This window comes from Prunus mume, linkage group LG1 (genome assembly GCF_029339155.1).
Source record: "Prunus mume cultivar Tortuosa linkage group LG1, ASM2933915v1, whole genome shotgun sequence".
Lineage (NCBI taxonomy): Eukaryota > Viridiplantae > Streptophyta > Magnoliopsida > Rosales > Rosaceae > Prunus > Prunus mume.
This window is the reverse complement of record NC_142698.1, coordinates 21,659,316-21,945,098: the sequence shown is the minus strand read 5'-3', so window position 1 is coordinate 21,945,098 and position 285,783 is coordinate 21,659,316. Positions and strand designations below refer to the sequence as shown.

At 37.7% G+C, this 285,783-nt stretch overlaps 24 protein-coding genes, 3 long non-coding RNA genes, 1 other non-coding gene and 11 pseudogenes across 53 annotated transcripts; 25 read left to right on the top strand and 14 right to left on the bottom strand.

Moving 5' to 3' along the window:
• The first annotated feature begins 15,184 nt into the window (after positions 1-15,184).
• On the top strand, positions 15,185-15,896 carry LOC148921306 (uncharacterized). Its single transcript, XM_089048577.1, has 2 exons — positions 15,185-15,506; positions 15,779-15,896. The coding sequence occupies exons 1-2, from the start codon at positions 15,232-15,234 to the stop codon at positions 15,894-15,896; spliced, it is 393 nt and encodes a 130-aa protein (XP_088904703.1). The 5' UTR covers positions 15,185-15,231.
• An 11,819-nt stretch (positions 15,897-27,715) lies between these two features.
• LOC103319605 (serine/threonine-protein kinase UCNL) lies at positions 27,716-29,200 on the top strand. Its single transcript, XM_008221166.3, has one exon. The coding sequence runs from the start codon at positions 27,785-27,787 to the stop codon at positions 28,994-28,996; it is 1,212 nt and encodes a 403-aa protein (XP_008219388.2). The 5' UTR covers positions 27,716-27,784; the 3' UTR covers positions 28,997-29,200.
• A 4,292-nt stretch (positions 29,201-33,492) lies between these two features.
• Positions 33,493-39,554, top strand: LOC103319596 (MIF4G domain-containing protein / MA3 domain-containing protein). Its single transcript, XM_008221154.2, has 8 exons — positions 33,493-33,665; positions 34,243-35,477; positions 35,597-35,786; positions 36,495-36,598; positions 36,696-36,798; positions 36,900-37,210; positions 37,814-38,119; positions 38,750-39,554. The coding sequence occupies exons 2-8, from the start codon at positions 34,293-34,295 to the stop codon at positions 39,131-39,133; spliced, it is 2,583 nt and encodes an 860-aa protein (XP_008219376.2). The 5' UTR covers positions 33,493-33,665; positions 34,243-34,292; the 3' UTR covers positions 39,134-39,554.
• A 3,043-nt stretch (positions 39,555-42,597) lies between these two features.
• Positions 42,598-49,933, top strand: LOC103319586 (uncharacterized). 3 transcript variants are annotated; one of them, XM_008221142.3, is made up of 12 exons: positions 42,598-43,896; positions 44,406-44,608; positions 44,700-44,897; positions 45,427-45,498; positions 46,350-46,445; positions 46,766-46,845; positions 47,014-47,089; positions 47,515-47,725; positions 47,948-48,144; positions 48,587-48,692; positions 48,813-48,902; positions 49,030-49,933. In XM_008221142.3, exons 1-12 carry the CDS (start codon positions 43,371-43,373, stop codon positions 49,767-49,769), a joined length of 2,595 nt encoding a protein of 864 aa, XP_008219364.1. In that variant the 5' UTR covers positions 42,598-43,370; the 3' UTR covers positions 49,770-49,933. The 3 variants fall into 3 exon arrangements, with proteins under 3 accessions (XP_008219364.1, XP_088900683.1, XP_088900684.1); XM_089044557.1 differs by having other exon boundaries at positions 42,948-43,872; XM_089044558.1 differs by lacking the exon at positions 45,427-45,498 and having other exon boundaries at positions 42,950-43,896.
• Positions 49,934-50,080: 147 nt separating this feature from the next.
• LOC148921305 (uncharacterized) lies at positions 50,081-50,596 on the bottom strand. Its single transcript, XR_016123573.1, has 2 exons — positions 50,459-50,596; positions 50,081-50,290 (listed from the first exon to the last, which is right to left on the bottom strand). It is a non-coding gene; the product is annotated as an uncharacterized LOC148921305 (long non-coding RNA).
• An 11,343-nt stretch (positions 50,597-61,939) lies between these two features.
• On the top strand, positions 61,940-63,640 carry LOC103319575 (large ribosomal subunit protein eL31-like). The gene is made up of 2 exons (XM_008221131.2): positions 61,940-62,100; positions 63,189-63,640. The coding sequence occupies exons 1-2, from the start codon at positions 62,015-62,017 to the stop codon at positions 63,466-63,468; spliced, it is 366 nt and encodes a 121-aa protein (XP_008219353.2). The 5' UTR covers positions 61,940-62,014; the 3' UTR covers positions 63,469-63,640.
• A 901-nt stretch (positions 63,641-64,541) lies between these two features.
• LOC103319566 (uncharacterized) lies at positions 64,542-66,107 on the bottom strand. The gene has a single exon (XM_008221120.2). It carries the CDS (start codon positions 65,812-65,814, stop codon positions 64,705-64,707), a length of 1,110 nt encoding a protein of 369 aa, XP_008219342.2. The 5' UTR covers positions 65,815-66,107; the 3' UTR covers positions 64,542-64,704.
• A 9,544-nt stretch (positions 66,108-75,651) lies between these two features.
• LOC103319555 (transcription factor bHLH130-like) lies at positions 75,652-79,008 on the top strand. Of its 2 annotated transcripts, none has more exons than XM_008221109.3 (7): positions 75,652-75,954; positions 76,325-77,051; positions 77,436-77,782; positions 77,857-78,030; positions 78,162-78,227; positions 78,309-78,377; positions 78,495-79,008. In XM_008221109.3, exons 2-7 carry the CDS (start codon positions 76,499-76,501, stop codon positions 78,543-78,545), a joined length of 1,260 nt encoding a protein of 419 aa, XP_008219331.1. In that variant the 5' UTR covers positions 75,652-75,954; positions 76,325-76,498; the 3' UTR covers positions 78,546-79,008. The 2 variants fall into 2 exon arrangements, with proteins under 2 accessions (XP_008219331.1, XP_088909914.1); XM_089053788.1 differs by having other exon boundaries at positions 75,769-75,954; positions 77,442-77,782.
• A 3,126-nt stretch (positions 79,009-82,134) lies between these two features.
• LOC103319544 (inactive rhomboid protein) lies at positions 82,135-85,710 on the top strand. The gene is made up of 7 exons (XM_008221099.3): positions 82,135-82,641; positions 83,165-83,374; positions 83,493-83,636; positions 84,070-84,189; positions 84,278-84,364; positions 84,458-85,058; positions 85,273-85,710. Exons 1-6 carry the CDS (start codon positions 82,285-82,287, stop codon positions 85,052-85,054), a joined length of 1,515 nt encoding a protein of 504 aa, XP_008219321.2. The 5' UTR covers positions 82,135-82,284; the 3' UTR covers positions 85,055-85,058; positions 85,273-85,710.
• Positions 85,711-85,738: 28 nt separating this feature from the next.
• On the bottom strand, positions 85,739-88,024 carry LOC103319529 (orotidine 5'-phosphate decarboxylase). Its single transcript, XM_008221082.3, has 7 exons — positions 87,725-88,024; positions 87,366-87,612; positions 87,140-87,259; positions 86,889-87,047; positions 86,414-86,586; positions 86,012-86,117; positions 85,739-85,936 (listed from the first exon to the last, which is right to left on the bottom strand). The coding sequence occupies exons 2-7, from the start codon at positions 87,579-87,581 to the stop codon at positions 85,907-85,909; spliced, it is 804 nt and encodes a 267-aa protein (XP_008219304.2). The 5' UTR covers positions 87,582-87,612; positions 87,725-88,024; the 3' UTR covers positions 85,739-85,906.
• Positions 88,025-105,894: 17,870 nt separating this feature from the next.
• LOC103319518 (uncharacterized) lies at positions 105,895-108,923 on the top strand. Its single transcript, XM_008221073.3, has 4 exons — positions 105,895-106,475; positions 107,333-107,616; positions 107,762-107,989; positions 108,124-108,923. The coding sequence occupies exons 1-4, from the start codon at positions 106,052-106,054 to the stop codon at positions 108,649-108,651; spliced, it is 1,464 nt and encodes a 487-aa protein (XP_008219295.1). The 5' UTR covers positions 105,895-106,051; the 3' UTR covers positions 108,652-108,923.
• A 262-nt stretch (positions 108,924-109,185) lies between these two features.
• On the top strand, positions 109,186-110,317 carry LOC103319507 (histone H3.2). The gene has a single exon (XM_008221062.3). The coding sequence runs from the start codon at positions 109,758-109,760 to the stop codon at positions 110,166-110,168; it is 411 nt and encodes a 136-aa protein (XP_008219284.1). The 5' UTR covers positions 109,186-109,757; the 3' UTR covers positions 110,169-110,317.
• A 308-nt stretch (positions 110,318-110,625) lies between these two features.
• Positions 110,626-113,098, bottom strand: LOC103319780 (G-type lectin S-receptor-like serine/threonine-protein kinase LECRK3; annotated as a pseudogene).
• A 7,068-nt stretch (positions 113,099-120,166) lies between these two features.
• Positions 120,167-121,536, bottom strand: LOC103319770 (G-type lectin S-receptor-like serine/threonine-protein kinase LECRK3; annotated as a pseudogene).
• Positions 121,537-129,584: 8,048 nt separating this feature from the next.
• Positions 129,585-131,978, bottom strand: LOC103319760 (G-type lectin S-receptor-like serine/threonine-protein kinase LECRK3). The gene has a single exon (XM_008221351.1). It carries the CDS (start codon positions 131,976-131,978, stop codon positions 129,585-129,587), a length of 2,394 nt encoding a protein of 797 aa, XP_008219573.1.
• An 833-nt stretch (positions 131,979-132,811) lies between these two features.
• LOC148921304 (G-type lectin S-receptor-like serine/threonine-protein kinase LECRK3) lies at positions 132,812-133,890 on the bottom strand (annotated as a pseudogene).
• A 919-nt stretch (positions 133,891-134,809) lies between these two features.
• LOC103319499 (Transducin/WD40 repeat-like superfamily protein) lies at positions 134,810-142,775 on the top strand. 2 transcript variants are annotated; one of them, XM_089042627.1, is made up of 18 exons: positions 134,810-134,944; positions 135,027-135,117; positions 135,221-135,274; positions 135,380-135,432; positions 135,573-135,606; positions 135,736-135,826; positions 136,242-136,333; positions 136,716-136,790; positions 137,582-137,670; positions 138,171-138,300; positions 139,115-139,204; positions 139,407-139,472; positions 139,743-139,834; positions 140,464-140,529; positions 140,633-140,699; positions 141,111-141,199; positions 141,548-141,674; positions 142,268-142,775. In XM_089042627.1, the coding sequence occupies exons 1-18, from the start codon at positions 134,883-134,885 to the stop codon at positions 142,310-142,312; spliced, it is 1,413 nt and encodes a 470-aa protein (XP_088898753.1). In that variant the 5' UTR covers positions 134,810-134,882; the 3' UTR covers positions 142,313-142,775. The 2 variants fall into 2 exon arrangements, with proteins under 2 accessions (XP_088898753.1, XP_088898751.1); XM_089042625.1 differs by lacking the exon at positions 142,268-142,775 and having other exon boundaries at positions 141,548-142,090.
• Positions 142,776-143,156: 381 nt separating this feature from the next.
• On the bottom strand, positions 143,157-146,027 carry LOC103319481 (G2/mitotic-specific cyclin S13-7-like). The gene is made up of 9 exons (XM_008221028.2): positions 145,856-146,027; positions 145,246-145,375; positions 145,107-145,161; positions 144,769-145,011; positions 144,537-144,665; positions 144,206-144,454; positions 143,952-144,113; positions 143,657-143,838; positions 143,157-143,530 (listed from the first exon to the last, which is right to left on the bottom strand). Exons 1-9 carry the CDS (start codon positions 145,896-145,898, stop codon positions 143,386-143,388), a joined length of 1,338 nt encoding a protein of 445 aa, XP_008219250.2. The 5' UTR covers positions 145,899-146,027; the 3' UTR covers positions 143,157-143,385.
• Positions 146,028-147,948: 1,921 nt separating this feature from the next.
• LOC103319490 (G2/mitotic-specific cyclin S13-7-like) lies at positions 147,949-150,919 on the bottom strand. 2 transcript variants are annotated; one of them, XM_089050119.1, is made up of 9 exons: positions 150,744-150,919; positions 150,129-150,258; positions 149,961-150,018; positions 149,625-149,852; positions 149,414-149,542; positions 149,081-149,329; positions 148,825-148,986; positions 148,535-148,716; positions 147,949-148,419 (listed from the first exon to the last, which is right to left on the bottom strand). In XM_089050119.1, exons 1-9 carry the CDS (start codon positions 150,784-150,786, stop codon positions 148,272-148,274), a joined length of 1,329 nt encoding a protein of 442 aa, XP_088906245.1. In that variant the 5' UTR covers positions 150,787-150,919; the 3' UTR covers positions 147,949-148,271. The 2 variants fall into 2 exon arrangements, with proteins under 2 accessions (XP_088906245.1, XP_008219261.2); XM_008221039.3 differs by having other exon boundaries at positions 149,961-150,021; positions 150,744-150,918.
• A 1,853-nt stretch (positions 150,920-152,772) lies between these two features.
• LOC103319471 (histone H3.2) lies at positions 152,773-153,487 on the bottom strand. Its single transcript, XM_008221017.2, has one exon. The coding sequence runs from the start codon at positions 153,383-153,385 to the stop codon at positions 152,975-152,977; it is 411 nt and encodes a 136-aa protein (XP_008219239.1). The 5' UTR covers positions 153,386-153,487; the 3' UTR covers positions 152,773-152,974.
• Positions 153,488-165,539: 12,052 nt separating this feature from the next.
• LOC103341902 (G-type lectin S-receptor-like serine/threonine-protein kinase LECRK3) lies at positions 165,540-170,202 on the bottom strand (annotated as a pseudogene).
• A 4,243-nt stretch (positions 170,203-174,445) lies between these two features.
• Positions 174,446-175,822, top strand: LOC148921303 (uncharacterized; annotated as a pseudogene).
• A 654-nt stretch (positions 175,823-176,476) lies between these two features.
• LOC148921302 (uncharacterized) lies at positions 176,477-177,452 on the top strand (annotated as a pseudogene).
• Positions 177,453-178,248: 796 nt separating this feature from the next.
• On the top strand, positions 178,249-178,880 carry LOC148921301 (uncharacterized). The gene is made up of 2 exons (XM_089044150.1): positions 178,249-178,762; positions 178,873-178,880. The coding sequence occupies exons 1-2, from the start codon at positions 178,252-178,254 to the stop codon at positions 178,878-178,880; spliced, it is 519 nt and encodes a 172-aa protein (XP_088900276.1). The 5' UTR covers positions 178,249-178,251.
• A 4-nt stretch (positions 178,881-178,884) lies between these two features.
• Positions 178,885-182,323, top strand: LOC148921300 (replication protein A 70 kDa DNA-binding subunit D-like; annotated as a pseudogene).
• Positions 182,278-183,711, top strand: LOC148921299 (uncharacterized). The gene is made up of 5 exons (XM_089055946.1): positions 182,278-182,476; positions 182,636-182,793; positions 182,893-183,132; positions 183,230-183,382; positions 183,531-183,711. Exons 1-5 carry the CDS (start codon positions 182,372-182,374, stop codon positions 183,565-183,567), a joined length of 693 nt encoding a protein of 230 aa, XP_088912072.1. The 5' UTR covers positions 182,278-182,371; the 3' UTR covers positions 183,568-183,711.
• A 15,596-nt stretch (positions 183,712-199,307) lies between these two features.
• Positions 199,308-208,158, bottom strand: LOC103341896 (uncharacterized; annotated as a pseudogene).
• Positions 208,159-215,904: 7,746 nt separating this feature from the next.
• On the top strand, positions 215,905-218,678 carry LOC103341904 (G-type lectin S-receptor-like serine/threonine-protein kinase LECRK3). The gene has a single exon (XM_008245456.2). It carries the CDS (start codon positions 215,905-215,907, stop codon positions 218,332-218,334), a length of 2,430 nt encoding a protein of 809 aa, XP_008243678.2. The 3' UTR covers positions 218,335-218,678.
• A 191-nt stretch (positions 218,679-218,869) lies between these two features.
• LOC148921298 (small nucleolar RNA Z279/snoR105/snoR108) lies at positions 218,870-218,978 on the bottom strand. The gene has a single exon (XR_016123441.1). It is a non-coding gene; the product is annotated as a small nucleolar RNA Z279/snoR105/snoR108 (small nucleolar RNA).
• A 626-nt stretch (positions 218,979-219,604) lies between these two features.
• On the top strand, positions 219,605-226,993 carry LOC103341905 (G-type lectin S-receptor-like serine/threonine-protein kinase LECRK3; annotated as a pseudogene).
• Positions 226,994-228,409: 1,416 nt separating this feature from the next.
• Positions 228,410-235,044, top strand: LOC103341906 (G-type lectin S-receptor-like serine/threonine-protein kinase LECRK2; annotated as a pseudogene).
• Positions 235,045-236,790: 1,746 nt separating this feature from the next.
• Positions 236,791-242,558, top strand: LOC148921297 (uncharacterized). Of its 18 annotated transcripts, none has more exons than XR_016127802.1 (4): positions 236,791-239,662; positions 241,162-241,185; positions 241,557-241,608; positions 242,348-242,558. It is a non-coding gene; the product is annotated as an uncharacterized LOC148921297 (long non-coding RNA). The 18 variants fall into 18 exon arrangements; XR_016127801.1 differs by having other exon boundaries at positions 242,338-242,558; XR_016127798.1 differs by having other exon boundaries at positions 241,720-242,558.
• A 1,180-nt stretch (positions 242,559-243,738) lies between these two features.
• On the top strand, positions 243,739-246,361 carry LOC107880138 (G-type lectin S-receptor-like serine/threonine-protein kinase LECRK2). Its single transcript, XM_016796601.2, is given in 3 exon segments — positions 243,739-245,277; positions 245,280-246,134; positions 246,137-246,361. Coding segments are annotated over 3 exon segments (2,388 nt in total). The 5' UTR covers positions 243,739-243,770; the 3' UTR covers positions 246,163-246,361.
• A 2,855-nt stretch (positions 246,362-249,216) lies between these two features.
• On the top strand, positions 249,217-256,877 carry LOC148921296 (G-type lectin S-receptor-like serine/threonine-protein kinase LECRK2). The gene is made up of 2 exons (XM_089044263.1): positions 249,217-251,645; positions 256,606-256,877. The coding sequence occupies exons 1-2, from the start codon at positions 249,298-249,300 to the stop codon at positions 256,685-256,687; spliced, it is 2,430 nt and encodes an 809-aa protein (XP_088900389.1). The 5' UTR covers positions 249,217-249,297; the 3' UTR covers positions 256,688-256,877.
• Positions 256,878-257,836: 959 nt separating this feature from the next.
• LOC103341911 (G-type lectin S-receptor-like serine/threonine-protein kinase LECRK3) lies at positions 257,837-260,779 on the top strand. Its single transcript, XM_089044037.1, has one exon. It carries the CDS (start codon positions 258,298-258,300, stop codon positions 260,692-260,694), a length of 2,397 nt encoding a protein of 798 aa, XP_088900163.1. The 5' UTR covers positions 257,837-258,297; the 3' UTR covers positions 260,695-260,779.
• A 70-nt stretch (positions 260,780-260,849) lies between these two features.
• Positions 260,850-261,256, bottom strand: LOC148921295 (uncharacterized). The gene is made up of 2 exons (XR_016123258.1): positions 261,130-261,256; positions 260,850-260,990 (listed from the first exon to the last, which is right to left on the bottom strand). It is a non-coding gene; the product is annotated as an uncharacterized LOC148921295 (long non-coding RNA).
• On the top strand, positions 260,935-263,575 carry LOC103341806 (pentatricopeptide repeat-containing protein At5g59600). Of its 3 annotated transcripts, none has more exons than XR_016123257.1 (2): positions 260,935-263,056; positions 263,185-263,575. XR_016123257.1 is itself a non-coding variant. In XM_089044038.1 (2 exons), the coding sequence occupies exon 1, from the start codon at positions 261,383-261,385 to the stop codon at positions 263,000-263,002; it is 1,620 nt and encodes a 539-aa protein (XP_088900164.1). In that variant the 5' UTR covers positions 260,935-261,382; the 3' UTR covers positions 263,003-263,031; positions 263,185-263,575. The 3 variants fall into 3 exon arrangements, 2 of the variants coding, with proteins under 2 accessions (XP_088900164.1, XP_088900165.1); XM_089044038.1 differs by having other exon boundaries at positions 260,935-263,031; XM_089044039.1 differs by having other exon boundaries at positions 260,935-263,031; positions 263,159-263,575.
• Positions 263,576-266,212: 2,637 nt separating this feature from the next.
• Positions 266,213-268,398, top strand: LOC103341807 (uncharacterized). Its single transcript, XM_008245360.3, has 2 exons — positions 266,213-266,353; positions 267,710-268,398. The coding sequence occupies exon 2, from the start codon at positions 267,755-267,757 to the stop codon at positions 268,166-268,168; it is 414 nt and encodes a 137-aa protein (XP_008243582.2). The 5' UTR covers positions 266,213-266,353; positions 267,710-267,754; the 3' UTR covers positions 268,169-268,398.
• Positions 268,399-279,014: 10,616 nt separating this feature from the next.
• On the top strand, positions 279,015-282,948 carry LOC103341808 (beta-glucosidase 12-like; annotated as a pseudogene). Its single transcript, XR_016126049.1, has 13 exons — positions 279,015-279,231; positions 279,374-279,443; positions 279,896-279,954; positions 280,086-280,161; positions 280,298-280,375; positions 280,477-280,563; positions 280,661-280,917; positions 281,113-281,228; positions 281,352-281,575; positions 281,660-281,694; positions 281,823-281,925; positions 282,096-282,204; positions 282,314-282,948. The product of XR_016126049.1 is annotated as a beta-glucosidase 12-like (transcript).
• The last annotated feature ends 2,835 nt before the right edge of the window (positions 282,949-285,783 follow it).

Sequence of the window (285,783 nt, the reverse complement as noted above, 5' to 3'; positions counted from 1 at the left end):
CCTACAACTCGAGTGTAAATTGTTCCACATGAAAGACTCCATTTGAGGTTGTGTGTGGGTCGAATTTTGGAGAAGATCAATGACAAAGCTTACAAAATCGAGTTGCCTTCGAGTATCCGTACCTAGGGGTGGCATTTTAGACTTAAAAACCGCGAAAACCAACCGACAATTTACCACAATCGTAGGAAACCGAACCGCATTTATGCGGTTGCGATTACGGTATTTGATTTTCAAAACTTGCGGTTACCGCAAATCGAGACTATATATATATATATATATATTTTTTTTTTTTTAAATTGCATTTTGTAGATAGCATTGGTGCTCAAACAACACAACAGGGTCCTTCAAATCCACTCACCACCACCAACACTTGAGTTTGTAACATTGGTGCATTACATTTTCCTTTTAGTTTGTAACTTTAATTAACTTTGAATTGGATTTTTCCTTTGGGTTGTAACTTTAATTCATTTCGCATTGCATTTTCCTTTTGGTTTGTAACTTTAAAGGATTTGGAATTGGAATGCTTGAGAAGTTGAGCTTGTGAATGCTTGAGAAGTTTAACTTTAATTGGAATGCTTGAAATTGTAACTTTAATTTTCTTTAGGTTGTGAATGCTTAAGAAGTTGAGGAAGTTGTGAATTTATATATGCTTGAGAAGTTGAGGTTGTGAATTTATTTATTTAGGTTGTGAATTTATATTTTTGTGTTAAAGTATGCTTGAACTTAAAAGGCTTCAAAAGAAGCATCAAAATTAGGCCTAAAATGTGGAAGATTGGATTTTTATAACACAAAAAGAACTTGCAGATTTAAACCGCTAATTCACTGTAACCGACCGCTTTTTGCGGTTTCAAAAATCACCATACCGCAAATAGTCGGTCGGTTTGCGGTTTGAGCAAAAATTCGCGATTACCGAACCGCAACCACCCATATCCGTACCCATCCTAATGTGCAAGACTTGTCTGAATATCTTGGCGAATTCAATTCAAACTCGAGGGCGAGTTTCTTCTCACAGGGGGAGTATGATGCAGTGCACTAAGGGAGTTGTTTAATGACTGATCTATTATTGGTGTAATTGGGAAGTCAAAAAGTCTTGGGTGGTGCAGGAGAATAAATTTAAATGCATGATACATGTATCTTGGTTAATTGGGAAGTCAAGAAGTCTTGGGTGGTGCAGGAGAATAAATTTAGATGCATGATAGATGTATCTTAGTTAATATTTGAGTCCTTTCATTTGCTTCTGTTTTAGCTTAAATAAGAGCCTGTAGGCTATTGTGAAGGGGATCAATTATTAAGAATTTCAATTGGAATGTCAAACAGAGCTATGCTCTTTCTATTATCAAAGACTCCTTCTCTTTGAGCATCTCATGTAATTTCGAGCTATTTCGCATCATCACTTTGTGTTTCATCAATCACAACACTGCGTGGCTAAAAAACACACATAAAAACTGTTTTACAAACCTACATTATTATAGGGTTTAAATGACAGTGGCATGTCCGTCAATAATTTGAGTTTTATAACTAGAAAAATCAGAGAACACAGAGTCTCATAGATGTACCCAAATGACTGGAACATAAGGGCGTCACAAACCACCAGGCGTTCTGATCAGTTCAAGTCTCAGCTGGGAGCAGATCTTCAAATCCCTCAATGACCTACAGAGGAAATAATGAATTTTCTTTTTACGTTCTCTCTGGAATAGCTCATCATAGATCAAACCCCAATATAGCAAGAAGTGGCCACTCAGTCATTTCATAAACCATAGCCAATTCCCATATGAAACTTGGGTTATTCGTTGTATCATTTGCAGGACTCCGATTTCTTGAACTTTCATTAATTCCAAATCGTACGAAATTAACTGCCACTGCAGAAAAAAAACAAAACAAAACAAAATTAATATGCATGTAAAGGGCATCTATTAAGAAAATCACTTCAAGCTAAACTGGCCTAGGAAATAATCCGAAGGATTTGAAAATAATATATGGCATTTTCCTTTCATTTCTTCAAGAATCTGTTTACTACTAGCAGCCACAATTATATGTGAAATTAAATTCAGCCACTTTGCAGACTGAAGGAAACAATTCATCAAAAGTTGCATACCCTTGCAACCAACCATTGCTCTCACAAAACTCTAGAGGATATTCCTATAATCATTTTCAACACATTTGATGTAACAGTTAGAATGGATAATGAATATGTTTACTTGTTTCTCTATAAGTGTAAAGGTTGCTATTAATGAATGTAGATACAGATTCAATCACTTCAATTGTTAACGTGGATATCATCATCCATGGGAGCATGCTTCACTTCTTAATCTGAGGACAACATAGAACTAATCACCAGTCAAAGCCCGAGGTCTGAGCTCAATGGTAAACAAGGACATCCCAGTTTGTGAAATTGCTCTCACAAATGCCATATTTGCCATTACAGTTGGAGCACACCAGTAATCACCAGTACCAAAAACAACCTTATTCTTCAAAGCCAGTTTTCTAGTGGTTGGAAGGTTCATCATGCGTTCAGAAGGACTATTAGGAACAACCCTATACCAGTCCTAAAGGTTATTAGTGCAGGATAATACAAAAATATATATATATATATATATATATATTAAACCACGATTAACCATAGATATATAAGGGAGCAAAAATCATCAAACAAAATGTCAATGAAACTCGAATTTTTTCGGACAGGCTTAACCCTGTTTGGACTTAATGCAGATTGCAGACTAGGGTTGGTTGGTTCTCACAAATGTCTACTGTTCTTGTTTCCCTGTTTCTACAATTTTTTCGTTTCCTACATATATAGAAGAAGAAGAAAAAACCCTATAGATATGCTTAGTGTCCTACACTGAGGGCAACAGAATCTACATACTTTACCAACCTTGGAAGCAAATATCCCCTCTTGTTGAAACCTTTCCTTCCAATCCATACTCTGCATTACGAAAAATCGGCCTAGGCGGCATGGGCAGGTCTGGGAGGCGCTAGGCGGGTCTGGGCGGCGCTAGGCGGGTCTGGGCGGCGCTAGGCGGGTCTGGTTCTTTTCTTTTGTTCTTTAAGCCTACTGCCTAGCGATTTTTCAAACTTATGTACTGCAAGGCTGGTCTAGGCGGTGTTGGGAGGGTCTGGGAGGCTGTAGGCAGGTCTAGGCGGTGCTGGGAGGGTCTAGGCCGCTCTAAGCGGGTCTAGGCGGCTGTAGGCGGGTCTAGGCGGCGATAGGCGGGTCTGGGCAGGGCTAGGCGGGTCTGGGCAGGGCTAAGCTGGTCTGGGCAGGGCTAGGCGGGTCTGGGCAGGGCTAGGCGGGGCTAGGCGGCGCTAGGCGGGTCTAGGCGGGTCTAGGCGAGGCTAGGCTGGTCTGGGCGGCGCTAGGCGGGTCTAGGCGGGTCTAGGCGGCGCTGGGCGGATCTGGGTGCCAGGGTCGGTCTGGTTCTTTAGGGTTTAGGGTCTGGGTGCCAAGGTGGGTCTGATTCATATGGGGAAGAAAACCTATCCCTATGCAACGGTTAGGTGAAGAAAATCTTTACCCACCAACCCCCGCTTTTGTACAGACTACAGCTACAGATTATTTGTTGACTTGTAAAGAGGAGAGTCTAAAGACAATTGCTTTGCTCGCTCACTCCAGCCAACCTCGTCGTCTCCCTCGTCTGGTTCTTCTTTGTTGATTGTTCGCTGTCTGTCTGTCTGTCTTGTCTTCGGAATATTAATTCAGGAAAGACAAGCTTTGCGCAACAAATGCAAATGTCATTGCCTTGCGTAAAACAACCCGATGTCATCACCTGCGAAGGTATGTACGTTATTTCTACAATGCATGCTTGCTGCAATCTTCACAGTCACAGTATGAATATGGAATTTGCTTCTAATTATAGTTATTAATCATGTATTATTTTGTTTTTTAAAAAGAAATTGTAAAAGCTGCGGTGGCATGGGGAGCTGGAAAGCCTTTGGTGATAGAGGAAGTGAATGTGAATCCACCACAGGCAATGGAGATAAGGATCAAAGTCGTCTGTACCTCTCTCTTTCACAGCGACGTTACTGCCTGGGAGTCTCAGGTACGCTCCTCTTCTTATTTTGTCCTCTTTTCCCCCTTCCTTTTCTTCTTCTTTTCAACACAAATAGAGATAAAACAATATTACTTTTCCTTCAATTCCTTTTTTCTTGTTTCCTACTTATTGAACATCTAGGAAAATAATCATTATCTGGCTGGGAAAATTCGTTTTAACTATTACTCATGGTTTCTGTCTGACCAAGAAAAATTAAAATTTTTGTTTGTGCCACTGCCAGATATGCTTTCTTCTTTCCGGATGGATTAATTTTCTGGTAAAACAACCGTTCAAGATTAGTCATTAAAGTAGCTGAGAAGAAGTAAACCTTGGTTAAAAGTAATGAACTTATCCATGAATTAATATCCTGTTTAAATTTTTCAAAATTCAGATATATCAAGAGCTAAGTATCAACTGACTATTCATCTTACTGAAAAAAGTTATCTATGCATGTTGATACTTGATACCAAACATAGGATTATTTATGGATACCCCTTGATGGTTACTGAACATGGATTCTCCTTAAAGAGCATCTTCTACCTTCTCCCTCACATCATCACATGAAGCAGGAGAATACTCCTATTTCATCCACACCGCGTGCTGTTCTTTCAATGCAGTTATATTTCCCTGATAAGAACTTAGGAAAAAGGGTGCTGAATTTATTCATGAGAATACTGGTATTTTATCCTACTCCATTTCCCCCTGTTATTTTGCAGGCTATTCATGAGAATACTTTTTCCTTCCTACTGAGGTGTCACACTCACCATTTTCTCCTATTATCTTTGCAACATTAAATGATTATAGTTAACAACAATTTAATATGGTACTCCCCACCATTTTCAACAATTCATGCTTTTAAATTGGTGATTACCTTCATCCACACTGGTGAAGAGCCAAGCATTGTTCTAGGTAGGAGTGATACAATCAGAGTGTGTTGAAGATAACCATGCTATACTGAACTGTTGCTTTTGTGATACACTACAGCACCAAAACTTATTTCCTTAGGTTTGAAGTAAAGGACAGTTTCACTTATGTAAGAAATACAAAAAGGCGTAGAGAAAATATCAATAAGCTTTGAATGGTTTGTAGAGTGAGGATGATCAACTACTCCACAGCGCTGTGATATTACATTATTATTGCTAATTTGCTATACTTCTTCAGGTGATATAAGTTCCCAATAGCTATTTCAGGATTGTCGAGAGTGTTGGGCAGGGAATTACTGAGTTTACTGAAGGGGACCATGTGCTAACAGTCTTCATTGGCGTGTGTGGGAAATGCAGGCAATGCACATCAGGTAAAAGCAACATATGTGTAGTACTGGGGCTGGAAAGGAGAGGTGTAATGCACTGTGATCAGAGGACGCGCTTCTCCATAAATGGGGAGCCCATTTATCATTATTGTGCAGTTTCAAGTTTCAGTGAATATACTGTGGTGCACTCGGGATGTGCTGTCAAAATCAGCTCAGTTGTGCCTCTGGAGAAAGTATGCCTTCTCAGTTGTGGAGTAGCTGCAGGTAGAGTTTCAAATCATGATATTGCCATCAAATCACATGACACCATGACCATTTATTCTTTCACTGTATTTATGTAAATACATGCATATGATAAATGCATACATACACATATAGCTCAGATAAATGCATAACTGATGCGGGATTTGGTGGTAAATTGAATGAGGTGATTGGAATTTCTATCTCACTGGTGATATAGTGAATCTTATAATGCAACAGTGATATGTGTAAGGAACCATGATGAATGAACTTGAAGTCATTTAGTTTGAAATTTACGTATAAGCTAACTTTCTTTCAGGTTATTAAGAATCTGACAGGTGGAGGGGCTGATTAGTCATCTGAATGTATAGGTGAGATATGAGAAATTTATAACTTTCTTTCTTGTATGCCTGCATGTTGCGATATAAATTTCTCATATCTCAGTGTTTTCCTTTTTCCCCTAAGCCTATCTCATATTTATTTTTGTGCATGTGATGAGTTCTTATTTATTGAACTTCACTCATTTGGATCTGGCGTTTCTTTGAAGGGATGGGGGTTGACAGTTACACTTGGTGTGCCAAAAGTGAAGCCGGAGGTAACAGCTCATTATGGAATATTTCTTACTGGAAGAACATTGAAGGGATCTCTATTTGGAGGATGGAAACCTAAATCTGATCTCCCTTCATTAGTAGATATGCACACAGAAAAGGTAATACTAACTAAAACTTCATTGAAGCTTCAATAAGTCCAATCTCCCTTCCAATATTAAGTGTCCTTTTCCCTCCCATTGTTGTAAAATTTAGTGTGTCCTCATGTAGCTGGAAAATCTACTGATTACAAGAATGCGATAGGGCATGCCCAAACAATTTATCATGTCTTAGTTTGATAAATGTCTAATGTACAAACGTATCAAATCATCTTGTTTGAAGTAGTAGGTTATAATCTGAATTTCGCTTAGTATCAAATTCTTAGGTTGAATTTATAAACCATCTAGAACAAGTTCCTCCTAATCCTTCTCACTGTTATTTCTTCTGTGTTAAACTATTTCTTTCTTCAGCTTTAAAGGTGTGTATGCTAAGAAAGCATGCCAATTTGCAGCCAGTATGATGCTAAATTCTTTTCTTTTATTTCATGTTAACAGTTTATCGCTGTTTTAAACAGCTAACATGTTCCCATTGACCGATCATGATTATTCTTCTAGTTTAAGAAAAAAATATTTACTTGTTACATTTTTTTAATCCACAAAATAAAATGCACAGCCTGTTTGAATTCCAAAAAATCTACCTGCATGAAATCCAAGTCGAGGAGTACATAACACATAACCTGCCATTTGAAGATGTCAACAACAAAGCTTTCAATCTCATGAGAGAAGGGAAGTGTTTGTGTTGTGTCATCCACATGGCAAAGTAATTTCTCTTCTTCTGTCATATTGAAGTTTCCTTGCCTGGATACACGTGAGAGAGTTTATTGTACAATATTGTTCTGATAAAATAAAGTAAGTTTCATCTGAATTCTGAAAGTGGGTATTTATGGAGTAGGATTAGCTGTGGGCAATCTACTGGAAGCTCAAGCCTATCTCACATAACCCGCCGTATTACTTGTTTGTTACTATGTTAAAACTATTCTTAAAGTACTTATGGGCATGTACACTAGCATTCTATGGGATTTGAGAAGATAGTTTAATTCAATCTTCTTGGTCATACGTGCAACGTGTTTGATGGGTGAACAAAACCCATATGGTTTGAAGCATCAAATTAACATGAGAGAGAGAGATTCCTTTCTTCTGTTTTTGTTAAGTATAAGTGATAGTCTAAATTAGAGGGGAAGGAGATTTCTCATAGAGACCCACACACAACTGATGTCATGGGGGTTCGAACCTGCGACTTATGATCTGCAAGTCAAGACCATTTTCTACTGAGCTAGACCACATTGGTGTTTATGGTATAAAATGACTACCACGGAAATGGTGACATGTGCCAAACCCATGATTTCTTTTTATGGAAAAACTAAGTAAGAGATGAAGGCAAATAACTTTTTTTTTTCCTTCAAATGTTATGTTTTAATGTTTTAAAGTTAATTCAATTTTTTATTAATTTTAAAAAGCTTTACAGGTTTTTAAATAAACATTATACACCTTTTTTTGTCATTTAAAAACCTATAAAGCTTTTTAAAATTAATAAAAAATTGAATTAACTTAAAAAGGTGTATAATGTTTATTTAATGGTAAACTTAACGGATTAGACCATATAGGCTAACAGTGCTAAATATGGGATTAAATTGGCTAAATTGAAAACACATAGACTAAATTGGCCAACATGGTAAAACATAAGGACCATTTTGACATTTAAGCCTTATAATTAAATCGAAATTAAAGTTCAGATGGGGAACGCTATTTTTTTTGAGAAAAAAATAAAAAAAATAAAGACATATGGGTTCAAATTCAATATCTCTCTTATTCAATTTTTAAGTGTTTGCTTTTGCTAGCTAACTGCTGGAATTTCGTAGGAGGACGTTAAGTTGCAAGTGTCTCAAAACTAGAGCTTTTATAACAGACAAGGAAAGGTGGTAGTTCAAGTATGTGTCAAGTGTATGCTTCTTTCTTATTATAACTTAGCTGAACTACCATGCCATATCACATGTGATAATGATATACGGTACTTGGCGTTGTATTTGTTGTTGTGAGTAGGTGAGGATGGTGATCAGTTCAAACCTTTTTGGTTTTTCTCCCAAAAAGGTCCTAACCTAATCCTAGGAAGGAAGCAGAACACACACGCAAATGCTATTAGGAAGGAAATGTTAATTCAAACTTCAAAATCTCTATTTATATCCATGAGTTACTAAGAATGCTTTCTCAGTTACTCTATCTATCTAGACTACTATCAATATCACCGATGATCGCAGTTAGTTGTGAGTGAAAGCTAATTAAAATAACAGAGAGAGATGGGTGATCATCAGAGAGTTCATCCTGCTGAGGATGTGGAAGCGCCACCCACCACCGTGCCTGTGCCTCTGGCAGTGCCACAGCCACAGGGACACCAACACGGTTCATCAATAACAACAACAACAGAGAAAGAAAAGTTTGATAAATATCAGAAATAGAAGATTGATCAGCAGGAGCATCACCCTTTACGAGCCATCCGGTTAATATCCATGCGAACATGAGCTTGTTGGAGCAGGTGCATGTATTGCACAAGAGGCATCCCTTGTCTTTGTATTCATCATAATAGGAGCCACTGCTGGCATTCTCTACCTTATCTTCCAGCCAAAACTTCCAAATTACTCGGTTGATACCTTGAAAATAAGCAATCTAAGGCTCAATTTGGACATGACTCTATATGCTAAATTTGACGTGAAAACAGCCAATAACCCAAAAAAAATAATACAAATTTATAAATAAACCCAATCCTAGACATGTATTTATAAAAAAACCCAAGCACTATTTAAACATAGAAACACACCCAAAATTAACTCCAAAGTCAACTTTTTGGGTGTGTTTATAAATGGGTTTTGAGTGTGTGTAATGATGGGTTTTGGGTGTGTTTATAAAGTGTTTTGGGTGTTGGGTTTTTTTATAATTTCAACCTCCATTTTGGGTGTTAGTGAAACTCCCAAAAAATAATAATAATAATTTGGAATTCACTATGAGCAAAGTGGCCGGTTGAGCGTGTGGTATACAAACATGAAGCTTTGCCAAGGGCCACTGCCAAAGTTTTACCAAGGTCACCAGAACATAACACTACTCAACGTGGCCTTGACCGGCCAAACGCAGTATGGAAACACTTTGATGAATGCACTGCAACAGCAACAACAAAGACTCCTTCTCTTTGAGCTTCTCATGTAATTTCTAGCTATTTCACATTGGCACTTTGTGTTTCATCATTTGGTACCAGAGCTTTGCTCTCATGTAATTTCTAGCTATTTCGCATCAGCACTTTGTGTTTCATCATTCGGTACCAGAGCTTTGCTACGCTCTTGGGCTGCTTCCATTCTAATGGCAGCTAGAAGAGGTAGAGGAAAGCGTGGAAACCATATGGGGGACCAGGATTTTAGGGATGAGCGAGATGAAGAAATTCAGGCACTTCGAAGACAAGTTGAGCAGCTGACGTTACGTCTCAAATGCCAAGAAGCCCGCAGCGAGAGTGGTGGTTCGAGTCGTGGGTCCTCCAGTGATGAAGGTGAGGTGAATCATTTCGGGCACTATAGAAGGAATTATCATGATTCCTTCAAGGTTGAACTAACAGAATTTCATGGTCGTCTTCATTCTGTGAGTGGCTTAGTTCCATATTGAGAAGTATTTTGACTATAAAGAGACACCAGCAGAACAAAGAGTCAAGATTGTGGCGCTAAGACTTCGTGCTTATGCGTCAGCGTGGTGGGACAAGGCAGAGGATATGAGGCTTCGTAAGGGCAAATCTAAAATTTCTTCTTGGGACAAGATGAAGTCCAGACTCAAAGAGAAGTTTCTGCCCGTGGATTTTGTTCAAACCAATTTTTCTCAACTTAATAATCTCCACCAAGAATCAAAGAGTGTGCAGGCATATACTGAAGAGTTTTATTAACTCTTGGCCCGTATTGATATTCAAGAAACTGAAGAACAATTGGTTGCTCGATATGTTGGAGGACTAAGAATCCCAATTCGGGATGAAATGGAGGTGCACCAACTATGGAAAGTCACTGATGCGTACCAACTAGCATTGAAGATTGAAGCCCAACTCACTCGTCGTGCGACAAAGAAATTTGTTGATGTACGCAGCTTTTATCCATCTTCCAAGGGTGAATGTCCACCTACCACAAGTAACACCTATAAAAATGAGAAAACTGTAAAGTTTGCTCCAAAGTCAGCCACTAATCATAACTGTAACCCGGGTGCTTGCTTCAAGTGTGGTAAACCTGGTCATCGCTTCACTAATTATCCTAGGAGGCAAGTAGATGCACGAGTGAATTATGTAACAGAAGAAGGTGAAGAGGCTGCTTATGATGAGACGGCTCCTCCTATTTATGACGAAGAGGGTGGATTGAACGTGAGGAGATTGAGGCTGAACAAGGTGAATGCTTAGTAATCCAACGAGCTCTTACGACTCCAAAAGTAGTTCATGAAGAGGATTGGCTCCGTTCAGGAATTTTCAAAAGCCACTGTAAATGTCTAGACAAGGTGTGCACTATTTTCATAGATGGTGGAAGCTGTGAAAACATTGTCTCTGAAGACATGGTGAACAAATTAAAACTCGATACTCAGCCACATCCAAAGTCTTATCAGATCTCTTGGTTCAAAAAAGGGAATGAGGTAAAAATCTCTAAACGGTGTCTCATCTCATTTTCTATGGGCAAAAATTATAAAGACCAAATCTAATGTGATGTAGTGCCAATGGATGTGTGTCACATACTTTTGGGACGGCCATGGCAATACGGTAAGGAGGTTATCCATGACGGGCGTGAAAATACTTACACTTCACTAAATATGGTTCAGTACCCGAATTCCCTCCAGTGCAATTGTTCTTCTGCCAAGCTAAGCATCATGTAAGTGTATGCATTTTGTGTTTTTCTTTTGGCTTCCTTTGACAATATTATAATAGGACAATCATTGTAATTTCCCAAACTCTAGTTTAGATTAAGAATTACTTCTATAAGTGTTCTTATCTCGCTACAATCTGATGGATAATCAATGTGTTTGATGAAGGTAATTTTTGCATTGCACCATATTGCATTCACTAAATTTCTTAAGATTATGACTAATCATCTTTCTTTCGTATGACTAATCATCCTTTGCATCAGTAAGATTTCCAGCTAGATCCTAACCAACTTTTTTGTCCTATTCTGCGAATTTTCTCAAATGCCATGTGTATTATTCTGACCTATGAATTTTTAGGTAAGAGCCAAAGAATTCCTTATTTGGCAACCATCTCTTTTGATAGGAAGTTTTGGAAAAGTTTCTTGCTAACTTTCTCTTCTCATTCCTCAAGAGAAAACCATCACATTTTTTATCTATGAGTTTTCCAAATTGATTTTTTTTTTAAACTGCTTTTGAAATATGAAATCTACATCTAGCTAGATCAAACACTCTCTCATATACATCTAGGTCAGATTCAAGATTGATTTCTTCAAGAGTATGGTTTCTTCAAGAAATTGGTCATTCTTCCTTGAATCCAAATTTTGGTTTCTATCTTAGTTTGAGCTGGCTAGCTGGTGCCATGGGATGAAAGAGCTGAAGAAGGAGTTTTCATTGCCATGAAGGACTAGGCTACTGGTTTTGCTAAGTTGGAGAAGAAGATTGCACAAAGGAGATATAGCTTATCATCTTAAATAGATCTAGGATTTCTTGAGCTTGCTTATGTTTCTTTGTAAGAATCTTTTTCGCTTAGTGGATTGCCTGGTCGGTTGATGACCCCCAGTTTTTCCCATTGGTGGGTTTCTGAGTGAACAATTTATGGTTTGTAGCTCTATAATTTTCTGGGTTTGTGTTCTTGATAGTTGACTAGTCATCGCATGATGTTCATGTATTTCTGAGTTTGTGTTCTTGCGGTTGACTAATCATCATTATTTGATGTTTGGTGTTTACTTGATTATAATGCATTCACACACTTTCACCATAGTTGTTGTTAGCACAGAGGATGACTAGATTGACGGGAAATTTTGAGTGCTTAGGTTGTCACTAGTAATCTTTAAGCTTGTAGGTACATATTGGTATACTCTGTTTGTGTGTTCTTGGTAATGGTTTTTCATGACTAGTAGTTGACTAGTCATAAGTATGTTTGGTCAAGTTTAAAGTGTGTGAAGATTGCTGTGTTTGTTTGAGTAACATGTAATTTTACCCCTCGTCACATAAGTACCAATTTCACATCATCCTGGTGCGAAGGCCCCAGTTGCATGACCATTGTTACTGTAGGTATATGGCTCATTCAACGTGATTAAGTTTTTTACTCGACACCAAATTCCTTAAAATAAAGATATGCGCAGTCCTGAAAATGGTTGTTGTATTTACCCATTACAAGATGCGTATGTTATGGTAATATGTATTTAATTAGATGACCAATAATATTCAGGGCATAAATTGTGTTTACTTACACAAGGGCTTAAGAAACCACCATATTTGTCTTCTAAAGCTTGAGAAAGATCCCAATGAAAGAGTGTGACAAATGACTTTATACCTATACATGTACCATGATGAGTAAAGCAAATTAAAATTTTGAATCAATGATATTTTATGACTGCATGTAACTCTTGATAATTCAATCATGATCAAGGTGGGATGATTTACCATTACGTAAGAGTTCATTGATAATATTGTTGTAATATCTAATTCCTCTCATGTTCACGCCTCCACTTGACTTTCCATCTAACAATTAAAACAAAACAAGAAAACAAGGAAGTGACTCAATATTTAAATAGAAATTGATTAAAACAATTTTAACTATACATTCCTGCCATTCCAAATTTAATTTGATTCAATTATTTTAATTAACTATTTCAATTGAGAAAAAAACAATTGTTAAACTATACTACTTCGGATCCAGATTCTTTGTCTGGATTGTATCTGTTAGGATATGCTTGACTTTGAATGTAAGATTGCCATATCATTAAAATACAATCCAAGGGTTAAAAGCTAAACACGTCACTTACGCTAGTAGGAAAAAATTGACAAACAAAAGCTAAAGGCTCTTCAAAAATGTGTACCCTCAAAACCCAAATTCTGAAGCTCGAAGAACTCTCATTGTATTTTGATTCCCACGATCATAAAGACAGTTGGTTACGCTTTGCTTTCTTCTCTCACTCTGATATTCAAATAAACTATGTTATTTCATTTCCAATCTCATCTTCGGGATTTCTCCTAATTTCTCTCAATCAGGAATCCGTTTTTGTATTGTGAGTAATGATACCTACCTATGGTTGAAGGTTCTATTGTTTTTCGGAGAAGGAAGTATACTGATTTAATCTGAAAACAAATTAGCCAAACGGAAAAAGATAAACATTCTAAATTTGTAGTGGGGAAGGAAAAAGAAAGGGACATGGATTGTTATGAAATAGAAAATAAGGAGTTAGGCTACTCCCCCCCATAGCCAATTGGTTTTGGAGTGAAACCTCAACTTCCTTCAATGTTCATATTTTTTGACGAAAGAAAGCAAGACTTTAGCTTCCATATGTGAAATAAATAAATAAATCTATTTTTCCAGCAGTAATAAAAGTGGTGATTTGCCAGTATTTTAACAGTTCGATCTTTCTTTTAGTGATGTGTCAAACTTATATTAAAAGTTAAGCATATCATGGTTTGCTTCTCTTTTACATGGCACCTCCTGATTGGTCATCGAATTTATTTGCTCCTATAGGTATAGCCAAATGCTCCGAGATGAACCTCGAAAGATACTCAAAACAGGGTTGAGTAACAGAGAATAAGGGGGGAGGAGGGCGATGGCGGAGCTAGTCCTAGGCTTGGAGTGGCCCTGGTCTCCCCATTTTTGATCTCTCCTCTATTATATTATATAACATATAGAATTTGTAATAAACAACTTATAATTTAAGTTAAAATTCCCTCTAAAACAAATTAGACATGACTAAATTAAAAATATTTAGCTCTAAACATGTAACTATTGAATACTTCAGTGTTTTATATACTTGTATTTTTCTAAGGTTTTAGACATAAAAATTTCACTTTGAAAGCTAAGCTTTTCAAAGACAAATTTAAATCAAAGACATGTGTATTGATTCCTTAGAAATCTAAAATAAATAAGGGCATTTTGTCCATTTTGCTTCTTTTAAAATTTTCTTTTCTTTTCCAAAATGTCCCTTTCTACTTGCCCCAACTTTACGATTTTAACTCTGGAGGAGGGTTGTGTCCTCCCACATTTTGGAAAAGCAAAATGAGAGAGAAAATTTTAAAAGAAGTACAAAATGGAAAATGCCTTATTTATTTTAAATTTCCAATAAAGAATCCAATACATTTGTACTGATTTGAAATGAGTGCTTTTTCCAAAATTGAAATTTTTATGTCTAAAACCTAAAAAACCTCTATTTGTTTTAAACTCTAGATTACTACGTACTTCGATGTGGAACTAATGACACTATGGCTTGTATCAAGACAACTACACCAAATCTTTCAATATGTATGCAATCATATTTAGGTACAATATTTAGCTACTTGTTTCAAAAATCACTAAGCAGGCTTGATAGTTGATATCTGACGGGAAAAAAAAATGCTAGAAAGTAGAGATTTATATGAATCATATAGATAGACTCGAAAGCAATAAAAACAACATACTTATTTAAAAACTTTATACCAAAATAATCGAATTACCAAAATAATAGAATTAGAAACAAACTTAGTTAAAAACTTTATACCAAAATAATAGAATTAAAAACAAATTTATTTAAAAACTGTCATTAGTTTTTCTTGTTGACTGAGAGGTTATTAGTTATACCAAAAATAGCACACAGTTTTTGTATGGTTTGCAGGTTTAACCTAGATAGAACCACAACTCTTAGTTAAAATGAAAACCTACCCTTCTTAACTATATATGTAGATGTATACACCGCGTAAACAGTTGGAAGACTTCAACCTGAGAACTTATTATACAGTTGGAGGACTAACTATCATTATATAAATCTCCCCATTCAACCCATTTCCAACACCCAAATTACTACCCAATCCAATCTTTTCTCTACACTAAAAGACCAAAACCCTTATTCTCTTTCTGTAAAACCCCCAAGCTGACACCAAAAATGCCTGGGAAACGCCCGCGCTTTGTTCGGTCCTCAACTAGCTTTTACGACTTGAGTTCTCTCCACGAGCCCCTGCCGCTGCCACCGCCGGAGCAGCGGCTGCAGATGAAGCCACAGCGCTATCCCAAGAAAGTTCCCATGGAAGAGGATGATGCGTCTCCACCGGCATGGTCGCCCAATATGGAGAACGGCCAAGGGCAGAGTGGCAATTTCCTTGATAGATGTAACTACTGCAGAAAGATCCTTGGCGAGAAAGATAACATTTATATGTACAGGTACGCCTAGTTGTATATAGCTCCGCCATTTACATATTGAATTAAGGCACCCCTTTCTTGACAAATGTTGATACATGTGGTTCTTTTCTGAAAGTGATGTAAATGGGAGGTTGAATAGTTGTTTGTGTTTGGTTGCTGAGAAAATCATGGAAAAAATAATATGTAATCACTAGAGCATAGATTCTGCGTATAAAAGTCTTTCCACGTTGGCTAATTTTCTAACAAATTATGGAGAATAATGATAATATTAACTGTTGATGTGAATATTGCAGTTCGTTGCGGGCATTTTGTAGCTCTCGGTGCCGTCACAGACAAATTGTTGAGGACACGGTCAGGGAAAGAGTGTGTACCAGTCGACCACAGAAACCGTGGCTTGGCAGAGGAAGATGAACAATGTGATCAATCAATGAGGAGTCTTCAACAATGAACATAGAAAAGAGCCATAGCTATAGCGAATACCTCTACATTTGCATTCATGGCTGTCCATTTTTCATGATAACCATGCGTTTTTTTGTGTTTTTTTTGGGGATAAATTGTTCATCAAAATTTAATTAAAACGAGCACAATTTGCTTATTAATTCACGATTCATGTGGTTAGTAAACATAGTTCATAGCTGGTGAAAAAAGGGATTAATCGGAGAAGTCGTTTTGAATTGGCTATCTTAATTGGGCTTTGTCCAGTTGTTTGAAACTCTAACCCAAGTAAGTGCAGTGCGTGATCTTGCAGTACATAAGCCCATATAACAAAAGTGGAGATTTTCTTTTTCTTTGTTTTCTTTTGTTTTGTGTGTTGAAAATACTAAAACATATCTTAATCAAGTCCAATTAGCGTTGCAACAACCAGTCACATGACCAGCAAACATAGACTAGTGTAAAACAAAAACACATTGGTCATGAATCATTCGTGCTTTCGTAGGAATGTCTACGAGTGTCTTCCATGCTTAATTCAATATGCACCGAAAAGACACCTTAAAAAACTCCCTAGAAAAGCATGATTGATCTGTGGCTAGTAGTGTACGGTTTTTCTTGTGTGAAGCTTTCACAAGAAAATGGTTTTGCGGACTACGTCAAAACTTTGGTTGCATCAAGAATTCCTAATCATCTTCAAGTCTTGGTGGACTTTTTAGACCCTCTTGTTGCGGATTGCATAAGCAAGAGAATGACTGAGTTGATATACTTATCTATCACGAATTTGATTGACTAAAATTTTTAATTCATAGGACTAAGCAAAGGGACTTGAGAACATGTGCTAATTCGAAAATAGTCCGTATCTTGCTTAATTACAATATTAATTTCTAAGCAAGAATTTATCAAAATTAAAGAATTCAGCCCAACTAATGGAATTTCAACGACTTTGGTTAACTTGCACTTCAAAACAAAATCTTACCAACAAACCAAATACTATACTATATACCAATAAATATAATTGAACAGATCAAGTTGATGAAAAGGTGCATTTTAGGTTCAAATGACAATGCAACTTATTATTTCTTTACTAGAAAGGAAATTCCAATCACTTTTTAAACACGTTGCTAATTATTACACTAAAAATAATAACAGCAATAATCATATATAATGCCATTGCAATTCTTTAATAATTATTATTATTATTATTATTTTTGAAATGGAAAAAGATTAGGATATTAATACCATTACAAAAAACATAGCACGTAGAGTCATTATTTGTGTCTACTCTATTGGCAATCGTTTGTAATGATATTCTACTTGAATTCATTCATGCTATCAACCTCCACAATAATAACCACAATAATTAAATACCCAAAAACAAAAAAATAAAGTAAGAAAGAAAAGGGTAGCTGTCTAGCAAAAAGCAAAGCTCGATCGAGCCCTTTTCCAGTAGTCAGTGTGGTGCCAAAGTATAAGCACAAAACCTACAACAAAAGTAACAAAAACTATATATCTTCTCTCTCTCTCTCTCTCTCTCTCTCTCTCCCCATCATGAAAATGCCCAAGCATATATGCATACAAGTTGGATGCAACCAACAGCTGCACAAAACAGGTCTATTTCAGAGAATTTTCATGGCCGTGGCCCATGGGATATGGAAAGCATGCAAAAATAACAGTACCAATATCAGTAGTACTTTCTGACGATTGAATAGATCATCAAGCACAGGTCCACTATATATATATATATATATATATATATATATAATGTTCAAAATCACTATTATCTCATCAATGGCGCGCGATTGAAAATAATTGCAAAACTGCTAAAAATATTAAGTAATCCTACGATTTGTAGGTTTTTTTTTTGTCTGTCAGCCCTATGATTTTTCAGCATGAATATACGCATTTTTAAGGACATTCTTATTTCATTGGTGGGTACCTCTGTAAGTAGATGGTGCACCCATTTCTCAGCCTGATTTACAGATTATTTATGTTGCATGCACAAAAGTATATGCGGATCCAAATAATGGTACTTATTATGTTATAAATTGAAATCAACTCATAAATTATTATTATTTTGAATAATTAAAATCTCGCACTAAAAAAAAAACTTCAGTATATATATATAAAGAACCTACAAGGTTTTTAAAATAAAGGAATGGTTTCTTTTGATGGTGGAATCATGGCCGACAAGGGCATCATCAAGTATAAAAAGCTATTTTCTTTAAAGCTACATATGTTCCCAAACTTTGACATGGGTGGAGGAATATAATTAGTAGTTTTTCCTTTCCTTTCACTTTGAGCTTAGGTGGAAGCTTACATTTTCTCCCACCAAATTATGGCAGACAGGAACACATCTTATGAAACTTCAAGGGTGAAATTTATAAGGAGATTTTAAACATTTCTTGGTGGGGTTATCATGTTCCCAATATAAGCTCAAAAGATAGCCCAAAAAAGAAAACAGTGAAACAAGATTTTGTGTAACCTAAAGTTGGAATATATGGGGTAGGATTTAGATATATTAGAGGATCCTTTTCCAAAGTATTCCTTGTTTATTGTTGGCAATGTGCTAACATCGAAATCACATCATCATCTTTCCCTCTCTCTCTCTCTCTCTCTCTCTCTCTCTCTCTCTCTCTCTCTCTCTCTCTCTCTCTCTCTCTCTAGCAACATAAGAAAACACCTCATCCCCACACATTCAAACCCTTCAACAGAAAACAAATTGGTTAACCTTAAAAATGTTAAGTATATATATATAACATGTCAACAGAGTCTAGTTAAGTGTAAAATGATTTTGATTTGTAGATCAATAGTCTCAGGTTTTGCACCCCAATAGAACTTAATTAGTAGTATGTATGAGAAACTCACTCCCCCTTTTAATTTAAACTAAGAGTATATATATAATATATTGATCTCTTCAATCATTGGTAACTAGTTTTGAATTAGATGCTCTAATTTTATCAGAACAGTACGCATATGCATGCCAACATGACTAGCTCAGACCATCAAAGTAAATTAGGTTCAAGTAGCATATCAAGCCACCAACAAACAAATTAAAGCTTAGTGGAGAAGAGTCCGGGAATCTGGTAATTATGCTTTCAAGTTAATGAAAAAAAAGCAATTAGTTTGGTTGATTGATGATTAGCTCATACCAGAAAAGAAAACGATGATTAGAAATTTACAAGGCCTTTTAGGCTTAGAAAACTAAAGAGTAATTGATTACGTATGCAGGTATCATCATATTCAACCCAACAGCTGATTTCTATATAAATTAAGGGTTCATATTAATTCGACAAATTTTATTCAAATTAATGAGTAAATCCCGATTTTGGCACAAACAATAAGATATATATCTAGCTTATAAAATAAGATATGGAAAGGAACATTAATGTACTGTCTTCTATGCTTCCGAATGGAACAATCAGTGTAATAAATGACAATGTGATGGCTCAATCCAAGTTGAACTTGTATGTCCTTTTCACATATATCTGCATTTTTATCTCCTTTGTCCTATATATTTCAACATTGAAGGGAAATTTCTGATATCTGAACTAATAATGACAAAACGTTCAATACATGCAACCTAATTTCTAGGATGCTTATTATAAAAATAAAAATAAACACATTCTATAATTCAAAATTTTGCGGTGGGGTTTTTTTTTTTTTTTTTCTGGTCAAAGGAATGAAGGGGAGGGGTTTACTCACACACACACGAGTGCATAGGAGTTTCAAACCTAAAACTAAGGATCATCATTTGGCCCTTAGCGAAGTGGGTAGCCCAAGGCCCAATGGACCAATGCTCAGCCCACTCTTGATTTGGATAGGACTTGGGCTTAAGATTTTAAACTCTCGACCTGCCCAAGGCCCAGCCAACCTAGGCCCATTTAGGCTTCGCCAGTCTCGACCCTTTTTTTACAATCTCTAACATTATTTTAGACTTAATCAAAATAATGTAATATGTAGGATAAATTAATTAATAAACTTCTTATTTTGTTCTACAAATTTGTTACAAAAACTTATAAAAGATATTTGTCACATCCCGGAATCGGCTCCGCCGTAGCACGATATTGTCCGCTTTAGGCTCCCCTCTCTGCTCTCACGATTTTGTTTCTGTGAACTCACGAGCAACTTCCCAGTTGAGATTGTTTTGGCCCCAACTCGCTTAACTTCAGAGTTCCTATGACTTTAAAGTCAGTGAGCTCCCAAAAGGCCTCGTGCTAGATGGAGGCGGGCATGTACATATAAGACACATCACCTCCTCTCCGTTGGTCGATGTGGGATGTTACAATCCACCCCATTTAGGGACCCGACGTCCTAGTCGGCACACTCCCTTAAAGTTAATCTTCTTTTATACTCCCTTCAAGTTATGACTTAGTTGTATTATTCTAATTTTTATGTTATGCTCTTTTAGCCTCAAAGTAACGAGCAAATAGATTCGGCACGCATGATTAATCGATTACCTAAAGAAAAAAAGAAGCACTTACAATCCCAAGCACTTGGCCCTATCCACCGTGAATGGCCGGACAAAATTTGACAGGATGCGCACAGCACCACAACTAGCAGATGATGTTTTGTCATTTGTCTTGATAGTCCTATCGTTTTTCCTCCTAGCTAGAATGCCTGTGGAATTGGATAATTTTCTAAGTTATATATGTAGGAACCGTAGACTCCAGTATGCCAAAAACTAGTCAAGGTCTTTTAGCCATTATTTTGTCATGATTATATTAAATTACTATAGTTTAAGGTTTTTCATTAAGCATGGGGATTATTGACGTTTTTGAATACTTTTTTGAATGATTTTCACTTATTTTGTAAGTTTTTTCTCTTATTTATAACAGTGGACAACTCGAGAGGGCAAAAGCCCACCACCCATTGTTTAAGATTGCAAGCGACAGGATGTCCTATAGATTGCGAGTTGGAGATGCATTAATGCCTAACAGTCCCCAAATGATTTCTCATGGGCACCAAACGCGTTTAGAAGCATTTGTGGTTGGGGAATGTCCTGATGAGCAAAACTGGTGGATTATGATTCAAATTGAACATAGAAGATATATCAATTACTTTGATATCCTGCATTATGGGGATACTAATGTAACATAATATGAAATACCTCTTAACTACGAATGTACCACGTTATCTTTCTTTCGATTCAACCAGAACATGGCGACACATCTGGTATAAATACCTACATATTTTAATCTTTTTTTAAACTCCCTTAAAATTATGACTTATTTGTATTATTCTAATTTTTATGTTATGCCCTTTTAGCCTCAAAGTAACGAGCGAATGGATTTAGCACACATGATTAATCGATCACGTAAAGAAAAAAAGAAGCACTTACAATCCCAAGCATTTGGCCCTGTCCACCGTAAAGTGTCATCCCGTGCGCAATGTGCTAAACCCCTACCCAACATATGGCACATCGGAACAACCCATTGTACCTTATTTGGTAATATTGTTCATTGTTAAGAGTAAGCTATCACATTTATGTAATGAGAATCCAGAAAATAAAATTACAACTATATTTCTACTTAATATGCTTATTGTGTTTTTACAATGGTACATTTAGTCTCATTTTTGTTCATTGCAATGGGGATATTTCGTATAGAAATATCTATATCGTGAATGGCCGGACAAAGTTCGCCAGGATGCGCACAGCACCATAACTAGCAGATGATGTTTTGACATTTGTCTTAATGGTCCTATCGTTTTTCCTCACAGCTAAAGTGCATGTGGAATTGGATAATTTTCTAAGCTATATATGTAGGAACCGTAGACTCCGGTAAGCAAAATACTAGTCAAAGTCTTTTTAGCCATTATTTTGTCCTGATTATATTAAATTGCTATACTTCAAGGTATTTTATTAAGCAAGGGTATTATTGACGTTTTATTATTATTTTTGAATGATTTTCACTTGTCCTGGAATTTTTTTCCTCTTATTTATAATAGTGGACGACTCGAGAGGGCAAAAGCCCACTACCCATTGCTTAAGATTGCAAGTGATAGGATGTCCTATAGATTGCAAATTGGAGATCTATTAATGCCTAACAGTCCCCAAATGATTTCTTGTGGGCACCAAACCCGTTTAGAAGCATTTGTGGTTGGGGAATGTCCTAATGAGCAAAACCAGTGGAATAGGATTCAAATTGAACATAGAAGATATATCAGTTACTTTGATATCCTGCATTATGGGGATGATAATGCAACCTAGTATGAAATACCTCTTAACTACGAACATACCGCGTTATCTTTAGCTCGATTCAACCGGAACATGGCGACACATCTAGTATAAATACCTACATATGTTAATCTTCTTTCAAACTCCCTTAAAGTTATGACTTAGTTGTATTATTCTAATTTTTATGTTATGCCCTTTTAGCCTCAAAGTAACGAGCGAATGGATTTAGCGCACATGATTAATCGATTACCTAAAGAAAGAAAGAAGTGCTTACAATCCCAAACACTTGGACCTGTCCACCGTGAAGTGTCATCCCGGGGGCAATGTGCTAAACCCCTACCCAATATGTGGCACATCGGAACAACCCATTGTACCTTATTTGGTAATATTGTTCATTGTTAAGAAAATAATACTATCATTATATTTCCCATTAATATAACGGGAATTATTCTTCTCGCATGCACACTAATATTTATGCTAAAAACATTTACATCTTAAATGGTCGGGAAAAATTTGTCATCATGTGTCTATCACCGGCAAATGATATTATTGCGTTTGTTACAATAATGCAACATTTTTTCCCTCCAAATGTAATGCATGGGGAATTGAACATGTTTCTGAATTATATGCAAAGTATCGGCCAAAACTGGTAGGCAAACACTTATTTATTTGTTATTTTCCTTTATAAATATATTAATTAATTTATTGTGTAATCTTTTTTCTCTCATATGGACATAACATCACACAACTTGATAAGTCGATAGACCATCTAATTTTTAGGATAATCATTTGGTCTTACGCTAATGTGACGAAGTGGGTGTCCCAGGCACGATGTGCTAAACCTCTACACAACATGTGACACATGGGAACAAGTTTCCTTCCACCAAACAATACCTTCACTATTCTTCGAGAGAATTGAAGCCAACCCAGTCTTTTTCAACTCTACAATTTTCAAAATTTCTAGAATCCCCGATAAATATAACTCAATCAATATTATTAATTTTTTTTTTTAAAAGAGAAATGGGATTGGTGATGAAGGAAGTGGTTGAAGACAAAGAGGCATGTAAGGAGGTGGGTGGATGATGTTGAAGGATGAGTGATTGAAGAGAAAGGAATGGAAAAGAGAACTGAGCGAGAAAAGAGAAGAACAATAGTGCATAAATTATTTTAAATATTTTAATTTGGAAGTAAAATTAGGTTTCCAGCTATCAGTGTTTCATTGGGTTCCACTTGTGACAGGGAAGTTTTTCTCCACCATGTGGCACATCGAAACAACCTATTATACCTTATTGTGTAATATTGTTCATTATCAAGAAAATAATATTACTACTATTTTCTCATTAATATTCTTTTTTTTTCACAATGATATAAAGAGAATCATTCTTTTCGGCAAACACACTAATATTTCTACTAAAAACATCTACATCGCAAATGGTCGTGAGAAATTTGTCATGATGTCTCTATCTCCAGCAAATGATGTTATTGCATTTGCACACTCGATGGGCCAAAACCTGGTTCGACTCTTTCTTTTACACACTCTGTCCGACTCGCTCTTAATTTGGGTAAAACTTTGGCTTAGGATTGAAATCCTCAGTCTGCTTAGTTCCAAATTCAAAAAATTCGCTAGTCCCGACCCAATGGCGAACCCTAGTGGGGTGCCAACTGGGCCCAATAAGTTTACAAGCAGCATACATGAACCTATGGATTTCCAATATGCAGCAGATTACCATCTGATTTCCCCTAATTAAGATAATCTCACTCGTAACTAGTGACATGTTGCACATTGCAACAACTTATTATAACTTGTGTAATTGTTTCTTCTCTTATATAAATAACAACACACAACTCGAGAAGTCAATCGACCACCTAGTGCTAGGTATCATCATTTGGCCCTAAGCACACGTGTCGAAGTGGGTTTCCTGAGGCCTAATTGACCAAAACCCGGTCCAACCATTCTTCTTGCTCGCTCTTGATTTGGATAAGGCTTAGGCTTAGAATTTGAAACCTTCAGCCCACAACGGCTAGGCTTGTCTAGGCCCACCCAAGCTAGAAATTTCATAAAAGCACATGAGGACTACCAGAACCCAAAAATCTAGGTTCTGCCCAATGACGAACCCTAGCTGGGATGCCAGTTGAGCCCACAAGTTTACATACATCATACATAAACCTATGGGTTTCCAATATGCAGCAAATTAACATCTACTTTCCCCTAAAGAAGATAACGTGACTTTTAACTGGTTACATGTGGCACATGAGAACAACCCATTGTACCTTAGGGTATTTGGTCACAACATAGTACAAATTGGTGAAAATATGTGTATGCTAATATTTATAGAGTCGGAAAGTATGAGCCGTCAAATGTGAGTTTCTTAATTAGAACCAACTTGTGGATTGTGCTTATCTTTCACTAACTAATGAGTTTAGGGCTACTTAAAGTAAAACAAAACAAGAAATATCATTTATTGCCAAGAAAATAATATAACCGTATATTTCTTATTAATATTCTATTTTTGTTTTCACAATGATATAACATGAATTATTTTGTCCGGCGGACACAATAAGATTTCTTTTAAAAACATCTACATCATAGATGGTTGGACAAAATTTGCCAAGATGTGCCCGCCACTAGAAAATGATGTCATTGCATTTGTTATAATGGTGGACTCATTTTTCCCTTAAAATGCAAAGTATGGGAATTGAATGTATTTCTCAATTATATGCTTACGATCCGCTAAAACCTGTAGGCAAAAGCTTATTATTATTATTTTTTGGTATTTCTTTTTCTTTCTCTTTTTCTTTTTCCTTTATAATTATAATCGTTCACTTATTGTATAATTGTTTTTCTCTTATGTACATAACATCACACAACTTGATAAGTCAATAGACCACCTAATGCTTGGGATCATCCTTTGACCATAAGCCCATAGACTGAAGTGGGTAGTCCGAGGCCTGATGGGCCAAAACCTGGTGTGACCCGTGATTTGGGTAAGGCTTAGGGTTAGGATTTGAAACCTTAGCCTGGCCCATGTCTCAAAATTCAAAAAAGCCCGTGAGGCCCGGCCTAATTACGAACCCTAATTGGGGTGCCAGTTGAGCCAACAAGTTTACAAGCAGTATATATGAACCAATTAGGTTTTACAATATGCATAAGATTACCATCTCATTTCCCCTAATGAAGATAATCTTACTCGTAACTAGTTATATGTGGCATATGGCAAAGACTCATTTGAGAATAATCAACTTGCTTTCGAGGACATATATCTTTCAAGATAATGGAAGTAGGTCATCGACTTTTTCTTCGTTTATTTTGGAATGTGATGTGGATAGTTGAAGATGGCTTTCTTTTTTTTTTGGTCGAAATCACTGCATTAAAAACCCATAAGAATACACAATTGGGATAGATAAATATATCACTTACACTTGGTGTCCAAATTTGGTGAATATTATGTTTTAATTTGAAGCAAGATATAGATAAATATCACTTGCACTTGGTGTCCAAATCATCTCAACGCTAAGTAATAGGAAGATATTTCATAGAAACTAAATAATGAATTAAATTCAAGCAGCTAACATTTCTTTAATTTTAATAGTTTTTGGGAGATCTTGTTATCAAGGGTTTGATCCACCAACAACACATATAAGCAACCTAAACCACCATTTTCAATGATTAATAATGGTTAGATAATACAAAAACTGCATAACATGTTATGAACATGTGAAGAGTTGGTCCACGTTGAGTAATTTGGCTATTTTTTCATTGTCAATTGATTTCAAGGTTAGCCAAATTACTCAACGTGAAACAATTCTTGTTATGTCATAATAGAGACACATTTGTCCGCTTGTGAAGCTCAACGACCAAACATTTATTTTTCTTACACATATAAGACTTTTTTTTTTAATATCAAATACACATATAAGACTTCAATCTTGGTTTTTCATTAAAAAGAATGTAGCTGTAAAACAATAATAGTTATAAAAGAATAAAAATAAGACACATAAACACATACACATTGCCTCTGTTACCATGTCATATTCATTGTCTCTGTATTCCCATACCATGGCACATTAGTAGAGAACATCAAGACCCCCCAGAGACAAATATCAACAAAATAAAGGACAAGTGGCAGCTTGACTTGTGACTAATATAGCCAACTTCTTGAAGGGCTGTCCTTAATCCTAGGGGCCAACCTTAACTCCACATACGACATTTCCATAATTTTGATCAACTTGCCTTAAGCAAATTATTAATTTTTGGCTAATTAAAAGGTCGTCTTGTTAATTATCTAATATTGTTAGTGCACCACACCGCATGTTCACTTTAATTAACAATAATGGAAATAATTTAATTTAATTCAAGCGAGAATTAATAAAGTATAAATATTGAAATTAATAAAAATGAACAGGAGGCAGACGACATTCCAACAACAATAAACCACATAGAGTGCACGTTGAGAGTTTGCCTTAGATCATGGGAACTCCCATGTGAGAAACCGTACGTACAAACTATTTTGTTTTGTCATTTTGTTTGGCTCTATGCATCTTTTGTTTATGTCTTACACGTGTGCCCTCCTCCTTTCCCTTTGCTTTCTTGAAGAAAAGAAAGCTTCCATCCACTTTAACCAACTCATTACACTTACGACCCCCATATTTCGTGTATCATTATATTATTGTAATGGTGCAAGCAACAACACCAATTCTTTGTATTCATTCATATATATCCGAAATTGGATTATATTTGGTACTCAACATAACACAAAAAGTACTTTTTTGAAAGAAAGAAAAAAATGAATTAAAGTTAGTACAAGTACAATTTGGGTGATTACAACATACATAACACGATGAGAAAGCGTTATGTCAGGCAAAATACGAGCATGTAATTCGTGATGGGTCACGAAATGAGTCATGTTGAATATGCACACACAAGCATGATATTATACATGATGACTAATAAGGTACATATGATATCTACTACATTACAAGCTACTACATTATAAGTCATAAAGAGTTGGTGTGAAATAATTGTAACTTGTTCTTTTAATAAGAAACTTGTAGTTTTATAAAGTTATGGATGAACAAAGAAAATTGAGTGCATTATATGAATGCTTTTCAGAAAAGAAAAAGGTTTGATTCTATACAGTTTTAGAGTTGGATCCTTTACTTATTTCGTTCTTACTTAACTTTTAATATAGGCATCTTCCTATACAACTCTAAGGACTATCTTTTTTATTTGTTTCGAATTTTATCTTTAAACTCTAAGCTATGAATTGTAATTTTTTTATAATACAGTGATCAATTTGAGCTAATGATTCTATTTTTAAGGTTAAATTTGTGACACACACGGGTCACAAAAACAAAAACATAGAATAATTTACTAAGTAATGTACGTGGAAATTCCTTCTACGCGTAAACCTACTAATCACACTACTTTAATCTTTGGATTAGACAAAACTACAACCATAAAAGAAAAAAAAAATTAAACAAACACACAGCCACATCAATCAATCACTACCCAAAAATACGCGCAAAAAACAAAAAGAAAAAAAATTTAAAACAAATGAAGCAGCACAACAGAGCACACAACATCCTCTATATAAGCCAAAAACCAACGCTCAAAACCATCTCTCTCTCTCCTCTCTCCCCCCCCCTCCCCTTCCCCTTCTCTCTCTCTCTCTCTCTCTCTCTAGATCCAGCCATGGACGAGGCACCATCACCATCCAACACCTCGCCGGAGCTCAACCTCGAAAACCTCAAAGCCCTCAAGGTCTTAGGGAAGGGAGCCATGGGCACCGTCTTCTTGGTCCACGACCCGTCGTCCGACCCGTCTGCCCGCTGCCCGTTCGCTCTCAAAGTTGTCGACAAGTCCTCTCTCCGCTCAAAGCTCGACGCCGAGCGCCGCGCCCGCTGGGAAATCCAGGTCCTGACCCGACTGTCCGACCCGAACCCACACCCATTTCTGCCTTCCCTCTTGGGGTCGTTCGAATCCGACGAGTTCATGGGCTGGGCCGTCCCTTACTGCCCCGGCGGCGACCTCAACGTCCTCCGCTACCGCCAAAACGATCGCGTTTTCTCCCCCGCCGTGATCCGGTTTTATTTGGCCGAGATAGTCTGCGCGCTCGAGCACCTCCATTCCATGGGGATCGCTTATCGGGATTTGAAGCCAGAGAACGTGCTCATCCAACAGTCCGGTCACGTGACCCTCACGGACTTCGACCTTTCCCGAAGCCTCAAGCACAGAACGGTAAAACCCGACGTCGTTTTGGAGGACGACGCCCCCGACATTCGTCGTAAACACCGGAGGCACTTGACACGTTGGCTCACGATTATGAACGACAATCACAGCAAGGGGCTGAAGAAGACCAAGTCCGCCCGAGTCAGCCCGGTGAGTCGCCGGAAGCCGAGCTTCTCGGACGGCGAGCGAGCGAACTCATTTGTCGGGACGGAGGAGTACGTGTCCCCAGAGGTGGTGCGAGGGGAGGGTCACGAGTTTGCTGTGGACTGGTGGGCCCTCGGGATTCTCACTTACGAGGCGCTCTACGGAACGACGCCATTCAAGGCCAAGAGCCGGAAGGAGACGTTTCGAAACGTCTTGACGAAAACGCCCGAGTTTATCGGGAAACGGACGGCGCTAACGGACTTGATCGAACGGCTGTTGCACAAGGACCCCACCAAGCGGTTGGGGTACGCCAGAGGCGCGAGCGAGATCAAGGAGCACGAGTTCTTTCGCGGGGTGAGGTGGGACATACTAACGGAGGTTACACGGCCGCCGTTTATTCCGTCTCGGGAGGATGGGGACTTAACGGAGAAAGCCACGGCTGGGGGAGTGAGCGTGAGGGATTATTTTCAAAAGTTGCGGTCTCCGCCGTCGATGCCGCCGTCACCAGATTGTCAATTGACGGAGTTCTGACACACGTGTGAAAGCTTACACGTGTAAGAAATTAGTATAAAAAAAATTTGTGTAGCCTCTGTATATAGAATAACGGTAGACGGCCTGTAACTTTGAGACGCAATAGACTATATAGTTAGCTAGACTTGTACCATATACGGATTCAAAGGGTGTACAACTTTTTATTTATTTATTATAGTGGAAGGAATTGAACTTTTGACCTAACTTAATCTCGAGTTAATCTTTCTTTAACTGAAGGCACAATTAATTCAATTGTTCACGGGCAAAGTTTGTTCGAGTAGAAAAGAAAGCAGTGTCGATTAGATAGGTGAAGTTCAATTGTAGTTTGATTACCAGTAAAAGAAAAGAAAATGGAAAGGTGATTGGTTTGAAATTAAAAAACCCTTTGTGCAAGGTTCGTTTAACTTGAGCCTAATGCTTTGATTCATTACATTTATAATGGCAAAAGCAACTTTGTTGAGTGAAAGGGTTTATTGGTAGGGTCAAATGAATTGAAATCGACATCATTTTATTTACCAAAAGATAATTATAGTAACAACTGTTTTTGTTCCACGAAGAATGAAACTATATATATTTGGACTATAAATTATGGATGGCCATTTCCTATTACACGTGCTCAAGTTCATTGCCTTTGATTGCTTAAATTCATCGATTTAAAATATTGTAATTTCATCGATTACGAACTTGGATACAAAAAAGGTAAGAGGTTATGTTATGTTATGATTAGGGGACAAAATGTTCTTAAATTACGCAGTTTATTAGTAGATTATGGTCTTTAGTTCCAACTTTACTGAACAATTCATATGGCTTTATCTATGGCGCCTAATAGAATTGTATCTACAATGATTACAACTTTCCCACTACAAAAAAGCCATTGCAAATTTTCAACTTGAAAAAGGAAAAATTGGTAGGCCAAGAAATATTTATATGTATCGCCCTAAAAGCCCTAAAACCTGCGTTTTGAGCATAATATTCAGAGCCAAGTGAGGCACAAAGCTTGATCTGCCCATGGACCAGTTGGTGGTAAAGGCCTCGTAAGAGGGTACAATTGAATAGAATTTAGGTAAGGAGGGGAGAATATAGAAAATCCAAGAGCACGTGATTGATTATTTTTATTTTGAACATATTCGAGGGACCACTCGTGCGCAAAGAACAATAAAGTTTACAAGCTTTGGACACTGTATAAATCAGCTTTTACTGGCAAGTGGATGAAGTCTTAGCTTTTAAAATGGCGGTCTGCAAATTCTCCAAGGAAAGTATGCATGTATAGTGGTAATGGTGATTGGCTTCAAGGATTTTCCATTAACATAGTGGTAGTGGGTGAAATAATGCTTTGAAGTTTGGAACAGTCAGTATTGTCAGTGAGTTTTTTACTAAAATATCTTCATCGAGCATACCGTGGATTAGGCCAATTGATTAAGTGAGTTTGTCTCTTTACACTCAAGTTCGAATCTCCATTCTCGTAAATCAGATTAATTTAGAGTTGCCTTATGTTTAAAGTCATATTAAAGCAAATCCATAGAAAATATCAGAGTTTATTGTGAGACATTAAGCTTACGATTCGATTAATTAATTAGAGGAAAAAAAGAATAATCATGTCCTTATCTTTCCTCTATTATATATGAGCAGACACATTAGGGCTATAGGGTAGAGGAAGATCGCATCAAAGAGCAAGTTATTGAATAAGATTTCCCAAGAATACAAGACAAAGCCACAGCAGTAGGGGGGCAATACAAAAATGGAAATTAATACCAAAGATAAAAATAGAATCGCAATTCATATTGTCAGCAGTAGTTGTATGTAGCATCAGGTGCTCAAACCAAACAAACCAATGCTGGAATCTGATGCCAATTAGTATGCAATAAACATGAACATATTATTCCAATTGTCGGCCAATATAATTTAGGGCTACATGTCAGTATTCTCTCCTCCTCGGTGACTAGAGAGAGAGCTAGACTTTGAGGCCCCGCAGACGCTGAAAACCAAATGCAATCTTTGTCATCTACCTCTAGCTAGGGTTTAATTTGGCCTCATCTGCGTTTTATCAGGAATGGTCCTTTGCACTAGAAAACAACTTGGCCCTCCGGCTATATGCATGAATATATGGTAAGGAGTAAGGCTTTTAGGCGGGGCCCTACCTAGATAGGCTAAACTTGCAATCCCCTTTCAACAAAGAACAAAAAAGTACTATCAAATTCCAAATCGTTTTCATCTTTCCCATCGCAACCCCCATTTAAGAATTTTTCCAATTGAGAGTAATAGAATAGAAAAGTGACCCCATCTGGCTGGTAAACTTTTCTCATGTAAATTAATGCTTCAAGACAAGGGAGGAAATGAAGTTGGGCAGATCGATCTGTGAGCCAACTATTGTTTTATACTTGGGTTTGGTTTAGATTTTATAGAATTTGTTTAAAAGTAAGTTTGATCATTATTGGTACCCATGCTTTTGAATTTTGAGCATCATTCAACTATTTTGTTAATTAAAAGCAACTCTAGTTCGAATCGAAGCTTAATTTGCCCTATCCTCAAAAGCTTTTATGGTCATTGAAATCTCAAGCAAATTACGCACAAGAAATTAACAAGACAAAAAGATTTGTTCGATTTTCTTGACTATGTACGGTAGGCATTGGAAACTTGTCTCAGCAATCATGTCTTGTGTTTCATTTTTGATGTTGAACATGGCATCTTTCTATGTTGTTTAGGCACAAATTGTACTGAGAAGGAAGCTTTATAGCTTTTAGAATATATATAGTCAAAGGCAATCTTTTAAAATTTGATGGTCACCACTAATTCCTCCCTCCCCCTCTCTTATATTCTTCCTTGATAATTCTGATACATATGTTATATATATGTTGATTTCTGGCCACCAAGCACCATGATTGTTTTGAGTGAGAGAGAAAATTAGGTTTTCTTTTGATGCATGGTCGGTTGAAGTATGAAAAGGTTGAATCTATTATATAGGGTTATGAGGTCTTTAGCTTAAGTTGAATGCACTTTCAACCCTCTAAAGGACTCTCTTTTCAAACTCAACAAAGCCAGACAGGACCCACTTCTGTGGTGTAATTTCTCCACAACTATATCAACATATATATATATATATATATATATATATATATATATATATAAGCAGGATAAGAATTGCTAATAGCAGACAGCTTTCCATCCAAGAAAAGAGAAATGTAAAAAGGTTCATGGTGAATGAAAATTTTCTCATATACAATCACACTTGACAAAGGAAGCTTCCTAATTTTCTTTTGATTTTTCAGTTTTTTTATTATTTATAAATAACTAACGATGCAATGTATTGATTGATATTTTTCATATATTCTTTTAATATGTAGAAAACATCCTAATATACCAAGATGAGTCATTTCATCTTTACAAAAGATTATGCATTGTTTCCATCGCTTTCGTTTAATAAGCGAATTAAATATGATCTAAGTTTTTAACTAATTGATTTCAGATTGAGCTCAAAACTTTAAAAATATCGTAATATTGTCGGTCACATCTCTAGGTTGCTTCCGTGTATTTCAAAGTGAATAGTACTAGCGCCTGAAATAGGAGCTTTTTCTGGCTGCCATTTCTGATTGCAACGACTTCTGAAGGATTCGGGCTTTTGATAAATCTAAAGCCACACCATTGAGCTTGGGCTTCTTCAAAGCAAGCAAAAGCTTTGGGCTTCTTCACCGAGTTTGGGTCCCTGCTGCCAAAGTTTTACCCAGTGGACGTGGCTCTTATTTTGATACATATTGAAGGTTTATTTGGCCATAGAGCTCCTAATCTAATCTAAATTACTGCCTACTTTTGACTTGGATTAACTATTAATCCTCTCCTAATCTACTCATATTACTCTTGTTAGTTACACATAATAACAAGGAAGCTGGATATGCTTTATGCCATCCCTACATGCATGAGCAAACAACATTAATATACAATGTAACACTCGCTACTTGCTCTTATACTTGGTTAATAATAAGTTACATTAAAATATTGGGATGTGAATTTCAACTAACCCAATAAAATATAAAAATCAATCTAGTCCGTGACCCCTTTCAACATTTCGGGCTCTATGAAGCATTGGTTTTATGACTTACTTCAAAGTGTTATAATTTGTGTCGTATTGATTCAGAGTCTTAGGGTCAGTCGCCCATGTAATTTTTTGCCATAAACGCATATAAATCCCATTATAAACCTTACATGCATCAATCAACAACTAGCAAATCAGTCATTAGCCGGCCAACATTTGACTGATCCTATAAATTTCCTTTTAATTAAAGCATTATTAGACAAATAAATTCCTAATTTCAAGCGGACAAAAAAAGAAGAAATTGAAATTCCAAACTGAACTACTATTGGGCTTTGTTTGTTTGTTTTTAGTTTTGGGCTTTAAGTTAGTTGTTGCTTGTCTGGGCCCATGGGCTAATTCTTAGTTGTTTTTCTTTTCTGACCTGGACTTTCTGGTATCAATATTTATTTATTTACCCGAAAGGAAACACCAACAAAACCAACAGATCCAAAATACCTCATTCAAACGTTTAAAAAAAAAAAAAAATTTATCACGTTCTCTGCTGCTCGCGAGTTGCTTGCCAGGGGCAAAACTGCAACGCCTCCATTGTTGTTCGTGCGTACAACTTCCAGTAGTTAGCAGAACCACTCTACCAGGCACCAGGTACTCTTTTCCTCTTGGACTTCTTACTTATTAATCTTTTATTTGACTAAATAAGGGTGGCTGTGATGAAACTAGGGCTGTTATTTTGGGGGTTTAGGGGCTGTCATGGTTTGGGATTCGTTGAAATTGGGGGTGGGTTGTGGTTGTTGTGATTATGTAAGTGCTAATTTGTTTACATTAATGCCTTTTGTTTTTATTTTCGATGGGCTGCTGAAATTTTTTTCAAATTTCATCTTTATTTGATGCCCAATGTATCTGTGCGCTGTGGACGTGGTGAGAGCTTCTCTTTTTTCTTTTGTTTTTTTATTATATATTTTGTAATTGATTGATGGAAATTTTACTTATGGAGCTTTGTTTTGCTGACAAATTACTCTTTTTAATGGAGTTAATAATACTGAATTTGAATGTGATGATTCTAATAAACTGGGTTTATGTTTTTATGGGGTTATTTATAAGTGACTTTGCCCCCCCTGACTGGGTGTATCTTTTTGTGTTTATTAATGAAAACTCAGTCGGGCTGTGGAGTTTTTTTATTTTTAGAATCATGTTATTTAGTTAATTTGTATCTTTTTAACAGGTATTGTACATTTGGGAAGCTCTAAAGAAAAGAACAAGACAGTGGTGGCTATGGCTAGAAAGTACAGTAGTGAATCTAGTGAAGATGATGTGAGGGGTGAGAGAGATAAATATAGAAGTAGAATCGATTCTAGGTCAAACAATCTTCATGAACCTGGTGATGAAATTGATTCATCAGGTTCTGATGGAGGAAATAGAACAAAACGACAGGAGAGACGGGATGGACAACGTAGTGATGATATGGACAACGAAAGGTCCAGCAAGAGGGATCTCGAAGACAAAGGTGGAAGGTGGCTGGATGATCGTCAAGATAGGAAGGGATCTGGAGAAAGTTCTGATGAAGATGGAGAGCTGAAAGAGAAAGACTGGGATACTCAACCGAAGGAAAGAAAGCATGATAATGGCCATAGAAGACGTGAAAATGGGAAGGGTGATAGCGTGAGAGAATCTTTTAGAAGTTCTGAAGAAGATGACGAGCAAGTGAGGAGGCACCGACGTGAAAGGGAAAGGGAGAAACCTCGCCGGCATGAGAGTGGGCATAGAAGGCCGGAGACCAAGGATGGTCATAGATATAGGAGCCGACATTCACGTCACTATTCAGACCACAAGGATGAAAGGGAAGAGCACAGAACATTAGAACAGAAAAAGGATAAAAGAGATGATGATCAGAGGAGGAGGTACAGAAACCAGGATGATGATGGAGATCTAAAGTATCGTAGAAATAACGAGGTAAAAGAAAGACGAGAAGACAGTCGAAGTCTGAGGCAAAATGATGAGCGAGATAGCAGGATGCTTGAAAATTCAAAACCTCAAGGACAGTCAAAGTTGCAAGAAGGCAACATGAGTACTGATGTTTCAAATTTGGGAAAAAGTGGTGGAGTTTACATCCCCCCATTTAAGTTGGCCCGGATGATGAAAGACGTTGAAGATAAAAGTAGTGTTCAGTATCAGAGATTGACATGGGATGCCCTCCGAAAGAGTATCAATGGCCTTGTGAACAAGGTCAATGCTGCGAATATAAAAAATATAATTCCTGAAATTTTTGCAGAGAATCTGATTCGTGGAAGGGGTCTCTTTTGCCGTTCATGCATGAAATCGCAGATGGCATCTCCAGGTTTCACTGATGTGTTTGCAGCATTGGTTGCTGTTGTCAACACAAAGTTTCCTGAGGTTGGTGAACTTCTGTTGAGAAGAATTGTCTTACAGCTTAAGAGGGCATTTAAACGGAATGACAAGGTGAGTTTTTGCCCATGCTTTGTTATTTTACTTTACCACTTTAGTGTTTGCTGACAGAATATGTCTTTTATTTAGATTGATTCGAATTCTCTTCTTTAACTGGCTTTACTTTTGAACAGCCACAACTACTAGCTGCCGTTAAATTTATAGCACATCTGGTCAACCAGCAAGTGGCTCATGAGATTATTGCCTTAGAATTGCTGACCGTTTTGCTGGAGAACCCCACCGATGACAGTGTTGAAGTAGCTGTTGGCTTTGTCACTGAGTGTGGATCAATACTGCAGGACCTTTCACCTAAAGGGCTCCATGGTGGGTTTGCTGTTTGATTTGTTAGCATTTGTGCGCTTTTGGGTTTTATTCATTAATGAGATTTATGTGTTTATGAACAATATATTCTTTCTATCTGCTTATTGTGCGTTGTATCTTCCTAATATTATATTTAGGACTTACACACTGCTACATTATACCATTTTCCCTTTTCAGTTTTTTGTTTAGTTTATTTTTCAACTTATCAGTAGACAAATTAAATCGATGTGAATTTGGACCAGTTAAAGGTTAGAACATTGTTTTTTATGATATGTAAGACAGATGTGCACCCATTTTAAATTGACTGCATTAGATGCTGTTTCAAGTGGATCTTCGTTCTGGTCATCTGGGTTCTTCTCTTGGTTACTGTACTGTCTCATTTATCTTGAACATTAAATTTTAGGGAGTTTCACTAAAACACCCAAAATGGGGGCTGAAATTATAAAAAAACCCAACACCCAAAACACTTTATAAACACACCCAAAACCCATATTACACACACTCAAAACCCATTTATAAACACACCCAAAAAATATACAATTGTTGATTTTGGGTGTGTTTCTATGTTTAAATAGTGTTTGGGTTTTTTTATAAATACATGTCTAGGATTGGGTTTATTTATAAATTTGTATATATTTTATAGCGTTCATAGTACATTTTCCTTTTCAGGGAGTTGTTTGACATTGCTCTTATTGTTTGTAATTTTTGCAGGCATCTTTGAGCGCTTTCGTGGAATTCTTCATGAGGGAGAAATAGACAAAAGAGTGCAATATTTGATTGAAAACTTGTTTGCAACACGAAAAGCAAAGTTTCAGGTTGAGTGACTTGAGTCTATTTGTCTTTGTGATGGTAATTTATATAGAAACAAAACACTGAGAGCTTACAATTTGTTGTTTTCATGTCCATTTGCAGGGGCACCCAGCTGTTCGTCCAGAACTGGACCTTGTAGAGCAGGAAGACCAGTTGACACATGAACTTTCTCTTGAAGAGGAGATAGATCCAGAAATTACCCTTGGTATGTCTTATCTTATGATGTAAATTTATTTATAGCTTTTTTTTAATGTACCAGGGCTCTATTCATTGTGGATGTGAATGTTTTGATTTGTGCTCATTTAGATATTTTCAAGCCCGATCCTGATTTCCTTGAGAATGAGAAGCGCTATGAAGAATTGAAGAAAACCATACTTGGTGAGGAGTCTGAAGATGAAGAAGGTTCTGATGCAGTTTCAGATGGCGAGGATGACGACGAGGACGATGATGATGAAGAATCTGAGGAAGAGGATGAGCAGCAGATGCAAATAAGAGATGAGACAGAGACAAATCTTGTAAATCTTCGAAGAACAATCTATCTTACAATCATGTCCAGTGTAGATTTTGAGGAGGCGGGTCATAAGCTCCTGAAGATTAAACTTGAGCCTGGTCAAGAGGTGAGTGTTACAAGTCATGCATGGTGTTGCTATCTTGTTATACATGATAAGTAGTAAGCTGGATGGGTCTATGTGTCATCTTAGAATGAACTAGAAATAGTATCAATGTAGAACTGCTTGTTCTTGGTTAATAATCAGTTAACCACAATCCTAATGATTTGAGTTTACGTTATCCTAATATGAAGATTAATTATTATATGAACCAAATTAAATTGCAAGTATATGAATCATGTGTAGACTGAAGAGTGTATTACAGGATTATTCTGACGAGGATTGACTTGGGACAACCTATTTGTATTATTAGTCAGTTAGCCAATTTAACATAAATTTTGACTAATCTAAGATGAATATTAGAGAGTGAAAGAAAGAATTTTACATGAATCCGAAGGGAAGGTGGTCGACCACGCTTGGTTTACAAGAGGCCGACCACTTTTACCAGTGGCATTCTCTATCTTGTTTGTCAGGTTGAGAACCCTAAGTTTTAGAATATTGTTTCAAGCAATTTCACAGTAAAGTTTTTGAAACTCTATGAGTGCACAGTGTTTGTTATCTTGACTTTCACAGTAGTTGACGAATGACAATTGTCTTGATTTGACCTTACAGATGGAACTATGTGTCATGCTTTTGGAATGTTGCAGTCAGGAGAGAACCTACCTCCGTTATTATGGTCTGTTGGGGCAGAGGTTCTGTATGATCAACAAAGTCCACCAGGAAAATTTTGAGAAATGCTTTGTCCAGCAGTATTCCATGATCCACCGGCTTGAAACAAATAAGCTACGTAATGTTGCGAAGTTTTTCGCCCATTTACTCGGCACAGATGCCCTTCCCTGGCACGTGTTAGCCTATATACGATTGACGGAAGAGGACACTACTTCATCTTCTCGTATTTTTATCAAGATCCTTTTCCAGGTAACAAAGGGGAAATTTTGTTGTTGTACAATTTCTGTTCGGTTTTTTAGGACTTTAATTGCTTGTTACAATGTTGGCAGCTCTGTATCCGCTTATGAGATGGTTCAACTTAAATTTGATCATATAGTTTAACCTAAGATGTGATATGTTGTGGGTATGCTGACAATTTTTAGTTACTGCTGCCTGTGAATAAATCCTTCACTTTTAAACATTTTGTAACTCATTGGGAGCATTGACAGATCTGATTGGGAAGAAGAAGAGTAAAAGATTAGCAGATAAATGTGGGTTAGTTGAGAATAGTTCTGAATCACAATTACATCTGATAGGTTGGGGTGGGTGGGGGTATACCTGGCATTCATTAGTGACCTCTGCCTCTGAATAAATGCTTGTTTATGTAACGGCCTTTTGTTTTTTGTATACCATGATAGGTGGAACGTAGGCTCATGTTTTTGCCTTTAATATCTCGAAACTCTATGCATTAAAATATCATTACCAACCAAATTTAAGCCTTTTTTCTTTGGCTAATTTCTGGTGTTAAGATTTACTTCACAGGTCTGAAGATGATTTCTTAGAGAATGTTGATGTACAGTTCGTACAAATTTGTAATTTGTTATTGTTTCTGGTGTGCAGGAATTGTCAGAACATCTTGGCATCCGTTTGTTAAATGAGCGGCTCACCGATCCTTCAATGCAGGATTCTTATGATTCTATTTTCCCAAAGGATAATCCCAAGAACACTCGTTTTGCCATTAATTTTTTCACATCCATTGGGCTTGGTGGCATCACTGAGAACCTGCGTGAGTACTTGAAGCATATGCCACGACTCATCATGCAACAACAAAAAGCAGTGTCAGACTCAGAATCTGAGAGTTCAGGTTCATCCGATTCGGACTCTGAGTCTGAATCAGAACCATCAAGCTCTGATGAAAGTGACAGTGATAGTGACGGACGGCACAAGAAGCGTAGGAGTGAAAGTGATAGGAAGGAAAGACACAAGAGGCGTAGGAGAGATTAAGTTCTTTTACTGCCTTGGAAATACATATCATGATGTTCTCAATGAAACACAAGAATTTTTCGTTGATTTTCCAAGTTATGGGAGAAAATGAGTGGGACAAATATGTTGTAACTCTACGAGTCTGTTCACTGTATAACACCAGTTGAAATTTTTGCAGTTCCAAGTCATTGTAGTCATTAAGCATGTTCACAATATTTTGGGTTCTGCTAGGGTACATTGTTTGAGCGGTGGTTTCCAATTTTGGTGTTCTTTGGGGAATGCTTTTAGGTTCTCTTTTGTTCATCGTGCTGCTTCTTCTTCTGCTTCTTCCTTATTTGTATTAAGAAGTCCGTTTGGGTTTTGGGCCTTTGCCCATTGTGTATTATAACTTTGAATCTTGGAGATGCAGTAGAGAAGGATAGATCTTCAACTTATTATTAAAGTATGAAGTTTGAGTAACAAAATAGTATCATGAAGCATGACGTAGATTAGAAGAATGTTAAATCAAATCAAAAAATTTGACACAAAAACAAATTAACACATGAAAATTAGAATTTACATCGCACCATTGAAGGAAAAACTGCATTTACGTTTACCGGAGATATAAATGAGACCTCTCTCTCCTGGATATGCTCACAGGCCAAGTTTGCATCTTGAAATCCCTGTGGGGACAGCCTTGTTGGTAAGTTGTGACTTGAAAGTGAGCCAGAACACACAACAATCATCACAATGTGCTGCTGCCTGCCTTTCAAGTTACTTCACAGTTTCAGCTTTGGCTCAAAATTGACCACAGCTTTAGACTTCCGGCACTTCTGCGTCACTTCATATCGATGGAATTACGAAGAAGCTCACTTCTGCAATAATATCTTCTTGAATCTTTATGTCGTGCATAATTTTAAGCCTTGTATTGTATATCCAATTTCGAATAATTGGTCCTCTATTGTAGATTGTGGCTATTTCCATCTAATCACAAAATGACCAAGTTCTAGAGGTCCTTGTGTTTATTAGTGAAAGCTACTGGATGTAGAAAACTTGAGAGAGACCTGTGAGAGCTACAGCTACTGCCCTATATTCTTTAACTTCGTCTTAAAAAGCAGAGATTTTTGCTCATAAACCATCTTGCCCTTTGAGTATTGAATGATCCCAACTTGCCTATTTGTCAGCAGTTCAAATTTATTTGTATGAAAACAATGGGAACCAACCACTTAACCATTTTTAAAGTTATTTTTCATGACCCACACAGCCTTGTAACTTGTAAGCAATGTCAAAGCCAAAATGCAAGTAACAATATATCTGCCTGCAGTTAATTATAAGCAAAATTAGTGAATGTAAGTATAACCTGCATGACGAGCTGTCACACCTGACAGGCAGGCTTTGTCTTGTGCCGTGCCTCATGATCTCTTGATTTTTCGTGTTTTCTGTATTTGTGAATCTAAAATCAAGAAAGTCTGCAGCATTGGCAACAAACAACCAATAAGACCTCTTGCTCCAATTAGAAAGACAATATTATAATTTAATACTAAACTTCACTTATTTTCACCTAAACCAAACCAGAAGGACTTTTTTTCTGTTGCTTTTTTATTTGAAGGAGGCATACTGTTTTGCAAATTGTTAGCAGATGAGGGGAATCTTTGTGCAACTTGTGCCATTCCTTTTAGCAGGAAAATGTCAAAAGACATGTATAGTTTGGCAGTGCATGCTGCATATATGTGAAAACAACAAAATTTGGTGAGCACATATGTCCCACCACATGCAAGAAGAGCCAGTCGAAATGAATTTGGTGTGACTTTGAGCTCATTGTGATTCTTTCTACGCAATCACAGATCAATAAAAACCAGATTAAAATTTCATAAATGGCTGTGATGACATCAAATTGTCTTGCTTTGCCCTTTTGGGAAGACAGTGAAAGATTTGTTTTATTGTTCAGATTGCATTCATCCATTTAACTCATCCCAAAAAAAAAAAAAAAAAGGTCACAGGATGCTCTCACGGTTGGGGTTGTTCCAGTGGGAAAACCCAGTACATAGTTTTTTCCAAGAATCAAATTGTTTGTAGCCTGTTTCTTCAACTAGAGGACAAACACAAAAAATTGCTAACCAAAGAGGACAAATACAAAAAATGGAAAGGAAACTTGTATCACAGGTTCACAATGCTTTGCACTGAAATGAATGATTGAAGATGAATCCCTGTCAAAGTGACTCACCAGATATTCATGTAACTTCGATGCTTCGCTTTCGGACTAGGGCAAGGGTAGAATCAGAAATTTTTCAATGAGTGGGCTAACAAAAGTTATTAGCTTAAAAGTATACATTTTCTATTTTTGCACTTACATTTTCTATTTTTTTTTTCTAGAAATAAAAGTATACATTAAATTATATAAATCATGCTAATTATAAACACAAGGAAAAAAAAATAAATTAGAGCCATATTATTCACGAAAGGGTGAATTTCATTTTATAAAGATGTTTCTCTTTTGGAGACAAATTAATAGATTTTTTAAATTGATGTTGGGACAAACTTTGACACCAAATACAAATGTGGAAGACCTTAGACTATGCCTATTGGTGTTGAAATTGTATATATTTTTATTTATTTATAGTTAAAATATTAGGCTATGTGTATATCTAATTTGTTTTTTTCCCAAATCTTCACTGGGCTACAGCCAGGGCAGCCCTTGCTTTTGTTCTGTTCTTGGACTAGGGATGCTTAAACAAATGTAACTATAACACCGTCCCCCTGTGATGTTATTAATTCAAAAAGAAAAAGAAAAAGTGTCCAGCCAAGTTTGGCAAAAGGGTGGGCTCTTTCTCTTGATCGTGTGATGTGATGTAAAAGAGGAAGCAACATTGTTTGGAATTAGTCATAAATTCTTGGAGGTTGTTAATACAGCTGTAAAGATGAAAGAGAATGGCAATACAATTTGTTCAAACGTAGCTACCAATTTGAAATATCTTAATCCACATGGAGACATGTGGTGTGGCTCAATGTTTAGATATTACTTAGTTTGGAACTATGTGCAGGATTAATAATTATAATTAAGACAATGTTGCTTTACCTGAAAGATGATAAAAAATTTGGAATTCAAAAGGAATTTGAGTTTGCTTTTCCATTCAAAACAATCAAAACTTTTGGTATATTCTGAATAACAATCGCTTGACTAACCATCAATTACAATTAAATTTATACAAATTTATAAATAAATTCAATTCTATACATGTATTTATAAAAAAACCCAAGCACTATTTAAACATAAAAACACACCCAAAATCAACCCAAAGTCAATTTTTTGGGTGTGTTTATAAATGGGTTTTGAGTGTGTATAAATTTTTATAATTTCAACTTTTGGGTTTTTAGTGAAACCCCCTTAAATTTAAAGAAAATAAAAACAGAAAGAAAAAGTTCAAATGTTAGAAATTTCAGTTAAAATGGAGCGAAAAGAAGGCCATTTGTTGGAGGGATAAAAGGAGATAATCAAACACAAATAATGGCATCGGGGTCGTCTTGGTTTGGTGCTGTATGCCTTTCTCCTTGGATTCAGATGGCCTCAACCTCAACCCCCAAAACCTCGCTTGGTCAAACCCCTCCTCAAAACACGACACCATATCCGTGATCCTCACCTCTCTCTCTCTCTCTCTCTCTCTCTCTCTAGTCATAGCTTGTAGATAGATATGGTAAATCAGATTATGTGGAATTATTGCTCTGTAGATATTATAAATAAACTTCACGCAAAAACCATTCTTTGCTTTCAAGAGATGGTTTCGGATATCCCTTGCTATCTTGGACTCTAGCTTCTCTGCTCGTGTGTATAAATATAGGCCCCTCACTCTCAGTCTCAGTCTCTCACTCCCACATGTGCTTCTGCCTTTAACTTTTTCTTGGTCTCTCTTCCTTTATACACTTGTTAATTCAATTTATACTCAGAATATGTGTTTTCGATCACGTTCCTCCCAAGGTCACTGAAATTGGAATTCCCTGTCTTCAGGGTTTTGCCAAAAATAGATGCTTTGATTTTATTTACTTGAAATTTGAGGTCAAACTGATTGTTTTCTGTGCTCTGTTCTCTGTTCTTATGGAGCTTTGTCACTTTGATGAGATTTTCTTTGTTGGGTTTTGTTAAAAATTGAACCTTTTGATTTTTGGCAGTTGAATGTGAAGTTGCGAACTGCATTTGACTGCTTAGTGGTTTGTTGGTATTTACTTGCTTTCAATCACATTTGGGTAACTTTTAATCTGGATTTTTTTTTTTTTTTTTTTCATAATGAAAATGAAGGTCTTTCTGTCTATTGATTTATTAGCGGTGTTTATAATCATTTTTCTATGTGGTTTTTCTCTGGGTAAGGAGTGTACCAACATTCCTACTCAGCTCTCATCACATAGTTTTCGACATGAGCTTTTATCTTCCCACAATAAAACATGGAAGGAAGAGATGTTCTCATACTACCACTTGATACCAACCGATGATTCTGCGTGGATGAATTTGCTTCCAAGAAAGATACTGAGGGAAGAAGATGAAAATGAATGGGCAATGATGTACAGGAAAATGAAAATTCCAAATGGTTTTGAGGCCTCTGGAGGCTTTCTTAAGGAAGTGTCATTGCATGATGTGAGGTTGGATCCAACTTCACAACATGGACGGGCACAGCAAACAAATTTGGAGTACCTATTGATGTTAGACTCAGATAGTTTACTTTGGAGCTTTCGGAAGACAGCAGGTTTACCAACAATTGGGACACCATATAAGGGGTGGGAGGAGCCGACTGGTGAGCTTCGAGGTCATTTTGTAGGTCAGTGTTATTTGTTAACTCGTTCTTTTTGTTTTCTTTATTGAAATTGTTAATCTTGATGATCACAGTGTTTGTGTAATTTCTCTGTTGTCGCATAGTACTACATTTCTACATTCGTATTGTCTTCTCGTGCTTTATAAAATGGGATTACGATTTTATTAAAGCTAATTTCATTTCTGTTAATCTTTGTGAGACTGCCATAAATGGAAGGCACTTATGGAAGTGCCCCTTCCATCTTAGTTTGGAGAACACTTGCACATTGTTGGGATTATTGTGAAGAATGAATAATATATATGATACAAATGCATACATTTCCTCCGCATTCTCCTTTCTTTCCAGACAATGGTGTGGAAAGGTCTAGTATCTGTCACTAGTTCTCAAATTTCATGGCGCCATGGTACTCCCCTTTACAGCAAAGGGCTTACCTTCAATTGCAATTTTAATTTATAATATTCAGCTTGTATTTGTATGGTGATGTATAACAAACAGCTTGCTTTTGTATTTTGAAGGGCATTACTTGAGTGCATCAGCACTAATGTGGGCTAGCACTCACAACAATACCCTCAAAGATAAAATGTCTGCAATAGTGGACAATCTATATCTTTGTCAGAAGAAAATTGGCAGTGGATATCTTTCTGCTTTTCCGTCTGAGCAATTTGATCGATTTGAAGCTATTAAGCCTGTCTGGGCTCCTTATTACACCATTCACAAGGTAGAATATTCTTAATTTGTTTCACTAGAGCAATTACTTCATTTTGACTCAAAGGGTCATGATTAGCTTTTCCACTTTTCTACTTTGACAGATCTTGGCAGGCCTATTGGATCAATATACATATGGTGAAAATACTCAAGCTTTAAAAATGGTGACATGGATGGTCGATTACTTTTACAACCGTGTTCAGAATGTAATTTCAAAGTACAGCGTAGAAAGACATTATCTGTCACTTAATGAAGAAACCGGTGGCATGAATGATGTTCTTTATAAGTTATATGTTATCACAGTAAGTAAGATTACCTACAAAATACCTTTTGCTCTTCCTCCAGATCATTCACTTTACTTGCGCACAGTTAGTTTGCCTGTTCAGCATTAGTAGGAAGTACCATTCATAGTTGTCATGACCTTTCTTTAAAAGTATGCATTTGGGGAAATGGAACTACCCATGTGTGTCATATGGCTCATTTAAAAAGTATTAAAATGAGGACATGAGAAGTTCACCTTGTATGGTGTAAATGGCCGTAACCTAATCATTATAGGTTTTAATTGATTTTTCTATTTTTCTCTGTGGTTCAGTAAGTCCCTGGCACCATCTTAGGACTCTAGTGTGTGTGTGTGTGTGTGTGTGTGTGTGTGAAGTACTTACAATATTGTGGACATCAGGGTTGTGGTATTAACAACTCTTTTTTACTATGCTTAGAGAGATACGAAGCATTTGTTGTGTGTGTGTGTGTGTGTGTGTGTGTGTGTGAAGTACTTACAATATTGTGGACGTCAGGGTTGTGGTATTAACAATTCTTTTTTACTATGCTTAGAAAGATACGAAGCATTTGTTGTTGGCTCATCTTTTTGACAAACCATGCTTTCTAGGATTGCTGGCAGTGCAGGTAACCATCATTTTCTGTTCAATACTTATAGTTAGGTTTCTTACAAATTTTATCTTCCTTTCTCTTCCGTGAGTAGACATATAACAAACGCCAATTGGAAATCAGTATACTCTTTGCGAACAAATATTGCTCCAAACATCGTTGCTTGTATATGCTGGAAGAAATAAAACGAGTCTCCAGTCCTGAAATTTGGACTTTTTTGCTTTAGATAATGTCATATGCTATAAGTCAAGACAATTCCATGTTTGTTAAAATCTGGTTCAAACTACCTCATGGTCTAATGAGTGCACCAACTGTCTGAGGTTGCAGGAATAAGCCCTGCATTGGTCCTTTGTATTAGATGATGAGTATAAATGTAATCACCCAGATAGCACTGTTATATACTTCTGATTAGCTAAGAAATGGGGCAGTAACTTTGAGAAGTGAACAGAAAGAAAGCTAAAGTCGTTGACACATTTGTTTTGAGGTCAAAGTTTAATGTTTCATGTGTTGTCCTGATACATAGATGTAAGTTTTTTTCTGAGAGATGAATGCTGTAGTATGCAGGGTACTGAAAACAGGTAGACATAATATGCAATATCCAAAAAGTACTTAATGGATATATAAAGACAGAAAGAAAAATTTGTACTTCTAACTTAACAAAGACAAGCTCCAAATTTGGTAAGCTGTTTTATACTTCGTAGGCAATGTACATTTGGGACTTTAGCATACGACCATAATCTAAATGGTAGGGAACTGATTCACTGGTTCTGGCTTTTTCAGTCTCTTTCTATAGTTAGGACAGTTCAATTTCTAGGTTCTATGAACCTTATCTCTTGGAACCCCTCTCATCAAGTAGTTCTTTTTGGTAGGCTGACGACATATCTGGTTTTCACGCTAACACGCATATCCCAATTGTTATTGGTTCTCAAATGCGATATGAAGTCACTGGTGATCCACTTTATAAGGTAAATGATTTGTCTATATTATATAGCATCTGAACTACAATTCTCAACAAAGCCTGATATCCTCTCTACTGTTTATGTATGAGCTTAACAAATAGGCTTTTTCCCCTTGCACTCCATGTGTGCTTGTAAGGATGTTACTTCTCTTTTTAAAATGGTTTGCACTTGCATTTTTAATTCCTATTTTTAATCTTTAGATTACCATCTTGTCTATTTCCTTATTCAGTGACTACATCACTGGTACTTTTTAATTTCACTGAAGGCTTATGCTATTAGAGAAGCGTTTTTTATTCTAACATTTTTAACAAATCTGGAATTGTCAGGAAATGGGGATTTTCTTTATGAACATTGTTAACTCTTCCCACAGCTATGCAACAGGAGGGACATCAGTCAGTGAGTTCTGGTACTAAAATTAAGCTTACTAAAGTTTTGGTTTCAGTTCATTCGTAATAAGCTCTTCTTTTTGCTTGAAAAGTCTAGATGCATCCCTTTATCTGGTTATGGCTAGTTTCTTTTGGACTTGTTTCTTAACCAGAAGTGTTATGATCTGCTTTCCTCAACTTGTGAGCAGGTCAGACCCTAAAAGATTGGCAAGCACTCTACAAACAGAGAATGAGGAGTCGTGCACGACTTATAACATGTTGAAGGTATGCCTGTTGTTATTGTTCTCAAGGCTGCTGTTGGATTTTTTCAAAGTTGTGTAGGAAGTTGATTGATTGCTTTTAATATCTATTAATTTCATAAAGCAAGACCCCGGTGTCACCCTTCCTCCTACTGATACTTATCTTATATAATACATGATATCTGTTGGTTTTTAGTTTACTGTTGAAAGAGGTACAACTATGGGAAGTCTACACACACACGCGCACACACACAAAGGCAGTGCAAAACTTCATCATTCACTTTATAGTTTTCATGTTATTTACCATAAAGGCCCAGGTGATTCGGCACACACACGCGCACACACACAAAGGCAGTGCAAAACTTCATCATTCACTTTATAGTTTTCATGTTATTTACCATAAAGGCCCAGGTGATTCGGCAACTTTAGCACATCTCAATCATCTTGTAGGTCTCTCGCCACCTGTTTAAATGGACCAAAGAAACAGCATATGCGGATTATTATGAACGAGCTCTGACAAATGGTGTGCTAAGCATCCAAAGAGGGACAGAGCCTGGAGTCATGATTTACATGCTCCCACTTGGTCGTGGAGATTCCAAGGCCAGAAGCTACCATGGTTGGGGAAAACCATTTGAGTCGTTCTGGTGCTGCTATGGCACTGGTACGAGATTGCTTGGGACTGCTTGTCCTTTTTAACTTTCTTTTCAGGGAATTTCAGCCTTTTTTTTAAACTTTCATGATCTATATATCGTAATGATGTGCTTTCTCACTTTCAATTTGATATGATTCAAGCAAAATCATTTAGACTGTGATTCCTCTTGTTTCTGTTATAGGTACTGCGTAATAACCATCAGTTATGTGTCTCTTCTTAATGCTTTTGTAGGAATTGAATCATTCTCAAAGTTAGCAGATTCCATATATTTTGAAGAGGGAGGAGAAGTTCCTGGTCTTTACATTATCCAGTATATATCAAGCTTGCTTGATTGGAAATCTGGACAAATTGTGCTTAATCAGACAGTTGATCAAGTCAATTCATGGGATCCTTACCTTAGAGTCACATTGACATTTTCTTCAAAGGAGGTATACATACATTGACATTGGCATTAACATTATCATATGACTCACTTATTTCAGTGTTGACAATTCTTCTTTTCTGCATCTGCTTCCTTAGTCTTTCAGTTTCAACTGTGTTTCTACCTTGTTTTCTGTAATATGTAGGACACTTCTTATAATAATGTTGTGTGAAACACTTGCAAGGACGCCACCGTACACACATCCTCCTTTGTTTGACACTCATTTAGAAACCTGTAAAAGAGTTCACCCTTGTCTACTTATTAGTTGTGTATTATTTTTGGCCTGCATGTGACCTGTGCATTTTGGTATAGACATACACGTGCATGTTTTCAGTATATAGATTCACCAAAACAAACGCATATAGTGTCTTTTGTCTCTAGACATGAGAGTTGTCTTGTGTCCTTTCTGTGCCTAACATAGATCTTTATAATGGATTTAAATGATGCAGGGGACAGGCAAATCATCTACCTTGAACTTGCGAATGCCTATTTGGACTGCTTCAAATGGTGCAAAAGCAGCATTGAATGGTCAAAGTCTGAGTGTACCAGCTCCAGGTGTGAGATAACTCGCAGTTTCCTCTCTATTTCTGCAGTTGCATTTCTGATCCTCTTTGCTGTGTTTTTTAGGCGCAAACTATAGGCTTAACTGATATTATTTTCCTATTTCTGATGCAGGTAGTTTCCTATCTGTCACAAGCAAATGGAGTTCTGGTGACACTTTGACCCTTCAGCTACCCATTAGTCTAAGAACAGAGGCTATTCAAGGTACTTTTGTTAAAAATCCATTTCAACAAGTATATACATCTGCCACTCCCTAGGATACATGGCTTTATCAATAAGCAAAAGATTTGTTTTGTGAATGATATATAACTGACATTTGAACAAAATTCAGATGATCGGCCTGAGTATGCTTCAATTCAAGCAATTCTTTATGGTCCATATCTGCTTGCGGCTCATACCAGCGGTAACTGGGACATTAAAACTGGCTCAGCTAAAACCGTTGCCGACTGGATAACTCCAATCCCTTCTTCATACAATAATTTTTTGGTTTCCTTCTCCCAAGAATATGGAAACTCAAAATTTGTCATAGCTGTCGTAAACCAATCAATTTCATTGGACGTCTTTCCTGAAACTGGCACTGACGCTTCTGCTCATGCCACTTTCAGACTCATTTTAAACGACTTGTCCACAAAGCTCTCTACAGTGAATGATGCTATTGGCAAATCAGTCATTCTAGAACTGTTTAATCTTCCAGGAAAGGTTTTAGTGCAGCAAGGGAAAGACAAGAATCTTGGGATAGCAGATATGTCCAGTAGTAAGGACTCTTCAGTTTTCCATTTGGTTCCAGGTTTGGATGGAAAGAACACAGTATCCTTAGAGTCAGAAAGCTTCAAAGGTTGCTTTGTGTACAGTGAAAAAATTGAGGCACTGGCAGGCTTGAAGCTCGTCTGCAGTCCAGAGTCATCGGATGCTGGATTCAACCAGGCAGCCAGCTTCGTAAAGAGTAATGGAATAAGCCAGCATCATCCTATCAGCTTTGTGGCTAAAGGTGCAACAAGGAGCTTTCTTCTAGCACCATTGTCAAGCTTCAGTGATGAATCTTACACAGCTTATCTCAACATTACAGCCTGATAAGTAGGGACAGGATTGTGGAAACCGGAACGAATCTATTTGATATCAAACTATTTATGATAGTTTTTATTTTTCTCAGAGTGGCAGCCGTTACTTCAAATCCCTTAATTGCTTTTGCAGATAGGGATCTTATTTAGAAATCCCAGAGTAGTGTTCATCTTGTATATTCATCTTCTACATGATTTCTGAGGTTCCTGTTGTTATTAGTATCCATGCTAATATGCTACAAAGAAAGAATTGCTGTAGCTACATCGAAGAACTTAAAAATCAATATAGTCAGAAATAAGAAAAGTCTGCAGAAACACAGGAAGAAGAACAACCCAGATAGTTCTAGCAGCAAAATAGCAACAGAGACCGAATCAAAATATTTGACTGACACCAAAATATAAATAAAACATAATACAAAATTCTCAGTTCCATAAGCAAAAGTAGAAGATCCTCCATTTTAGTCAGTATCAACATCTGAGGCCTTCTTCGGAATGACTGCACCTTCTGCACTTTCACGTACTTAAGACTTTTACCTGTTCCAATGTTTAAAAATGAAGCAAAAAACAAAAATAGATCAAATCCCCTGTAACTGCATCATCATACATACACACAATGCATATACAGTAAAAATTCATAAACATGCAACTATCTGGTGAAGTTTTCAAACATGACTGAATAAGTAATCAGTTAACGAAACTTACAGAAAAAGGCACCCTCCAGGTCTACTTTATTGGTCCTAGATTCAGATGACTGGTCATTTATAATCATGGAAGCAGGATGCAAGATTTTGAAGGCTAGGGTGTGTGTGCCCTCGACAATTTCAAATTCGAAAATCATGACATAAGTATGCATCCTCTCCATCTCCTCATCCTCAAACTCATCCCCTCTGTCTACGGATATAATAAGGCAGATTTCTCGACCTTGTAGATGAACCACTTTATACTCTACACCACGCACAGGTAAAGGTTTAAATCAAGTTCAAAAGGTGTCAGTAATGTGTAGTCCTTGGACATCAAATGGGCAGTTATAAAAGTACTCTTCCATTCATAATGACGATAATGAGGAGGATCATTGTACCTGTCAACAACCTCTAAATGTGGCCTACAACTCAAAATCACCCAATCTCCATCCCCATCCCCATCCTCATCCCCATATTCTATGGTTAAAGTTTGGCCCATACATTCCCAGGGCAATTCAGAGCAGTTGGTAAAATTGTGCTCTCTCCATTTTGGGCTGGGGTCAGCCATGTTAAAGCATAATACAGGCCCAAGTGAAGGCCTAACAAAAATATATGAGCCCACAACTACACGAAAGAGAAAACAAGTACTTTTATGCCAGAAGCGGACGAGACTTCCCTTGTTGGAGGGAATTGTTGTTGAAGACTTGGCAGGTGTAGGGATGTTTAGTGTCAAAAGCGTAAATGTCTTTACGTGGATATGTTGTGAAATCACCGCCACGACAGTCGAATCTGCTTTTAACGCCGCGAGAAAAACAATGTTTGATCCGAAAAGATTGCAACCCATACGAAGGGGAAGCCCTTCACCATGTATATATGCTAGTTCTTTGGCCTTTAAGGTCTAGACCGGAGGGAAAGAATGCAAGCGTAGCGCTTGAATAGAGTACCAAACCTGATTACCAGCCATATATTCGCCAAAACATAAATACAGAATTTTTGGAGTGCTCATCCCATGTGGCGATGGAGGAGCATGCAATTGGTTTAGGGTTTAGGGTTTAGGGTTTCGCCAAAACATAAATACAGAATTTTTGGAGTGCTCATCCCATGTGGCGATGGAGGAGCATGCAATTGGTCTCTAATCACCAACTGCCCCAACGAAACTGAGTCGGATCCGCCATAAAAAAGCATTAAGCTCCTGCTCCTCTGCCTCCCGATCATCCGCATCCATCAGCTCCTCCTCCTCCTCCTCCAACGACCAATTGGATTCGACATATAATCCCTCATACTCATGCTTAGTATCCACATATTGCGGGATAGGAGAACCCAACACCCAATTGGATCCGCAATAATAAGCTTCTTTAAGCTTCTGCTCCAGAGTCTACGTGTGTCCGAGGTCAAAATCGTCAGACATCCAATTGGATTCAGGGGAAGAACTATCGTCCTTATGCTCAATATACACTTCTTTACCCTTAGTAGGCGGGATAGGGTGATCCAACGACCCGTCATGAAAAGCTTCTTTACTCTTCTGCTCCTCCTTATCATCGCCTAGCATAGGCTCCTCCATACAGGGTAGTTTAATCGTCAGCCTCGGCCCCTTATGCTCCTCTATATGCCTCTTCCGTTTCTCCGTATGGGGATGTCAGGGGACCCATGCATCGAGCGGTAGGTAAAACCTCTTGTCCTCCATATGCATAATAAACGAGCGACGGCGATCCTTCATCTTCTTCCGTTCCTCCTCATCCAGCTGCCACTGTGGCCCAAGGTTTCCGATGTCTAACGCTTCTTCATTACGCTTCTCCATCCGCCTTCTAATTTTCTTTTAGGGGAAAACAGAGAACGATCGGGAGGGAGAGAGAGCCAAGGATAGAGAACTGGAGAGAGAAGGAGTGAGAACCAGAGAACTTGGGAGGGCGATAGAGAAACGGAGAGAAAATGAGAGATGTGATTTGGGTGGGTTTTGAATACACAGGAAAAAAGAAGGTGGCGGGGCGTAAGAAGAAAGAAGACAGAAACGAAGATAAGAAAATATGGTTTACTTATTAGTTTGTTTTGTTTGGGGTTTTTCCCCCTTTCTCACCAAAAAAGATAAGAGAATAAACAGCGGTGGTTTGATTTTGGCCAACCCTTCAATAAGGGTCAAATTATATTTCCTTATTACATAAGACATTTCAACAAAAAAAATTTGAATAAGACAAAGTTTCTTTCTTAAAAAAAAGGGACAAAGATTAAATATTAAAAAAAAAAAAAAACCTGGAACTCCAACAAAGAAAAGAAGAAAAGCTAGAACCGAGCAACTTGAACAACAGGTTTCATTTTTTTAAAAAAAAAATCTGGGTGTATCGGTACACCAGGTGCACCATAGAAGGTGCCTTTTTCACTAATATGTGTGTATTTTTTGTTTATATCAAAATGAGCAGCCAATAAACACTTGACACGTGGACCAAGCTGGAGCTATGGGAGCCTTCGGCATCTAGCTTCGGCATCTTACCTACCGATCGCTCTATTAGGGCAACCTTGGCGTCCGGAACACGTGGCAGCCTCACAATCAATGTCCACAGTCCCACATCGAAACTCTAAGCAAAATGCACACCTCCCAAGGCCTATAAAAGAGGGCAACCATCTCAGCTGGAGGTAATCAATCAGAACTAACGGCATACTGCCTATTGATCTGTAGTTCAAACTTACTAAATATGTACTTACTTAAGCATCGAGAGCTTTTGGCCGGTATCACACCGGTACCTAGGATTTACCGAGCGTTTGCGATCTTGCAGGTATAACTACTACAGAAGTCATAGCATACCGAAGGTAACAAAATCACTAAGTTACGCGGGAAAAGTACAGAACCATTTTTCTGCGTCAACGGTTTGGCGCCGTCTGGGGGAACGATAATAATCAACCTACAAATTCCTAAAAACGTAATGGGAACCACTTCAGACCACGCCTATCGGAGGATGGATTACCGTACGGTATGCCAAGTGGATCAAGCCTCGCGCTGCACCCTAGCACCCCTTCGGTAATCCCGATGCTTCGCACCACGGTCGGCGGAGCTTTGACTCGATGACCTCCCGGAAGGAAATGGCTAAGCTCTAAGAACATAATAATCTCCTCTCGTCCAAAGTAAACAACACACGATCGCTAACCAGAAACACAGAGCGCAGGCCGCGAATCTTCCTGAGTCCGCGGACCCGGCCGGCGTAAGAAGGGAAAGAGGGCGCAAAGGCAACGCCGCGCCTTCCAAACAGCTTGGTGGTCGGCTCCACAGGATCAGCCTCACGTGCCGAAGAAGGTGTACACCGATTGTCGTCATCGGATCAACGACAAGAAGGATGCCGAACGACATAGGTCCCTATCCACTTAATGCCCGCTGCGGGACTCGCGGATGAAGGTCCTAGGAGACAAGTCGCCCCTCAGTAAAGGTCCACGGTTTGGATTCGGAATGGAATCCGACGATGAGTACGTCCCCACCAAGGGCATCGAATCAGGCTACCGTTCGGAAACTCCTCGAGTATTCAAGGCAAAACCACCAAGTCCGAGGAAAACTTCCGAAGAGGTCCCAAGCCGAGACCCGCTATCCGTCTCGCTCTTCCAGAGGATCCGGAAGATGGAGGACGACCAAACCCGGTCCCAAGTCCTCGACTTGGGAAAGCTTCGCCAGACCCTTCACCGAGCGCATCAAGAAGTCCAGCAGTGGAGGTGCAGCCGTTGCGTATACCATTTTATACCGGTGTGGAGGACCCTTTGACGCACCTTCACTCTTTCCAATCGGCTTGGGTGCAAGGGCCTCACGATTTAGGGGCAATGCTTGCTTTCCATCATCCCTTACCGGCCGCCTGAATCGGTTCTACCGTCCTCGAGCGTGGGATGAGACTCCTTTGACGAATCAAGAAGATTTTCCTCAACCACTTTATGATCCAAACGGACCGCTGTACTATACCGATGATCTGCATAACGATTCGGCAAAGGGAAGACGAACCCCTATGGGAGTACGCGCACGCTTTGACCACGAGTACTCGAGGTGTCCCGAACAGATGATAGGGCAGCCTACGGTGCCTTCAAGAGTGGCCTTCGGTCCTCTCATTTCCGATACGCCGTGCAGTAGTAACTAGCGACGTATGACGAGTTGATGAAGCAGCGCAGCTTCATGCGAAGGCCGAATATTTCAACTCCAAACCCGCCTTCGGCTCGGAAGGAGGAGTCAACGACCAAGAGTTACCCGGGTGAACCGATGGTTCTTCGGCGAGGAACAAGCGAAGGACGACCATGACGGTCGCCACGAAAACTCAAGAAGGGCGGGAAATACGGTCGTAACGACCACCGCACCACTACCGAATCGCGATCGTGCCTGGAAGTCTTCACCTGCTGAACACAACATACGAGGCGGTCCGATGAATGAGCATGACCAAATCCCGAAATCGACGACCGAAGCCCAATCGGCGGGACAATCGGGACATCGAAAATTCTGCCGATACCACCGGCGAACATCCACAACACCAAGATCGTGATCGCTTGAGGAAAATCGTGAGCGCCGATTCGAAGGAAAGCTAAATCATTACATCGCCAAGCCGCCACAGCCCGATCGAACGCGAATCGGCAGATCAACATGATCAGCACAATTAGCGGAGGCCTCACTCGGCGGGCTCATCCAACCGCTCGGTGAAATAAGATGTACGTGCCGCTCACTACCCCGTGTCTTGGTATAGAGGACGATCGGTCGTAAGGTCCCGAAGGTGGGGTGGGAGCCCATCACATTCAGCGAAGAAGAGGAGGAGGGGATCATTTATCCCCACGATGACCCAATGATCATTCGGGCAGAAATCGCGGCTATGATGTAGGTCGGTGCTAATCGACACCGGGAGTTCGGTGAACGTAATTTTGCCGATGCATTCAAAGGCACGGGAATTGCCGACATGGTTAATCGGCAAATTACGCCTCCTCGCTTTTCGGGATCCGTCCAACCGGTCGGTAGTATCGGTCGCCCATCGCCCGGTTTCGCTCCGAGGAAAACAATGACCTACGACCAGTTCCTCATTGTCGACTCCCCAACGGCATATAACGACATCATAGGGCGACGGCACTCACCAGATCAAAGCCCACTTATCCCCACATGTTGCCGATGAAATTCCCTACGCGCATCGGGTCATCCGGATGACTACTCAACAGACGGACGTGCTATGCCACGGCCTTTAAATCGGTAGCTTGTAAACCGCCAATGGAAGCCATGACCGTGCAGGAACTATCGAACGGTAGCGGGCCCATTGATGACCCTAGGAGGAAACACCAAAGACCGTAGCACACCGCCAAGAGCTCAAACCGTGGTCCTAGACGAGGATTTTCCGATCGATGGGTAAAACTCGCACCAGCCTAGATCCCGAACTCCGGCCGGTTCATCAACTTACGGCAGCGGAAGTCTTCGCCGGTCTTACGACGATATGCCCGCATATCACCCGATGTCATCGACCATAAGCTCAAGATCTCCACCGCCCACAAACCGGCCGCATGTAGGCCAAAGGAGGATGGCGGATGTGTCGGATTATACCGACTGAACAAGGCTTGTCCGAAGGACAATTTCGCTAAGAATCGACCAGCTCGCCGACGCTACCTGGACACGAGCTGCGAGCTTCATGGACGCCTACTCGGGATACAACCAGATCTTTATGGACCCGCCGATCGAGAGCATACGGCATTCATCACCGACCGCGGTTTGTATCTTACAACGTCCATGCCTTTCGACTTGAAAACGCGGAGCAACTTACCAACGGCTCGTCAATTGATTTTTGCCAAGCACATCGGCGGCATCATGGAGGTATATGCGATGACATGTTGGTAAAAGCCGAACGGCAAGGGGCACTGAAAACTTGGCCCTCATGTTCGGTATCAAGGACTACCGAATGAGGCTGAACCCAACAAAGTGCGCTTCGTGTATCTTCCGCAAATTTCTGGATTCATGATCAGCCAAAGGGGAATCGAGGCTAATCCTGAGAAAATCAAAGTCATAATAGACATGGAAACGCCGAAGACACAGAAGGACATTCAAAGCCTTACCGGACGTGTCGCCGCTCTAACCCGCTTCATCTCGAAAGCCACCGACAAGTGCGTGCCGTTCTTCAAAGCTTTGAAAGGGGGTAAACATCACATCGCGTGGACTCCCGAATGCGACCAAGCATTTCAAAACTTGAAGAACTACATGAGCCATGCACCGCTGTTATCAAAACCGCTCCCAGGAGAAGTGCTACTCCTATACCTTTCGGTATCAAACACCGCCGTTAGCTCGATAATACGAAGCCGGAGAGGGCGGAGCTACTGATTTTCTATGTCGCAAGGCGCCCAGTGCGGAGCCGTACCCACCCTTAGAGCAGTTCACCGTCCGAGTGGTTAATACCAAGCGGCACCGCAGCCTTGCTGGTTTGCAGATTCCATATATTTTGAAAAGGGAGGAGAAGTTCCTGGTCTTTACATTATCCAGTATATATCAAGCTTGCTTGATTGGAAATCTAGACAAATTGTGCTTAATTAGACAGTTGATCAAGTCAATTCATGGGATCCTTACCTTAGAGTCACATTGACATTTTCTTCAAAGGAGGTATACATACATTGACATTGGCATTAACATTATCATATGACTCACTTATTTCAGTGTTGACAATTCTTCTTTTCTGCATCTGCTTCCTTAGTCTTTCAGTTTCAACTGTGTTTCTACCTTGTTTTCTGTAATATGTAGGACACTTCTTATAATAATGTTGTGTGAAACACTTGCAAGGACGCCACCGTACACACATCCTCCTTTGTTTGACACTCATTTAGAAACCTGTAAAAGAGTTCACCCTTGTCTACTTATTAGTTGTGTATTATTTTTGGCCTGCATGTGACCTGTGCATTTTGGTATAGACATACACGTGCATGTTTTCAGTATATAGATTCACCAGAACAAACGCATATAGTGTCTTTTGTCTCTAGACATGAGAGTTGTCTTGTGTCCTTTCTGTGCCTAACATAGATCTTTATAATGGATTTAAATGATGCAGGGGACAGGCAAATCATCTACCTTGAACTTGCGAATGCCTATTTGGACTGCTTCAAATGGTGCAAAAGCAGCATTGAATGGTCAAAGTCTGAGTGTACCAGCTCCAGGTGTGAGATGACTCGCAGTTTCCTCTCTATTTCTGCAGTTGCATTTCTGATCCTCTTTGCCGTGTTTTTTAGGCGCAAACTATAGGCTTAACTGATATTATTTTCCTATTTCTGATGCAGGTAGTTTCCTATCTGTCACAAGCAAATGGAGTTCTGGTGACATTTTGACCCTTCAGCTACCCATTAGTCTAAGAACAGAGGCTATTCAAGGTACTTTTGTTAAAAATCCATTTCTACAAGTATATACATCTGCCACTCCCTAGGATACGTGGCTTTATCAATAAGCAAAAGATTTGTTTTGTGAATGATATATAACTGACATTTGAACAAAATTCAGATGATCGGCCTGAGTATGCTTCAATTCAAGCAATCCTTTATGGTCCATATCTGCTTGCGGCTCATACCAGTGTTTTCAAAGGCATGCCTTCGCGCGATTCAAGCGCGGAGCGAGGCGGGAGGAAAACGCCGAGGCGGTCGGCTGTTTCGCGAGTTGCACGCTTAGCGCTGGAAGGCGTGAGAAGGCGTTGCAAGGCGTGGCCAGCCGGAGCGGCGCTGTAAGGCGCACCTAGAAACTTCTGAACCGTAAGAAATTTTCACCGCAACTCGCTCGAGGAAGACGGCGTCGCGAGGAAGACGACTCCTTTTTTTTTTAGGTTTATTGTAATGAAACGACGTCGTTTTGATTGTAGTGTTAAAAAAAAATCTTAAAGTGAAAACGACGTCGTTTCACTGGTGTTGCAAAAAAACACTGTTTCAGTTTTTTTTTTTTTTAAACACTGTTTCAGTTTTTTAAACTTACCTTTATTGTAATAAACTTATTGCAAGAATTAATAATTTTTTTTTTCTACTTACCTTTTTTTTTTCTCTTCTTCCTTTCTCTAAATTAATATATTAACACATGGACTATATATATATATATATATATATTGCATAGTACATGTAGAACCCTAATTTCTACCCTTAGCAGATAACTCCATCAATTTCAAGAATTCTCTTCATCTTTTGACTGCAAGTAAGTCATTTGTTTTTGTATGTACATGCATCATACTTGTATAATTTGACTGTAATAAACTGTAATTTGAAGTTCCGTACAATTTTTTTCAATTTTATTTATTTATAAATATACTAGTTATCTTATTCGTTTATGTGATATAATAGAAATATGACGTACATGCATCATACTTATATCTTAGAAATATTAATGGTATTGTTTTATAGCTATGATATTAGTGTTGAGGAGTGGGATGAGTGAATTATGTTTTTGTTTTGATGTTGAATAAATATTTTATGTTTTGGAATTGATTATTATGCTTTGAATGACAATTAGTACTTATGTTTGATTATATTTAAAAGACTGTTATGGTTGAATAAGAATTAATTGTACAATTTAATCGTATTGTATTATTCATAAATTTTTCTTATTAAAATAAATTAATGTTCAAAAGGCTTACGCCTCAACGCTTCAAGGCTTATGCCTCGCATAGCACTACTAAAAACGCCTCGCCTATACGCCTCGCCTTTGAAAACATTGGCTCATACCAGCGGTAACTGGGACATTAAAACTGGCTCAGCTAAAACCGTTGCCGACTGGATAACTCCAATCCCTTCTTCATACAATAATTTTTTGGTTTCCTTCTCCCAAGAATATGGAAACTCAAAATTTGCCATAGCTGTCGTAAGCCAATCGATTGCATTGGACGTCTTTCCTGAAACTGGCACTGACGCTTCTGCTCATGCCACTTTCAGACTCATTTTAAACGACTTGTCCACAAAGCTCTCTACAGTGAGTGATGCATTTGGCAAATCAGTCATTCTAGAACTGTTTTATCTTCCAGGAAAGGTTTTAGTGCAGCAAGGGAAAGACAAGAATCTTGGGATAGCAGATATGTCCAGTAGTAAGGACTCTTCAGTTTTCCAATTGGTTCCAGGTTTGGATGGAAAGAACACCACAGTATCCTTCGAGTCAGAAAGCTTCAAAGGTTGCTTTGTGCATGGTGAAAACATTGTGGCCAGTGCAGGCATGAAGCTCGTCTGCAGTCCAGAGTTGTCGGATGCTGGATTCAACCAGGCAGCCAGCTTTGTAAAAGGTAATGGAATAAGCCAGCATCATCCTATCAGCTTTGTGGCTAAAGGAGCAACAAGGAGCTTTCTTTTAGCACCATTGTCAAGATTCAATGATGAATCTTACACTGCTTATCTCAACATTACAGCCTGATAAGTAGGAACAGGATTGTGGAAACCGGAACGAATCTATTCGATATAAAACTATTTATGAAAGTTTTTTATTTTTCTCAGAGTGGCAGCCGTTCTTCAAATTCCTTAATTGCTTTTGCAGATAGGAATCTTATTTAGAAATCCCAGAGTAGTGTTCATCTTGTCTATTCATCTTCTACTTGATTTCTGAGGTTCCTGTTGTTATTAGTATCCATGCTAATATGCTACAAAGAAAGAATTGCTGTAGCTACATCGAAGATGATTTAACTGCAGTTTGCTTCTGCATGAGGATATTCAGAATTTGAAATATGAAAAGATTATAGCATTGCTGGGAAGTTTGTAGTGCCTTTTGGGTTTATGGGATATATATAGACTTGTTCAATGTCTTCAACCATGGGGATTATAGTTTGGTTGTGCAATTTGCTTCAAGCTCTATTTGCTCATAAACTCTTGGCATTTAAGTTGCTTGTACAACTCTACCAAAAGTATTTCGTAGCTGAAATTGGCTGTGGTTTAGAAGAGCGGGACCTAGCTAACAAATATTAATATTATTGAGGATTATATAAATAAACATTGAAAATGGTCTTGAGTTGCACATTAGTGGTTCGAATTCTCCCTCCTCTTTATAATTTAGATTATCACTTGTATTCAAAAGAAAAAAGAAAACATTGCCAAATAATTCACAAATGTTGACTCTAATATTCAGGGACGGATCTAGAATTTATAATTTGGGGGGTGAACTTCATGCTCTAATGGAAAAAATATATTTTAATGTTCAAGGCACATAACAAGGCATAGATTTTAAAACACCAAGAATTGTAAACGGAGCAAAAGATAGTTTAATAACCACAAAAAAAACAAGAAAAGAGGACAAAATTCAAGAGTTCCATGCATATATTGGAAGGGGACATTCTAATATACATATGGGGAAAAAAAATTTGGGGAGGGGGGGCAGGGCCATGTTAGGCCCAGACATGGCTCCATCCCTGCTAATGTTTAGTTTTCACTTTCTTAAAGGATGTTTGAGTTCCAATCTCATGAAAAAGAGAGTTGTGTTGGATTAAAACAAAAAATGACTCTAATAATCTAAATTATGTAGCGAAACATATTTATCAGTTATAAATCGCCGCTTATTTTATAACACGTAAATTAGTAACACCAACTGGATTAGAGTAGGGGTGGTTGCGGTTCAAATTTTTACTCAAACCGCAAACCGACCGACTATTTGCGGTTTGGTGATTTTTGAAACCGCTAACCGACCGGGTTTTGGGGTTTAAAATCGCAAGTTCTCAACCATTCACAAAAATATAAATTCACAACCTAAATAAATAAATACACAACCTCAATTTCTCAAGCATATATAAATTCACAATCTCCTCAACTTCTCAAGCATTCACAACCTAAGAAAATTAAAGTTACAATTTCAAGCATTCCAATTAAAGTTAAACTTCTCAAGCATTCCAATTCCAAATCCTTTAAAGTTATAAACCAAAAGGAAAATGCAAAGCAAAATGAATTAAAGTTACAACCAAAAAGAAAAATTCAATTCAAAATTAATTAAAGTTACAAACTAAAAGGAAAATGCAATGCACCAATGTTACAAACTAAAGTTACAAACTCAAGTGTTGGTGGTGAGTGGATTTGAAGAACCCCGTTGTGTTGTTTGAGCATCAATGTTATCTACAAATAAAACAACATAGTTTAGTACATTTTATTATAAGAAGAAGCATAAATAACATTAACATAAATAAACTAATTACTTACAAGTTGTCATATGTTCCATTTCCTTGTAGAATTCAACTTCATCATCCGTATTATACTTTGCGGTTTGCAATAACCAAATTTTGAAAATCGCAAATGTGGTTCGGTTCTTAATACCGCAAATGCGGTTCGGTTTACATTGCGGTTTCATTACGGTAAATTGTCGGTTGATTTTTGCAGTTTTTCGGTTTTTCGGTTTAAAATGTCACCCCTAGATTAGAGTACTTGATGATGATTGACACATAAATAAAAAAAATAAATAAAAAAGTAACTAGGGATGTGGCCCAATACAGTAAACAGAACAAAAGGCCCAACAGACCCCTATAGCTATAGAGAGTCCAATAAGATTAGTGCCTTTTACTTTTAAACCGCGACCCAACTAGTATATATGGTGTTTCACCTAGGGTTTCAAATTTTTCGTCATCGTTTAGGGTATTAGGTTTCTGTATATCGGCGCAGAGCTTCAGAGCCATCAGCAATGGCGGACAAGTCGGGCCGAGGTAGAAAAGAAGAGGTCGTCACCAGAGAGTACACCATCAACCTGCACAAGCGCCTCCATGGATGGTATATATTTGTCTGTTTCTTCATTATTTCTAGCCCTGATGTTAATCTGTATGTGAGTCATTTCTCCGTAGAAATCTGTGAGTATTGTATGTCTGGTTGAAGATTGCACCTCATTTTAGCTACTATTGTTTTGTTACATAGGCTTAGTTAAATCTTGATTGGAATTAAGGTTGAACTTAAATTTGAATTAGATGCTTGGATTTGATTGAATTTGAATTTGATTTAAAAATGGGTGCTTTAAAAGGTGTAGGTCGAGTTAGAGTTAAAGAGGAAAAGAAAGTTTGTTTCAAAGCAAGCTCAGAGCCCAATTGTTCCCTTATAACATGTATCTTTTAGCTTAACCTTTTAGCAACTTTGCTTGTATCCACTAGTTCAATGGAGGTTCCATTGTTTATCTAGGAAAATAGGAAATGTAGTTGCATAAAGAAATTAATGGTTGAATTGTTTTTATTCAAGACAATTACATGCCTTGTGAATATTTGAAATAAATTATTATGTGAATTTGCATTTGAAATCAGATTTCAATGTATTGTCCTATGACCTATCCTAAGCTATTATTACCTTGTAGTCAACAACACCATTGACAGTATTCGAGGTTTAACCTAATCATCTCCTAGGCCTCTGGTGTTAAGCCTTCGATTTGATGCTATCCCTGCTTCACAATCAAATGCTATGCACAGCGATTAAATTCGAGAGCTAGTTTGTTTAGTTGTACAAGATAATCAGATTTCATACGGGTACAAGTGAAAAAAGTTGCCTTAAAAATAGCCGTCACGAAAATCTTCTTGTCGGTTCTCTCTGTTTTTCCTCTGTATTGGTGCCATCATGAATTAATTACCCATGTTAATGGTATATCGCAGCTTTTATGCGCTTTGGTTATCCTTAAAAGAACATGGCTGTTCGGATCGAATAAATAGTGGTCTAAGTTAAACAGCTTTGTATATTTCTTCCATCCTTTCTTGCCCTTCTCTCTGGCATACTGCCATGTTTTTTTTTTTTTTAAGTGTATTTGCATACTGCAACTTCTGCGCAGGCCTTGTCCTTTTGATAGAAAAATCATAATGCTGTGGTTATTTGTTCTTTTGTAGCACATTCAAGAAGAAGGCACCAAATGCCATAAAGGAGATTCGGAAGTTTGCCCAGAAGGCTATGGGAACAACAGACGTCAGGGTTGATGTGAAGCTGAACAAGTTGATTTGGAGCCATGGTATCCGAAGTGTGCCAAGGAGGGTTCGTGTACGCATTGCTCGTAGAAGAAATGATGAGGAAGATGCCAAGGAGGAGCTCTATTCTCTAGTAACGGTCACCGAGATTCCACCAGAGGGTCTCAGGGGATTAGGCACCAAGGTCGTTGATGCAGATGATTGAACCATTGGTAACTCGGCAATTGGTTTTGTTCCATATCTATTTTTAGTGCAAAATGTGGTAACTTTTGTTTAATGTTGAGAGAATCAAACACTTGAGAGCAGTAAAACAGTTGATGTAACTTGGATTGCGATCCAGTCTATCTTTAGTTCATAACTTTCTTGTGTCTTAAGAATTTTTGTTTCATTTTTATTGTGAGAAATTTTTTGGTGTGAGGTGGCCATTACTATTTTCTGTAAGGCAGCACGAGAGCAATATCTTGGCATGTGGCTAGCTTTTTACTGCAGACGTGCACAATTACTGTTTCACCGTTTGGGGCCCTTCTTCTTCAATGCTATTTGTACTGATGGGACTCCGACTCGGAGAGTCATTATCTCACTAAAGCTTCACGTGTGATGTCTTTTAATTGGCCATTCTTGATCTGAAATCAATTTATTTTGTGAAACGGTCTTATTTTACGTCAATAGCTGTCGAAATGGCCAAATAGGTTGTGATTTGGTACTGGAATTGGCGTGCCAGCTGAATCTTGTGGATATATGAGTTGTAGACACCTTAAGCTAAATCGAATTTCAAAACCTATTTAGACCAAAGCTAATCCTTAAACGAAAATGTTGAAAGAAAAAAGAATTTTAATTAGTTTGGCAACCCAATTACGATAGCTTCATCCATGTTGCATGTACTTTCCTTAAAAAAGAAAAGAGTATTGAAATTCGAACACATGACTTTAAAATTCAGTTGAGCTACAAATTGTGTGTACTTTCCTTAGATGTTAGGATAACTGTTTTTAACCACTTGAGCTACAAATTTCTTGTTATTAACTCCTATTTTTATCGATGGCAAATTGGAAGAAAACTTAAAGTTAAGGTATTTTAGATCTTGTATCCTAAGATGGAGGAGAATGAAAAAGTGGTCTACAATTATTGAATGGTCACATCAGTAAGGACATATTTTGCATGTAATGAGTCGACAGAGTTTACCCCTTTTGCTCTTTAATCCTATAATCACAGGTCAAAGATCATATGTGGGATGGGCCCCACCCAAATTTTCCATTGGATTCATGCAAAAATACGTGCATGAAAACAAAAACAAGAAACTCTTCGATTGTCATCATAATAATAACAACGTTTAAGATTGATTCAATATAATGAACGTAATTAAGCGGTAAACACACAATTAATTAACTCTCTCTCTCTCTCAATAATACAAACACCTTCACAATCTAATCTTAAGCATTTTTCTTTAGCAGACTTTTAGTGGCTTCCCGCAAAGACAATCGTTGTAAGTAAACGACGACGCTTCGAGGTGATCGAACGGAGACCCGGCCGGAATTCTCCCACACAAGTGGTTATGGCTCAAATCCAAGTGCCCGATATACGAAGCCGAAATTATAGATTTCGGGATATTGCCCCTCAAATTGTTGAACGATAAATCGATCGCGGTGAAGTAAGATCTCGGCCCAAACACATCCGGTATAATACCATCGAGAAAGTTCTTGCTCAAATTCAAGTTGCTAATGCCCGAGACAAGCAAACTCGGCGGTATGCGACCCGATATTTTGTTGGAATCAAGATTTAGGGTCGCGAGAACCGCCATTTTGCCGATTGTAGGGGGGATCGGACCTGAAATCTGATTCAAGGAAAGATCCAGATCCGCGAGGCGGTAAATTTGAGAAATCGAACTCGGGATTGTACCGCCTATGAGGTTTCGGCTCAGCAAGGCCCGGCTCAACATGCCGAGTCGGCCGAAATCTCGGGGCAGCTCCCCCGAAATTTTGTTGTTTCGGAGGTCGAGGTGCATGAGGCTGGAGAGGTTGGTGAGTGAGGTCGGGATTGGGCCAGAGATGAGGTTGTCGGCGAAGTTGAGGACTGTGAGCCGGTGGAGCCGGCCGATACCAGCCGGAATCTGGCCAGAGATTTTGTTTCCGATGAGGTCGAAGATTCGGAGGAACGGCAGCATCGTGATACATTTCGGAATCTCGCCGGAGATTCCCTTCCAATCGGCGATGGTGAGGCTGGAGAGCCGGGTCAGGCGGCAGATGGCGGGAGAGATGGTCCCGGTCATGTACCCGGTTCGGTGATTCTTCTCGTAAATCGGGTCTTCGGCCTCGCCCCGGAGGTTTATGTCTGCGACCCGACCGGTCTCCGGGTCGCAGCTGATGCCGTGCCAGTTGTGGCAGCAGTCGGTGCCGGTCCAGGAGTTGAAAATCCCGAAATGAGGCTCGTGGAGCGCCGCTTTGATTGCGAGAAGGGAGGCCAGGTCTGACGGCGGACAGGCCCTGACAGAGGCAAAAGTAACGGCGAAGAGTATGACGGCGACGCCTGTTAAGTGAAGGCGTACGGCTGTTTCCATTTTCTGAAAAGTTGGAAACTTTTCTTTTTCTATCTCTAGAAAATGTTTGTCAGGTGTTTGTGTTTTTGTCTCTGAGAGTTAATAAGTAGAAAGTGATGAAGGAAGAAGGGAAGCGGTGTGGCGGTGTGGTTTGGGGGGTTGTGTGATGTCAGGCTTAGCAACTTGAAGTTGGGCAATGGGCATGGAAGACTCAGTGAGTCGCAGTGGCTTTTTATATATAGAAAGTCAGATTATTTTTTATGACGGTTTTGCCCCTAACGTGGGTTTTTATTTTTAGGGCTTTTAGCTAGATTGACTTGAGTGCACTGATTGGGGACTTGGAGTGCAGAGGACAAGTCTAATTTCATCTAATGCTTCCTGGAATTTTCACTGTATTATTGCCACGTCACAAGATTGATCACACCGCATATAATGAATGATAGTGTATAATTAAGAAAATAAGTGTGGATTGTGTGTGTGTGTAAAATAATTGATCAAAGATTCGGAGCTCGTGATTAAGGACTAAAACAGTTGATATATGGAGGTTGAGAGAGAGAGAGAGAGGGGGATAGTTCATAAATTATTACCCATGTGAAGAAATAGTGTCCACTACATATTTTAGCTAAGGAGAAAAATCTTTCGGACTCAGTTCATGAAGATTCAGGTAAATTTTGAATACATGCAACTATTCATAAATCATAGCGTATTAAGTAAGTTTGTGATTTGCATATAATATTAACTGGATAGTATATATTACTAGCTGTGCATGTGTGATTAACATTTATCCTTAATTATGAGTAGAGAAAGGGATGGAAGGATGGAATTTGATGGTTTGAGGTGGGGCTTAATATTTATTATTGAATGAAAGAGCACATGAACACGGGGGCATGGGAGTGGGTGGGGAGAAAGGATAAGCTTTGGCCCTTTGGCTAATTTGGCCGGGAGTACGATGAGAGTTGCTGCACATGGCAGCTTGAGGTCCATAGGTTAATTCTATAAGCTTGTTTGATTTGAGAGAGAGAGAGAGAGAGAGAGAGAGAGAGAGAGAGAGGACGTTTATGGGGTCATTCATAAATTTCTGTCATGAGGATATAAAGGCCATATATGTATCTGCAGAAAATAAGGTCTGACTTTGAGTTAATTCCATTAAATTGGACGTATGCAACAAAAATTGACCCAAGGAGAAAGAAAACACCAAATATAAAGTTAATGAAGATGTTTAACTTTAAGCATATTCAATTCTTACTAATTAGATTCCAAGAGCAATGCTGCAGTGCAGACACTGTAAATGGGACGACGACGGGACAACCCACTGAGATGACAAGTTTCACCAAGCAGCAGCATTTCCTTACAGCAAAAACAAGAACAGGGGAAAAGAAAAATAATATATGCAACGAATATATCTAAGCAGCTCATCTTCTTGCACTTGATGACTTCTCCTTTTTTGTTTATCAGTTTTCTTGTCATTTTCTTTGTAATTATGTTTTGATCATGACATTAAACTATTGATGGTGCAATGGTTTTTTTGTGGTCTGTTATTTGAAATGAAGCAAAAGTAGCAAAGGGTTAATGTGTGTTTGATCAAATTCAATGATGAACTTATTAGGAGATTCGAATACATGATCTCGAGTGCAAATATAACTGCTATAAATCGTTTATACTACAAGTACTTTACGAATTTATTTGGGTTAATAGGCTCGGTTACGAGACAGGTTAATTATGTCCAACTTTTGGGTCTTGAAAATGTGCTTGATAGCTCATTTGTGAATGTCCCTAGCAGTACCTGAATCTTTGTCTCCCCTATTAGTATCACCAATTTGGTCTCTTTCAGGGAGCGGTCAATTATAATCAATGAGCTACATAGATGCAACTTGGCCGTATTGCTTCAATTAGGGTTGTGCATCATTGGATTGGATGGTCCAAGTGCTCTGTCATCTAACTGTAGAAACAGGCCCATGCTAGGATTTGAGATCATGCTGGTGGACCATGGATGGTGATCTTGCATGTGGACGAGGATGATCATGTCCATGCACATGTGAATACAAGCCACCGTCGCTCCATTTTAAGATCATTTCAAACAAACGAAAAGTAATGTCGACTGGGATTTGGAAAAGACTCGAAAAGCATGCGCATCTCCAGTTAGAAAGAATTTCATGATTTTAATTTATTAATTCTAGTGTTAGGATTATCTCTACAATTTATATAGTCTAATCGTCTTAAAATCACATTCTTCATAAATACCAATAGCAATATGATTATCAAAAAATTTATAACTCGAGTGGTAGAGCACTTATTCGTTTCAAAAACTTATCTAAATGCTAATTAACAACTGTTTTTGCCTTCTCTATGTAATGGTAACACAGAGTGGCACGTGGACCGCGTGTTACAAGTTCACAAAAATTATAGCTCATAACATTTATCTTTGTCGGTGCCATTATATATATTCCTTGCTGCAACTATTAAAATCCCTTTCAAAGAATGTCGTTTAACCTGAAAAAGGCATGAGCTATATTCCAGTGCGTTGTATATTTTTCCCAATGTGGATCATACAGATTAGAGGTGAAGCTGAAAAAAAAAGAGAAAGAGATAAGGTTATGGACCCGACTGCAGTGCAGCAAATCATAAAGGAAAAAACAGTATGAAACTCAGTAAAAGGAACTTGGGTCCATTACTTTAAAGATAACGAAGAAGAAAAAACACAATATTGACTGTTTCTTCCTTTGAAATGACTAAAGAAATATGGAAACATATGGATTTGTTTCTCCTAAAATTTTGCATTATAATCTGACTGACAAGGCCGACATGCATGTTAAATATTAGAAATTAGAATAGTTGAAATTGTTTAGTCGCCCTCTTCTCGAAAAAAGTTGCATCGATGTTGATCCAATACTTTATAAAACAATGATTGACCAAAAGTAAGGGTTTTAATGGATTCTCTGTCTTTAGGATAGCAGTAACAGCTCATACAAAATTAAGGAAATCTTGTAATTTTTTATTTTTAATACAAAGCGATTGGGAGTGGAATTTACACAAATATTCATTGGGTGTTTAGAGGTTTTGAACATTTATTCACATGAGTGAAGGAGAAAGAGCTCAACGAACTGAGCTATACCCAACCGGCTTTTCTATTTTCTTTTGAATATATAGCCTCTCTAAAGGATTTGAACCTTTGAACTTCGATTGACCAAACTACAATCATGCCTTTTCTCTTGTGTGATCTGATTAATTGTAATTTGTATGATTAGCAAGCTAATGCATGTGGTGTTCATGTGGGAGAGAGATCTCCCACCAGAAGCTTCTTAGGAAGATCATGTATATTCTTATCATCACAATTTTATATGGTCCAATAGCCTCACTATTATGCGTGTGCAATTTATTTTGATCAACAACCAAACATTCATTTATATATTAAAAATAATGACACATGTAACAATATCATTGGGGAATAAGGATGAGAAGGCCATTGATTAATTTCAAACAAAGATGTAATCCTACTTTCATCCTATAATATTACATAATACAAGATGCCTACTTGGTTCGAAAATTTATCCAAATGCTCAGATGGGTTACACAGGTAGCCAACCATGGTATACATGTATAGCAGGAATTCCTATATATATGTCGATCTTACAATGTCCAACTAGAAAGATCAGCAATGAAGATTATGAGTTGTTTTTTTTAGGACATTTTCTATTGAGAAGAGCGATATATAGTATACTAAATTCACACATACTATACGGATGCTAAGACTTGAACCCATGACCTTACCTGAGGGAGTAAATACTCTAAATCACTACCCTAGTATCCTTTGCTTGATTATGAGTTTCTATATGTTTATAAATTGGATCATATATCTTGAATTATTGATTTTCAAAATGATATTCTAACTGCTCTAAATTACCTTACTATTCCATGAAAATAAAATTTTGAACTCGGTAGAAAAGTAGATAGCACACTAGTCTAGTGCACCAACCTAACTCATAACTCCCGAAATCCATACTCCATTTTAAAACCATTCAATTTAATTTACAAGTAGTACTTTTACTACTATTTTAGAGTGCCCTTTTTGTATAAAATATTGACCAAAAACATTCAATTTACAAGTACTTCTTCTGCAATTGTTCGACATCAAATTAAAATAAAACTAACAAACCTTCTCCTAGTAGCATCATCATTATTCTCGCATTTACCATTATGATAAACATGCCTTGACAATGGCATCACCACAAACACTACCAACCCACATTTACCATTATCATCATTTTGCACGGTTTGTTTTATTGCCACCACAACCACACGTGACAATTCCTCGTGATGTTCAGCAAAAACCACAGAGGGATTTTATAGACAAATAGTAATTAATAATTAATAATGTTTTTTCCTCCTCCAGCTGTTTGGGTGGTATCTAGGGGAGTCAACAACAGGAGTAGCAGCTGTGTATCTGGATTGACCAGAAAAAAACAGTAAGTCCCATGTAATTAGGAGTTGAACCCAATACTTTGGAAATTTGCATGTGAAATATGCGTAAGACATGCCCCTAATTGGGACCCTTAATTACCTGCTTCATTAGATTAATTAAGTATTGTTTATCCTTTTAAAAACTGGTTGAAGACCGTTAGGGTTTTCCTGAAACTTTGTTCAAGTATTTCTTGGTCGGCAGTTAGGCCCTTAGCCCTTGGAATAAAAATTTAGGGGAGGTGCCGTCCATTATGTCAAAGCTTTAAGCTTAACTGACCCTAAAAAATTTCACTTGTAAAGTATTTCTTTTCGGCCCCTTTTATTAATTGTGATAATAAAAGAAAATCGGAATTCGACCGCCCAAGAAGTTCACCGGATCTTGATTCCACATGAAAAGATCGTGGTCGAGGAAAGAACACCTCTCTGCCGTTGGTTCTTTTAATTACCTTGGCAACAAGGCTTTTTCTTTTACAAGTTAATTAGTGTTGCCGAGTTCGGCAACTAAAAATACTCAAACAAAGAAACTTAAAAGACTTCGAGTTTTTGCTGAGATATGGATCAAATGGTGCTCAAGAAAAACTTTGTATCGTAACAAAGAAAATCATGTTGATATGCTGGATGAACGGTTACAATGGATGATGCTCAAGAGCGACTTTGAAAGTGCATTTGAGCTTGTGTTTTGATTGTGTGGGATTCTTCTCCATTTGAGCTCGGCAAGCAAGATGCTCGGTCAGTAATAATATATGTCAGATCATTAGCCTCCATTTGATGTGGCCCAAGATAACTTATTGGGTCGAATAATCCTCTGAAATTAGTTTCTAAAAGACTATTTCTGAACTAGGCCCAAACCTAACTTTAACACTTAGAGGAAAAATGAGCCGTTAAAAACATTTCCTTCCCTATGAAATCGTTAAGTCACAATCATATAATAACAGGAAGCGTAGTTTTGCAATGAAAAAAAATTAGCATGGGCCGCTTAGAGAGGCCCTTCTATGTTGTCATTGTGAAGTTTGATTAAATTCTATAATGAGGGCGTCATATATGGATCTTCATTCGGACCTTCATATTAGCCATAGGATCATTTCATTAAATCTAAGTGAAGTTACTATTCGGATGAATCACGTGATTAATATAAAGGTCCCACATCTATATGCTCTGTATATTGTACCCTCACTATAAAACGACTCTAAAATGTTGAACATCAAAGGCCAAGAGTAGGGCTATGAATGGAAGAAGCCCAATAGCTCAGAGGATGCCCATGAATTAATGTAGATAGATAGGGCAGGGCCTTTTGATTCCCTATATCTATATATCCATACCCATATTCAAAACAAAGAAAAAGCCATAGCCCCTTCCTCCTTTTGCTCCAAAAGGGAGGATTATAAATTACTAAGAAGAAATAAAAAAGTTATAATGCTATATTTGTGTGTATCTTGAAATAAATTGGAACAACCAATTCAAGAGAAGAAAGTATATGTGGTTTGTTGGTTCGCTCATGTTTTGGGAGAGAATCTATTCCTTGCATTTAGATTCCAAATTCCAATACTCTTATGATGATAAGAATTCATGAATGGCTCCACTAGATGATATTTGATGACTGTGTTCGATTCTGCTCTCCACATCACCCACACCATTCATTGTGATCAGCTCAAAAATCTTAACCTTTCAATCATCCAAATCCAATTCCATCCGTACCAGTACAATTTATTCTCTTTTTCTCATCCTCACCCTCTAAGCATACGTATAAGTAGCCTCTCGAGGTTACGTAGGTATGTACTAAGGTTTTCGTATTTACGTATGTTACGACTAAAAATCATCCATGCATAATGCATTCGTTGATGACTAACAGAAACAACACTCTAAAACAATACAACTTCACGTTGAACAAAGTTTTCCCTCTGCAAATTATAAATCTTTCTGCTTTTAGTATTAACAAACTGAATGCCCTCATCCGTTAGGTGACAAAAGTTGATTCAGTTTCGCTACCAAATAGGTTTTTTTTTTCTTTGCCCACCTCATTTCCAGCTACCTCTTCCCCAGAATCATGGAGCTCGTGATGTATACTACTCAACAAGATTCTGCTGACCAAATGGTGCCAGCATATCATTAGCCATCTAAACTTTATAGACTTTTTAATCCCTACATAAGTCAAAATCATTAAGTTAATGAAAAATCATTTCAATGTTTTTCCTTCCTCTTTCTCTCAACTATTTCCCATAACTAAACCCTAATTTTCTATTGAAATCGAGCCTTTCGACTTTTATCAATGAAAAAAACAAAACCTAATTTACTGTACACATTAATTTCAATCGAAATCAAAAGAGGGACAGTTTGAAATGGATCAACTATCTATCAAAGTCTTTATAAGTGTCTTCTTTTACAAACGTGTGGACACAGTTAACTTTCCTTCCAATTTATAAATGCCACCTTTGACAAATGTGTGGACGCCATCGCATTTCCATTTTTATAAATGAGCCGTTGAAAACAAGTGCGTGGGGACTATGACTTAAGGAATTTCTCTCAAGCCTAAATAAGTTTTCTTTTTGCCTCTTCTTGGGTCTACTTCAAGTAACAGTATGAGATGAAAAAAATTAAATTTGATCGCTCAATTTTCATATTTATTTAGGTTTCAAAAATTATACTGGCTAGGGTATTTTGGTAGTCTTCATTTTATTAAAATTTTACGTGAAAACACCATTTTACGAGGAATTTGTAGTTATATGAACACGTAGTATAAATCGTTTATGTGTTATAATATGAGTAAATGATGATACATTGATATTTCTATATGTAATTTTAATATATATATCCACTTATATTATATTAAATAAATAAATTATACCACATTATAATTACTTTAAATTTTCTAAATAATTGATAGCTAGTAAGTAAGTAGGTGACCGAATCCAAATAAGAAAAGGTAAGAAAATGAAATTATTAGAACACATTTTGAGAGTGCAAACTCTCATTCTTAATTTCTTATGGTGGGTCCTACATCAATCACATGCCATTCTCTGGCATGACACGTTGTAGAAATGTTTACATCATTTAGACAATTTTCTATTGAATTATACAACATTATCTAATAATCTAATGCACCACTCCTTACTATCCACTCAACCCTCTTTGTCACTTTGTGATTTATTTAATCAAATTAAGATCTAAAGCAAAGTTAATTAGGGCTCCGGAGATTCTAATAGGTTTCAAAGTACACTAAAATTAAGCACCGATAAGCTGGCATCACCTTTTTTACGGTCAAATCAAGCCGTAATCTAATACAATTACACGTGCATAAGCACTGTAAGTGAAAGTGCTCAATTATCTTTTGAAAAAAAAATAAACCAAACATTAATATAAGGACTAAATCACCTCGGTTGAATCCATGCCGGTGATCTTTAGAGCTTAATCAATTTTAATTACCCACATACTTTTCCTTTAAGCAATAAGCTCTAGACAAGTTTTAACTAGCTAATCATGTGACTTTTCAACCACTACAATAAATTTCGTGAAAACCACTTTTGAATTCATATACATTAGTGATTCTAGATACGGTGCTTCTCTAAATAATCATTTTAAGTGATTCAAAAGAAGCACTCCCACTTGCTTCTCCATAAAATCACTTAAAATAATTATACGAAGAAATGATTCTCTATAGAAGTGTTTTTTGGTATATCCAAAATAAATCCCAAACGAGCCATAAGGGCTTGTTTTGGAATAATTTTTGGAGAGCTATAATCACTTATGGAGAGAAGCACCTCCCACGTACAGCGTGCTTCTTTATATAATCACTTTAAGTGATTTTAAGTGATTCTGGGAATAAGCAAATGCGAAGTGTTTTTTCATAAAATCACTTAAAGTAATTATACGGAGAAGTGATTCTCCATAAAATTACTTTTTGAACTATCTAGAATCATTCTCAAACTAAATAATTATATGGTGAAGTAATTCTCCATAAAAATGATTATTGGCTAATCCAAAATCACTTGCAAGATCCCTAATTAATGATCTAGAGTGAACCCAAAAGTAGTTTGCATTAGAAAATTGGATGAGACAAATTATTTATGAAACCCAATTACAACAACAACCCCACAAAAATTAGATGAAAGGAAGAAAGAAAAGCAATGGCCAGGCGGATCTCTGCTAAACCTTAATAATTGGCTTAAATAAGACAAATTCAAACTTAATAATACATATTAATCTTGAATTAAACATGATATTTTTGTCTTTTAGTAGAAGGGTTTGGGTTGGGGCCACTATCTTTCTATATGTATGTATAAGAGAGACTCTTTCTTTAAGCACAAAATTAAAGAAAGTAATCCTTTGTTTTGATAACCTAAAATATAAATTCCCTCAGGCACGGCATCTGCAGGCTGCAGCGGCACGTCATGAATTATTTATTTGTTCAGTTTCTCCTCAAGAGATGGAGGATTGATTATTAAATTTTCTGTGAATGTGGAGGACGTAATTAAATATTATTCATATCTTGCTTTCGATTAAATTCCAGAATTGCTTTCACGACTTTGTACAGATGAGAGAGAATGTACGAATTGTAGGAATTTACTCTTATCATTCAGACAATCAAATGGGGAGTTTCACTTTACGTGTGATTTATAGATGATTGTAGTCGTTCAAATTTATCTTAAGACTTACCTGCAAGTCTCAAACTTGCAATAAAGTTTGTCGCGCAACGATAAAAACGGCAAATTTGTATTAAAAATCAAAAGCTAAAAGGAAATAAAATATCTTAAATAAAAATAAAATACATCAAACTCCTAAAGAGTTTATGAAAATTATTACACTAAAATAAATTAAAAAGCAAGATCATGGCTCCACATCCTTTTGGGCAATCAGAAGTGAGCCATAGTGCGACACCAACTAAACCCTAAACCAAAATCACATTTTTATTCACACTAAAAGTGTCATTTATATTACCATTAGAGTAAGAGTTAGTCGTATATGTTCACAGTAATTTTGCTTTACCATAGGATGTCGGCATGAAGCATGACCCACGACACTAAGTTTCATTAAAACGGAAAGAAAGAAAGAAAAAAACCAAGTTTCCTTTGCCCAAAACTAAGCTGTCTCTGTCTAAAACAGCACCCACAGTAATAGTGGTCCAAAGCCATGACCTTGTGGTGGTCACCCCTGCGCACCAAAATAGCTTTACCGCTAAAAGTGGGATTAGATTATGTTCTTTTTTGTCACATAAACCCCAGCCCCAGTTCTGTTGGCTAACGTGTACACAATCCGGCCATTTCTCTTGCTTTAATAATATTGGGACATGGTTCTGCTGCAATCGATGCGTATGCAATGCAGCCATTTCTCTCCTTCAGTATTGGGGTTCTTCTGTAAAAGTGACTAGTCTTCAGGGGCATTAATGGTTATAGAAAAATATAAACATGCCAAAGTCACAGAGAGAGAGAGAGAGAGAGTGACTTCTGGCCTCTGTTACTTCTGATTGGCTGAACTAATAGAAGAGGAAAATAAAATGGTTTTTATTATTTTGGTTTGGAAAATGGTTTTTATTATTGTTTTCACTTTATTATCTCTCTTCACTGACTGGCATCAACGAGAACATCACCACTCCCACTACCCCATACTACCCAGCAACAGCAGCACCTGTAGAGAACAGAAGCAAATCTCTAGAGAGAGAAAGATATAGATTTGCTAGAAAGTATTAGAACAGAGAGAGAGAGTATAAAGGTTTGTTTTTGTTATGGTTCTGTTCTTGCCGTTTTCTTTATCATCTTTTATTGTTTTCGATTTCAGTGGGCTGTTTTGATTTCTATGTTATCTTCTTCACTTGGGTGATTGATATTGTATAATAGAAAATTAGGTAGTTAGTAGATTGGAAAGTTGTGGGGATTTGTGAGGAAAATTTGGAGTGAATAGTACTTTATAGTTTCTGTTTTCCTCAGTTTCCTCTGTTTCAGCAGCTGCGTTTATAGCAGAATAAATTTTCATCCAAGTAAAGTTTACATGGATTCGGCTTTGGAGCTAAAATACTTGGGTTGAATCTTTGATTGCTTAGTCACTAAAGTTGGGTTCTTTTTTGTTCTGGGAATTCTGGCAGGGGAAAAGACAGAGTCTCAAGCTTTTGTTCCAATCCTCCTTTTGTAGAGGTTTTGATTTGATCTGGTCAGAGTAGAGTGAAAAGAAGAACCCAAAAGGTAAATAGAAAAGAGGGTTCTTTATTACTTTCTTCAAAGTTCCGGTCTTTGGATGAGAATTGAAGAATAAGGAAGCAATGGAATCAGATCTTCAACAGCATCATCATAAACCCCAGCAGCATATGAACTCTAGCTTGATGCGGTACCGATCAGCTCCTAGCTCATATTTCGCAAGTATTTTGGACTCAGATTTTTGTGAACCATTGTTCAATCGGCCTTCTAGCCCTGAAACTGAACGAATTTTCGCCCGGTTTTTGACTGGTGAAGGTGGTGGTAATGTTGGTGGGGGAGGAGGAGGAACAGAAGAAACTGCATCACATCACAAAGTGACAACACAGACCAATAACCAGCAAACACAGTTTATGGTGCCCAAGGTGGATAATGAAGCAGGAGTGATTCAACAGCAGCAGAGCCATTTGAACAACTATTCTTCTGTTTCTCAGGGCTTTTACCAAAGTCCATCTTCAAAACCACCTTTGCCAAATCAGAGTTTGAATTCAGCTAATGAAGGAGCTTATTCAATGGGGACAAGTCAGTTGCCTTCTGTGAAAACTGGTGGTGTCACTAATTCGAATCTTATTCGGCATAGTAGCTCGCCTGCTGGACTTTTCTCCCATATGAATATTGATGGTATGTTCTATTTTAGTCTTCTATTGCAGATTTCCTTGTTGTGTATTTGGTCCTTTGTAGTATAGATGAATCTCAGATGGAAAAAGTACTAATTCAGGTGACTTAAATTATATTGAGGCAGATTTCTTTCCTTTCCGTTTTAGCATGCTTAATGTTTTCACCATATGCAGAATAAAATTGGCTTTCTGTAATTTAAATTAATTAATTTTGTATAGCAAAGTAATGAACTTTGTATAAGCTTAAAAACTTTAATCTATGCAAAATTTTTGGAAAGAATCAATAAACATATTGGTTCTTGGCTTTGTTTGTTTTTAGTCCTAGTTTATTAAAAGAAGAAAAGATGGTATCAATTTGAGAATGATGCTGATGCTTAGCATTTGGCAGTGGCAGGCTATGCTGCATTGAGAGGCATGGGAAACTACGGAGCCAGTAATAGCACTAATGAAGAAGCATCTTTTTCTTCTACAAGCAGGTTGAAAAATTTCTCTTCAGGGCCACCATCTACATCAGGGCTAATGAGTCCAATTGCTGAAATTGGGAACAAAAGAATGCGATCAGATAATCAAGATTCTAGAGGTTTTGGTGATGGCTCGGGTAACAATTATGTCACTGGTTTCCCAATTGATTCGTGGGATGACTCTGCAATGATGTCTGATGATATTACTCGCTCAACAAGCTTTAGGGAAGATGATATCAAAGCATTTACTGGTTTAAGCTCATCAGAAACTCAGGTACCATATTAACTTTCAAATGTGCTTGGTTGTGTATAATTTGATGTCTGATATAATTTGTTGTTGTCATGCAGGATGTGGAGGCTGGAAATCGCCCGCCTACACTTCTGGCTCATCATTTGAGCTTGCCAAAAACATCAGCAGAGATGGCGGCCATTGAAAAGTTTATGCAGTTCCAAGATTCTGTGCCTTGTAAGATTCGAGCAAAGCGGGGTTGTGCCACACACCCAAGAAGCATTGCTGAGAGGGTAATATTTTAGCACCCTCAATATCACTCATTGTACACTCTTCTTATTGCTTTAAGAGTGTTTAATGAAAAGCTTGATAGGCACATGTATGATAATTAAAATGCTTAAGATGACTATTTTTGTCCTGTCAGGTAAGAAGAACTCGAATCAGTGAACGGATGAGGAAACTACAAGAGCTTGTACCTAACATGGACAAGGTAAATATTTTACTTGCTTTTCTATTTATGAATGGTTGGTGAGGACATCAGACTCAAGTATCTCATGTCTTTACTGTGCAGCAAACAAACACTGCAGACATGTTAGATTTGGCTGTTGAGTACATCAAAGACCTTCAAACCCAAGTCCAGGTATTTTGAGAAAAATAAAATCATGAATGAAAATTCACAAAGATTATTTAAATGTGTACTTGCATTTGTAATTTATTCTTTCATTAATCTATCCTTTTTTCTGTTAATTTTTTCCAGACGCTCTCAGACAATCGTGCTAAGTGTACCTGTTCAAGCAAGCAGCAGTAATAACACAAAAGTGTAGGAGAGACTTTGCTTATTATGTACAGGACCATTAGAAGTTGGAAAAGAAGATAGAAAGCTGTGCTGGGTCTCTTTTGAGCAGAAAAATTGATTGTAGGCTATTTATTTTGTGGGTGGAGAAAAAAAAAGGGTGCTAAAAAGTTGCTGTAAGATCCAAACCCATTGATGACATTAGTAGAATGCAAGCTGTATAGTGTATTTTGTACTGAATGTGACATTACATGTATTTCTACTGTGGAGCTCAAGCAATTTAAGAGACACAGAGAGAGAGAGAGAGAGAGAGAGAGAGGTTTAGCTCTACCCCACACTTTAACGAAGTAAATGGAAATGCAGTCCCCACTGGGGAAACATGCCTTTTTTTGTGGCATAATCGGGGAAGAATGAGTGAAGCAAATTAAAGTTGACCTGATTAATAAATGAGCCTTCTCTTTGCCAGGTTCTCTGTTAAGCACTGGTTCGCAAGTTCTTACGGATCTTGTCATCTTCGACTCTGGGTGAACTGGGGTTTAATTACATATGGAGTTTGCTTATTGTTCCTGCACTGGTTGTTTTAATTGTTTTTATTTCTACTTTCTTGTCTGCAAGAACCCTCCTCCGAGGGCAGTGTTCTTCTTGTGTAATCTTGTATCTGCCTTCATATCAATTAATCTACTCTGTTCGCAAAAAAATAAAAAAATAAAAGAGCCTTTTCTTCGCTTTAATATTGTTAGGTATCAAAGTCCATTCAGTCAAGGATTCTATTTGTTCTTTTTACCCCATTTGGATTTAATATTGTAGGCTCTATTTGCCCCATTTCTGTCTTACCAACTTTTTCTCATTTGTAATCATTTTGCAAGTCTTTCATTTTGTTTGTTGATAAGAACTCGAATGGTTCATACACCTCTAGGAACAATGCCTGTGGAGGCCCAGATGAACCTCAAAAGAATTGCAGATTTATATAGCAGTAACATGACCGGAAGGGCTTCAATGAGGGGGCGTGTGTGGGGACTTAAGTGAGAGGTTCAATCCAACCCTTAAATTTCAACATTTTCAACTTATACATGATTGGATTGGACCCCTCACTTAAGCCCTCACCCATACCCCTTGTTGTAGCAGCTCCCGCAACATGACAATGGCATCCCAATTATTGACCTTGTCTTGTTCTATGCAGCAAGGGGACCATTCCTAGTTTCTTTATATAAAAGTTTTTATGGTTTTGTGGGGTTGGTTTGCTAATGAAAAATAGGGTATTGCCTTTTTGGTTTTGGCCTTCTTGAAATCTCCATGTAAAGCTGTATTGGCTTTGGAGTTTACACCAGAAATGTTCTGAAATGTGTCAAAAGAAGACTCAAACATTAGTTGGTTTTCAAGCTTTTCTTTTCCCCTTTTTTTTTTCCAACTTTGCTTTCATAAGGCATGAAGTGGGAACTTTTAAGTTTGAAGCAAAGAGATAAGAAAAAACAGTTGATAAAATGAGATGCCTTGGTGAAGAAGGATTGCTGAAGGGTGGATAGGTGGCTATAGCTAGATTAATGGATGAGTCACTATCTGAATTTGGCCCAAATCCATGTAAGTGATTGCCATGTCATAACTGATGTCATGCCCCTCCCAGAATGCCTTTCCTTACACATGAAAGAAAGATTGCTTTCTAGTTGTTTTATTCCTTGTGGAAGGCAGGATACCCCTATTTTCTCTCCTATTTTTTTGGCATTTGGTAGTCAGAGGCACCATGAGAGAGGGAGAGAGAGAGGGAGAGAGAGAGAGAGAGAGAGAATCATGAAGGTACCTAACTTTTTTGAAGTGGGGACCTTTTTCTTTCTAGCTGCATGATGAATCTACAGCCTCTCTAAGCAAGCAGTCAAAATACTGAAAATGGCATTCTAAATTGGTTTGATAAAACAGCAAAACAATTAATTTCCTTCTACGAGGTAGAATGCTAATTACCTTTGAAAAACCAGAGTTTAAGTCCATATCAAAACACAAGTATTCAGAAATCAGAGCATAGAATTTACTTTCATATTTTCACATCACAGGTTGAGTTCTTATCTTAAAAGAATCTCACTTTCTGGTTTTGGAAAAGAGAATAGGGCAAAGTTACATACATAGGTTATGGTTTGGTTTAATAGAAGGAAGAACTACCTATCCAGAACTTGAATGAAACACCACCCTCTCTCTTCAGCTTAGTTGACTTGAGCCTTTGCCAATGTATAGTAAATCGTTTGGGCTTGGCCAATTTGGAGCATTTGGGGCTCTACCAGTCAATTGAATCAAAGAAAAGGTTACATGATTAAAGCCCAATGGTTTGGCTATTTGAAGTTTTGCACCCATTGAATAGAAAAAAAAAGCTAATTAAATTTCTTTTTAATCACAATTAGATATTTTTGTTTTCCACTAAAGTGAGTTAGGTCAATTGATTATGGTCTACCCTTTTAGACCAAAGTTCGGATATGTTTCAAATAAATTAGTTCATAAAGAGAGTAGTTAGCTGATTAGATTAGTTTGTAATTAGTTACTTTTGTAAGAAATTAGTTAATGTGGTTATAACAACTTGTACAGGTAGTCCCACACACATGCCCATTATTTATTGTATATATTAGCTTTATCTTCAATAATAATGAATCATAATTTCCTTAAGTTTAGACTATCACCTATATCAAAATAATTTTTTTTCCCATTAAAAATTTCCGTTTCAACCTTATTTGTAATCTTGTTTCAAAGCATTCAATTTTCTTACCACAAATACAAAACAAAACCAAACAAATTCATTTTTTTACAATGAAAGTTACCCCCTTATTTGTAATCTTGTTTCATAGCATTCAATTTTCTTTTTCATGAACGATAAATACAAAATGAAAATAGAAATGTTACAAGCGAAGTGAGAAAATCCACACATAAGTTCCATTCCAAATATGAGGGATTCATATCATGAAATCTTTAATATTCTCCATTTGTATGAGATTTTTCCTCTCTTTTACAAAAATTGATTTAAGTGTCACTGAATTTGCAACTTTTTCTCATTTGGTTCGTATCACTTGGGATATGTTCTTATACTTACACCACAGTCAAGTGTTTGCAACCTTTTCTCATCTCTTCCACACCACTTGAGGCATGTTTTTATATGTACACCACGGTCAAAACCATTACGAACTTACCAAGTTAAAGCATGAATTGACAGAGTCTAGCCAGGGTTTATTTAGAAAACAATTTCATTTTAACAATCTATTTGCATTATCCCCCACCCAAATACAATGCATTTTCACTATAAATTTTGCTTTTTTTTAGTTTTTAAAGTGTACATTAGTATCAATATTCAACTATCAGGTAAATAATTAAAGAATATGATATAACTGTTAGAACATCAATTTGTGTGTATATATATATATATATCGAATTCATTTTTGTGTAAACGTTAGAGAAATTTTTGTTTAAAAAAGAAAAAGAAAAATGACAATAAAACAATAAAAAACAATTTTTTTTGTTGTTGGAAACAAGAAAAACAAATTGAAATCAGAAAAGTCGCAACTCAAAAAAAGGAAAAGAGAAAAATTCCAAGGTCTTAAGGGACGTTGGCCAAACGGTTATTGCGGTTTCCCTCTCGATTTTAAAAACATTTGAATTAAAAACTTCGCAACCCAACAAAAAAAAGATCACCGAAAAAAAAACCAAAAACCAGACTTTGGCATTCAAATCCTGGTCGCTTCAATCACTCTCTCTCTCTCTCTCTCTCCTCTCCGCCACTCATGCCATGGAAGTAGCCCATCAAGACTTCGGCTTCGGCTTCGGCTCGGCTCGAGTCTTCTTAACCCCAATACTGGCACCCTCTTCTACGCGCCGCCTCTCCAGCAGCTTCAATGAGACTAGTCGACCCGTGCCGGCTCGTCGGAAGCTGGCATGGGTCTCCCTCGATGGTCGGCTCGTCAATGCCGACGAGGCCAGCTCGGCTCGAGCCATTAAAGGTGGCTTGAACCCCGAGCAAGCCGTGGCTTGGGAGTTGTTTAGCCCCATCCAGAGGTTCCTTTTTGTTGCCGTGATAAGTGTCGCCGCTGCAGAGTCAAAGAAAAACCGCCACATTACACAGCTAACGAAATCTGTGGAACTTAGGGTTTGTGATAATTGAGCTTTAATTAATTAGGTTTATTGAATTTTCTTTTTAATTTTTGAATTGGGTTTGTTTCAAAAATGAATCTTTAGATTTTCTCTGTAATAAATGTTGGTACTTTGATGATTTCTTGCGTAATTCTTTATACTTATCTTAACGGTTCTTGTTATGTAGTTATCATTGTGTGAAGAATTATTAGGGGTTCTATTCATAATTGGATGTTTTTTTTTTTCAATATCAATTCCCTTTGGATCTTGTAAAAGCTTGTTTTTTTAACATGTTTAATTTTAAATTTCTAAATTTAATAGAGGCCTACAGTCTACTTCTAAATTGACATATGATTATTTTTACTGATTCTGCTTTTGGTTTTTGTTGTATTGTTTCAGATTTGATATTCCTTGAGTAAAACATCAATCTTTCTAGTCAATTGAATCTCCTTAGTATATTATGTTAAATGCTGAGCAACTTCAATTGATGAAACGTTGTTTCCTGAATCTATGAGTGATTATTTGTATTCTGTTACCAGGATCAGCTATTATCAAGCATGCAGCAGAAGCTTGACAGCCTGTGCGAGCAGATGAATAACATTAAGGACCACTCAGCAACCGTGGAGCCTTCCACCCTCGAAAACGCAGAATTGCAAAGCAATGAATCATTTGGTTCTCATAAAATCAAATTTGTTGATTGTGGTTGTTGGCTTTGTGATCAACATCGTGACCTTCAAAATGGGTTGGGGGTAAGAATTTGTTCTATGTCAGATAAATAGGTTCTTCTGTAATGTAAACTAGGAAATCACAGTTTGTGATGGTAATGCTGAAATCTTGAATCTTGCTCATCTCTTAATTTGGTATCAGGGTAACAATGTTATGAAAGCCTCCAATGGGGATGAGACACTGCAATATAAAATGTCTCTCCCAATTGTACAAGAGCAAGAGGAGCGCCGTATGTCTGATTTATCAGACCTGGCATCAAGTGTCACTTCTGCTGCAGACATCCAGGTAACGGAAGGTTCCCATGTACATTATCATTTCAAATTCATTGGACCTTTGTCAAGGAACTGATAGAAAGATATAACCATGCTGATACAAGTTTATAATATTCTTATAATTAAACAAAGCATAGTTTTGCAACAAAGGTAACCAAATATGCCATAAGTTTCTCGTTTAATCACTTGTTTCTCATAAAAATTTCTGAGTGGAAAAAGAGTTTCGAAACACTTAACTGATTTTCTTCCCAAGCAAAAGTTGAACTGCTAGATCTATGTTTCAATGGCAGTTTTTACTCACTCTCCTTTTGTTGCTATTCTTTCAATGCTATTTGAAAATTGTAACTACCCAATGGAATTATATGTTGCCTAAATTATCAAACAATTTCTATTTTCTAAGGTATCACTTTTCATGTGCTTGATGTAATTTGTTGTAATTTCCACAGCTAAACACCTTAGCCATTGAACAAGACATATACAATCTCAAGAAGGATTGTGAAGAGAAAGATGGGACCATACAGGACCTAACCTCTTTACTCCAGTCATCTGAAAATGCTGGTTCAAGGGTAACCTCCCTGTTTTGTTCTTGTTTCCTTCTTTCCTTGCCAAATTTTTTCTTTGATTGATCTGGGTTATCCTTATCACTCATGACAGAGGATTGCAGAGTTGGAAGACATAATACGTAGGAAGAACTCGACAATTACAAGACTAAAGAGGGACATGGTGGTTCTAGAACAAAAGGTAAGGAGCTGCTGGGTGAGACATGGGGTTTCAGAATTTAGGGAAAAGGTGTTTTGCCTTTTGAATTAATTATGTCTAAATATCTAAATACAGGTAGTACACCTTACAAGGCTTCAGAGACCCTCTTTCTCTTCCTCAAACTCACATGATATACAAACTCCGCACATGACAGACAACCTCCTTTATGATATGGATAGTACTACTAGCCCTTCATCCTCTGATTCAGACTGCTCTCCTGTGAATCGAACAAAAGCTCCTCCTAGTTGTAAATATCCAGAGGTTCCTCAGGTTCATGACTCTGTTTCAACAAGCCAAAAACTAGTGCCGGAAAAAACCTCAATTTCTATGGTGAAACCAACTGCCAGTCACATAAAATATCAATCATTGAATCCTCTAAAAGAGATAACTATGAATTCAAGGCCAGTACACTCAGTAAGCAAAAAACCACAGCCAATGAGTCCAAGGCCAGTACACTCAGTAAGCAAAAACTCTCAGCCAATGAGTCCAAAATCTCAACCAGCAAGTCCAAAATCTCTGCCAATGAGTCCTGGAAAAAAATCCAGTACAATTCATTCTTCAAGGCCAAGGCAATTATCAGCTGGTGCAGATTCGAGAAAGATAATTAAAAGGCGTTCTCTCCCTGGACGAAAGGATGCTACTCCAGCAACTCCACAGAAGAGATGGGCTTAGTAAGGTAGAGCATGATGTTGTGATCAATATTAAAATGAATTTTGTAGGTCAATTGGGTAATATGTTTCTTTTCAAAAATTGTCTTTTGTGTTGGAACAAGTGGAAAAGGGACCCAACTATGTCTTCAATGAAGCTAAACTCTCAAAGCAAATGTATTCAAGGAGAGGGTCCAAGGTTTTCAACTTTTCTCATCTCTTTTTGTTGTCTACCTTTTGTAGGTTGATGTGGAAAATGATGCATGCAATTTGGAGTTCATCCATCCCTGTGGATGATACTTTTGAGTAGATATAAGAATCAGGCTAGTATATATGTTACAGGTGCTGAGAGAGGTTTGAATTGTCATGTTAATGATGCTGCTGCCGTTAGATTTAGAATTGCAGAGCTGCAGAACTTGGGAACATGGCTCTTTCAGTGGAAAATGATCACATTATTTTACAGTAAATTATGTTTTATACAGCATGAATGTGGAAACTTGTGGTGCAAGTCAATCAACCCATAGATATTGCAGTCAATATCCACATAGAGGAGAGAGAAGGGGGTAGAAATGATGATGTAGATGACTTGCTTTGTAAGTTGCTCACCAATCTTCCCTAGATGTTTGCATTGATTATTTAAGAAAAATATCAATTGAATAGCAGCTAAACTAATTTTTCTAACCCTTGGAAGAGCATGTGATAAATAACCTGAACAAAAACAGTGACATTCTTCACATTTATAAACAATTTCCAATATCAGGTTAAAGTATTTTCCCCCCTTTCCTTTCTAAATAGAAGAATGTTTAGGCTACATTGATTTACATACTGAAAATTTCATAGTAAGGCCAGCATGACATCTGTTTTTGAAATTGAAGCACTATACTCTAGGCCACTGTGGACTCACAACCTGCACATGCAAATAATTCATTAACACATAACCTTCTCATTTAGTTACTTGGAAAATGTACTCTAGTTATCTAACCTCAAGTGTGCTAAAAACTAATCGCATTCGACTTGCAACAACTGAAGGTTCCTCAGCATGTCCAACCACTGCCATTTGCTCTAGTTGAAGCGTCTTTACCGGAAGCCTTCAACAAAAAATTTACACATTCAGAAACTACTTATATTGCGAGAAAACAGTAGTTAAAAATGCCTTATAGTTTTATTGAAATGCCTGATAGTTTTATTGAAAAGGCCAAATGGAAGTTGATAAGTTGCTGTCTTAGCATGAAGTGCTTGAGGAACATATGCATTGGTGAACTTGCTTGCATAAGAAATTACATGAATTTCAAGCAAGGGTTTGGATACATCAATACATCCATGTTTAATAAGAATAACAACATATAACTCAAAGTAGGAATTGAATATGCTGAAAGCATCTTACCATGCCATTCCTCTCACGTAATACGCATTTGCTATGAGTGCACAAAAACCTTTCCACTTAAGCCTTTCTTCATCTGACACTGGAGGTGTGGATGACCACCTAACTATTGTTGGCTGTGGTGTACACAGGATGGTGATGAATATAATGCTCAACCACAGAATGCACTCCTCAACCTGCATTGTGAAAACAAAAAGGAAGAATGGAATTCCATTTAGTTAACTAGTCACCTCACACACAGTAGAATGTATGACCAACAGAAGCCTTAACTGGCATAGCCAGCTTCTCAAATTTCCAGCACTAGACGATGACTAGTAAATAGATCTCAAATATAAACAGATGAACCTCTTTGTTTCTAAAGAGAATGGCTACAAAATTAACTTTACAATCTTAAGACAATCAGATAACTTGTGAATATAGCTAAACAAGGTTCTGTTTTAACAAGTGATTCAAGTTCAAGGAGGAAGGAGTGACTTACCTCCTCTGATGCAATCTTGGATTTCAAACTGGTGGTTCCACCATAGCTTTGCATTCCTTCAATTTCAACACCAGATTCTTTCATATCAACAAGTTCTTTCCTTAACCCCTCATCTGTGCAGCCCAGCGCATATGCATTCACCCCAGCACTGATGAACTCCTGATCAACCAAAAACAAACACGGTAATCGGAAAAGAAAGTATACAAAGCAAACCTCACAAATATGCAGTTCATGAAAAACACTGAATGTACTTTTAGGTTGGCACCTCCTCCACGGTCAACCACATTCCTGTACCGCCTAAACAAACTGATTGCTATGTTGCGTGAGGATCGATACTCATCATCTGATGAACTCGAATCATGCATCCTGCACTGTAATGGGTCATAGTAAAACACATCAAACACTCTTATAAATCCCAAAAAGAACCAAAAAAAAAAAAATCTTTGAGAAAAGAGAGAAACTAGCACAAACACTTACAAGCCATTTCTTGGGGCTGTTTAGCTGAACACGGTTTCTCCAAGAAAAGCAGGAGGCAGAGAGTATAGAATTACAAGGAGCTCCAGTTGAGCTAAGACAAATTGAAATTTTGTTCAAGAAATTCACATGGGTAGTCTTGCAGGGCAATGCCTCATGCAGTTGAATATTAGAGTCTAAGCATGTAATAGCTCCTACAGCATACACCATCAGCATCATTGCAGTACTTGGACCATGACAAAGCAATAACCTTTAAGAAAACCCAAAAACCAAAATCAAAATTAAGCAACACCCAATAGTTTTCTAATCACAAACAAGCACATATAAAATGAAAATTGATTGATTGAAGTGAAATATGAAACCTGGGAAAGAAAGCTTTCTGCTTTATCTGTTCTGCTCCTCAATTTTCCCGGCAACCAAACAGGGTCTTGACAGAAAGAAATGATATCCAAGTAAGGATTTTTGGGGATGTTATTGAATATTTGAGGGACTCTGAGGCCACCAATTATTATATGGAGATGGAGAGATTCCATTTGATTCTAAATTTCGAGAATATTTCTGGCTGCTAATTGTTAACTGGCGTATGAGAATCCTCCTCTGCTTTGGCGGATTTTTCCCAGCTTGATATTATTTGCAAGCCAACCCTGACAACGACGTCGCTTCACTCGTCATTGATTTACTAGTTTTTGTCTTGTGTTGTGACCGACAATAGAGCAGGCAACTTTCAAATATATTTCACAAGCGACGCCGTTTCGCTCAGCAAGTGACAATTACACATCGCATGATTCATCAGATCCATTCATCATACATCTAGTTTCAGAGATCTAAAATTATAAATTAATATAGATTCGACTTATGTGATTTTTAAATGAGTGCGTTTAAACGAAACCTTAGATTAATTGAGTTATCAAATTATTTATTGAATTACTAATTTATCCTAATATAAAATGACCAAAAAGAATTATAAAACAAACGTAGTATTTTAATAATTATAAGCACACCTTACTCATCATATTCAACCTACAACTATTGTTGTCTTTATTATTCCTAGTTTCTCCAAAGGAATTAATCACATCGGCCCCATTTCCAATAGCACTGATTGTACCAACATTCATTAACATGTAATCCAAGGATTCAGCAAAGGAGAAAAACTTGTAAATATGGTACTGTTTTGGTGCCATCCTCCTTGCTCTTGCTTATATCTTGTGGGTTATTTTGAGAGTCCTCCACAGCTGAGTAGCTGTTTGATGATGTCGCGCCTTGCTCCTTGATTACATCTCCATCTGCAGTATTTTCCTCAGCTATGTTTTTCACAACAATAGTAAAGCTGCTCGATTTTGGTTTTTTGCTTTGCTAGATTCTTAAGGGATTTTCAAGTAAAAGTAAGTTTAACGATCATTATTGGGACAGTAAATTGACAGGAAAGAAATATAAATCATACAGAAGCTCCTATCATACCAACTCCCCAATCTAATGCAACTTCCTGATAACAGAAGAGGTATTTGGCAAAAAACAAAGGAAGAAGAAGACTGAAATCCAGAGAGAATATATTGAGATTTTTCTGTTTGGTTATTTACTGAATGAATATTACAAAGCACAGTTTAGCTTATATACAATTATAAAGACTGAAGGCTTAAGTAACTAACATCTTAACAAACTAACACGTGAATAGCACGTGGGTATTCTAACTTGAGCTGATGTGTTCATCTATCATTCCCCCTCAAATCCAGCTGGGTTCCCAAGCCATAAATTACCACAATGCTTTGTGAAGATTGGACTGTGTAACCCTTTTGTAAATATGTCTGCAACCTGTTCATCTGTTGGAATATACTGCATGGAGAGATCTCTTCTTTGTACTCTTTCTCTAACAAAGTGAAAGTCTATATCAAGATGTTTGATTCGTGAGTGATACACAGGATTAGAACTCAATGCTAGAGCAGAAAGGTTGTCACAATGTATAGTAGGAGGCTGAGGTAGAAACACTTTCAAATCAAGCAAAACTTGTCTGATCCAGGCCAAATATGCTGCTGTATGAGCCAATGCTCTGTATTCTGCTTCGGTTGAACTCCTGGAGACTGAGTTCTGTTTCTTAGATTGCCAAGAGATAGGATTATGGCCTAAGAAAACCACAAAACCAGTGGTAGATCATCTAGTACTTATATCTGCTGCCCAGTCTGCATCACTGTAAGCATTAAGTTCCCAAGCACCACTAGTCAAGGTAAGTCCATGATCCAAGGTACCTTGAAGATAGCGCAAAATCTTCTTAACTAACTGAAAATGTAACTCTGAAGGAGTAGTCATGAACTGACATACTGTGTTAACAGATAAGAGATTCAGTATGGTAAATGTTAAATACTGTAATGCACCAACAATGCTTCTGTAGATTGTAGGATCAGTCAAAGCATCACCTTCAGTCTTTAACAATTGACCATGTGGTTTATAAGGGGTAGGACAAGGTCGGCATGAACTCAAACCAGCCTTAGCAAGCAAATCTTTGGCATATTTAGCCTGGTTAACAAAAATATCTCAAGCTGTATTATATGAAATCTGTAATCCTAAGAAATATTTCAACTTCCCCATATCTTTCATATCAAAAACTGAGCTTAATTCATCAACAACTTCTTGCACCAAAGCCACCTTTGAACCAGTCAATATTATATCATCCACGTATAAGAGAAGGATCACAATATCTGAACCTAGATGCTTCACAAATAAGCTAGGGTCAGAGTGAGATGATTCAAAACCAATGGCTGGAAGATAACCTGTGAATTTGGCATTCCAAGCCCTTGGAGCTTGCTTAAGACCATAAAGAGACTTCCATAACTTGCAAACATAACTGAGATGTTTTGGATCCTCAAAACCTTGTGGCTGATGCATATAGACTTCTTCCTCAAGATCACCGTGTAAAAATGCGTTCTTAACATCAAGTTGACGAAGTGACCATCGGTTCATCGCTGCGATACTTAATATCAACCTTACTGTGGTGTGTCTGACCACAAGGCTAAAAGTTTCACTGAAATCCAGTCCAGGAGCTTGGCTGAAGCCTTGGGCAACTAATATGGCCTTATATCTAGCCAAAGTGATATGAGTTTTTCTTAATTCGATATACCCATCGACAACCAACAATATTTTTATGAACTTGGCTTAGGAACTAACTCCCAAGTACCCTGAGCATGTAATGCCTCAATTTCGTCCTTCATAGCTTGAATCCAATGAACAGATTGAGAAGCAACCTTATAAGTGGCTGGTTCAGTAGCATCATGTATAACAGGAAGAGTAGTATAATAACACTGATAATCTTCAAACTGTTTAGACTTAAAGATACCTGACTTTGATCTAGTCTGCATAGCACGAGTGTTAACAGGAGGAGACATAGAACTAGAGACAGAAGGGGAGGCAGGCAAGAGAACTTGTAGTTGCTGATCATTAATTGCAGATAAGATTGAATCACTGGAAGACAAGGCAGGATTCTCAGTAGATTCTAAAGATGAAATAGAATCATTCTGTGAACTATGGTTTTATGAAGAAACATGTTGAGGAGATATAGAACCAGATATATCACTAGGATTTAAAGCATGGATACATGGAGGAAGTGAAACACAAATTGGTAAAGGCTGAGTCTGAGAAGAGCATGAACTTGGAACTGAATCTGCTGAGATGGAATGAGACTTAAAAGGAAAAACAGTTTCATCATGAATGACATGTCTGGAAACAACAAACCTTGAGGTGGATCTATTGTAACAAATGACCCCTTTATAACCTGGAGAATATCCCATAAAAACACATTGAGCTGTTCTTGGCTGAAGCTTATGTTCATTATAAGGTCTGATATATGGGTAAACTGCAGTACCAAAAATCCTAAGAGATTTAATATCAGGAACCTTGCCATACAAGCTTTGAAAATGGAGATTCTGATATCTTAAAACTGAACTAGGCATAAGATTGATGAGATAAGTAGCATGAGCAACTGAATGAAACCAGAACTTATCAGGAAGAGCAGAAGCAACTAGTAAAGTAAGAGCAGTTTCGATAATATGGCGATTCTTCCTCTCTGCCAAACCATTTTGCTGAGGGGTGTATGGACAAGAGACCTGATGAATAATCCCTTTTGAATCCAAAAAAGAAGAAAATTGCCTACTAATGAACTCACCACCCCCATCACTTTGAAAATACTGAATAGTAGCCTTAAACTGATTAGTGACAAGAGCATAGAACTTGAGAAATTCTTCAAACACTCCAGATTTATTAAACAGTGGATAAAGCCATAAGTAACCAGTACACTCATCAATGAAACTAACATAGTATCGAAAACCATCTATGGATTTATGTCGGGAAGGACCCCATACATCACTGTGTATCCTCGGAAAGGGAACATTAGACTTAATATGATCCTTAGGAAAAGAAAGCTTGTGCATTTTACCATGTAAACAAGCAGTACATAGTGCTTGAGAAGTATCAACAGAAACAGATAAAGCAGAATCTTGAAGCATTCTTTGCACAACGGTATTTGTTGGATGCCCTAACCTTTGATGCCAGATAGAGACGTTGACATGTTGTCCAAGATATGCAACTGGAGTGGAAGAAATAGAAGAAACACCTCGAGATCTTTGAGAAGCAGAAAGAGGAATGGGATATAAACCTTGATTACTCTTGCCTTGAAGAAGAATTGCCTTGGTTATCTTGTCCTGTATATAAAAGCCAGAGATGTCAAATGTGATAAAACAATTATTGTCTTTACACAATTGAATGGACGGATAATAGATTTGCTTTGAGCTTAGGAACATGCAAAACAGATGAAGATGCAGTGAATTAGATTGGGCACAAGAGATAGTAGCAGTGCCAAGATTCTGAATAGTCAAACCTGCCCCATTGCCAACAGTAACATTCTCATCAACATTACAAGGAGTCACATGATCCAATTGAGAGGAATTGCCAACCATATGATGAGAAGCACCACTATCTGCAATCTAGACGTGCTTAAGAGAGAAAGAAGTCTGAGCAGTCATAACATTCAGAGATGAAGGAGGTGCTTGGCCCTGAAATGAGTAGTTTGACCTGTGGAAACAATCAAGTGCGCCATGCCCACGTTTGCCATAGATTTGGCATTCAACAATGCTGGAAGTAGAAGAGGAGGAATTGGCATGACGATAATAGCAATTAGCAGCTGTATGTCCACGCTTGCTGTAAATTTGACACTCAGGCACCACATGAGATCGATAGGAATTAGAACCTCCAGGAAAACCAGAAGTACCACTACCCCGAAACTGAGAAGAGATATGGCGACCACCATTAAACCTCCCACGACCAGAGGTTTGTGCAGAAAAACCTCGAGAACCAGAGGCACGAGAAAAAGAACTCTGCTGACCACCAAAAGACTAAACATGTGGTAAAGGTTGAGAAGGTGTACGTAAAATACCCTATCCTGAAGACACAGAGGAACCTTGAGCACAAGATGAATTAGTCGCATATAACGCAGTATGATGAACAATACGAGCCTCAGCAGTTTGTTCATTGCGAGAAGTGTGCTCTGAAATCCTTGAGAGACAATGGAGTATCTCGTGCAATCAAGACAGTCTTGATTATGTCATATTCGGGAGGTAAGCCATTCAAAGCATTAATATTGAAATCATCATCAGAAATCTTGATACAAGCAGCATTCAGTTGATCTCGAAAATGTTTGAGACGAAGCAAGAAACGCTCGATGGAATCTCCACCTTTACTGCGGTTTGCAACCCGCTTTGAGATGGTTAATCCGAGCGCGAGAAACGAAGCATAATGATCAGAGAGGTTGATCCAAGCATCGCGAGCTGTTTTGCATCCAATGACGTATTCAAGCGCCTCGTCAGACAGAGAAGCAATGAGTAAACTCAAAAGTGCTTTATCAGTACGAATCCACTCCTTATAAGCAGTGGTAAGCTCAGAAGTGTTGCCTTCCTCATCAACAATGGCGAATTGAGGAGGTGGAACCGAAGAACCATCGAAATGCCCAAAAAGCTCGTAGCCTTGAAGCATAGATTCGATCTGATAACTCCACTTCAAGAAGTTATCATCAGCAAGACGAATCGTAAGGAGGCCAAGAAGACTCTCAATTTTGAGAAAAGAAGAAGCCGTGAAGAAATTAGGTTTTTAGAAAAAGAAAATTTGGATTCGAAGAAATCTGAGAAATCTGAGAAAGGTGAGAAATTAGGAATTGCAGAGAGAACAAGAGAGGTGAAGGAAGCAAAGAGAAAGAGAAGCGGAATAACAGATCTAGATCATCACCATGGGTGCTGATACCATGATAACAGAAGAGGTATTTGGCAAAAAACAAAGGAAGAAGAAAGACTGAAATCCAGAGAGAATATATTGAGATTTTTCTGTTTGGTTATTTACTGAATGAATATTACAAAGCACAGTTTAGCTTATATACAATTGTAAAGACTGAAGGCTTAAGTAACTAACAGCTTAACAAACTAACACGTGAATAGCACGTGGGTATTCTAACTTGAGCTGATGTGTTCATCTATCACCTCCACCATGGAAGGTAAGAAATTTCGAAGTTCAGCATTTTAATGGAGACTTTCATGCAAGAGGCTTCAAAGTTTCAAACATCTCTATGTCATATAGAAAAATCGAAGAGTGGGTCTCATTTTCTTATTAAAGTTCAAACCGTGTGTGTCCATAGAATGGAACAAAAGGCGTCCCTACTCTCCCGACAAATATTTCAGTTCAAAAGCTACGTACAAGACCAACCTTACAAAACTTCCAAGTTCACCGTTCATCTGTAGGCCAACAGCTGTCTATGACTTGCTAGCTTCTTTTTCTTCCATTAGAGTTGTTGAGCAAAAAGTACGACCTAATTTGCATGCTTTGATAATAATCTTTTTCTTCCATTAGTTTCTTTTTCGCCTTCATTTCTCTCTCATGAATCATGATAGTCTTTCACTCGTTGAACTAAAACCCTTCGTCACTTGGAAAGGACCCGACTGAAAAATTTTCTTGTCTACTTTATAATGCTAAAGAGTGTACAATCCATCCAGATTTAAAGACATGTGAAAAAAAAAATCATTCTACACACTGTGATAAAAAGCATTATTAACGAAAAAAAAAAAACTTCATATTCGGTATGAATAAAGTGGCTCATGCTCTTCCCCTTTTTGCTTTATCTAAACAAGGTGCAAATTATTGATTAGAAGAAGGTCGATGAATTGTATTATTGATGATTTTATATATTGTAACCAATGTTTTCAGTTAATAAAATTTACTTCTTTTCGATAAAATATTATAGGGAAATAATAATATTATTACCGTCATTCATTCATCATATGGGACAACAACATGCATGTACCTCAAGCTCTCAAAAGTCTCATACCATATTTAACATGCCTCTTGTCTTCGTTGATAAGGCCTGGTTATAAGAGGCTGCAAGAGAAGATATGGTTTGGATCGTTTTAGTCATGGGTTTTTAAGTCAGCCATAAGATAACCCCTTAATATATTTCAAATTTTCAAGGTGGTGTATAATATACAAGGGTCCCACTAGCACTATATATGATATAATTTCATGACCAATTAATATTTTTGTGGTTTATATCAACTTGATATATTAAACTTAACTTGCACCTGTTGTAGGATGGTTTTCATAAATGTAATTAGCAATTAAACAAGTTTTTTCTAGTTGGAATATAATTGGTTGTCATTTCCGAATTGAAAACACCTCAAGCAATCGGAGGGAACCCTACAAATTTAGACTAGTCAAACTTTGATAGCTGCTTGGTACCAACCATTTGAACCCGGTCAATTATATATTTTAATTGAGGACACTGACTCTGATTGTTTATAGGAAAATTGCATATGCATAATCCGCCGTAGAGTCTTTTTTCCTTCTTTCTGCGGTTCTTTGTCCCCTCAGTGATGAGTGATGGTTCAGCGTGATGGTTGTGATGGAGTTGGAAAAAAAGTGGAAAGTTGAAAATAAATATTAATTAACCTAAAATAATTATGAAAAAAATTATAAATACAATTTAAATACATCTCGCCATTTTAGTGTTCTAAGTGTCTGTTTGGCATTGCTTATTAGGGTTGATAAGTGATTTTTTAAAAAAAATTTAGGAAGCCCAATTTGTTTGGTAAACTATGAGAAAATCACTTATTGTTAAAAATTGCTATGAAAGAAAGCTATAAGGGAAAGCAACTAATGATATGCTTTCATTTTTTGATTATGCAGGAATTAGTTTCGAAGAGATGCTAGGCTTAATGATTATGTGGCAATCATTTTCTGATTATGCAGGAATCAGTATCAACAACACTTGTAACAAAAAGTTTGCCAAATGCCAAACTGCTTTATCTTACAACTGATTTCTCTCACAACAAATTTAACATTGATTATTTTCACAGCACAGTATTGCCAAATAAATAGCATTACTACTTCACCAAAACTAACTATTCCGCATAGTCAGATTTCACAACATTTGTGATAGTTTTTGTCTTACGTACCATTTTGTTTTAATAAAAAAATGACCTAATATGAATAGACTTGTGGACCACCAAAATTGACTTTATATGTACACCAAAGTAGGGGTGGTTGCGGTTCGGTAATCGCGAATTTTTACTCAAACCGCAAACCGAACCGACTATTTGAGGTTTGATGATTTTGAAATCGCAAACCGACCGCGTTTTGCGGTTTACAGCATTGCGGTAAACCGCAAAATGTGGTCGGTTACCGCGAATTAGCGGTTTAAAACCGCAAGTTCTCAAGCATTCACAAAAATATAAATTTACAACCTAAATAAATAAATACACAACCTCAATTTCTCAAACATATATAAATTCACAATCTCCTCAACTTCTCAAGCATTCACAACCTAAGAAAATTAAAGTTACAATTCCAAGCATTCCAATTAAAGTTAAACTTCTCAAGTATTCCAATTCCAAATCCTTTAAAGTTACAAACCAAAAGGAAAATGCAAAGTAAAATGAATTAAAGTTACAACTAAAAAGAAAAATCTAATTCAAAGTTAATTAAAGTTACAAACTAAAAGGAAAATGCAATGCACCAATGTTACAAACTAAAGCTACAAACTCAAGTGTTGGTGGTGAGTGGATTTGAAGAACCCCGTTGTGTTGTTTGAGCACCAATGTTATCTACAAATAAAACAACATAGTTTAGTACATTTTATTATAAGAAGAAGCATAAATAAACTAATTATTTACAAGTTGTTATATGTTCCATTTCCTTGTATAATTCAACTTCATCATCCGTGCGGCTATACTTTGCGGTTTGCGGTAACCGCAAGTTTTGAAAATCAAATACCGCAACCGCAACCACAAATGCAGTTCGGTTTTTAATACCGCAAATGCAGTTCGGTTTACCGCGATTGTGGTTTCATTGCGGTAAATTGTCGGTTGATTTTTGCGATTTTTCAGTTTTTCGGTTTAAAATGCCACCCCTACACCAAAGGCACCCTCATAAATATGAAATTCATACTTAGATGGAAGGGGTAAAAATAAAAATATATAATTTTAAAAATCTATTTTAGCGTGTTAAAATTTTATAAGAACCAATTAAAAAATGACAAGTGGCAATTCTAGTTTTTTTTTTCTCCTTCCAAATAGGCCATATATGGGCTTTTGTATAATATGTCAATACTAAAATGGGCATATCTGTGAAAAAACTTGAAAATAATCTCAAACCAAGTTAAAAAAAGATTGGATAGGCAAAGTAATCTTCGCAAAAGTATGACTAGTCAATAACTAGTCACAAATGTAAGAACACAAACAAAAATACACATTCATTCATCAATCAATTGTCAAACCCATGCAAATATAGAAGATGACTAAGTGACAACCTAAGCACTCAAAAGGATATGTCAATCTAGCCATCCCATGTGCTAGCAACAACTAGAGTGATAAGTGTGTGAATGCATTTCAAAGATAATAAATACAATATGACTAGTCATAAAATCACAAACATCACACCAAACATGTTCACCTAGAAACCCACAATTAGGAAAAACTGGGGGTCATCACTCCGACTAGGTAATCCACTAAGCCAAGAAGATTCTTACATAAAAAATAATCACAAGTTCAAACAATCCTAAAGTTTATTTAAGAAATGAGCACTACCTCCAAGTGCAATCTTCTTCTCCGAACTTAGTTGAGTTATAAGGTTGTCCTTCCCGAAAGTGACAACTAGTCCATCAGCTTCTTCACCTCATGACACCGCAACTCAGCTCTGGATAGTAATAGATAAATGAACTATAGATTCAATAAGCAAAAGATCAATTTCTTTAATAAACTATTCTTGAAGAAATTAATCCTAGAATCTTTCATAGATATAAATGATGTAATGTATGTATTCTAGATGCATATTTCAAAACACCAAAGAGATTTCAAGAAAAGCAAAGATGAAGAAGCTCCCAATTTCTCTCTATACGAAATGACGGCTACTAGAGCCAAGGCTAATTTTTCACCCCAAAAAACTAGGTCAGAAATCAATGCACCTAGCGGCTAATGATTGGGGCACTAATGGACAAAAGTAGTTTGTATAGAAAATCTACAGTTGGCAAAGTGTGAGTCTCACGTGAGAATTTAAATGAGCTGGTCACCAATGCAATCAGTAAATGTGGTCCAAATAACAACAACCACCACCCATAAAGGGGTTACAACCAATACAGAGGGATCATTCGACAACATCAAACTCATACAGTATACCTCCAATTAAAGTTACACAAGGCCAAAGACAGTTTGGCATAAACACATGTTTGGAAAAGCCAAGCAAATCACCCACAACGTAAACCACAAACGCAAACTCTCCTCTAGAAAGAGCACAACACCAAACAATTCACACCCAAACAAAGCCAACTCAAGCCCACAACTAAGCTAGGCTTTGGATTGTTTTAGCCATTGTGGGTTTGTCATCCCTTTGAAAGCTTCCACATACATTATATTGTTTAAATTTTCAAGGTGGTATCTAATTTACAAGGTGGTGTTCCACTAGCCCTATATATACATGGTGTAATCTCTTGACCAATATTTTCGTGCTTCATCCCAATATGCCTAAATGACATATGTATCTTATTAATTAAATATTAGTTTATGTAGTTCCCTTTCATAGGTTCTTGGATTATTTAAGCCAACTTGATATATTAAAGTTAACTTGCATATGGACACAATGATATAGCACTTGTATGTTTAGGATGATTTTGAGAGGATTAATTAGTAATTAAAGAAGGTCGAATCTCCACTCCCTAGCACCTCAGTGGTCTTTTATTTATTTATTTATTTAAGTGATAGTATTTTATTGATAAGAGTAATATAAACAAGTACAAGGCCATTATAGTGCAATATATGGATAAATCTACAACAAGTTGAATTGATATGGAGAGAATCACACATAACCCATAAAGTGATTAAAATCCCTAATTCAGCAACCAAAAGCATGCCTACTCAAACCTACAATACAAAATAAAACACATCAAACTCCTAAAGAGTTCTTGAAACTTATTAGACAAAAAAACTAAAAAGTAGGACCACCACTACACATCCTTCCGGGCAACCCGAAGAGACTCATAGCGCCATACTGGCTAAACCTGCAGTGTCGTACATGCTAAACCCGAACCAGACGACATTTCTTCCCCGCATTGCAGCTCCAAACCCATGTTGAAGGCTAACAACTGGGGTTAAATCCTCATGTGCGTGGGCCAAAAGACAGCGACTATCACGACAACAACAAACCGTGTGTCTCCTTTTCTTATTAAAGTTCAAACCGTGTGTGTCCATAGAATGGAAGAAAAGGCGTCCCTACTCTCTCGACAAATATTTAAGTTCAAAAACTACGTACAAGACCAACCCTTACAAAACTTCCAAGTTCACCGTCCAACACATAATCTTCATCTATAGGCCAACAGCTGTATATGACTTGCTAGCTTCTTTTTCTTCCATTAGAATTGGTGAGCAAAAAGTACGACCTTATTTGCATGCTTTGATAATAATCTTTTTCTTCCATTAGCTTCTTTTTTGCCTTCATTTCTCTCTCATGATAGTTTTTCACTCGTTGAACTAAAACCCTTCGTCACTTGGAAAGGACCCGACTGAAAGAATTTTCTTGTCTACTTTATACTGCTAAAGAGTGTATAGTCCATCCAGATTTAAAGACATGTGAAAAAAAAAATCATTCTACACACTGTGATAAAAAGCATTATTAATTTTTTTTTTTATAAAAAAAACCTTCATATTCGGTATGAATAAAGTGGCTCATGCTCTTTCCCTTTTTGCTTTATCTAAACAAGGTGCAAATTATTGATTAGAAGAAGGTCGATGAATTGTATTATTGATGATTTTATATATTGTAACCAATATTTTCAGTTAATAAAATTTACTTCTTTTCGATAAAATATTATAGTGAAATAATAATCTTATTATCGTCATTCATTCATCATATGGGACAACGACCATGTCCCTCAATCTCTCAAAAGTCTCACGCCATATTTAACATGCCTCTTGTCTTTGTTGATAAGGCCTGATTATAAGAGGCTGCATGAGAATATATGGTTTGGATCGTTTTAGTCATGAGTTTTAAGTCAGCATAAGATAACCCCTTTATATATTTCAAATTTTCAAGTTGGAAAAAAGTGCAAAGTTGAAAATAAATATTAATTAACCTTAAATAATTATGAATAATTGTGATAGTTTGTCTTACTTACCATTTTGTTTTAATAAAAAATGACCTAATATGAATAGACTTGTGGACCACCAAAATTGACTTTATATGTACACCAAAGGCACCCTCATAAATATGAAATTCATACTTAGATGGAATGGGTAAAAATATAAAGATATTATTTCAAAATTGGAGAGGAAAATTCAAAAATGCCACCCCATCTCCTCCCCAAAAAAAAAAAAAGGCCATATAGGGCTTTTGTACGTATAATATGTCATGCTAAAATGAGCTTATTTGTGGAAAAAAACCCAAAAATAATCTCAAACCAAATTAAATAAAGATTGGACATGCAAAGTAATCTTAGCAAAAGTATGACTAGTCAACAACTAGTCACATATGTAAGAACACAAAGAAAAATATGTATTCATTCATCAATCAATTGTCAAACCTATGCAAATCTAGAAGATGACAAAGTGACAACCTAGGCGCTTAGAAGGATACGTCAATCTAGGTATCTCATGTGCTGGCAACAACTAGAGTGATAAGTGTGTGAACGCATTTCAAAGATAATAAATACAATATGACTAGTCATAAAATCACAAACATCACACCAAACATGTTCACCCAGAAACCCACCACTAGGAAAAATTGGGTCATCACTCCAACCAGGTAATCCACTAAGCCAAGAAGATTCTTATAGAAAAAATAATTACAAGCTCAAACAATACTAAGGTCTATTTAGGAAATGAGCACTACCTCCATATGCAATCTTCAAACTTAGTTGAGCTAAAAGCTTGTTTTTCCCGAAAGTGACAACTAGTCCATCAGCTTATTCACCTCATAGCACCGCAACTCAGCTTTGGATAGTAATAGATGAATGAACTATAGATTCGATAAGCAAAAGATCGATTTCTTTAATAAACTATTCTTGAAGAAATTAATCTTGGAATCTTTCATAGATATAAATGATGTAATGTATGAATATTCTAGACACATATTTCAAAACACCAAAGCAGATTTCAAGAACCTGTTGAAAATATGTAGACGTCACATAGTGAAAGAAAAGCAAAGATGAAGAAGAAGCTCTCAGTTTCTCTCTATACAAAGTGACGGCCACTAGAGCCAAGGCTAATTTTTTTACCTCGAAAAACTAGGTCAGAAATCAATGCACCTGGCAGCTAATGATTGGGGCACTAGATGATATCTCTTCCCCGCATTGCAGCTCCAAACCCATGTTGAAGGCTGACAACTGGGGTTAAATCCTCATGTATGTGGGCTGAAAGACGACGACTATCACGATGACGACAACGTTTCACGATGGTTGCTTCCATACGACAAAACAAAATAATAAAAAAGATTAAGGAGAAAGGGGAGGGAAGGAGAAAAAAGAGGATAGCAGAGCAGAAGGGGAAGGAGGAAAGCCGCGCTAGAGTTTATTTCCTTAGGGTTTCTTTAGAGAGGTTTTGTCGTTTTAGTAATCTTGTGAATGTTAGGTGTTTTGAAGCATTTGTTTTTTGGCGAAAGTCATTTTTGGTCCCTGTAGTTTACTACTTTTACCACTAAGGTCCTTGTGGTTTCAATTTCGTCACTTTTGTCCTGTGGTTTCAATTTGATGCAATTTAAGGACAATTCCCAATTTGTGATACTTATTTTGGGGCATTTTAGTCCAAACTTGCAGCCCCTCCCCAGCCACCTCGACAACCACTAGCCCTTCCAAAAACTCCTCCCTGTTGTAAACATTGACAATCCTCCTGTCTAAACTAGCAACAAACAATGCTCCTTAGAGATGTACAAAGAGATGTTCCATTTATACTACCTTCATCAACAATTTTTTTAGAGATTATATTGAATTACATAATAAAAAACTATCAAAGCTTGTGACACTGGCACAAGGTGCAGTAAGAGCTACAATTGATGACACTATTGTAATCCTACGCTACTTTGATGAAGCTGACAAAAGATTGAAGTAGACTTGCTTTGGCTACCTTGTTTTTCTTTTTTGGCTGGAGATTACCTTTATCCTATAAGAAGAAATGAGATGGATTATGATAATAATTGTGAGTTTTTCTTTGGGTTCAAAAAAAAATAATAAAGAAATGTATCTCCCTTGTGTAATTCTAAGACCCGCTTGATTATGATTTTGTTAGTTGATGTTTATGTATAGATGGCCATAATTCTTATCAACAAAAATTCAAATGGAGCATTGTTTGTTGCTGGTTTACAACAGAGATGAGTTTTTGGAGGGGTTGCTGGGTGGTTGGGGATGGGCTGCAAGTTTGGACCGAAATGCCCCTCAATAAGTATCAGAAATTGGGAATTGTCCTTAAATTACTTTAAATTGAAACCACATGGACAAAAGTGACAAAATTGAAACTAGAGGGACCTTAGTGGTAAAAGTGGTAAACCACAAAGACCTAAAATGACTTTTTTTCTTGTTTTTTTAGCAGCATTCAAATACAGTGGTTATTTTAGTGTCTCTAAATAGCATTAACGCTTCATAAAAATAAAATAAAAACTGTTTGGCATTGTTAGATTTCATATCAAAATGAAAATATGTTCAACAACATAATTGAAAGTGTACCTATTTTAATGTGTATTTTATTGTTGCCATGAAACTAAATTCATAAAGAAATGAATTTTTTTGGACTTTAATAGGTTCATACATATTGGGCTATATTTGAAAGAAAACAAATATATAGGTTTAATATTTTTTTACCCTAAAAATCTCACTGGGCAACAACCCATTGTAGCCCTTATAGTAGTTCCGCCCGTGCTTATTTTGATGAATTTTATCTAAGGCAATGTGTAATTTAATACATGAGTAATTTTGAGATGAATAATTTCAGGAGAAAAAGAAAAGGACAGTGCAAGGGTGCACATCCTCGTGCTGCTATTATGATGGCTCACTTTACAGTATTTGTCATTTATATAAATTTCTATTGCCTTTTTCTCAAAATCACAATGTCAAGCTCATTTATGAGAATAAATTAATCAAATTAGAGATATATATCATCTAAATAGATGGTTCATCATGAAGACCTTAATTGTTACCAAAATTGTCGGGTTAGTTGATACATATGAATTACTAAATTATCTCCAATTTGATTGATTTTTTTTTCTTTCTGAATAAATTCTTTATATTGTGATCTAAGAAATTAACGCTTTCAATTACAACATGCTTAACATGGTGTGCACCCCTTGGAGATTATTAAGCATTGTTCAAAAGAAAAATCTTATAACTAATAATTTTAAAAGTGTACATAGCCAAAATCCTAGAATGGGCGTACTATTGTTGAGCCCATCTGAACTTGTTAAAAATAATGCTCAAACTTATCGTGAGCAGAATTTTGCTGCTAATGCTTTGTCTGATAGGAGCATTGGTTTTGGTCCTGGGATTCATCTCTATAAGACGGTTCCTGATTTTCTGCGGAAATGCTATAATGAGGGCTTAAAGTGAGGAGCTTATTTGAGGAGATCAAATCTCACCATCAACAAATGTAAAGAAATCATGGGACTTAAATATTTTAAATGTTTTGATCGGATCGGTCTCCTCAAATAACCTCCTCACTTTAACTCCTCATTGGGGACTTCAATATTTTGTATGCTGATTAGGTGTGTTTCCTATGGCAGGCTGGGCTCATGCCAGAGCCCAGCCAAATTTTTATTAAAAATTTTTATTAAAAAATTCTTACCTACACTACATATCTATACAAACCTCTCTCTCTCTCTCTCTCTCTCTCATCCTTTTCCTTCTCCCTTCTCTCCCTCTTTTTTTTTTTGGTTCTTTTCCTTCTATCTTCTTTCCTCTCTCTTTCTTTTTTCTTCCTTTTCCTTCTCTCTTTTTGTTAAAAAATATTACCTACACTACTTATGGTTATTTTTTTTTTTTGGTCTCACACAAACTCCAAGCCCGCCTGTAAATTTTTTTTTTGTCTCGTATAAAGACAGATGTCTCAGAAATTTCAGAAATTAGTTTTTGTATTTGTAGATATAAACGCATTTGAGCGTAAGGCTTATTACGTCCCCCTCACCATATGTATCTTCTTATGTTTATTAATGAAATTCACTCATACAGTCGAGTTTAGTATACAAGTTTTGCTCACACTTTCGAATCCTGAACTGCCATTGTCGTTTTGTCACTACTTAGGTGTTGCTGTGCTGGGCTTTTAGCCCCCCTTGTTACCAAACTAGAGATTAAAAGGCTTTAAATTGAGTTTGTCCAATATTAAGACACTTTAAACTATGAATTGTTATAACATTTTAGTAGTGTGTGTGAGAAACTCTCTCATTCTTATAATTTAGACTATCGCTTACTTTCAAAAAATAATTATCGTCATTTATTCATCATTTGACAACGTCATGCATGTCCCTCAAGCTCTCAAAAGTGTCATACCATTTGTTGATATGGAGAATATGGTTGGATGGTTAGTCCTTTGGAAGCTTCCACAGGCATTATATTTCAAAATTTCAAGGTGGTGTGTAATGTGCAAGGGGTCCCACTAGCACTATATATAGTGTAATTTCTTGACCAATATTTTTGTGCTTTATCCCAATAATAATGACGGTGAGCCAGAGATTTAGATTATTTAAGCCAACTTGATATGTTAAACTTTAACTTGCATCTGGCTGGGCAGAGTCTTATAGCACTTCTGTGTGCCTACGTTTTGAGAGAATTAACTAGTAATTAAGGAAGTGTTTCTAGTCGGTATAAAATTATCACGGTGAAATTATAGAATACTACGATAAATTTTCTTGTTAAAATCAAACCAAGAAACAGTTCATCAGAAAATAGTGAAAAGATTATGAGAAAATTGAACAAGTAAAAGGGTAGAACAAAGACATAGGCTACCCGCAACCATTAAATGGAGGGACCATAAGCAGAGCTATATGAAACTTTTCCTAGGAAATCTTCGAACTACAAATATTTATTAAGCTTGAAGGGTCAAGGTCCCAGAACGATGGCTTTGCCCTCTGCCCTCTTCTCTCTGCCCGCTGTCCCCTGCCCCGTAGGTGCATGGTACCTACCTTTTCTTCTTCTTAGTCTTCTTCTTCTCGTTATTTACTTTATTATATATTTTATGACGAGGAATATTGACTTATGAAGAGAAACCAAGAATTTTTCATTTTCATTTTTACAACTAGTGCATGAAAAGTGCACGGGCCGATGCAAACCTAACCCCATCAATAATTTGATTCTAAATTATATATTACAAACTTAAAGTTCTCTTCCACCAAAAAACTTACAGGTTCTCTCGCTTATGATAGAATCAATTGTATATTTTTTTTAAATATAAAAAAACCTCAGAATAAAGGATGAGTATATGACTTGTAGAATTATAATAAAGGAAGTGTTTTCTTTTGTCATAAAAAACAGAAGGGCTTGCGAGTGGAATATAGTACTTGGTTGAACTCTTCCACCATCACTTGTGTGGGCAGAAGTTTGAAATTTTTAGATACTCAATGAATATTCGTGTAAACATCAATCCCCCAATCGCTTCCATTCCAAAGAAGAAGAAAAAAAAAAAAAAAAGGTATCAAGGTAAATCCCAGTACCATGTTCTTATCCAAATTCCATATATAATAATACCCAGTTGTGAAAAAACTAGCAAATTAAAAAGAAAAATAATATTATGACAGAGAGAGCTGAGAGCAAGTGCACCTGAAGAAATATCATATCATAAACCTTAAAGTTTCAACATAGCATCATTAGCTAGGAAAAATAATAAGTTAGGATCATATATTATATTCATAGCATCTGACATGATAGTGATATTTATTTTATGCATACAAAATATTGGAGAAAATTCAGAGAAATTGAGTTTGAGTGAAAAACAAAACCACAAACCTCCAAAACAGCCCCTCCCCCCTTCAAATTCATTGACTTTTACTCATTTGCCCATCACTTCCCAATTTTTTAAAATCATCTCCTCTAGCCATTTTCCTTCATCCCTCCCTCTCTCTCTCTCTCTCTCTCTCTCTCTCTGGGGTACGCATACATACAGTAACATTTACATATAAAAGCGTCAAACGCACCGTATCAAGCAGAGATCATGACCATGGACCGACCGCAACCGAGCTCAGACTCCCCGACCCGAGAGCCCAAATCCCCTGTGATGCTGTCTATCGAATGCCTCAAAGGCAGCTCCAAAGCCGACGAGTGGACTGGAGACATGCTCCAGACCGGAGACATCGTCGAGGAGCTCCGTATCGGCAGCTCCGTCACCGTCAAGTCGCCGTTTAAGAACGGAAAGAGCGGCGTCCAGAAGATCCTCCACGCCTCCTTTAAAGCCAAGGACACTTCTATCCTCGTCAAAGTCCGACGCGGCCGAGACGAGTTCGCGGAGTTGCAGGCGTGCATCGTTCCGAACGACTCTTCCGGTCGGAGCAAGCAGTACATGCTCAGGTCCATTGCCGACCCCAATTATACCGTCGGCTTCTGCGATCGCACGGAGGCCGACTGCTTCGAGCTCCAAGGTACCATTACCCATCATCACATTGACTTTTGCGTTGACTAACTATTACTTTGCTTTTTTCCTTTTAGTAATTCATGTGAAAAACAATTATACTAGGCAAAAGGTAATTTTTGATCAAGATAGTGTGTCGGTTTTACCACTCCAGTCCCGTAGTTTTAATTTTGTAAATTTGGATTTAAAATCCCTCATAATTCAATGATATGTTGAAGAGTACGGGATTTTGTACAGAATTATGAGGGATTTTGTACAGAATTTGATCAAGATACGGGATTTTGTGGTAATTTTTGATCAAGATAGTGTGTCAAATTCTGTACAAAATTTCCTTCCAAAACAACCTTCTATATCAAGCTTATTACATAAGAGAGATGAATAGAAATTTAAATGTGTCCTTAAATTGCGGGGAATAGCAAAGAGGAATAGTGACATTTTGCCTTTATATTTTGTTATTGCCGTGGTGGTAATATCTATGTATTAATTGGGCCACTTGGTGATATTTTTTTGGGCATGCGTTTCGTTGTATGAAAGCAAAACCACCTTTAGGCAGCACACAACAACTTCTACACGTGGAGACTCGTGACTTTTCTCTCGGCCAACTTCCATACACATCATTACAATAGTTTGGATATTGGACTAATGTTGTACATGTGCATTACATTCCCACTTGGAAGAGATGAATGATGTGATGATGGTGATATGAGTAAATTATGTCCCATCAATTAATAGTTCAATTCAACTTTTATTGTTTAATTAAATAATAGTAGCACTGTTCCATGATCACTTTTAAAAAACAAAAAGTGTGAAATAGATGATGATGAGTTGAATGCATGCATGGTGCATGTATGTTTCATAAATGTGCAGCTTCAAGGAACTCGAGGATGGTGAGTGCGCTGACAAGAGGTAGGCTTCAAGATGGGTATGTCTCATATCCATGGGAAAGGAGAATGCAGGAGATGCTAGCAGTTCCCCATTCCAGTGGCTTTATATCTGTCCTCTTCCTTCCAAAGGCTTCAGATCGATCTGCTTCTCGCTACAACGACTTGGAGGACACCCTTGCTAGGGCTAATGTCTGGCTCATCGCCTCCCAGGCCTCCGGCGTCCCCGTCGTCTTCATGAACATCCAGACTGAGTCCCTCCTTACAAAGGTATTTTAATGAAGATCTTTGATTATGTGGCACAAGTAGGGCTATTTTAACTTCTATAGGTGTTTCAAAATTAAAGTTCCAGTTTGAGTTGAAGAGTGTAATAGATGTGTGTGTTTTTGGTTTTGTTGCATTGCATTTATGGCAGATTTCTGGAGAGACAGCTTCTTCCACTGTAAATGCAGGGTCATTATCTGACTTAGCTGATCTTGCAAGCGCAAGCTTATATGGTTTTGAAGATTACCATGGGGTTGACATTGGTGTAGTCCGAGCCGTTCGACTTTGGTATGCTCCTCTTGGGGGTGAAATCCCTATTGAGATCAAATTACAAGAAGGTGATTTTAAGCTTGGCTTCGCCATTAGCCGCACAGAAGAGGTAAACATATTATGTAACAGTTGATGTATCTGTTTAGTTTAATTACAACAATTGCGTGTAACAAGTGAATCCAATCTGTCAAATAATATAATCTGAAGGATTACTTGATAAATCGTACCTATTGTCATTGGCAGGGGTTTATATACATTTCATCAGTCGTAGATGGTGATGAAAACACGCCTTCAAGCCGATCGGGGCTGAGCAATTTGTACGAGGAAGCAATGGAGGCATCAAGGCTGCTGGTGGTCTCAAGGGTCTCAAACCAGAAGGTGCTCCCTTGGATGGTTTCTTCAACCGGAGCAGTTCGATGCTTCGACACCATTTCTCTCAGCCAGAAGCTCTCCCTCCACCGGCACGCCAAGGTTCCTATTTCCATGCATGTCTTCATGTGGGATCGAGCCGTCGTTTCTCCAAGTGCAGGCCAAACCAGGTTCAGGAGCAGCGCCTCTCCCCCGCCAATCATCCCATTGCCGCCTGAGGTTCAGTTGGCTAGACAACCAAATGAGAACCAAATACAACCTCTTCCACAAGAAGTGTTTGAAGATGAAAGTAGCAGTGAAGGTGTCTCTCAGAGATTATCAGAGGTCAGGCTTGAGAGAGATACAGCTGGAGAATCCTCTTTTAGGTTCCATGATTTTGCACTTTCTAGCAATTGGGTATGAATTTTTTTTTTTGGCTCTTCATTTTGTGATGTGATGTGCTTTTTCCTTGTTTTGCTCTCCTCCTCTTTGATTGTTGTTAACTTGTTATGCATAGAGGTCTTGCAAATAGGCACCCTTTAGCTCAATTTAGAGAATAGAAATATACATATTATAGAACAATATCACACAGTAGGATTTCTAAATCATGTATAGCTAGACAAATGTAAGTCATAATTCTTATCTGGGTGTGTGTACATTTATGAATTATGGGAAAGCAAGTGGAAATCCTTTTTTCAATGTGATCGTAACATCATTTGCATAATATGTTGTTAATACGTTATCATATTATAATGCGTGTTTTATTATTTCTTTAAATCGAGGGACAAAACCGTATTTTTAGGTGAGTATATTTAACGGAATAATACACAGACTTTGACGGAAGGATGATTTTGGTACATTATAAAAAGTTTAAGGACGTTTGAATTGAAAATTTTAGTTGGTGGACCAAAATGATAATTTTATAGTTGGAGGACCCATTAACCCTATGTTGTTAATACGTTAATGTTATAACGCGTGTTTTAAATATATTTTCTTTTGATTTACAGCCCATTGTGAACCCTAATAAAAATCAATTGCAACGAATCTTCATTGTCTAGGGTTTGATAATAATCGGGATTTTAGATGCATAATTTATTATTATTTTGTCTTTTTCATTTTTCTGGGCCAATTTAGTGGAAGAAATTTGAAGGGTCTGTTTTAAGAGTAGAATGGCCTGCTGTTGATATTGGAGGCACTAAGCCCAAAAACAAACAGCCCATTCTTGAACCATCTTTACAAAAGGTAAAGCACGCTCCCATTGGCTGGTTCGTAGTGCTACGGATCGAGGAACCACGGCCCTCGATTTTAAGACTTATCAACGGCTCAGATTCCAGCCTCTCCTCCTCCAAAACATTTCACCGGAAACACAAAATTTCGAAGTTCCCGCGATTCCACTCCCCAAATCAGCAATTAAATACCCCCAAAGCTTCCACCATTTCCATCGCATCTAAATCAAGTTTCTCCAATTTTCTCGAGAAACAAACACAGTCAATCGAAATCCTTCAGACCTTCGATTTCGTTTTTTCTCAATGGCTCGTACCAAGCAGACTGCTCGTAAGTCCACCGGAGGGAAGGCCCCTCGCAAGCAGCTGGCAACAAAGGCTGCTCGGAAGTCGGCTCCTGCTACTGGTGGAGTGAAGAAGCCTCATCGTTTCAGGCCAGGGACTGTGGCGCTGAGAGAGATCAGGAAGTACCAGAAGAGCACTGAGCTCTTGATCCGCAAGCTTCCGTTCCAGAGGCTTGTGAGAGAGATTGCTCAGGACTTCAAGACCGATCTCCGGTTCCAGAGCAGCGCAGTGGCGGCGCTGCAGGAGGCGGCGGAGGCCTACTTGGTAGGTCTCTTTGAGGACACCAACCTCTGCGCCATTCATGCTAAGAGGGTCACCATTATGCCCAAGGACATCCAGCTTGCTCGTAGGATTAGGGGGGAGAGGGCTTAGAAACCCGAAATCTAGGGTTTTGGAATTAACAGTATGTAGTAGATTCTTCATGCTTTTTGGTGGGATTTGGAAGTGGATATGTAAAGTTTGAATCTTGAAGGTTGAATGGTAAATCTTTGCTTGCTAATTGAATTCCATGCTTAAATTGACTAGTTTATATTTGAAGACTGAATTGGTTTTGTTGAAATATTCAACCATCTAGACATGAATTATTTTAATATTTCAAAATAAATGTCCAACACGTGCTTAGACTTTTGACACTGCAAGATGAAATCTTTTGCTTGATCTTAGCTTCAGACTTGTTTAAATGGCTTCCTTGATTGACCCATTTTGTTATTCAATCCATTCAAGTTTTTTATGTTGATTTGAATCAAGTGAAAATGCAGAAATTTACTGCAATTTCAGTAAATGTATGTATTTACCTGAAAATTAATGACAATGAATGAACACAAAGGAATGTACCCGAAAACACTGGGACTGCCTGCCTCACCAAGTTGATGGTTTTGAGTCTTTTGATGCTCTAACATGCATACAATACAAGCACTTACTGTATTGAACTTGTAAATGAGGAAGGGTCTGGGGGAATTGATACTTCCACGGTTCCTTCGAGCATCATCGTCAGTTTCTTTGCCGTGGGTCGCAGTGATGGATCCTCCTGAATGCACCATATTGCGATCATCACATACTTCTCCAACTTTTGATGTCTTCCATTGCCTCATCATCATTCTGTAATAGCAGATGCACTTTCTTTTGCTCATAGCAATCGTATGCCCAATCAGCTAGAACCATTTGATCTTCATCCTCTGCCTCTTCTTGAAAATTCCTCCTGCAGCAAATAATCTCCAGCAACATAATGCCATAGCTGTAAACATCTACCTTCCCTGTGATTGGCATGTTTTTAAACCATTCAGGGGCCAGATAGCCTCTAGTTCCCCTCATTCCGGTGGTAGTGTGAGTCTGGTCCATTTTCAAAAGCTTGGCCAATCCAAAGTCTGAAATTCTTGCAGTGAAAGAGTCGTCTAGAAGAATGTTTTGAGGCTTAATGTCACAATGTATGATTTGGCTGTTGCACTCCTCATGCAAATACAAGAGACCTCTTGCAATTCCTAAGGCGATTTCCCTTCTTTGATACCAGTTTGGCCTGACTCTCCAAAGAGGAAGCCAGCTAGAGAGCCCTTGCTCATAAACTCATATACAAGCATTCGGTGCTCCCCTTCGTTGCAGTATCCTAGTAGCTGGACTAAATTTCTGTGGTTCGTTCTGCTAATTGCGCTCACTTCAGCTTTGAATTCCCACTCACTTTCTTTAACCATACTATCTAATCTTTTGACAGCAACAAATTTCCCCATATCAGCCCCTAAAACTCCTTTGAAAACTGTTGCAAAACCACCATGGCCTAGTTCTTCCTTGAATCCATTGGTAGCTTCTTCTAGCTCTTCATAAGTGAAATATTTCAAATTTATGACGAGATAAGGTTGACTCACCTTTGCTTCTCTGTAATAGATGCGTGAAACAACCAAATAGATTGTTAGCAGTAAAAGGAAGTTTAGAAACCCTGAGCTACTCAGGAGCACCGATCCAACTACGATCAGAGTTGAATTGTCTTTCTTTTTTGAATATCCACCACCAGGTCCCATGGTTGAATTTTCCTTCCTTATTTTGACTAGACCTGTTACACCATTAATGGGGTCGACCCTCCCGTTCAAAAGGGGGCTTCCCTTCAGCCAACACTGGCCATTTCTGAAATTGGCAACGGCACAGAAACAATCAGCTAGGCAAGCCTGCCTGCACCAATCCTCAGTTACAACTTCAAACTTCTCATATTCAGACTTAGGCCAATCTGTGTTTTGCATCTCTTGGAAATAAAAATGATCTGTCTCTGGTGAGGCAGCATCACAACTTTGTGAAATGAAGTTCTTTTTGCATCCCTTCAACACATCATCTGGATTAATGAAGCTATAACCAGGTGGGCACTGGCAAATTGTTCCCTGGTCATGTCTACATATACTGTTGTAACCACATGCACCGCCGCCTTTCTCTTGCAAAATTGTCATGCAGATATTTGGAGGTATGAAGGACAAACTGGTCCAAGCCTTGTGCCACCCAGCAGCACTTGAGCCAGTGCTTTTAGGATAGACGTAGTGCCTCAAAACTCCATCATAGTCAAGAGTTGCTCTCTGGTAAAAATCTTGGGTTGAAACTGTGCTGTTTGATATCATATGAAGTATGCTTCTGTTCCTGGCAGTAAGGTAAATAGAGCCAGACTGGTTGAAGATGACCTGATAACCACCACCCGCAGTGTCGGTTGACCAATAGATAGTATTAGCAGAATCCAATGGGAAGTGTGTTGTATAAAGCAAGAGGTCTCCATCCGGTTGTAGTGCAAAACGGAATCTTCCTTTTGAGTAATTTGTTGCTGTGTAGCGGGCAAAGAGTGTGCTTGTTTGATTTAGAGTCTGCAAAGGTAGGATTGTATCAGTTGGTTGATCAAAACTCTCCCACAAATTGATTGAACTTCGGTTAGCCAGCACAAAATTTCCAGTGTCAAGCATGGCTGCATAGGAAACTCCGGTACCAGCAGAATCAGCAACCCATATTTGTTTGCCTGTTGTAGCATCATTGAGCCTAAACTGTCCATCTGCAGTGAGCTCAACTTTGGATCCTTTGGCCACTAGATTATTACCATTGGCTGACCACACAATAGTTCTTTCTGGTATTCTGTTAAACCAGATGGCAAGTAAGAAGCCGTTTCTACCAATTTCTTGGAAACCGAAAGCAAACTCCCCAGATGGTGAGGCCCAAAAAGAGCTATTGTCTGCAGTGAGGGATGAACCCAAAGGTATGTTCTTGTTAGTTTGAGCAGTGGTGGGAAATGGCAGGTGTAGAAGGAGAAGCAGAAAGCAGAAAGCATATGCTAGTTCAAAAGCCATTATAGTCAGAGGGATATTTCACTAGGGACAATTCATTTGCACTACATATGAGTCACAATCCATTGGAAGCTTTTATTCACAACCGCAGCTTCTTATTTCTGCTATTATTCAATTCAAGCAGATGTTGACCAAGAATTTTCCATGTCTTATATCTGCTAAAATGAAAGGAAGTCAATGCTTTCCTGCATTAAATATAAAAAATTCTCTAGCTTGGCATCTGGACATTATGTTCAGGAGCAACCCTTCAGGCATTTCTATCTCATTCAAATCAGTTTTCTCTTGGCTTTCCCAAGAAACAAACACAGTAGACACCCTTCAAACACGCAACACGTGTCCTTTTTGGTGCTTAATATATACACACATCTTTATTGGATGCACCAAAAAATTGGTTTGTTCGATGTGTTGACAATCTCGTTGATAGAAACATGATTGCAAACACTCTGTAAACGGAGGTCAAGGAATTAAATATGGAAGTAGATGGTGTTTTAGTTGAACTGTCTTAGAAGATAAACAGTTGGTGTAGACGTGGTCATTTGACATTTTTGGATCATTTCACAGGTCTTTTTCAGTGGTTTGAAAGCATAATCCTTATCTCCATACAATGTAATTTGCCACTATTTTCTTCTCTGAGGCCTATAATCATGTTCTGAGTTGTATTTTAAAATATTTTTAAGATGTCCAACAAAAAATCTTGTCTTTAGTTTAAGAGGCCACTAAATAGTGACCGGCATATACAGTGAGAAAAATGCTCGACTCCAAGAACCAAATCCTGTGCAAGTAATTGTTTTTTATTACTAAATATACACCCATACCGAAACAGAAGAAACCGCCTCTGGCTTAGAGAATTCTTCTGGACATCCACCATGAAGTTGGACCTTAACATCAAGTCTCAAAAATAGAAGTCTTCCAAATTGTAATTTGTGTTTGTTCCTTGATGCTAGAAAGAAAAGAAGATAGCTTTTTGTTTGGGTTATTATTATTATTATTATTTTTTCAAGCAATTTGTTTTCTTGGGCATCATCATGGTGGTGATTGTAAAGGTGTGGAAGTGTGAATTATTATGCTTGGATATTGTAAATGCTTTTCAATATAGCAAATAATTTTACAATTGAAAAAGTTTTGATGTCATGTACATAAATATATTACAATGTCAATTAGTAACAGAATTCCATAGCTGTAAGCATCCACCTTCACTGTGGGACAGTTTTTGAACTATTCAGGGGTCACAAAGCCTTTAGCTCCCCTGGTTCTAGTAGTCGTTTGCAAACTATTCAAAAGGCAGTTTGCCTCTTAGGTACTAGTTTGGTCTTGACTCTTCAAAGAGAAAACCTGCTAAAGCGGCATCGCTCTTAACTAATACAGAATGATGCCCCTCATTGCAGAAATTTAATAATTGAAGTCTAGTACATTCTTTTCAATAAAATTTGATTTAGCAGTTGTTGGATTTGCAGTTTTTAGTTTACCTACGTTAGTTGAGCTTAGATTCTGTTGGGAAACAAAAATCCAGTGACTGCAGTGTTGAATTCTCTAGAGATACAGGAATAGTCGCTTATCTTATTCTTCTCCCAAAAGGAGGATTAAATAGTGAACAGCCAATTACAAGTATGGAAAGAAAATAAAGGCTAAAAGTCAACTCCTATGAAGAAGCCTCTAAATATGCTAATCTGCTATTATGTACAATTAAGTATATACAAGTCAACACTCCCCCTCAAGCTGGAGAATAGATATCTTGAATTCCCAGCTTGGCTAAAGAAGACTCAAACACCTTGCTAGAAACTCCCTTAGTAAGAATATCAGCAAGTTGATCATTGGTTTTCACGTAAGGCGTGCAAATCAATCCTTGTGATAATTTCTCCTTGATGAAGTGTCTGTCAATCTCAATATGTTTGGTTCTATCATGTTGTACAGGGTTGTGAGCAATACTAATGGCTGCTTTATTGTCACAAAATAATCTCATAGGACCCTGAATAGTAATCCTCAAATCTCGAAATAAAATTTTCAACCATAATAATTCGCACACACCATGGGCCATAGCCCTGAACTCAGCCTCAGCACTAGATCTAGCAACAACTGATTGCTTTTACTACGCTAAGTGACTAGATTGCCACCCACAAACGTGCAATATCCTGTGGTTGATCTCCGGTCTGAAACTGAACCAGCCCAATCTGCATCTGTATAAGCCTCTATAGCAAAGTTATTATACTTTGAAAATAAAAGGCCTTTACCAGGTGCTGATTTCAAGTATCTAAGTATCCTTTCAACTGCCTGCATGTGGACCTCACGTGGCTCGTGCATGAATTGACTGACGACATTTACTGCATAAGCTATATCTGGTCTTGTATGAGCCAAATATATCAACTTCCCTACCAATCTTTGATATCTCCCCCTATCAACAGGTGTATCATCAGTTTGCTCTCCCAATCTATGATTTTGTTCAATTGGAGTGTCCACAGGCTTGCATGCTAACATTCCAGTTTCAGTCAGAAGATCAAGTACATATTTTCTTTGTGAGATAAAGATTCCTTCTTTTGAATGTGCCACTTCAATGACTAAAAAATATCGTAGTGTCCCCAATTCTTTGATATCAAATTCCTTGGCCAATTGTATTTTCAGCTTACTGATCTCCTCTATATCATCCCCTGTCATAATGATATCATCTACATAAACAATAACAATAGTAATCCTACCATCCCGAGAATGTCGTAGGAACAATGTATGATCTGCTTGACTAGGATGATATCCATACTTTTGCATAGCTTGAGAGAATCTACCAAACCATGCCCTAGGAGACTGTTTCAGGCCATACAATGATTTTCTCAATCTGCATACTTTTCCTTGAGAGGTCTCATCTATACCTGGAGGCATGTCCATGTATACTTCCTCCTCTAAGTCTCCATGGAGGAAAGCATTCTTCACATCAAATTGTTGAAGAGTCCACCCCAAGTTAGCTGCTAAAGATAAAAGGACCCGAATTGTGTTCATCTTTGCAACTGGAGCAAATGTATCTCGGTAATCTATCCCATAGGTCTGAGTATACCCTTTTGCCACCAACCTTGCCTTGTATCTATCAACAGAGCCAGCCTTATGTTTTATTGTGAACACCCATTTGCAACCAACAACCTTCTTCCCTCTTGGCAACTCCACCAACTCCCAAGTAGAGTTCTTTCGTAGAGCTCTCAATTCCTCATCCATCGCCTCCTTCCACCTTGGATTGTCCAGTGCATCCTGCAATGTTTGAGGAACAGATACAGAAGACAACTGATAGGCAAATGATTTAAGACATGGGGAGAGACGATGAGAAGACATGAAATTGGAGATAGGATATTTGTACTTTGATGGGCAAGAACGAAGTGGTCTCCTTAAGGCAATAGGTAATTCATTATCAATTGAAGGAACAGAGTTTATAGGGTTATTTTCAAGTAAAGAACAAGAAGGTTCAACAAACTCTACCTCTGAATTACCTGTCACCGGGGCAGCAGATTGATCATTTCTCTGAAAGGGCACCTTATCTCTTTTTGTATACACCAAATCATATGGTGACATACGATGACCAACAGGTGGGAGAGTCAAGGAATTGCCTTCTCTTCCAGTATCATTTTTTTCACTTTCATTTTGTTCAATTTTTTCCAACTCAAACATTGGCACACCATAAGACTTATCTTCACTACTTATATTCTCCCCCTGAAGAGAAGTCTCAGAACTAAGATGAGAGAAATAAGCATGTTCCTCATGAAAAGTAACATCTCTAGTAACAAAGAATTTTTTGGACGGAGGATGATAACATTTGTACCCTTTTTGAGTGGCAGAGTAGCCAAGAAAAATACATTTGAGGGAATGAGGGTCAAGCTTACCACTATGATGAAGATGCATAAAACTAATGCAACCAAACACTCGAGGAGGAAGATGATTAACAGTAGAAGGAGAACATGCAGCAGTGAACACCTGAAGGGGAGTTTGAAATTTGAGAACTTGAGAAGGCATCCTATTGATCAAATAAGCAGCTGTAAGAACAGCTTCCCCCCAATAAGACTTTGGTACAGACATGGAAAGAAGAAGGGAACGAGCAACTTCTAGAAGATGGCGATTTTTCCGTTCAGCTACTCCATTCTGCTGAGGGGTATAGCTGCAAGATCTTTGATGAATAATGCCATGATCCAAAAAATAGGTTTTGAGACCAGAATTGATGTACTCACCCCCATTATCTGAGCGGAAGACTTTAATCTTAGAATTGTATTGTGTATGGATCATTTGGTGAAAGGACTGAAAAATAGAGAAAACCTCACTTTTGTCAGTCATCAAATAAACCCAAGTAAGTCGGGAATAATCGTCAATGAATGTGACAAACCATTTGGAATTGGATAAATTTGACACACGAGAAGGACCCCAAACATCACTATGGACAAGAGCAAAAGGTGCAGAACTTTTATTAATACTTAATGGATAAGAAGCACGGTGGTGCTTAGCAAGTTCGCATATTTCACACTTAAATTGAGAAAGATCAACCGAAGACAATAAAGAAGGAAACAATTTTTGTAAATAGATAAATGATGGGTGTCCCAATCGTTTGTGCCATAACCAAATGTCCCTGGATGAGTCAGTAGCGGACTGAAGAGCATGAACTGTGGGAGAACTAGTATAACCAGCTGGGTCATCCAAGAGATAAAGGCCCCCTTTCTCACTACCACGACCAATCGTTGCCCCGGTCCGTTGATCCTGAATTACACAATGAGTGTCATAAAAGGTGACAAAGCAATTTAGAGATTTAGTAAGCTGACTTATTGACAATAAATGGTTAGACAGTCCAGGAACATGGAGAACATTTGAGAGGGACAGAGAATTCGAAAGAAAAACAGAGCCTTCACCAACCACAGGAGTGGGTGAACCATCGGCAGTGGTAACACAAGTCTTACTAGGGGATGAATAACGAGAGAAGAAATCAAGTTTAGAGGTCATGTGATCAGTTGCCCCTGTATCTATAATCCAAGAGTCTGAGAAAGACTTACCAGATGCACTAAGACAACAACCAAAGTTACCTGAGGAGGTGGCTAAGGAACCGGAAGCCCCTTTAGATTCTTTATCAGAGAGCAAGCGAGCACACTCTTGAACGATTTGTTCCATTTGAGCAGAAGAGAGTTGAGAGGTAGGTTGGTCATTCTGATCACTAGAAGATGTGTGATAGGCTCTGGAGCTGGAACGGCCCCCTTTTCCACCTCCTCCCTTGCTGCCTTCAGCTCTTTCACCCTTCTTGCCAGGCCACCAAGGTGGATAACCATTGAGCTTGAAACATTGCTCTCTCACATGCTTACTCTGATGACAATAATCACATTTCAAAGCATCCTTATCATCAAATTTCGAACTCTTAGCAACATTACCAGATGAGACAGCAGCTGAAGAACTAGATTGATGTACCGGTGGCGCCCAAACCGAATGGTTTGCTGTAGAAATCAAGGCAGACCCTTCTAAAGAGGGTGGTATAACCATAGCAGATCGGCGGAGAGCTTGGGCACGCACATATGCATAGGCTTCACACAAAGAGGGAAAAGGATCCTTTCCAAGCACCTGTGTTCTCACTTGATCCAAATCCGGATTAAGACCAGCCAAGAACTCAAAAGTACGTTCCTTCTCGATCCGTTTTTTCAACGCAGCAGTATCGTTAGAGCACTTCATGTCGCACGGCTGATAATAATCAAGTTCCTGCCATAAAGCCTGGAGTGAATTAAAATATGTCTCCAACGTCTTACCTTGCTGAGTAGTGGCTTGGATTCGACGTTTTAATTCATAAATCTGGGCATCACAACCTCCCTCAGAATAAGTTTGAGAAACCGCATCCCATATAGCATGAGCGGAGTCGAGACGCATATAGCCAAGACTAATATCCGGGGTCATAGCCTGGAGAAGCCATGATCTAAGCATAGCATCTTCTTCAACCCATGTTATGAACTTTGGGTCAGTATTATCTGGTTGCTTCTTCTCTCCAATCAAATATCCAATCCGACCTTTACCGGTAATATATAATCTCACAAAATGAGACCAAGCCAGATAATTGGTGCCATCAAGTTTAGTTGGCAACAACTGGACATTCATCAAATCATGATGATGATTGGAATTGGCTGGAAGAGATACAAGAGGCCGAGAATCAGAAGAATCTGTTATATCTCCCATTAGACCAGGAAATCCAGAGAATAGAAGTTGGTAGTGTCTGTAGCAGTGGGCAGGTTTTGGGTATTTAGGGATTTAGGTTTGGGTATTAGGGATTTCTTGCTAATTTGGAGTAACCTGTAAGAAGGTTTTAAAATTCCTCTCTAGAGAGCTCTGATACCATGTTGAATTCTCTAGAGATACAGGAATAGTCGCTTATCTTATTCTTCTCCCAAAAGGAGGATTAAATAGTGAACAGCCAATTACAAGTATGGAAAGAAAATAAAGGCTAAAAGTCAACTCCTATGAAGAAGCCTCTAAATATGCTAATCTGCTATTATGTACAATTAAGTATATACAAGTCAACACAGTATACTTGTTCTATGTTATCAGAAGGCTAGCATATAATAACACAACTAAAAAAAACAATTCTGTGCTCATTTGTGGTAGGATTTCCAAGTGGTTTGCATGAGAGGCCCTTGCTCTGAATCCCTAGTCTTCTCTTTGTTTCTTCAGTCCAGGCAAGTTTTTCCATGGTGGTTCAGTTTAAAAGACAGTACTTCTGCAACATAAAATTAACCATTGAAGGCACATATCAGATAGAGATTTACATGACAAGTATGGAGCTGGTGTAATTTATGCATATAGATTGAAGTTATAATGAGCAAGGAGCAGTTCGTTCAAGCAACTCTTTGACATTCTTCATGGTGGAACTTAGCCATACAAAATTTTTCTTAGCAAAGGGTGTTTATATGGAGGATATGAACTCCTCCAGTAAATAGTACTGTCACAAACCAATCAGAAATAGTAAACTCAATACATAACATTATCTTAAACATCTTAAGACAAGGCTTGTCAAGTTCGGTTCATTTTGATGCATACGAAATACATGTACTGAAACATTCCAAATTCTCTAGATAATTGGTATTGCTAATTCCAAAAGTTCATAAACATCATGCTACTCAGGAGCACTCCAATGAGGATCAAAGTTAAGGTATCTTTCTTTATTTTAAAGTAGAATTGTCTTTCCTCATTTTGATCAGAGCTTTTGTACCAAGACTGAGGTCAATCAACCCGTTCGAAAGCGGAACTCTCTTCTTCCAACACTCACTGGTTTTGAAAATGGCAACGGCGCAAAAGCAATCACCAAGGCATTCCTGCCTGCACCAATCCTCAGATACCTCCTGAAAATGGTCATAGTCAGAATTAGGCCAATCCGTGTTTTGCATAGCTTCAAAATGAAAATGATCCGTTTCCTGTGACGTTTTATCACAACTTCGTGAAACAAAATCCTGTTTGCATCCTTTCAGAACATCATTTGGATCAATAAAGCTGTAACCATTGGGGCAGTGACAACTTGGTCCTTGATCATCCTGTCTACATAAGCTGTTGAACCCACATGCACCGCCTCCTGTCTCTTCCGAAATTGAGGCGCAGATATTTGAAGGTATATATGAAGAAGTAGACCAGGCCCTGGGCGACCTCATATTTGAGCTAGTTCTTTTAGGGTAGACATAGTAGTACCTAAGAACTCCATTATACTCAAGAGTTGCTCTCTGGTAGAAGTCTTGCATTGAAAATGTATTGGATAATATTGTCCTAAGTATTACCCCATCCTCGGATTCAATGTAAACAGAGGCATCATGGTTGAAGATGACCTGATAGCCACCAAAAAAGGTATTGGTTGACCAATAAGCAGAATTAGAAGAATCCAATGGAAAGTTTGGTTTTGTAAAGCACTATATTTCCATCATCTTGTAGTGTGAGCTGGAATCTCCCTCTTGAGTAATTTGTTTCTGTATATCGAGAAAAGAGTATGTTTCCTTGATTTAAAGTCTGTGTAGGTAAGATTGTATCAGTTGGTTGATCAAAACTCTCCCACAAACTGATTGAGTTTCGGTTAACCATCGCAAAATTTCCGGTGTCAAGCAGGGCTGCATAGACAACACCAGTAAAATCAGCATACCATATTTGCTTGCCTGTTCCAAACTCAATGAGCCTAAACTGTCCATCTTCAGTGAGCTCGACTCTGGATCCTTTTGGCACTAGATTATTGCCATTGGCTGACCAGACAATAGTTCTTTCAGGTATTTTGTTAAACCAGATGGCAAGTAAGAAGCTATGTTTACCAATTTCCTGGAAACCAAAAGCAAATTCCTCAGTTGGTGAGGTCCAGTAAGAGTCTTTGTTCAGTGCATTAAGTGACGAGCCAAGGGAGATATTTTTGTGGGCTGTGGTGGAAAATGGCAACTGTAAAGAAGAAGCAGAAAGAATAAAGGGTAGGATAATTCAAAAGCCATGGTAGGAAGAAGCATACTTCTCAAAGAGACTAGAGGAGGAGTTAATGGTGAAAACACAACAGCAAGCAACCATCATTTTGCCCTATATATCTCTTTGTTAATAGGAGGAGGAGTATTTTGGCAATCCATCTTATTAATTCTACTGTGTTATCCAATTACAACAGACATTGACCCAGTTCTTTCCTGCATTGTCTCTTAGCTGAAGGGTAAAAGCCTGTTTATGAAATATAAAGCTTGCTCTAGCTTGGCTTCAAGAGAATATATATATATTTATATAAAACAGATTTTCTCTTTATACGGACGTCCGGGCGTTATTACCTTTCAAAACCCTACACATATTATATTTTTCGAACACACTGGAGCCCTCTTACAATTCCAAAGGCAATTAGCGGTGCTTAAATACCAAACCAATTAATGCTCTCCTCAGGCTAGTATATATACACATATCCTATATATTATATATGAATGCATGTATGTGTGTATGGAGCAATCAGTGTTTACTAAATAATGATTGCATACAATATGTAAACAATGATGTGTCGAGCAATTACATATGAAAATGGGATGGCGTTTTAGTTTATCTGGGCTTTTTGGCTCACTCCACCAGTAAATAAATCTAAATTACAATATGACTAAACAAATAAGTAAGTAATCAAAATCCTAACATAGTAAAGATGGGTTCGCCAACACTCCCTCTCAAGTTGGAGCAAAGATGTTCGCATGCCCAACTTGAAATAGTATGTATGACTCATTTTATTTAATTAAGTTTCCAATGTGGGACCTATATAATGCAAATATTATGTGAAGTAGTAAAATAAGTCCTACATACCTTGTCGAGTTTCCAATATGGGACTTATATTCTTCAACTTATATAATACAAATGTTTTAAAAAGTTGTTAGGGGAAGGAGCCATTGATTTAAGCCTATTACACCCTCAACAGTGAGCGAATGAGTTTGGGGGAAATCTGGTCTGGGCTTTTTTTTATACTCAATTCTGCTCAGCTAAGGACCTAAGGTTGATGGGTTTGAGTTGTTATGATCAAATACACATAATTTTTGGCATTCTTCATGGTGGAATATCTTAGCCATACAGAACTTGTGATTTGGAAGCTTTTGTTCCAAAGGCTGGTAATGGAGTTTTATGCTTTGTCATGGCCCATGGTGATGTAGGAGCATAGGGTGGATCAAGATAGATATTTATCATTTAATTAGTTTTTTTTTATAATCAAATAGAAACTTCATTAGATAAACTTCAACGGTACAATCAAAGACATCTAAAATACCAATCCCAAGAGGACAACAAACTAACTTGCTAAAAGCAAAACTAACGCGGATAAAAGCCGTACTAAAACTACTAGCCTTCATCACCACAATTAGTCATAAGCTCAAACAAAGCCCACAAACCCAACATAACAAAAACCTTAAATCAACCCATGAGCCTAAACAAACCTTATCACCACCACCTGAAGAAGTGCCGTCGCGACCACACCCACCACCGCATCCATAACGAATATGAGGAAAATATGATTTCCGACGATCTATCTGTGCATAAGAGCGAACAAATAAATGAAAACAATAACTTTGCCAAAGAACAGTTGGGTGATTTGCATCAACCTCCGTCAACGATGTAACAACCCGGTCCTTAATTAATATTTAATTATTAATTTATTTTGATAAAAGACCACTATACCCCTAGAATATTTTAATAGTATAAAAGTTGACTTTTTGACCAGGAAGGAATTTGGGGATTTCAGTTGTACCTTTGCATAGAGCGCGATGAAACGAGTCCGTATACACGTAGTGGACTCGAATTGGAGTTGTAACGAAAGAGTTACGATCCAAAGAAGTTTAGTGGCATAACCGTAAATATCTCGAACTCCAGTTTTTATAAACCCAGATTTTTCTGCAGTTAGAGAACTCGACTAGCCGAATTTAGGAGAGGATTTCTCTCAGCTCCGAGCATCAATTCGAGCAAGACTGGTGCCAAACGAACCACCTTACTCCCTTCTTTTAGTCTCAGCCCATCCCAGCCTCGATCCGCCGTCGTAGTCACCGGAAACAGCCGCGAAACAGCGGTGCTTTTGATGTAACTTCCAAGCTTTCGTTTTCCGTCGTCCGGCCACCAAATCGGACGAGTGAGGTATGGATTTCTAGCTATTTTTCATGCTCTAGCTGCTGGTTGGATAATATTTCAGAAATTTCCAGCGTAGATAGCTCGATTTACGAGCTAGGTTTCAGCAGGTTTTCGGGTCACTGTTCCGGCCACTTTCGGCCAGTTTTTGGAGCAGGTCCAAGAACAAAAATGGCTCCAAATGGGGTGTTATACCTAGGATATGAGTCTTGAGCCTAGATGTTGAGTTTTTCCGGCGAGGCGTTATCCCTTTAGGCACCATGCGTTGCTAGCGCGTGTGGCGGCGCGTGGGCAGTAGGGTTGGGACCACTGTCAGTCTTAGAATGATCTCCTAGTCCTTACGAGTGCGTAGGATTTCGCGGATCTTAATTCAGATATCGTTTGAACCCCGAACGGATCTCGCCTACTGTGTGATTTCTGGGTTCAATACGTTTGAACCGTTGGATCATAGTTAATTCCAACTATGTTAATCTAGACTTTCCCAGGATCGTATAGTATTTAACGGATCGTAAAACGGAGTCCCGGATACTCCAGAATGGTCAGCCCTAGAGCGAGTTTAATGATAAATAAACCATTCATGATAAACAAACCATTCTGATCAGAACAAAGGAAAGAACTACGTGTGGCTTGATCCTCGTAAAGGGTACGTAGGCGCTTACGATTATCAGTGCAGCCACGAATCGAGTCCTCGTTGTGCTTTTGTTTTCGGGCATTTTGGTCATTTACGACCCACGCTTTACTGTGTGTCTTTTAAACAAGTTTCGACCCGGTTTCCAAAGTGAAAATTGGGTCAGGTCGTTTCAATTGGTATCAGAGCATTAGGTTAACTTCCTGTAGACATTGCATCACTTGTGCATCCTTATTTAAAAATTGCTGGACTTGTCTTATGTTATTTTACTTTATTGGTATGGTTGAGTAAACAGACATCCAGAATGGTTTGAAAAATTTGTTGAGGTTTTTATATGAAAAACATATTATTACATTTTTATATTTGTTCATTTGGTTAATGGTGTTGTAAGATTATAAATATGATTTTGGATTGATATGTTAATCAGGGACCGATATGGCTAACCAGCTAGCTAAGTATTTGATACATATATTCAGTGGTTGAGAAGAAAGAATTATAACTTTTGATTTTTATTAGATTTTGGTATATATATATATATATGGATATATTTTAAGTTCAGTTGAGAATCAGTTTATTGAAAGTTTATGTAAATAACAGAGTATAGTTTTCAAACCCACCACAGAGTACCCCCCAGTTGCCGTGAGACAGTTGGTTATTTTGCCCCACGAGTTCGGGGACGCTGAATCGTGTGGTGCAAGAATTGCGGCTCAGCCGTGACTAAGGGTCCCCGAGACTGCGAGGAATGCGGCTCGGATGGACTTGGTGTCTCCGAGACTGCGAGGATTGCGGCTCAGATTGAAGTGTTATCTCGAGACCTGCGGGACGCGGCTCGTTAACTTTGTGTTTCTGAGGCTTGCGAAGATGGAATTGACGGATATCAGGAATTGACGAAATATAAGGAATTGACGGATATAAGGAATTGACGGATCAGATATGGGGGTACGCTTAGGTGGAGAGGATTTAAGTTCTGAGATGTTTTTAAAACTAAATTGAGGATTTTATACAGTACTATTATTTTCTTAATCTATATACTTATGTCACGAGAGAAAGTTGGATATATATTTATATATATATGTTTTAGGTAAGTTTCGATGCAAGAGTTTAAGGGTTTTCGGAACTTATAGATCTTTAACTTATTTTACTTCATCCCATTTTACTTTGGTATGTTTATTCATCTTTATCTTTCATTGTTTTATATAGTATTAAATATCTTAAGTTTTCTAGCATATTTTCCCCACGAGTCTCAGAGTTATCCAGACCGTGGGAGCGAGGATTACGGACCAGGTTGACGGATGTCTCCTGAGTCCAGCGATGATTTCAGGTTAGGACGTGTCACCTTTGGTGTCACGAGGAATTGATGGTTATGGTTTTGAAAGCATGATTACTTGATATAAATGCTTTTATTTCTTCGTTTAAATTATATGCTGCCAAGTGGGATATCCTTTGTGGATACAGAAAAAGGAAATTCTAGCTAAATATTAGATTAATGGCAGCATAGTTTGTTTTCATAAATGAATTTATGAAATTCAGTTGCAGTATTTGATCTTGAATAAGTTTTATTCACATATTAGTGATTGATAAATTGATAAGTGCTTTTAAATATTTGATCTATATGCTGCCGAGTATGATATCCTGTTTGGATATAGGAAAAATGAGATTGATTAGTAGATTGATTTATTTGATTTGTTACGACCTGAGACCTGAATATTACGATGTTTAATTACTTGAATATGATTTAATGCATGCTGGCAGATGAGTTATATAAACATACATACTTGTTTTACAGGTAGAATGTTTTTGGGAAATGTTTAGTTTACAGGGGAGACTCTGCCGAATTTTCGGTAGAAGTCACACTTGAATTTCATTTAATTTCAGTTAAAAAGGGCAAATTAGTCTTTTGTGCCCAGCATTAGCCAAGTGTCAGACACTCAGAGGGAAACAGGGATTTTAGCTAAATATTAGATTCATGGCAGCAGAGTTTTAAATTTATCAGAAATTCAGTTAATTATCAGAACTTTCAGAGTTTTATATTTTCTTAAGCCAGCTCAGGTTTTCAAATATAAATGTGTGGCCTTCAGATTTTGTTGATTGCCCTATAGATACAGTTATTGAGATGCAAGTGGTGAGTGCAGTACTAAAAGAGCAGACTTGAGAACCCAAATAGCAGTCGTATGCCCAGTACCCTCACCCCTCCAGTGAAGGGTAAGTAAAATTTCGAGGACGAAATTTTTGTAAGGAGGGTAGATTGTAATAACCCGGTCCTTAATTAATATTTAATTATTAATTTATTCTAATAAAAGACCACTATACCCCTAGAATATTTTACTAGTATAAAAGTTGACTTTTTGATCGGAAAGGAATTTGGGGATTTCAGTTGTACCTTTGCGTAGAGCGCGACGAAACGAGTCCGTAGACACATAGTGGACTCGAATCGGAGTTGTAACGAAGGAGTTACGATCAAAAGAAGTTTAGTGGCATAACCGTAAATATCTCGAACTCCAGTTTTTATAAACCCAGATTTTTCTGCAGTTAGAGAACTCGACCAGCCGACTTTAGGAGAGGATTTCTCTCAACTCCGAGCACCAATTCAAGCAAGACCGGTGCCAAACGAACCACCTTACTCCCCTCTTTCAGTCTCAGCCTATCCCACCTCGATCCGCCGTCATAGTCGCTGAAACAAAAATAGGCGGTCTGATGCTTTTGACCGAAATTCCAAGCTTTCGTTCTCCGTCGTCCGGCCACCAAATCGGACGAGTGAGGTATGGATTTCTTAGCTATTTTTCATGCTCTAGCTACTGGTGGGATAGTATTTCAGAAATTTCCAGCGTAGATAGCTCGATTTACGAGCTAGGTTTCAACAGATTTTTGGGTCACTGTTTCGGCCACTTCCGGCCAGTTTTTGGGGCAGGTCCAAGAACAAAAATGGCTCCAAATGGGGTGTTATACCTAGGATAGGAGTCTTGAGCCTAGATGTTGAGTTTTTCCAGCGAGGCGTTATCGCTTTAGGCACCACGAGTTGCCAGCGCGTGTGGTGGCGCATGGGCTGTAGGGTTGGGACCACAGTTAGTCCTAGAATGATCTCCTAGTCCTCACGAGCGCGTAGGATTTTGCAGCTCTTAATTCGGATATCGTTTGAACCCCGAACGGATCTCGCCTACTGTGCGATTTCCGGGTTTCAATACGTTTGAACCGTTGGATCATAGTTGATTCCAAGTATGTTAATCTAGACTTTCCCAGAATCGTATAGTATTTGATGGATCGTAAAACGGAGTCCCTGATACTCCAGAATGGTCAGCCCTAGAGCGAGTTTAATTGATAAATAAATCGATTCTGAGATAAACAAACCGATTCTGCATCGAATAAAAGAAAGAACTACGTGTGGCTTGATCCTCGTAAAGGGTACGAGGCAGCCTACAGCTTATCAGTGCAGCCACGAATCGAGTCCTCGCTTATGCTTTTGTTTTCAGGGCATTTTGGTCATTTACGACCCACGTTTACTAGGTGTCAGTTTTAAACAGGTTTCGACTAGGTTTCCAAAGTGGAAATTGGGTCAGGTCGTTTCAAAAGATGATGTAAAATCAAATTTAAAGAACATGAGCAGCGTTAGGGAGCGGTTTTTGGGAGTAGGATTTGATTGAGAACATAGCCTAAAAGGAGTGATGGGGAACTTCAATCTAACCATGGCTTAGAAGAAACCACAACAAGATGCTTTTTATTCAAATCGCCCTAGTGGACTTATTCATTAACCTAACAGGAAAAGACAAGAAGAGAAGAGGAGGAACAGGGGCAGTGACGCTTCTTCCTCCTCCCCCCTCTATGGAATTTTCCTTTTGGACTCACAGATCAGAGGGAGAGAGCGGCTAGGGTTTGGGAAATAGAACTAAGTCTTGTTCACCATTTAATTAGTTATTTCATGATATATTGTTATTTTCTTATTTAGGTAGTTTTAGGATATCTTTTATTATTTATATGTAATTTTATTATTAATTAGTTTACTTTTGGACCAAGTAGCCTTAGCGCCCAAGTCTTGCAAAGCCTATAAATAAGGCTAATGTAATAGTTATAGGGGAGTTGATGTTGATGGTTAATGAAATAGTTTATTTGTGACATGGATTTGCTACGATATATGCGAGTTTGCACTAGCCCTAGATTTCGGTACTCTTATATGTGGTTAGTGACCTGCATCCTGACCTCGATCCCCATCACATGGGTTTTGGAATTGGAAAAATGTAAAGCAGAAATCTTGAAGGTTCTATGGCTAACTTAGTTGGTTTGATATTTGTAGTCTATGTTAGATTTTCTGTATATTTGTTCATGATCTTTCACACAACTTGAAATACATAAAAGACATACTTGTCATCATCTTCCTTGAGACACAATCTCATAATTCATCCAATCGTAGCAGCAGCAGCACGAGCAAAAGACACGAATGACTTAAGACTTATGCTATCTCTCAGAAACTGTTTCAGCTCTCTCTTTATGATGATATTAGGGTTAGAGAACATATCTGACAAGAGCAGGATCTTAAGCTTATATAGGGCTATGTCAAGTCGTCTCTACTCATCACCGAATGCCAACTTGACTAAGACTATAAGCCCATCAAGCAACGGTTCACGGAAAAGGAAATAAATAGGACCTCTTTAATTGGCTTCAAAACTTTCCTTATTTCACAAAATCTTGGGCCCTAAGGTATAACCTAATTTAAACTCCTATCAACCCTGATATAACTTAATATCTAGTACACCGATCTAAATAGGAATATAACAGTGTATGCTTATTTTAGTCAATTGCATCAGATGTTTCATCCTTGAAGATAGCCTTTGCTTGTGAATTATTACACAATTTTGTTAATACCTGAGAGGTTAAGTAGACAGTGTCTTGGCTTGATTGACTAAAATTGATATTGAATATGTTTTTGTAATTTTGAACCTTATAGTTCTAGATAGGAGCCAATTAATATGCCCAAATGTTCAAAACATGTTTAGACTTTTGCTTTTATGTTGCTGCACGTCAATTGATCATTTCAACTTATATTCTTCAACACTTGTGACCCTTTTTGTTATTCAATCCATGCAAGTTGTTGACGGTGGTTCAATTGAAAATGCATAATTTACTGCAGTGTCAATAAATGTGTTTATTTTGACAGAAAATTGATACCATTGAATACATATTCAGTGTCCATTGAATACATATGGTTTAAGATGTCACAATGAGTAGAAGAAGATGCAATGCTACCTGAGATTCACTAAGTTTATGGCTTGGGGCCTGGTGATCCAAAATACAGACTACTTACATTATTGAACTTGTAAATGAGGACGGATTTGGTGGAATTGAGACTTCAACAGTTCCTTCAAGCATTAGTGTGAGTTTCTTCGTTGTCGGTCTCAGTGATGGATCCTCCTGAATGCACCATATTGCGATCATCACATACTTCTCCATCGTCTTCATGTCTTCCATTGCCTCGTTATCATTCTTGAATAGTAGATGCAGTTTCTTTTGCTCGTAGCAATCATATGCCCAATCAGCTAGTATCATTTGATCTTCATCCTCTGCCTGTTGTTCAAAGTTCCTCCTGCAGCAAAGAATCTCCAGTAGCAAAATGCCATAGCTGTAAACATCCACCTTCAGCGTGATGGGCAAGTTTTTAAACCATTCAGGGGCCACATACCCTTTAGTTCCCCTGATTCTAGTAGTGGTGTGAGTCTGGTCCATTTTCAAAAGCTTGGCCAATCCAAAGTCAGATATTCTTGCACCGATAGAGTCATCTAGAAGAATGTTTTGAGGCTTAATGTCACAATGTACGATTTGGCTGCTGCAGTCTTCATGTAAATACAAGAGCCCTCTTGCAATTCCCAAGGCAATTTGCCTTCTTTTGTACCAATTTGGCATTGACTCTCCAAAAAGGAAGCCCGCTAAAGATCCGTTGCTCATAAACTCATATACAAGAATTCGGTGCTGCCCCTCGTTGCAAAATCCTAGTAGTTGGACCAAATTTTTGTGATTTGTTTTGCCAATTGAGCTAATTTCAGCTTTGAATTCCAACTCATTGTCTTTAACCATATTGTCCAATCTTTTGACAGCAACATATTTCCCATTATCAGACGACTTTAAAACTCCTTTAAAAACTGTTGCAAAAGCACCACGGCCTAGTTCTTCCTTGAATCCATTGGTAGCTTCTTCTAGCTCTTCATAAGTGAAATATTTCAAGTTCATGGCCAGGTAAGGTTGAATAACCTTTGCTTTTCCACAATACATGCGAGAAACAAGCAGATAGGTTATTAGCAGTAAGAGGACGTTAAGAAACCCCGAGCTACTCAAGAGAAGTGATCCAACAAGGATCAATGTTGAATTGTCTTTCTTTTTCGAATCTCTGTCACCAGATATCAAGGTTGAACTTTCATTCCTTACCTTGATCAGAGCTTTTATTCCGCTACCGGGTTCAATCCTCCCATTGAAAAGTGGGCTTCCTTTCAGCCAACACTGCCCGTCTCTGTAATTGGCAACGGCACAGAAACAGTCAGCTAGGCAAGCCTGCCTGCACCAATCCTCAGTTGCCGGCTGAAAATAGTTGTATTCAGTCACAGGCCAATTCGTATTTTGCATCTCTGCAAAATAAAAAAGATGTGCTTCTGATGATGAGGCCTCACCACAGCTTTGTGGAACAAAGTTCGGTTTGCATCCTTTCCACACATCAGCTGGATCCATATCGGTATAACCATATGGACATTGGCAAATTGGTCCTTGGTCCTGTGTACATATGCTGTTGAACCCGCATGCGCCAACGCCTTTATCTTGAAAAATACTCATGCATAAATCTTTAGGTTTGGAGGACAAGGTGGACCAAGCCATGTTCCATGACCCGACACTTGAGCCAGTGCTTTTAGGGTGCACATAGTGCCTGAAAACTCCGTCATAGTCAAGAGTTGCTCTCTGGTAGAAATCTTGCATTGAAACTATTTTGTCTGATACCATTGTAAGTATGCTTCCGTTACTGGCTGTAAGGTAAATGGAGCCAGACTGGTTGAACATCAGCTCAACGCCACTGTCCTTAATGTTGGTTGACCAGTAAGGAGAGTTAATTGAATCCAATGGGAATAGTGTTGTGTAAAACCTGAGATTCCCATCAGATTCTAAGGTAAGCTGGAATCTTCCTCTTGAGTAATTTGATGCCGTGTAGCGAGCGAAAAGTCTGCTGTTTTGACTAAGAGTCTGTGTGGGTAGGATTGTATCAGTTGGCTGATCAAAACTCGCCCACAAATGGATTGAGTTTCGGTTGGCCAGCACGAAGTTTCCTGTGTCAAGCATGGCTGCATAGACAACTCCAGTACCATAAGAAGAAGCCACCCAGATTTGTTTGCCTGTTGCAATATCATTGAGCCTAAACTGCCCAGCACTTGTGAGTTCAACTGTGGATCCTTTTTGCACTAGATTATCGCCATTGGCAGACCAGACAATAGTTCTTTCAGGTACTTTGTTAAACCAGATGGCAAGTAAGAAGCCATATTTACCAATTTCTTGGAAACCAAAAGCAAATTCCCCAGATGGTGAGGCCCAGAAAGACTTATTGTCCAGTGCAGTAAGGGATGAGCCCAATGATATATTCTTGCCATCTGTTTGAGCAATGGTTGAAAATGGCAGCTGCATAAGCAGAAAGCAGAAAGCATATGCTAGTTCAAAAGCCATGGTACCAAGAAGCATATCTACATTTCTATATATATTGCCATTGTTATTCAGTGAAGGAGTATCGTCAATCCATTTTAGTTAGAAGCCTATTTTGTTCAGTAGTACTAGGACTGCAGCTTCTCATGAATTTCTTTTGTTATTCAATTAGTTTTCAGTACCGTTGACATTGACTAAGCAGTACAAGTCTCTATTTTCTTGCACTGTCTCTTAATTGAAGGCCGGCCAAAAAAAAATTTAATCATCTGCAGTAGGATTGCAATTTGCAATTGGCTTCTAGAGAACATTATCTATTGCCCTTATTAAAAGCATTTAGCCTTTTTCATCCAATCAGCCTTGTTTCTATTGCTTTGTCTGAGGTGTCAAAGCTTGTTTTATATATGTTTTTTTTAGTACTTTCGATTAGTTTGCCTACGAAAAAACCAAGACACAATCTTTGAATTGAACTGATCTTAGGGGTAAGTAGAAGCATACGGAAACGTAAACTTTACTGTCAGTAAACAGAGACAGGAATATATAATGAGAACAAATACTTGACCCACAGAAGGAAATGGTCTAGTTTAGTTTGAAGCTTTTCAAACTTTGGATTATTTTTGCAAACATTCTGTGAGCAATTTTTGTTTTATTACATATGTACCCATTCTTGCTTAGAAATTAAATTCATCTTGACATCCTCCATGAAGCTGTCCTAAAACAATAAGACATAGTAAGAATACTCCACAACATTACATATCTTAAACACCTTTATTAGCTAAGGCTCATTCAATTCTGTTTCCTTCAATATATACTAATTACATGTATTGAAATGTACTAAATTCTCTAGATAATTTTATACATTACTTATTATGACAGTTCGTAAACACCAAGCTACTCAAGAGCGCTCCAATGAGGATCAAAGTTGAAGTATTTTTCTTTTCTGAATCTGTGCCCCCAGGTGTTAAAGTAGAATTGTCTTTCCTCATTTTGATCAGAGCTTTTCCACCAACACTGGGATCAATCACCCCGTTTGAAAGTGGAAATATCTTCTTCCAGCACTCATTTGTCCTGAAAATGGCAATGGCGCAGAAACAATCACTCAGGCAACTCTGCCTGCACCAATCCTCATCATACACAGAATAAGGTCAATCTGTGTTCTGCATCTCTTGAAAATAAAAAGAATCTGTTTCTAGTGAGGCTTCATCACAACTTTGTGAGACAAAGTCCTGTTTGCATCCTTTCAACACATCATTTGGATCAGAATAGCTGTAACCATATGGACACTGGCAACTTGTTCCTTCATCATCATGTCTACATAAGCTGTTGAATCCACATGCATCGCCGCCTGTATATTCCACGAGTGAGGTGCAGATATTTGAAGGCACATAGGACAAAGTAGACCAAGCCATGGACCACCTTCCCACAGTTGAGCGGGTACTTTTAGGGTACACATAGTATCTAAAAACTCCATCATACTCAAGAGTTGCTCTCTTGTAGAAGTCCTGCATTGAAATTGTATTGGACATCACCATCATAATTATTGTCCCATTCCCGGCCCTAAGGTAAATAGAGCCAGATTGGTTGAAGATGACCTGAGAGCTACCATCAAATGTTTCAGTTGACCAACAAGCAGAATTAGGAGCATCCAATGGGAAATTTGTCGTGTGAAGCACGAAATTCCCATCATGTTGCAAGGTAAGATGGAATCTCCCTCTTGAGTAATTTGTTTCCTTATATCGAAGAGTATGGCTTCTTGATTTAGAGTCTGCGTAGGCAAGATTGTGTCAGTTGGCTGTGTCAAGCATGGCTGCATAGGCAACTCTAGTACCTGCAGAATCAGCAACTCATATTTGTTTGCCTGTTGCAGCCTCATTGAGCCTAAACTGTCCATCTGCAGTGAGCTTAATTTTGAATCCTTTTTGCTCTGGATTATTACCATTGGCTGACCACACAATAGTTTTTGGTGGAAAATGGCAGCTGTAGAAGGAGAATCAGAAAGCATAAAGCATATGATAGTTCAAAAGTCATGGTACAAACAAAGGAGGAGCATATGGTAGTTAGCAAATTCAACAATGATGTGTAATGAGACCAAAATATACACACAGAGTTTCAATTTCCTTTATTAAACAGTCATTTCATACAAATGTTTATTGGTTTTAGCTCAAATGTTTTTAGAATATGTACTGTTGGTGTAACCAGGCATGGAGATTTGGCCTTTTGGATTATGCCAAGTTTTTTACCAAAGTTTTAGAAGCATTTTTCTATTAACAGTCTTTATTTTTTAAATGATAATTGCATAAAATAGGTAAACATTTCAGGCCAAACAAATGAGCAACTACATACTCAGTACATTAAATGGATGGTGTTTGTTTCAATTATCTCATAAAATAAACCGTTAGTGGAATGGTTAGACATTATTGACATTTAGCAATATATAATATCAAAAGAAAATCTGAATGTGCTAAGTTACTTTTAGTCTGATAGTATTTCTCGTTACAAAGTCGAAAGATGTCTCAAGTTTGAATCTCCTCATTCATTAGAATAAAAAGAATAAAAAAAAGAGGATATCAATATATTAACCCTGAGTTCGTATGATATCAAGAAAAATAAAATGCCAACAAAACTAAAAGAAAAAATAACTTTTACCCTTAATCATCATGATTTGTTTTTTTTTGGAATAATTAATCATCAGGAATTCTTAATAACAATAAACTTGATACCAATTGTCTTTGATATTAAAAAAATGCCCACCCGGGTATGAATTTGGTTGATCCGATCCCGCAACCCGACCTATTAGAGAGCGCGCGCAATTAGCATACACTGTGACACACAAGACGAAATGGCGGGAACAGCAAACCCACACCAAAAAAAAAAAAAAAAGGACCTTTAAGCTCCAAAACTCAAACCTTAATTCTCACTCTGAACACTCTGATGGACAAGTACCTAGTTCCTCAGAAGCCCTCGTCTCAAAACCCCAGCAAACCCCCTCCAAGGTAAATGCAAATCGATAACCCTTCTCAATTTCTATGCTTTATTGTCAATTTGAAATTGAGGGCTTTGTTGTTTTGGGCACAGATGGAGTCGAAGCCTGATCGAATTGAACGGAAGGTTCCATCCCAATTACCGCCATTCCATCTCTGGGTTGCTCATGGAATCCTATTCTGAGGTGCCCCATTAATTCGTTTTGCCATTACTGAGTTTACCAATTAGTTAGCTACACATTACAAGTACCTTGCTTGATTGATTTATATATTTTCTGTTTGATATAGCTGAGGGCATTTCCGCATTTGTACCACATCAATGGTGGACCGTGTCAAACCCATGTATGCAATTTTACAAACCCTGTTTGTTATCATCTTTACTTCTTCTTTATATTTTTTTTTTCCCAGAAATTTTGATTTTTTGTTTGTGGGATTTTAATTTTGTAGTTGAATTGGATCGACAATGGCGCATTTTTGTACGACCAACCGTCAATTGGAAAGTCAGTAATTATCCTCATACATATATATATATATATATATATATATGCACGTGTGTGTGTGTGTGTGTCTCTGTGTCTGTGTTTTTGTTTGTGTGTTTCATATGTAGTAGAAAAGATTGCTCAATCAGATTTTTTTTCAGGCAAGGGATATCTGCACTTGATTTTGACAGAAAGGTAAATACATTCCGAGTTGCAATTGCTAGTTTGGTTTTATTTTGTATGTTGTGTGCGTGTGTGTGTGTTGCTTTTTCTTTTCACTTCCTTTTCTTGTATTTACATTTCCTCTTTTCCCCTATATATTAGGGAATATACCTGGTATCTGTGACAAAATCGGGGTGTCTAACAGTGCATGATTTTGAAACTCTTTATTGCCAGAGTAATGAACCTTTGCTACGTAAGTTCCTTCACTACAGCTTGTTATTCCTTGTTTTGGCATATATTTTATCAGTTCATAATTTCCAAGTTTATTGCAAGAGTGATGCATATATCGTCTGCTAAACTTGTATAACATTGCACAAAACTAATGGATACAATTTTAATGTGCAAACCTTTACATTCGTACATGTTTGAGGTTTTCCTGGGCATAACTTTGGCTACTGATGTTATAGCTGTTCACCTCTTCTATTTACACAGGCCAAACCTTGAGCTTATACTGAATGTTTAATGAAGGAAGAAAAACAAGACCATTTTAATTTGTAAAGTTATAGTGCTCATGGAATTTATATAAGCATGCTTGTAAAGTAAGGCTTGGCTCTTTTGCTCATTAAAACAATTTTTATTTGGCTTTTTAACCCGTCTTTTCCTGCTAGGCTTGCAGGAAGATGAAACAAAACATGTGGTGCACCTTTCTTTACCTCAACAACTAGACTTTGTCCGGTGGAATCTTGCTAACCAAGATGAGGTCTGAGTTCAATACAATTTATACGATTGTTATAGATATTGTAAAGGCAATATGGCTGCTTCATTTTTTCAGTTGTGACTCCAAAGAACTATATAGATATAGAACCTGGCTGATTATTCTTTTTTCCTTCCGATATGCTTAAGCATGCATAATTTCAGGCTATTAATTCTATTTTATATGAATGACCAATGGGGTTGGTAGTACCACTGTGTACATGCTCGTATTCTGTGTAATTGAAAACAAATGTATTTTATATTTTGTAGTATGTTGTTCTGTTAGTTTAGAAACCCTTAATCAAGGTTGATTTGTTTTAAATTGGCTTAATTATCTCTCCTGGATTGATTTGCTCTTACATTAAGATTTGCCTAATTTGTTCATATAGGTTGTTTGCACATCTATGAAAAGGAATGAAGTACTTATATTTGATATTGGTATTATCTCTTCTAAACCATCCGAGGTAAGTTTCTCTTTCTCTTTCATCATACGCATGCTTTTAGTGCTGCACTCTCTTTGGAAATTTATGTGCTAATTTGCTCCAATGAGAACTCATTATATACCATCATGTCAACTTTCCATCGTGTTATTATATATATTTTTTGTTTTGTTTCTGGGTATTCATTTTACTTTAGCGTGAAAATCACCTTAATAAATACTTTAGAGTGTTAGAAGCGCACAAACACCTGCTTAAGATGTACTTAACACATGCATGATTTAAATGAGGACAATGTAGTTAGGGGACCCAATTTCCAGATTTCCAGTTCTAGTCAGGTTATAACCTTCATATCTGATGAGCTCCTCTAAAGCATATGTTTCTGTTGAGACCTGTCATCTTGTTTGAGTATAGAGCAATTCCTGGCCCACATCCTAACAGCTCAATTTTTTGAGAATCGTAGTTAACCGACAACTTCATCATGGTGTCAGTCACAGCGATCCTGAGTTCGAATCCCTTCACAATGGCAAAACCCCTCAGTTAAGTTAAATTCTGTACGCTGGGCTCTAATGGTGGAGAGAACCCACATGTCAGGAGGAGTGTTAATAGTGAAAAACAATTGTTCCGAACAGGTTAAGGATTGTAGCAAACCGACAACTTAATCACATTTTTATCTTAGGTTTTTCTGTCAAATCTGTCTAGTGTGTTGGGTATGTATTAGTACGACATTCTATGTATAATATGCTGGTTATATATTGGTACGGCTTTCTCTTTGTTATTAACTTATTATGATAATTATTCCTCACCTTTTGGTCCAGGTGTTAAGAACAAGACCTAGTGTTTCTGTTCTTGGGTCTAATATTCATAAAGGTCTTACTGATATTGCTACTTCACTTGACGATTCCAGGTTGGTGAAATAAAGATTTACCCTTTATTCATTTATATGTATTTATTTCTAAAATCACAGGTAGAGATGATTATGAATAACTCATTTTTAGATTTATGTGATTTACTCTTTAATCTAAAATTGAGATTGAATATTTGAACAGACTGCTTCAGAAAACCATGCTGAATAAGTTCATTTGTGCATGTACAAATTTTGAAGTATCATACCTTCCTCCACTTCTCATGCACTATAGGAATGCCTGTCTTTTCCATTTTAATAATGTGTACTACTTTGCAAAAGGTGTTGTTTTAGTTCACTAGGGGTAGTAGTGAGTTGTGTTGAGGTCTCTTCTTTAATCTACATAGTGAAAATTTGTATGCTTTCACTATTCAGAGCTGGTTTAAAGTAACCCGCCCCCCTCTTGTTTGACCATTTTGTGACTTCTGGAATATATTTCTTGCTTCTATCAGTTATATATTCTTTCTAAGGCAGGCTTCCTTTTTATTTTATGGTCATTTTAGGATACTGGCTTCTGATACATATGGTGTAATCAATGTATGGGACAGAAGAATGAGTAAATTTCCATGTCTTGAACTTACAACGGATTCCCGTGGCACCCTTAATAGTATACAATTAAATGCGGAGGATCAGGTCTGCAATAATTCACTTTTTTTTGGGTTCAATCTGCTATCTTTACGTATTTATCAGAAGTTGAGATATGCGCACATCATTAGGAAAGACATGTATCCATGCTTTGTTTCTTTGTGTCAAGAACCTAGTATTTAATAGCAATGTAAGTATGGGTCAATAAGTAGAACTGATCATAATTATGAATGAGGATTAATCGTTCAAATTTATATCCTAGTTATTAAGTTATCTATGGGTTAAAGATCTTTTAGGAAAAACATGGTGTTAAAGGGCAAGATGTTTGCTTAAACCCAAGAAGTCAGTCATCAATTTGGAGGGTATGGTAATTTCTTTATATTGTGCTGATCCAGAATGGTAGATCATCAGAGTAGTTGCATATAGTGGAAATTGGAAGGTTCTAAATGATCAGAACTAGTGTTGATGTACTCTTTAATGCCTTATATGAAGCCGTTTTCTCATAGTTTTTCTGCAAATATAACATGAAACAGATTCATGGAAAGACCAAAGCTAACTAGTTGTACATAAGAAAATAATATTGGGAAATCTCATTTAAAGCTCTTGAATTTGGAAAGATGCGCTCTGTAATATCTAGTTACTTGTTCTGCACATCTTGTTTAATTTACTCATTAACATAAACTTTGTATGGTGTGTCTCATGTCCTAGTTTCTAAAAACATGGATGATGTCCTCCCAGAATTTCAGTTAGTAGAAACATTTTGGTGTATTTTCATGCTTTTGTTCCCATAATCTACTAGGTGTATTCCTTGCCATGAGTAAATTTTTTTATCTTCTAAAGAAATTTTAACGACATTTTTCAGATCATTTTTGGAGCTGGAAAGCGTGGATTTGTTTATATATGGGATCTTCGTGGTGGAAGAACGTCTTCTGCTCTTCTGAGTAATAAAGAAGTAAGGGGTTCTTATTTTGTTTACATGTATTTATTTTCTAGCTTCATAGAAATAACAAGAACTAAACATCAGCACCCTAAACAGTTTTCCTATCAGTCACGGCTAATATGCCCAGACAATCTTGACAAAATATTGAACTTGATTCGTATATTTATGTTCTTGAAAAATGATAGTAATAATTATTTTGTTTTTGTTTATATAGATACGTCATCCGCCTCTAACTTCATTGAAGTTATCGTCATTGTTAGAGAAAATTGGGCCTCTGAAGGTATCAAATATGTTTACTATTTACACAACGTTTTTGGAAAAAAATGTATTAATTCATACAAAGTATTGTCTTTATGCATGTTACCTTGTTGTAAGTTGTAAACACTATATTTGTGCCTATTCTCATATTGCTTCACTGGAGACAAAAGCCATTAACACATTAATATTAGTAATGCAGACAGTGTGGTCTGTTGTACTATATCTATGTTACGTAAATATCATGGTTTGCATATTTCAATTTACACTACCAAATATTCTCATTATTTTTCAGGCACAATCAGACATTGTTTCTAAGGAAATACACTCCATTAATATTGATCCATCTTGCCCGCACCAATTGGCATTCCATCTTGATGATGGTTGGTACGTATTGTTATCACTGTGCAGTAGGTCATGATTCCTTTGTTTTATTTTTTTGGTAAACAATGGTTCATTAATCTTATTCCTCGTTTTTTTTGTGGTCATTTCTTAAGTTTCTATGTTACGTTAATAGTAAAAAACTCGATACGGGGTAGGTTAATAACCATATAGGTCAAGCTGATTGGGTTGGGGATACTGTTCAGAATATACCGCTGCATTTGTCTGACACTTGCTAACTTTTCTTTCAAGAAAGTATATTATTTAGAAGAGATATTGGTCTACAATCGAAAGGAGATGTACCTACAAAACAATAGGAATACATGCTTGATGTATACCAATTCTTTTGAGGGTAAAGTGACTTGTGAACAGCAGTAACTGATCTGGAATATGAAAATGGATTTTGATTAAACTGGAACAGAGAATTAGGAGTCACTTTATAGCATGCTGCCAAATCACCAAGGCATCATTATGTTTATTGTATCTTTTTATTGGAATCAAAAGAAGTCTCACAAATAATTGTGAAGATCATGCCTAATTGTCTATGGAAGATGCTAATCTAATAAACTGAATGCTTTATCATTGAATTTTATTGCGACAACACTGATGATGAATTAATACCTTGTTTAATGTAGGTCAGGTGTATTGGATGTTTACAATTTTGAAGTTACACATATTCATTGTCCTCCACCTGCTTGGTTGTAAGTAATGTTCTGTGCATTCAATTTGCTGCGTTAACATTGGAAACATTAGCACCTTGTGTTTAATTTATCTATTTCTATCCTGTTCATTTTGAGGAAGTAGAAATGATCCTGGCGTGTCAGCTGATCTGTTATATTTGAGAAAACCTTCATGGCTGCCAATAAATTCGGTAAGGGAGAATGTTTTGTTTTATATTTCAAACTGCGTTGCATCAGGTTTCCTGTTTAGTCATTTTGCATTAGTTTACGGTCATTGACCTCACTTTTGTGGACAAATTCATATTCTAGTGTCAGTTGGATGAAAATGGATGTCTAATGAGGAGTTTTTCTATCCCTGGGTCCTGCTCAGTGGTCAATGCATGGGGTAGTATTGCGAAGTCACATTTCATTTTCACATATTGATTGAAAAGTTTGCATTATTGCTGCTTGCATGCTTTGAGTCATTTCTCATTTGGTTGATTAAACTTGTTGGTATGGTACCTGTAACAATCCTATGATATTTTCATTTTCTTGGTCTTCAATTTAATTCTGCAATGTCTAGCCACTTGTATGAGATCGTACTCCAATGTTTTCTAATGCAGATCTACGTGGTTGGATCATCAACCGACAATGGAATTCATATTTTGGATTTCTATCCAGATTCAAGCTCTCCTAGCCATGTGGACTACAAGTAAGAAACTCCTTAGAACTTTTGCAGTATGTTGATTAGCCATGAAGTCTAATACATAATCTGAATCAACAGATCATAACTTTCTTAGTATTTTAAAAGCTCTCCTGCAAGTCTGGATCCCCTCCCCCCTTTAGTAGATTATTTATTATGCTGATGCCCAACTTATAATTCACTATTTCCCTCTGGATGCGGTGGTATTTACTTTGATGGCCTTTCCCCCTTCACCTATAATTCTTTGATTTCAGTTTGGCCTGTTATCTGTGCACACCTGTGTGTGAACATGCAGTTGTTTACTTTCCTATGCATTTATGTTTACATACATGTTCCTTTTGTTGCTTAATGTTGTAGAGAGGATATACAGAGTCTTTCTGGGGTAAAGAAACAAGATAAGAAAAACAGGTTTGTTCCATTGTCTGAAGGAGTTACTGCATGTGCAGTTCATCCCCTCAACAGTACCATCATAGCTGGAACAAGGGTTTGTATTCTTGAAAACCTACTTTTCTATCCATGTTTTTCAACCTTGAGGTTCTATTAAAATCCTATGACCTGGCTTCTACTTCAATTATACAAATGCACATGCATATTGGACTTGCTAGATCTGTGCATTTGGTTTCATGAGATACCTAAGTGCAAGCAAAATCCCAACCAGTGCCTGGTTGAAAAAGGTTTAAATGTGAATAGAGTAGTACTTTGAAAAGGTTTGTGGTGTGGCAAATTCCAGTGGCCTTGTTGACTCTCCATTTGGGTTGGTCTTAAAGATTAAGAAGTGTTCACTATTTTGACCGAATAGTGGAGCTTGACACTTACCAGGAATGTACAAATAGAGGTGCTGTTGTTATGGTGAAACTGTTGGGATATAAAAAATGAAATTAAGTGAAGCTGTGTTTATGCAAAGTAAGGGTCTTTTGTGTTTAGGTAGCTGGTTGTGAAGGAAAATGGTTCACTTGAATGTTGGAAGCTGTCTGAACTACCGACCCTTCATTCATTACTTTGCAGTGGTTCAATGAGTTTCAATTCACACATCCTCATACAATAAAAAGGCCTAATACTTTGGATTATTGCTTTCAGCATTCATCTTTGCTCATGATTTCTCAAAGTCACAAGTCATGTTAAGGTGACCAACTGAAGCCCAGGACCAGTGTGAGCAGAAATGTTGAGTGGTCAAGAAACAACTGCTATGCGCTTAACCTTGGGCCTCCTACAGTTTTTGCAGTTCAGAATATATAAGTAAATGTGAGCAAAGCAACTTTCTCTTCCACTCATGAGCTTTGAAGTAATGTATTTAGTGACAATTTGTCAGCTCATGGTTTATATGTATCCAGAGGAAGACTAGAGGTGCTTTCGGTGGTCTAACCAGACATTGTATATATGGTTTACAGTTCTGTGTTGTACTCCAGTAATTTAGGGTATTTTGAGATTGCAGGATTCTTGTAGACAGTAGTAACTGGATGTTGTGTATGGGTTAGGGTTGTGCGCTTCAGTTATTTTACGGTATCCTGAGATTAAAGGAACCTTACAGACAATAGTGACAGTATCTATTTTCACATAATGACATAAAAAGCATTCATTTATGATACGAAAACAATCTCACACTTTCTGGTACATTTGAAGTAGAGATATGGATCACCGATTTGTATGTGTGCGTAGGAGAGAGAAAGAATGAGCAACAACCTTTGGTGGCATTATATTATGCAATTTTAAACAGTAAACACTCTTTATGATAATGAGAGACTATTCAAAAGTTTTGAAGCAGGCAATATAACTTTCCTGGTAATGATTGGCATTGTACTTTGAACTGGCCTAGTGCTTCTCCCAGCCATCACACCTTATTTATTTATGACTAAATCGAAATTGAATGATCTTAATTGAAACTGCATGATCTAAATTGAAATTGCAGCAAGAAAAAGATTGCACCCATTTTGGTGCTCACAGGCTAAACTTTGAACTGACATCATAGTAACACTACAATTGGCTTATATTGTTGGATGTTGAAAAAATGACAGAGACAAATCCGAGAGCTAAGGATATACATGACCCAAGAATCAAGATAAACAACACGGTCAATCTTCTCATACCCAATCTAAACTGCTTGAAGATTACATATGGATGATTACCCAAGAATCTAAACCAGGCATAATGATGCTTTGTCTACAAAAAGTAAACAAGAACACAAAACTCTCATCAGTTCAAGAAGACGAGGACAGAAAACTTTTGGCAGGAGGGATCCGAGCAACAGCAACATGTTCAGGCTTTGAGAACTTCCGATAAACTGCTTGAAGATTACTCTCTGCGGCATTCAAATGAAAGCCAACCAAGAGCTTGGCGCAATCCCTGTTGTATGACAAAGAACACAATCGAACTAGTAAATATAAACCACATCTGTTTCCCCACTCACAGCTACACATACCCGAATATAATTGATAACTGAGGAAGGTTATATACAGAAGAAGACATCACCTTAACTGTTCTTCAGAGTAGCCAGTGTGGTGCTTCAGGGTTTCAGTCCACAAAGGAGCTTTGTTGAGGGTGCAACGTGCAGCATAGACAGCTGCAGCAGCTATCAGAGATGGGGAGTACCGAACAGTAGTTGGATAATGCATAATTCCAAGCTCGGCTAGAAAGAAAACCATATTCTTCACCTGCATTACAAAAAGGTAAGAGAATCACATTAGTATTTGTTACTTCACTAAAAATAAAGCTTAAAGTATGATTCAATATCGATATTTATCACAAATCATGGTGAATTAAATACCTCTTCACCAGGTGAAACAGAGGCTTTGATGTATCTAGACAGGAAGACATATGGGGTGGGAACTGTCAGGTACCATTCCAACTTCCCCAGAATTGCTTTCTCCATCAGAAGTATCTGATCACCAGTGTATGCATAGTCTGATAAGCAAACAAAGTCAATGACCTGCATATCAAGAACCCATTTTCAGATTAAAAAAGATACTAGTTAGAAATCAAGTATGAATAATTCATAAAATAACTGAATAAGAACATTACCTGTGGAGCCCAGATTTCCTCATATTTGGATGCTATAACCATAGAACTAATACCAACTAGCTGAAGTTCCCTCCTAGAAACGATCTTCATTGACAAGTATCGATCAATTATGTTCACAGTCAGGTAGAAGGTTTCAGGCATCAGTTCAAATTTCCTGTGAACTTCGACCAACCAGTCTATGAGGATTGATCTCATCTTTGGGTTTATGTCTGGCTGTGACTCCATGTAATCATGAACTCTGCTGTCATCCTGCACAAGGAAGTTTTCTTTAGTAAGATGAGATAAGAAAAGGGGAAATTTGAAGTGAGGGGAGGAGAGAATAAGAACCTACTTCAGTGAGCTTGTAGAATTGGTACAAGTCATCAATGTATTCCACTACTGCCAATTCATCACTAACATCAGCTGAATCAAAATCAACAATCTTTTCCTTTGGCTTGATGTCAACTTCACAAGCCATAGCCTGCAGAAAACATAAATTTAATACCCCAACAAATAAAAGGTAGCATTTCTCTCACAATGTGTTAAAAAGTCATCACAAATACGAAAAGAACGTCTAAACTCACCTTGCTTCGAGCTGTGAGGATTGAAGTTAGAGTCTTGACTTCCTTCCTTGAAGGCCCTTCTACGGGCTTGCATCGGTTCACTTGTTTATCTTTTTCTTCTTCATCATCAGAACTTATAACCACCAGAGTCTCAGATATTGGCTTTTCAATTGCCTTCTTGGGAGCAACTGCGGCCTTCTTGGCAGGACCACGTTTTCTATTAAGAGCAGCTGCCCTATCTTCAAGAACCGGCAGTACTGGGTTCTACAAATTCAAAGAGCCAAAAACATAAATAGGTATAAAAACTCCTAGTTTCAAAACTAGAATTTCATGACAAAAAGTGGTAAAAAGGTTATTACCCCGTTCTTTTCTGCTTTAGCTTGTGCCTTGGCTAACAATTGTGCATGAAAGCTTCTGCAAGTCAAGAAATTGTTAGGAATTGCACGTGTAAATTAGAGAGAGAGAGAGAGAGAGAGAGAGAGAGAGAGAGAGAGAAACCTAGTCATAGGGCGAGAAATATGAACAAGGGGCTTCCCTTCAACAAGATGAGCAGCCTCAAGATTATTACCAATGTCTCCAAGAACACGCCGGTTCCTTCTTTGTGCTTCATTCTTTACTTTGTCATTCCCTTTGAGAAAAACAAACGTGAACATGTAAATTAACAAAACTTGATTTTCTGAATGAAAGAAATACATGAAAAGGACGAAATAAAAAAATTAAAATACAAAGAACCGCCCCAAAAAAATCTGAAATCGCTACAACCACAAGAGATAACTGCAATCGATCAAATAAGAGAAACCCAGTTGGCACTGACTGAACCCAAACCATAAAGAATCATAGCAGGAAAAATGAAAAGGACAAACAGTAAACCCAACAACCAGAAACCCAATAAATTCTACGTTCCAAATTTAAGAAAAAGAAAACAAATAATTGAAATGATGGAATAATAACCCCAACCCACCAATGATCAGGGCAAGAGAAACCCACATAACATTATCCCAGAAACATAAACCCAGTATGCTAAAGGAAGAAAAGTACTAAAAACCAAAATGAAATTTAAAAGAATCGTTGTTCTATTCAAAAATCAGAAGCTGGGATCGGTAAATACCTCTTGGTTGTTGCGGAAGAACCATTGCTCTAACGTCCTCCATGGTTGGCAGAGATCTCTAGCCTTCTCGGGTTTCTGGATTCAATGACTTCCTCAAAGAAAGTCTCCTTCTTTTCTCCCTCCCTCTTTCTCTGTTTGCTCTGCGCTTGTGTTTCTTGTTTCGGGAGTCTAAAAGTAAAGCAAAGGGCAGTATTTGAAGCTCGAGAACCCACGTTGGCTCCAACGGTCAAATTTTTTTTTTATTTGAAATTTCGATCGTTGATTTCGCATATGGCTACGATTGAATTTCAAGACGGTTGTAATTGGCTAGTTACTCCTATTTGGCATTTGCCATACTAGGCTATAAGCATGTGTTGACGCACGGGTTAAGTGGTCTTTTTCATTTTCGTAGGTATATTTAATATAATTTGATATAAAAAAATGGTATATATAATATAATTCTATAAACAGAAATAGGAAAAAACGAAAATAAAGAAATTTTGGGGTGGTGGAAACTAACGTGGGGATATGTTTTTACATTAAATAAAACATTTTTTCAAAATTTAAGGGAAAGTGGGTCTTTTCTTTTTCCTTTTATTTTATTTTTTTACTTTAAACTTTTTCAATTTTCATTATATATTATTTGCGTTTAGTAAAAAAAAAATTCCCCAAGTTCTTAAGATTTTGATTTTGATTTTGATTTTTGCCAAAACTAGGAAGGGTAGGGAACACTCACACACGCGAGTACCATGGGGGCTTGAACTTAGGACCACTTGGGAGCACATCAAGGGGCCATTTACTTACCAGGAATGGAGGAAGTAAGGAATTGGGGAATTTAGGAATCATTAAAGTAATGAATCAGTATAGGAAGAATCATTCTCATTAAGTTGTTTACTAACCATGTGGAATCATCACAGGAATAGAGTTGATTTCCATTGTTATTGTTTACCTCTCATGAATCATAACCTAAACTAATTTGATTACTAAGATGCCATGCACATATAAATATATATATTTTTCACTTGAATAACTTTTAAAAAAGCAAATTGAATAATATAAGATAATGTATAACAAGTGATGAAAAAACAAGTATATAAAAATATAAGGAATATAATAGAAGAAAAAAAAATGACACAGTGGTAAGAAGCATAACAAGACAAGTAGAGGCTAGCAACCAAGGTGAAAAGGGAAAATTTTACTTTTTCCAATGGTGATTAATAAACAACCATTGATTTTTTTCAAAAACAAAACAAAACGGCTTCAAAGTTTGGTTTCTTCATTTTATGGGATGGAAGAACATAACAAGTGTCAATATTGTTTTATGTCCATGTTCCTCCATATTGTGGTGCTAAACTAACCAATCTCAAATAATATTTTAACAAAATCAAATAATAATAACCTAAGCATAATCTTGATAATATTAAAGTGACGTGAGTTTTTATTTGTATAGGGTTTGGGGTGTTTTGTAATTATTTTAAAGTGGTAAGGGTAATTTTGGAAGGTAGTAAGGGAAAAATGGAATGGGAATTGGATCAACTACCCCTACCTAGTTGATCTGATTACAGATTCTGAGATGGGATCCACACATTTTTTCATTCCTAAGACCATTTTGTGTGATTTTGATTAGGGTTAAGTGGTTTTTTCATTTTTAGGTATATTTTATTTTTAGGCATATTGTATATTTTATTTTACAACTAATGTGGTTTTGACACATGTTAAATTATTTTAATATTATTTTATACTTTTTTTGTTGAAACTTTGTTAATGTTTTAAGGAGCTCGTCCTCAATTTTACAGTCATGCTCTATTTTAAATTTATTATGTAAACAGAAGTGGGAGAAGAAAAAAAATGAAAAGTAAGAAAAACAGGGAAAAGTGGGTATTTTGTTTTTATTTTAAACATTTTCAATTTTTACTATGTATTATTCTCGTTTAATAAATTTCTTCTTTCTCAAGATTTTGATTAACTATTAAAGGGATGTAATGCGAAGTTGCATTATTGCTGCTTTCATACACACTTCAAGCCATTTCTCATTTGGTTCATTTTAGACAAAAGTCTCTCATGCAACATAGAAATGATACAGTAGAAGGAACATTACTATTTCAGTATTCATCTACTCCAATCCAATGTTTAATAATGCATTAATATTTTTGATTTCTATCCAAATCCAAGTAAGAAACTCCTTACAAAGAATACAAAGAATAGCAGTAGCTTGCAGCAATTGGACCATTAGCCTCTGCAGCTGATCTTATCTATCTAATACACAATCTGAATCAGCAGAAACGTAACTATGTTTGTATTTTAGAACAATACGGTTGTTAGAATCTTCTCATACTCATTACTCAATCTAAAAACACCACTAGCACATATGGGATATGGGTGCTTTTGTCTACAAAAAGTAAACAAGACTCAAAATAAACACAACACTTGAATCAGCTCAAGAAGAAGATGAGGACTGAAAACTCTTGGCCGGAGTGAAAAGAGCAACGGCAGCATGTTCAGGCTTCGAGAATTTCCGATAAACTGCTTGAAGGTTGCTTTCTGCAGCTTTCAAGTGAAAGCCCACCAGAAGCTTGGCGCAATCCCTGTTGTATGACAAAAGAACACAACACTCCACAATTAGTAATATTGACTGCAAATATGCTAATTATAATTTATAACTGAAGAGGGTTATAACTTATTTATAGAAGAAGACATTACCTTAACTGTTCTTCAGAGTAGCCAGTGTGGTGCTTCAGAGTTTCAGTCCAGAAAGGAGCTTTGTTGAGGGTGCAACGTGCAGCATAGACAGCTGCAGCAGCTATCAGGGAGGGAGAGTACCGAATAGCAGTTGGATAATGCATAATTCCAAGCTCAGCTAGAAAGAAAACCATATTCTTCATCTGCATTACACAAACGTAAGAGAATCAAATTAGTAATTAGTATATGTTACTTCACTAAAAATAGACCTTAAAGTATGCATGGCTATATTGTCATGATGAAATAAGTACCTCTTCACCAGGTGAAACAGAGGCTTTGATGTATCTAGACAGGAAGACATATGGGGTAGGAACTGTCAGGTACCATTCCAACTTCCCCAGAATTGCTTTCTCCATCAGAAGTATCTGATCACCAGTGTATGCATAGTCTGATAAGCAAACAAAGTCATTGACCTGCATATCAAGAACCCATTTTCAGATTAAAAAAGATACAAGTTTGAAATCAAGTATGAATAATTCATAAAACAACTGAATAAGAGAACATTACCTGTGGAGCCCAGATTTCCTCATATTTGGATGCTATAACCATAGAACTAATACCAACTAGCTGAAGTTCCCTCCTAGAAACGATCTTCTTTGACAAGTATCGATCAATTATGTTCACAGTCAGGTAGAAGGTTTCAGGCATCAGTTCAAATTTCCTGTGAACTTCTACCAACCAGTCTATGAGGATTGATCTCATCTTTGGGTTTATGTCTGGCTGTGACTCCATGTAATCATTAACTCTGCTGTCATCCTGCACAAGGAAGTTTTCTTTAGTAAGAGAAGCGATAGGAAAAGGGGAAATTTGAAGTGAGGGGGGAAGAGAATAAGAACATACTTCAGTGAGCTTGTAGAACTGGTACAAGTCATCAATGTATTCCACCACAGCCAATTCATCATTAACATCAGAAGAATCAAAATCAACAATCTTTTCCTTTGGCTTGACGTTAACTCCACCAGCCATAGCCTGCAGCAAACAAAAATTCAATACCCCAACAAATAAAAGGAAGCAATTCTCTCTCAATATGCTAGAAAATCAACAAACTTACCTTGCTTCGAGCTGTGAGGATCGAAGTCAGAGTCTTGACTTCCTTCCTTGAAGGCCCTTCTACTGGCTTGCATTGGTTCACTGGTTTATCCTTTACTCTTTCGTCAGAACTTATAACAACCACAGTCTCAGATTTTGGCTTTTCAATTGCCTTCTTGGGCGCTACTACCACTGCTGCCTTCTTGGCAGGACCTCGTTTTTTATCTTCAACAACCGGCAGCACAGGGTTCTACAAATTTAAAAAGCCCAATACCATGAACAGGTATAATTAACTTCAAGATTCAAAACTAGATATTCATTATATAAAGGATAAAAAGCAGTGGTTCAAGATTATTACCACATGATTCTTTTCTGCTTGTGCTTGTTGTGCCTTTGCTAACAGTTGTGCATGAAAACTTCTGCAAGTCAAGATCAACTTGTTAGTAATTTCGCCTGTGCGTGTGTGTGTGTGTGTGTGTGTGTGTGTGTGTGTGTGAGAGAGAGAGAGAGAGAGAGAGAGATAAACCTAGTTATGGGGCGAGAAATCTGAACAGGGGGCTTCCCTTCAACAATACGACCAGCCTCAAGATTATTACCAATGTCTCCAAGAACACGCCGGTTCCTTCTCTGTGCTTCATTCTTGACTTTGTCATTTCCTATAAGAAAAACAAACATGAACATATAAATAAATAAAAACCTTGATTTTCTGAATGAAAGAAATACATGAAAATGGCCGAAATCAAGAAATTAAAATACAAAAAACCCCCAAAAGAAATCTGAAATCGCTACAACCCAATCAATTCTGCGTTCCAAATTTACAAATAGGGAAAGAAACAGAAAAGGGCAGATCCAAATTATAAAAAAAAAAAACTGAAATGATGAAATAAAATTTGGGAAAAAATAAATCTTGCACTGATCTAGATGAATAACCCCAACCCATCAATGATCAGGGCAAGAGAAACCCAGATAAAACAACATCGAAAGATCTCAGAAATAAAAATGATGAATGCTATAAAAACCCATGGCATTATCGCAGAAACATAAACCCAATATGCTAAACGAAGAAAAGTACCAAAACCCAAAATGAAATTTGAAAGAATCGTTGTTCTATTAAAAAATCAGAGGTGGGATCGGCGAATACCTCTGGGTTGTTGTGGAAGAACTGCTGCTCTAGCGTGCTCCATGGTTTGCTGAGATCTGTAGCCTTGTAGGGTTTCTGGATCCAATAAATTCACCCCAAGGAAAGTCTCCTTTCCTTCTTTTATCTCTCTATTTCTCTGTTTGCTCTGCGCTTTGCGTTTCTTGTTTCATGAGTCTAATAGTAAAGCAAAGGGCACTATTTGAAGCTCCCGAACCGACGTTAGCCCCAACGGTCGAAATTTCAACCCCAACGGTCATATTTTCTTATTTGAAATCCGGACCGTTGGATTTTATACGGCTAAGATTCATTTTCAAGAAGGGTTTAAAATCGTGGTGTAATTGGTAAGTTTCCTATTTGGCATTTGCCGTATGACACACCAACAACCTTGGGTGTTTTACCATATAACCCACATCAAAATTAACATGTCTCGTCTGGCAGATTACAAACGTATCTCTTTTTTCTTTTTTCCCTTTATTGTTTTATTTTTAATTTTGTGTTTCACTTGACATGACAATTCTACTAGGGGGATTCACGAATTTATTTATTTTTGGTTTCTAAAAATTAATTAAACGATGTAATCAACTTCCCATAGGGTTTGAATAAAAATAAAAAAAATAGCGAAAAATTTCACAAATATATGGGCCTTAAGTTTTGTTTGTTTTGGGCCTTTCCCAAATGCTTTAAAGTCTAATATTTTCTCTCTTTGGTTGGGGGGAGCGGATCCGCTGTCCCCACCTGCCCTTCATGCCCTTCTTTAAATGTTTGACAAGTGTCCTATCACTTAACCCTAATATAACAGTGTTAACTTAATAAAATAAAAAACTAAAAATTGAAAAACAAAATATCAATAAATCATAACAACCACTGTTACCAAGTCCCTCCGCCCAGCAAACACCAACAGTCAACCACCCCAATCACCCCATCCCACTGGCGGCAACCTCCCTTTCTTACCCTACCTTAGACCAGCCACCCAACATAAGCCGCCCTAGGTTCACGATCTAGTAGTGGGTTAAAGCTCTGCTACCAATAAAAATCAACCACCCTTTCCCGAAATCATACACATGTGAGCAGTCCCTTTCATTGTAAACACATGCAAAAATAACAAAACCAAACCCAAAAATCAAATTGAAACAAAAAATAAAGATTGGCAGAGAAAAGAACGATATATAGAGGAGGGAGGGAGGGATGGAGAGAAAGAGACAGATACATAAACAGAGGTTGGAGTGGGTGGCTGCCAGGTTGGAGTTCTTAATGCTGATTGATGACGAGCTTTAACCTCATATCCCAAAATGCCGGTTATCTTTGCTCGTGAGGCTCCCAAGGTTAAAAAAGAGGTTGGAGTGGACTGTTGGTGTTTGCTGGGCGGAGGCATTTGGTAACATTGGCTGCTATGATTTATTGTTATTTTGTTTTTCAATTTTTAGTTTTTTATTTTATTAAGTTAACACTGTTATATTAGGGTTAAGTGATAGGACACTCAAACATTTAAAGAAGGGACATGAGGCACCAAATTAGGGACAACGGATCCGCTCCCTTGGTTGGGACCCCTTATTAAAACTCCCTCACCAACAGGAGCTTCCATAATGAAGCAAATTTTGGTGACGGGTTCAATGAAAAGTTTAAACTAACCATTCAATCATTAAAAAAGTTCAAGTTCAATATTCTCTCTTGTGTAGTGAGATTGAACCCCTCACCCACAACTCCTTGTTATAGCATTTCCGCCTCACTCACAACCCCTCATTATAACATTTCAACGACTTGTATGCTCAGAAAGGTCAATTTTTTTGGGGTTATTTGTGGGTTCAGGCCCATCTACATTTCATGTCATCCAACGCAAACCCAATAATAATCCCAATTTGAGTGAAAATGAACCCTTTTTCTATTTTTGCATAACAAAAAATTTGGCCACATTTTGACAAGTTTAAGCCAAAAACGTAATCATATATGCAATATCAATTTGACAATACAAGCAGAGATTTAAATAGGAAATGCAAAGACAAATGACAATCGAAACAAGAACCCAGCAATATCAACACAAATCCAACTAGCCATTAGATTTCAAATCCATATTACGCCCCCGCATTACACAAACCCAACTGAATGGTTCAACTACTTGTCGTCTCAGCACAAGCCAAAACAAAGACTAAGGCATAAAGCAAACATCTACAACTAACTACATGCCGTTTAAACATCATAGACTAGATAATTTCTAAATTGCTCTCTGAATCTCCTCAAGCCCTCTCGCCCCTGATCCGACGAGCGAGCTGGATGTCCTTGGGCATAATGGTGACTCTCTTGGCATGAATGGCGCAGAGATTGGTGTCCTCGAACAGACCCACCAAGTAGGCCTCCGCCGCCTCCTGCAGCGCCGCCACGGCGCTGCTCTGGAACCGGAGATCGGTCTTGAAATCCTGAGCGATCTCCCTCACAAGCCTTTGAAATGGAAGCTTGCGGATCAGGAGCTCAGTGCTCTTCTGGTACTTTCTGATCTCTCTCAGAGCCACAGTTCCTGGCCTGAAACGGTGAGGCTTCTTCACCCCTCCGGTCGCCGGGGCTGACTTGCGGGCAGCCTTCGTGGCCAGCTGCTTGCGTGGCGCTTTGCCTCCGGTCGACTTACGGGCAGTCTGCTTAGTACGAGCCATTTGGAGTTGGTCTTGATGTGAAAGATGGAAGGATTTGGGTGTTTGGTTAGCGAGAAGATGAGAGAAAAAGGAGGCCGATATGAATTTGTGAATTAGAGAGGTTTTGATGAGATTTATTTATAGAGTGAGAGAGTGGAGAAGCGGCGGGTTTGAAATTTTGGTCAAATTTTGAAAGTTTTGGATCGGTGGATATGGAGCGTTGATTCATATTGTTATCAACGGTGGATATTATTTGTTGTAGGTTGTTAGGGATAGCGATCCGTGTGCACTGTAAGTGGACCAATAAAATTGGTTTATTCTAGCGGCAACGGAATATTTTTACTCCTTTTCAATTTTTGAGTTGGCGGGTCAAGTATTCGAGTGTGGATTGAACATTAAGGATGGGCTTCATTCAATGAACAATCAAACCAGCCCGGTGTGTTTCACTTTGGGCTTTCAAACTTTTATTTTTACAAAACAATATTCTAACTACTTTAATATACGATGAGGGAAATTGAATATGGTGCATGGGAGAGCGGACACGCTGTCTTTCACTAACTGATCTAACTCACATCTGCAAAGGACTTTCCAACTTCAGACGAACATGGTCTCTTCTTTGTCTTTAAATTACGTTCATGAGTCATGGCATAGATAGTTTCTTTTGTTTTTCTTGCTCAAGCACCCAACTAATCATGCCAATTGCCAAGTAATTTTGATATGCTTATGCTTAGGAAGTTAGACAGTAAATTTCAAGCCATGGAATGGAACCCACAAAGTTAAGCAGCATAATATTGGTCTGCATGATGAACCTCATTCATTACCCCATCTCAAAAATATGCTTCAAAGGCAACTTGAATTCATGGTGGCTGTCTAGACTAATTTTATAAGCAATACTTTTTTTTTTCTTTATAATCCTCTTCTTATTATTATGGCACCACCAATTTTTTTTAATGTGGATCAAAGTTCAAACCCTAGTTCTCAATTTAGCTCAGAGTTTTTAATGGCACAAGTTTGACTTTTATGCTTTCAATTACCCACAAAAAACATTTTTGAATGCATCTTGTAGAACGCAAACAAGCCAATAGTAGTGACAAAGGTCATTGTATGAAGAAGTTTAACAAGGGCATGCCTAACTGCTTGCACCAAAGCATTTAAGATTATTTAATGAAAGAGTTTCTCAAGATGCCGACCAAAGCATCAATTGCCTCATACAATGACACTGGAAGTCAAGCTGTCCTACTAAAAATTTTCATTGGTCAGAAAAGAAGAACAATAGAAGACATGAAAAATTATAGAAATGATTTGAGTCGATGATTGTCGATGACTTTAATGGATATGATTCGATGATTTTAAGCAGAAGATTAAACAATGGTAATGTAAAATTTGATGTTCACATAGATTGTTTCACTGTTAGCTCATGTAACTTGGTGCCATGGCTTTTGAACTACCATATGCCTTGTGCTTTTTGCTAAAATATGAGAATTATGAGAGAATATTTGTTTGTAGGAATTTTTTGTGTACTAATCTCCTTGTAGAAGGTCATATTTATAATACATAAGAGCCTTAGTGGCCAAGTAAATAATAAATTACTTATTTCTATTTACTATAGGAAATCTGGAATTAAAGTAATAAATCAATTACAATTATAATAGGAATCTTTGGTGTGTAAGGAAGATAAGTCAATGGCCCACAGGTCACGCCAACACTCCCCCTCAAGTTGGTGCATAGATGTGGCCAATGCCCAACTGATCCAGTGAATTGTGGAAATCGCTTTTGTCAAAATATCTATCAATTGATCCTTAGATTATACGAAAGGAAACTGAATTACTTGAACCTCAAGCTTCTATTTCATGAAGTGTTGATCCAACTCAACATGTTTAGTGCGATCATGTTGAACCGGATTATGTGTAATAGTTATAGCAGCCTTGCTGTCACAAAAGAGATTCATTGTAGATGTAGGTTTATATCCAAGTTCAGTAAGCAACTTCCTTAACCAAAGGAGCTCACAAATCCATTTAGTCATGCCTCTGAACTTGGCTTATGCAGTGGATAAAGCTATTACCTTATGTTTCTTGCTCCTCCATGTCATCAAATTACCTCCCACGAATGTGAAGTAACCCGATGCGAATTTTCTATCTATTACATTATTTGCCCAATCTGCATTTGAATAACCATCAATATTCAGATGACCATGTTTTGAGAACATAAGTCCTTTTTCAGGTGCAGACTTCAAATATCTAAGTATCCGAAGAACTGCATTCATGTGGTCTTTACTTGAAAAATGCATAAATTGACTTACAACACTCACTGCATAAGCAATGTTTGGTCCTTCGGTATATTTCTTTGTTAGTTGGAACTTGATCCGAGTATTCTCCAAAATGATGATTCTGAACAATATGGGTGTCCACAGGTTTGCAATCTAGCATTTCTCTGTCTGTCAACAAGTCCAAGACATATTTCTCTGTGATCAGGCTACCTCAATCCCCAAGAAATACTTGAGTCCACCTAGATCCTTCATCTTAAACTCAATAGACAAATAGTCTTGTAGTTGAGATATTTCATGTTTAACATTCACAGTAATAATCATATCATCAACATAGATTAATAAAGCTGTTCCGTTCCTTTTATGATGTTTCAAGAATAGAATATGATCTGAGTTACTATGTTTGAAACCATTGTTCTTCATTGCCATGGTGAACCGTCCAAACCATGCGCGTGGTGACTGTTTCAATATGTACAATGCCTTTTGTAATCTATATACTTTTCCAGTTTGAGTAGTATTATATCCAAGAGGAATGCCCATATACACCTCCTCTGCGAGTTCACTATGCAAGAAAGCATTATTTACATCAAATTGGTGTAATGACCAATCCAAATTAGCTACAAGGGACAATAAGACTCTGATGGTGTTCAATTTTGTAATTGGTGCAAAGGTTTCTTCATGGTTTATACCATAGGTCTGTGTGTACCCTATTGTCACAAGTCTTACCTTGTATCCTTTGATAGATCCATTAGCATTGTGTTTTATAGTAAACACTCATCTACATCCGACAATCCTTTTTCCTTGTTGTATAGTCTCTAGTGTCCAAGTCTAATTTTTCTCAAGAGCTTTCATCTCCTCTTTTATAGCTTGGATCCACTTAGGATCTTTCAATGCTTTAGAAACCTTGGTTGGAATATGGATAGTAGACAACTAATGCACAAAAGCCTTGAGTGGTTCAAACAGCTTCTCAGTGGATACATGATTACAATTGGATACTTGGATGTCTTGCCAATATCAGGTAAATAACAGTTTGGTGGCTTCCCATCCTTTTGCCTGGAAGGTAATTTATATCTAATAGATTTATCAATGCATAACAATTGAGAAACAATTTGAGGTTCGGTAGAGACAAGAGCAGCACAGCAGGAACTAATGGTAGTTTCTCTGAGCTTGCAAGCTTGGAGTTCCTCCCACCATTTAGGATAATCATTCAATTTAAAGCAGGTGTCGCGGGTATGTTTAGGGTTGCCACAGTGAGTGCAAGCACTTCCATCAAATGGAAACTTGGGACGGGAGGGTGGGATGGTTTTGGGAGGTGGTGCACCAACATCAGTAGCATATGACTGGATTTGAAGGAGCATTCTTGGCTGCTAAGCCAGCGCTAGTGGGTGTGGATGAACCCATCATCACAGCTTGTCGAACATCTTCACGGTGGACATAGGCATAAGCTTGGTCCACGGTGGGGAGTGGAGTCACGAGAAGAACATCGCTTCAGGCCTTATCAAGACGATCATCAAGGCCATCCAAAAATATGTAAACTTAATCTTCCTGCTAAATATCATTATAGCATTGGATATCACATTCATACTTCATCATATTTGGTCGACGGAAATCAATCTCTCTCTATGAACTTTGGAGAATATTGCAATAGGTTTCAATTGAGCCACTAGCTTGTCCCTTACGGGAGACTTGTCGTTTCAGATCATACACCTGAGAGGTTTCAGTGCCATCATAGAAAGTCGTGGCAATTGCATCCCACACTACTTTTACTATTGGAAAGCGAATGAAATTGCCAATCAAGCTTTGCTCCAGATAATTGATGAGCCATACTTTCACGATGGAGTTCTCGGTGTGCCAAGGGGGAAACATTGGAGCAGTTGTAGGAGGTTGTGGAAGATCGCCATTAATATAACTACATTTGTCTTTGCCAGATATATACATCTCGACAACTTGGGGAACATAGGGCATAGTTGGTGCCATCCAACTTGATGTCGATATGTGCAACGAAAGGTTCATAGGTAATCGTTGTTAGGATCGTCATCTAAGTTGGGTTTGGGGTCGTTGTCTGAGTCGGGTTCGGGTTCATCGTCTGAGTCGAGTTTGGGGTTGCTGTCTTAGTAAGTTTGAGGTCATCTTGGTAGGATCCTGATTTAAGACTAGGTTCGAGGTTTGAGTCTGCATCTTCAAAAGTTGAGCCATTTGGACACTCAACTCGGCTATAGTTGGTTGAGAATGAGAGGAGGAAGTAGTGGTGCTATTGCCATGAGGATCAGGAGAGTCATCCTCCCCCATGGTGGTGGCTAGGATTTAGAATCTAGAGTCAGCAATCCCAAGATCACCGCTCTGATACTATGCTAAAATATGAGAATTATGTGATAATATTTGTTTGTAGGAATTTTCTGTGTATTCCTCTCCTTGTAGGAGGTCATATTTATAATACACCAAAGCCTTAATGACCAAGTAAATAATAAATTCATATTTCTATTTACAGTAAGAAATAAGGAATTAAAGTAAATCAATTACAATTATAATAGGAATTCTTGGTGTGTAAGGAAAGTAAGTCAATAGTCCACAAGTCACGCCAACACTTTCTACTTATCCTTCTACATATGCCATTTTTCACCACTTCTCAAACTGACCACAAAATACCCTTGGGCTCATCCCTCACTGCTTTGGATGACAGCTTTGTCTGGCCATCACCATCTGGCGAATTTTCTTCCGGTTTCCAAAGAGTTGGTAAAGAGGGTGGCTTTATAATATCCATTTGGTTTAACAAAATACCAGAAAAAACCATTGTCTGGTCAGCCAATGGACAGAATCTTGTGCAAGAAGGATCCATAGTTGAACTCAGTATCATTGATCCATTTGTCTCCGCAAGCCTGGGATAAGGTTTGCTGAGAGTGTGGCAATAGAAGAAACTTCTCAACCCAATCATGCAAATCTTGGAAAAGAGAAAGGTCTTGTACTTTGCAGTTGAATGTTCAATTTGGTGTTTCAGTTTTCTTTCCTTCCCTTTGGCATCTGCTCAATATATATCACACGGTTCGGGAGGCAAGAGCAACTCATCCTCTTCACAGCTAAATCAGTCACAACGTGATTTCGATCTGGATCCAAAAACTATATCAGCGATGTTTATGCATTGTCTCCCCACCACCGGATCACAAACCCCATAAGCACCTATATTTTACTTAAAATATATAGCATGAGTATCTTCAATTTGGTAACAATGTCATGGGATGAATTGCACAATCGACCATAAAATAAGCAGAACACGAGTGCTATTGTACCATCTCTCTCTCTCTCTCTCTCTCTCTCTCTCTCTCTCTCTCTCTCTCTCTCTCTATATATATATATATATATATATATATAATGAAAGGGAATAGCTAGCTCTTCTATCCAGCATTCCAGCTCTTCCTGCCTCCCGTCCCCGGTGACGAGTTCTGTACCCTAAACTTTCAATGCCAAAGTTTAATGAGGATGGATTTAGTCCCACCAAATCCATCCCCATTATATGTTCTATCTAAGTGATCACAATTAGAACTGATTGTTTCCAAATTTTGTTTTTTATGCATTTGATCATGATGGATTCAAAGCCAGCAACTAGATGTTATGACTTGGGTTTTCATTGGATTTTTAACGTGAACATTTCATTCTAGATGTTTGCTTAATGGTGGTGGTGACTGATTTCAGTTTTTTGTATTGTTTTTTTCTTCTTGCTGGATATTAAGATAATGGTTTCTATATGTTATTTTTCCATCTTGCAGTTTAATTGTTGTGTTGTGAATGCATACTTGTACGCCTCAGAAAGACAAAAGTTCCAAGATATGTCTTGTTCTTACTTCAGGCATCTTAAAGTATTAAAATACATCACAACACAACACCTATGCTTATAGACCTCACACAAAATCCATTACTCACGAAGTTCATACTGTATATGAAAAAATCTTAACGAGTGCAGTGACAAAGAAAAGCATTAAACAGTAAGTATGGGAGGCGCCTAGGCATTTTTTATTTTTTTTATTTTTATAATAATAATTATTTTGTTTTACAAATTATAAATTTATACCAAAATTAATATAAATAAATGTTATATATATATATATATGTGTGTGTGTGAAAATCATATGATATATGCTTATAAAGCAGAGGGTTGAAACAAAAACACAATTAATTTATGTATTTATATATGGGCCCAAGCCCATAAGAGAACCTTGTTAAAATACCAGCCCATAAGTGAAACACAGCGTTTCACAAACACTGCTTCACCTTTTTTTCAACGAGCCCTATCCTCACTTATCTCTCATCTCTTCACCTCTATCACCTCTGATCTCTCTCTACCTCCATCGTCTCTCCTCTTTTTCTGACCAGTGGATAAGAAGTCGTCGCTGCCACTGGTTGGGTTGAGAAGAGTAGAGAAGCAGCCACCCGACACACCCAGGCTCCCAGACCCGCCCAGGCCGCCTAGACCCGCCTAGACCCGCCCAGGCCGCCTAGGCGCCGCCTAGACCCGCACAGGCAGCCTAGGCATATTTTTGGGCCTCACCATCTGGAGTATTTGCTTTCGGTTTCTGCTCAATGATGCAGCAGGCAAACAGATATGGAGTGTTGATTCTGCTGGCACTGGAGTTTCCTATGCAGCCATGCTTGACACAGGAAATTTTGTGCTGGCTAACCCAAATTCAATCAATTCTTGGGAGACTATTTGCAGCTGCTGAAAGAATTATGCGGCAGAGATGGAGGATGAGATCAAATGATACTAGCTGATTGAGCATATGATTGCTATAAGCAAAAGAAACTGCACATGCTATTGGAGAATGATGATGAGGCAAAGGATGACATGAAGAAGATGGAAATGTATTTGGTGCATTCAAGAGGATTATTTATATCTCTAGGCTCATCCCTCACTGCTGTGAATGCTAACTCTTTCTTACCCTCACTATCCGGGGAGTTTGTTTCCACTTATCCTTAAATCATTTGATATTTTAAAAAACCAATAGCGACAAAGTTCATTGCACATGAAAGAGGCTAACAAGGGCAGAGACAGAAAGCTTTGAAAACACTGAAAATACGTGGAATGATCCAAAAAGACAAATCTCCATATCTGTCCATACACCGTGTATTTGAACGAAATCATTATTTAGTTAAACAGATTCTTCGTACGCCGAACAAAGATTCAATTTGCACATACAAACAGCAAGAGAAATCATATCATAGAACATTTGAATTTTTTGTGTATATCAAGGGAGGACTGCATTTGTTTGTCATTTTAGAAAACTTATGTGGGCAGCAAACCAGAGCATAACACATTCAGTTAAAACATATTGCATGGATTGTCGATGATCTTAAGGTACTGTAGGTGACTCCACAGATGATGGCATTATATAAAGATATAGCAAATGATGCTTATCAGCAGTTTCACCATTAACTCCTTAATTATGTACCATGGCTTTTGAACTACCATATCCTTTTTTCTTTCTACTTCTCCTTCTACAGATACTGCCATTTTGAATCATTGCTCACACTTACAACAATATATCTTTGGGCTCATCCCTCACTGCAAAGGACAACAATAACTCTGTCTGGTGTTCACCATTTGGGGAATTCGCTTTCAGTGTCCAAAAGATTGGTAGTGATGGTGGCTTCATACGAGCCATCTGGTTTAACAAAATACCCGAAAAGACTATTGTCTGGTTAGCCAATGGCAACAATCTAGTGCAACAAGGATCCACAGTTGAACTCACTGCACATGGCCAGTTGCAACAGGCAAACAAAAAAGATTGCGGACTTTGGTGGTACTGGAGTTGCCTATGCAGCCATGCTTGACACATGAAATTTCGTTCTGGCCAATGGAAATTCAAACAATTTGAGGGAGAGTAGTTTTGATCAACCAACTGATACAATCCTACCAACACAGACTCTAAAACTAAACAATGCACTCCACACTAGCTTCACTCACCATCTGGGGAATTGGATTTCGGTTTCCAAAAGATTGGTAGTGATGGTGGCTTCATACTAGCCATCTGGTTTAAAAAAATACCCGAAAAGACTGTTGTCTGGTCAGCCAATGGCAACAATCTAGTGCAACAAAGATCCACAGTTGAACTCAGTGCACATGGCCAGTTGATGCTCAATGATATTGCAACAGGCAAACAAAAAAGGATTGCTGACTTTGGTGGTACTGGAGTTGCCTATGCAGCGCCATGCTTGACACAGGAAATTTCGTTCTGGCCAATGGAAATTCAAACAATTTGAGGTAGAGTTTTGATCAACCAAGTGATACAATCCTACCAACCCAGACTATAAAACTAAACAACACACTCCACACTAGCTACACGGCGTCACACTACTCACGAGGGAGGTTCCAGTTTGCACTACAATCTGATGGAGCACTCTCGCTTTATACAACAAATTTCAAATTGGATACTCCTAATTATGTCTATTGGTTAACACACACTGAGGGTAGTGGTTTTCAGGTCATCTTCAACCAGTCTGGCTCTATTTACCTTACAGCCACAAACAGAAGCAATTTATATTCATGTGGTACCTTGTCTGTGTCAGAATCATTCATCACCTTCCATTTCCTACCAACTGGTTTTTTGATATCATACACATGCATATGCAGCTAGTGTTCGAAAAATCGGCCTAGGCGCGGCCTGGGCGGGTCTGTCCGCTTGGGCCGGTCCTTCATCTCCGAGAGCTTTAGGCGGCACCGTGTGGTAAACTAAGCGAAGAGGATTTGGCTGGATCTGCTCCACGAGCTTGCGGCGGCAGCACCAGGCGAGGAAGATCACCTAATGGAATACGCTATAAATAGAAATTTAAAGGTATAGCCGAACGGCTATACGCGCTTTAAATAGAATATTTTCAAAGTATAGCCGCACGGCTATCCCCTTTAAATAGCACAATCTTAGTTTCTCTTTTCTAATGACTTTATTTAGTAGTTATGTTTTAATTATTATTTACTTAACGAATAACTAGTTTTTAAATATATTATTAAGTTAAAAAATTAAAAAAGTAATTACTATTTATTAAATAATATAATTTATGAAGTTAATTAAAATATTTATTTATTCACTAAAGAAAAAATAATTAAAACAATAATTACATATGAAAGCAATTAACAATTTAGCACTTTCACATTTAATAATGTATTTTACATATACATACGTATTTTTCAATAATACATTCGTGTTATGCACACGTCTTAAAGAGTCAGTAAAGTTCACATTTTTTAAAAAGCAAATTTACAATACTCAGTAAGTTATATAGAGTACATACGTATTTATCATGTTTAATACACGATTTTTTTATACAAAAATTTCAATAAAACACATAAAATTCACGTAGTATAGACATAATTCTAACATATTACTGAATAAAAATTATATATATTGAAAAGTAATATAGTGGTCAAACATTTACGTTGTAATTCACAAAAAGTTTTGCCGAATAAAACACGATATATTCATATTTTTTTATGTTCCTTATATTACTAACTATGAATGAATGTATAGCCAAAGGCTATACAAGGTTTTTTAAAAATGTGCAGCCATACTCTCGATTCTTCTATTTTTTTATAAAAATAAGTATAGTCACCAACTATACTCGGATTTTTTCCTTCTTTTATATATATATATTTTATTTATTTATAAAATCTTATCGACAAGAGGCTATACTCATTCTTTCCTAATTTTTTTAAAACATAGTATAACGGCTTTACTGTTTTACGTGGTGGCTAGCTCTAAGTGGGTCCTTTTTTAAATATATATATATAAATAGTATAGCCAATCAGCTATACCCGGTCTTGTATTTTTTTTTTTAAATAGTATAGCCGAGCAGCTATATTCGTTTTTGTTAATGTTTCTTTAAAATAGTATAGTCGCCTTACCTATCTATCTGCATTTTGACACGTGTGGCCTAATCCTGGTGGGTCTTTTATTTTTTATAAATAGTATACCCAGTGCAGCTTTACTAGCTTTTCTTGTTTTAATTTTTTAACAAATAGTATAGCCGATCAGCTATAGCTTTATATATATAGTTGGATCCTTTATTTTCTTTTAAATCGTTTTCCCCGATTTTCGTTTATCAATAAGAGTAGTTTAGAGCATTATTCATTACTATTAGGCCATTATCTGAGTTTCTACTGTCCCTTTTTGATTTTTTTTTGCTTTACAGAATTATTTCTCGTATAAACAATTTAGCACTTTCATGTTTAATAATGTATTATACATTTATGTATGTATTTTTCATTAATACATTAGTGGTCTGCACACATCTTAACGACTATGTAAAGTTCACGTTTAAAAAAAAAAAAAAAAGCAAACGTACAATACTCGTATTATACATGTATGTATGTATTTTTCATGTTTAATACGCATATTTTTTTTACAAAAATTTCAAAGAGACACAAGATTCACGTATTATACACATAATTCTCACACTATTATTGAATAAAAATAATATATATTAAAAATAATATAGTGCGGAACATTTAAGTTGTAATTTGCAAAAATTTTGCTGAATGAAACACGTACGTATTTTATTAGTATTTTTTCATGTTCCGTATTTTACTAACTATGAATGAATGTACAGCCACACAGCTATACTTGGGTTTTTTCACCTATACTTGTTTTTTTTTTTTAAATAATACATCCGCGTGGCTATATTCGGTTTTTTAATTTTTAAAAAAATAGTATAGCCGCGCGGCTATACATGTCCTTCCCTAATTATTTTAAAAAAGACTATTGCCGCGCGGCTATACCTGATTTTTGTTATTTTTATTTTGGAAAAAGTAGTATAGCCGCTCGGCTATACTCGGAGGTAGTCATTCTTCTGTGAAACCAGCCTTAGGTGGTTCCTCCACTCTAGAAGCAGCGTGACGGAGCCTATGCTCAAGCGCAGGGTTCAACTCCGCATCACCTGATCACCCTCGATCACCCAACCTTGTTCTAAATCTAATATAAGATGAGCATCTTTAAAGGGGTAACTGTATCTGATAAACTACACAACAAACCATAGAATATATATAAATAGTAAGGCCAGGTCGATGCATGGCGTATGTATGCGTCAGTCTTGTGCTCGACCACATGGGACCCTAAATTTAGGGGCCTCTAAATGTTTTTAAAAGCCCAGCATTATATTATATATTTTCTACTACTTTTCGTTCTAAGCAAATTTTTATTCCAAAAGATTATTTTATGTTCCTAATGGGCAGATTTTTTTACAAGCATTAATAAATAAATAAATAAACTGAGTCGTTTGTGCGTGTCGCGCTCTCCATGGTATTCTCAAATCGCTTTTCATTTATTTAAATTCACTTCTTCCCAACTTCTTCTTGACTCTTTGGCGTCCAAAAGCAAAATTCTTCTTACTATTTGGCAAGGCAAAAGGCGGTATGCATCTCTGCCTCCACCACACCTCTCTCTCAGATTAGAATTTAGAAATTATGTGTTGCATTGGAATTAGCCATCATATGCATCTTTGCTTCATTTTGCTAGGTGTAGTTTTTATTTTTATTTGTTATTTTTATTTAAATGTAAAGAAAATTGAGTGGATATGAGTACGTGAAAATAGACCAAGGATGATCGTGATTCTATTTGTGGGTTCTAATGTAATTGATGCCACATAATGATTTCGGTTTAATTTATGATTAATGAATTTTAAAATTTGAAAATTGTTATTTTACTTATACATATAGGGTCTCATCAACTTTATTCGCACAGACCTCTATATCTAATGGACCGCCCTGAGTAAGGCAATAACTCTTTTATCGGCAAAGATTGCAATTGCAGCTCTACTTGCCTTGCCTCCATGGAGATGTTCTAAAATAACTCTGCCCCGGAAATATATAAATTCAATGGAAATGATCACCTTGTTAACTATGGAGAGGATTTGATGAAGTGACGAAGAGAGAGAGAAAAGTAAAGCTCTGTATATTGTCAGAAATTGTATTTTTACATAATGAATAATAGAAGAGGGATTAGTCTCTTTTCTATCTAGGCTAAACAATACACGTGAATATAGTCAACATAGTCAAACAACTAAGCCACCTTAGCACTGACACGTGGCAATAGTAACATCAGTTAAATTGATTAATTGATTTGTGAATATGCAATAATATTTGGTGCATGCATTGAATGAACATATATTGGCCTAAATAAAATTATTTCTTCTGTTTATTGAGACATAATAAATTTCTGATACCCAGAAAAGTGGAATTATAATTGCTAGCACTCAAAATACTGAACTTATAAAAGAGGAAGGATCAGGTGGAACTGAGACTTCAACAGTGCCTTCAAGCATCTGTGTGACTTTCTTCATTGTGGGTCTGAGTGATGGATCCTCCTGAATGCACCAAACTGCGATCATCACATGCTCCATCTTCTTGATGTCTTTCATTGCCTCATCATCATTCTCCAACAGCAGATGCAGTTTCTTTTGCTTATAGCAATCATATGCCCAATCAGCGAGTATCATTTGATCTTCGTCCTCTATGTTTGCTTCATAATTCTTCCTGCAACAAACAATCTCTAATAACATAATTCCATAGCTGTAAACATCCACCTTCATTGTGATTGGCAAGCTTTTGAACCATTCAGGGGCCACATACCCTTTGGTTCCCCTGATTCCAGTAGTAGTGAGTCTGGTCTGTTCTCAAAAGCTTTGCTAATCCAAAGTCAGAAATTCTGGCCGTGAAAGAGTCATCTAGAAGAATGTTTTGAGGCTTAATGTCACAATGTATGATTTGCATGCTACACTCCTCATGCAAATACAAGAGTTCTCTTGCGGTACCCAAGGCAATTTGCCTTCTTTGGTACCAGTTAGGCCTTGATTCTCCAAAGAGGAAGCTTGCTAGGGAACCTTTGCTCATAAACTCATACACAAGAATTCGATGCTGCCCCTCGTTGCAGAATCCTAGTAGTTGGACTAAATTTCTGTGATTTGTTCTGCCAATTGCGCTCATTTCAGCTTTGAATTCCAACTCATTTTCTCCAACAATCGTGTCCAATCTTTTGACAGCAACACATTTCCTGTTCTCAAATGCTAAAACTCCTTTAAAAACTGTTGAAAAAAGCACCACGACCTAGTTCTTCCTTGAATGCGTTGGTAGCTTCATTTACCTCCTCGTAAGTGAAACATTTCACATTCATGCCTGGCATGACTGAATAAGGTTGATTCACCCCTGCATTTTTATTATAAATGCGAGAAACAATCAAGTAGGTAGTTATTAGTAAAACCAAGTTCAGAAACCCCGAGCAACTGAGGAGCACTGATCCAACGAGGATCATAGTTGAGTTATCTTTTTCTTTTGCATTTGGACCTTCAGGTATCAAAGTATCTTTCCTTATTTTGATGAGAGCTTTTCCACCAATACTGGGGCTCATCCTCCCATTCGATAAAGGAATTCTCTTCTTCAAGCACTCTCCATCGTTGAAAATAGCAACAGCACAAAAACAATCACCTAAGCAACTTTGTCTGCACCAATCCTCTTGTACTGATGTAAATTGCTCATAATCACCACCATACCACTTCGTGTTTTGCATCTCCTGAAAATAAAAAAGATTTGTCTCTGATGAGGCCTCATCGCAACTTTGCGAAGAAGTTCTGTTTGCATCCTTTCAGCTTATCATTTAGATCAATGAAGGAGTAACCATATGGGCACTGGCAAACTGGTCCTTATCATTATAACTGCATAAGCTGTTGTATCCACATGCCCCACTGCCTATGTCCCTCCGACTCTAGAGCAAATATCTGAAGGTTCAGAGGTCAAAGGGGACCAAGCCAGGGGGGTTCCAGCACTTGAGCCATTGCTTTTAGGGTGAACAGAGTGCCTCAAAATTCCATCATACTCCAGAGTAGCTTTCTGGTAGAAATTCTTCATTGAAACTGTGTTGGATGATAACATATTAAGTATGCTCCCGTTCTTGGCAGTAAGGTAAATAGACCCAGACTGGTTGAAGATGACCTGAAAGCCGGTGCCCATAGTCATGGTTGCATAATATGCAAAGTTGGGAGATTCCAGTGGGAATCTTGTTGTGTAAAGCAAGAGATTTCCATCAGATTGTAGTATAAACTGGAATCTTCCTTGTGAGTAGCTCGTTTCTGTATAGCGAGCAAAGAGTTTGCCGTTCTGATTTAGAGTCTGTGTGGGTAGGATTGTATCAGTTGGTACATCAAAACTCTCCCACAAATTGGTTGAGTTTGTGTTGGCCAGCACAAAATTCCCTGTGTCAAGCATGGCGGCATAGGCCACTTCTGTGCCAGCAGAATTAGCACTCCATACCTGTCCACCTTCCGAGTTTCTAAGCACGAGCATTCCATCACTGGCAAGTTCAACTTTGGATCCTTCTTGCACTAGATCATTCCGGTTGGCTGACCAGACTATGGTTCTATCTGGTATTTTGTTGAACCAGATGGCTAGCAGGAAGCCATCTTTTCCAATCTGTTGAAAACCAAAAGCAAATTCACCTGATGGTGATGGCCACGATGAGTTATCATTCGTGCAGTGAGGGATGAGCCTAAAGATATGTTTCTGGATGTTTGAGCTATGGTGGAATATGGGAGAATCATGAAAAGGAAGAACCAGAGAAGATTGAGGACGGAAAAACCATGGTAAGATGAGCGTTTTGCTACAGCCTACACAAATTGATCAAACTTCACTAAAAGTTTCATATATAGATCTAGCATAAATTGAAATATATTATCTTTGTCAATGCTGAAGTCTTTTCCAATCTTTAGACAGGCATTACTTGAAATTATCTTCTTTGACTCATTCAACATTGGTTCCTGTTTAATATGCTGCTCTGAGTCTATGGGTGAGTCTTTTTCAATGAGTTTATTATAAGATTAATTTCTAATTTCCATGATTAAGACACTAATCGAAGCGATAATGTTCTTTTGTATCTTCCAAATTGAAAAGTAATGGTTGTTTGTTTGGATAATTTGATGTACAATTGTGAGCTTTTAGATCAATTGACGCTATTGTTACCCTTTATCTTATCTACCCCATCCGTCATAAAAATTTGAGAAAATTACAACACTCAACAAGCCTTAATATGGCACAGATCTTGAATTCTGTCATGGAAAAGTTGGTAAATTTTTTGATTAATCTTTATGGGTTTGATATTTGCAGGACGCTTGCTTCTTTGGCGGATTCCTTTGATGATTGATATTGAACGGGTCGTTGCAATATTCAATACGAATATTGAATGATTTCCCAAATGTTCAACACATAGGAATATTGAATGATTCTGTCTTTCGCAATCTCACCTTTTTAGTTTGGCATGAGAAATGTTAATTTTCAATTTTCTTGTATTGATGGCTGACTTTTCTTGTAATTTGAAAACAAACTTCTGTTAATGCCTAAGAAGTTCAATGTGGCTGTGAATCAATTCCTTTCATTAGACTGCAAAGTTTTCATGTGCCAACAACAAAACTCGATGACACCAATTTTGGCTTTATAACACAAACTTGATCACACCAAACTTAATGGAATTGAGATTTCAACACAACCTTCAGGCCATTGTTATAGCTTTTCTTTCCACTTCTGCTGAGTCATGAACAGTCCAAAAATGAAGTCGTCCAAAATTTTTGTCCCCTTTTGTGTCTTCTTATCTTTATTATTTTTCGTGTCCTTTCTAGTTAGTACTAATGCAAGTAGTTTAAGCTGCAATGACTAAATAACCAATTATAAATTAAATCACCTGCACCAAGACAAAATTATATTATATATATACTAAAGCTAATCCAACTAAACATCTTTGTCCTAAGCACAAGCGATGAAATGACGAAATGCCCCTCATTTTAATGATTGAAATCGTTCTATTTTCTCTTGCACAGTAAATTTCGAAAAGCCCTCCACTATATCTTTTCTCTCTTCCCTTTGCCCCTCCCTTGATTATACATTTCCCAGTACGTATCGTTGCTCGGGCCAGCGTGAGAGTTCATCGTTGATTTCGAACTCAGCTGGTTGAGAAGCACGATGGAAGATTTTCGTTCTCTCTTGATTTTGTTGGGGAGTCGTGAGATGCGAATCCGCGGCCCTTTCGGTTTATGAAATTGTGTCTGTTCGTTGTGATATTTCCATTGTTTCTGCAACCTTCATCTCGGCACCTTTCTACAAGTTCTTGCGTCCTTTGTCTTCGGGTATGTATCTCCTCATCTTTTTAGCCTATTTTTTGGTCTTTATTTGATCAATTAACAGACATATGTTGAGAATTAGAATTTTTTGAGTTTAGCAAAGTATTGAAATTCTTTGGTTTCTCTTTTGATCTTCCTTTTTAATCGTTTTGTTGATTGATATAGTGATGGTTTTTCTGGCAATTCTTTTATATATCTTGCTTGATGAAATACCATAGTTGATATGAAATGTTCAAACCAAACCTTCGTTTTAAGCTTTTAATACCTTTTGATTATTAGCCACCTTTAGAAAAGGGCTTTTAATCTGTGCTTTGATTTCACAATCTCTCCTGCATTGAATTAAGCTACACTATGAGGGTCTCATATTTCACTCATTGAATGCATTGCTAATGATTTGTTCTTAGGGAAAACATATTATTGGTTCAATTATTACTGCCATTGCTATCTGGTATATTGTAATATAAGTGAGGATGACAAGTTATAGTCAATTATTCGGTTAAGGATGCAGAATTTTGATGGCTAGAAGTATTCTTTTCAATCTATTTAATGATCATCTAAAAATTGGGGACTTGCCTTTTCAAATACCGATTGAATATTCGAGTGGGAAAAGTTAAGATACAACAGCAACTCTTTCAAAGTAACTTGATGTGCCAGACCATGTGTTTATTCATATGGCTGTGTTTGCAATTTTGTTGACTTGGCATTTCCCTTTTTCTAATCATGCTGTGTCAATTGATTGTTCTGATAATCGAAGATTAAGGGTGCAGTAAATTATTTATTTTTACCACCTGAAGTTGGGATTTTGAAGAAAAAGAACTATATCTTTGTTTTGCAGTTTCAACCATTTTGGATTTCTAATCGTCTTTATGAAGATGTTGATTCTTTCTTATATTCATGTCACAAATCAGTGGCATGTTCCTCGAGTTTTTTTCCATTATTATTTTACGTGCTTATTCTCCTTGAATATTTAAGCTCAAAATAGTTGAACTGCCATATGAAATTTTATTAATTTAGTTGTGTGTCTTCTGGATATTGTTAGCAAAGCAAAACAAATTAATAAATTTCCTTTTCTCTCCATCTCAGTTTTCGCTTACCTAAATTGCATTTGTTTTTATGGCATCCACATATTGTTTCACTTTAGTTTATGATTTTGAAAAGCATGAACATGATGAACATGACTTGCAAGAAACCCTGCACTTCCTTTTTCTTTCTTTCTTAGGTAACGCTCTGATTTGTTTACTATTCATGAATGTCTAATCATGTTTTCCTTTGTACTTGGATTTCACTGTGCATTTCATATTGGTTTTTGGTTGTATGGATTCAATTTAAGTTTCATGCTTTGTGATTTGTAATGTTAGAATTCTTTTATGTAGTTACATTATTAGAATCACAAATTTAAGTTTTTGCTTAAAGTTGGTTGGTTGGTTGTATTTTGAGGCTATGTAATTATGTGGTTGAAGTAATCAAGAAACTGATAGATAAGGAAAACAGGGACAAAAGAATCAACATATCACCTGTTGGGATTTTTAAAGAATGATTGGTTTGTCCATTTGTTTTCTCACCTCAAAAATGGCCGGGACCGCATACTAAATCGTATACTTCATAAGCAAGCCAAAGTAAATAATATCCAGCTTCCTATGCTTATTTTTCTATTTTGAGACCCCACATAAAACAGAGCCACTAATTAATCAAGGGAACTCATAATACTCCCTATCGATTGATATAGTGATAGTTTGTTAATTTTTAATTAATTTTTAATTTTTTATAATTATTGTTTTGTTGTGTTTGATTTATGTTCAAAAGAATTGCCTCCAGTAGAATCAATAATGTAGCAATGAGATGCTATGTTGAGTGCTATGTTGATATATAATCCCTGAATTGATATATAATCAACTTATATACATTAGAAATTGACATATAATCCCTGAGGTATATAATCCCTGAGATGCTATGTTGAGTGATTTTGTTTTGTTGCCAACTCAGGAATTGATATATAATCAACTTATATGCATTGGGAATAAGATGCTATGTTGAGTGCACGAAATTGGATAAATATTATGTTACATTTAGCTTAGAAAATTCATTATCTTGCCACCCAAAAAGTTCTGTAAGTGGAGCATAAAATGCTTCCTCTGCCTTTTTTTTTTTTTTGGCCCTTTTGAATGTTTTTCCCCTGAAGGTTCTCAGTAAACATTTCACTTGATTTATTGACTTGGTGGGCTTGATTGATTATCAGTTTTGAGTCGAATGTGCTAACTGTTGTATATCGGTTTAACTAGGCTTGACATTAGTATTTATATATTGATTTGATAATTTTATGTTAGAGATATTAGAGTTGTTTGTTTGTTTATAATCTTCTTAGCTGACTCCTCTGCCATCAACCAAGCTTGAGTGCTTATTTGAGAAGAACAGTCATGTCAAGAAAATCCTTATTTACGAAAGAACTTATCAATATGGAGTATTTACGAAAGAACTTATCAATATGAATGATTTGAGTGTAACTGAGCATTTGTTTTCAATCAATCAAAAATATGAAAACTACTTTTGTGCCTAATGCCTTTTTTCCAAATTTGCTTTGCGATGGTCACACATTTAAACTGATGTTTTGGCTTTAGATGCATTTGATGTTTTCGCTTTAGATAGATATATGAAGAAGCGCTTCTTCTTTTTTCAGTTTTCTCATCCTTTTTCTCCTTTTTCTTTCTTAACCATGTCTTCTTTTGATGTTTTGTAGGTGGTATTTTGCTGGTTCAAATCAAGTTGTTAGGGTCTTGCTTTTGGTTCTGTTAAGCAAGAGGTGAGTTTCTTGGTTATAATAAATTAGCAGAAATTAATTGTTTTCCGTTTTGTCTTAGCCAATGGCATCAATTCTCCATTTGTGTTGATCATTAAGCCATATATATATATATTATTTTTAATTTCTTAATAATGAATTATTGGTATACAAGTTTAATATCAAAGCATCCCCTGTAGATCACATAATATATGCATTAACGTTTTAGTAGGAACCCATGCAAATCAGCTAGATGATGCTTCATTATTATGCATCAAAGTTATTCAAATTAAACAACACATTATTAAAAAGCATGATATTATAATCAATAATTGTATACTCTTTATTTCAAATGCCGCATCTAACTGTTTTTAAGTACACAGTGTAACATTTCCATTCCAATACAGTTAGTGAAAGAACTTTTTTTAATAAAAATAATTTTTTAAATTCATGATGGAAATAACTTTAAACTTGGAAAAGATCACCAATTTTTAGCAATGAGGATGGAATTTTTGTTAAAAAGGTGGCCATACATATCAAAATACTATCAAAGATGTAGCACATGTGGCTCTAATGCTCTAATTAGGGATCACCAGGTTGTCCAAAATCTAGAATGTCTTTGGCTCATTAAACTAATTTACAAAAACAAATTCAATCATATTGGCTTAACTAATTATATAGGGTTTGGTCGATGTTTTGTTTTATGAAATTTGTTTTTTACTGAACATTTAACATTGCTCTACATTGCCTTGCATGCATATGGATTTTGAAACAAGTTGTGATGTGTTTATTCAGTTTTCTCTTTGTGGTATCGGTTACTTTTCAACCAATTAAGATGTGTTTCTCCTCTTAAGCAATTTGAAAAAAAACCAGTTTTCACTTCACATCATCATATTTTCATGTTTTAATTTGTTCAATATTCAGATTTTTTGTTGTTCTATGTTGATTTGATCTAATTTTGTTTTTCTGTCTTCGTTATTTTAGATAGCATGTTGTAATCCTACTTTTGTGTTGCTGTTTTTGGAAGTGCTTGATTAGCTTCTCTGACTACAGGTTAGTATTTCATTCATTTTTTAAAAGACTATGCATAGTGGTTGTAGCTTATTGATTATCAAATATTATGGCATTTAAAAATTCTTATTTTGTGGTTCTAGTCAATATCACTGTGCATTTGCTTTGCTTAATTATAATTTAAGTGTAATTGATAATTTGAAAGTTTATTTATGCATGTTTTATTTCCTTTCCTGTTTTCAGTCTATTGCTTGGGTTTTTAAATTTTTGTGCACGATGCACAAAAGGACTAAAATAGCATAAGCGAAATTCGATCATGCGCGAAGCTCATAGTTTCGCCATTTTAAATGGTACAGAAATCTCTGATGAAAATGTTTGTTGTGTTGATCATAAGCATGGCCATCAAGCGAAAAAATTTTGTAGCCCAAATTATAAAAACAATGGTCAAACTCATATGCTATCTGAAAGCCTTAGATTTAGCCAACAAGGTTTGGCCATACAACAAGACTCTGGTGCTAGCACTTCAGCTGGTATAGAATTTCCTACCCAAAATGTTTGTCACACAAACAATGAAAATAATCATCAACACGAAAAAAATTCTATGACCAGCCATAAAAAAATTCCAGAAGCCCAGAACAAAAGACAACAATGCGTTGAAAATATATTGTATGGCAATATCAACGCAGATTCAAACAAGCTGCGTATGAGATTGAATTTGCCCATTCTGATCAAATCGGTGAAATCAGGCCTTCTTCAGGAGAAACAAGCAAAGTAGGTTCTCTTTTACGTGAATTTTTCTCCTAAATTCAAACCGTATTGTTCTATTGCTCGAATAACCTCCGTTTCTGTCTTCTATTCTCTTCATTCCACATTTCTTTTTTCTATAGGAACTATTGAAGGATATGTGGATTTGGGAGAGATGAATTATAAGTGCATTCATTGTGGTGCATCTTTTTTGGTTAAAAGAATCCATTAAACAAAAATCGAAAAACAATGAGCCTCTTTTCACTCTTTGTTGCCAACAAGGAAGGATCAAACTTCCAATTCCAAAACCAACTCCTCTATTTTTGGAAAGTTTACTTGATCCAAATCAAGGCCAAAAAAATGTGTTGTTCAGAGAGAACATTCGGGTATATAATTCTATGTTTGCATTTACTTCAATCGGAGACCAAAGTTGATCAGTCAATTAACAATGGATCAAGCCCTTACATTTTTAAAATTAGTGGTCAAGTTCATCATTTAATGGGCTCTTTGCTGCCTCCTGAGGGTGAATGTCCAAAATTTGCCCAGCTTTACATATATGACACCCATAATGAGGTAATGAATCGCCTTCACGCGTTAATTGTAACCGAAAGAATGAAAAGCTTAATCAAAACATTGTGCAGGGTTTGATTAAAATGTTTGATGAATCAAATGAACTGGTTAAACTTTTTAGAACAGTCAGAGATAAATTTGAACAAGGTTTCTTCACTCCTTTGAAAATCACATTGTTGGGTAGGCAGCCAAATGGTAATAAACAATATGAACAACCAACATGTGATGAAATTGGTGGTTTGATTGTGGGAGATATAGGGCTTTTTGATTCAAATAGAGATATTGTTATAGAGTTTAAAGATGGAGGGTTAAAACGCATCACAAAATTAAATCCGAAATTCATGTCTTTACAATATCCTATTCTTTTTCCTTATGGTGAAGATGGGTACACACCTGATTTAAAATGGAACAATGGTTATAAAGGTCGTGAATCTAAAAGAGGAAGAATTCCTATGAGAGCCTTTATATACTTATCAGATTCAAGAGAGAGCGCCTCAATTGGACACACTATTAAAAGGCGGAAGGTTGTTCCAACAATTTTTAGTGGACGCTTATGCAACACTTGAAGAAGATCGATTGGATTACATTAGGAAAAATCAAAAAAATTTGAGAAGTGAGGTTTATAAAGGCATTTATGATGCAATTTCAAAGGGTGATAATGATGCCAATAACATAGGCCAAAGAGTCATATTGCCTAGCTCCTATACTGGAAGTGCTAGATATATGGTTAATAATTATCAAGATGCTATGGCAATTTGCAGGCAGTATGGACATCCTGATTTATTTATAACTTTTACCTGCAAATATCAAGTGGCCTGAAATTGTAAGAGAGTTTGATAAAAAACCCGGATACAAACCAGAAGATAGACCTGATGTAGTTTCAAGAGTGTTCAAAATGAAACTTGATGATATGATCAATTATATCAGATCAGGAAAACCTTTTGGAGAAACTGAGAGGTAAATTTTAAAAACTTAAATTTCTGTTGTACTCAATTTCTATCATTTTTGAACATGATCAAGCTGACCAAGTATTTTTTTGGTTTTCTTGCTTGATCAACAACAGAAGTTTGTACAATCAATTTCAAAAAGAGGATTGCATTCTCACATATTAGTCTGGTTTGAAACAAAGCTATAAATGTTTCTCAGCGGCTGATATAGATTCTATCATCTCTGCTGAATTACCAGACAAGATTGTGGATCCTATCCTTCATGATATTGTTAATCAATTCATGATCCACGGTCCCTAGCGGAGAAATAAATCCTAATTCTCCGTGCATGCGAGAGGGTAAATGTTCAAAAATTTTCCCCAAACAATTCAAAAGCGAAACAATTTTTGAAACAAATGGTTTTCCTGTGTATAAGCGTCGTGATGATGCAACAAAATTTGTGCTTAAAAATGGAATACATATTGATAACAGCTTTGTAGTGCCTTACAATTCTGAATTATTATTGAGATATAACGCTCATATAAATGTTGAATCCTGTTGTCAATCGATGCTCATAAAATATCTATTCAAATATATAAACAAAGGTTCAGACAGAGCTAGAGTAGTTTTTCAAGAGAACCAACAAGATGAAATACTAGCCTACCTTAATTGTAGATACATCTCTCCATATGAAGCTGTTTGGAGGCTGTTTCAATATCCTATCCATTCTAGAAAACCTGCCTGTTGAACGATTGCCAATACATCTACCTTTAGAACAAAATGTTGTTTTCAATGGTGATCGATCGCTTCAATCAATTGTTAATCAAAAAGGTATTGAATATACAATGTTAACAAGTTGGTTTGAAGCCAATAAAACTTTTCAAGAAGCACGAACTCTAACTTATGCAGAATTGCCGTCAAAATTTGTGTGGGATTCTCGCAGTAAGATGTGGAAACCTAGAAAAAAAAAGGGATCCATAGGTAGAATAGCTCATGTACATCCTGCATCTGGCAAATTATATTATTTAAGGATGCTTTTAAATTTGCAAAAAGGAGCCTTTCATTTTGATGACATAAAAACTGTTAACGGCATTATACAACCATCATACCAAGCTGCATGCAAGTCCCTAGGTTTGTTAGGAGATGATAAAGAGTGGATTGAAGCTTTAACAGATGCAGTGAATATTGCCTCATGTTCTGAATTAAGGCAATTGTTTGTTACAATCATTTTATTTTGTGATGTAGGGAATCCTCAACTCCTTTTTGACACTTCTTGGCAAAATATGTGTGATGACATTTTGTACAAACTACGAAAAACTTTTTCAATGCCGAATCTAATTTTGCCAGAATTTGAATTAAAAAATTATCTTTTGTTTGAATTAGAGCAGCTTTTCAATGTATCATCCAGCTCTTTAAAAGATCATCATCTCCCTATGCCTGATGAACATAAAATGTTAGAACTTAGAAACAAGTTGTTGAGAGAAGAATTGAATTATGATTATCATAATTTGGAAAAAGAAAATTCAGCTTTACTGCCACAACTCAACAAAGGTCAGAAAGATGTATATGATTGCGTCATCAACGCTGTGAATGAAAAAAGGCCAGGCCTCTTTTTTGTTTATGGCCATGGAGGAACAGGAAAAACTTTTTTGTGGCATACAATAATAAGTAAAATTAGATCTCAAGGAAAAATTGTTTTGGCTGTTGCTTCATCAGGAATAGCATCATTATTATTACCAGTGGTAGAACAGCTCACTCTAGATTTAAGATCCCCTTAACTGTTAACAATTGCTCAACATGTCAGATAAAAAAGGGAACTCACCTTGCCCAACTAATTCAAAAAGCCGATCTAATTGTTTGGGATGAAGCTCCAATGAATCATAAACATTGTTTTGAAGCATTGGACAAATCACTTTCTGATATTTTATCGCATTTGAACAATTCAGATGGAAATGCTCCATTTGGTGGCAAGCTTTTTTTGTTAGGCGGTGATTTTAGACAAATATTACCAGTTATTCCAGGAGGAACAAGAGAAGAAATAATAAATGCCTCTTAACAGCCTTATTTATGGCCTTTTTCAAAATATTCCATTTAAAAGAAAATATGAGGTGTCAAAAAATGGATTAAGTGCTGCAGATTGATTTTGTGCATCGGTGATGGTCAAATTGTTGATATAGATGATCCAAACGATAAAGATGCATCTTGGATTGAAATTCCTGAAGATTTACTCATTCATTCATACACACATCCTATTCATTCAATTTTTGCAGCAACATACCCAGATTTTGACAAAAATTTTGACAATTTTGCCTATTTAAGGGAACGAGCTGTTGTGACACCTAGAAACACAACTGTAACAGAGATAAATAATTATGCAATTCATTTATTACCCGGACAAGAACGAACTTATTTGAGTTCAGATTCTTTATGTTCATCGTCTGGAAATTTTGAAAACCTTAGCATTATGTACCCTACAGAATTTCTAAATAAACTTGAATTCAATGGTCTGCCTTCACATAGTTTGGCTTTAAAAATAGGAATGCCTATCATGTTGTTGAGAAACTTAAATCAATCTTCGGGTTTATGCAATGGAACACGATTAGTTATCACCCAACTGTACGATAAAATTATTGAAGCAAAAATACTTGCTGGCAACAACATTGACCATAGAGTTTTCATACCTAGAATCAGCCTTACAGCAACTGAAAACAAATGGCCTTTCATTTTTAAAAGGCGCCAATTCCCAATTCGGCCATGCTATGCAATGACGATAAACAAAAGTCAAGGCCAATCTTTAAAACAAGTTGGACTGTATCTTTCTCAACCTGTGTTCACCCATGGGCAACTTTATGTTGCATTATCTAGAGTTACATCAAGGCAAGGTCTTAAAATCATAATACACAATAATAAAGAAGCGCCTAACAAATACACTAAAAACATAGTGTACAAAGATGTTCTTCAAAATTTACAATCAGGTTTCAACTTTTATCCATCTGTGGTTAAATATTTCTATATTTTTTTATATCAATTTTCATACATTGCTGTATACATTTTTATACTAACAAAATATATTTTTTATTTTCAGGTTTATGATACAATGAGTTTCGTTCACATCCGTGGTTTACAGCCGTTTCAATTTAACAAGAAGATTAAAGTCCGTGTATGTAGAATTTGGAGACCAAAACTTATTGGATATGATGATCAATTCGGTGGTTTACACTGTATATTGGTTGATCAAATGGTGAGAAAATCTCCTTATTATTCATGTTATTTCAGTTTAGTTATCACAGCTTCTTCACTTGCAAACAATTAGATTCAACTAGATTAAATTTTACTAATGTATTTTCTACTATGATTTTAAAGTTAACTTATATATTTCCTAAAATTGCATTCAGTTTTAATTAAGGGCAATGATTTCCCCACTCCTATTTTATCCACTTACACTCTTTTTTTAGTTATAAAAAAGGAGTGTAAGTGGATAAAATAGGAGAAAAAGGAGTGGGGAAATCACCACTCTTAATTAATTATGAAAACTTCATTTGCAAAGAATTAAATCCAACTGGATTAAATTTTCCTCAAGCATTTACTACTATGATATTAGAGTCGCTTAATATATTTGGTAAAAGTAGATTAAATTATGTTTCAAAATTACCTAATAGTTTATTTCAGTTGAACAATTCTTATATAATCTTAGCATTAATATTTACATCTTAATATAGGTCTTTTTCATTCATTTTTTCTATAAATTTTATAATCTAGCACCTGCCAATGTCAATAATTTAGACCTGTTATATATGTGTATGTATCACTTGATTACGTAATAGCTTTTGTTAAACACCCTTATCCATTCCAAAAACCTAAATTGTTTTTAATTTTCTTCCGTTCCAAATTGGTTCTCATAGTTTATTTATCAAGCAGTTTAGAAAGTGTCACCTTATAAACAGGGCCAAATCCTCCCTCTCCCAGTTTATTCGCTACATTGAAGTTGTTTGTTGCAGCTAAAACTCTTTTTAAATTGAAGAGTGGTAGTTCTGCATCATTCTTCACAGCTTCAGCTCTTTCTTTACTTATAGTCTCACTCATACAGCCTTCCGTGCTCCCTGTTTCATTCTTATTATTAGAGTATTGGTTGTTTGGAACACTAGAATATATGTGTTTGTGTGAGTGACAAAGAGAAAAAGAAAGAGAAGGGTGGTAGCACTATACCTTCCATTCCCAAGTATTTCTTCCATATGAAGAATTTGTTGGCTGGGAGATTTTTTGTCAAGAGACTTTCTTTCTTTTAGTGGTTTGATGTTCATTCGACAGTTGAAGGCTCTGAAAGCAAGCTAATATATAGAGTGATGGTATAAATAGATGGATCATGGATCTTGGTGCAATTCTCTATGTTTTTTTTGGGTTATTTTTTATGCTGTTTTCATTCATGGGTTGGTTTTTATGTATTTTGTTTTTAGAAGTTGGACTTTTTGAAATTTGATATTGATATGGGAATTGAAAGTTTTCAATTCAGGATAATGCTTTTCAGTGTGTGTTAATGAAATTGTTCTTTGGCTTTTCCTTATCTCAAAAATGCCAATTTTCCATGGAAACAAAGGAGATTAGGATATTATATAGAAACAAAAGAAATTGTTGTGTTATGTATTGCAATACAGTTTTAATAAATGTTTTTGTTTTGTTTTCAATTCTATGTTCTATTCCTCTATGTTACTGAAAATAATAGCGTATGATTTATTTATTTGTAATTATGCAAATAGTTATATAGTTTCCTTCTATTTTTTTGTTGGGTAAACAAAATCTGTTGTAGAAAATGTACTTTGTGATTAAAAATTTTGGGGTCCAAACAAGGAATTGATTTTTCATGAGCTTGATTGACAAGAAGTAAATATTTCCGCCTTGAATTTTTTTGGATAGCTATACTTTAGGGGTTCATAGCTCTTTGGATTTGTTTTCCATGATTTTTCTTCTCTGTTTGTGATTAAAAAGGTGAATATCATGTGAATATCATGTTATTAGTGTTGTAGTGGTAGAAGTCACTCTAGATTAACATTGCCTTTTGTCTAATATTTCAAGAATGTATAAAGTTCTTTTTGAGTAGTGGAATCCAAGGTTTACGAAAAGAAGACAAAAAAGTAGAAGTGGGAAAATAAAAGAGGAAGGTAGTGAGCAAAATCTACAAGGCTAAGAAAGGTTAAAAATGAAATTTAAAAATATAAAAAAATCTTGATTGTTTAAGGGAACTTTTGCATAGGTAAATTTTGATCGTATACTCTTTCTTTCAAATGCATCTACGATCATTTAAACAGCCCTCTTCCTGTGCATGCGAGTCTCAAGACTATATTTGTCTTCTTTTAACACTTTTTTCTTGATGATATTAACTTGGTTCATTAAGTTTTCTTATTTAATGACTGTAATGCATGGAAATCAATCATGCTTCTAATATTTCATTTTTAAATTCACTGTTGTTTCAAAGTTGCTTCGTCTAAATGCTTAAAGATCGATGCTACTTCTAATATTTGGTTTTCAACTAGGTTGTTTACAAATATAATTTGTTTCATACTAAATTTTTTTTCCTTCTTTTTTCAAACATGTAGGCAGATGCGATTCAAGCCATTGTGAAAGAGATTGACTATGATTTAATTGGTGCAAAGATAAAAGCTGGTTGTATTTATGAGATCACACATTTTCACTCCGGCCGTAGCAAAACATCACACAAAGTTGTTCCGCATGCTGCCCATTTGTTCTTCAATACAAGAACCGTTTTCACCGAACTGTCAAGTGTTTATCCCCAAATTCCATGACATCGATTTTATTTTCTTGATTATGGTCAGTTGTGCACTCGCAGACAAAAATGAAATCCTGACAGGTAATACTCTACATATTCTCCAAAAATATGCATTTATGTATAATATATATTTATCAACAATTTTTATGCATTTCTATAAACTTATCATACTACTTTGTCAAATTGCAGAATGTTTTGGGACACATTACTGCTGTACAACCTTTAGAAGAAAAAATGGTGGGCAATGGACGGTTGGAAACCAAATGTGAAATTTACATTCAAAATATCAGGTACATGTGTTAACAAAATGTGTACACATTTTCAAACCATTATATCTCTTGCTAATTTATTGTTTCATGTTTGATAATCCAGGAAAGAAGATGTTAGAATAACGCTATGGGGAGACACTGCACGAGCGTTTGATTTCCAAGCTTTGTAAGAGTTGGCACCACCAATAATCACTGTTTTCACAAGTCTTAAAGTCAAACAATTCCAAGGTATTCAGCTTAATTTTCCTTTCTTTCCATTATTCAAACTTCATCTCAAATAAAAAAAATCTGATTTATAGTTTACAAATGTGTAGGAAAAACCGTTCTGAATAGTAGCGTGTCAACAATGATTTTCATCGATCCGGATATACAAGAATTAGATACATACAAAATGACGTATGATTTTTTATCCTCTTTATGCTAACATACATCTTTCTTCCTCCTTTATCCGAAACTAATCACCTCATTTTTATATATAAAAAAACAACAACAAAAACGAACACAGCTTTGGCACTTTTGTAGATGCTATTAAAATGGTCCCTCCTTCTTCGATTCAACCGATCAAGCCTGAGGAATTAGAAACTGCTAAAAAGCTATCTGTACAAGAGTTGAATGTTCTTGATCCGGATTTATGCAAGGTAAAAAGCCAATTTCCTCCCTTTATCTCCCTATTATTCTTAATTTAACATACTACATTATAAATTATTTAAACTAGAATTTATTTCGATTTTCTCTTATTGTTGTATGTTTTATAATTATTATCATTTTATTAACAAGTCTGTTTAAACATGTTCTAGGATGCTTTCATTTTATGTAGAGCAGCCATTACACGTTTTGATACGCGTAGTGGATGGTGGTATAAGGCATGTCCATCCTGCTTCAAACAGCTTAGATCCATTGCCCACAGTGATGAACTTCTGTGTCCTAAACACAATAATCAAATTCCTCTCCCTTGGTAATACAAATATTAGCAATTAGTTTCATCTTATTTTTTCATAAACTTCGAACACAAATATCTTAGATTATTAAAACATTACATGAATTTTACATACAGGTTTAAAGTTGGTTTAGTTCTTGAGGATTCAACTGATGAAACAAATGCTATGATCATTGGAAAAGCAGCAGAGCAATTGTTTGGAATTTCTTGCAATGAATTGGTTATTCAACAAGGTTATACTGACCAGCAAGAGTTTCCACATGCAATTCTACAGAGAAGAGGCCAATTTAAAAAGAAACGTAAACTTGCAGTGAAAAGAGCTCTTCTCACCTCTTTAACAAGTAAAAAACTGAAAAGGTTAGAGTTTACATAACAATTAACTCATTTGTATTGATATTTTTATATAAACATTTACTAATACTTTTCTTTTCACTCTGTTTTACATCTTTCTAAGTGATGTTGAAGCTGAAAACAAATCTGAGAAAACTGTTGCTGTGCAAACCAGAGAAGAAAATGTGTCAGCTTCTGACAATTTACCAATTATCGGTTTGAAGAAGAAAACAGTCCAAGGCAGTTCCGAAACCACCTCTCCTACTACCACATCAGAGTTTGTGCTCTTTCCTTTTCAATTCATTCATCTCATTGATACACACATTACACACAAAGTATTTCATTGTTATTTTTTATGTTTACTTATTAAACTTAATTCTATCATAATAATTAATACTTGCTAATTTTTGACTTTATGCCAACAGAGCTAAAACCTCTAAAAAGGAGAAAAAACGGCATTAGTCAACCAAACAACAAATGCAGCAACAACAAAAGCCATGTACCAAAAGCATCAAAGAAGAAAAATCCATGTCTACTACTCATTAAAATATAGATAAACGCATGTACAAGTTTTTTTGAACAATATGCAACTTAAGGCTGCTCATATTTTGATGTTTTAATAGCTGCTTGATATATTAAAATATGCACAATATTTTAACATAACAAGCAGCATATTAAACATGATGTTAGTTTATGTTTTGCAACATAAGCTTGCCAAACTCATGATCACACTGTTTACATCTCAATGTATATATATAAATAGTCCAAACTCATGATAGCACTGTTTGCATCTCAATGTATATATAAATAGCCTAAACTCATGATAGCACTGTTTGCATCCACTAAACTTTTTAATAGATTAATGACTTGCTGATGGATTTCTGAACATACTATTGAATCCTTTCATTCTTTGCCCAAATTGATTCTGTAATGATTTTGCTGCTATAATAGGTTGTTAATTTGTTGTTGTAATGATAGGTTTAGATGATTACAATATTTGAGCATGTTAGTGAATCCTTTTTAAGTATTTTGGTAATTAGGTACTTGACAACTCCCAACGTGGGGAGAGAGTGACAATGTGTAATTGATTGAAGGGAAAAAGATGATCTCTTTCTCTGTGTGTACTACCATTGTTTCATATTGCACAACAGCTATTTGATGAATGAGTATATATATCTCTGTAAGTCATCTAACAGAGTTTGATCTATATTTTCTGCTCATAGAATGTACTTCTATATAGTTGTGCTATTGTCGGTGTGTGTCCATTTTGCTTTATTAGGCTATAGATGTAATTAAGAAATAACAGTTTAATTCTTGAATGTTTTTTTCCCTTCCCAACTATTGATCTATTGGTCAAACTTTGACTCTGATTTTTTGCTTTGGGTTTTGATGATGGCTGATATTTTGTTTTCTTCTATCTCTATTTGTTTTTGTTTTCCAAGATTTTTCTTTTGTTTTAGAAGTGGACTAATGAAGTTCAGGCATCTCATATAAAAACACTGCAAAGAAAAACATATTTGGACAGTTTTGGGAATAGAAAATCAGAAATTGCAATTTTTCAATTTTTTTCTTGCTTTTTGTCTTCATTCTATGTTTTTTAGGTGTTGAGTGAGGTAATTTTGCAACAAAATGATTTCTGCATCTATAAAGTTTGTATACCATGTTGTGTTACAATTTCTTAAAGATTCTGCCTAATTTTTCAAAGTTTTTTGTCCCAATTTGACACTCTACTAGAAGTGCAACCTGTGACCAGAAAACCACTGTAACAATCGACAAATTATTAAATTCCCCTTTTGATTTTTCTAATATTATGAAACTGTTTCCATCCTTTTTGAAGGATAAATGATTTTGTAATGAATATTTGCTTATACTGTCGGAAGAGAGACTTTTGTCGACTGGAATCTCTTAATTCCCAAATGCCAAACCTTTAGTAAAACTTAATGATTGCAGTTAATTATATCCCTGATTTAATTTGTTATTGTGCATTTTCAGTTTTCCCAAAATTTGATCAATATTTTAAGATGACAAGCAACATATAGAACATGTTATTAGTCTTTATTTCGTAACTTAAACCCGCAACATCGTGCGGGCACCTTTGCTAGTGCTTAACTAAAAGAGCAATTAAATTGTTTCTAATTCTGGGTCCTACAAGAAATTTGTATTTATGCTCTTGTTTTGCCGTCCTAATAATAAAAAGACCCCTCACAGTCACCGAGTAACAACAAAAAAGTTTTCTTCTTCCCTTATGGTTAGGTAGCAAATTCTTATCACCAATTTAATTTGTTTCTAATGTATGTGCATTTGGAAAACTCTGGAAGATGAGTCACTACATGTATTGGAGTGTATGAAGTAGTGTGGCTTTATTGCTTTGCAGAGGTTGTGATTCTTCCGACGATCGTATTACGGCACATATCAGAAGAAGACAACAACCAGAACCAATTTTACAAAAGTGTAGAAGATGAAACATGCATGCCAACAACAAAATGAAGACATTTTTTTTCATGTTTGGCTCCAGAAATCCAGTTGTAGAACCTGCAAATAGATACTTTTGATACGAAAGACTTATCTCTAAGGTGCCTCCTCTGCTCTGTTTTTCATTTTCTTTGCATATTCACACATTATTATTCATGAATTGTTAAAAGATCTCTAAGAGGCCCAAACATTTAGCCACCAAGACCTCTTTAGGAAGTTAGCAGCACAACAATCTCATGAGTACTATGTGTACAATACTTGGGAAAATTCAGCGGACATAATATGTTCACATCCAAACAAAACTTATGAGTACTTTGTACAATACTTCGGAAAATTCAGAGCAACAATCTCATTTAACAATCATTAATTGGAACAAAATATGAGACAAAAATATATCAAGAATATTCCTTTTCATGAGGAACTCAGAGCAGCTCCTTCACCTTAAACTCAAATTATGTGGTGTTTTGGCAACTATCAACAATGCATGTAGATGTAGTCCACTCCTACAACTCTTCTTGCAACAAACTATAAATAAATTATAAAACATGTATGTATTTTATTCATATTTTTTCCTGTTCCATTAAATGAATGTACATCCGCGAGGCTACACCAAGTTTTTTTTTTTTATAGGCTTAATATCACAAAACGTCCCTAAGGTTTACGAAACTATCAGATTGCATCCTTAATGTGTTTTTTGAGTCATTCGTGGTCCTTAAGGTTAGTATGTGCGATCATAAATGATCCATGCTGTTAAGTTCCGTCAAAAACTCCGTTGGTTTGTTGACGCATATATATATATATATATATATATATATCTCACAAAACATCCTTGAGGTTCACACACCTATCACAAATGGTCCCTATGAAAATTTTTAATTTTTTAATTTAAAATTCATAAAATTTTGGTTTTCTTTTTAAAATTATTTATAAATGAAAACGCCATTTATAGAAGGATTTTAATCTTGAGGACCATTTATGAACCCTAAACCCTTATTTTTTTTATTTTTAAATTTTATGAATTTTAAATTATTTACTTGAAACTACATTAGTTTGTGGATGTGTCATATATATGGAGCCCACATCAACAATAATATATGTCACATTTATTTAAAATATAATATATATTTTAAAATTCATAAAATTTTAAAAACAAAACAAAAATTTTATGAATTTAAAATGAAAAATTAAAAAATTTCGCAAGGACCATTTGTGATGGGTGCGTGAACCCTCGTGGGATGTTTTGTGATATATATATATATATATATATATGCTTATGTCAAAGAACTGAACCAGTTTTTGCCATGGAACTAATGGCAGGGACAGAATTTGTGATCACACATATATGTTTGCCAATAAAATTGACACATCGAATTTCCCAAGGCCCATCAATTGAAGCAAAGTTGGTTTAGGCCGTCGCTGCACTCAACATAATAGGAAGTGAGTCTGCTGTAAGAGGGAACAATAGCACATATCTCTCAGCAGATGAAAAAGTCAAAGTGTGCAACGCCATAGAAGAAGTGGATCAAGGTTTCGTGATATCAAGAAGAATCAAGATTAAGTCCCCTTATATATGTATATGCAGAGATTTTCCTGTCTTTACAGAGTAAGGTAATTCTCCCAAGATAGATAAGCAAGTTACAAACTGAGAAAGGGATAAGCAGTGAAAGCATAATGGGGGCTGTCAAAAGAATCAAACTAACCATCACGGGTAAACATCACATAAAGGGCAGCTGAAAAACAGTGAAGTGATCACCTATCCGAGAGCCTATCTCGCCAGTAATTGAAGAAGAAGAGGAAAAGGGAAAATATCTTTGCCGCCCAATAAAAACACAATCACCCTACTCCAGAGAAGAAACAGTTTTCTATAAATACAAGAAGGAGGAACAGGGTAGAGGACACTCAAAAACCCAACAAAAATCAATCAAAACAAAAACTCAAATGACTTCAAAACATGAAGCAACTAAAAGCTCATTGAGCCAAGACACAAACAAACAACTCAACTGGAAGCTCACTTGAATTCCAAGTGAAAACCAAATTTAGATTAGAATTCCCAAGGTTCGACTTAGAAAATAAGTCATTCAAATTTCACAGCAGTCTCTAGCCTGCTGAAGTCCTCGAAACACCACTATCGCCCGAAGACAGCCATTCACGCCCACTCTGAAAGCTTCACAAAGCTTAAAGTACATTGAAGCTCACTGCCAAATCAACCTTTGGTATCGATTTAAAGTTGAAACTTAGCAATCAGAGTTGTCAACATTCCACCCACTGGGCCAGGCGGTTTTCAATTAAATGGGATTCGAAATAGGGCCTAGGGCGACATTCGATCTGGACATTTCCAAATTCCAGTAACAGTAGCCTCCCATCGGCAGGCAGATGGAGTTCCAATTGTATTCTTCATCTCTAGCATGAGTATTTATTGTTATAGTTTTGTAAAAGGCGATTACTGCTTAAAAAAATGCGATTTAAATTCCATGCGCCTTACGCGCTTAAAACATGTTAAATCCCATCGTCATTACCGCTCAAAATAGCTTTAATTCCATCAACCATTACTGGCCGTAGTACAGGCTGTTTATACTGAGATAAATTGTTAAAGTCCTCACCCGTCTGAGGCAAGAAAAGAACTTACTTGGGAGATATTCCTCACCCAAATTCACAATCGTTTGTTTGCGAAATCGCAACTTGGGGCGCAAGTTATCTACTCCAAACTAAGTCTGCTTAGAATTTTATTGCTAGCAAGTGGCATGCTCGCACACCAAAGAAAGCGACTTGTTTACGACAGGTTTATGGTTCTCAAGGCAGTGGTGGAACTTTGCCCTTCCATCACAGGAGTGAACGCAAAACGGGCAAACAATTTGGCGCGCCAGGTGGGACTTCTCAAGGTATACATTGTTCTTACCGGTCCATGAATCTGGAAGCTCTAGCGTACCCACACCACGATACATGGAAATAAACCAATGGCTCTCGGGGAAAGGATTGAATCGAGGAAAGTGATGCCCATATTCAAAGACATGGCAAAGGCACGAAGGCAGTGAGGTCGGACCGGCCTCCGAGGATGAACTCGTCTGTGACTAGAGACTAGATAATATGACGACCATGGCGATGCAATGGCAGTCAACAGCAGTCAGGAAGGATCGGAGGTCTGCCATGGCGGTAATTCCCAATCCTAATGAGGTGGTCCAAAGAACTAGACCTTCCCTATGGTCCCCACTGGATTGGCATGGCCATGTCAAGAGAATCCTCCGGTGCAGGTGTGCGTGTAGGATGCCGTAACGGGAGAAATCGAGCCGACACACGTGGACCGGAGTGGTTGTTCCCGCCAGAGAACGATGGCCCTAATACGGCCGAAGTTCCTGCGCCAGACAAGTCCTGAGATCAGCCAACCAGCTTTTTCCAGCAGCAAGCGGCCCCACAAGATCTCCTTATGGCAGTCGCATGAACAGGCAGCACAATATTACCTTCTACAGGCCCGTATGATGGACTTAATCCATTCCCTCCACCTGCAAGAGGAAGGAGAGGCAGAGGGGGAAATTATCCTTATGCCAATACGACCAGTAATGGCAGGGGGCAAACCGAGGAACCACCAAGGACTGGAAGTAGCGGAAGAGCACGTGGGGAGAAGTTCGCCTTAGACCATATAGGGCGTAAACCACGATTTGCAGCTTGTACAATGGAATTTGCTCAAATCACTGCAATCTCTGCTGTATTAAGGGGATCTCGGTGTGGACAAAACTCTCCTCCTGTAATGTTCTAAATGACGTGGGGGCATTGCAGAGGATGATCAAAATGATGGAGCTGAAGCCCGGCCGTGAAGGGGAGAAAGGCCCACCCATAGGAAGCCATATCCACCTTATATCGATCCGATAATTCTGTCCCAGTTTAAAGTTCCATGACTACTATTACAGATCCAAATGTAAGTCACCATCAAGTGACCTTTGTTGCTTCAAGCAGAGTGAAGATGAACTCACTACCCAAGATTTTATAAATAGTTCAGTGAAGCTCAAATGAAGTGCCGCGATCCCCATCAAAGAAAGACACTTCATCCAAATGGCTCAGGCAGCGCCTCAAAATTTCTTTGAGGAAAAGATTTGATGGGATGTTGTTTGAGATTCGCGTAACCGGCGATACAAGCAGCCAAGCACGAGGAATTGCTCAGTGAGGAACAGTAAGAGGAACTCTTCCAAAGGCACGTGATACAAATCCCTTCTTCCTCAATACATATGATTGAAGTGGAGTCAGAAGAAGATGCAGAGGAATCGGAGGAGAGAGAGGTTGCTATTGCGAAATGGCAAGATTAAAGCACCCATCAGCTTGTAAAACCCTTACAAAGCCTCCAAGGGATCAAAAGCCGCCACCATTCACAGGAGAGGTTCGTTCCAAACAAACCCATGCAGTAACAAGGTGTATTCTTTCGATCTGACCAAAGTAGATGCTTTGTTTGATGAAATGTTGCTACAGTAAAGCAATAGAGATGCCTCACAGCTGTAATGCCCAAACCAAGAGAACTCAAGGGCAGATAAGTATGTGCAGATGGCACAATTCTTGGAATCATTCTACCAATAGTTGTGTTGTTTTCGAGATGTTATACAGAAGGAATAACAGCAGGAAGGTCAAGCTAGCGTAAAAGCCTCCATCCGTCACCACAGATCCTTTTCCCGCCACAAGTTAATATGGTCAACCTAAATTGGCGAACTAAGAGAGGGATGAACAAATCAGAGGTCGACTCCAGAGAAGCAGTAATAGTTTCAAAAGAGACTATGGAAAGACCAAAAGCAACCATTTCACCGAATAGTGCTCTGCAATGGTGCAAGTGTGAGGTTTGAGGTAACCTCGAAAAGCAGGATCCGCCACTCCAAGTGTTTTTGACCGGATTGGAACCACGCCCCAGGATAAGGCGACAGAGAAACTACCCAGGCCTGTCCAATCCAGCAGAAGAATGACTAGGCAGCCCAAGGAAGAAAAATCAATAAGGTTGCCCGTATGATAAACCTTGGCACCATCATTGAAGGCGTGGTATTCGTCGGGAAAAGTGGCATCAACAATGGAGCCGACTGTAACCCAAAGGAGGAGGGTTCGAGACAAGATCGCACATTCTCAATAACGAAAACGCATACCGCTTCCGAGGTCAATTCGCCAAAGGGAAAGAGCTAAATATTTCCCCGCGGAACAAGCGATCTCTCAACCACGTGTTGGAAAGAGCAGAATCCTCAAGAAACCTTCTATCCATTCTGCCTCCGCCTTAAAATCTACTTAAAACTCCCCGAGGAGGAAAACCGATCCTATTCCGTAAGAAGGGCAAGTAGACTGTTGAGGAGTATGAAGAAGAGCACTGATTATGAACCATCCGCAGATGACTGTAATGCGCGCCTCGAATGTAAGAACTAGAAGAATGGACGGAGGAGTATGAGGAGAACAGATGGATTATGACGGAGGTGGATGCGAAACCGAGGCCTTCTAGAATTGGAGGACTTGTTAAATGTCGACCTAGGCATTAATATGGTGTTCATTCCAGAAAAGTTCGGGCGAGAAGGACAGAGAGCACTGATGGAGACGATTTTCCCAATAAAGTTTTGAGTGCAGGGTTGGCGTATGTAAGAGGGGCCGAAAGAAGGCATACCCTGTGAATGAACAACCCACAAGTTGGCTACAGATCAGCTTTGCTTCTCCAAACCAACCAAAGAAATGGCAAACCACCTCAGACCCTTGTTTATAACAAAGAAACTTTGGAGGTGTTCCTATTCCCAAAACTATGGTAGATGGAGGTGCAGCCATCAACCTTCTGCCTCATGCACGTAAAATGGGCGAACAGAAGGACTTAATTCCAACCCACTGACCGTCACCAATTTCGCAGGAGGCATCACCAAAACCCTTGGGATCCTAGATGTGGATGTTGTAGTAGGAAGCAAGAAGCTGAAGGTTGCATTCTTTGTGGTAGAAACTACCTCTACCACTTACAATGCATACTTGGCAGAGACTGGATTCACCAGAGTCTATGTGTTCCTTCCACTCTTCATCAACAGTTAGCTTTATGGAATGAAGAAGGCTACATGGAGATAATAGAGGCCGATCCACGGCCATTTCTACCTTCTGCCATGTGTTGTGAGGCAAGGTATTATCATGATGACCTTGGTCCTTTCACCTTCTTTGGAGTCAACCAGAACGGCCGCCCCCATGGTGTCACGGCCCAGAGGCTCATTGAAGAAGGTCTAACCAATTCCTTGGAGGATTGGAACAGACCTTTTGTTCTAAATTTCCATGGCACTAATGTCTAGTCCCAATCAACAGGAAAAGGATCGAGCTGCAACAATCCGGTCCATTACAAAAAGATTGTTGATATACTGGGAGGAAAAGAAGTTTTTTGAGCAGAATTCAGCCATCAATATGGCAGAATTCACTCATGAAAGCACGGAAAGCCAGGAGGAAGAAGAACTACAGGAGGAAGTGCTAGATTTTGCACCACCAGACTGATGACTCTCGCCAGAGGTAGAAGATCCTTTGCAGGAAATAAACTTAGGAACAGGGGAGGATCCAAGGCCTACCTTTATCAGATGCACTATTGAAAGAGCCACTTAAGAAGGAACTCGTTGCACTTCTGCAAGAGTTCAAAGATTGTTTTGCTTGGCATTATCATGAGATGCCAGGATTAGACAGGGAATTGGTAGAACACAAGCTGCCAATCAAAGAGGGATACCTACCACCAAGCAGGCGAGGAGGATGTCCATGGACACAGAATCAAAGTCAAAGAAGAAATAGAAAGGTGCTCAAGGCAGGATTCATCGAGCCTGCCATCTATGCTGATTGGCTAGCTAACATTGTACTGCGGTTCTAAAAAGGAAAACTGGGGCAATAATCTGGTGGATTAGTAAACCTAAATGAAGCCTCTCCAAGGATGAGTACCCTATGCCAATGGCGTATGCTAGTAGATGGAGCTGCCACAACCGATGCTATCTTTTATGGATGGCAACGCAGGTTACAATCAGATCATGATGGCAGAAGAAGATATCCACAAGACAGCCTTCATGTGTCCAGGGCATATAGGTGCTTTTGAATACACTGTAATGCCTTTTGGCTTGAGAAATGCAGGGGCTACCTATCAAAGGGCAATGAATTCTGTTTCCACGATATGATTGGACATTCCCTGAAGTTTATATTGATGATGTTGTGATTAAATCACCAGAGGAGGGAAACCACATGACAGATCTAAGAAGAGCATTCCTAAGAATGAGGCAACATAAACTGAAAATGAACCCAAAGAAGTGCTTTTTGGAGTTCAAGCGGGAAATTTCCTAGGATTCTTGGTCCACCAAAGAGGCATAGAGATCGACAAAAACAAAGCAAGATCCATCATGGAAGCCTTTGCCACCTAGGAACAAGAAGGAATTGCAAAGTCTCTTAGGAAAAATTAATTTTTGAGGAGATTTATATCCACTCGCAGGAAAATCCAAATTTTCTTCTTTGTTAAGATTAAAACAGAACAAACCTTTAAGTGGGAAGAATAGCACCAACAAGCTTTTGAGGAAATCAAGCATTACCTCTCAAATCCACCGCTGTCCCCACCAAGGAGAGGCAGACCACTCAAGCTCTATATATCTGCATCAGGAAGTATCCATTGGAAGTTTATTGTTCTGTGATAACAAGGAAGGAAAGGAACAAAGTGTTTATTACCTAAGCGTAACTCTGAACAGAAGTGGAAAGAAAATATTCTGCAATTGAAAGACTTTGCCTAGCCTTGTACTTCACCGCTGTACAAAGCTCAGACATTACATGCTGCCATACACCATCTATATCATTGCCAAAACAGATCTGATCAAATACATGCTAACAAGACCAATGCTGAGAGGCAGAATTGGAAAATGGACCTTGGCCTTGACAGAATTTGCCTTCAGATATGTTCCTCAGAAAGATCACAAAGGACAAGCTTGGTGGCGAGACTTCCTAGCAGATCATCCCGGAGAGGAGATTGAAAATATGGACTCTTTAGACATAGCAAATGCAGATCTATTGACCAGAGCTCACACCTGCCTCAACAATCCTATCTACTCAGTTCATCTTGCACCTTGGAAGTTATACTTTGATGGATCAAAAACTGATATAACTTCAGGGGCAGGAATTGTCTTGGAAGAACCACTTGGAATCAGACACTGCTATTCTTTCCAATTGGATTTCCAATGCACCAACAACAGGGCAGAGATATGAGGCCTTAATCATTGGCTTGGAAATACCGGTAGAACTAGGAATCGATGCAATCAGTGGACAATTCTGGGAGATTCCATGCTAGTTTTGAAACAAATTGCTTGGAGAATACAAGTGCCTAAGCCCTTCTTTGGCTGTCTACTTGGTGGCAGCTAGAAATCTTGTGATGAATTCTGAGAGAAGCCACTTGGGAACATATCCCAAGGAAGAAAATTTTGCAGACAATGAATTGGCCTGGTGGCAACAGTGTACAAATGCAGAAGATTGTGTACAAAGAATCATCGAGTAGGAAAGAAAGCCTACCATCTGTACGGCCAGAGGGATGGAGATAGATGTCAATTCTGCCATACAATCACTGAAGATGATTGGAGAAATCCTATCATGACCTATCTACGATATCCAACTTTGCCCTCTGAGAAAGAGAGTCAGAATCATGGCTTTAAACTACCTTATGTGGAATGAAGATTTGGTCCGAAAGAGCAAGGATGAGGTGCTTTTAAGGTGCCTCGGAAAGGAAGAATACATGAAAGTTATGGGGGAGACCCATGAAGGAATCTGTGGAGCACATCAAGGTGGGAGAAAAATGTGCTGGTTAATTAGGAGATATGGCTACTCCTGGCCAACCATGATGAAAGATTGCATTAACTATTCCAAGGGGTGTGAATCTTGTCAAAGACACGGTCCAGTCCAGCAGGCTCCATCAGTTCCCATGAATCAGGTGGTAAAACCATGGCCCTTTAGAGGATGGGCAATGGATCTCATTGGTAAGATCTATCCAACAAAGCCAGCAGCCAAGCAAAGACACTCGCTTATCATTGTTGCCACGACTATTTCACTAAGTGGGTGGAAGCCAAGGCTCATAAATCTACTACATCTCAAGAGATCATCACTTTCATAGAAGAGCAGATTATCCAAAGATTTGGCATCCCAGAATCAATCACAATGATAGAGGATCTTCCTTCATATCCAGAGAAAATGTCTTGGACATGGCAGAGGCATTCAAATTCGCACTGCTCCAATCCACTCCTTTATTATGCCCAAGCCAATGGACAGGCAGGAATCAAGCAACAAAGTGATCATCAACATTATCAGGAAAATGCTTGAGAAGAATCCGAAACAATGGCATGAGAAGGTGCCGAAACTACAGTGCATATAGAACTTCAAAGAGAAGCGTGCGCATGACTCTATGCGCGTTAACCTACGGTCATGATGCAATTCTCGCTATGGAGATAGCTGTTCACCCTCAGTAATTGCTCACCAACATGACTTAGTAGGAGAAAACTACTCCTGTGCTATGCTGCTGGAACTGAAGGATTGGATGCGAAGTGCAGATTAGACACTCTCAACAAACTCCCGGCGGAAAACAGCAGGCTGTATCAAGGGCCTACAACAAGAGAGTCAGGGACAAGAGTTTTGAAGAAGGGGAGATAGTCCGAAGGCAGTCGCTTCTGCCCTCGGAACCCATGTGGCGGTTATGGAAAATGGTCACCTACATGGGAAGGCCTTCATAATCAACCGATCTCTCGAATGGGGGCATACTGAGGTTGTAGGTGATAGGGATGGAGAAGTTCATACGGCCCCAATCAATGGCAAATGGTTAAAAAAGTTTTATCCAATCCATGTGGGATGCGCAGCTGCATACAAAGCAGACTCGGGATAGACACAAGATTACACTAGAAATCTTTTGGTTCCTTTCAAAATTACCCTTGTTTCTACATCTGTCTTTAAGTTTGTCCCTTTTTTGTTGTACTTCACTTCTGTCTTTTTAAGTTTGTCCTTTTTGTTGTACTTCTACTTCATGCTTTTTCGTTAACTGGGAATTTACCACGCTACAATTTAATGGCTATGTTATTTAAGTCCAAACTGCTCCAAAACTATTCAAACTTAAGGGGGCATTGTTTGGGCCAAAATTGACACATCCAAATTCAAGGCCCATCGTAACAAACAAAGCTCGGTTTGGGCCTCACAGCCCAACATAATAGGAAGAGGGAGTCCAGACCAGGAAGAGGAACAATAGCACATGGCACCTCTGGGATAAAAGTCACAGACAATGGCTAAGTCACAGGGTGAAAAGTCACAAGGCAGCTGATGAAAAAGTCAGAATGACAACCGCCATAGAAGAAGTGATCAAGGTTTCGTGATATCAAGAAGAACGAAGATTAAGTCCCCCTCTATATATGTATATACAGATATTTTCCTGTCTTTACAGAGAAGGTAATTTCCCAAGATAGATAAGCAAGTTACAAACTGAGAAGGGATAAGCAGAAAGCATGGGGCTGTCCAAAAAGAATCAAACTAACCATCACGGGTAAACATCACAAGGGGCAGCTGAAAACAGGGAAGTGATCACCTATCCGAGCCTATCCGCAGATGAAGAAGAAGAGGAAAAGGGGGAAAATATCTTTGCCGCCCAATAAAACACAATCACCCTACTCCAGAGAAGAAGCAGTTTTCTATAAATACAAGAAGGAGTGAACAGGTAGAGGACACTCAAAAAACCAAAAATCAATCAAAAACAAAAACTCAAGATGACTTCAAAACAAAGCAACCAAAGCTCATTGAGCCAAGACACAAACAAACAACTCAACTAGAAGCTCACTTGAATTCCAAGTGAAAACCAGCTTTAGATTAGAATTCCCAAGGTTCTGGACTTAGAAAATAAGTCATTCAAATTTCACAGTGCAGCCTCTAGCCCATCGAAGTCCTCGAGAACGACCACGCCCAAGAAGCCGATTCGCCCACTCAGAAGCTTCACAAAAGCTTAAAGTACATTGAAGCTCGCAGAATCAACCTTTGGTATCGATTTAAAGTTGAAACTTAGCAATCGAGTTGTCAACATTCCATCCAGGCCGGACAGTTTCGGCCACATTTCCGTCGGCCCGAGAGCCTCCCATCCAGGAAATGGAGTTCAATTGTATCTTCATCTCTCTAGCATGAGTATTTATTGTTATAGTTTTGTAAAAGGCGTTCGCCTAAAAGCGATTTAAATTCCATCGATCGCTTAAAAAGCTGTTTAAATCCCATCAACCATTCGCGTAACAGCTGTTTATACTGAGATAAATTGTTAAAGTCCTCACCCGTCTGAGGCAAGAAAAGAACTTACTTGGGAGATATTCCTCACCCAAATTCACAATCGTTTGTTTGCAGAAATCAGTAACTTGGGGCGCAAGTTATCTACTCCAAACTAAGTCTGCTAGAATTTTTATTGCTAGCAGTGGCACGCTCGCACACCAAAGAAAGCTGACTTGTCGACCAGTTTATGGTTCTCAAGGCAGTGGGGAACTTTGCCCTTCCATCACAGGAGTGAACGCAAAACGGGCAAACACATATTAACCTTGAGGACCACAAATGACCAAAAAAAATATTAAGGATGCAATCTGATAGTTTCGTAAACCTTAGGGGCGTTTTGTGATAATAAGCCTTTTAAAAAAAAAAATAGTACAGCCGCGTTTCTTTCTAAATTTTTTAAGAAAAATAGTATAGTCGATGACTATACTGGAATTTTTCCTTACTTTTTAAAAATTGTATTTCCGAGAGGCTACTTGTTCTTGGAGCGGCCTTACTGTTTTTGACGTGGCGGCTATCACTACGTGGGTCCTTTTTTTAATATATATATAAATAGTATAGCAGCGTGGCTATACCTCGTTTTTTAATTTTTTAAAAAATAGTATAGCCGAGCGGCCATACTCGGTTTTATTAATGTATCTTTAAAAATAGTATAGCCGCCCGGCTATCCGAATTTTGACACATGAGCCTAATCCTTGGGCGGCATTACTGATTTTTCTTGTTTTAAATTTTTTAAATTTTTTGTTCTAAATAATATAGTGGTCGAACATTTAAGTTGTAATTTGCAAACAATTTTGCCGAATAAAACACGTACGTATTTTATTCGTATTTTTTCCCATTCCGTATTTTACTAACTATGAATGAATGTACAGCTGCGATGCTATACCAGGTTTTTATTTATTAAAAATCGTATAACAGCAAGACTTATACTCGGTTTCTTTCTAATTTTTATTTTATAAAAAATAGTATAGTCGCTCGACTATACTAGGATCTTTCCTAATTTTTTTTTTTAAAATTGTATCGCTGAGCGGCTATACTCGTTCTTCCTAATTTTTTAAAAAAAAACATAGTATAGCCGACCAGCCTTTACTCGCTTTTGATGTGGCGGCTAGCTCCAAGTGGTCCTTTTTTTAATTTATATAAATCGATAGCCAAACGGCTATACTTGGTTTTGTTTTGTTTCGTTTCTTAAATAATATAGCCTCCCGGCTATCCTCAGTTTTATTAATGTTTCTCTAAAAATAGTATAGCCGCCTGGCTCTCAACATTTTGACACGTGGGCCTAATCCCTGGGCAGTGTCCTCTTTTGATTTTTATAAATAGTATAGCCGGGCGGCTTTACTGGTTTTTCTTGTTTTAATTTTTTTTAATAAATAGTGTAGGCGAACAACTATACTATATAACTGGATCCTTTTTTGTCTTTTAAATTGTTTTCCCCAATTTTCGTTTATTAATAAGAGTAGTTTAGAGTATTATTCATTACTATTAGGCCATTATCCAAGTTTCTATTGTCCCCTTTTGATTTTTTACTTTTTCAGAGTTATTTCTCATATAAATAATTTAACACTTTCATGGTTAATAACATATTATACATGTACGTACATATTTTTTATTAATACATTCGCGTTATGCACATGTCTTAAAGACTTGGTAAAGTTTGTGTTTTTTAAAAAGCAAACGTTGTAATATCCCACATCGACCAACGGAGAGGGGGTGATGTGCCTTATATGTACATGCCCACCTTCATTTAGCACGAGGCCTTTTGGGAGCTCATTGGCTTCGGAGTCATAAGAACTCCAAAGTTAAGCGAGTTTAGGTTAGAGCAATCCCAGGATGAGTGACCAACTCGTATTATACAGGTACGTATGTATTCTTCATGAAATGCATTTATATATGCTATATTATAATATTGCTTGTAGGTCCATTGCATAGCTCACATGTAAATGTAGACACAACAATTAATTATGTTGCTAATTTATTTATTTATCAAATTGTGGGTGTTCACAGATAAGGCAAGATCTGCATTTGTCACGTCTCTGTCTGTCTCAAGAAAATAATTGAGGCTAATAAGCAAAGAGACTCATTATATGGGGCTGTTACCACAAAGAAAAGCAACCATGTGGAGATTCAAATCTGCAAACTACCATGTGAGTATTGATTATCTTTGATTTATTTGTGCATAATCATCTCCGGACTGTTGAGAGAATTGGAATCTTGACAACTATAATGTCAATTAAATTGCACGAAATTCTTGAGACTGAATTTTTACACCCTCAAGTTGAAAAGCTATGTTGTTTGAGTAAAAAATGGTTCAAGTTATTCACCTTCAAGTTTTTCAACTTTTGCAAGAGATCCTTCCATTAAATCATTGTATTGTTTATTCTGTTTGATGGGTTATTTATGCATGGGAAATTGAATTTACTGTTTGTTTAATCTGTCATCAGGATTGCACAATTTAAAAAGATGGACAAAGCAAGACATAGAACAGATATATATTGGATCTGATGAGAAAATACACATACATCTCTTTCATATACAAGTATGTTTGTTCAATGTCTACAAAATTGGATGATTTTCATCCCTAATGGTTGAAAGTGTTGAGAAGAGAGACTCTGGCTTTGATCAAGCGCCTGAACAGGCACTCAAGTCCTTCTTCTATATCTTGAATGTTTGCCTCCAAATCCTGGAGCCAAATTTGCACATTCTCAACTTGCATGGCATAATCAGATTTCTTAGACTTGTGAGTATTCAATGCAGCATCCACCTTCTCAAGTTCATTCGTATCTGCAGTTTCCTCACCCTCACAGGATACTCTTTTGGGCTGCACTAGCTTGGAAACTAATGACCAACTGCTTGACTTTGATTTCGAACCAGCTATGAAGGACAACAAGGATTCAAACACAGCAACAGTTACTGCATCTAACTCTTTCAACATGTTGATCACAGCTGGAGTTTCATGGTTTTTGTCGGTTCCCTAACTTTCCTTGACCTTGAAGGCCTTGTTCATTGCCTCGTTGACATCCTTCCTAGAGGCAAGGTATTTTCTAACCTCACTCATGAAGCTCATGTCACCTCCTCGTCTTCTGCGCATAATGGATTGAAGTTCATGTGTGCACTCCTTCGTTTGCAAAAGGGCATCCTTAATGATGCCACACACATCCAGGAACCTCAAAGATCCATCTAGTATCATTGATCCATTTGTCTCCACAAGCCTGGGATAAGGTTTGCTGAGAGTGTGGCAATAGAAGAAACTTCTCAACCCAATCATGCAAATCTTGGAAAAGAGAAAGGTCTTGTACTTTGCAGTTGAATGTTCAATTTGGTGTTTCAGTTTTCTTTCCTTCCCTTTGGCATCTGCTCAATATATATCACACGGTTCGGGAGGCAAGAACTCATCCTCTTCACAGCTAAATCAGTCAAAATGTGATTTCGATATGGATCCAAAAACTATATCAGCGATGTTTATGCATTGTCTCCCCACCACCGGATCACAAACCCCATCAGCACCTATATTTTACTTAAAATCTATAGCATGAGTATCTTCAATTTGGTAACAATGTCATGGGATGAATTGCACAATCGACCATAAAATAAGCAGAACACGAGTGCTATTGTACCATCTCTCTCTCTCTCTCTCTCTCTCTCTCTCTCTCTATATATATATATATATATATATATTAATGAAAGGGAATAGCTAGCTCTTCTATCCAGCATTCCAGCTTTGCCTGCCTCCGGTCCCCGGTGACGAGTTCTGTATCACTCTGCCCAGGAAATATTTTTGCATTAATATATATTCATGTGGTACATTTTCTGTGTCAGAATCATTCATCACCTTCCATTTCCTGCCAACTAGTTTTTTAATATCATACACATGCATTTGCTGCTAGTGTTCAAAAAATCGTCCTAGGCGGCGCCTAGGGGTGGCCTGGGCGGGTCTGGGCGCCTTGGGGTGGCCTGGGCGGGTCTGGGCGCCTAGGCTAGTCCTTCATTTCCGAGAGCTTTTGGCGGCACCATGTGGTAAACTAAGCGAAGAAGATTTGGCTGGATCTGCTCCACGAGCTTGCGGGGGCAGCACCAGGTGGTAAACGCGAAGAAGATGACCTAATGGAATATGTTGTACGCATCGTTTTGTTGGGTAGGAATTATTAAGCTATACGTATCGTTTTGTTGGGTAGGAGTTATAAAGCTATACGTATCGTTTATGGGCCCAACAAACAAAAACCCTTTCGGTCTATACCCAAAAATTGCAATGTAATATTTTTTTAAGGTTTTTTAGGTTTTAGACATAAAAAAAAATTCACTTTTGGAAAAAGCCAAAGCTTTTTCAAAAAAACAAAAAAACCACTCAACTTTCAAATCAAAGACATACAAATGTATTGGATTCCTTAGGAAATCTAAAAATAAATAAGGGCATTTTTGTCCATTTTTGCTTCTTTTAAAATTTTTTTCTCTCCTTTTGCTTTTTCCAAAATGCCCCAATTTTTTAACTAATTAGAGTATTACTATATGCTTTATGCTAAACTTTCTCCCCATGTTTTATATCAATTATGGTACTTTCTAATTTAGCCAACTAATTTATATATCATTTTATTTTGCATGATATTGTTATAAATTTATAATTAAAATACAAAATTATTATAAATAATAAAGAAAAAGAAACGTCTAGGCCCCAATTACTCCTCCAGGCACTAGGCCCCTGCCTACCACCCGACTACGGCCTAGTGATTTTTCGAACATTGGCATTTTCATGTTCTTTTTCCCTCAATGAAATGCATGTTTCTTTATCATACAGCGCATTCCAGACAATAAGCTTGCTTGCATTAACAAGATACTCATCAGCACCATGACGATAAGCTTGTAACACCCCGACTCCAATTATTTCATATTTTAATTTAATTAAGAGAAAATATTAATTTACTCTTGGGTTAAAGGTAATTTTGGTCACTTTCTTATTCGGGAAGATTTTGGGACCACGAGTGGTTTGGTTGCGTAGGTGGTACTGAGACGAAACCATAGACAAAGGCGGTAGGCTTGAATCGGAGATTTAACGAAGTTTTGGTGATCAAAACAAGTTCGGTGGCGAAACCGTAAATATTTCAAAGAGTTTGGAGTAAAAATCAGATTTTTCATTTTTACCTCACTCTCTCTCTCTCTCTCTCCCGCGTCTTCTCCTCCCTTGCGATTTTCCCCCTCCCATGTCACTGTTCATCGGATCGGAAAACTCCTCACAGCCACCACCTCCGACCACCCGTCCGACGAGACCGGTTCCGTTGAACCGCCACCTCTCCCTCTCTCTTCCCCGGCCAAGATAGCTCAGGAACCTTCGGATTCGCCGGAAAACACGGAAAAGCTAATCGACTGGAACTTCCAGCCGCTCGATCTCTCTCCTCCAGCCACCATTTCCGACGGGTAAGGTGAGGTTTCTCATCCATTTTCTGTGTTCTAGCTGGCTGTGGCATAGGAATTGATCGATTTGCAGTTTAAATTCACGAATTTGAAACCTAGGTTTTGGCCGGTTTTCAATGTGAAATTCCGGCCACTTGCCATCCGAATTGGACGTTGCCGTAGTTGAAAAAGATGCTCCATTCGTCGAGTAGTATCTAGGATTGGAAGGGTGGTTCGTAATTTGGAGATTTTCTGTCGCCGGAAATTTCTCTACACACCCACGCGCTGCAGGCGCGTATGGCGGCGCGTGGGCAAGGCAGGTGAAGTTTCTTTTCATCTTGATGAGATCCTTAGGTTGTCACGAGTGCGTAGGATTTTGCGGATCTCAATTTGGATATCGTTTGACTATCGAACGGATTTCGCATATTGTGCGTTATCCGGGTTCGATAAGTTCTGACCGTTGGATCGCTTCCAAACTGAAGTATGTTGATCTAGGTACTCTTAGAAACCTATAGGAATTTGCGGATCGTGAATCGGAGCCCCGGATGTTCCGATTCAATAATTTGAAATTTAGGAAATCGCGATAACCGTACGATCGAAAGCGATTCCCAAACTGTAACAGGACCTTAGGATATTCCTTTGGACGTACACGCACCGGGAACTTGGGGATTTAAGTATTTCCTTTTGTGAATTTCTATTTTGGAAGTACGTTATATTAATCAAGGGTTCGTATCTCGAAATAGGTACTTGTTGACTATTCAAGCACCCTCTCGGGGCCGGGCAGCTTGGGATTATTTGTGAGTGGACTTTGTTTTAAGCATATGCATGGTTTTATTGATGAAAGATTTGTGCATATATTTTAAATGGTGATTTTGAGTTAATAATCATTTGGTTGATGGATTTGAATATTCTTATACATCTTGGCAATATATTTTGAGTATGGATATATATATATATATATTTTTGAGTATGATGAATATGTTAATATGAATTTTGGGATGACTATCTATGTTGTCTATGTATAGAGTATGAGAGGTTGTTGTGGTGAGATTGTGGAAAGATGTGAGTTTGAGGGATGGTTGTGAGATGTATGAGTATGTTAGGTGAGTACCATTCCCTAGTTACTAGGCTTCCCACACACGTCGTTGGCAGTGCTGGTGGGGTGGGAAGGCCATGAGATTGCGGGTCTCACACATGTCGTTGGCGTGCGGTGTGTGAGACACTTTCCATACGTGTCGTTGGCAGGCCGCGTATGGGAAGAGTATGCTTATTGCTTAAGTATCATCACACACGCCGTTGGCAATGCCGGTGGGGTGATGATACTGCTCACGCGCGCGTAGGACTTGTTATGAGATTTGTGAGCTACACGTGTCGCTGGCGCGTGCCGGCGTGTGAGCTATGGAGTTCCGCCCCGGTTGCTGACTACTCATCCCGGACGCCTTGTTAGTGTTCGAAATCCTCGCGTACGCTTAACAATCCCCCGGTTGGATTGTTTCCCCGGTACATTAGTATGGAGAGAAGTATATATTATATTATAGTCCTAGTTATATATATATATATATATATATTTAGATATGAGTGTTTACGGGTTGATGAGAGTTGCATATCATTGGGAAATGAGTTGTGGATTTGAGAGGTGGAGATGTTTTGGACTTTGGGATAATGTGTTTTGAGTTTTGATTTATGAATTGTGCAACTGCATGCTAGAACATTATTTTTACATGGTGGGGTTATTATGTTGATTTAAAGTCCAAACTTTATTTTTGTCCACTCACATATTTCTGTTTTGCGCCTCCCAGTGCAGAGTTGCTTTTGGAAGCGTTGAGCAGTTACGAGCTCCAAACTTTTCGCAGTTGTTAGGGTCTGTGTAAATTCCTTCTACTCAACTGTTTGTTGTAAACAAATTCTGTAGATGCTCTGTTATCGCCATGTTAGGTTACTACTTGAGGCCAGATGCCATTTTATGTTGGATTGTTGTATGTTAAAAGCATGCTGGCAGTTAGAATATATATTTTTTTTTATGTAAATATTACAGGTTGAATATTGTTGGGTTTGAGCATTTTTCAGGGGAGACTCTTCCAAAATTTTGGTAGGATGTCTTGGATTCTTAGTAAGTGGGCCCGGCATCGTGTGATATCGGCACCAAGACGGGTCCGCCCCGGTGCTGGGAAATTCTGGGGGTCTGTCACAAAGCTTGCTTGCATTAACAAGATACTCATCAGCACCATGAGTGTTTGGCCAGACAGACTTGATATGTAGGTTTGAGAGGTGCAATTGGTTTCCCTTTCGACGACAATGAGGAAGACGATCCATTAGATGAGCTGAACTTAGCAATCATTCAGCAACTCAATTAGCTGGGCATTTAGATCTGTCACCCAAAATTCAATATACAAAGAAGGTAGATGGTGAGAAATTATGGTGACAGACATTTCTTGTATCAAAGAAAGGCAATGCCACTCGCGCACTGCATACATGTTAAAAGAAATGGGTGAGTTGGACAGTTGGAGGAGGTAGGGAACACGGCAACATTGTTGAGATAGGTTAAGAAATTCTTGGCAACCAGGAAGATGATGAAAATGGCGATTCGCAAGGCCTTTGGAAATTTGAAGGGTTTGTCCTTCAGTAAAGAGAGGCTGTGGCAATGGTTAGCATGCTAAAAGGGGTGGAAGCAGTTACTCGGATTGTATTTCCCATCATCGTCTCTCCTCTTTTGCGCCTTTGGAATGATTTCGAATTCAAGGCTGAAGTTAGCATGATTGGCGGCACAAATCACAAAAATTTAGTCAAGCTGCTAGGATACCACCATGACATATATATATATATATATGTGTGTGTGTGTGTGAGAAAATCATATGATATATGCTTACGAAGCAGAGGGTTGAAATAAAAACACAATTAATTTATGTATTTATATATGGGCCCAAGCCCATAAGAGAACCTTGTTAAAATACCAGCCCATAAGTGAAACACAACGTTTCACTGACACTGCTTCACCTTTTTTTCAACGAGCCCTATCCTCACTTATCTCTCACCTCCGATCTCTCTCTACCTCCATCGTCTCTCCTCTTTCTCTGACGAGTGGATAAGAAGTCGCTGCCACTGGTTGGGTCGAGAAGAGTAGAGAAGCAGCCACCGACACGCCCTGACAGACCCGTCCCCAATTTCCCGCAATCCGAGATGAACCTGCGGAGACCCCGGCATCACACCCATGCCGGGTTCACTCTTTAAATCTACGCCTCGTTTACCATAGAGGATTAAGGGCACGAGATTTTCTGCGAAAATTTCGATGTAGTCTCCTCCTGTAAATTGAACATTTTCCCAAAATTTCCACCTGCATAGAACGCATTTTATAACCCAACCGGCAGCATGCACAATACAATCTCATGCAATTTACATAAATGGCCCCCGGCCTTCAAATGATTCTAGCAAAACTGCCCACAAAGTTTTAAAATAACTTAATGCATCAAACATGCATATAACAATTTCAAAATCTACTCACGCGCACCTTCACTCACTTAGTCCCCAGGACAAGCCTCAATTCAACCAAGTTTTGGGACCAACAACGAGGTCCAAACCAATCCCAATAAGACCACCTAAGTGGGGTCTAATCTGTGGCTGCACCTAGTAACTTCAGGCTGCCTACGTGCCCTTACATCGAGGGATCAAGCCACACGTAGCTCTTTCGTATCTATCCTGGCTACTAATATCACATAAACCATTACAGCCATACCCATTTCATATATTCTAATATTTATCCATCACAACCCACCAAACACAATCACAATATCACCCTTCATACGACGGGACGCACCCGGCCTCGTATGGGGCCTCAACACGCCGGCTAATCCAAAGACGCGCGGCGACCTCACCACCGGGCCTGGCTACATTCTCACCAGCCCTCACACAATCACATCTCCTCATACGCCGGGACGCACCCGCCACGATGGGGTCCGCCAACACGCCGCTAATCCAAAGATGCGTGCGACCACACCGGGCCCGCTACATTCTCACCACCACACAACCATATCTCCTCATACGCCGGACGCACCCGACCACGTATGGGTCCGCATCAACACGCCGCTAATCCAAAGACGCGCGGCGACCACACCGGGCTCGCTACATTCTCACCACCCGCTCGCTATATTCTCACCACCATCACACAATCACATCTCCTCATACGCCGACGCACCCGCCACGTATGGGGTCTATCAACACGCCGCTAATCCAAAGATGCGCGGCGACCACCATCGGGCCGCTACATTCTCACCACCTCACACAATCACATCTCCTCATACGCCGGACGCACCGCCACGTATGGTCTCCAACACGCCGGCTAATCCAAAGACGCTGCAACCTCACTGCCGGGCTCGCTACATTCTCACCAACCTCACACAACCATATCTCCCCTCATACGCCGGACGCACCCGCCACGTATGGGGTCCGCTAACACGCCGGCTAATCCAAGATGTGCGACCACACCGGGCACCGCTACATTCTCACCACTCGCCTCGCTACATTCTCACCAGCCATCACACAATCACATCTCCTCATACGCCGGACGCACCCGCCACGTATAGGTCATCGCCAACACGCCGCTAATCCAAAGACGCGTGCGACCTCCGGGCTCGCTACATTCTCACCACCCTCACACAACCACATCTCCTCATACGCCGGACGCACCCGCCACGTGGAGTCTGCAACACGCCGGCTAATCCAAAGACGCGCGGCGACTCACCATCGGGCCTCGCTACATTCTCACCACCCTCAACATGATCACAATAAGGGTACGTGGGGTAGTGCGTATAGCTGTAAGCTAACATTCAATCGCTTTATTTACTTTTAAACATCCACACAATTGAATATATAAAATAATATAAATTCTACTCCTATACAAACCTCAACCCTGGCATAGCATCTGATAATTTCCGCAATTTAAATCATAACATAAAATCCTAAATCCGCACATAAACCATTTAACTCGACAACGCCCAAGACCTGTCACTAAGGTCATTCTAACCCTCCTGGGATGATAGAACTACACAACGAAAGTCTAGAGGTCAACCCGGGGTCAAACTACCCAACTTGGTCAAACAGTCCCGTGGGGCCCACGACCTCCAAATCATGATCCGACAATTCCTATAGGTTCTACAAGCTCTAGGACACATGTCCTGCAAGTTTGGTCTAGATCGGACGGTCGGATCGCTCACGATCGCACGATCGGAAGGTCGCTAAAACCCTAACCCTAGGGTTGGTATTTTCGGAGTATCCGGGACTCCATTTTACGATCCGTCGAATCCTACACGATCCTGGTAATACCTAGATCAACATATTATAATTTCAGGACCATCCAACGGTCCAATCCTAGCGAACCCGGAAAATACGCGATATGCGATATCCGTTCGGAACTCTAACAGCATCCAAAATGAGATCCGAGCACACCTACGCGCTCATGACATCGAGAGGATCACAATGGGACAAAAATGCCCTCAACTACAAAGTAGTGCCACGCGCCGCCACACGCGCCGGCAGCATGGTGTCTAAAGCGATATCGCATCGCCGGAAAACCTCCAAATCGTGAGCCAAGACTCCTACCCTAGGTAATACACCTAATTTGGAGTCACTTTTGTTCTTGGACATACCCCAAAAACTGACCGGAAGTGGCCGGAATCGCGATCGCAAAATCGGCCGAAACCTAAATCGAAAATCGGATGATTTACACTCAAAATTGATGCAATCCTACCCAACCATCAGCTAGATCATGAAAAATAGGTAGGAATCCATACCTCAATCACCGAAACGGTGGCCGGAGGAGGGAGATCGAGCCGCGGTTTCGCGAAACCGCCAAAACTTGCATTTTCCGGCTGGCGCGGCGCCGACGTCGGGAAGGGCAGTCTTGACGGCGGCCGAGCCGTCCTTAGACGGTCCCTGTCCCATCGCCATGGACGGTGGCCGAGTTTCAAGAGAGAGAGGAGGAGCTGTCGGGAGAGAGAGAGACGCGGGAGAGAGAGAGAGTGACGGGGGCAATTCCGTCTTTTAACCAAAAATCCATCTTCCAAATATTTACGATTATGCCACTGAGCTTCTTTTGACCATATCTCTCTCATTACAACTCCGATTCGAGCCCACTACGTGTCTACGGACTCATCTTACCGTGCTCTACGCAACGGTACAACCGAATTCCCAAATTCCTTTCGGGTAAGAAAATGACTAAAATACCCCTATCCCACGGGTAATTTCTCAATTCCACTTAAATTAATTAAACATGGGATAAATTTGGGGTCGGGGTGTTACACGCCCAGCTCCCAGACCAGCCGCTTAGGCAGATTTTTCCATGTTCATAAACTGTTTGCCATGAAGTACTCCTCTAAACACTGGAGGCATATGCTCCTTGCTCCCATGGCATTTGAACTAGCATATCCCTTATGCTTTCTACTTCTCCTTCTTCAACTCGCAAATCTTCGGGTTCGTCCCTCATTGCACAGACGATACATCTTTCTCGGGCATCACCATCTGGAGTATTTGCTTTGGTTTCTGCTCAATGATGCAAAGAGCAAACAGATATGGAGTGTTGATTCTGCTGGCACTGGAGTTTCCTATGCAGCCATGCTTGACACAGGAAATTTTGTGCTGGCTAACCCAAATTCAATCAATTCTTGGGAGACTACTTGCAGCTGCCGAAAGAATTATGAGGCAGAGATGGAGGATGAGATCAAATGATACTAGCTGATTGGAGAATGATGATGAGGCAAAGGATGACATGAAGAAGATGGAAATGTACATGCTATTGGAGAATGATGAGGCAAAGGATGCTATAAGCAAAAGAAACTGCACATGCTATTGGAGAATGATGATGAGGCAAAGGATGACATGAAGAAGATGGAAATGTATTTGGTGCATTCAAGAGGATTATTTATATCTCTAGGCTCATCCCTCACTGCTGTGAATGCTAACTCTTTCTTACCCTCACAATCTGGGGAGTTTTGTTTCCACTTATCCTTGAATCGTTTGATATTTTAAAGAACCAATAACGACGAAGTTCATTGCACATGAAAGAGGCTAACAAGGGCAGGGACAGAAAGCTTTGAAAACAATGAAAAATATGTGTGGAATGATCCAAAAAGACAAATATCCATATCTGTCCATACACCGTGTATTTGAACGAAATCATTATTTAGTTAAACAGATTCTTCGTATGTCGAACAAAGATTCAATTTGCACATACATACAGCAAGAGAAATCATATCATAGAACATTTGAATTTTTTTGTGTATATCAAGGGAGGACTGCATTTGTTTGTCATTTCAGCAAAATTATGTGGGCAGAAACCAGAGCATAACACATTCAGGTAAAACATATATTGCATGTGTAACACCCCGACCCCGTTTATTTTCCTATTTAATTTAAATAAGGGAAAATATTAAATTACTCCTGGGTTAAGGGTGATTTTGGTCACTTTCTTATCCGGGAAGATTTTGGGACCGTGAGTGGTGTGGTTGCGTAGGTGGTACTGAGACGAAACCGTAGACAAAGGATAGGCTTGAATCGAGATTTAACGAAGTTTTGGCGATCAAAACTTGTTCGGTGGCGTAACCGTAAATTTTCCGAAGGGTTTAGTAAAAATCAGAATTTTACTATTTTCACCTCACTCTCTCTCTCTCCTCCCGCACACTCTCTCTCTCTCTCCCGCTTTCTCTCCCCCGACCCTCTCTTTCTCTCTCTTCGGTTCTTCCAGCCCAACGAAGAGCCGACCGGTCCTGCTCGACTCACCTCAAGCCCCGATCACAACCCACGGTTATCCCGACCGGAAAACGCGAACCGCCGTGTTATCGATCGTTCAAGTCGGAATTTTCACGGCGTTGCGCCGCGCTCCGCCGTCCAATCCCGGTGAACCAGGTGAGGTTTTTTCTCCTTTTTACGTGTTCTAGCTGATTTTGGGTTAGGTTTAGATCGAATTTGAAGTTTGGAACCGAATTGGAAATCTAGGTTTTGGCCGGATTTCAATTTGAAATTCCGGCCACTTGCCGTCCGAATTGGACGTTGCCGTAGTTGAAAAAGTTGCTCCATTCTTCGAGTAGTATCTAGGATGGGAAGGGTGAACGTTGGTTTGGAGATTTTCCGTCGCCGGAAATCTCTCTACACAACCCGCGCGCTGCCGGCGCGTGTGGCGGCGCGTGGGCAAGGTGGGTGAAGTTGTTTTTCGTCCTGTTGAGATCCTTAGGCTGTCACGAGTGCGTAGGATTTCGCGGATCTCAATTTGGATATCGTTTGACTATCGAACGGATTTCGCATATTGTGCGCTATCCGGTTCGATAAGTTCTGACCGCTGGATCGCTTCCAAATTGAAGTATGTTGATCTAGGTACTCTTAGAAAACTATAGGAATTCGCGGATCGTGAATCGGAGCCCCGGATGTTCCGATTCAATAATGTGAAGTTTAGGAAATCGCGATCACCGTGCGATTGGGAAGCGAATTCCAATCAGAATCGGACCTTAGGATGTTCCTTTGGACGTGAGCGCACCGGAACTTGGGGATTTAAGTATTTCTTCGCGAATTTCCGCTTTTGGAAGTACGCATCGTTAATCAAGGATTTGTATCTTGAATAGGTACTTCGTTGATCACTCGCAGCAGGCGGACTCACGGGGCCGGGCAGCTTGGGATTACTTGTGAGTGGACTTTGTTTTAAGCATATGCATGGTTTTTAATTATGAAAGTTTTGTGCATATACTTTAAATGATGGTGACTTGGATTTAATAAGTCTTTGGTTGATGATTTGAATATGTTTATATATCTTGGATATATATTTTTTAAATATGAACATATATATTTGAGTATGATGATTATGTTGATATGGATTTTGGGAGGGCTATCTATATTGTCTATGTATAGAGTATGAGATGTTGTTGTGGTGAGATTGTGGAAAGATAGGAGTTTGATGGATGGTTGTGAGATATGAGTATGGTAGGTGAGTACCATTCCCTAGTTACTAGGCTTCCCACACACGTCGTTGGCAGTGCCGGTGGGGTGGGAAGGCCATGAGATTACGGGTCTCACACATGGCGCTGGCGTGCGGTGTGTGAGACACTTTCCATACGTGTCGCTTGGCAGTGGGCGATGGGGAGAGTATGTATATTGCTTGAGTATCATCACACACGCTTGGCGTGCCGGTGGGGTGATGATACCGTCTGCGCGCGTAGGACTTGATATGAGATTTGTGAGCTACACGTGTCGCTGGCAGTGCCGGCGTGTGAGCTATGGAGTTCCGTCCCCCGGTTGGACTACTCATCCCGGACGCGGGTTAGTGTTCGAAATCCTGCGTACCAGCTAACAATCCCCCGGTTGGATTGTCTCCCCGGTACATTAGTATGGAGAGGAGTATATATATACTATACTAGAGTCCTAGCTATATATATATATTTATATATGGGTATTTACGGGTTGTTGAGAGTTGCATATATTTTGGGAAATGATTTGTGGACTTGAGATGTGGAGATGTTTTGGACTTTGGGATTTTTGTGCTTGAGTTTTGGTTTCTGAATTGTGAAACTGCATGCTAGAGCATTATTTTTACATGGTGGGGTTACTATGTTGTTTTAAAGTGAAACTTTATTTCTGTCCACTCACATCTTTCTGTTTTGCGCCCCCCAGACAGTAGTTGCTCCTGAAGGCATTCGAGCAAGTCACGAGCCCGAACTTGTCGTCTGTTAATAGGGTCTGTATAAATTCTTCCTACTCCCCTGTTTGTTGTAAACAAATTCTGTAGATGCTCTGTTATTGCCCATGTTAGGCTACTACTTGAGGCCGGAGGCCATTTTGTGTTGGATTGTAGTTTGTAAAAGCATGCTGGCAGTTGGGTTGTGTATTGATGTAAATTATTGCAGGTGGTTTATTGTTGGTTTAGGCTTTTTACAGGGGAGACTCTGCCAAAATTTTGGTAGGATGTCTTGGGTTTTAGTAAGTGGGCCCGCATCGTATGATGTCGGCACCAAGACGGATCCGCCGGGTTCGGGAAATTCCGGGCGGGTCCTGTCAGCATGGATTGTCGATGATCTTAAGGTACTGTAGGTGACTCCACAGATGATGGCATTATATAAAGATATATAGCAAATGATGCTCATCAGCAGTTTCACCATTAACTCCTTAATTATGTACCATGGCTTTTGAACTACCATATCCTTTTTTCTTTCTACTCCTTCTACAGATACTGCCATTTTCAATCATTGCTCAAACTTACAACAACATATCTTCGGGCTCGTCCCTCACTGCAAAGGACAACAATAACTCTGTCTGGTTCTCACCATCTGGGGAATTGGCTTTCGGTTTCCAAAAGATTGGCAGTGATGGTGGCTTCATACTAGCCATCTGGTTTAACAAAATACCAGAAAAGACTGTTGTCTGGTCAGCCAATGGCAACAATCTAGTGCAACAAGGATCCACAGTTGAACTCACTGCACATGGCCAGTTGATGCTCAATGATATTGCAACAGGTAAACAAAAAAGGATTGCTGACTTTGGTGGTACTGGAGTTGCCTATGCAGCGCCATGCTTGACACAGGAAATTTCGTTCTGGCCAATGGAAATTCAAACAATTTGAGGGGAGAGTTCTGATCAACCAAGTGATACAATCCTACCAACACAGACTATAAAACTAAACAACACACTCCACACTAGCTACACGGCGTCACACTACTCACGAGGGAGGTTCCAGTTTGCACTACAATCTGATGGAGCACTCTCGCTTTATATAACAAATTTCCCATTGGATACTCCTAATTATGTCTATTGGTTAACACACACTGAGGGTAGTGGTTTTCAGGTCATCTTCAATCAGTCTGGCTCTATTTACCTTACAGCCACAAACAGAAGCATACTTTATATTCATGTGGTACCTTGTTTGTGTCAGAATCATTCATCACCTTCCATTTCCTACCACTGGTTTTTTGATATCACACACATGCATATGAGTTCGAAAAATCGGCCTAGGCGGCCGCCTAGGCGCGGCCTGGGCGGGTCTGTCCGCCTGGGCCGGTCCTTCATCTCCGAGAGCTTTAGGCGGCACCTTGTGGTAAACTAAGCGAAGAGGATTTGGCTGGATCTGCTCCACGAGCTTGCGGCGGCACCACCAGGTGAAGAAGATGACCTAATGGAATACGCTATAAATAGAAATTTAAAGGTATAGCCGCACGGCTATAATCTTTCAATGGAATATTTTCAAGGTATAGCCGCACGGCTATTAAATAGCACAATATTGGTTTCTCTTTTCTAATTACTTTATTTAGTAGTTATGTTTTAATTATTATTTACTTAGTGAATAACTAGTATTTAAATATATTATTAAATTAAAAAATTAAAAAATTAATTACCGTTTATTAAATAATATAATTTATGAAGTTAATTAAAATATTTATTTATTCACTAAAGAAAAAATAATTAAAACATATAATTACAGATGAAAGCAATTAACAATTTAGCGCTTACACATTTAATAATGTATTATACACATACGTACGTATTTTTAAATAATACATTCATGCTATGCACACGTCTTAAAATGTCAATAAAGTTCACATTTTTTGAAAAGCAATGTACAATACTCATATTATATAGGTACGTACGTATTTTTCATGTTTAATACATATATTTTTTTACAAAAATTTCAATAAGACACACAAAATTCACGTATTATACAAATAATTCTCACATATTATTGAATACAAATTATATATATTAAGAAAATGTAAATAATTTGTATTAAAAATTAATATAGTGGTCGAAATTTAAGTTGTAATTTGCAAAAATTTTTGTAGAATAAAACACATACGCATTTTATTCGTATTTTTTCCCGTTCTATATTTTACTAGCTATAAATACCAGGTTGTAAAAAAAAAATTGTACAACCGCGCAACTATACTAGGTTTCTTTCTAATTGTTTAAAAAAAAACATATAGTATAGTTGCTCGATTATACTAGGATTTTTCCTACTTTTTTTTATAAATCGTATCGCTGAGCGGCGCTATACTTGTTCTTCCTTAATATTTTTAAAACATAGTATAGCCAAGCAACTTTACTGTTTTTGACGTGGCGGCTAGCGCTAAGCGGGTCATAGTATAGCCAAGCAGCTATACCCCGGTTTTGTATTTTTTTTTCAAAAATAGTATAGCCGTGTGGCTACACTCGGTTTTATTAATGTTTCTTTAAAAATAGTATAGCCGATCGGCTCTCAGCATTTTGACACATGGGCCTAATCCCTGAGTGGGCCCTCTTTTGTTTTTTTATAAATACTATAGCCAGTTGGGTTTACTGGTTTTCTTGTTTTAATTTTTTTAATAAAGAGTGTAGCTGACCTGCTATACTCTTTATATATATAGTTGGATCTTTTTTTTCTTTTAAATTGTTTTCCCTGATTTTCGTTTATCGATAAGAGTAGTTTAGAGCATTATTCATTAATATTGGTCATTACTCGAGTTTCTATTGTACCCTTTTGATTTTTTACTTTTTCAGAATTATTTTTCATATAAACAATTTAGCACTTTCACGGTTAATAATGTATTATACACGTACGTACATATTTTTCATTAATACATCCGTGTTCTGCACATGTTTTAAAAACTCGGTAAAGTTCACATTTTTTAAAAGCAAACGTACAATGGAATACGATGTACGCATCGTTTTGTTGGGTAGGAGTTATTAACCTATACGTATCTTTTTGGTGGGTAGGAGTTATTAAGCTATAGGTATCGTTTATGGGCCCAACAAACAACCACCCGTTTGGTCTATACCCAAAAATTGCAATGTAATATTTTTAACTAATATGTTAATTGAATAATTATATGCTTTATGCTTAACTTTTTCCCCCTGTTTTATATAAATTATGGTACTTTTTAATTTAGGCCTCTAATTTATATATCATATTATTCCCTACATTTTTGCTTTGAAATTAGTAATAAATTTTCTGATCTATAAATAATTTTCCTGACAGGGCTTCAAGATTCAACTTCATGGTCTAGACTAATTTTCTGAGGAAGATATGTACAAATAATCTTACAGAAGATTTGTTCAAATAATCCTAGGTCTCAATATACCTGGGACTTTTTATGTTTTAGTGACAGCATAGCTTGACCCTTTAAGCTTTGAACTATCCATAACAACCTCTGAATTCTCAAAGACTCTGCATGATTTTTTTTATTTTTAATGTGCATCTAAAATATATTAAAATACATCATACGACACGCTTATTTAACTCAGACAAGCCAATAGTGACGAAGGTCATTGTGTGAAGAAATTTAACAAGGCAGGCAACACCATCTATATATTGTAGGAAATCAATGTGCCGAACAAAGCATCGATTGGCGCATACACACAAACAAGAGATTGCCATTAAGATGTCAAATAAAATACATCAAACGTTGTTCTTTAAGTTAACATATTGTCTGGCACATTGGAAGCCAAGCAATCCTGCTGACTTTTTTCATTAGTAAGAGAAACCAGATATATGAAAACAAGTCTCTGTTTAATGGATTGTCGATGACATTAATGTATATATATATTCGATGATTTTAATGGATTGAATATAGGTGAATTTGCAAAGCTGGACAAAAAAAAATATTTTAATAATATTGCCATATACATTACTATGGAAATGGTGTTCATAGACTACTCTTTCAGTGTTAACTCATCTAACTTCCTACCATGGCTTTTCAACTACCATATTGTTTATGCTTTCTACTTATCCTTCTACGGTTGCCATTTCACACAACTTCTCACACTTACAATAACATATCTTTAGGCTCAGCCCTCACCGCTCAGGATGATGACTCTTCCTGGCTCTCACCATCTGGGGAGTTTGCTTTCGGTTTCCAAAAGATTGGTAATGATGGCGGCTTCATACTAGCCATCTGGTTTAACAAGATTCCGGAAAGAAGTATTGTCTGGTCAGCCAATGGCAACAATCTAGTGCAAAAAGGATCTACAGTTGAACTCACTGCAGATGGCCAGTTTATGCTGAATGATATGGCAAATGGCACACAAATGTTCATTGCTGAGCAGGCTGCCGCTACTGGGGTTGCCTATGCAGCCATGCTTGATTCAGGAAATTTCGTTTTGGCCAACCGAAATTCAACCAATTTGTGGGAGAGTTTTAATCATCCAACTGATACAATCCTACCAATGCAGACTCTAAACCGAAACAGCACACTCTTCGGTAGCTACACGAAAACAAATTACTCAAAAGGAAGGTTCCTGTTTACTCTAGAGTCTAAGGGGATTCTTGCTCTTTATACAGCAAATTTTCCATTGGAGTCTCCTAACTTTCGTTACTGGGCAACCCAAACTGAGGGTGTTGGCTTTCAAGTCATCTTCAATGAGTCTGGCTATATTTACCTTACAGACAGTAACGGAAGCCTACTTAGCATGGTATCAAACAAGGAGGTTTCAATGCACGATTACTACCAGAGAGCAACTCTTGATTTTGATGGAGTTTTGAGGCACTATATCTACCCCAAAAGCAATGGCTCAAGTGAGGGAAAGGGGACCAGGAATTGGTCCACTGTGTCCTTCAAACCTCCAAATATCTGCACTGCAATTTCAGAAAAAATAGGTGGTGGTGCATGTGGTTTCAACAGCTTATGTAAACATGAGGATGAAGGACAAATTGTTTGCCAGTGCCCAAAGAATTACACATCCATTGATACAAATGATGAGCGGAAAGGATGCAAGCAAAACTTCGTTCCCCAAAATTGCGATGAAACCTCACCTGAAACGCATCATTTCGGGTTTCAAGAGATGCTATACACAGATTGGCCTAATGGAGATTATGAGCATTTTCTGAAAGTAAATGAGGATTTTTGCAGGCAAAGTTGCCTAAGTGATTGTTTCTGTGCCATTGCCGTTTTTGACAAAGCGACTGGGGGTTGTTTGAAGAAGGGAATTCCCCTTTCAAATGGAAGGATCGACCAGGGTGTTGGCTGGATATCCCTGATCAAAGTACGGATAGACAATTCTACTTATAGACAAGAAGTCCCACGTGCAAGAAAGAAAGAGAATTCAGCTTTGATCCTCGTTGGATCAGTGTTGATGATAATAATAAGCTATTTGATTGTTTCTCTAATAACCTATTTGTTTGCTTCTCACATCTATTCTAAGCAAGCAAAGGTGAGTAAACTTTATCCAGTTGTTCACGGCATTAATTTGAAATGTTTCACTTACATGGAGCTAAAAGAAGCTACCAACAGATTCAAGGAAGAACTAGGACGAGGTGCTTTTGCAACAGTTTTTAAAGGAGTTTTAGCATCCAATAATGGAAGATCCGTTGCTGTAAAAAGATTGGACAGTATGGTCAGAGAAAATGATTTGGAATTCAAAGCTGAAGTGAGTGCGATTGGCAGAACAAATCACAGAAATTTGGTCCAGCTACTAGGATTCTGCAACGAAGGGCAGCACCGAATTCTTGTTTACGAGTTTATGACCAATGGCTCTTTAGCAAGCTTCCTCTTTGGAGAGTCAATGCCCAGCTGGGATCAAAGAAGGGAAATTGCCTTAGGAACTGCAAGAGGGCTCTTGTATTTGCACGAAGAGTGTAGCAGCCAAATCATACATTGTGACATTAAGCCTCAAAACATTCTTCTAGACGACTCTTTCACCGCAAGAATTGCTGACTTTGGAGTAGCCAAGCTTTTGCAAATGGATCAAACTCGAACAACTACTAGATTCAGGGGAACAAAAGGGTATATGGCCCCTGAATGGTTCAAAAGCTCTCCTGTCACAGTGAAGGTGGATGTTTATAGCTTTGGCATTTTGTTACTAGAGATAATTTGCTGCAGGAAGCATTATGAACCAAAAATAGAGAATGAAGATCAAATGATACTAGCTGATTGGGCTTATGCTTGCTACAAGAAAAAGACAATACACATGTTATTGGAGAATGATAATGGTGAGGAAATGGGTGACATCAAGATGATGGAGAAGTATGCGATGATCGCGTTTTGGTGCATTCAAGAGGATCCATCAATAAGACCCACCATGAAGAATGTCACACAGATGCTTGAAGGGACTATTGAAGTCTCCGTCCCACCAAATCCATCCTCATTATATGTCAATCAAAGTGATCGCAATTATCATTGATTTCTGGATATCTATATTTCTGTCTCTGATCTGATTGTGGACTCAACCGTAGAACTGTAAGTAATGAGCTGATTAGCATAAGCCTAAAACTATAATAGTGAATGCACTTAGTCTCTTAGAATGGCAGGTGTAAGGCTCCAAAATATAAGGCTCAAATAAGCCACGCGTAGAGATCTTAGTATAGCTAAATGAATGGCTGAGATACAATATGATGCTTGTGTGTATCCAGCTAAGGAAAATGGTCATGCAGTACACGTTTTGTGTGCTCATTTCTCAGATAAGAAATATACATTGTCTCTCTGCATTTTCAGAATGAGAGAGGCAGAGCATTTCATCATTCTGCATATTCTTCTATTCTTCCTTCTTTCCTCTTGAGCATTCCGTAACCCAGCAAGAATACAAAAGCACTAACATCAATACAAAAACTTTGCAACTCAAAACAAAATATTATTTTCCAAAACAAAAATGGAAAAAGAAAAAAAAAATTGAAAAAAGTCTAAAACTGAATTAGTGTTTGGTGCTTATTGAGAGAATAGGGATCAGATGGTACAAAGATTAGGGTGCCCAATTGTCGTAACCAGGCTTTGGGGCGGACACCCATCTCTCGCATAATTATTGCGAATACTGACCACTCATCATATCCCGTTTCTGCCTGAAGGATCATGCTTTCTTTCAATTTCCTTTCGCCTTTTTATACAACACATTTTGACCTCTCTTCTATCTCCACGTCGATGTGGGACTGCTCTCTCCCTCTTTCTCTCACCCCGTTACTCTCTCTACTTACTGTAACTCATGCGTATCTTGTTCCATTTTGTACTGAAATGGTGTGCATGAGGAAAAATGAGGCGCACTGGAAGAGTAAGTCACTTGAACAACTCTGCTTGTGCTTGAAGATAGTACTAGTATGCATATATAGTTCCTTAGACACTGTATGTAAACATCCAAGACATAAATAATACAAACTAATTTAAAAAATCCAAGACATATATAGTTCCTTAAGAGATAATATCAAGAGATAAAATCTAATCCTATTAAAAATAAGATTAAGATAAAAATACTTTGAGTGAAAAATAACTCCAATTAGGAATCCTATAATGAATGCATGATTATGTCATGATTTACTTGAAATCAGTTTCTCATATCGGTCAAGTCATGCTTCAGAAATCTGGGATTGAATGTGTTGCGCCAAAACATCTAGTAAACAATATTCACACACTAACTCCCAACCTATGCTAGAGTCTAGGAAATGACAATACAAATTTCATACTAACATAACTCATTGTGGGCATCACCATCTGGTGAATTTGCTTTTGGTTTTCAACAGATTGGAAAAGATGGGTTCTTACTGGCCATCTGGTTCAATAAGATAACAGAGAGAACAATTGTCTGGTCAGCCAATGGGAATAATCTTGTGCCACAAGGATCCCAAGTTGAACTTACAAGTGATGGCCAGTTTATGCTCAATGATGCAACTGGCAAGAGAATATGGTATGCTGAATCTGCTGGTACTGGAGTTGCCTATGCAGCCATGCTAGACACTGGAAATTTCGTGCTGGCCAACCAAAATTCAAGCACGTTGTGGCAGAGTTTTGATCAACCAACTGATACAATCCTGCCAACACAAACTCTAAATCAAAACAGCAACCTCTATGCTCGCTACACGGCTACAAATTACTCAAAAGGTAGATTCCTGTTTGCACTACAATCTGATGGAAATCTCGCACTTTACACTACAAATTTCCCACAAGACTCTGTCAATTCTTCTTATTGGTCAACCAAAACAGATATTGGATTTCAGGTCATCTTCAACCAGTCTGGCCTCACTTACCTTGCATCCAGGAATGGAAGCGTACTCAATCCCATATCACCAAATGCAGTTTCAATACAAGATTTCTACCAGAGAGCAACTTTAGAGTATGATGGAGTTTTGAGACACTATGTTTATCCTAAAAGTACTAGCTCAAGTGCCGGAAGGTGGCCGGTGGCTTGGTCTACTTCCACTTTTGTACCTCCGAATATCTGCTTGTCAATTGTGGAAGGTGTGGGTGGTGGTGCATGTGGATTCAACAGCTTATGTAGGCTTAGAGATGAAGGACCAATTTGCCAGTGCCCTAATGGTTACAACTCTATTGATCCAAATGATGCGCCCCGAGGATGCAAACAAAACTTTGTTCCGCAAAGTTGTGACCAAGCCTCACCAGGGACGAATCTTTTTGATTTTCAAGAGATGTAAAACAAGAATTTTCCTGGTGGGGATTATGAGCATTTTCAAGGGGTAACTGAGGATTGGTGCAGACAGAATTGCCTAGATGATTGTTTTTGTGCTGTTGCAATTTTCAACCCCGCCGGAGACTGTTTCAAGAAGAGACTCCCTTTTTCGAATGGGATGATTGACTCTAGTATTAGTGGGAAAACTCTGATCAAATTTGGAAAAGACAATTCTACTTTAAAATCAGCTGGAGGTGCAAACACAAAAAAGAAGGATAACTCAACTCTGATCCTTGTTGGATCAGTGCTCCTCAGTAGCTATGGGGTCCTGAACTTCCTCTTACCAGTAATAACCTATTTGGTTGTTTCTCGTGTCTATTCTAGAAATGCTAAGGTGAATCAATCACATCCAGTCATGTCAAGCATGAATTTGAAGTATTTTACTTATGAGGAGATAAAAAAAGCTACAAACGAATTCAAGGAAGAGCTAGGACGTGGTGCTTCTGCAACAGTTTTTAAAGGTGTTTTAGTGTTTGATAATGGAAAGTGTGTTGCTGTAAAAAGTTCAGACACTAAGGTTAGAGAAAATGATTTAGAATTCAAAGCTGAAGTGAGTGCTATTGGCAGAAAAAATCACCGAAATTTAGTCCAACTACTTGGATCGTTGTGGGACAAGATTATCCCCTTTGGCTGACCACACAATGGTTTTCTCGGTTATCTTGTTGAACCAGATGGCTAGTAGGAAGCCATCCTTTCCAATCTGTCGAAAACCGAAAGCAAATTCACCAGAAGGTGATTGCCATGATGAGTTGTCATCATTTAGTGCAGTGAGGGATGAACCTAAAGATATGTTTCTGTAAGTTTGAGTTTCGGTAGAACAAGGGACAAACATGAAAAGGATGAAGTAGAGAAGAAATAACACATCAAAAGTCATGGTAATTGAGGTGAGTATTTGGCTCCAAATTGATCAAACAAAACTAGAATCCTCAATAATTAGGTAGTCATGGTGAGTATTTTAAGTCATTCTTCATCAGTCTTGTTGGAGGTAAAAACTAAACGGGTAGTAATTAGACCAACTTAAAGATGAGGAGGAGGATGATGAAGGTGAGGACCCTCGGTATGTGAGAGCATTCGGTATAGGCATGCATATAGAAGACAAATGTACGTGGTTCACCCGAATAATGGGCTATGTCCACGGAGAAGTATGTTATCATTATGTTAAAGACTGTATACATTGCACATAGGGTTAGACCTAAGGAGAGGAGGAAGAATGCCGAAGGCTGAGGGCCGAAAGCTGAGGGCCAAGGTGATGGCGTAAGACCGAGGGCCAAGGCTGATGGCCAAGGCCGAGGGCCGAATGCGATGGCCGAAGGCTGATGACCGAAGGCTGAGGATCTGGCTGAAGGCAAATGATCCGTGAGCTTTGTAAATGGGCTTAAGGGGTAAGCCCATGAGGCCCTTGTGAGCCATATGGTGCCCTAGTAGCCCGCCTCACTCTCCCTTTTCTTGAAGGAGAGGAGTCTCATTTTATAGGTGAGGGAGAGTCCCCTCTTTTTGTGTTTTGTCGATGTGGGACTCTCTTCCCTTTGCTTGGATTAGCTTAGGAGTGCTTGGCCAGATATTGTACTAACATGAGTCCCCCAAGTTCCCGATTAATGAGGTACTTCATGATTGGGGACTTGTAATCGTCAATGCACTGGCCAAGCAATGCTTCAGCTCCTTCTTCGCTTTCTCTTGTGTGCAGGCATGGAATGAAAATATGTCTCTTGGGAGGTGCCGTTCGGCATGCCTTGACATCGTAAGGGAGAAGATTCATCATGAGGTGCCGAAGGCTGATGCCAAATCATTGGGGGGATGTGAAAACATCGCATGCGCCGAATGATGGAAGGGTGCCAAAGGTCGATGGCCAAGGTCAAGGCCGATTCCAAATCATTGGGGATGTGAAGACATCGCATGCGCCGAATGATGGAAAGGTGCCAAGGCGAAGGCTGATGGCCGATTCGAATCATTGGGGATGTGAAGACATCGCACGCGCCAATGATGGAAGGGTGCCGAAGGCCAAGGTCAAGGCCGATTCAATCATTGGGGATGTGAAGACATCGCACGCGTCGAATGATGGAAAGGTGCCGAAGGCTGATGGCCGAAGGTTGAGGATCTGGCTGAAGGCAAATGATCCGTGAGCTTTGTAAATGGGCTTAGGGGTAAGCCCATGAGGCCCTTGTGAGCCATATGGTACCCTAATAGCCCGCCTTACTCTCTCTTTTCTTGAAGGAGAGGAGTCTCCTTTTATAGGTGAGGGAGAGTCCCCTCTTTTTGTGTTTTGTCGATGTGGGACTCTCTTCCCTTTGCTTGGATTAGCTTAGGAGTGCTTGGCCAGATATTGTACTAACAGGAGTCCCCCAAGTTCCCGATTAAGGAGGTACTTCAAGGATAGATTAATTTAGTGAATGAGAATTTATCAACAACATCTAGAAATTCATACACTCAAGCATCAAAACAATAGAGTATTCATGTTTAGGGCTTCAACTTAAGCCCTAGCTATGGAGTTTAGTTCCTCATACTTATTTCAAACACAAATTCAAAACAAAACTAGAAAGAGAGTTTACAGATTTTGTATAAGTGATGGAGGCTTAAGGTCTTCAATGGTGGAAATCTTCTTGCACTTCTTGCTTGGCTGCCCTTGTCTTCCTCCTCTAGCTCTCAAGCTCCCAAAATCTCTGCAAAATTGAATAATGATTCAAGAATAGCTGATGCACATTCATTCTCCTTTGCCCATCCTTCTCTCTCCTCCTTTCCAACTCACCCATCAATAACATAATCATTCTTTTCTTTATGTCATGATGGGCTCTTTGGTTCTTGTCTTCACAAAGATGCTCTTTATCTCAGAAATTCCCACTTCAATAAGGTAATTCATTGTTACCAAATGGTATGGTAACAAGTAGAAATAAGATGACATCGAGTGGAGGTGAAAGCTGGCCCAAGACAAATCTCTGGAGCTATGATAAAATTATGGATCAGTTGGATAGGCTATACTTGTTCAATGGAGCTCAAATTTGGATATATTGTAGTTAACATCCATTGCAACAAGTTTCATGAAGATCTTCACCTCATCCGAGCACCAGAGGATGCTGATCCAAGGCCAAGAAGTTGACCTACGAAAATGAACAAAAACAGAATTTATAACCAATAATGCATTTTTAGCTCATTTTCATTCTAACCAAGGTAAAACCTATGAAAACACAAAAAGGAAGTAAAAAGCTATAAAAAGTTAAGAACTAACTCAAAATATTGGGTGAATAACATGATAAATCATGTGTAAAAATGAACCCAACAGTGCCCAAGTAATTTTCCTTCCACTCCAAGGCATTACAAGATGAGAATGGATATTATGAAGACACGTACTGGTGAGTTAATGACTCAACTATATCTTTCAATATTATCCCAACAGCTTGCAAGTTTAAAACAGGTCAATTAGTAATCTACACCTTCAATTAGTAATCTATGACCCACATAAAAAAATGGCTTAATTATGTACATGCTCGTGCTTTCAACTTATCTCAGATTATCATCGTGAAAACGCTCAAAGTACCCCCAGCGTGCAAAATGTTCACGCTTACCCTTTCGTTTTTTGAAGTTCCGTTCAACGTTATCGTTCATCTCCCCAAAATTCCGAACAGCAGCTCCTCCCATTTGTTACCGCTCATCGCACCAGCTTTTGGGCTGCCATCGCCTCCTCCGCCACCCCAAGCGACATGGATATCAAAAGAACCAGCACGTTGTCCTCTACCACCCTCACATCTCACCGCTGCCAACCGTCGTCTGGATCACCGAAAAAGCAAGAAATTGGCTGGTTTTTACCAAAAATCTCAATTGCTCGTCGCGATTCCGAGCACCATTTTCTTCGATCCGGTATGATTTTTCAACCTCTCGAGTTGTTCTTGCTGCTAGTTGTGTTGGTTAGGAAATTTCTGAGTTTTGGAGGGTAAATAAGCGATGAACAGTAATAAAGGGGAGGGGCTACTGCTCGAATTTTGGGGAGATGAACAGAATATTGTGAACGGAACTTCAAAAAACTGATGGAAAGGGTAACGTGAGACAGCTTTTTGCACGTACTTTGAGACGCTTTTCACCACAAGCAGAATCGAGATAAGTTGGAAAGACAGTGCATGTATATAATTAAGTTCTAAAAAAATCTACACCATGAATTATGACGTTTTATAACACATTCTAAGACAATAATGATATATATATTAAAACAAAGCCTCTCATTCAATTGAACATATATAAAAATATAAAAATAATTAATAAAATAAAATGCTTATAATTACTGGAATAGTAAAACAATATATATATATATATATATCTAAGATAATTACTTATAAATATATAATAATGTTTATTCCTCTTTAATATATATATATATATATATATATTTTTAAATACGGACTCTCAAAGTGACGGACATTATTGCCCCAATAATTGCTGGAAATTGTGTGGTCATAAAAAATTCATGGGTTTGATTGAATGATCTATGGCCATTCATGGAGTACAAATGATGAAAGTAACATCTTTTTCCCTCTAGGACCACATTAAATTTTGAACGTCCAAAATCGGCTGCAACCCCACGAGGGGGTTAGAAAAAGAATGCTTCTTTTAGGCCAGGGAGGACAGGAAAGAAGCATCTCATTGTACACTTAATACATCTCACTCCTAGTAGGCTGTAGCAAAACGCTCATCTTACCATGGTTTTTTCCGTGCTCGATCTTCTCTGCTTCTTCCTTTTCATGATTCTCCCATATTCCACCATAGCTCAAACATCCAGAAACATATCTTCAGGATTCAACAGCTTATGTAGGCTTGGAGATGAAGGTTGCGAGTGCCCTCATGGTTACACCTTTATTGATCCAAATGATGAGGGCAAAGGATGTAAACCTAAATTTGTTCCACAAAGTTGTGACCAAGCCTCACCAGAGCATTTCTTTGATTTTCAAGAGATGCAAAACACGAATTTTCCTGGTGGGGATTATGAGAATTTTCAGGGGGTAACTGAGGATTGGTGCAGACAGAATTGCCTAGATGATTGTTTTTGTGCTGCTGCAATTGTCAACCCCGCCAGAGACTGTTTCAAGAAGGGACTGCCTTTTTCGAACGGGAGGATTGAGACTAATTCAAAAGCTCTGATCAAATTTGGGAAAGACAACTCTACTTTGAGATCATGTGGAGGTGCAAACATGAAAAAGACAGCTCTGATTAGCTCGGGGGTTCTGAACATCCTCTTACCATTAATAACCTATTTGGTTGTTTCTCACGTCTATTCTAGAAAAGAAAAGGTCAATCAACCTCATCCAGTCATGTCAGGCATGAATTTGAAGGATTTCACTTATGAGGAGCTAAAAAATGCTACGAACGAATTCAAGGAAGAACTAGGACGTGGTTCTTCTGCAACAGTTTTTAAAGGAGTTTTAGCGTCTGATACTGGAAGGTGTGTTGCTGTCAAATGTTTAGACGCTAAGGTCAGAGAAAACGATTTGGAATTCAAAGCTGAAGTGAGTGCTATCGGCAGAACAAATCACCGAAATTTAGTCCAGCTACTTGGATTTTGTAATGAGGGGGAGCACCGAATTCTGGTATATGAGTTTATGAGCAACGGCTCTCTAGCAAGCTTCCTCTTTGGAGAATCGATGCCAAACTGGTACCAGAGAAGGCAAATTGCCTTGGGAATTGCAAGAGGGATTTTGTATTTGCATGAGGAGTGCAGCAGCCAAATTGTTCATTGTGACATCAAGCCTCAAAACATTCTTCTTGATGACTATTTCACAGCAAGAATTTCTGACTTCGGATTAGCGAAGCTTTTGAGATTGGACCAGACTCGAAGCATGACTGCTATCAGGGGAACCAGAGGGTATGTGGCCCCTGAATGGTTCAGAAGCGTACCTATCACAGTCAAGGTTGATGTTTACAGCTATGGCATTTTGTTGTTAGAGATTATTTTCTGCAGGAAGCATTTTGAAGAAGTGGCAGGCAATGAAGATGAAATGATACTAGCTGATTGGGCATATGATTGCTATATGCAAAAGAAGCTGCACCAGCTCTTCGAGAATGATGAGGAAATCAATGACATCAACGAGATGGAGAAGTATGTGATGATTGCAATATGGTGCATTCAGGAGGATCCATCACTCAGACCCACCATGAAGAAAGTCACACTGATGCTTGAAGGAACTGTTGAAGTCTCAGCTCCACCTCCTCTTTCATAAGTTCAATACTATAAATATATATAATCGTTGTTGTACCATTTCGTTTCGTTTGTCTCTGTTCTACGTTTTTCATCACTTTCCTTGTCATCCTAGTGAATAAGGTTTCATTAAGCTACTCAAAACTTGCTTTCTTGTCAATGTATAACTTTGAGCATAAATAAAAAGCCAATGTGCTGCAAACTCGCTTCACAAAATCTCCGTTTGACAGTAAAAGATATCATGTCAACCCCACTTGTTAACAACATTGCATGAAAAAATGAACAGCGAAAAAATGGTATTTTCTTATTTTATTTTCTGTTACATAAATAAAAGATGGTATTTTCAGTATTTGATCATGTGCTCCACATATAAACCGCGATGAATTTTTTATGGCGTACATGTTTATCTGAACTTGAAAAATTATGCATATGCAATATAAACATAGTGAAATCAGAGCAGACTCAGAGATTAGGGTAATTGATCTCATATAAACTTAATAAACCTCACTCATAAAGATAAAGCAGGATCGAGAGGAATGTGTTTGAAGGATTCAAAGAAGGCAGCTTCCAAGTGATTACCCTGCATATAAAGATTGAAAAAGACTTGCAAACATATATAATATAGGAAAGGCTGGATTTCTAATTGTATAAAAAGTACATGACTTTGAAAAGTCTAAGATTGAATAAAGTTTTATGGAGTTAAAAGTTAAGTCTCCATACTGAAAATCAGCGTAGCCATGCAAACGTTGCTCCCCCCCGTTGCACGAAAGGGAAGCCCAAAAAGTTTTTTTTTTTTCATCAGGTCATTGCCACCTTGTTTGCCACTCACACTTTTGTTGTTGTTTGTCTCAAAATTTCTACCAAATAAAGACTCAAATGTACTTCTAATTGATTTTCCATGAATAAATTTGTACCCTTGAGTTGGATATAGCACCCTCGGAGCCAATCACTCTTTCTTTTCACATCTTCATACTGTATCATTTTCAAAATTCATATATGGAGAGGTCATAAAAATTCATGGGTTTGATTGAATGATCTATGGCCATTCATGGAGTACAAATGATGAAAATAACATCTTTTTTCCCTCAAGGACCACATTCAATTTTGAATGTTGAAAATTGGCTGCAACCCAATGAGGGGGTTAGAAAAAGAATGCTTCTTTTAGGCCAGGGAGGACAGGAAAGAAGCATCTCACTATACACTTAACACATCTCACTCCTAGACATAAAGCAGGATTGAGAGGAATGTGTTTGAAGGATTCAAAGAAGGCAGCTTCCAAGTTATTGCACCCATGACCCGAAAAGGCAAATTTAAAGCTCCAACTGTAAATCTACCACGGAACTTTTACTCGGTCATTGGTGAAGACGAGCTTATTACTTGTGACTTAAAAAGTAGCAGAATGCATGATTCCAAACCTTACATTGGTGCATTTAGACTCAGGTCCTGTAACTTGTGCCCGAAACATACGCAAACTGACAGACATTATTGCCCCAATAATCGCTGGAAATTGTGTGGTTGTGACTTGAATAATATGTTTTAAAGTCCATAGAATATTCATCTAGTATTTTTTGTTTAAGATCGCAGTCCAGTTTGATAAATTTGATAGCAGTGAAGTAATTAAGTAATCTTATGATGGCTTCTGCATTGCTATGTCTTTTCTGCTTCTTCCCTATTATATTGCTTCCATGCACCTCCCTTGCTCAAACATCCACAAACATATCTTTAGGTTCATCCCTCGCTGCACTTAATGATAACTTGTCCTGGCCATCGCCATCTGGTGAGTTTGCTTTTGGTTTCAGACAGATCGGAAAAGATGGCTTCCTGCTATCCATCTGGTTCAACAAAATACCAGATAGAACCATAGTGTGTTCAGCCAATCGGAATGATCTAGTGCAAGAATGATCCAAAGTTGAACTTACTAGTGATGGAATGCTCATGCTTAGAAACTCGGAAGGCGGACAGGTATGGAGTGCTAATTCTGCTGGGAATTTTGTGCTGGCCAACACAAACTCAACCAATTTGTGGGAGACTTTTGATGTACCAACTGATACAATCCTACCCACACAGACTCTAAATCAGAACGGCAAACTCTTTGCTCGCTATACAGAAACGAACTACTCACAAGGAAGATTCCAGTTTATATTACAATCTGATGGAAATCTCTTGCTTTACACAACAAGATTCCCACTTGTTGATGCTCAAAATGGTTAGGCCAAGATTGAGTCCAACTTAGTGATGAGGTGTGATGGATGATGAATGAAGGTGAGGACCTTAAGCATGTGTATAAAGACTTGGGCAAGCGATAAATGTAAAGAAGACAAGATATACGTGGTTCACCCTTAATGAATGGGCTACGTCCACGGAGAAATATGTTCTTATTATAATAGTGTATGATTACATTTGTACATGAGGTTGGACCCGAATATAAAGATAACAAGTGAGATGCCTAGGTCAGGGATCTAGAAGAGAGTCCCCGGCCCTAGGGTCTAGCTCTAAGACCCGGATCCTCTTCTAAGTGGAGAGAGGAAGTCCCCTTTTCACATGATACTACTCCCTATTTATAGGGAGGTGAAAGTGGGAGGTTTGCATAGAATTTCGATGTGGGACTCTTGCAAGTCACTGTGGTGGTGACACATGTCACGGTGTTGATGCTTTGATGCCGGATATGCTCGGTTGATTATGGTGTAAACTGTAGTCCCCCAAGTTCACGATCAAGAAGTAACTTCTGGGTTGGGAACTTGTTAGATTTTGTGTAATCATGACCGAGCATTCCAGGTTCAGTGGGAGCCGTAGGACGTTCCCTAGTCCCCCAAGTTGGCAAGCTAGAAGTTGCGTCAACACTTGGAAGGTATGGTACGAGCTGTGTGAGCCTTTAGAACCGTAGGTAGCTGGGTACTTGGGTTTTTTAGCAAGGATGCCGAGATTGGGTTTTATGGAGCTGAGCTTCGGTAGAGGCTGGGGCCTTGAAGCTTCAACAAGAGTTTGGTCTTGGAATTGTGCCAAGTGCACACTTGGTGTTCAGCAAAGATGGCTACTTTAGGAGAGAAAAGTAGGCTTGGGCCTTTCCAGCTTCGGCAAGGAGGTTTGTGGGCCCTTAGTTCTTTACGACCCGGGTCCTGCCGTTCAACAGGGAGGCTGAGTTATGGCCTTGGCTCATGCATCCTTGGTAACCAAGTGATGGCTTTAGAAAGTAGGAACGTGATGACAAGGGTGCTGAAAGGAAAAATGCAAGTGTGCATTTTTTATTATTATTTGAAGAAATAATAATAAATAAATAAATAAAATTTATTTTTTTTAATTTTTAATTTTTAATTTTTTTTCTTGGTAGCAACTTGAGGCCTCCATGTACTTCTGTATGGGGTTAAGCCCCTGGGCCTTTGGCATGGCGCCAATCCGAGCCTCCAAGCCTGTTTGTGGAGGTGACCCACAGGACCTTGTTTTTGGACCAACGTGAGAGGCCTTCTTGGCTTGGAGCTGGGCTTCGGAATTTTTAGACAAGAAGCTGGGCTTTTGGTTGGCCAAGGTTGGGCCTTGAAATGTTGGCACCAAGGCTAGGCCCTGGGGTTGGAGGGGATGTGCGATCTCCTTTAATCAAAACCTGCCGTTCGGCAAGGTAAAATCAAAAGGGCTAGGTACCTTGGCATGAGCTGGGTCTTGTGTGGGTCCCCTGTCAATCCATGGAGCTGGGTTCGGTGAGAACAGAGTCAACGTGAATAGAGCTGGACTCCTGGCTACCTTGGCTCGAGTCGAGGTTTGTAGTTCAAAGATTTGTTCGTTGGGGGTTGCTCTAATTTCAGCATAGCCCTTGTCGCTCGACAAGGGCAGCTAGGGTTTTTGTTTGAGATTTTTGGAGGCCTGCGGTGTTCCTTTGTTCCTTCGGCAGATTAGTGAGGCTGGGATATTGATAATTTTCTTGGAGCCGGACCATTGGAGTTTTGGAAGTGCACGGGTTTTTGTCAAGCCGTGGAGTCGGGCCGGCTTTAGACTTTGGATCGAACCTTGCCGAACGGCAGGGCGATGGAAAGCCATTTTCGTGAGGTCCGTTGTAGGAATCCGAAGGTGCTGGTCACGGCTCGCAAGGTGAGCCACCGGTGTATTGTATTTTCGTGTACCCCTTCAGCAAGAGTGGAGCTGGGTTCGGAGTTGATTCTTGGAAGGAAGAGATCGGAGCTGGACCTTTGGCAAGTTTAGGCTACACTATTTGGATCTCTTCGAGTCTCGGTCTTCGGCGTTTTGCGGCAAGGGTTGAAGTGAGAAGGGCTGTTGTGGTCCTGGCACCACTAGTGATTGAGGCTTCTCCCAAAGTTCTTACACGGAGGTTGCCGTTCGCAATTGAGTGGGCTGGTTCCAACCGCAGGTCAGCTCGAGGTTGTGCCTTCGGATGAGGGGCTAGGTCGTCTGGAGCTAAGCTTTTGGTGAAGCTGGTGAGCTTGGTGAGTAAAAAGAGCTTGGCCTCTTGTATCTTGTGAAGCCAGTTTGTGTTTGCTCACCCTTGCCGTTCGGCAAGGGTGGGTTGAGAAACTATATATATGTTGTGCTCATTTTTTGTTCGGCGGGTTCTTCTTGGCAAGTCTGGAGCTAGGTCCGGATCACTTGAGCTGGGTTGGTTGCAAGCTTGGGGCTGGGTCAATGTAGCTGGGCTTCGTAAAGTTGGCTAAGCTACACGAGTTGGGCCCTTCCCTTTTAAAGCGTGGCTGGGCCTTTTTGTTTCGGCAGGAGGAGTTGTTTCTATCCAAAGCTCAACCCCTGCCGTTCGGCAAGGGTGGCTTGAGAAATTTTAAGACCTCGCTGAAAGTGTTGGGGTCTTTGGCAAGCTGATTTGGAGCGTTGATATCTGATTTTCTGTTGTGCTCTGATCCTTCGGCAGGTGTTCAGACCTTGCTGAATAGTTTGTCGAGTGGAGCTAGGCCTTTGGAAGGTGATCTTGGGCCCTTAGTTAGTGTTTAGAGAAAGGAGAAGGCTGCAACAACAGCTGGGATTTGGAGCTGGATTTGCCTTGGAGCTGGGCAGAGCCTGGACCTAAGGAGATTTTTCGTGAGCCTCCTTCTGCCTTCTGCACCATGCTTGCCGTTCGGCAAGTGGCCTAGGATTCGTTTTGATGATCTTTGTCTGTTGGTAGTCCTTCGGTGTGGGCTGTTTTGGAAGAGGCCTAGGCCACATCTCAAAGGGGAGCTGCTGGGCCTTCGGTGCGATCAGTTTGGGGAGCACTTTTGTGGGCCTGTGCAGCTGGTGCGAAATACTTGATCACTTGAAATTGGATCTGGGCCATTTGAAATTTGGTGAAAATTTTCCGGAGAAGGTGGGGCGTGGTTGCCATTCGGTGTCCTTGGGTGCCTTGAGAAATTTTCCAAGTGTCCTTGGGTGCGCCCTTGAATATCGTTGAATTTGAAGCTGCTTCCCATTAGGTGTTTTGATAAGTTTAGTGGCTGGGTGCCGTATGGCTCGGCCATCTAAATTGCTCCAGACTTTCAGCTAGTTGTCATGTGGGCTTCTCATTGGATTGAAATGGTGGTTGGCCTCCTTAGCCCTGCAAAGTGATGCTGTCGGTGACTTGGAATATTTGGCACTTGCCAAATTGGAGCATCTTCAAAGTGGCCCGGACAGCCTTTACTTATATGCAATATTCATGAACTATATTGTTGAATAGGATTGTGCAATGAATTATTTAAATATCACATGCTCGTATACGATATTTATATGTAAGAAGAGAAATCTTATCTGGAGTAATTTTTTCTTGGCCATGCGCAAGCCATGCATGGTGATATCCTTGATGCATTTGGGATATTTGGCCACCCATAAATTGAGACTTTTTCAACGTGACCGGAAGGTGGTTCCTTGGGTTGAAATGGTGGCTTGGTCATGCAAGCCATGCAAGGCGAGGTGTCGAAGGCATAAGAATTGCATGCTGCAAGGCGATGGGCCTAGGCACGAGGGTGCCGAAGGTGACACACGATGTGGCTAGGCACGGGGGCTCTGAAGGCAACACAAAACTTGCGTGTCACCGAGCGATGTAGCTAGGCACGATAGTGCCGAAGGCTACACAAAGCTTGCGTGTCGCAGAGCGATGTGGCTAGGCACGAGGGTGCCGAAGGCAACACAAAGCTTGCGTGTTGCAAGACAATGTGGCTAGGCACGGGGGCGCCGAAGGCAACACAAAGCTTGCGTATCACAGAGCGATGTGGCTAGGCACGATGGTGCAAGAGGCGACACAAAGCTTGCGTGTCACAAAGCAATGTGGCCAGGCACGATGGTGCCGAAGGCGACATAAGATGTGGCTAGGCACGGGGGTGCCGAAGGCAACACAAAGCTTGCGTATCGCAGAGCGATGTGGCTAGGCACGATGGTGCAGGAGGCGACACAAAGCTTGTGTGTCGCAAGGCAATGTGGCTAGGCACGATGGTGCCAGAGGCGACACAAAGCTTGCGTGTCACAAGGCAATGTGGCTAGGCACGATGGTGCCGAAGGCGACACAAAATGTGGCCAGGCACGGGGGTGCCGAAGGCAACACAAAGCTAGCATATTGCAAGGCATTGTGGCTAGGCACAGGGGTGCCGAAGGCATGTTTCACGCCGGTTGATGGCTGGGTGCCGAATAATGGCGGGGTGCTGAAGGCATCGCTTGCGCCGATTGATGGCTAGGTGCCGAAGGCATAGCTCATGCCAAATGATGGCTGGGTGCCGAAGGCATCACTTAAGCTATATGATGAAGATTGTATGGGTGCCGAAGGGCACTGAGGAAGGGGAGAACGTCATAAGCCTTTTGTATCGGTTCCCACATACGGCGCCAAACTGTTGATGCTCAAAATGGTTAGGCCAAGATTGAGTCCAACTTAGTGATGAGGTGTGATGGATGATGAATGAAGGTGAGGACCTTAAGCATGTGTATAAAGACTTGGACAAACGATAAATGTAAAGAAGACAAGATATACGTGGTTAACCCTTAATGAATGGGCTACGTCCACGGAGAAATATGTTCTTATTATAATAGTGTATGATTACATTTGTACATGAGGTTGGACCCGAATATAAAGATAACAAGTGAGATGCCTAGGTCAGGGATCTAGAAGAGAGTCCCCGGCCCTAGGGTCTAGCTCTAATACCCGGATCCTCTTCTAAGTGGAGAGAGGAAGTCCCCTTTTCACATGATACTACTCCCTATTTATAGGGAGGTGAAAGTGGGAGGTTTGCATAGAATTTCGATGTGGGACTCTTGCAAGTCACTGTGGTGGTGACACATGTCACGGTGTTGATGCTTTGATGCCGGATATGCTCGGTTGATTATGGTGTAAACACCACTGGAATCTCCCAACTTTGCATATTATGCAACCATGACTATGGGCACTGGCTTTCAGGTCATCTTCAACCAGTCTGGGTCTATTTACCTTACTGCCAAGAATGGAAGCATACTTAATATGGTATCATCCAACACAGTTTCAATGAAGAATTTCTACCAGAAAGCTACTCTGGAGTATGATGGAATTTTGAGGCACTCTGTTCACCCTAAAAGCAATGGCTCAAGTGCCGGAACCCCCCTGGTTGGTCCCCTTTGACCTCTGAACCTTCAGATATTTGCTTTAGAGTCGGAGGAGACATAGGCAGCGGGACATAGGTATTGGTGAAAAAGCTCTCATCAAAATAAGGAAAGACAGCCCTCCTCCTTTGACACCTGAAGGTCCAAATGCAAAAAAGAAATATAACTCAACTATGATCCTCATTGGATCAGTGCTCCTCAGTAGTTCGTGGTTTCTGAACTTGGTTTTACTATTAACAACCTACTTGATTGTTTCTCGCATTTATAATAAAAATGCAGGGGTGAATCAACCTTACTCAGTCATGCCAGGCATGAATGTGAAATGTTTCACTTACGAGGAGCTAAATGAAGCTACCAACGGATTCAAGGAAGTACTAGGCCGTGGTGCTTTTGCAACAGTTTTTAAAGGAGTTTTAGCATTTGAGAACAGGAAATGTGTTGCTGTCAAAAGATTGGACACTATTGTTGGAGAAAATGAGTTGGAATTCAAAGCTGAAATGAGCGCAATTGGCTGAACAAATCACAGAAATTTAGTCCAACTACTAGGATTCTGCAACGAGCGGCAACACTGAATTCTTGTGTATGAGTTTATGAGCAAAGGTTCCCTAGCAAGCTTCCTCTTTGGAGAATCAAGGCCTAACTCGTACCAAAGAAGGCAAATTGCCTTGGGTACTGCAAGAGGGCTCTTGTATTTGCATGAGGAGTGTAGGTATTCGTTTCATTCTCAGATGATTTGATGGGCAACACGATTTGTTCAGGATGACTCTGCATGTATATTTTTTCTGATTAATTGAGGGTCGAGATTATGAATGAGAACTGTCAGATGAGTTTTTGAAATTCTCCGTTTTTTACTTTACAGGAAGAAATGGAAAATTGTTATTGATTATATTAGTATAAATTGTCTAGGCACTATCTTTCTGGGATTTTATTGCTTGCAGAGTTTATTCTCTATGTTTTTCTTTTTGATTCATTGCAACTGAGGTATTTGAGCTATCTGAGCCTTTGATTGTTGTTTTTTTATCTGCTTTTGGTTGCTGTATCCTAAATATGGAGAAAAAAATTAAAGATAAAACACAAGGAAAAAAAAAAGTGAAGATTAATCAGGTTTCGACAAAATAGAAATTGGGAATGATTAACCAGCAACCATACTGATAAAGTGCCATCTTCCCTTCTTTCTGTACTCTTTAAGTTCTGCTTGCGTCAATCTTTTCACCATATGCTCTGAGACATAGCTATGTGGCTTAAACTTCGGTTTCTATATATGAAAAATATAGTTCTTGACTGCGAAGCTTCTGTATATGTCACAGGTTCTTAAATTCTATCCTAAATTCCCTATGTTCAACTAGAAAGAAAGGTTTCCTTTTATCTTCTTGAAATAATTCATGTTTTAAAACCCATTTATCTAGATTGACTCTCAAGCATATGGTGTCTGGGGAAACATATGGTTTACTTTGTCAGTTCGATATGCTTGGTACATAAGTTCTGAAAATTGTATGGCCTAATTGAGCAGGCATGCTGTAGAGTTCTTGCTTGAATGTGTTTGGTTTGTCCTTTAAAATTACAATTGAACATAATATCCTAGATATTAGGATTGCCAAAGGCTTATGTAGATCACAGTCTGTGCAACGATTCAATCCTGAGTGAGAGAGTGGTTTTGGGATTTTGATTGTGTAGGGTGACTTTTGATTGAGATGTTTGATTGAGTTGTCAGGACAAAAGGAATGTAAATCTAGATCAACGCTTACAGAAAATTAAAGTTATATATTGAAGTTTTTGGTTTATAGAATTAGAGAGAGAAAACAGAAATCATGCTACAATATTCCTGGAATTAAGATTTTTGCTGCCTCCTTCAAGGAACCTAAATCTGTTATGTCTTTGGCCTGTCCAAGTTAGCATATATTAGATAAACTCTACATTAATATTTATCAAGCAGTTTAGAAAGTGTCACCTTATAAACAGGGCCAAATCCTCCCTCTCCCAGTTTATTCGCTACATTGAAGTTGTTTGTTGCAGCTAAAACTCTTTTTAAATTTAAGAGTGGTAGTTCTGCATCATTCTTCGCAGCTTCAGCTCTTTCTTTACTTATAGTCTCATTCATACAGCCTTCCGTGCTCTCTGTTTCATTCTTATTATTAGAGCATTGGTTGTTTGGAACACTAGAATATATGTGTTTGTATGAGTGAGAAAGAGAAAAAGAAAGAAAAGGGTGGCAGCACTATACCTTTCATTTCCAAGTATTTCTTCCATATGAAGAATTTGTTGGCTGGGAGATTTTTTGTAAAGATACTTTCATTCTTTTAGTGGTTTGATGTTCATTCATCAATCAATATCATGAATGATGTTAAAAAAGCCCAAGTAGTTAGTCTTGGCCAAAAGTTGATATATTACAGCTAATGAACTAATCAACCAAAAACTGACGCATAAAAGCGTGCTCAGGGACCAATCTTGCTTTTTATATTTGATTTTCAAGTCTATTGGTGCTCAGGGACCAATCTTGCTTCTGATATTTTATTTTCAACTGATTTGCTTAGGAAAAGTAGAAAACAAGTTTGATTTTTCACAATCTCTGTTCATAATTGAATAATTGTTGATGACACTTCTTTTATTTTTCTTTCATTTGGCCTTTTTGGGTTGTTTCTGTGTTTTGTCTATTTGGTTGCAGATGCCTTATCCACCTTTTCAATATATCGTTTCTCTTTAGAAAATAAAATCAATATTCAAGACATCTTTGCTCCAAAATAATGTATGCATGAATTAATTTTCATGGCGTAAAATAAAATTTGAATTTGACTTGCATCTCATGATCTAAACTCTCATGTGGTTGTCCGCATATGAGAGTCTATTTTATGTGACTCTGTGGGCATTATCTATTAAGGATGATTTCTACTTTAGCCTCAATTGTAAACATGAATAGATTAACATTAGCTTCAGATTATCGACTTATTTATTGTGGTGCTAATTAATTAAACTCAAGTTATTTGTGCCTAATGAACCACAACTATAATATATATGTGTTTGTGTGTCTATTTGTTTTTTGGTATATAAGCAGACTGCTGTCTTGCATTCTACATGCTGAGGCTGATAGATAATTTTCATGAATTAGAACTTAATGACACAAGGACAAAGAGATGTAGGAACTGTCTTTACTCACAATTAAGATGTCATTGTTCTACAGGTTGCAAATTTTGTTTAGTTTTTTTCTCAAGTTATAATAATAAATTTAACCAGCTTTGGGGTATTAACTGAAGTTCAGGATTGCTAATTGATATTGAGCTTTTTTTTTTTTCTTTTTTTTTTGGGGTGATGAGGAAAAGTTGGAAGCATGAAAGCTACATACAACATGTGATTTGCAAATTATACTTTTTCATTTTCTCAAACCCTGTTGGTTGTCCGTTGGATTTTTAAACTTAATTCTATGATAATAGTTATTGCCCTCACTCAAATTTTCCCATTTATCTACACTAACACCTGCCGTTTTCCAAATTTGTTTCAACAGGGTTGAAACCCTTGCAAAGAACAAGAAAGACAGAAGCCACCTCTACAGCAGAGACAACAAAAGATGGATCCCTTCCAACAGACATCAAAGCATAATAATCTCCTTCCACCACTCAGTGGCATATAAAGCATGTTATTAGTGTATTTTTGTAACTTTGCTAAACAAAGTATGATGCCACTATTTAGATCTCTATGTCTATATAAATAATACCATCTTCCCTGCATATTTTAACAACTTTGTACAGATTTGACAGAGTTTTAAAACCCGCAGCATCGCGCGGGCACCTTTGCTAGTTATATACTAAAACTGAATACCAAGCACTGTTCCTAGACTATTCATTCACAATAGTGAAGTGCCGATTTTGCCCTTTGGTGAATTTTTCCTTATGTTCCCTTTTTGCCCCTCTCTTTGGATACTAACTCTCCCCACTGTTTCGTTTCTACAGAACATCGTCCGCTTGAACCACTTCGTTCGGCTGGTTGGGGGGCAGCCATGGAATGCACGGCTTCGGTCTTGGGGATTCGTTTGGGGCCGTCGATTTCCATTTGGGCTGGCGCCTTGCGAATCTCGCCATTTGTTTGGTCTTCATCTCATCTCATCTGCTCATTCGTTGGTTCAACCATCTTCAATCTTCTGTCCAACGTGTTTCTGAGAGATTTTCGATCTGCCAGTTCTTCCATCGTTTCTCTTCAAGTTTGCATCCCCTCAATTTTTTAACGGATTAATGGCTTGCTGATGGGTTTCTGAGCATGCTATTGAATCCTTTGATTCCTTTCCCAATTTGATTCTACTGCTGTGATGATTTGTTGTATTGTTATTTGTTGTTATGATGATAGGTTTAGATGTTTAGATGTTGGTTAATCCTTTTGAGTGTTTTGGCAATTGGTCTATTAATGCATCCATTGATCTGCTAAAGAATCACTTTTTAATACTTTGTGTTTCCAACGACATATCTTATACTTTGTGTTTGCAACCAACGTGAGTTTGAATGTAAGGGCTAGGGTCTTAAATTCCAGAAAAATAAGCAATTACATTGGTAAATTTGAGGAGCTCTAAGAATTTGTTCTTTGATAAGTCTGGCATGCTTTAGTATTATCTTGGACTGGAGCAGAGTTTGAAGCAATGTTCTGTTCTCTTTGTTTTTCCAAAAGACAAATATTTAGAATTTTCGACTGGACAAAGAACTTTACACGTAATATTCTAAAAGCTGAGATAATTCTCTGCAACTAGCCTTTGGAAATATGTGGTTGTCACTGTTCTTCTAAAAGAAAAAGCCAAGTCTAAGACTATGATGATTAATTCCTTACCATTGTGACAGGCATGAAAAGCTTTTACCCGATCGAACAACTTGGCCAATAGGCAATCTAATACCAAGAAAACTAATTCCACTAGGCTAACAGAACAATGGATGATGGATTTTGTATTATATTCTTACGCAATAGTCTTGATTTGCCTCATTTTAATGCCAAAAAGTTGAAAAATCTTGATATTGGATCGTGCATTCTGCAGCAAAGAATATAGTTTATTTAGAAATACCTTATTCAGTGTCAGTATCCAGTGAAATACAATGAATTTAAATTAAGCAAATGAATTCTTCAAATTTCTTCGAAATTGTTTTTATATTTAGCCTTCAAAGATTTTTACAATAAAGGATCCTTTATATATTCCCAATGTGTCTTCATTTGGTTGTAAATATACACAAATCAAAGTATTTGTGTGTGATTTGAAGGATTGCTGAGGTGTGGGAAGAGTTACAAACCATGGTGGATAAATTATCTAAGGGCTGACTTGAAGAGAGGGAACATCACTGCTGAGGAGGAAGAAACCATTGTTAAGTTACACACTGCTTTGCATAATAGGTATATATATATATATTATACCCTCATTTTTTAATTTAATAAATATCTTTTTATATAGTTCTCTTTGGCCAGCGTTCCTTTTTGTATAATATATCTATGCTCAGAATATATGAATGCAACCATTCTCAATTCACTCATAGTTTGTAAGTTCTAATTTTATTAAGATCCCTCTTTGAACAGGAGAAATCCGGCAGCTTGATACTTTATAGAACCATTTTTCAACTTGGTTATGCTAAGCTAGATTCAAGCTCTCTAGAGACTAATATTTGTGTTAATTGGAAAATCTGATATAAAACAATGCTTATGTCAATGCCCATTGATCAACAATTCTGCTACCATCGTTAATTAATTTGATTAATTACATGATTATGGCTGCATTGTGATATTGCCAATGTCGAAAAGGATTTATATTTGAGATATGTTATTCTGTTTTGTTCTGTCTTTGTTTGTTTTCTAGGATTTTTCTTTTGTTTAAGTAGTGGACAAACAAAGTTCAAGCATTTCATATAAAACCACTGCACAGGAAAACATATTTGAACAGTTTTGGGACTAGAAAATCAAAAACTTCAATTTTTTCGATTTTTTCTTGCTTTTTCTCCTCTTCTTTCTTAACCACGTCTACTTTTGATGTTTTGTAGGTGGTGCTTTGCTGCTTTAGATAGAGCTGTATTGTGGTTGTTTTTGGTTCTGTTAAACAAGAGGTTCATATTTATGTTGAAAAGAAACAAAAAGTGAACAAATGATCTAAGATTCAAAAACTTTTATGTTTTTATTCTCTGTTTTAGAAACACTTGCTTTCAGGATCATTTAAACAACCCTTTTCCTGTGCCTTCACAATGTTTTTCTTTACCCAAAACACATTAATTTGGGTAGTCTTGAGTGGTTTCTTTCCGTTCAGATTTTGCTCAAGCTAATTTTTTGATTTAATGAAAAGATTGTGCATGTATAAAATACTCAAGTTAATTTCTTCTCTAGTATTCTGCTTTTTCTTCCTTTTTCTTCTTTTTTTATTTTTATTTTTAAAACCATGGTTTCTTTTAATATTTTGCATGTGGTCCTTTGTGGCTTTGGATATAGCTGTTTAGTTGGTGTTTTCGGTCCTGCTAAGCAAGGGATGAGTTTCTAGGCTGAAATTCCAATTAATTGTTTTAAGTTTTGTGAATAAAGCATAGGAATTAGCTAATGGCATCAATTTAAAATTGGTTGGGATAAGCGTGTACCTCTTATTTTTACTTCAAGTCTTTGAAGCTGTTTCAGACTGACCAAGTATTTTTTAAGTTGAAAAAGGGTTTTGAGTTTTCATGGGAGGAATTTCTCCCAGACAAGTACTGCTACAGCCCATCCCAATCCATCCTTTGTGAGTACGCTTATGCTTTGATGAGATTGACTCACTAATTCTGTTCTCTATTAGTTATGCCGATCTTTACCATTAAGCAGCTATATGAGGGGGCTCATGTTTGTTCTTCTGAATCTCTTATTGACACTACTCGACTTTGCAGGTTTTAGAGAGTGCTTGATGGCAGGTAAATTTAACTCATATCACATTTAATACTTTAAATTCACCCAAACATAAACTGAATTAAAAATGTTTGTTTGCTAAGAAAAATGCAAGAAAAAAACAGAAAATTTCATCTTTTTAAATATTTTACTATTGTTTTGTGGGTAGGAGTTCACTAATTATGCTTAAAGAGCGTTTGAGGTCACCCGCTTAATAACATGACTACTTTTTGTTGAAATCACATGGGTTTCTGTGGAATCTCAAGGACATAAGGGCGAAAGTTTGAGTCTTTGTTCTATAATTATGTTGGATTGAAAATTTGGTGTCTTTGTTCTTTCTTGCATGTGCTTGGAATTACAATGAAAATTTCCTGTCATTATTTTTTTGTTGTTGAAGGGTTTGAGCATGAGGATAAAGGTGATTTTGCAACCTCACCAAACCATTTCAGGTGAGAACCATATCCTTGAATTGCTCTTTTCGACCAAAATTAAGCCTATTGTGTGATGGTTTATTATCTCATTGGGCTCTATGTTTGAGCTCATGGATTGGTTCATGGTAGATTTGAATTGTCACTCAGAGATGCTTGGGTGAAGCCGATGACTGTGTGCATTGCAAGACTAGAAGAGGTTGAATATGGTTTTTATTTTATTTATTTTTCCTGTTTTTGTTAGACCCTTTTGGTTCACTTGTTCTCCCTGAATATTATGCCCAAAGTAGTAAAATAAATTATCGCAGCTATTCAAAAGTATATTTATGTTTGGCATCATCTCATGTTGTGTACGAATTGAGCGATGAAAAGGTGAAAGATAAATTATAGAGAAACATGTGGCGCAAGTGTTACATTTGTATTGTTTTGGTTTCATTCTTTTGTTGTACTAATGCCTTATTGTCTTTTTCCCCCCCTCCACTTGAAGCAATACTATTTGATATTGATGGAACTCTGTGTGATTTAGATCCAATTCATTTCAATGCCTTCCAAAAAATGCTTTCATAGATACAGTGATTGTTTTGTTTCCTACTATTCTGTCATATGGAAAATATGCAGGATTTATCTTGTCATAATTTGCAATTTTTCTTGGGTTTTATGGATACAATGTGTTCAATTAGAAAGCAATAGTTCATTTGATGTTTTTAGTTGAGGTTGTGGTGATTTTCATTTATTTTCATTTTTTGCAAGATGTTAACAGTGTACAAGAGAGTCAAGAAGAGGCTGTGAGTAGAAGGAGGTTCTTTGTAGGCTGGACAAGGTCGAATTTTTTTTTTCTTTTTCCTGTTTTTGTTCGAAACTTTTTGTTCACTTATTGTCCTCGAATATTATGCTCAAAGTAGTTAACTTTTCGTCCAAAATGTTTTATTTGTGTTTCTTGATTTGAATGAAAGCTTGGTATTTCCTCCTTTTTTTTTTTTTTGGTGTGTGGTTATTTTGTAACTTAGCTACATATTTTCACAACTTTGTACACATTTCAGACGGTTTTAAAACCCCGCAGCATCGCGCAGGCACCTTTGCTAGTTCAATACTATAAATATATATAATTGTGGTTGTATCATTTGTTTCGTTTGTCTCTGTTCTACTTTTTTCATCACTTTCCTTGTCATCCTAGTGAATAAGGTTTCATTAAGCTACTCAAAAACTTACTTTCTTGTCATTGTATAACTTTGAGCATAAATAAAAGGACAATGTGCTGCAAACTCGCTTCACAAAATCTCCGTTTGACAGTAAAAGATATCATGTCAACCCCACTTGTTAACAACATTGCATGAAAAAATGAACAGCAAAAAAATGGTATTTTCTTATTTTATTTTCTGTTACATAAATAAAAATGGTATTGTCAGTATTTGATCATGTACTCCACATATAAACCGTGATGAATTTTTTATGGCGTACATGTTTATCTGAACTTGAAAAATTATGCCTATGCAATATAAAGATAGTGAAATCAGAGCAGACTCAAAGATTAGGGTAATTGATCTCATATACACTTAATAAACCTCTCATAAAGATAAAGCAGGATTGAGAGGAATGTGTTTGAAGGATTCGAAGAAGGCAGCTTCCAAGTGATGACCCTGCATATAAAGATTGGAAGAGACTTGCAAACATATATAATGTAGGAAAGGCTGGATTTCTACTTGTATAAAAAGTACATGACTTTGAAAAGTCTAAGATTGAATAAAGTTTTATGGAGTTAAAATTCAGCTCAAATGCTTTCCAATTCCACCAAACTTAAGGGGCGTATCCAATTCATACTCAAATTCTTTCATTAATATCCCAACAGCTTGCAAGTTTAAAAGATGAGTAATATATGACTTGCACGTCATAGATTACAAATAGAAAAACCTTGCACAATTGACTTGCACGTCAAACTCAAAGCAAGGAAAAACTGCCACTTTCAATTAGTAATCTATGGCCATTCATGGAGTACAAAAGATGAAAATAACATCTTTTTACCTCTAGGACCGCAGTCAATTTTGAATTATGAATGTTCAAAATTGGCGGCAACCCAATGAGGGGAAGAATACTTCTTTTAGGCCAGGGAGGACAGGAAAGAAGCATCTCACTATACATTTCATACATCCCACTCCTATAGGCTGTAGCAAAACGCTCATCTTACTATGGTTTTTTCCGTGCTCGATCTTCTCTGCTTCTTCCTTTTCATGATTCTCCCATATTCCACCATCGCTCAAACATCCAGAAACATATCTTTAGGCTCATCCCTCACTGCACGAAATGACGTTAACTCATCGTGGCCATCACCATCTGGTGAATTTGCTTTTGGTTTTCAACAGATTGTAAAAGATGGGTTCTTACTGGCCATCTGGTTCAATAAGATACCAGAGAGAACTATTGTCTGGTCAGCCAATGGGAATAATCTTGTGCCACAAGGATCCCAAGTTGAACTTACACGTGATGGCCAATTTATGCTCAAAGATGCAACTGGCCAGAGAATATGGTATGCAGAATCTGCTGGTACTGAAGTCGCCTATGCAGCCATGCTAGACACTGGAAATTTCGTGCTGGCCAACCGAAATTCAAGCACGCTGTTGTGGCAGAGTTTTGAACACCCAACTGATACAATCCTGCCAACACAGACTCTAAATCAAAACAACAGCCTCTATGCTCGCTACACGGCTACAAATTACTCAAGAGGTAGATTCATGTTAGCACTACAATCTGATGGAGATCTCGTGCTTTACACTACAAATTTCCCACAAGACTCTGCCAATTCTGCTTATTGGTCAACCAAAACAGATACTGGATTTCAGGTCATCTTCAACCAGTCTGGCCTCATTTACCTTGCATCCAGGAATGGAAGCGCAATCAATACCATATCACCATATGCAGTTTCAATACAAAATTTCTACCAGAGAGCAACTTTAGTGCATGATGGAGTTTTGAGGCACTATGTTTATCCTAAAAGTGCTAGCTCAATTGCCGAACGTCGGCCCATGGCTTGGTCTGCTCCAGTTTCCATACCTGAAAATATCTGTTTTTCAGTTGCGGGAGAGATGGGCGGTGGTGCATGTGGATTCAACAGCTTATGTAGCCGTGGAGAGGAAGGACCAATTTGCGAGTGCCCTCATGGTTACACCTTTTTTGATCCAAATGATGTGCGCAAAGGATGTAAACAAACATTTGTTCCACAAAATTGTGACCAGGCCTCACCAGAGCATCATTTCGATTTTAAAGACATGCAAAACACAAATTTTCCTTACGGAGATTATGAGCATTTTAAGAATGAATCTGAGGATTGGTGCAGACAGAATTGCCTAGATGATTGTTTTTGTGCTGTTGCAATTTTCAACATGTTGGGAGACTGTTACAAGAAGAGACTCCCTTTTTCGAATGGGATGATTGACTCTAGTGTTAATTCAAAAGCTCTGATCAAATTTGGGAAAGACAACTCTACTTGGTCAAGTGGAGGTGCAATCACAAAAAAGAAAGATAATTCAACTCTGATACTTGTTGGATCAGTGCTCCTGAGTAGCTCTGGGATCCTGTACATCCTCTTACCATTAATAACCTATTTGGTTGTTTCACGCATCTATTCTAGAAAAGCAAAGGTCATTCAACCTCGTCCAGTCATGTCAGGCATGAATTTGAAGGATTTCACTTATGAGGAGCTAAAAAAGCTACGAACGAATTCAAGGAAGAACTAGGACGTGGTGCTTCTGCAACAGTTTTTAAAGGAGTTTTATTGTCTAATACTGGAAGGTGTGTTGCTGTCAAACGTTTAGACGCTAAGGTCAGAGAAAATGATTTGGAATTCAAAGCTGAAGTGAGTGCTATCGGCAGAACAAATCACCGAAATTTAGTCCAGCTACTTGGATTTTGTACTGAGGGGGAGCACCTAATTCTTGTATATGAGTTTATGAGCAACGGCTCTCTAGCAAGCTTCCTCTTTGGAGAATCAATGCCAAACTGGTACCAGAGAAGGCAAATTGCCTTGGGAATTGCAAGAGGGCTTTTGTATTTGCATGAGGAGTGCAGCAGCCAAATTGTTCATTGTGACATCAAGCCTCAAAACATTCTTCTTGATGACTATTTCACAGCAAGAATTTCTGACTTTGGATTAGCGAAGCTTTTGAGATTGGACCAGACTCGAAGCATGACTGCTATCAGGGGTACCAGAGGGTATGTGGCCCCTGAATGGTTCAGAAACTTACCTATCACAGTCAAGGTTGATGTTTACAGCTATGGCATTTTGTTGTTAGAGATTATTTTCTGCAGGAAGCATTTTGAAGCAGTGGCAGACAATGAAGATGAAATGATACTAGCTGATTGGGCATATGATTGCTATATGCAAAAGAAGCTGCACCAGCTCTTCGAGAATGATGAGGAGGAAATCAATGACATCAACGAGATGGAGAAGTATGTGATGATTGCAATATGGTGCATTCAGGAGGATCCATCACTCAGACCCACCATGAAGAAAGTCACACTGATGCTTGAAGGAACTGTTGAAGTCTCACCTCCACCTCCTCTTTCATAAGTTCAATACTATAAATATATATAATTGTTGTTGTATCATTTCGTTTCGTTTGTCTCTGTTCTACTTATTTCATCACTTTCCTTGTCATCCTAGTGAATAAGGTTTCATTAAGCTACTCAAAACTTGCTTTCTTGTCAATGTATAACTTTGAGCATAAATAAAAGGCCAATGTGCTGCAAACTCGCTTCACAAAATCTCCGTTTGACAGTAAAAGATATCATGTCAACCCCACTTGTTAACAACATTGCATGAAAAAATGAACAGCCAAAAAATGGTATTTTCTTTTTTTATTTTCTGTTACATAAATAAAAGATGGTATTTTCAGTATTTGATCATGTACTCCACATATAAACCGCGATGAATTTTTTATGGCGTACATGTTTATTTGAACTTGAAAAATTATGCATATGCAATATAAAGATAGTGAAATCAGGGCAGACTCAAAGATTAGGGTAATTGATCTCATATACACTTAATAAACCTCACTCATAAAGATAAAGCAGGATCGAGAGGAATGTGTTTGAAGGATTCAAAGAAGGCAGCTTCCAAGTGATTGCACCCATGGCCCGAAAAGGCAAATTTAAACCTCCAACTGTAAATCTACCATTGAACTTGTGGGAACCGAATTTTAGCAAAACCCTAGGTCAAATATTTCCTTTTATTTGGGGATTATTTGGCGTAATTGGGAGTTACTTGATTCGATTGGCAATTATTCGATTCTTACCCTAATTAGGGATTTGATTTAAATCAAATCCCTAATTATGTCAATCTCTTCAAATTGGGGAAGAATAATTCATTTCCATATGTGGAATTATTCTTCTGAAACCCTGGCCTCTAAGGCTCCTATAAATACATGGCTACACCAAGGCTTGAGGTAACTCTAAACCTATGTCTAAACTTCTGTATGAAACTCTACAAAAATTCCATCTCACAAACCCTAGCCGCCATAACTCTTTCTCTCTCCCATACAAGGCTCCGGCTACCACATACAGCTCCGGCCACCCGGTTTATACCATACATACATCTCCGTACCCTTTTGTTAGCTATTGCTTTTCCTACAAACACTCGAACTAACTTTGGCATCGGAGGTATTTGGCTAATACCCCCAGGTGTGGTCCTCTTATTCCAATTTGTTTTGCAGGAAAAAAAATAAGCGAAGAGGAAGACGGAATGTTGGACGAATATTCTCGTGATATGAAATCGCACCCACCTAACTTTTACTTAGTCATTGGAAGACGAGCTCATTACTTGTGACTTGCAAAGTAGCAGAATTCATGATTCCAAACCTTACATTGGTGCATTTAGACTCAGGTCCTGTAACTTGTGCCCAAAACATACGCAAACTGACAGACATTATTGCCCCAATAATTGCTGGAAATTGTGTGGTCGTAAAAAATTCATGAGTTTGATTGAATGATCTATGGCCATTCATGGAGTACAAATGATGAAAATAACATCTTTTTCCCCTCTAGGACGCCCCACCGAAAATTCCACCATGCACCAGGTGCATGGATGCGCCCAAATTTCAGCCATTAGATCACTTTAAGTCTATGGCTCTTAATAAACACTGAAATTGAATCCCACCAACCTGTACAACCGGTGAAGGAGGAAAGAGAAAAAAAAAACCAAAAAAGCTGACAGTTGGCTATATAAAAAAGACAAAAAGCATGTTTATATATATATATATTATTTATTTCTCTTTTGAGTTGATTTAATACAAATTTATAAATAAACTCAATCCTAGACATGTATTTATAAAAAAAACTCTAACACTATTTAAACATAGACACACCCAAAATCAACCCCAAAATCAACAATTGTATATTTTTTGGGTGTGTTTATAAATGGGTTTTGAATGTGTGTAATGATGGGTTTTGGGTGTGTTTATAAAGTGTTTTGGGTGTTGGGTTTTTTTATAATTTCAGCCCCCATTTTGGGTGTTTTAGTGAAACCCCCTTGATTTAATGTATACGAATAGTATGCTAGTTTTTTATTATTTATTAGTTTCTCTTTTGGGTTGATGTTTATGTATATGAAAACTTAAAGTGAGAATGTAATTAACTGAAAAAACCAATATAAATTAAAAGAAAATTACAATAAACAGAAAATTTTAAATACATTTAGATTAAAATAATAATAATAGGCATTAAAAAATTTGTTCCATGTTTTTCTTCTATCTCACTTCTATTATTTCTCTATTACTCCACCAGTAACTAGCATGTGAATGATATAAATAAAACACCAAATATTTTAGTAAAATATAAAAATATTAGGAATGACCAAAATTAGGAAAAATAATAGAATGACCTAAAGTTTCAAAAAGTAGTTAGTAAAACATTAGATTTTTACATGTAAAATATTTATTTATTTGTGATTATGTAAAATTTCAATTTTAAATAATCATGATAACATCTTGATTACCATTTATAAAATATATATCTCGTTCATTGAAAAATTTGTGTGCTTAAAATACATAAAAATTTTACAAATGTTATTTCACCAAAAATTTTAAAATCTAAGAATATAGATTTTTATAAACTTGCTCTTAGTTTAAAGTATAGTCTATATTTGCATATAATATAACATATTATTGCTAATAATTTAAAATCTAAGAATATAGATTTTTATAAAATTGATTCTTAATTTAAAGAGTCTATATTTGCATATAATATAACACTAGCCCCTTGGCATGTGCCAATTGGTTTAATTTTTTATTTTTTATTTTATTTTTAGAATTAAGCAAATATAACATGGGTAGTTATGTTCCATAAAAGTATGACCTATTATTTGATTTTGTTTTTAATTTTAATTTTTTTAATATGAAAAAAATGTGAATTTACCAAATTATCCTCATTTAATTAATAATTTCAATTCTTAATGATTGAATTAAGTAAGAGCATTTACTGATATTTTGAATGTTTCACCATTCTTTGCCTTTTGCTTTATATATATAGATATTATTGCTAAGCACTGCAACCCAATGCAAACTGATGGACACTATTGCCCCAATAATTGCTGGAAATTGTGCGGTCACAGAAAATTCATGGGTTTGATTGAAAGATCTATAGCCATTCACGGAGTACAAAATACAAATGATGAAAATAATATCTTTTTCCCACTAGCAACCCAATGAGGGGGTTAGAAAAAGAATGCTTCTTTTAAGCCAGGGAGGGCAGGAAAGAAGGCTGTTGCAAAACGCTCATCTTACCATGGTTTTTTCCGTGCTCGATTTTCTCTGCTTCTTCCTTTTCATGATTCTCCCATATTCCACCATAGCTCAAACATCCAGAAACATATCTTTAAACTCATCCCTCACTGCACGAAATGACAAGAACTCATCGTGGCCATCACCATCTGGTGAATTTGCTTTTGGTTTTCAACAGATTGTAAAATATGGGTTCTTACTGGCCATCTGGTTCAATAAGATACCAGAGAGAACTATTGTCTGGTCAGCCAATGGGAATAATCTTGTGCCACAAGGATCCCAAGTTGAACTTACACGTGATGGCCAATTTATGCTCAAAGATGCAACTGGCCAGAGAATATGGTATGCAGAATCTGCTGGTACTGAAGTCGCCTATGCAGCCATGCTAGACACTGGAAATTTCGTGCTGGCCAACCGAAATTCAAGCACGCTGTTGTGGCAGAGTTTTGAACACCCAACTGATACAATCCTGCCAACACAGACTCTAAATCAAAACAACAGCCTCTATGCTCGCTACATGGCTACAAATTACTCAAGAGGTAGATTCATGGTTGCACTACAATCTGATGGAGATCTCGTGCTTTACACTACAAATTTCCCACAAGACTCTGCCAATTCTGCTTATTGGTCAACCAAAACAGATACTGGATTTCAGGTCATCTTCAACCAGTCTGGCCTCATTTACCTTGCATCCAGCAATGGAAGCGCAATCAATACCATATCACCATATGCAGTTTCAATACAAAATTTCTACCAGAGAGCAACTTTAGTGCATGATGGAGTTTTGAGGCACTATGTTTATCCTAAAAGTGCTAGCTCAATTGCCGAACTTCGGCCCATGGCCTGGTCTGCTCCAGTTTCCAAACCTGAAAATATCTGTTTTTCAGTTGCGGGAGAGATGGGCGGTGGTGCATGTGGATTCAACAGATTATGTAGCCGTGGAGAGGAAGGACCAATTTGCGAGTGCCCTCATGGTTACATCTTTTTTTATCGAAATGATGTGCGCAAAGGATGTAAACGAACATTTGTTCCACAAAATTGTGACCAGGCCTCACCAGAGCATCATTTCGATTTTAAAGACATGCAAAACACAAATTTTCCTTATGGAGATTATGAGCATTTTAAGAACGTATCTGAGGATTGGTGCAGACAGAATTGCCTAGATGATTGTTTTTGTGCTGTTGCAATTGTCAACCTGGCTGGAGACTGTTACAAGAAGAGACTCCCTTTTTCGAATGGGATGATTGACCCTAGTAGTGTTAATTCAAAAGCTCTGATCAAATTTGGGAAAGACAACTCTACTTGGTCAGGTGGAGGTGCAATCACAAAAAAGAAAGATAATTCAACTCTGATACTTGTTGGATCAGTGCTCCTGAGTAGCTCTGGGGCCCTGTACATCCTCTTACCATTAATAACCTATTTGGTTTTTTCTCGCATCTATTCTGGAAAAGCAAAGGTCATTCAACCTCGTCCAGTCATGTCAGGCATGAATTTGAAGTATTTCACTTATGAGGAGCTAAAAAAAGCTACGAACGAATTCAAGGAAGAACTAGGACGTGGTGCTTCTGCAACAGTTTTTAAAGGAGTTTTAGCGTCTGATACTGGAAGGTGTGTTGCTGTCAAACGTTTAGACGCTAAGGTCAGAGAAAATGATTTGGAATTCAAAGCTGAAGTGAGTGCTATCGGCAGAACAAATCACCGAAATTTAGTCCAGCTACTTGGATTTTGTAACGAGGGGGAGCACCAAATTCTTGTATATGAGTTTATGAGCAACGGCTCTCTAGCAAGCTTCCTCTTTGGAGAATCAATGCCAAACTGGTACCAGAGAAGGCAAATTGCCTTGGGAATTGCAAGAGGGCTTGTGTATTTGCATGAGGAGTGTAGCAGCCAAATTGTTCATTGTGACATCAAGCCTCAAAACATTCTTCTTGATGACTATTTCAGAGCAAGAATTTCTGACTTCGGATTAGCGAAGCTTTTGAGATTGGACCAGACTCGAAGCATGACTGCTATCAGGGGAACCAGAGGGTATGTGGCCCCTGAATGGTTCAGAAGCTTACCTATCACAGTCAAGGTTGATGTTTACAGCTATGGCATTTTGTTGTTAGAGATTATTTTCTGCAGGAAGCATTTTGAAGCAGTGGCAGACAATGAAGATGAAATGATACTTGCTGATTGGGCATATGATTGCTATATGCAAAAGAAGCTGCACCAGCTCTTCGAGAATGATGAGGAAATCAATGACATGGAGAAGTATGTGATGATTGCAATATGGTGCATTCAGGAGGATCCATCACTTGTTGAAATATAAGTGGTGAGCTGATGAGAGTGTGATTAAAGTCCCTAAGCTGAAATGGTGTATTCACTTAGTCTCTAAAATAGGCAAGTGTGAGGCGTCAGTTAGTGTTAAGTGGCTATAGCCACGTGTAAAGATCTTAGAAGGCAGTTTTGGATGTAAGGCTGTGATTCTCAAGTGATGTAAGAGAATCCAGCTATTTCTCTAACAGTCATATAGCACACACTGTGCTTGCCCGAAAGTTTTTGGAGCATACAATACAAAAATACAGAAGTTTTGTTTTAGCTTAGCTCTCGTTTTTCTCTTGCATATTGTTTTTCTCTTCTTCTTCAAAACCTATACAAAACTCTAACATGGCCTCAGAGCCAGGTTTCGGTGTCTTGATCTGGGTGTAAAACTGTGAAGGTCATTGAGCTAAAATCGAAGCTCAGCTGAGCATCGGAGAAGAGAAGCAAGCTGCTGAGATTCAGACCAAACGATGGCTGGATCTGGAAGTTCTGAGGTACGAACTCCGATCTTTTCCGGTGAGAACTACGAGTTCTGGAGGATCAAGATGGTGACAATCTTCAAATCTCTTGGGCTGTGGGGTCCGGTAGAAAAGGGGATTCCAGTCTCTGATTCGAAGATGAAGACCAAGAAAGTTGAAGAATCATCGGAGGAAGAAGCTGAAGCAGAGATGTGTGCTGTGCTCATGAAGGATGCAAAGGCACTGGGCATTATACAAAACGCTGTCTCTGACCAGATCTTCCCTCGGATTGCAAATGCCGATTCAGCAAAAATGGCTTGGACTCTGCTCTACAGTGAATATCATGGAGGTGATCAGGTTAGATCTGTAAAGCTTCAGAATCTTAGACGAGAATTTGAGTATATGAGGATGCGTGAAGGTGAACAACTTACTGCATATCTTACTCGATTAAATGAATTGATAAATCAAATGAAAACATTTGGAGAGGTGTTATCAAACGAGAGGCTGGTTCAAAAGGTGTTAATCAGTCTTAGTAGAGTTTATGATCCCATCTGTTTGGTGATTGAAAATACAAAGAGTTTGGAGACCATTGAATTGCAGGAGGTTATTGCAATATTGAAGAGTCAAGAGCAACGTTTTGACATGCATAATGTGGACATAGCTGAGAAAGCATTTGGTTCTTTCTCAATCGATCAAAAGGGGCAGAACAAGAATAATGCTCAGTCTGGTTCTGCCAAGTCTCAGAAGAGTTGGAAGCCTAACAACAAACCATGGGAGTCTAGACAGAAGCCACAACAAGTGGCGCTGGACAGACTTCAAATGGATCACATTCTGTGCAGCAAGATGGGGTGAAGCCTCAATGCAAAGTCTGCTCTAAATTTCACTATGGAGAATGCAGATATAAGGGTCAATCCAAGTGCTATAAGTGTGATAGATTTGGACATTGGGCCAGAGACTGCACTGCAAACAAAGGCGGACAGAAAGCAAATAATGCAAGCCAAGTAGAAGAAAGAGGGAATCTGTTTTTTGCAAACTGTGCAATTTCAGAAAAGGGTGAAAATGGAGAATGGTATGTAGACAGTGGCTGCAGTAACCACATGACTGGGAAGAAGGAGCTGTTAATTGACATAAACTCAAAAGTCACAGGCAAGGTGCAAATGCCAACAGGGGAGCTTGTAAGTATAGCCGGCATGGGCACTTTGGTGCTTGACACAAACTCTGGTGCAAAGTATATCAGAGAGGTCATGTATCTGCCTGGTTTGAGAGAAAATCTCTTGTGTGTGGGCCAAATGGATGAACATGGTTATCATTTGGTATTTGGAAGCAGCATGTGCAGCATCTATGATAGTTCTTCTCTTGAGAACCTTGTTATGAAGGTGGAAATGAGAAAGAATAGATGTTAACCATTATCATTACCCTCAAATGATTTTGTTGCACTAAGAGCTGGTGTAGTCAACTCTACTTGGGTTTGGCATAAAAGAATGGGGCATTTACACTTGAAAGGCCTAAACCAACTCAAGGAAAAAGAGATGGTACATGGGCTGCCACATTTGGAAACTGTAAATGAAGTGTGTGAAGGCTGCCAATTAGGAAAACAACACAGAGAGTGGTTTCCTAAAGATCAAGCATGGAGAGCTAGTACACCTCTTGAACTTATACACATGGACTTGTGTGGACCAATGCAAAATGAATCTCTAGGAGGTAACAAATATTTCATGTTACTCATAGATGATTTTACAAGGATGATTTGGGTCTACTTCTTGAGATACAAGTCGGATGCACTAAATTGTTTTCGAAAATTCAAGTCTATGGTGGAGTTGCAAAGTGGTTACAAAGTGAAATGTGTTCGAAGTGATAGAGGGGGTGAGTTCAGTTCTAGTGAATTCAATAAACTATGTGAAGATGCAGGGATTCAAAGACAATTCTCCATGGCTTACACACCCCAGCAAAATGGAGTGGTAGAGAGAAAAAATAGGACTGTGGTAGAGATGGCTAAGGCTATGTTGCATGAGAAAGAGCTGCCCTATTATCTATGGGCAGAAGTTGTCCACACAGCAGTGTACATCTTGAATAGATGTCCTACTAAGGCTCTTAGGGACAAGACTCCTTTTGAGGCCTATAGCACCAGAAAACCAGGTGTTGCTCATTTAAAAGTGTTTGGCAGTGTTTGTTTTGTGCATAAACCAGAGGAGAATAGACAGAAATTGGATGCCAAAAGCACAAGGGGAGTTTTTGTTGGATATGCAACATGTGAGAAGGGTTATAGAGTGTTTGATCCTATCACTAGAAAACTACTCTTATCAAGGGATGTTGTATTTGATGAAGGAACAAGCTGGAATTGGAAAGAAGTGTCTGACAATTCTGTGGTTATGATGAACTTTGAGGAGCAGCCTAGAAATTCTCAAGTGGATTCGTTTGAGACAGCTATAGGGCCTCAAAATTCTAGTTTCACTGCTGGAAACTCAGCAGCTTCCTATGGAGAATCAAGCAAGGAAAGCAGTAGGTTGGAAGATACTCAGACCTTCGATCATACACTATTGAAATGGAGGAAGTTGGATGACATTTTGGCACAATGCAACCTGTGCACAATGGAGCCTGAGAAGTTTGAAGAAGCTGTGAAGGAGGAATCATGGTTGAAGGCAATGAAAGATGAGTTGAATATGATAGAAAAGAATAAGACATGGGAACTTGTTGACAGACCTATGGAAAAACCAGTTATTGGAGTTAAATGGGTGTTTAAAACTAAGCTAAATTTGGATGGCTCAGTGCAGAAGAATAAAGCAAGACTGGTGGCCAAGGGATACTCACAAAAACCAGGGGTGGACTACAATGAAACGTTTGCACCAGTGGCTAGATTAGACACTATTCGAACCTTGATTGCCCTTGCAGCTGAGAAAGGTTGACAGCTATACCAATTGGATGTCAAGTCAGCTTTTCTAAATGGTATTTTAGAGGAAGAAGTGTATGTAGACCAGCCGGAAGGATTTGTGGTAAAAGGAAGTGAAAGCAAGGTTTACAAACTACATAAAGCTCTATATGGCTTGAAACAGGCGCCAAGAGCTTGGTATAGTGAAATTGATGGTTATTTTGCTGAGTGTGGATTTACAAAGAGTCAAAGTGAAGCTACACTTTATGTCAAAGCAAGAGGTGCAGAAAATATCCTGATAGTTTCCATTTATGTAGATGATATAGTCTACACTGGAAATGATCATGAAATGCTAGAAGATTTCAAGAAGGACATTAAGGAGAAGTATGAAATGACTGATCTGGGACTCTTGCATCACTTCTTGGGAATGGGAGTCATTCAAACACCAACAAGCATATTCATTCATCAGAAGAAATATGCAACAACTCTGTTAAACAGATTTGGTTTGAGTGAGTGTAAACCGGTGTCTATTCCACTAGTTACCTTAGAGAAACTAAGTAAGGATGATGGGAGTGGTTTGGCAAGTGAAGAGCAATATAGAAGGATTGTTGGGAGTCTGTTGTATCTCACAGCTACTAGACCCGACATTATGTTTGCAGCTAGTCTGCTTGCAAGGTTTATGCATTGTCCCACTAGCAAACACCTTGGAACAGCAAAACGTGTCCTTAGATATGTAAAAGGAACCTTGGATTATGGTCTGGAGTATGTGAAAGGAAAAGGGGCAGTTCTAATTGGCTATTGTGACAGCGATTGGAGTGGCTCAGTGGATGATAGCAAGAGCACATCTGGATACGCTTTTTCTTTTGGGAGTGGAGTGTTTGCTTGGGCCTCAGTCAAGCAAAATTGTGTTGCACTCTCTACTGCAGAAGCTGAATACATCAGTGCCTCTGAAGCAACAACACAAGCTATTTGGTTGAGATTTGTCCTAGAAGACTTTGGAGAAATTCAAACGGAGAAATTCAAACAGAAGCTACACCTCTCCACTGTGACAACATTTCAGCTATTGCCATTACAAGGAATCCTGTTTTCCATCAGAAAACCAAGCATATTGATCGGAGGTATCATTTTATTAAAGATGCTTTGCAAGAAGGAACTGTGGATTTGATCTATTGCCCCACAAATGAGCAACTAGCAGACATTTTTACTAAGGCATTGGCTAAGGATCGTTTCTGCTATCTCAGAGAGAAACTTGGTGTGAAATCAGCTCACAACTTAAAGGGGAGTGTTGAAATATAAGTGGTGAGCTGATGAGAGTGTGATTAAAGTCCCATGGTGTATTCACTTAGTCTCTAAAATAGGCACGTGTGAGGCGTCAGTTAGTGTTAAGTGGCTATAGCCACGTGTAAAGATCTTAGAAGGCAGTTTTGGATGTAAGGCTGTGATTCTCAATGATGTAAGAGAATCCAGCTATTTCTCTAACAGTCATATAGCACACACTATGCTTGCCCGAAAGTTTTTAGAGCATACAATACAAAAATACAGAAGTTTTGTTTTAGCTTAGCTCTCGTTTTTCTCTTGCATATTGTTTTTCTCTTCTTCTTCAAAACCTATACAAAACTCTAACATCACTCAGACCCACCATGAAGAAAGTCACACTGATGCTTGAAGGAACTGTTGAAGTCTCAGCTCCACCTCCTCTTTCATAAGTTCAATACTATAAATATATATAATTGTTGTTGTATCATTTCGTTTCGTTTGTATCTGTTCTACTTATTTCATTTCATCACTTTCCTTGTCATCCTGGTGAATAAGGTTTCATTAAGCTACTCAAAACTTGCTTTCTTGTCAATGTATAACTTTGAGCATAAATAAAAGGCCAACGTGCTGCAAACTCGCTTCACAAAATCTCCGTTTGACAGTAAAAGATATCATGTCAACCCCACTTGTTAACAACGTTGCATGAAAAAATGAACAGTGAAAAAATGGTATTTTCTTTTTTTATTTTCTGTTACATAAATAAAAGATGGTATTTTCAGTATTTGATCACGTACTCCACATATAAACCACGATGAATTTTTTATGGCGTACATATTTGTTTGAACTTGAAAAATTATGCATATGCAATATAAAGATAGTGAAATCAGAGCAGACTCAAAGATTAGGGTAATTGATCTCATATACACTTAATAAATCTCACTCATAAAGATAAAGCAGGATTGAGAGGGATGTGTTTGAAGGATTCAAAGAAGGCAGCTTCCAAGTGATTACCCAGCATATAAAGATTGAAAAAGACTTGCAAACGTATATAATATAGGAAAGGCTGGATTTCTAATTGTATAAAAAGTACATGACTTTGAAAAGTCTAAGATTGAATAAAGTTTTATGGAGTTAAAAGTCAGCTCAAATGCTTTCCAATTCCACCAAACTGAAGTCGCCATATTGAAAATCAGCGTAGCCATGCAAACGTTGCTCCCACATTGCACGAAAGGGAAGCCCAAAAAGTCTTTCTATTTTTTTTCATCAGGTCATTGCCACCTTGTTTGCCATTCACACTTTTGTTGTCGTTTGCCTCAAAATTTCTACCAAATAAAGACTCAAATGTACTTCTAATTGATTTTCCATGATTAAATTTGTACCCTTGAGCTGGATATAGCACCCTCGGAGCCAATCACTCTTTCTTTTCACATCTTCATACTGAGAGGTCATAAAAAATTCATGGGTTTGATTGAATGATCTGTGGCCATTCATGGAGTACAGATGAAAATAACATTCTTTCCCTGTAGGACCACATTCAATTTTGAATGTTGAAATGCAACCCAATGAGGGGGTTAGAGAAAGAATGCTTCTTTTAGGCCAGGGAGGACAGGAAAGAAGCATCTCACTATACACTTCATACGTCTCACTCCTAGACATAAAGCAGGACTGAGAGGAATGTGTTTGAAGGATTCAAAGAAGGCAGCTTCCATGTTATTGCACCCATGACCCGAAAAGGCAAATTTAAAGCTCCAACTGTAAATCTACCATGGAACTTATACTCAGTCATTGGTGAAGACGAGCTCATTACTTGTGACTTGAAAAGTAGCAGAATGCATGATTCCAAACCTTACATTGGTGCATTTAGACTCAGGTCCTGTAAATTGTGCCCGAAACATACGCAAACTGACAGACATTATTGCCCCAGTAATCGCTGGAAATTGTGTGGTTGTGACTTGAATAATATGTTTTAAAGTCCATAGAACATTCATCTAGTATTTTTTATTTAAGATCTCAGTCCAGTTTGATAAATTTGATAGCAGTGAAGTAATTAAGTAATCTTATGATGGCTTCTGCGTTGCTATGTCTTTTCTGCTTCTTCCTTATTATATTGCTTCCATGTACCTCCCTTGCTCAAACATCCAGAAACATATCTTTAGGTTCATCCCTCACTGCACTTAATGATAACTTGTCCTGGCCATCGCCATCTGGTGAGTTTGCTTTTGGTTTCCGAAAGATCGGAAAAGATGGCTTCCTGCTAGCCATCTGGTTCAACAAAATACCAGATAGAACCATAGTGTGGTCAGCCAATCGGAATGATCTAGTGCAAGAAGGATCCAAAGTTGAACTTACAAGTGATGGAATGCTCGTGCTTAGAAACTCGGAAGGCGGACAGGTATGGAGTGCTAATTCTGCTGGCACAGAAGTGGCCCATGCCGCCATGCTTGACACGGGGAATTTTGTGCTGGCCAATGCAAACTCAACCAATTTGTGGGAGAGTTTTGAAGTACCAACTGATACAATCCTACCCACACAAACTCTAAATCAGAATGGCAAACTCTTTGCTCGCTATACAGAAACAAACTACTCACAAGGAAGATTCCAGTTTATACTACAATCTGATGGAAATCTCTTGCTTTACACAACAAGATTCCCACTGGAATCTCCCAACTTTGCATATTATGCAACCATGACTATGGGCACTGGCTTTCAGGTCATCTTCAACCAGTCTGGGTCTATTTACCTTACTGCCAAGAACGGAAGCATACTTAATATGGTATCATCCAACACAGTTTCAATGAAGAATTTCTACCAGAAAGCTACTCTGGAGTATGATGGAATTTTGAGGCACTCTGTTCACCCTAAAAGCAATGGCTCAAGTGCTGGAACCCCCCTGGCTTGGTCCCCTTTGACCTCTGAACCTTCAGATATTTGCTTTAGAGTCGAAGGAGACATAGGCAGTGGGGCATGTGGGTACAACAGCTTATGCAGTTATAATGATAAAGGACCAGTTTGCCAGTGCCCGTATGGTTACTCCTTCATTGATCTAAATGATAAGCTGAAAGGATGCAAACAGAACTTCGTTTCACAAAGTTGCGACAAGGCCTCATCAGAGACAAAACTTTTTTATTTTCAGGAGATGCTAAACACAAAGTGGTACGGTGGTGATTATGAGCAATTTACATCAGTACAAGAGGATTGGTGCAGACAAAGTTGCTTAGGTGATTGTTTTTGTGCTGTTGCTGTTTTCAACAATGGAGAGTGTTTGAAGAAGAGAATTCCTCTTTCGAATGGGAGGATGAACCCCAGTATTGGTGGAAAAGCTCTCATCAAAATAAGGAAAGACAGCCCCCCTTTGACACCTGAAGGTCCAAATGCAAAAAAGAAAGATAACTCAACTATGATCCTCATTGGATCAGTGCTCCTCAGTAGCTCGGGATTTCTGAACTTGGTTTTACTATTAACAACCTACTTGATTGTTACTCGCATTTATAATAAAAATGCAGGGGTGAATCAACCTTACTCAGTCATGCCAGGCATGAATGTGAAATGTTTCACTTACGAGGAGCTAAATGAAGCTACCAACGGATTCAAGGAAGTACTAGGCCATGGTGCTTTTGCAACAGTTTTCAAAGGAATTTTAGCATTTGAGAACAGGAAATTTGTTGCTGTCAAAAGATTGGACACTATTGTTGGAGAAAATGAGTTGGAATTCAAAGCTGAAATGAGTGCAATTGGCAGAACAAATCACAGAAATTTAGTCCAACTACTAGGATTCTGCAACGAGGGGCAGCACCGAATTCTTGTGTATGAGTTTATGAGCAAAGGTTCCCTTGCAAGCTTCCTCTTTGGAGAATCAAGGCCTAACTGGTACCAAAGAAGGCAAATTGCCTTGGGTACTGCAAGAGGGCTCTTGTATTTGCATGAGGAGTGTAGCATGCAAATCATACATTGTGACATTAAGCCTCAAAACATTCTTCTAGATGACTCTTTCACGGCCAGAATTTCTGACTTTGGATTAGCAAAGCTTTTGAGAACGGACCAGACTCGAACTACCACTGGAATCAGGGGAACCAAAGGGTATGTGGCCCCTGAATGGTTCAAAAGCTTGCCAATCACAATGAAGGTGGATGTTTACAGCTATGGAATTATGTTATTAGAGATTGTTTGTTGCAGGAAGAAATACGAAGAAAACATAGAGGACGAAGATCAAATGGTACTCGCTGATTGGGCATATGATTGCTATAAGCAAAAGAAACTGCATCTGCTGTTGGAGAATGATGATGAGGCAATGCATGACATCAAGAAGATGGAGAAGCATGTGATGATCGCAGTTTGGTGCATTCAGGAGGATCCATCACTCAGACCCACAATGAAGAAAGTCACACAGATGCTTGAAGGAACTGTTGAAGTCTCAGTTCCACCTGATCCTTCCTCTTTTATAAGTTCAGTATTTTGAGTGCTTGCAATTATAATTCCACTTTTCTGGGTATCAGAAATTTATTATGTCTCAAAAAACCGAAGAAATAATTTTATTTAGCCAATATATGTTCATTCAATGCATTGTAACCATTTTCTGTGACATATATAGCATGCACCAAATATTATTGCATATTCACAAATCAATTAATCAATTTACCATTTGTTTTACATACCCAGCTCTAACATTAATTGGCTGCAAAAACAGAGGCCAGCCTTCCTTGTACAAGACTTTTAAAAAAAATGAACGAACTTGGAAATTTAGTCTGGGAAATTCTACACAAGAAAGATTGTAACTTTAAGAAACACAACAGAAAAATGTGATAAAAAAAGGCTAGACCCACATAGGAATTTGTAAATTTGGTAAGAAAAACAAAGAAATCCAAAGAGAATGAGAGAGAAGACAAAGCAGTACCTGTTGAGACATGTCTGCCAAGGTCAAGCACTTGTGCTGCTGCGACTGATAGGTGAAGTTGAATGAAAATGAGGTCCGGTCCCTTATTTAAATGAAGGAACTTGCTTTTCCATAAGTTATACCGTACCCTTGAGCTGGATAGGCCATCCTTGCTGTCAATTTTCAAGATTCAAAATTTCATATACAGAGGGAGGCCATGAAACAGCTATGGGTTTGAATCATCTATGCCGTTTATGGAGTACATTTTCACGTCATGAAAATGGCACCTTTTTCGTTGTTCAAGTTGTCTCCAGACCATTTGGCTTTGTGCTTGCAAAAATGCCTGAAAGCGAAGGCTCTGAGACAAGGAAAGCAAGTTCATGCAGTGTTGTTAACAAGTCGGGTTGACATGAACTTGTTATCTTTGAGCTCAAAGCTTGTTGGGACGTATGCTAGTTGTGGGGATATGGGTTCTGCAAAGCTTGTGTTTGATAAAATTCCCAAGCCAAATGTTTTTGCATTAAATTGGATGGTGTTGGCCTCTGCCTTTAATGGGCATTATGATGAAGCAATTGGGTACTTTTATTTGATGCAAGAATTGGGAGTTATTGGCAATAAGTTCACGTTTCCAGTCATGCTTAAAGTCTGTGTTGGCTTGATGGATTTGAATAAGGGAAAAGAAGTTCATGCTGTGGTAAATAAACTTGGTTTTGCAAAGGATGTCTCTTTTGCAAATGCCTTGATAGATATGTATTGTAAATGTGGAAGTGTATGTCATGCTCACCGTGTGTTTGACAGAATGCTCGACAGAGATGTTGCTTCTTGGACATCAATGATATGCGGGTATTTTAATGTAGCAAAGACTGATCAAGCCCTTCTTTTGTTCGAGAGGATGAAGTTGGATGAATTGGAACCAAATTATTTCACATGGAATGCAATGATAGCTGGGTTTGCTCGGTGTGGAGATACAGAGCGAGCATATGCACTTCTCTCTAGAATGACTGAAGGAGGACTGGTTCCCGATTTGGTTACTTGGAATGCAATAATTGCTGGTTTTTCCCAAAGCCAGCATGCTGGTGAAGCATTTAAACTGTTCCGTGTCATGTTGCTGTCTGGAACTAAACCGAACCTTGTGACAATCACAGGGTTGCTCCCAGCTTGTGGGTTGATTGGTTCAATTCAAAGAGGGAGAGAAATTCATGGATTGATCTATAGGAGAGGCTTTGACATAAATGTCTTTGTTGCTAGTGCTCTTATTGATATGTACTCAAAATGTGGCAGTGTGAAAAAAGCTCGAAGTGTATTTGACCGGATTCCTGTAAACCACGTTGCATCATGGAACGCATTGATTGGATGTTATGGCAAGTATGGTATGGTTGATTCCTCCATAGAGCTTTTTGAAAGAATGCAAGAGGGAGGAGTGCAGGCAAATGAAGTGACTTTGACATGTGTACTTTCTGCATGCAGCCATAGTGGTTATGTGGAAAAAGGCTTAAAGATTTTCAGGTCCATGAAAGGGAGTCATGGAGTTGAGGCAAGTAAAGAACATTACGCTTGTGTTGTTGATCTCTTGTGCCGGTCAGGGAAGATGGTAGAAGCTTACGAATTGATCAGGGAAATGCCTGTTGAGGTCACTGAATCCATTGTTGGCGCCTTTTTCAATGGGTGTAAAGTCCATGGAAGAAGAGATCTTGCAAAGATGATGGCTGAAGCTATTCTAAAAATGGAGTTAAAGAGACCTGGAGGTTTTGTGACACTTTCAAATATCTATGCTGCTGATGGAGAATGGGAAGAGGTTGAGAAAGTAAGGAAGGTGATGAAGCAGAGGAAGGTCCTCAAGAAACCTGGATCTAGTTGGCTTGATAAAGGGATGGCTTTGCAGGAGTGGAAGTAGAAAAGAAGTCAACGAAGTGTGTATCCAAGGTCTGCCTCTCATAAGATATAATCAGTTCAGTAAATTTTGATTTTTTTCCTCTTCTTTTTGTTTCACAAAAAGCATCTCCAGTACAACTGAATTGAATTTTGTATTTGACATCATTGATCCGTCCAGCTGTTCTCTTTCATCTTTGTATGCAGACAAGATCAAAATGGAGAAGATGATGGTGAATCTAAAGATGAAAACACTATTGGATTTGGTGGTTGAACGAGTTGCAGGTTTGCAACTTCACATTGTGGCCCTACATTCTTCCATTCTTCCTTTCTTTCCTTCAAACTGTTTAAGTCACAATGTTTCAAAACAAGTTGGACAACATATAACTAATCCAATTTTCTGACAAGTGACAAAAGAATTACTCAAGATTTGATTATATAATCCAGATAAACACTCTGGAAAGCATGGCATAAGTAATTAGTAACATGTACATAAGCAGATTATCAGTTATTGCTAGGCCCAAGAATGTCTTTGAAGTCTCTGAATATTGTACTTTCTCATGAAACTGAAATTGCACTTATACTGTTGCTTCAGATATGTTGCTTGGGAGTTACATTTCTTCTTAAAGTGTTTAGGAATGACTTTGTTCAATAAAGACGAAAGGTTGCTTAACTATGAATTCTGAAAACCCTCGTATATTTATTTAGTCAAAATATTTTGAAGAAAACTCAAACGGGTCATAACTAACACTTCAAAAAAGGTCCTAAAATCACCAACTCTTCCAATAATTGCATGGCTTGAAAGACATACAGGCTTGAAATAGAAGGAAGAAACCATGCTCTGCTGCGTACTGTGGTTGTTGTTGTCCATGTACTGGAGGGGTAGGGGGGTCTCTCTTGGACCACTTTATCTGCCCACGCGTTTATTTGTTTTCTTCTAAGACCCACACATACAACAAATGTTCAAAATTTTGTGGGAAGCATGATATTATGGATTTTTGTTGTTAGCAAGTCAATCCTTTTTGTGTGGAAATTGGAAGCATGTGATACTACGAACTTTCAATGAAGTACCCAATTTTGAGGGTAACAAGGAAGGAAAGCCTCTATGACTCTCCCGGGTAAATTATGAATATGTGCAATTATTAAATTATAAATTATGCGTATCAAGTAAACTCAAAACTTTTGCATGTTTTTGAGAATGAAGCACCCCAATTTCATTCAAGGTGGGAGTTTGTGTAATTTTAATCAAAGTGTATATTTCAAGACATATGCTTTGTTCTTATAGTCTACCTTGAGCTCTTTCCATATGGTGCAGAAAACAAATGGGTAAGCAAGAAAGTCAAAAGACAGATATAACTTCAACCTCCTTTGAAAAATACTAGGAAAAAAAAAACATAATTAAGGACGATTATTATTGCCATCATCTTTATTTGAATGTAAAGCGTGGGTTCTTATCCAGATTTTGGACAAAATTGAACTAAAGGACTGCCATAGATGCAGCTGGCTGTCATCCATTAATATATCCCATCAATTTTGGTATTTTCTTTTTTGTTGGTTGGCTTATGCAGGACAAGTTATTTCGGTTCAGAATCAAGAAAAGTATGATCTTCTTCACTACTTGGAATAAATGGCCTTTATTTAAGACAAAGTTTCAAAACACAAACTAGTTTCATTTTAAAATGAAAAATATGTAAAGCAATACTCTAAATAAAAATTTATATGAATAAAAATAAATAAAACTTCAAAATTAAAAAAGTCTATTAAATACATATATACAGATTATTGCAATTTCAAATAAGAATATAAATTTGCTTTTATTCTGAGTCATTTGGAAAGATATATCACAGCTTTGATCCAGTTTTGTCGGCCAATTCAGTGTCATCGTCTTAGTTCACAGAAGCTTCACAAAAAGAAGCATATGGGGTACGATACCTTAAATGGTAAAGTAGTGCCCTTTAAAGATGGTCCCTATCTATTGGGAGCCGTTGTTATCCTTTTTCTACGGGCTTCTCTTTGGCTCTAACTCTTCGTAGAAAAACTTAGTTGCAATTGGGATAGAACTGTTTTGCAATTCCAACCAATAATGTCATGTCATATTGAAATATTATCATACGTGTCATAGTTTTATTGGCTAGGAATAGAGAAATAGTGTTATTCCCGTATCATGGAAGTCTGAAGGCCTCAAAAAATTGCTTTGAAAAAAAAAAAGTGGCTGTTGAAAACAAAGTTGAAGGCATAGAATTAGGGATATGGCTTGGCAAATTTAGTTGAGTAGATAAGGTTGGTTAGAAGACCACCTCTCTTTCTTTCTATGATCTTACTAAAACGTACACAAAAGAACAAATACAAGCAAAATGTTAGCTCACTAAACCACAATATTCATCTTCAAATCCAATGTTTTAACCATTCATCTTTTGTTTACTTGATCTTTTTAATTTGAAATCTTCTCAACAATTACCAACCTCTCAATCCTCGAAGCTGGCTAATATCTGAGAAGCAATGTAATTTAGGAATATTTTAGTAATTTTCAACTCTAGCTATCACAATTTCACTTCAAACAATCAAAAACTCGTTGCTTTTCTAGCCAAAAAATGAAAAAATAAAAATAAAATAAAATAAATCTTAATCCCATAAATAGTTCATAGTCTTCTAAATAAAGGGTTGATTATGTTTCATTTTTATTTTCCCTCTTTGCTGATAGAAAATAAATGGTAAATTAGTAGGTTACACTGGTGGAGACAAAAAGCCATCAAATATGCACATTTTGTTGACATTTTTTCCAGCGTGAACTGTGAAGCACACAGATTGACAGACATACAGTACAAGACATGTATATATTTTTGGTTTGGGAAAACAGTGTGTGATGTTAAGCATATGACTTTTGAACCTAAGTTTAAGAAGCAACTCGTCGTATGGTAAAGCAAAGCATATATTTCAGTTACCAAAATGACCTTGTTTTCTTAAGTTTCTTACGCGTACATACACTTACACACATATTACATACGAACTCATCACAGTTTACAGAGTCGCGGACTACAGAGCCAATCAACAAATATCTCTTCACCCTTCTCAGCTCTCTCTCTTCGTGTTTCAGTTTGGCCAGTTTCTTGGGTTGCAACACTTGCTGTGCCTCACATGCCAATCCTTAATCTCTTCGAATCTCAAAGTTTCTTGATCTGGGTTTCCAATATTTCTCTTTCAGATCATAGTTTTTGCGATTAAAATCTTCAGTTTTTGAACGGCTTGAACTTCAAATCCACTGACTGAGGAAAACCCATATCATTATTGGTCTTTTCTGAGTCTCATATGAGTACTTGAATAGATTGCAAGTGATGGTTTTTTGTTGAAGATGCACCTAACAGTTTTCTCACACCAGGTCAGTGTCATATCTCTCCTCTCCTTCTTTACATTTTCTGATTGGAATAAGCGTTTCATTGTCTGTTTTATTACTTTCTATTTTTGATGGCTTTGGGATTTGGAGTTTGAAGCTAATTGAAATGATTTTGATGCTGGCCATAAGATAAAAGAAATGATTTTGATGGTCAGCTCAGTTCTATCAAGTTCATTATATGTGGTGTTCATGCTGTCTGATGGATCTTGCTTGTTTAGGTTTTTGGAAGTTACATTTTTTTTTTCTTTTCTTCTGTTGCTCTTTTGGGATTTCTAGTTCTGTGATTTTCCAGATAGTAAAGTTTCTTACTTTCATTCCAAAGTTCGGGTCTTTGTGGAGATGTGGCTTTCCATCCAGTTCTCTTATGATTAATTTTGATGTGTTTTCACTGTTGAGAGTAAACCCATAAGAATTTCGACTTTGTTGGCTGAAAATCCTGAATCTTTGTACTAGTTGTTCATCTTTTAAATCGGTCTCCAGGCGTATAAGATCCTATATAGAGCGATACAAACTTCAAATATTTGGCTGAAATCACAGAAGCTCTGTTACGGGGGGTTTTGACATGTAACTTACCTCAATGCCTAATTTTCTTGCTGTACAAAAACAAAAGACTGCTCCGAATCTTAGAGGTTTCCTTGGTTGGGGGACTTATGGAAATTTGTTTTTTTACCCAACTGAGGCTACTTATCTTTAGCTTTATCATGTTGAGAATACCATCGTTTGGAGTCAGAACAATTGGGTTATGGGACCTAGAGTGATGATCTTCTTTGTTTTCACTTGACAATTAAAAGAATGCTTAATATGATGTTTCATCATAGGATGCTTTATCAAATATTTGTCCAAAAACAGAACCCAAACGTGGGTAGGAGATGTGGCTTTTTAATGGGGATAAAAAATGGTGAAACTGGGGTTTCTGTATTGATGAGGGAGAGAGAGAAGAAAGAGACTCCAATTGTGAACTCCTAAATTTTTTCTTGTGATAATTAAATTATGAGCTATCTTTACGTTTCGGAGTTCATTGGTTATGGGAAGAAGTGGTTGCTGCCTAGTAGCTGTTTAATATATTTACTTGAATCAGCATTGATTTGATATGCTATTGGTTCGCCCTTATATACTCTGTCTCGCTATTTAGTTGGTTGGTATGTTACGTAAAATCAATTATGGGATCTGTATATCTTTTGAGAAGACACCACATCTTTACTTATAAGATTCCTTTTAAGTTGTATTATCCTTCTGTTTTACTGGATATTAGTGGGAATGAATTTCTTTGTCAATTCTAAATTATACTTATAAGTACCTATACATGAAAATGACATCTTTTATGTGTTCTTTCTGGAGCAGAAATATTTTATTGCATGAACTTTTCTTCTGTGGAGTTTTGAGATTATGGGTAGAGGTAGAGGAAAGGGAAAGAGGTTGACTGTCACCAATCATGACGATCCTGGAAGTGGTGAGGAAGAAAAAATACCTGCACAAAAGAGAAGGGGAAGGCCTCAAAAACCCTTAAAAGATGAGATTGATGAAGAAGAAACTGAGAAAATAGAGGCAGATGACAGTGAGAATGGAAAGGCTGGTATTGCAAGCAAGGAGATCAAAAGCCCCTCTGTGGCAGAGAATGGTAAGAAGAGGAAGCGGTACTCACAGGTGAAGGAGAAGTCAGATTCGGTTAAGGAGGAAAATGGTATTGGGACACGATCAAGCACTGATGACTCAACTAAGTCTAATGGATTTCGGCATAATGGGAGCAGACGGAAAAACAAGCCCCGTCGAGCTGCTGAAGCCGGTGTTGAATGCAAGTGAGAGTATGGTAACCTGTTGCACTGGTTTCTTCCTTTCCACAATGCCAGAAACATCTCGGGACAGGAAGTGAGACCTAGTAAATCTCTAGTTTTTTCTTCTTTTTCTGGTTAATTGTTCTTTCTTCGGTAATTTCGTATCATAATTCCTTTTTTGATTTGAATTGTGAAATTTGGAATGCATTCTGATGGATGTAGTTTTCCATGGTGCTATGATATTTTAAATTTTGACTATTTATTTCTTTGCACTGTATAATTTGCAGAACGTATTTAAGGCTTTAACCAGTTGCTATCTTCACAGTATTATCTGTATTTTTTTGCAATTAATGAGATAACATTTAGATTTATATTAGGTAATTTAACTAAAAGGTTTGTATTATGCTCTGTACGAGTAACAGTTCTGAGTAGATTACCTTTTCACTTCCCCCTAATTATCAAATTCTTGCTTCTGTTTTAGAACTTTTTTCAAGGTATTACTCAAAGAGAGTTCATCTTCTCCTTATTTATTTTGGTTTTAAATTATTATTTTCTGGTGTCATATATAACTTGTTCTTGGATTGTCAGACTACCATTTAACCTTGTGACATGTTACAAGTTGGGCTTGCATCAATCACTTTTTGTCTGTCTCCAGACTTCACACCTCGAACTTGTGCATGCATGCGATCTTGTGTGCATGGTTAGACACACATTTTCTAGATTTAGACTGGATCTATGCCTTCTTTGCTAGTCTGTAAAGATTTTAAGCTTACTTCTGCAAAGAAATTCATTTACTTCTGATGTCTTATATAACTTGGATTTCAGAGTAACATTTAAACTTGTGGCATGTTACAATCCTTCATACTTAGCTAAGCTTTTGTGTCCTTCACTGGTCGATAGTTGGTCTTTGCATCAATGACTTTTGTCTGTCTCCAGACTTCACACCTCAAACATGTATCCGCATGCATGCATGCACTACATTTTGTGTGGGTACTTAAGCACACTTTTTCTAGGTTACTGGATCTTTGACTTCTTAGTTAGTCTATGAAAGATTTATGCTTAGTTATGTAAACAAACTTGTTTATTTTCATTTAAAGTAAACTTCATTTACTTCCTAAAAGGCTCATTAGAAGCATTGAATGGAAGATAAATAATTAAGAATTCAAACACTTTCTAAATATACAATATATAAATATGTTTGTTCAGTTAGTGAACTTTGCTTTCTTTATTTGTGTAGATAGTTGGAGATTTTAGTGCCATATATTACCTTGTTCTGTGAGTCTCTTATTTAAGTCAGAAAGCAATTTTTACAGGAAAATATTTATGAGAGGCCCCTTTATCAAATCAAAATTGAGAAAATAAAAAAATTGGTATTCTGAAGCTTTAATAGGTTGAATGGTTTTTTACTGGAAAGTTTATTCGCTTTTAAAAATCTCAACAGAAGTACATTATGGAAAAGAAAGAATTAAAGATAAACAAAACTAAGTTTAAGACACTTGATGCACAAGATTTTTTAGATTGGAAGACTAGCTATGAGTTTCCACCGGCTAGTTAGGGCCAGATCTTTTGCTATAGATTTGGAGGTATATTGTTCTTTGTGAGCGTTGAGGTGAGGTTATAGATAAGAGCGTGGTGATTAATACATGGCATATAATTTCTATATTGATATCTAAAATTATTGACAGAATTTTGTAACATTTACTCTTATCTTCTTTGAAACGGTTTTAACGAATTGAGAAGAACGTATTCTGTATGTTGATGGTGTTGAAAGCCGAAGACTTTTAGAACTATAAACAACTAAGAATGGATGGAAAAGGATTGAGTGAATAACCAACTGAAGTCAAGGTCGTTGTTTAGACTCTGTTTTAGCCTAGAGAATTCATGGTTGTGTTTGGACCTGTGCTTGGCCAGTCTGTTTAAGATTTTTGGCTGGGAACTCTTAATCAGTACTTGGAGTTGAACTTCGGATTTCTACTTTGCTTTAGAAGTAGTACTTTTCTGTGTCTATTATATGTTTGTTTGTTAGCAGGGGAATTTGATCTGTACTTGGTGTTTTAAGTTTTGTTAACAAAATGTAGAAACGTTATAGTATATAAATTTTACAAATCAGTAACTAAGCCGATAACATTGCAATAATACCAAGTAGAACTTGATTCATGAGAATTGAGATGCTTGAGGGTGCCTAACCCATGCACTTGTGCAAAATGATCTGGGGTGTTTTGACTGATATGATTGTGGACTTTTGTACTCTAAAAGCTGATATGCTGAAGCACACAATTGATGCATGCTTCATTTTTATGTCAAATAGTTTAAGGTGTGCAATGCATGTTATAAGAGCCTGATTTGTTTACTAGGAGACCAAAGGATTACTTTCGGAATCCTTGTTAAAGGTTTTGCACTGGCTTGAAAACGTCGAATAGAACCTCACATTGGTTTCAAGTAGTGTTGTATGGCTACGCAAGAGGGTAACACATACGATTTAACGAGTGAATTTTATATTTTGAACCGATGTACTGATTCTAGTGATAATCCTGATTCATTTTATTAGTTGTCATTGAATTGAAGCCTGTTAGTAAAGAATAATGTTATAACCCAGGAAAGGAGGAAAATAAAAATAGGTTGTTTCTGCTGTGTAATTTTCCCTCAGCCTCCCCCATCTGAAGAGGCTGGGCTGTGAAGCTAGTCTGTGTACATGGCTATTTATGACTCCGAGCAATGTTGGATGTCTGATGACAATTGTTTACAGTTTGGACAGTCTTATATTTTTAGCCTATGTGGGAGATTTTGGAGTGAGATTTGAGCTTCCTATTCAAGCTGGGTGCATATCTCTGTTTGAACTATTTTCCATCTAATAAAATGCACCATGTCTCAAAGGCTTGTGCAGGAAAAAAATAAATTAATTAAAACCACTAGTTCGATTATTTAAGCCAATCCCTTATTTAATTATTTTTTTTTACCAATTGGAGGTCCATTTGGGTCATCACCTTCAAAACTGGAACCCTTGAAAAGTTAGTTTTACTGTTTATCAATTGCAGGCAGGTCCTTCATAGGTTGAGCTTTCCGCGCAACTATTTATTTGTGCAGAAAGGAAAATGGACAGCTTGCTATTAGAAAGAAAATAAAAATTGCCTACTCTGAAAAGGACAATAAAATTAAGGGAGTTTCACTAAAACACCCAAAATGGGAGTTGAAATTATAAAAAAACCCAAGCACTATTTAAACATATAAACACACCCAAAACCCATCATTACACACACTCAAAACCCATTTATAAACACACCCAAAAAGTTGACTTAGGGGTTGATTTTGGGTGTGTTTCTATGTTTAAATAGTGCTTGGGTTTTTTTATAAATACATGTCTAGGATTGGGTTTATTTATAAATTTGTATAAAATTAATGATCCTTTCACAGCTTCACGGGACAAGGTACTTTTGTTTTTTTTTTGGTTGAAATAACAAAGCAAATGTTTTGACCTTGAGGATACAAAATTTATCACCAATGATGAAATGAGTCAGAATTCTATTGAGGGGGGATAAGGTTCTATCTCTTAAATGTTAGATGAAATTGATTAATTTGATTCAATGATTAAGAGATATGACCTATAAGGCCCGATAGAATGACTCATGAAATGTAAGAATTGTGTGTTGGGTCAGTGTGACTTGGACTTGTGAACCAACATGATCGAAGCCCATTGGGTTAAGAAAAATGGAGTAACGTAGACTTATCAAATATGGGTTTTAATTAAGTGGGTTTATAAATGCAAAATGGCTTCATTCAAACATAAACACAGCTTCTTTATTTTGGTCGTCTGATGACTTTTGGGGTGGGGGGTCACGGTGAGAGGACGTGTGGGTATGGGGAGATGATAGGCGGGGGATTGGGGCTCCTCGTGAGAGTGCATGTGGATGTGGGTATGGCTTTAGCTACTACTTTTTTCATTTTTAAATCTTAATTTCCTTTCATTGGACCTGACTCAATTAAAAGTCGCCCAAGTCACGGATACAAATATGATCAATCTGTCATGGAATTAGAGTATAACCTAATATCTTTTTCGGTTACAAGAGTATAACCTAATATCAATAGAGAAGAATGCCTGTAATTAGGTACGGACTCAGAATTTAAAATTTACTAGGGCTAACTTTTAAGTTAATTTTTCCTATCTGGTACGGAAATAATATGATAATTAAAATAATAAATTTTATTAATTTATGTTGATGCTTCAAAATGGACGGTCAAGATTGAGTCTAATTTAGAGATGAGGTGTGATGGATGATGGGTGAAGGTGAGGACCTTTAATCATGTGTGTGAAGATTTGGGTAAGCAATAAATATAACATAAGACAAAATATACGTGATTCACCATTAATGAATGGACCACGTCCAGGAGAAGTATATTTTCATTTTTATAATAATGTGTATTTAAATTTGTACTAGAGGTTGGGCCCAAATATAAAGAGAATAAAGGAGAAGTCCATAACTAAAGATCAAGTCCCAACTTAGGGATCCTAACATAAGTAGAGAGTGGTCTCCTTTTATAGGTGGGGGTATTCACTTCAGTAATATTCTAATGTGGGCTAACTCTTTCGCTCAGAGTTGCTTTTAGTTGCTTAGTGAGATATGTATAAACAATTTATATAAATTATTATTGAATTAACACATTAGTTCTATTAGTTAGATATATTATATGTACTGGTATGTACTAGTTAAATCCTGAAATCTCTCGATTCTCATTGTTTTCCCCCAACACAAAGATAAATCGAAGAAAATAGAAGTACTAAAGCTGAAGTTACAAGAGGGATAGATACGACATGGATTCCCACAAAACAATAAAAATAATAAAAATGAACGCATGAAAGAAAATGTGTGGGGCTTCCCTGATATGACCCATGCAATGTCCCTGTTTAGTGGGACCTATCTTGTTGTTATTGTTTAGTGGGACCTGTGTTAGTGTTTACTACTTCTTGTTCGCTGAACCCATCTTCTTCGCATCATCTTCTTGCAGCTGTCTCTGCAATTAAAACAATTCGAGACTAGGCTGGCTGGGATATATAGGTAGGGGTTTCTTTTTTCTTCTTCTTCTTCATCTCTCCATCTGTGTCCGTCTCTTCCTATTTCTTTCTTTTTTTCTTCTTCTTTTCTCCATCTCTCTCTCTCTCTGTTTTGTTTTCTTTTTCCTTCTTCTTCTCTCTGTCAGTCGTCATCTCTCCCTTCTGCCTCTGCTTTGGCCTAAACCTGCAATTGAACCAAACCAAACCATAAACTCCGATTAACTGGGTTGTTCGGTTTCACTGATTATATGGGTTCCAAAATAGCCAAACTGAGGCTTATGAATTCGATGTCTGAATTGGACTTAAAATCAAACCAATCCAAACCGAGTCCAGCCCTAGTGATAACACAAATTTTTTTGGTCGTTAGATGACTTGGCGGGTATCTGTGAGAGGACATGTGAGTATGGGGCTGGATAGGTGGACATGTGGGTATGTGGCTGGCGGTGGTATATATGGGGCTAAATCTGATTTCTATTACTTGAACATGATTCAATTAAAAGTAAGTTACGCTATTGGGAAGATGACGTGTTGAGAATACATGCTATGCAATCATATAGCCCTAATTTAAGGACGATAGTGATTGGGGTATAATTTAAAGACAATTGCTACAATTAAACCCTTATTAATAAGCCTTTAAGGACAATATTGTAGTTACTAGCCCCTTGAAGATGATAGTTTATGGCATTAGCCTTGATCTACTGATCAGATGATAGTTCATGTTTTTATTGCTTTTAGAGATTTTTGCAGAAATGTCACATGAACTTATATATCAGTTTCAATTTGTCACCTTAAAGAAAAATTTAAGCGAAATGTCATCTTAAGTTTTCAAAATTCATGATTTGTCACCGACTTTAACATAATCTAATTTTCCATCCATTTTGAAGGGTATTTAATGTATAAGTTTAGGTGACATTTCTACAAATATCCCTTGCTTTTATAGTCATGCTATTTTTTATGTAGCGGAACAAGAACAAAAGATAATTTCGATTAAACTTAACTCCGTTGATTCTAAGTATACTCGGAACTAAACTCTAATTTGTTAATTCTGAGAATACCCAAGGAAAGAGTAAAGAGATGAGAGAAAACTCTCGATCTTCATTCAATAACAAACATCAACTTGCCCATTTCTTACAATTTCATGCATTATTTATAGGTGCCCTCTTGCTCAAGATGAGATAATAACTCTCCTAAACCCTTCCTATCCCAACTTCCCTCTTAATGATAACTTCATATTAAACCTCCATATAATTCACAAAGATGAAAAGACTCTCCATAACTTTATTCATGAACCTAGATAACTCCCACATACCAAAAGACACTTATTTGTTATAGGTTATTAAGACTTTCCTCATGCGTGAACGTGATCCCAATGATCCATGTATGTATTTGCTAAACTCGTTGCATCATCCTCTCTGGGTTGACAAAAATTCTCTCTCGAATTTATGCCTTCTTGGATTAAAATCATGTTCATTTATTGTTGGTCTTCAAACTGAAATCTCCTGCCACTCCAAAAAATAAATATTTTGAATATTTGAATATTTTCCAATTGTGTAAATTCTCCATGGCCAATCTCTTAATCCAAATATTTTGAATTATGGTATCAACCAAAGTGGTTGCTATATGATGATAGAAATTATCAACCATCATGAAATCAATATATTCAACAACTTCGAAAGTATCATGAGAGTTGAGTAAAGCGATGGAATCATCGACAATTGCAATATGAAGGTTGACATAATTTTCCACAACTTCTTCAATGCAATCCATATGTTTCAATTTTGTGTCAAAAATCTTCTCAACTGTAAAATAATAATCACAACAAATCTCGCAAGAACCATCCGAACATCGATCAAATACTGGACAAAGATCCAAATGTAATAAATGATCAAATGTATGATCACCACTAACCATTTCTGATAACAGCTAATGTAGATTTAACTAACTACACAACTGGCGCACAAATCCTCCCCAAGATTTCAGTTTTGCAACAGAATCCCGCTATGATACCAACTGATGCAGCGGTACAAGAACAAAAGATCATTTCAAGCAAACTTAACTCCGTTGATTTAAGAATACCTGTAACTAAACTCTAATATGTTAATTCTGAGAATACTCAGGAAAAGAGTAAAGAAATGAGAGAAAACTCTCAATCTCCATTCAATAACAAACATCAACTGCCCTTTTCTTACAATTTCATGTATTATTTATAGGTCTCTTACTCAAGATGAGATAACTCCTCATAACTCTCCTAAACCCTTCCTATCCCAACTTCCCTCTTAATGATAACTTCACATTAAACCTCCCTATAATTCACAAAGATGAAAAGACTCTCCATAACTTTATTCATGAACTTAGATAACTCCCACATATGAAGAGACACTTATTTGATATAGGTTATTAAGACTTTCCTCATGCATGAACGTGATCCCAATGGTCTATGTATGTATTTGCTAAACTCGCTGCATCAGTTTTGTTTGGCTCCAGTGCTTTATAGAATAAGTCTTTCGCCATGGCAATCTTTTAAGTCGTGGAAAGCCTGCGTGAAGAAAAAGAATTCTCATGCAAAGAGACTAGTAAGGTTCGTAACGGGAGTCTATCTTTATACAATGACAGGTTCAACTGTTCGACTTGTTAAACTATCTATGTGAAGGTTCTTGGCCCTTGGTGATTGACCCCTAATCAGAATTCTAATAAACTTGAAGATATCTAAAAAGTAATCAGCTTTCTTTCTTTTTATTTCATCTATAATAGTAAGCGAATAAATACTATGGCCTCTTTTACAAACCTAGAGCATTCAATATTTGAAGCACATGTAACAACATAGCAGCTTTTATACTAACTTCTTAAACATTGCGCCCATAATTTTTCTTCAACGTAGTTTTTTTCAATTCGTCTAATCATCGGTATGAAAGAAAATTCTCAGTAGATGAATGAACTTTTGAAATTTTTTAAAACCCCCTCTCTTGATGTTGGGGTCAAAAGCCATAATATTAATAAGAATCCGAATCTACTCTCTTTTACCCTTTAACACCACCCCCACCAACAGCCCCCCACCCAACAAAAAAAAAAAGCTGGCATCACAGAGCAAACACACAACTTTTTTTTGGTCGTCTGATGACTTTTGGGGTACCTGTGAGATGATGGGTAGGTGTAGAGCAGGATAGCTGGTTCGTAGTATGGGGCTAAATCTTCTTTCTATTACTTGCACACGACTCTATTAAAAGTAAGTCAGGCTACTGGGAAGAGGAAGTATTGAGAATACATGCTATGCAACGAGAACCCCAATTTAAGCACGATAGAAATTGGAGGACGAAAATGTGATTGAGGATTATTTAAGGACAATCGCTACAACTAAGCACAAGTTGAGGTTTCACACGTGGACAAACGCGCTCTGATATCATGAAGGAAGTTGAAGTTTACTCCAAAACCAATTGGCAAAAGGGAGAGTACTTCAACTCTTCAAAAGCCATTACTAAATTTATTAACTTTCCAATGTGGAACATTTTCATCTTTACATTGTCATACTTTAGCCCTTAGAGATTGACACCTTATCCGAATTTTGATAAGGTATCTAAAAATTAATCCTTTTTTCTTTTCTTATTTCATCAATAATAGTAAGCGAATAAATACTATATCCCTCTAACTTATTAAGCAGTGCGGCCAAACTTTGTGTTCAACATCTTAGTCTTTGCAAAAAAAATTTAAAGAAATTTAACCCAGCTCAAGAATTGGACTCGGTTTCAAGTCAAGCACAGAAGTGATGTGAATGCGATCACAAAGCGGAATCCACCTTCTCTCTTTATTGGGCTTAGGGTTGGGAGAATAGGTGGGGCAGTAGGCGGGTGTGGGTGTGTCTGGCCGTGGGGTTTAAAGCTACTTTCTTTTCCACTTCTATTCAACAGTGAAAGTAGTTCAAGTCACTTAACAGGTGAGAGGACGCGTTGAGAGTTATGCCACGTCCGTTTTTGAGTGCATTTTTCTGACCACCCTTAAGCCTCACCAACCCTTTCAAAGTTTGGCATATGTAAATGGGTTAATATTCAGTTTGGTACTCCGTAGTTTTACTCTTAAGGTATCCCGTAGTTGTACCCTACGGGATACCAAACTGAAATTAACCCTATGTAAATTAAAGTAACTATGATTAATAGTTTGTAGGTAATAACAAATTTATGTATTTATCATATTTAAACATAGAAACACACCCAAAATCAACAAAGTCAACTTTTTGGGTGTGTTTATAAATGGGTTTTGAGTATGTGTAATGATGGGTTTTGGGTGTGTTTATATGTTTAAATAGTACATTTATGCTCATGTTTTTCATGCAACAATTATGAGAGAAATTTATGTATTCATTAAAAATTATTTCTTCTATAAATTTTTTCTTTCCTTGCAACTTTTGCTTTTTGCAAATGTGAGTTGGTTAGTTGGCCAAGATAGTGTGCCCACATTATAGCACTCGAGATCGATTTTCCTCCCCCTAGATTAGAGTGCCCATCTTGTTGCACTTGAGTTCGAACTAAGCTAATGGGGATTTGAACTAGAGTGGAATGACATAATCACATGGTATAACAAAACAACGTAGAATAATGCCAAGACCATTCTCATAATCCTGAGAGTTAAATATAAAGACGACGTTGTATTTTATTATATATGAAATCTTTATAGAAGGTGCACTATAACTAATGGCTGTTGGACAAAGAACAAAAAAACATGGGTGTCGAATTCAGAAAAAACTTAATACCTTGATGTATATATCCTCTTAGTCCACAATCTTAAATCTTTCTTTAGACTATTGCGTACTTGTGTTAATTTACAAGTTCATTTACAAAGATGATTACCAATTTCCTCACACTTAGAAGAAGAATAATAATATATAACAATACTTGATTATTCCCTAAAGAATCTAACATCGAACCAGCAACTTCCTTCTTCTTCTTCTTCTTCTTCTTCTTCTTTTCTTCCTTTATCATTATTTTCCACAATCTCTTCTTGACTAGAATCCAACTCGACAAGTTACCTAATCATCAAGCTCAAAATTGAATTTATTGTATATTTTATTCCTAAAAAACGGTCAACTAAGTCATTATTGCATTTTGTATATTATTGCAGGGACTAATATTGAAACAATTTTTAATTGGATGGTATCTAGGAAATAGAAATTGTAGGGGCCTATATTAAACTAGTCATTTTATCATGGTTCTTGATCATAATACGTTATGATATACTCAATTAGAACATGAGTATTCAACTCAAAATTAATTGGCAATGAGTGAGATTCACACTCTCAACAATCTTAGCTCTATTTTGCATGGAAGATCAATTAACAATGAGAGAGAAATAGTTTTTTTTTTTTTTTTGTTGAGAGAGAGAGAGAGAGAAATACTTTCTAAGGAACCAAAATGAAGAAGAGTTCGCCCATAAAGATTCGCAAGAGTTTCCATGAGAGAGAAATTTGTTTTGAGCAATTAACGCCAATTGATGGAGATACTCCAATTGATGGAGATAGGATAGAAAACATTAATGGAGAAGGGTGCAATTGGATTATCTTTCCACAACCAGAGGTTAGGGCACGGGAGCAAAACCAGACTCTGAAGGTAGTCCCAATGGAATCTTTGGATTGCTTTTCTGTACAGTAGTACAGAAAAAAGGAAAAAAAAAGAAGGTCTCAACTTTTCTATGTCTGTCCCCGTACTTTAGCTTTAAAGCCCACTTGGCTTTTCAAAAAAGAAAGCAAAAAAGAAATAAAAATGCTTTTGAATTATTATTTTCACGTGTAGAAGTTACGTACTCCCTCTATATAAACCCCATGCAATATAGCAGGAAGAGCACACCTAGCTCGATCATCAAAAACCCTCCACTCAGTTATGGCATTGCAATTCCGCTCTTTGCTCTTGTGTGTGGTGCTGCTTCTCCTTGGCTTTGCATTGGCAAATACCAATGCTGCCAGGACAGATCCACCCGTTGTTTGTGCAACTCTCAACAGGACCCATTTCGATACTCTTTTTCCAGGGTTCACATTTGGCGCAGCTACAGCAGCTTACCAAGTCAGTGCATTCTGGGAGCTTAATTAATATTACTCTTGAATTTGTTTTCAATATCAGATCATCTAGCATGTCTCATTTATGAATATTGGCATCTTCATTCTGTAAATCGTGTTTTATATATATATCTGTATGTGCATTTCAGTTAGAAGGTGCTGCAAACATAGACGGTAGAGGACCAAGCGTATGGGATAACTTCACCCATGAGCATCCAGGTCTGTTGAATCAAACAATCAATTAGTTAACAAATCTACAATTTTCTATTTTTTTTAGGTGACTAAATTGATGATCAGTTACTTCATTTTATAAACAATGTATATTTCATTTAGCTATTCTTCACTTACAAAGTGCTCAGTGGGAACTGCGTAGAAACTATGACCTTACCCAGCAAAGATCTGACAACTCCCCTAGATCAAAGAAGATAGTTAGAAAGTTGTAAAAAATGGAATAAGGGTAATCATGGAAAATAAAACTCGAATTTTTAATGTATTAATGTATCATTCAAAAATGTAATTAAGAGGAATAATACATCGCATGAGAAGAAGTGAGAAGTTCCAAGCAAGATGGTTAGAGTGAAGGTTGCTAGCATTCCTCTATTTAAATATCTAGATAGCTAAATTACTCTGTATCTTTATTTATAACTAAAATTACATTTGATTAATTGCAGAAAAGATAACTGATGGTAGCAATGGAGATGTTGCTATTGATCAATATCACCGTTATAAGGTTTGAAAATCACATACTTGTATTATGTAGACCTTCTATATTTGAATTTGATAACACACGACATTAAAGATGATATTCTTAATTTTTAGCTTCTTTTTTTATAATTATGTACATCTTTTGTGTCATTATAGGAAGATGTGGCAATTATGAAGGATATGGGGTTGGATGCTTATAGGTTCTCTATCTCATGGTCCAGATTGTTACCAAGTAAGTTGATCATCCGCATCCACATATATTATTGCGACCAATCGCTTTAATGTTTAACATCTTTTATTCAATTTAATTCCTATTTCATGATAGATATTGGCTTATATTTTTCTTGTTTTGTTTTAATTATTATTAGATGGAACACTAAGTGGTGGAATTAACAAGAAGGGAATTGAATACTACAATAATCTCACCAATGAACTCCTACGCAATGGTGATACAGCTCCCAATCTCATAAAATCCTCCTAATATAACAGTACCTGCAGTTGTTTAATCAAACTTTTAATTTTCTTTTACTGGTCATGCTATATATAGGTATAGAGCCATTAGTGACACTCTTCACTGGGATGTTCCCCAAGCCTTAGTAGACGAATATGGTGGTTTGTTAAGCCCTCGTATTGTGTAAGTGGACAAATTCCATCCTTTGTATAATATTGATTACTTAATTATATAAATACTATTATATACAATAAATACATTTTTAAATGTGTACATGCAGCGATGACTTTAAAGCATACGCAGACCTTTGTTATAAGGAATTTGGTGATCGAGTAAAGCATTGGACCACACTTAATGAGCCATATACCATTAGTAACCATGGTTACACAATCGGGATCCATGCACCAGGACGATGCTCTGATTGGTATAACCCAAAATGCCTTGGTGGAGATTCGGGTATTGAACCATATTTGGTGAACACACAACCTACTCCTTGCTCATGCAGCTGCTGTAAAATTGTACAGGGAAAAATATCAGGTACTTTCATTAGTTTTTTTTTTTTTTTCTCCAGAACATTGGGGTCCAACGAGTAACTAGTATTATTATGTAACAACATAAGTGGGAATACTTTTTATATTGAGATAAACAATGGTTGTAATAATATATATATATATTATTATTTGGCTCTAAATAAAAGAATAAATAACATATATATTTATCATTCTTGTGCAGGCATGTCAAAACGGTGTCATAGGAATAACAGTTGTATCACATTGGTTTGAGCCCGCTTCGGAGTCACAACAAGATAAAGACGCTGCATTTCAAGCTTTGGATTTTATGTATGGATGGTAAGTGTATTATTAATTTATATATCAACTCATTTAAATGATTTATTTATGAATTATAACTTCAGTTCGGTAGCCAGTGGTACTTTATATAATGTTATAAGTTCATGTTTGGAATTTTCATAGGTTTATGGACCCATTGACAAGAGGTGACTACCCGCAGACCATGCGATCTATTCTTGGTGCACGATTACCGAATTTCACGGATGAACAATCCAAGTCACTGAGTGGGTCATATGACTATATTGGAGTAAACTACTACTCCGCTAGATATGCAAGCGCTTATCCTAAGGATTATTCTGTATCTACACCTCCAAGCTACCTAACAGATGTTCATGTTAATGTTACAAGTGAGTACAAATTGAAAATTTCTAGAAATTAATGTAGTTTTCCTAATAATTAGATCCTAATATTCATATTCATTTATGTTGTAGCAGCTGATCTTAATGGGGTCCCCATTGGTCCACGGGTACGCAATAAATTATTAGCTTAAGTGATTGGGATTTTGAGAATTAATAGCTATACATGCATATATTTTTGTTTTCCATATACACATAAAGTGCTAAAAGTCTCACTGATCTTCAAATGGGATTGCAGGCTGCTTCAGACTGGTTATATGTTTACCCAAAAGGACTTTACGATCTTGTACTCTACACAAAGGAAAAGTATAATGATCCAATTATGTACATTACTGAGAATGGTAATTAATATTTTTAAACATTAATTAATTGCATCTTCAATGTTTCATATATATGTATAATGGTGTAAAATAAAGTGAAGTGTTAGTAAACTCTAAACTTAAAACTAAATGTACATTTTTTTTCTTTGGTTAAACAAATTGTATGCATTTGATACTACATTATATTGCAGGCATGGATGAGTTCAATAATCCCAAATTATCACTTGAGCAAGCCCTTGATGATGCTAATAGAATTGACTACTACTATCGCCACCTCTGTTACCTCCAAGCAGCAATGAAGTAAGTTTTTGTCAATAAACTATTTGAGGCTATATATGTTTTGGCCTTCTTACATTTCGTTATTTAATCACTATATTAAACCAATTATGTTTTTTTTTGGTGTTTGTAGGGAGGGTGCTAATGTGCAGGGATACTTTGCATGGTCTTTGCTAGACAACTTTGAATGGAGCGAAGGATATACTGTTCGATTTGGTATCAACTATATTGATTACGACAATGGACTGGAAAGACACTCAAAACTCTCGACGCACTGGTTCAAAAGTTTTCTTAAGAGATCCTCAATTAGTAAGAAGAAAATCCGAAGATGTGGGAACAATAATGGTAGGGCTACCAAATTTGTGTATCAAATTTGAATCCCAAGGATGGATAAAGTACAATGGCTCCTCCATAGTGGTTGTGCGAGTTGTTTTTCATGTTTTAACTTTTTGTTTGACTTTTCTGAGTTGGAATAAGTTGCAACAACTCATTATGAGTTAGTTGTCTTTCTTTGTGAGGGTTTAGTTTTAATTTTAATTTATGTTGTTGATGTGCCTCGTTTATCCAAGTTTGTTGACTTTATGCGGTGGAGGTGCTTTGGCCGGTTGTGGATATGGTTGGAGGGATACCTTATTGTCTAGATGTTGTTGATGTATCCATCATGTGTTTGTATTCATCCTTGTGATCAATGCCCTTTACCGCTAAATTATAAATGTAATTTCTTCTAAATAAAAACTAAAATAAATAGATGTTGAGCCTTGCCTGAAATATTTGCTACTTAAGGCATTTAGTTTGATTTAAGTTGAAATGAAATAACAAGGTACTAGTGTATAAATTCTTTATAGATCTATTAAAAATTCAAAAGAAAATGCTCGATTAGGTGCTTATTTGAGAAAACGTCAAGTCGGCTATAAGGACAATACTTTTCTTCAAATGAAAACTAATGTTGCTTGCATAATTAATTTCATGTGTACAAATTATACATAGACTTTAGCTTATATATGTTTTAATTTCAATACAATATTCCTTACGCCACATAAACTTTAGCTTTCTTTCTAAACGATATAATTATTTATTTTTCCAAAAGAATGATCGGCCACCATAAGAGACTTTTTTTCTCTGTAATTATATTTACCCCTACAATATTTCTTCCTGCACAATACCATCCATTTATCAAACAAAACAAAACAAAATCCACGAGCCAGTCCAATTTGATCTCAGTTGCACCGAATCCTAATTTCCTCTCGCAACTAATTATAGATTTGTTGGCGCAACTGTCAACCCATTCAACAATTTCATTGTCGTGCCAATGAAGGGCTTCTGGATCTCTTGTCTCCGTCTATTCATGGTGTTCCCCGCCAGTTAAAGCCGTGAAAATACCGAACTAAATATGAAAATTAAAATTTCTTTCAACTTTTCTTTTCCTGAAGGAGTCTCTTAAGGAGCCAACTTTTAAATAATCATAGTTTTTTTATACCTTAAAGTTTTTTTATACTTAGTCTTAAATATTTTTAGGCTATGATTTTTTTGTAAATTTGTATATTTTTTGTCTTAAACTTGACGTGACATGTCCAAGATACTCAAGACTGATGTTATTTACACTTGCTGCAATCTGTAATATTGCAAGACATATATAAACTTAACGTGCAGATGTTAGTTACACTCTCTGCACCCTCTTTCGATATATGTATTCCCTCTAATACTGATAGCAGTTTAGAACAAGCAGAATCAGACAAGAGAGAAAATCTTAATCTGTGATCTCGTGTATAGCTTTGCTTACCTTAACAGAAGCTTAACAATCTAACAACCACCAAACTGAGTTTAGCTAAAGCTAACTAATAGCACGTGACCTCCACATGACCTCTTAACTAATTAATAAACTTTTAGAATGCCAATTCTTTTTTAAACCAGCCAAAATTATCCGGATGGTTAATTTGTAGGTGCAGGCCTGCAAGTGGGCACCTTTTATTAGATGTTATATTTCATATACTTGCAATTGTAGATACGTTCATGCCCCTCGTAGCACCTTTGCAGGGCCATCATATATCATTTTTCAATGATCCGAACTATCTAATTTTAGATATTCCTTCAAAGATTATCTGTACAAAAAATCACTTGAATTTGAAATCATTTAACCACTCAATTAGATGATTATTATTTTAGTCTTTTCTTGAAAGCACTGTGTTCATCTATTTTATTGCATGCAATTAGATGCTTTAATAATTTTCAATTTGTCTAACTTTTTGCCAAGATGATAGAATGAATGAAGATTTGAAAAATAAACGATTTGGATTGTTAAAAAATATTCGTAGGATACCCTACAATGTGTTCCTCAAATAATCCGAACCCTGAAGACTTGAAAAATAGATGCTTTGAGGGATACCTTTGTAGGGCATACTCTGGATTGTATTTCATTAATCCCTCTATTTTGTAGATATTCATTCAAATATCATCTATAAATAAAAAATCACTTGAATCCAATATTATTTGACCACTTAATTAAATTATTTAAAATTTAGTATTTTTTTAAAGCACCGAGTTCATTGATTTTGTAAGACACAATTAGATAGGTTTCCGATTTTTCTAATTTTTTGCAAAGATGATCTATATGAATGAAGACCTAATAAATAAATAGTTTGGATCATTAAAAAAAAATACGTACGGTTATCCTAAAAGTCGTCCCTCAAATATATATATATATAATGCTTAATTAAATTATATATATACTTGACTTGTTAGCTGCACACGCATTAGGAGATAACAGCAAGAAATTACGCACAGAAGTAATGATGATTTTTCAGATGGATTGATACTGCTTGTCCAATTGCCACTGTGCTGTACATACTTTGGCGTCGAAGTTATACCTTCCACAATAAATTAATATATGAATGATAAGCATGCACTAATGACTTTTTGTTTGCGAATCCACATACAAATCTATTTGCAATCTTTGCTTTGAAAAATCAAGCAGCTCAAGACTGGTCCAAATGGAGATGCGGTCAAATCTTTTATGGCCTCTCAACTAATGGACTTACAACTAATGGACTTACACATACTCTCCGCCCTTTTTCCCCTTGTTAATAACAAAGTTTTTCTCCCTCATTGAACCCATTTTGCTCAGGCGGCTGTTCAAAGAAGTAATAGCTCAACTAATTTAGTAAAAGAAGATTATGTTTAACAATTTTCTTAGATGGCAAAAATTTTAGCTTTAAATGATCATTTTTTTTTGTACATAAAAGTATATAAATATATTGCAAAGGTTTCTTTCATTGCCAAATTTAAGAAAGGGAATGGTGTTTTCTCACATATATTGTCAAGGTGCCGTAGATGTTCGAACATAAGATCAACTGATATGTTAAGGCCCTTTTTCGTTGGGCTACATCTCATTGGCTATTGCAAAGGTTTCTAATTACTGTGAGGATGTGAAGAAATGTCTTAGAAAGATATTTAATTAAGAACGCAACAAACTTCACATACTCTAGACCATGACTAAATACTCTTATGACTAGTTAACTGTCAGATATGAATTATACCAAACAATAAAATACACAGAGCATACCAAGATGTACCTGCAAGCCTAGAGAATTACTAGTGACAACTTAT

Excerpts from the sequence above, each read along its gene's own strand:
- LOC148921306 (XM_089048577.1), top strand. The coding sequence starts at position 15,232 with ATGCCTGGGAAACGCCCGCGCTTTGTTCGGTCCTCAACTAGCTTTTAC. Across the intron at positions 15,507-15,778 it reads GATAACATTTATATGTACAG|TTCGTTGCGGGCATTTTGTA; the intron begins GTACGCCTAGTT and ends TGAATATTGCAG.
- LOC103319605 (XM_008221166.3), top strand. The coding sequence starts at position 27,785 with ATGGACGAGGCACCATCACCATCCAACACCTCGCCGGAGCTCAACCTC.
- LOC103319596 (XM_008221154.2), top strand. The coding sequence starts at position 34,293 with ATGGCTAGAAAGTACAGTAGTGAATCTAGTGAAGATGATGTGAGGGGT. Across the intron at positions 36,599-36,695 it reads CACGAAAAGCAAAGTTTCAG|GGGCACCCAGCTGTTCGTCC; the intron begins GTTGAGTGACTT and ends GTCCATTTGCAG. Across the intron at positions 38,120-38,749 it reads TTATCAAGATCCTTTTCCAG|GAATTGTCAGAACATCTTGG; the intron begins GTAACAAAGGGG and ends TCTGGTGTGCAG.
- LOC103319586 (XM_008221142.3), top strand. The coding sequence starts at position 43,371 with ATGAAAATGAAGGTCTTTCTGTCTATTGATTTATTAGCGGTGTTTATA. Across the intron at positions 47,090-47,514 it reads CGACTTATAACATGTTGAAG|GTCTCTCGCCACCTGTTTAA; the intron begins GTATGCCTGTTG and ends ATCATCTTGTAG. Across the intron at positions 48,145-48,586 it reads TGACATTTTCTTCAAAGGAG|GGGACAGGCAAATCATCTAC; the intron begins GTATACATACAT and ends TAAATGATGCAG.
- LOC103319575 (XM_008221131.2), top strand. The coding sequence starts at position 62,015 with ATGGCGGACAAGTCGGGCCGAGGTAGAAAAGAAGAGGTCGTCACCAGA. Across the intron at positions 62,101-63,188 it reads CACAAGCGCCTCCATGGATG|CACATTCAAGAAGAAGGCAC; the intron begins GTATATATTTGT and ends GTTCTTTTGTAG.
- LOC103319566 (XM_008221120.2), bottom strand. The coding sequence starts at position 65,814 with ATGGAAACAGCCGTACGCCTTCACTTAACAGGCGTCGCCGTCATACTC.
- LOC103319555 (XM_008221109.3), top strand. The coding sequence starts at position 76,499 with ATGGAATCAGATCTTCAACAGCATCATCATAAACCCCAGCAGCATATG. Across the intron at positions 77,783-77,856 it reads TAAGCTCATCAGAAACTCAG|GATGTGGAGGCTGGAAATCG; the intron begins GTACCATATTAA and ends GTTGTCATGCAG. Across the intron at positions 78,031-78,161 it reads CAAGAAGCATTGCTGAGAGG|GTAAGAAGAACTCGAATCAG; the intron begins GTAATATTTTAG and ends TTGTCCTGTCAG.
- LOC103319544 (XM_008221099.3), top strand. The coding sequence starts at position 82,285 with ATGGAAGTAGCCCATCAAGACTTCGGCTTCGGCTTCGGCTCGGCTCGA. Across the intron at positions 82,642-83,164 it reads CGAAATCTGTGGAACTTAGG|GATCAGCTATTATCAAGCAT; the intron begins GTTTGTGATAAT and ends TTCTGTTACCAG. Across the intron at positions 83,375-83,492 it reads ACCTTCAAAATGGGTTGGGG|GGTAACAATGTTATGAAAGC; the intron begins GTAAGAATTTGT and ends ATTTGGTATCAG.
- LOC103319529 (XM_008221082.3), bottom strand. The coding sequence starts at position 87,581 with ATGATGCTGATGGTGTATGCTGTAGGAGCTATTACATGCTTAGACTCT. Across the intron at positions 87,260-87,365 it reads ACAGCCCCAAGAAATGGCTT|TGCAGGATGCATGATTCGAG; the intron begins GTAAGTGTTTGT and ends GACCCATTACAG. Across the intron at positions 86,118-86,413 it reads TACGTGAGAGGAATGGCATG|GCTTCCGGTAAAGACGCTTC; the intron begins GTAAGATGCTTT and ends TTTTTGTTGAAG.
- LOC103319518 (XM_008221073.3), top strand. The coding sequence starts at position 106,052 with ATGACCATGGACCGACCGCAACCGAGCTCAGACTCCCCGACCCGAGAG. Across the intron at positions 106,476-107,332 it reads CGACTGCTTCGAGCTCCAAG|CTTCAAGGAACTCGAGGATG; the intron begins GTACCATTACCC and ends ATAAATGTGCAG. Across the intron at positions 107,617-107,761 it reads CTGAGTCCCTCCTTACAAAG|ATTTCTGGAGAGACAGCTTC; the intron begins GTATTTTAATGA and ends CATTTATGGCAG.
- LOC103319507 (XM_008221062.3), top strand. The coding sequence starts at position 109,758 with ATGGCTCGTACCAAGCAGACTGCTCGTAAGTCCACCGGAGGGAAGGCC.
- LOC103319760 (XM_008221351.1), bottom strand. The coding sequence starts at position 131,978 with ATGGCTTTTGAACTAGCATATGCTTTCTGCTTTCTGCTTATGCAGCTG.
- LOC103319499 (XM_089042625.1), top strand. The coding sequence starts at position 134,883 with ATGGACAAGTACCTAGTTCCTCAGAAGCCCTCGTCTCAAAACCCCAGC. Across the intron at positions 134,945-135,026 it reads CCCAGCAAACCCCCTCCAAG|ATGGAGTCGAAGCCTGATCG; the intron begins GTAAATGCAAAT and ends TTTTGGGCACAG. Across the intron at positions 140,530-140,632 it reads TGTCCTCCACCTGCTTGGTT|AAATGATCCTGGCGTGTCAG; the intron begins GTAAGTAATGTT and ends TTGAGGAAGTAG.
- LOC103319481 (XM_008221028.2), bottom strand. The coding sequence starts at position 145,898 with ATGGAGGACGTTAGAGCAATGGTTCTTCCGCAACAACCAAGAG. Across the intron at positions 145,162-145,245 it reads ATTTCTCGCCCTATGACTAG|AAGCTTTCATGCACAATTGT; the intron begins GTTTCTCTCTCT and ends CTTGACTTGCAG. Across the intron at positions 144,455-144,536 it reads AATTCTACAAGCTCACTGAA|GATGACAGCAGAGTTCATGA; the intron begins GTAGGTTCTTAT and ends TTCCTTGTGCAG.
- LOC103319490 (XM_008221039.3), bottom strand. The coding sequence starts at position 150,786 with ATGGAGCACGCTAGAGCAGCAGTTCTTCCACAACAACCCAGAG. Across the intron at positions 149,543-149,624 it reads TCCTCACAGCTCGAAGCAAG|GCTATGGCTGGTGGAGTTAA; the intron begins GTAAGTTTGTTG and ends TGTTTGCTGCAG. Across the intron at positions 148,987-149,080 it reads AGGAAATCTGGGCTCCACAG|GTCAATGACTTTGTTTGCTT; the intron begins GTAATGTTCTCT and ends CTTGATATGCAG.
- LOC103319471 (XM_008221017.2), bottom strand. The coding sequence starts at position 153,385 with ATGGCTCGTACTAAGCAGACTGCCCGTAAGTCGACCGGAGGCAAAGCG.
- LOC148921301 (XM_089044150.1), top strand. The coding sequence starts at position 178,252 with ATGTACCCTACAGAATTTCTAAATAAACTTGAATTCAATGGTCTGCCT.
- LOC148921299 (XM_089055946.1), top strand. The coding sequence starts at position 182,372 with ATGGTCCCTCCTTCTTCGATTCAACCGATCAAGCCTGAGGAATTAGAA. Across the intron at positions 182,477-182,635 it reads TTGATCCGGATTTATGCAAG|GATGCTTTCATTTTATGTAG; the intron begins GTAAAAAGCCAA and ends AACATGTTCTAG. Across the intron at positions 182,794-182,892 it reads AATCAAATTCCTCTCCCTTG|GTTTAAAGTTGGTTTAGTTC; the intron begins GTAATACAAATA and ends TTTTACATACAG.
- LOC103341904 (XM_008245456.2), top strand. The coding sequence starts at position 215,905 with ATGGCTTTTCAACTACCATATTGTTTATGCTTTCTACTTATCCTTCTA.
- LOC148921296 (XM_089044263.1), top strand. The coding sequence starts at position 249,298 with ATGCTTCTTTTAAGCCAGGGAGGGCAGGAAAGAAGGCTGTTGCAAAAC. Across the intron at positions 251,646-256,605 it reads TGGTGCATTCAGGAGGATCC|ATCACTCAGACCCACCATGA; the intron begins ATCACTTGTTGA and ends CAAAACTCTAAC.
- LOC103341911 (XM_089044037.1), top strand. The coding sequence starts at position 258,298 with ATGATGGCTTCTGCGTTGCTATGTCTTTTCTGCTTCTTCCTTATTATA.
- LOC103341806 (XM_089044038.1), top strand. The coding sequence starts at position 261,383 with ATGAAAATGGCACCTTTTTCGTTGTTCAAGTTGTCTCCAGACCATTTG.
- LOC103341807 (XM_008245360.3), top strand. The coding sequence starts at position 267,755 with ATGGGTAGAGGTAGAGGAAAGGGAAAGAGGTTGACTGTCACCAATCAT.